A 288,358-nucleotide genomic window follows, 5' to 3' on the forward strand; every position below is an offset into this window, starting at 1 on the left:
ATTTCGCAGCACCTGCGCACATTCCACTGGCTCCCTGTTGAGGCTAGAATCACCTTCAAGATACTCTCCCATGCACACAAGGCCCACCACGACACCGGACCAGCATACCTGAACAGTTGACTCAAATTCCATGCACCCCAAAGGACCCTACGATCAGCCCAGCCCTCCCACGCCATGGTCCCTCGCACCAGAAAGACCAGATCGGGAGGCCCCTCCATCTCCTTCTTCGTGGCCAAAGCCTAACACAACCTTCAACTTCACCTCAGACAGACAACATCGCTCCCTATCTTCGCAAGAAACCTCAAAACCTGGCTCTTTGACAGACCCCCTCCTTGATGGACTGGAACCTGCACCACCCCTACCCATAGCGCCTTGAGACCCTTACGGGTCAGTAGTCACGCTCTACAAATGCCTGATTGATTTGATTGATTGAAGGGCCTGTGTGTGCAAGCCTCCTGTTGAATGTCTCAGAGATACAAAAGATTTAAGGAGAAGAAAGATCCTAGCTGGGCCTGATGGCAAGCTGCTTGTTGAGGAGTAAGCTGAAGAGCTGTGCGAGGAGCACTCCCCCTCCTTCTGCATCTATTGTAGGCAGAGGTTGGCCTACAGTTGCATCTCCTGCAGGAAAAAGGACTGTGCTGTTCTTTGCCCTGTGTATGGCAAAAAGTGCAGGGAGGGCTGGATTTCTGCTCCCCAGATAAGGAAGCCTGCAGGGAAGCTTTATTCTGGGATTTCTAGTGCCTTATTTTATGGCAAATCCTTAGTGCTGCAGCGAAGTCCATAAATCCATGAACCTTGCACATTTCTTAGCGCAACCAAGCTTTGCCCTGCTTGGGGCTCAGCCACCCTCCCTGCTGCCCTAAGTCACGCTGAGAGTTTGCAGGGCAGCTGTTCGGCCATGGACCAGGCGCCTCTAGGGCTCTAGGCGTCGCCTAGCAACGTGCTTGAAGCCAGCGGAGGCCGCGAGTACACTCCCACATTACAGGGAGCTTTTGCAGCTTCGTGGCAGCCAAACAGCAAAGAGAGCCCTGCACTTGCACTGAGGCCCGCTGATTCAAATTGCCTGGGTGAGGTGGCGGGGGCCCTGGGGCAGGCCCCTGCCTATAGGGGGGTGTATTGTGGGTATTTGCACTGGCCGCGCCTCAGAGCATGGGCTGCCACATTGCATGTCATCAAAAGCAAAAAAGGAGAAGATTGAGGTGAGCGACTTGCCACTGCCTCACCGAGCCAACATGCCCTGTTTCGAAGTCTGCAAGCAGAGCAGGGAGGAACCCTCAATTGAGGTCCTGCTCGGTTGCAATGGGTGACCTCACCTTCGAGGGGCATTCTTGATCACCACCCGCCCTGTGCCAGCAGCAGATGCAGCGTGCCTTTGCGGGCAGCTGCACTTCGGGAAGCTACACTAGCTGGGGGGGGGGGGTAATTACCATGCTACCTGTTCCAGAGTAGCAGGTGATGAATTACATGTTTCCAAAACTGCCTCAAATTCATTTGAAAAGAGGTTAAGTGATGGTATAAGGTGGATGGCTGTGTTTCATGATATGTACAGCCTTACCATTAAGTGCGTGTCTCCCTAATGGGTACTCCTGACCCAAGAAGGGGTTTTGCTGTGATGGGTGTCCAATACAAATATCCACTTTAGTGTACTAGGATGTTCTGACAATTGACAGTGGGAAAGAGATCTATGATGTATATTGTGATCATTACTTTATGCGCTTGATGGTATTATGCATTTGAGGACCAGTGCCTATATGCACAAGTGACTTGGGTGATGGTGGCCTGATGTGTTTGTGATTATGACCTCATGTGCATCTTCATGACTAGTGCCTAGTGGTGCAGTACATCTTAACAAGTGCCAAGTGGCAGAGTAATTTATGTTATGTGGTATAATGTGGCATATGCCCTCTTTATGACAAGTGCCGAGTGGCGCAATGACTTGTTATGTGGTCTAAAAGTGTTTTGCATGCTACGCAGAGATTGATGGTCTATATGTGTTCTTATGTGTAGATAATACAAAGGCTATTTTTATATAACCTTGTGTGGAGTTTCTTTTGCTGTGGGCCTAGTGTGTTACTGCTGTGTGAGTGGGTTGTGCAAATGCTTTACACCTTGCCTCTGGGATAAGCTTGACTGCTCTGCCAAGCTACCAAGGGGGTGAGCAGGGGTTATCCTAGGTGTGTAACTCCCTTGCCCTGACTACAGTGGTGGGTTCTGCTTGGCCTCGGTGCATATCCTAGCCAACAAGAAACCCCATTTCTAACAGAGACATTTTATTTGTATTAGTTAAGATGCCCGTGGAGGTCCAGATCTTGCTGCTCCACTTTTTATTACACTAATAGTGAATAATAAACTATTATACACTATTAATGTAATACAAATTAGCAAAAAACAAGGTTAAAACCTGACTCTGATACTGCAAGACATCCCTGTATTCGTGGCACTGCTTTTGCCACCTCTGAGGCCAGGGATAGCACAGGACAAGTCCTAAATGACGTCCAGGGCCTTGTTCACACTATATAAAGATGTAAAAATAAATTACAACAATTACATCCCATTGAATATTGAACTACAACATAACGCACACATAGAAAACTCTTTGACAGTTGGACCCTACATTTTCAATTGACCCTGACCTGTTATATTCAAGTATCCTGACCTATGTATTCAAGTAAGAAATGTGAATTTCAGCGAAGCCCAGCTAAAGGTCCAATATTTTAAAATAAGTTGACCATGTGTGTTTCATCTCAGCAATTAAAATTTCACAGTGGCTAGTCGAGGGAAATTAAACAGGAGAAAAAGAGCCGTCACACACCAATTCCGTTGACATCGCACTGGATATTAATTGTATCATTTTAATTACTGCAATGAAATGTCCAGGATCAGAATGTATTTCATGTAAGGTGTAAAACCAGACAGGCAAAGACGATTATTGTAAATTATGTTTTCACTAAAAATAAGCAGCGCAAAATAAACTGTTCATGAACTCCATCGAAATGACTTCGAGTCACTCTTACCTCTGCAGTCCAGGGGATGATCAGGTCATTGAAGGGTATTACTGTGATCATAATATGTGTGTGTGTGTGTATATGTGTCGCTAGTAGGTAGTTATAGTTAGGACCTAGTTAGGACCTAGTTTCCAAAGGAAATCCGCACCATTCTATTTGAAATAACTTTGGCGCCGGTAGAGGAATCTTCGTGAAATTCTCCAAGATGATGGGGCGCTTCGCTCCGCTCCTATCCAGAAAGTTTAGGGGTGATTTGTCAAGCGGGGGCTGAGAAAAAAGGGGGTCCCAAAACATGTTTTCCGCATGCAATTTTCCGTAGGGACCTTTAAGCGCGGCCACAGCCCGAACTGCTGAACGGAATTACACCAAATGTGGCAAAAAGGTAGAGTTTGGTTCACAGATCATGCTTTTGTTAAATGGTGTAAATCCGTGCAGTAGTTCCTGAGAACATCAAAAGTAAAATCATAGATATATCTATGGGCGCGTAGGGTACGCGTATCCTCAGAGGATCATAAAAGTACCCTTACGAGCACGAGCTGCATGCTAATTGGCTGTCAACTGTCTGTCAACACTCCAAACCAGGAAGTGTTGGAAGCCATCATGTGTCTCGTGGAACCGAGGCACAAGAAAACTGAAAAACAAGTGCTCAAAAGACGCAAAGGGTGCAGGGTAGAAACACCCTGACCCCCTAGGCCTGCTCAGGGGGTCCCACAAGGACCCCCAAGGCCAAAAATATATACATATATTTTTTTTTAAACGAAGCCTGTTTTATTTTAAATTAGCCCCCGGGGGGCCCAATCCCGGGGGCAATGTATTTAATTATTTAATTATAATTATAATGGGGGCCCAGAGGGGCCCCTGGCCCTGGGGACCGCCACCCAGCGGGGATTCAACATTATGTATGTGGGGGCTCAAGCCCCCCCCCCCGCAGCCCCCGGGACCGCCACCCCCAGGGCTTCTTTTTTTCTAATAATGGGGGGCCCAGAGGGGTCCCTGAGCCCCAGGTACCACCACCCCTGGGGATTTAACATTATGTATGCGGGGGTCTCACAGACCCCCTGCAGCCCCGGGGACCGCCACCTCCCCGGGGCACTTCATTTTTAAATTGGGGGGTCCGTGATGGACCCCCAAGCCTTGGGGACCACCACCCCCCACCCGGGCTTTTAAATGTTGGAAGGGGGGCCGTGCGGCCACTGTCCTGGAGCCTTGTGGTGGCCCTGGGGACCGCCACCACCCAGGGCTACCCCCGGGACGCTGTACTTTTCTATGGTACCATAGCAAACTGCTTTGGTTTTTGGAAGAGAGAGCAAGAAACCGCCTCTCTCTTCCTAAAACCAAAGACTATTGCTTTTCTACATGGGGAGCAGCATGTTAGCTGCTCCCCATGTAGAAAAGCAATGCCGGATCCCCCAGGAGGGGTGAAATGCACCCCCAAGCTCCGGGCTCCTCCACCTCCCCGGGGCACTAAATATTTAAATTAAGGGCAGATTATTTTTTTTTAACGCTCAGCGTGACCTCTGGTGTGCACGCGTTGGGTACGTGTATCGTACAACGTATGCTGCCCGATTTCTAAGGCATCCGGTACGCGTATCCAAGCAAGAAAAAGAAAAATAATTTTCAGATATTTATAAAGTTTATGTGTTTAGATGCTGGGTGGCTCAAAAAGAGCTCTTGTGTTTATTGAGAGATTCTAGTACCTACAAGTAAGTACCGATGCAGAGTCTAAAGTTCAAGAGGAAGACTCTGTTCCCCTCATCTGTAAAATGTACACCATCTCCCCTATAGATGCCATGCATATTGAAACGCAGATTGTTGTGGTAAATGGAACCCATTCTGTAGTGTCAGAGAAAAGCAGAAACAGATTTATTTACATGTTTCCTGACTTTCTCAATCTGTGGACAATATTGGTTGGACCAGTTCCATTTCTGCCTTTGGCATATGTTAGAATAGACAAAGGCAGTTTGGGGGAAAAGTGCCATCAATTCTCCAAGAGGTGTCCTTCATAAGAATTTCCAGACCTACCCCAGTTAAAGTGCCTAGGTCGTTGCCACCACAGTGCACAATTATGAGGTCAGGAGTTAACCAATGGCATCAATTGGTGCCACTTTAACCCTCTCTGTCCAATCTATTTAATGTCTACATTTGGTAAACCTAGGTCTTTGTGAATTCCTTTCTGTTTTGCATACCTTTGGTTCCAGAAAATATAGCTTTGTCCCACAATCCACACTCTTGACGAAAGGTCTGGATACACTCAGATGGTTTCTGTAAATGAGATGTTAGTTTGAAAAGTAAGATTTTTCTAAAATGGATAAGATGCAGTTTTGGAAAAAGAAAATAAATGATTGGTTGTTTGACAACATTCTACACTGAAAACGAAGGTGTATGTTTCTGTTTTTTAAAGCATGATTCTTATTGGTTAAGAAAAACTGATAGAAAGGAACGTTATATAAGATACGCTGATATGTTGAAAAGTCAAACACACTTGCTGTTTTGATTAGAAACATTGTGTGATGAACTTTTGACCTGTGTGCTCAGTGTCCTTGAACTGTTTATATGCTAACAGGCAGAAGGCAGATTGGGTGTAGGGTTCAAAATGATGTCAGTTGGAGAGGTTTCAAATGTTCAAGCAATAAGCAATAGAAATGTGTGTTTGATTTTGAATTAATGTGGGAAGCAATTTGATTTCTTATTTACATGTATATATGTGTAGATTGAGAGGGAAAGTTTGCCATTTTTTGGTTTTGCTAAGAACAGTGAAGTACGGAGATTCTGCATAAGAAAATCTGGTGTGTGACTGACATTCTTTTTATTCTACAAATTAATTTGAAAGGTGAGTTGTTAATTTGTAAGGGGATGTATGTGGTGCATTTTGTTTTTAATGAGAATAATGTGTTTATCCTGCTAAAGTGTGAAGAGTAGTTTAGTTGTGTAGAATCACATTCTGAGTTTGTCTGCATTTGGGTAACCATTGTGATAAAAGCATTTTGTAAGTTATTGTGTACAGTAAAGTGCAGTACTAAAAAATGTAGAATGTGTGGAGTCACTTTTCCAGTTCTAGAGTAGTTAATTATGTTGCTTGTTTAGAATTAGACTTGTGTTTTAAATCTACAATTTCCCACTCAGTATACATACACTACTGGAAACTTTCTGGGGCAGATTTACAAGCTTCTTGCGCCTCTGTGCTGCCATTGCATCACTTTTTTGAGGCAACGTTGGCACAAATAATGCAGCAAATGGCTTATGTATTTGCAAAATGAGTTAGGGTTGTGCACTGAAATGTAGTAGTTATATACATGGAATGTGTGCAGTCACCTTACCGTTTCTAGACTAGTAAATGTGTTTTTGTAAAATGCAAGGTTTAATATTTTTTGTCGAGAATCACACTGTGAATCTGTCCATTTAGGAATCATTCTGAGAGAAGCATTTTTATACGTTTTGTGTCTGCAGACGCACAACTGCTTAAAAATGTATCCTTTTTTCAAGTTTTGATAGAATTAGAAACCAGTTATTTGTTTTGTAGTTGGAAAATGAGTCATGGTTGTACACTAAAAGGTAGTATGCACATTTCTGGAATGTGTGCAGTCACTTTAGCCCTTCAACAGTAATTAATAGTGTTGATTGTCTAGAATCAGACTTGTGTTTCAAATCTACAATTCCCCAGTCAGTATACATACACTGCTGGAAACTTTCTGGGGCAGATTTACAAGCTTCTTGCGCCTCTGTGCTGCCATTGCATCACTTTTTTGAGGCAATGTTGGCACAAATAATGCAGCAAATGGCTTATGTATTTGCAAAATGAGTTAGGGTTGTGCACTGAAATGTAGTAGTTATATACATGGAATGTGTGCAGTCACCTTACCGTTTCTAGACAAGTAAATGTGTTTTTGTAAAATGCAAGGTTTAATATTTTTTGTCGAGAATCACACTGTGAATCTGTCCATTTAGGAATCATTCTGAGAGAAGCATTTTTATACGTTTTGTGTCTGCAGACGCACAACTGCTTAAAAATGTATCCTTTTTTCAAGTTTTGATAGAATTAGAAACCAGTTATTTGTTTTGTAGTTGGAAAATGAGTCATGGTTGTACACTAAAAGGTAGTATGCACATTTCTGGAATGTGTGCAGTCACTTTAGCCCTTCAACAGTAGTTAATAGTGTTGATTGTCTAGAATCAGACTTGTGTTTCAAATCTACAATTCCCCAGTCAGTATACATACACTGCTGCAAACACTCTGGGGCAGATTTACAAGCCCCTTTCGCCTCTTTGTGGTTGTATTGTATTCCTTTTTTCATGTAATGTTTGTGCAAATAGTGCAGGAAATTGCTTATGTATTTGCAAAATGAGTCAGGGTTGTACACTAAAATGCAGAAGTTACATATATAGAATGTGTTTAGTCACATTACTGTTTCTAGACTACTAAATGTGTTTTTGTAAAATGCAAGGTTTAATATTTTTGTCTAGAATCACACTGTGAGTCTGTGCATTTAGGAATCATTCTGAGAGAAGCATTTTTGTACGTTTTGTGTTTGCAGTCACATAGCTGCTTAAAATCCTATCCTTTTTTCAAGTTTTGATAGAATTAGAAACCAGTTATTTCTTTTGTATGTGGAAAATGACTCATGGTTGTACACTAAAATGCAGTATTTATATTTCTGGAATGTGTGCAGTCATTGTAGCCCTTCTAGAGTAATTATTAGTGTTGCTTGTCTAGAATCAAACATGTGTTTCAAATCTACAATTCCCCAGTCGGTATATATACACTGCTGCATACACTCTGGGGCAGATTTACAAGCCCCTTGCTCCTCTTTGTTGTTTTATTGCGTCACTTTTTGGATGTAATGTTGGCGCCAATAATGCAGCAAATTGTTTATGTATTTGCAAAATGAGTCAAGATTGTATAGTAAAATGCAGCAGTCATATATAAAGAATGTGTTTAGTCACCTTATCGTTTCTAGACTAGTAAATGTGTTTTTGTAAAATGCAAAGTTTAATCTTTTTTGTCTAGAATCACACTGTGAGTCTGTGCATTTAGGAATCATTCTGAGAGAAGCATGTTTATATGTTTTATGTTTGCAGACACATAACTGCTTAAAAATGTATCATTGTTTTAAGTTTTGATAGAAATAGAAACCAGTTATTGCTTTTGTATTTCGAAAATGAGTAATGGTTGTACACTAAAATGCAGTTTTTATATTTCTGGAATGTGTGCAGTCATTGTAGCCCTTCAAGAGTAATTAATAGTGTTGCTTATCTAGAATCAAACATGTGTTTCAAATCTACAATTCCACAGTCAGTATATATACACTGCTGCATACACTCTGTGGCAGATTTACAAGCCCCTTATGCCTCTTTGTTGTTCTATTGCATCACTTTTTTGATGTAATGTTGGCGCCAATAATGCAGCAAATTGTTTCTGTATTTGCAAAATGAGTCAAGATTGTATAGTAAAATGCAGCAGTCATATATAATGAATGTGTTTAGTCACCTTACCATTTCTAGACTAGTAAATGTATTTTTGTAAAATGGAAGGTTTCATATTTTTTGTCTAGAATCACACTGTGAGTCTGTGCATCTAGGAATCATTCTGATAGAAGCATTTTTATGTTTTGTGTTTGCAGACACATAGCTGCTTAAAAATGTATCATTTTTGAAAGTGTTGATAGAATTAGAAACCAGCTATTGCTTTTGTATTTGGAAATTGAGTAATGGTTGTACACTTAAATGCAGTACTTACATTTCTGGAATGTGTGCAGTCATTTTAGCCCTTCTACATTAATTAATAGTGTTGCTTGTGTAGAATCAGACTTGTGTTTCAAATCTTCAATTCCCAGTCAGTATACATAGACTGCTGCAAACACTCTGGGACAGATTTACATTCCCCCTGCGCTTCTTTGTGGTTCTATTGCGTCACTTTTGCGCTGTTGTGCTGACCCATTCAGCAGTATGTACTAATCCATTCACTGTGGTAAAACTGAATCATTTATTTAAATTCAGTCAGGCACTCTCCTTGCAGAACTGTAATCATTCAGTCAGTACCCAAGTACTCATGCAGCGAAGTAGGCCTTAGGGCAAGGACTGCTTCATACCCCTATGCACTATGCATGCAGTGTTCTATCCACCTGTACACTTGTGTTACACATCTTCAATTCCCCAGTTTGTATCCTTACACTTCCACCAAACACTCTGTCACTGCTGTTGCACTATTGTAGTAACCCATTCAGCAGTATTCGCTAATGCATTCACTGCGCTAAAACTCAAGCACTTATAAATTGAGTCAGGTACTGTCCTTGCAGAACTGTAATCATTCAAGCTGAAGACATGGCTTTTTGCAAACTAAGCCTCTCTACTCTCTCGTCAGAGACGTCTGCAAGCACCATGAGACTCTTTGGATGTGATATGTGCGCGTTACAAATGTTTTTGACTTGACTTGACTTGATTCAGTCAGTACCCAAGTACTCATTGAGCGAATTAGGCCTTAGAACATGGACAGCTTCAAACTCATGTACACTATACTTACAGTCTTCTATCCACCTGCACACTTGTCTTTCACATCTTCAATTCCCCAGTCTGTATCCTTAGAGTTCCACCAAAAACTCTGTCATTGCCCTTGCACTGTTGTAGTGACCCATTCAGCGGTATGTACAAATCTATTAACTGCACTAAAATTCAAACACATATATTCACTTAGACATTCTCCTTACAGTACTCTAATCTTTCAGTCAGTATCCAAGTACTCAAGCAGTGAAGAAGGCCTTAGGACATGGACTGCTTCAAACCACTATGCACTATGCATGCAATCTTCTATCTACCTGCTTTGTGTCTTTCACATCTTCAATTCCCCAGTCTGTATCCTTACAGTTCCACCAAATATTCTGTCATTGCAGTGGCACTGTTGTAGTGACCCATTCAGCAGTATTTGCTAACCCATTGACTGCGTTAAAACTGAAGCACTTATAAATTCACTAAGGCACTCTGCTTGCAGAACTGTAATCATTCAGTCAGTACCCAAGTACTTATGCAGCAAAGTAGGCCTTAAGACATGGACTGCTTCAAACCCCTATACACTATGCATGCAGTCTTCTATCCACCTGCACACTTGTCGTTCATATCTTCAATTCCCCAGTCTGTATCCTTACACTTCCAGCAAACACTCTCTCATTGCCCTTGCACTGTTGTAGTGACCCATTCAGCAGTATGTACTAATCATTCAGTACGCTAAAACTCAAGCACTTATATATTCACTCAGACACTCTCCTTGCAATACTGTAATCATTCACTCAGTACCCAAGTATTCCTGTAGCGAAGTAGGCCTTAGGACAAGGACTGCTTCAAACATGTATGGTGTATGTATGCAGTCTTCTATCCACAATGTGGAAAAGTAAATTTTGCCATGTTCTGTGTCCCTACGTGTTCCCCATGTTATGTTGTATGTGCATGATTAATATGCATATGTATTCCCCATGATCGATTAAAGACGCAATTACAGTTGTGTCCAACTCTAGTATGCCAGTTTCCAGTTCTCGTGAAAGCTACGAGTATTAGGCCTATGTAAAGTTACGTTGCCACGTTTCACAGTGTGCACGTTAATTCAGTAAAAGTCCCCGTTTCTAGGCCTCAAAAGGGCCCGGACTCAGATTCAGCTCCTGTCTCCTGAACCCTCTCCGAGGAGCGATACAGCCCCCACCTGTATCCCTGACCCTTCACTTACTTCCTGCCTCACAGTGCCCGGCTCAGCCTGGCTCTGCCTGCCAGTCTGCCAAGAGTATGTTATGATTCTAGTTATCTGTCCAGCTCTCCTTCTCTGCATTCCTAAGCTACTGAATCGCATCAATAGTTTCCGTCATGGTCTAGCCTTTTACGTCTCCATGTAAGAGAAATACTGTATTAATGGTCATTTAATATTCCTCAACACGCACTACATGTAGAATTATGCATGCACCAGTCTTAGAGTCTGTTAGCCTTCACCCTGATAACTTTTGGATTCTATCAACATGTTCTCTAGACATCAGATACTAGATAGTGTTTAGGTACATGTCGTTCTGACTCTCCAGACTTTAGTCTCTTCTTCTAGCGCAGAAGTCATAGCCCCCCAGTTCCTCCTAGTAACACGTCATTGCCAGCTTGCGCGCACCACTAGGTTAGAGGTCCCGGCTCCTTAGGTAGCCCCCTCCATGTTTCCGCCCCATTTATGACATATTCCGTTACGTTTATATCACATGTCTATGTATACGCCCTGTTCACGCCTCTTGTTACACCTACTTTCTGCCTTATCTTTCGCGACTGCTACAGGCCCTGCCCACTGCTACGCCCATTGTATTGAATACCATGTATTTTGTTTAAGTATATATATGCTTGTGCACTGTTATTAAAAGCTAGCTAGCTGCCATCCTATTTCCGTGCAGGTTGTCCTGTTCCTGTCCTTTATGCTGTATTAAACCTGCAAACTCCAGCTACCTCGAATCTTGACTCTTATTTATTGAGCTATCTCTTATTGTATGTCTAGTCAAAAATAGAGGTATTATTTATTTATTTACCACATAATGGCGCCCGAACAGGAACTTGCCCTTTCCCCACGCGCCGGAGAAGCCACGCAAGCCCCCTGATCCTCTGCAGCCGTGACGGAACCATACCGTGCACGTGCAGATATTTCTGCTTCAAGTATCCCTCAGGCCCACGGGGGAGACGGAGGTGGCGGTCCAGCATCCAGACGAGGCGGTGGAGGAACGCGGCGAGTCCCGACCAGAGCCCAAACCGAGAGTCCAAGGTCCGAGGTATCCGGAGGCCCACCCGTAACTGAAGTCCGAGGTTCGTCCGTCCGTCGTCGTAGCAGTCCAGTCCAGTCCGAGGCCTTCCGTTCTTGCTGCCCGGTGAGTACCGTTGCTGGGGTAGTATCTAGACAGGGTCAATTAATTTGTCTCTGGTCCGTGGGTTTGGGTACGCAGATCCAACACGAAGTGTCCACTTAGGTGGATGCGGGTCCTGACGTGTCTCTTTATGGGACCGGTAAGTTTCGTACTGTTTCAGCAGTGCATCTAGTAATTCTAGTAAGTTCTAGTCTCGAGAAATTCATGTGTTTCTGTTTTCAAGTATTCTGTCCGAACTGTTATTTTAATGTTATCTCGTGTGTTTTCAATGTCGTGGTATGAGTGATCAGTCTCAAGTCATTATTGTGTTCATTGTGTATTGTACTGTGTCCAGATCCCAGTTTACGTCATGCCTCTGTTCTCAAAATTACGTCAGTTAAGAACTAGAAAAGGTCTGTTAGAAGAAGCAGTTCCTGTCCCGCCTAGGGACAGTCAAGGTCATTTTATGTATCAAAAGCATGGCATAAGTGCCATATTGTATCTAGATTTGTGGGTGGAGTACACCAAACAGTTAGAAGAAAAGTATAGATGGCCCGTATCGGGTACATGGGATGCCGAGTGCATCATGCGAGTAGAAGAAGCATTATGGAAAAAGAAAGCCAGACAGTCACAGAAAGATGCCATCGAGTTATGGCGCAAAGAATCTCATAAAAGAACCGAAAAAGAAATCAGAAAGTCAGAATTAAGTAGAGAATCCTCAGAAAGAGCCCAAGAAAGGGAACTAATCGAAATAGGTGAACGAGTTAAAACCGAACAGTCAGACAGACAGAGGAATGCCCTTATTAAGGGTATGTATCCTCTTCTTGCCGAGGGCTTGCCAAAAGCAACCCCGGAGGCATCCAGTAATTTCCCGCCACCTTTAGTTCCGACCAAGCTACGTCACAAACCGACCGCAGCTGATATTTTTCTCTCGTCCTATTTGGACGACACAGTCCCAGAATATGCAAATCCTGTTCCACCAGCTCCTGTAAATAATGTAATTCATGGTCCTCCAGTCACCGGGGCACCTGTTGCAGTACCTGTTACGGTACCCCCGGTCCAGCCCGTAGTACAAATTCCCGCCACATCAGCCACTCTGCCAGCACGAAGAGTATCAATCGACGATTCCAGCTTAGGGGCCGCGGGAGGAGGTCCTCCTGGTACCCCGCCGCCAAATAGACGTCTAGGGCCAGTCGAGTTACATGAACGTGCGTTACAGCGTACGCCTAAATATCAGTCCATTGCAGATATCAGGCGAGCTCTTACTGAATGCTGTTATGATCCAGTCCCAGGCGAGGATAGTATGGTTGTATATTCCGTACGTATAAGGCAGGTGTCCGAGTATTTGGTCACCCTACCGAATATGAAAGAAGATCTAGACAGAATGTATCGTTTCTTTCGTACAGGACAAGATCCAGAAAGTATTGGTGAAGTCATGTCTCTCAGGAAAGCTGAGATCCAGTTCATGTTATTAAAGTTTCTGATCAATTGTTTAATACGGGAACAAGATTCCCCGACTAAAGATCCGACCGAAATGAAAGTTCTGACAAGGTGGAGTGATAATATAGCCGAGGGTAAGCACAAGACACTCAATAGTATAGAGAGTATGTACAAGAAAATACGTAAAGAAATAATAAGGTTACATGAACAACGCAAAGAAGCTCTAGGAAGCGAGAAAGAAAATGACTCTCCTACTGAAGAGGTAGACGACGAGAATTCCGCCAGAATAGCGTATGTAGGTAAATCTAGATTTCCAGACCGACAGTCACGCCTAGAACACAAGAAAGTCTTTCATTTTCCAGCACCAGAACAAGGCTCTCTAGAACAAGTATTTCAAGCTACCGATCACATTCTGAAATCACGAATCGGTTATAGTGAGTTAAGTACCATGCATGAACAAGAACTAGCCCGATCAGCAGTCCAATGGATTACTGATTCTACCACTTTTCCAGACGAAATAGTGGCACAAATGTTCCTGAAACTGCCCCCAGCCGAGCAGCGACTGGTGGGTATGTATATGATCCAGCACCTCTTACACTGTATGAGGATCAACATTCTGATCCAGGCCCGTTACATGATGTCCTGAACGAGTTACTCCAGTATAGATGGAAAGGTTTAGGTACCGATTTAATTAGTGTCATTCTAGAACAGCGCCACAAATATAGAACGTTTTTGAACCCACATTTTGTTCATGTCTCACCTCCAGAAAGTAAACCGTTTTACATAGACAGACAGCATCCGTTACGAGAAGTAATCCCAGTTAGGACAGCGGGTGGTGAAATGCAACGAGTATTTGTTTACACCCCAGTTACCAAGATGGAACTCTTAGAAATGAAGAAGTTAATTCCCTGTCACGACAAAGATCCAGCAGGGTTCCACCGTGAATTAAAAGACATGCTCCGTATGGGAGAATACACGTATCCAGATATTATTAAAATGTTAAAAGTCCTGTTGCCTGCGGGCATATATGAAAAACTCAAGGAAAAAGATTGGGAGGTGGGAGAGAAAAAGATTGATTGGACAGCTCTAGAAGCTGAAGATAAGATACGAGTACCAGGTACCGGTCTTGGAGACAAATGTAAAGAATTACCAGAATTATTAATACAAGTTTTGCCTAGATTATTAGCCACTAAAAAGGAAGACTGGGATGCGATCTCAGCCTGTAAACAGAAACAAGACGAAGACACTAGTGATTTTTATTCTAGATTTGAGAAATGTTTTATAATTAACAGTGGTTTGAAGACGAGTAGCGAGTCATACCCTCATCTTTTTGTTACTAAATTAGTTGAGAATTCAAGTCCACAAGTTAAGAATCGAGTTTTGAAAGTCGAAAGTACATGGCAAGCTAGTACTCCGTCCCAGATGTTGCAGATGCTCCAGTACCACCAGAATAGAATCAGAGAAGAGCAAGAACACGAGAGAAGACGTATGAAAGACACGAAAATGAAAGTACTAGTTGCACAATCTGTTCCCCAAGACAGTCAGAAGAGGGGTCCGAATCAAGCCAATCAAGCCAGTCATCCTGCAGCTCCCGTTAAAGGGACATGCAATTATTGTAAACAGCCAGGTCATTTTATAAACGAGTGTGCAGTTCTGAAACACAATATAGCCACTGGTAAAACTAAAGAAAGACCACGTCCGCCTAGACAAGAGCAAGTTTCACAGACTTCTCAGCCACAGAATGCACCACAGACAGTTACAGCACCGCAGTCTATCGCTGCAACACAGCATGTTACACAGCAGATGTACCAGTATGCACAGACAGAGTATCCAGAGTATCAAGCGTATTCATGAAACAGCCTGGAGAGGGAGGTAGGCTTGCCTCTCATCGAGATTCCTGTAGATCAAGAAGGTCCCTATGTACATAGTCAAGTATTAGGGAAAGACAGAAAGTTTTTGATTGACACAGGGGCAAGTAGGACTACTATCAGTCATGACGAGGTTCCAAGGGCTCCGCTCTCAGGCTCTAGAAATGTTTCCCTTGGATTTTCAGGAAAGCCAATTGTAAACGAGATATCAAAGCCAGTTACTCTAGAAGTTGGTCCATTGTCCCGAACTACCGATCTATTACTTACGAAATCATGTCCAGAAAATTTGTTAGGCATTAAGACACTGAAAGAATTAGGTGCAGTTATTTGTTGTTCCCCAGAGGGAATACGTTTGTTTTTGCGTGACTTCAAGGGTCACTATGTTTTACGAGATTTTGATCCGAGATTGTCTAATGTTCCGCAGCATCTATGGGCACAAGGTCCAACTGATGTTGGTTTTATGCAGATCACACCCCATCGTGTGACTCTCAAGCAAGGTATAGTCCTGCCACGAATCAGACAATACAGATTGCCACCTGAGGCTGTAGCAGCCTTATCCAAAATTATTGACGAGCTCATGGCTCAAGGAGTAGTTGTAGAAACTGACTCCAATGTATGTAATTCTCCTATCATTCCAGTCATGAAACGTACTGATCCAAATGCACCCCCAGTATATCGATTAGTGATTGACCTTCGAGAACTCAATAAATGTATCATTCCCCAGTATCCAGTTGTTCCAGATATCTCATCTCTGTTGACAGCTATTGATCCTGAGGCAATATTTTTTACAGTAATAGACCTCAAGAACGCATTTTTCAGTGTCCCGATTCATCCAGACAGCCAGTACCTTTTCGGTTTTTGTTTAAATGGAAGGAGCTATAAATTCACACGAGCTCCTCAAGGTTTCACAGAGAGTCCTAGTATTTACAGTCAAGCACTTAAGAGACAACTAGACAACATTCACATGCCAACTGACACTGCCCTGCTCCAATATGTCGATGATCTACTGATCACAGCCCGTTCTGAACGTGACTGCGAGCGAGCGTCACTTACAGTTCTGTATTTCCTAGCCGAGATGGGGCACAAGGTGTCCCCTTCAAAGCTTCAATTCTGTGTCCAGCAAGTGATCTACTTAGGCCACTTACTGTCCAAGTGGGGTAGGCAGTTGACACCTGACCGTATCCAGTTAATAGCGAGTCTTCCACAGCCCAAGACACAGAAGGAGGTACGAGCTTTTATCGGCCTTACTTCTTATTGCAGACAATGGATTCCTCAGTATGCATTTCTAGCCAAGCCACTGATACAGTTAACGACACAGGAGGCAGCCGTATCGACTGTTCTCCCTTGGACATCTGAACATACACTTAGTTTTAATGAGTTGAAGAAAGCCTTATGCCAAGCACCTGTTCTAGCAACACCGAACTACAGTAAGTCTTTTACACTTTTTGTCACGGAACGTGATGGTACTGCATTATCTGTTCTCACACAAGATCAAGCCGGACAATACAAGCCCTGTGCTTATTTTTCAAGCACACTAGATCCAGTAGCCCAGGCTCTGCCTGCGTGCCTCAAGTCACTTGCAACCACAGCACTAGCTATCAGACAAAGTGATTCCATAGTATTAGGACACTCCTTGACAGTACAAGTTCCACACTCCGTGGAAGTTCTTTTAAACCGAACACAGACTCAACACTTGACAATTGCACGTTTGACAGGTTATGAACTGACACTGTTCCAGCCACACATAGAAATCAGACGCTGCAACGTTCTAAATCCTGCTACACTGTTACCGGCAGTTACTTCAAATCCTACCACACATGATTGTGTGGAAGTAGTTAACACTATGACAAAGCCAAGACAAGATCTGACAGATATTCCATTATCAGATCCCGACCAGACACTTTATGTGGATGGTTCATGTATGAGAACAAGTACAGGAGAACTAGTAGCCGCGTATGCAGTGACTACTGACACTGAAGTTATTGAAACACACCGTATTGACACCCTGTCTGCTCAAGCAGCAGAGCTAGTCGCTCTGACACAAGCCTGCATGCATGCCAAGAACCTGAAAGTTAATATTTACACAGATTCACGCTACGCATTCGGAGTCGTACACGACTTTGGAGTGCTCTGGCAAGAGAGAGGTTTCATGACTTCTCATGGAACCAAGATTCAGCATGGTTTCCTTATTCAAGCTCTGTTAGATGCAATACATTTACCGACATCCATCGCTATCATGAAATGCAAAGCACATACGAAAGTTACTGACATTATTTCTCAAGGTAATGATCTAGCAGATCGAACAGCCAAGCTTACAGCACAGACACCAGACATACCAGTTAACAAGACACCGACATCCACTCTAGAACAGACTACTTGTATGACAGTTAAGGACCCTACTCAAGATGTCATAGACATCCAGTTACATGCTACTCCCGAAGAAATCAAGAAATGGTCCGAACAAGGAGGGGTCCAGACAGATCAGGGATGGGTGACAAAGGGAAAAGCCACATGGTTTCTCCCCGATTCAATGGTTCAAGTCATTATCAATACCGCACATAGTCCAGCACACTTAGGAGAAAAAGCCATGTTAGACAGTATCCAGAACATTTGGTTCAACAAGCATTTACGAGCTGCAGCCAAGCAGAAAGTCCGTACCTGTATGATATGTTGCCAGTTCAATCCAGGTAAAAGTGTCCCGGTGGAACAAGGTGGATTCCAGCCTCCTGACCACCCTTTTGAAGTCCTCCAGATGGATTATATTCAGATGGAGCGATGTCGAGGTTTCAAGTATGTTCTTGTAGTTGTATGCGCTTTGTCCAGGTGGACAGAAGCATATCCAGTCCCAGATTACACAGCCGCGACCACTGCCAAGCAGTTGGTTCGTGAATTTTTCCCCCGCTATGGACTCCCTAGGGTCGTGTATTCTGATAACGGCCAGCCATTCTCATCTGAACTAATGAAGCACGTTTCCCTTTTGTTAGGTTACCAGTGGAAGTTCCATTGTGTACGCCATCCAGAAGCAGCCGGTCTCGTAGAGAGACATAATCAAACCTTGAAAATCCGTATTGCCAAAGTATGTAAAGAAAAAGGTGTAGACTGGTTAGTAGCTCTGCCAGTCGCCCTATTTTATATGCGCATGGTCGCACATTCCAGATCAGGTCTGTCCCCTTATGAGGTCGTATTCGGCCGCCCCCCGAACATGTGGGGTACACCCAGACCCCGAAGTATTACAGATGTTTCCAGTAATATGCTGACAGATTACCTAGCTTCCTTGATGTCTGCCCTACACTCTTGTCGTTCACAGGTTGCCGCTGCATTTCCCGACAATACTGAAGTCAAGCCACACGAGGTCCTTTCCGGCACCCTGGTTTTAATCCGGAATTTCGATCGTTCAAGTCCGCTGGAGCCTCGCTGGAAGGAGCCGAAGTTAGTCCTTCTGACCACCCGCACGGCCGTGAAGTTGGAAGGCAGAAAAGGCTGGGTGCATCTGTCTCATGTCAAGAAATTTCACGGACTAAGACCTAAACAGTTTATTGACACTTCTACAGACACTTCCGAGTCTAAACATTGCCCTATTCTCAAGGACTGTCCCGCTATTGACTTTGACTCAAAGCCCTCCCTGTTAGAGAAAACTCAGCAGCAGGAGTATAAACAGAAGCTTCGGTCTTGTAAAATAAGTCAGCCAGTTTAATTGTCTAAGTCCCCCTCGGGTGAAACGGTTAGACAGGTATCTGACATGTATGAGATAGACCCCCATAGTGAGAGAGTTAGTCAAAACTCAATCCGATGTATCGTTTTTCTAAGTTTTATATTGTTTTTGAGTTTGATGGTTACCTGCACGAGTTATGCATTTCATTTATGTTTTCCAATTTCTCATGTAAATAAGTTTTCTAACGCTACAGTAGAGCACACGTTTAGTGATCTACCTCCTCACGAACTATCCTATCGTCTTGCTATGCGCAACAATACATTTATCCGTATGTTACATTATTCACACCAGACCAGCAATGCCACTAATTGTTGGGTGTGTGGTCGACTCCCCCCTTTCCAGACACCGAAGGGAGTTCTGCCACTGTTTCCTTATCCGTTCTCACATAATGGTTCGTGTGGAGCCTGGTCCATGTTAACGTCATCCACAACAGATATGTCCTTTCTGAATAGTACATGTTTTCCAGACAAGCAAGGTCTTCCCCACAGAACAGGGTTAGATCTAGAAAATGAAGTTTATAATTTGGGTAATTATTCTTCGAATTTCATGGTCCTGAATGTCCAGTCTGATCCTACTCCAGACTTACCTGCTATTTCAGTACTACCAGTCAAAGGCGAATTATGTGTCAGAAATAGTGGTTCCGTACATGTAGGACATAGTGATTGTACTACTATTGTCAAGTATAGTGACAGTGGGAAATCTATTTTCAAAGCTTCACGTCATTCTTATTTTGTTTGTGGTCAGACCGCATATGTTCGTCTGCCCCTCGATTGGGATGGAACCTGTTACATTGCCTTCCTACTGCCACCAGTTTTCCTAGCCCCATCTGATTATCATAGAAACACACATCTAGTACACATTAGACATAGAAGGGAGATCGAGTCCCCAATTGTCGATCAAACTGAAACTGCTCTAGAACAGTATACAGATTTCAATAGAGGTTTCTTTTTCTTTATAGGACCTATCCAGAATAGTAAGTTAATACGTAGATTGACCAGAACCCTTGAAGCAGTAGTGAATGAGACTGCCTCTGCCCTAGGTAACTTAACCGAAGAGCAATCTGCTATGAGATTTGTCGTGCTCCAAAATCGTCTCATTCTTGACGTCATACTGGCCGATAGAGGAGGAGCATGTAGAGTCATCGGATCTAGTTGCTGCATTTTCATTCCTAATAACGCGCCGTCTGTTTATTCAGCTATAACCAGACTTCATAAAATTGCCCATCAGTTACACCAGAATCCAGGCACCTGGACATGGTCCGGTTGGTTCTGGAGTATAATTTCTGCCTGGGGATGGAAAGTATTGTCATTTCTAGGTATTGCAGTAGCGATCATATTCAGTTGCTGCCTCTGTATACAATGTGGCCCTGCGATTTGCGGCATTTGTGCTACCTCTTGTATTCCTAGTCCCAAGTCCCGTCCTAAATCCCGTTCCAAGACAATTCGAGACGAGCAAATGATACTGTATGAAATGATAGATGGTATCATGAATATTGATGTTTCCTGATGGAAACGTAGTGACAAGGAGGGAATGTGGAAAAGTAAATTTTGCCATGTTCTGTGTCCCTACGTGTTCCCCATGTTATGTTGTATGTGCATGATTAATATGCATATGTATTCCCCATGATCGATTAAAGACGCAATTACAGTTGTGTCCAACTCTAGTATGCCAGTTTCCAGTTCTCGTGAAAGCTACGAGTATTAGGCCTATGTAAAGTTACGTTGCCACGTTTCACCGTGTGCACGTTAATTCAGTAAAAGTCCCCGTTTCTAGGCCTCAAAAGGGCCCGGACTCAGATTCAGCTCCTGTCTCCTGAACCCTCTCCGAGGAGCGATACAGCCCCCACCTGTATCCCTGACCCTTCACTTACTTCCTGCCTCACAGTGCCCGGCTCAGCCTGGCTCTGCCTGCCAGTCTGCCAAGAGTATGTTATGATTCTAGTTATCTGTCCAGCTCTCCTTCTCTGCATTCCTAAGCTACTGAATCGCATCAATAGTTTCCGTAATGGTCTAGCCTTTTACGTCTCCATGTAAGGGAAATACTGTATTAATGGTCATTTAATATTCCTCAACACGCACTACATGTAGAATTATGCATGCACCAGTCTTAGAGTCTGTTAGCCTTTACCCTGATAACTTTTGGATTCTATCAACATGTTCTCTAGACATCAGATACTAGATAGTGTTTAGGTACATGTCGTTCTGACTCTCCAGACTTTAGTCTCTTCTTCTAGCGCAGAAGTCATAGCCCCCCAGTTCCTCCTAGTAACACGTCATTGCCAGCTTGCGCGCACCACTAGGTTAGAGGTCCCGGCTCCTTAGGTAGCCCCCTCCATGTTTCCGCCCCATTTATGACATATTCCGTTACGTTTATATCACATGTCTATGTATACGCCCTGTTCACGCCTCTTGTTACACCTACTTTCTGCCTTATCTTTCGCGACTGCTACAGGCCCTGCCCACTGCTACGCCCATTGTATTGAATACCATGTATTTTGTTTAAGTATATATATGCTTGTGCACTGTTATTAAAAGCTAGCTAGCTGCCATCCTATTTCCGTGCAGGTTGTCCTGTTCCTGTCCTTTATGCTGTATTAAACCTGCAAACTCCAGCTACCTCTAATCTTGACTCTTATTTATTGAGCTATCTGTTATTGTATGTCTAGTCAAAAATAGAGGTATTATTTATTTATTTACCACAACATGCACACTTGTCTTTCACATCTTCAATTCTCCACTCTGTATCCTTACACTTGCACCAAACACTCTGCTACCGCTGTTGCACTGCAGTAGTCACCCATTCAGCAGTATGTGCTAATCCATTCACTGCGCTAAAACTCAAGATTTTATAAATTCAGTCAGGCAGTGTCCTTGCAGAACGTTAATCATTCAGTCAGTACCCAAGTACTTATACAGCGAAGTAGGCCTTAGAAAATGGACTGCTTCAAACCCTCATACAGTATGCATGTAGTGTTCTATCCACCTGCACACTTGTCTTGCACATCTTCAATTCCCCAGTATGTATCCTTACAGTTCCACCAAATACTCTGTCATTGCCCTTGTACTGTTGTAGTGACCCATTCAGCAGAATGTACTAATCCATTTACTGCAGTAAAACTCAAGTACTTATATATTCACTTAGCCACTCTCCTTACAGTTCTGTAATCATTCACTCAGTACCCAAGTACTCATAGAGCTAAGTAGGCCTTAGGACATGGACTGCTTCAACACTCTAGGCACTATACATGAACTCTTCTATCCACCTGCACAATTGTTTTTCACATCTTCAATTCTCCCCTCTGTATCCTTACACTTCCACCAAACACTCTGTCATTGCCCTTGCACTATTGTAGTGACCCATTCAGCAGTATGTACTAATCATTCAAGGCGCTAAAACTCAAGGACTCATAGATTCACTCAGACACTCTCCTTACAGTACTGTATTCATTCACTCAGTACCCAAGTACTCTTGCAACGAAGTAGACCTTAGAAAATGGACTGCTTCAAACCCTGATGCACTATGCATGCAGTCTTCTATCCGACTGTACACTTGTGTTTCACATCTTCAATTCCGCAGTCTGTATCCTTACACTTCCACCAAACACTCTGTCACTGCTGTTGCACTGGTGTAGTGACCCATTCAGCAGTATGTGCTTATCCATTCACTGTGCTAAAACTCAAGCACTTTTAAATTTAGTCAGGCGCTGTCCTTACAGAACTGTAATCATTCAGTCAGCACCCAAGTAATCGTGCAGCAAAGTAGGCCTCAGGACATGGACTGCTTAAAAACCCCTATACACTATGCATGTAGTCTTCTATCCACCTGCACACTTGTCTTTGCATAACTGTAATCATTCAGTCAATACCCAAGTACTCATACAGTGTAGTTGGCCTTAGAACATGGACTACTTCAAACCCCTATAGACTATGCTTGCAGTCTTCTATCTACCAGCGAACTTGTCTTTCACATCTTCAAGTCCACAGTCTGTATCCTTACAGTTCCACCAAGTACTCTGTCATTGCCCTTGCACTGTTGTACTGACCCATTCAGCGTTATGTACTAATCCATTTCCTGCACTAAAACTCAAGCCCCTATATAATCACTTAGACACTCTCCTTATAGTATTCTAATCATTCAGTCAGTACCCAATTACTCATGCAGCGAAGTAGGCCTTAGGACATGGACTGTTTCAAACCCCTATGCAGTATACATGCAGTCTTCTATTCACCTGCACACTTGTCTTTCACATCTTCAATTCCTCAGTCTGTATCCTTACAGTTCCACCAAATAATCTGTCACTTTTGTGGCACTGTTGTGCTGACCCATTCAGTAGTATTTACTAATCATTCAGTGCGCTAAAACTGAAGCACTCATGGATTCACTCTGTATCCTTACACTTCCATCAAACACTCTGTCACTGTTGTTGCACTGTTGTAGTGACCCATTCAGCGGTATGTACTAATTCATTTACTGCAGTAAAACTCAAGCTCTTATATATTCACTTAGACACTCTCCTTGCAGTATTCTAATCATTCAGTCATTACCCAAGTACTCATGCAGCGAAGTAAACCTTAGGACACGAACTGCTTCAAACCCCTATGCACCATACATGCAGTCTTCTATCCACCTGCACACTTGTGTTTCATGTCCTCATTTCCCCAATCTGTATCCTTACACTTCCATCAAACACCCTGTCACTGTTGTTGCACTGTTGTAGTGACCCATTCAGCGGTATGTACTAATCATTCAGTGCGCTAAAACTGAAGCACTTATAGATTCACTCAGACACTCTCCTTACAGTACTGTAATCATTCACTCAGTACCCAAGTACTCATGTAGCGAAGTAGGCCTTAGGACAAGGATTGCTTCAAACTCGTATGCTGTATGCATGCATTCTTCTATCCACGTGCAAACTTATCTTTCACATTGTCAATTCTCCACTTTTTATTCTTACACTTCCACCAAACACTCTACACTGCTGTTGCACTATTGTACTGACCCAATCAGCAGTATGTGCTAATCCATTTCCTGCTTTAAAACTGAGGCACTTATTAATTCAGTTAGGCAGTGTCCTTGCAGAACTGTAACCATTCACTCAGTACCCAAGTACTCGTGCAACAAAGTAGGCCTTAGAGCATGGACTGCTTCAAACCCCTATACACTATGCATGCAGTCTTCTATCCACCTGCACAATTGTTTTTCACATCTTCAATTCCCCAGTCTGTATCCTTACAGTTCCACCAAATAGTCTGTCATTGCCCTTGCACTGTTGTAATGTCCCATTCAGCGGTATGTACTAATCCATTTACTGCAGTAAAACTCAAGCACTTATATATTCACTCAGACACTCTCCTTACAGTATTCTAATTATTCAATCGGTACCCAAGTACTCATGCAGCGAAGTAGTCCTTAGGACATGGACTGCTTCAAACCCCTATTCACTATACCTGCAGTCTTCTGTCCACCTGCACACTTCTGTTTCACATCTTCAATTCCCCATTCTGTATCCTTACACTTCCAGCAAACACTCTGTCACTGCTGTTGCACTGTTGTAGTGACCCATTCAGCAGTATGTACCAATCCATTTACTGCACTAAAACTCAAGCGCTTATATATTCACTTAGACAATCTTATTACAGTACTCTAATCATTCAGGGCCAGATGTAGGAGAGCAAATACCGGTCGGTAATGGCCGAATTCGGCCGTTACCGACCGGTATTTGGTGTTTGACATGTAGGGGCCATCATATTACAGAATCGGTAAATTTACCGAATCGGTAAATTTACCGTTTCTGTAAAATACCGAATCGTTAATTTTACCGATTCGGTAAATCCATATGTAGGTGACACTCCTAAGAGTGCCACAGGCCCTTAAGAGTCGATATTTTACCACCCAATCCAATTGGGTGGTAAAATACCGAATTCAGGTGTGCATGCACATCTGTGCATGCACACCTGTGCCATATGACACACAGACATGCCCTTAGGGCATGCATGTGTGCCACATGTCACACAAGCCTGTACTTGGGGTGCTAGAGGGTGTCAAAGTGACACTCCCTGCACCCTTGCAGGAGTCGGTATTTACCGATTCGGTAAATACCAATTCGGTATTGCCCATTGATTCCCATGGTCTTCAAGGCCCATAGGAATCAATTGGCAATACCGATTCGGTATTTACCGAATCGGTACATACCGAATGTTACCGATTCGGTAATTGAAAATGAAAATTTACCTACACCTCCCACCTTCTAAGTTACCGATTCATGAAAACCGAATTGGTAAAATTCGGTATTTATGAATCGGTAAATTAGAATTACCTACATCTAGCCCTCAGTCACTACCCAAGTACTCATGCAGCAAAGTAGGCCTTAGGACATGGACTGCTTCAAACCCCTATGCACTAGACATACACTCTTCTATCCACCTGCACACTTGTCTTTCACATCTTTAACTCGCCTCTCTGTATCCTTACACTTCCACCAAATACTCTGTCACTGCTGTTGCTCTATTGTAGTGACCCATTCAGCGGTATGTACTGATCCTTCAGTGCGTTAAAACTGAAGCACTTATAAATTTAGTTAGGCACTCTCCTTGCAGAACTGTAATAATTCAGACAGTACCCAAGTACTCATGCAGCGAAGTAGGCCTTAGGACATGGACTGCTTCAAACCCCTATGCACTATACATGCACTCTTCTATCCACCTGCACACTTGTCGTTCACAACCTTAACTCGCCTCTCTGTATCCTTACACTTCCACCAAACACTCTGTCACTGCTGTTGCTCTATTGTAGTGACCCATTCAGCGGTATGTACTGATCCTTCAGTGCGTTAAAACTGAAGCACTTATAAATTTATTTAGGCACTCTCCTTGCAGAACTGTAATAATTCAGTCAGTACCCAAGTACCCCATGCAACGAAGTAGGCCTTAGGACATGGACTGCTTCAAACCCCTATACACTATGCATTTAGTCTTCTATCCACCTGCACACTTGTCTTTCACATCTTCAATTCCCCAGTCTGTATTCTTACACTTCCAGCAAACACTCTGTCACTCCCCTTGCACTGTTGTAGTGATCCATTCAGCGGTATGTACTAATCCATTCACTGCGTTAAAACTCAAGCTCTTATATATTCAGTCAGGCACTCTCCTTGCAGTATTCTAATCATTCAGTCAGTACCCAAGTACTCATGCAGCGAAATAAACCTTAGGACATCGACTGCTTCAAACCCCTATGTATTATGCATGCAGTCTTGTATCTACCTGCACACTTGTGTTTCACATCTTTCATTCCCCAGTGTGTATCCTTACACTTAGACCAAACACCTAGTCACAGCTGTTGCACTGTTGTAGAAACCCATTCAGCAATATGTACTTATCAATCAATCAATCAGAGTACTTGTAAAGCGCGCTACTCACCCGTGAGTGTCTCAAGGCGTTGAGGGGAGGGGGGTGCCGCTACTGCTCGAAGAGCCAGGTCTTGAGGAGTCTTCTGAAGGCGAGTACGTCTTGGGTCTGCCGTAGGTGGGTAGGGAGGGTGTTCCAGGTCTTGGCGGCGACGTAGGAGAAGAATGTGCAGCTGGAGGTCATTCGTTGGATGCGGGGACAGCGACGAGGGCGAGGCTGGCGGACTGGAGCTGGTGGGTAGGGGTGTAGGAGCGAAGTCTGCTGTTAAGGTAGGCTGGTCCGGCATTGTGGAGTGCTTTGTGTGCGTGGGTGAGAAGCTTGAAGGTGATCCTCTTGTCGACGGGGAGCCAGTGTAGGTCTCTCAGGTAGGGGGTGATGTGGCTGCGGCGGGGAACATTGACGATCAGTCGGGTGGAGGCGTTTTGGATGCGTTGTAGTCATCATAGGTGTTTGGCTGGTATTCCTTCTTAGAGTACTTTGCAGTAGTCCAGTCTGCTGCTGACGAGGGCATGTGTCACCGTTCTTCTTGTTTCGGTCGGGATCCACTTGTAGATCCTGCGGAGTGTGGGGAGGGTGTTGTAGCAGGAGGAGGAGACGGCGTTGACCTGCTTAGACATGGAGAGGGAAGAGTCGAGGATAAACCCTAGGTTGCGTGCATGGTCGGTGGGTGTCGGTGCTGTTCCCAGTGTGGCCGGCCACCAGGAGTCGTCCCAGGCTGAGGGGGTGGGTCAGAGGATGAGGACCTCCGTCTTGCCCGAACTCAGCTTCAGACAGCTACTCCTCATCCAGTCGGCGACGGCCTTCATTCCCTCGTGGAGGGTTGTTTTGGCAGTGTGTGGGTCCTTGGTGAGGGAGAGGATGAGCTGGGTGTCGTCTGCGTAGGAGATGATGTCGAGATCGTGATGGCGGGCCACTTGTGCAAGGGGGGCCATGTAGAAGTCGAACAGCGTCGGGCTGAGGGATGAGCCCTGGGGTACGCCGCAGATGATGTCGGTGGCTTCAGGTCGGAAGGGTGGGAGGCAGAGGCTCTGGGTTCTGCCAGAGTGGAATGATGTGGTCCAGTCAAGGGCCTTCTCTTGGATTCCGGCTTCTTGGAGGCGTGTCTTTAGAGTGCGATGGTAGACCGTGTCGAAGGCGGCTGACAGGTCCAGGAGGATGAAGGCTGATGTTTCGCCATTGTCTAGTTGGCACCTGATGTTGTCTGTGGCGGCGATGAGAGCTGTCTCGGTGCTGTGGTTTTGTCTGAATCCGGACTGGGACGGGTCCAAGATGTTGTTGTCTTCGGGGTGGCGGGCCAATTACATGCTGATGATTTTCTCAATGACCTTCGCCGGGAACGGGAGCAGGGAGATGGGCCGGAAGTTCTTGAGGTCCTTGGGGTCCGCCTTGGGCTTCTTGAGGAGGGCATTGATTTCGGCGTGCTTCTAGCTTTCCGGGAATGTCGCTGTTTCGAAGGAGATGTTGATGACCTTCCGTAGTTGGGGTGTGATGGCTGCATCTGCTTTGTTGTATACGTGGTGTGGGCACGGGTCTGACGGAGATCCTGAGTGGATGGAGTTCATGACCTTGCATGACCTTGGACCAGGAGATCAGGCGGTTGAAGCTGGTGGTGTTCGCAGGGAAGGTGGAATCTGGCGTAGTCGGGGCAGTCGTGGTGTTGAAGCAGTCGTGGATGTCAGCGATCTTGCGGTGGAAGAAGATGGCCAGTGAGTCGCACAGTTCTTGTGAGGGCGGGATGTCGTTGGCGCTGGGGTTGGAGAGTTCTTTTACGATGCTGAAGAGCTATTTGCTGTTATTTACGTTGTTATCCAGGCGGTCTTTGAAGGAGGATCTCTTGGCTAATCTGATGAGGTGGTGATGTCTGCGGGTGGCGTCCTTGTGGGCTGCGTGGTTGTCCGGTGTGCGTTCGTGGAGCTATTACTTCTCCAGTTTCCGGCATGCGCGTTTGGAGCTCTGGAGCTTGTCGGTGAACCAGGTGGCTCTCTTGCTGGGGTGGCTGTTGGAGGGTTTCTTGTGTGGGGCAAGGGTGTTGGTGCAGTCATCGATCCATTGTCTGAGGTTTCGGGCTGTAGTGTCTGGGTTGGTGGGGTCGGTGGGTGGGCTCTGGGCAAGGGTGATGATCAACTGGTCTTCAGTGACTTTGCTCCAGCAGCAGTGAGGCAGCTGTTGGGTGCGGTGGTGCGTGGTTGTTTTTTTTTAAGGTTAAATGGATGTAGCGGTGGTCGGTCCAGTGGAGTTCAGTGGTGTGGTCGAAAGTGACGTGAGTTCTTGTGGAGAAGATGGGGTCCAGCGTGTGGCCGGCGGCATGGGTGGGTGCGGTGACGAGTTGTCTGAGGTTGAGGTTGGCGAGGTTGGCGGTCAGCGTGGCGGAGTTGGCATCGTCGTTGTTCTCGAGGTGGAAGTTCAGGTCCCCGAGGAGGATGTAGACCATGGAGGCGAGTGCGTGCGTGCTGGTGAGGTCGGCGATGGAGTCGGTGAACTGAGCCCGGGGTCCGGGGGGTCTGTAGGGGTCGGTGTTGTTGGGGTCGGTGTTGATCCGGAAGTGCAGGTGTTCGGCGGTGTTGTGGGTGTTGTCTGAGTGGGTGGCGACCTTGAGGGTGGACTTGTGGACGATTCCTCCTCTGATTCTGTTGGCGCGATCCCTGCGGGTGATCTTGTAGCCGTATGTGATGGCTATGACGATGTCGAGCACCGAGGAGTCGTTCCACCAGGTCTCGGTTAGGAAGGCCACGTCTGGGGCGGAGGTGTCGAGCAGATCCCAGAGCTTGACGGCGTGTTTGCGTGCAGAGCGGGTGTTGAGGAGTATGCAGCAGAGGTGGTTGGGTCCAGTCCTTGGAGGTTTGGTGGCTCTGTCGCAGGTGAAGCTGCAGGTGCGGCAGGAGAAAAGGCCGTGGGTCAGTTTTAGGGCAGCCTGGAAGCAGGTGTGGTTTCGACCGGCGTTGAGTGCATGGTGGGTGCTGGCGTCGTAGCGGAGTCTGGTGTTGCAGCGTTCGCGGGGTCCAGGGGTTCTGCCGCTGGGGGCGGTCCAGGTGCGGACGGGCCCAGACGGGCTTGCCTTAGGCAGTCACGCAGCGTCTGGCATATATTGGGAGGTGGGAGGGAGGAGCAGCTGGGAGGCGGGAGCAGCGAGTGGGCAGGGGGGCAGGGAAACAGTGGGACAGAAAGCAGAATGGGGCACAAAGAGGGGGAAACATTGGCAAAGAGGTCAAATGCGGGGCACAACAGAGGGGAAAAATGAGTGGCACCGAAGCAAAAACAGGGCACACAGAGGGGGAGAAGCAGTGGCACAGAAAGTGAAAACAGGGAACATAGAGGGGGAAAACACTGGCACAGAGGTCAAAAACGGGGCACAACAGAGGGGAAAAACAAGTGGCACAGAAGCAAAAACGTGGCACACAGATGGGAAAAAATGGTGGCACAGAGGGCACAAACGGGGCACAGAAACGGGGGTAGAGCACACTTACCAGTGGGTAGGCAGAAGCAGGGACACACAGGCGGAGCTGCGTGAAGGGGGAGTGACCTACCAGGAGGGTCAGGTGTCGCTCACCTCACCACGCAGCGTCTGGCAAATATGGGGGGGTGGGAGGGAGGAGCAGCTGGGAGGCGGGAGCAGCGAGTGGGCAGGGGGGCAGGGAAACAGTGGGACAGAAATCAGAATGGGGCGCAAAGAGGGGGAAACAGTGGCAAAGAGGTCAAAAGCGGGGCACAACAGAGGGAAAAAATGAGTGGCACCGAAGCAAAAACGGGGCACACAGAGGGGGAGAAGCAGTGGCACAGAAAGCGAAAACAGGGCACACAGAGGAGAAAACATTGGCACAGAGGTCAAAAACGGGGCACAGAAACGGGGGTAGAGCCCACTTATCAGCGGGTACTCGCCAGCAGCAGCAGGGGCATTCAGGCGGAGCAGCGTGGAGGGGGTGCGACCCACCAGGAGGGTAATCCATTCACTTTGCCATAACTGAAGCAGTTATAAATTCAGTCAGTCACTCTCCTTGCAGAACTGTAATCATTCAGTCAGTACCCAAGTACTCATGCAGCAAAGTAGGCCTTAGGACATGGACTGCTTCAAACCCCTATGCACTATGCATGCAGTCTTGTATCTACCTGCTCACTTGTTTTTCAGACCTTCAATTCTCCAGTCTCTAACCTTACACTTTCACCAAGCACTCTGTCACTGCTGTTGCACTGTTGGAGTGACCCATTCAGCAGTATGTACTAATCCATTCACTGCGTTAAAACACAAACACTTACAAATTCACCCAGGCAGTTTCACCAGCAGTGCAGAGGGAAGCATAGACTTGTAACATAGTTATGTACATATGTTATATTCATGTACTTCGGAAGTACTACTGCACACTGCAAGTAAACACCATATGGAGTTATGCTGTATGCCTACTTATAGTTCTGCACTTTCACATTCACCATACACTACCAATGTATTCTTTCTTTCAATTATCCACTACACATTCATTCAAAAAATATTTTACACACTATGATACTAATATAGCTCTTTTTTTGACCAGTGAAGTTCGTTCCTCAAAGAACTTTTTGGGGGGGATTTTCTGAACATTTTAAAGGAAAAAAAGGGAACTGCACAAACAAAATAGTCTGGAACAAATAAACAAAAAAAAATAGGGGTGGGATCAACGGTGCTGTTGTTTGCGCCTGCAAATTAAATCTATGGATTGTTCTCCATGACAAAAAGTCTCCTTGCAAAATGTGCATAACATAATTAAATCAGCAAAATCTGGACGGATGTCCGGATGAGGACTTGCTGGTCCTGCAGATGTGCTGGGAACAGCTGGTGGAGGGTCTACTCGAAGCCTATTTCTATGCAACTCTAGCATAATTGCGGGGATGTTGCGTTTTGACATGCCTCACCATGCTGGCAGTTCCAAAAGAATAGTGCTTATTAGGATTACCTCTGGACAGCACTGTTGAACACACCTAACAGGTCACCTTTGCTGCATTTACTTTTTTTCTCCATTAGGAAACGAACAAAACTTCCATATAAGTGCTTCTTTCCTTTTGGGGAATGGATCTTCTGCAACAAATTCTTCTTCAGAAGAGTGTTCTGAGAAATCTTCATCTTGCTGTGCAGCCACATTGAAGATCTCTTGAAAAAACAGCAGCTTCAGAAAAAGATGTTTCTTCAGTGAAGGTCAAAGAAGAATGATTAAAATGGGTGGGGTCCTTCAACAGTTAGAATAGGAAGTATTATGAACCAATCAAATCTGCTGTTTTGAAGTCACATGGGGTACTCGTATGCTGCTCTTATGATGCGCGTATGTACGACATACCCCGCGATTCGTGTAATTGCTTTTAAAAGTAATATTCGCCTAATAAATTATTCGATATTACGGGTCCCCTTGGTCTTGTGCCTTTTCTCTCGGGCCCCACACACGACAAGGGACATACCCTGGATCAGGTTTTTTCCACGGCCCCTTTAGCTGACATAGAGCTTATTCCGGTGCTCTGGTCCGACCACAGGTTGGCCAGGTTCTCTGTATTGGGCAGGGAGAAACTGCCTAGTAACGCCCCTAGACAGCATGGATCTGCTTCGAGGGCATTTCACCGGGTGACCCCTGAGATGCTAGCTCAGGCTTCTCTTGACCATCCGTGTCCCCTTTCAGGCGACCTAGAGCAGGACGTATAGTCTCTGCAGGTGTGGCTGACGAACAGGTTGAATGACTTAGCCCGTGCGATGGCTCCCCGGGTTACAGCAAAGCGGGTCTCTGCTCCGTGGTTTACTGAAGCATTGTCTGCCTCTCGTCGCCAGTGTAAGGTGGCTGAGAGGGCCTGGCGCCTCCAGTATGATCTGGCGGCCAGATTTGCATATAGGACGGCGGTCAAAGCCTATCACCGTGATATCCTCCGTGAGAAAAAGAACTATCTAGCTAGGAGGATAGAGGCAGCTTCCAATTCATGTAAGGAGATCTTTACTGTTGTGAGGGAGTTTACGGCCCCTAGATCTAATCTGCCTCAAATCGCTCCCTCTGAGTCGTGAGTTTTTGATCTTGCAAAGTTTTTCACGGACAAGATTAAACTGATTCAGGACTCCTTTCCGGAGAGGTTGGTTAAAGCGCATTCCAGCACTGTGGCTGGGTTAGTTCCTTCGCCTATTCCGGACTCCACCTGGGCGGTATTTCCACCTATTTCTATCTCTACGTCATTGGCACTTTTGGCCAACCTCAAATCGGGGTCGCCGATAGACCCATGTCCAGCCAAGTTCTTGGCGAAGATGGCGGCTGTGGTCAACCCATTGGTTAACCCTCTCTTGAACCTCTCTCTGAGGGAGGGGGTGGTCCCGCAGACTTGGAAGCGGGCAATGGTGATTCCCCTCCTTAAAAAGCCTGGCCTAGACCCTGAGGTGTTGGCCAACTATAGGCCTATTTCTCTCCTTCCGGCGCTGGCAAAAATTACGGAGAGCACGTGCATAGCGTGCTATCGGGCTTCTTACAATCCAATGACCTGCTGCACTCCACGCAATCTGGCTTTCGCACCAAAAAGTACGGAGACGGCACTCTTGGAGGTGTCAGAGGCCATTAAGGAGACTCTGGATTCAGAAGGCAAGGCCATGCTTGTCTTGCTTTATCTGTCGGCGGCCTTCGACACCGTCCCCCATGAGGGGCTCCTCGCCAGACTTTATAACATCAGTCTGAGGGGGACGGTGCTCAGCTGGTTTACATCTTTTCTTGCTGGTCGTCGACAAACGGTCTGGGCCTCCCGAGCTCCGCTGAGATGCCGCCATTGGGAGTCGGAGTTCCGCAGGGCTCTGTGTTGAGCCCGACTCTTTTTAACATCTTTATGACCCCTTTGGCGGCACTGGTGGAGTCCTTTGGGGCCCGGATCGTTTCCTACGCTGATGATACCCAGCTTCTTTTCACGTGTAGGAAAGATCAGGATTTTGACGGAGAGAGTATTCGGGATTGTCTCGGGGTGTTGTTCAATTGGTTCCAGCAGAACAGCCTCAAATGTAATTCTAACAAGTCGGAGGTGCTGTTCTTTGGTTGCTCCTTAGATCCTGACTGGCAGGCATGTTGGCCGGTGGATATGTTCCCCCCTTCACAGGCGTCCCAGTTGGCAAAAAATCTAGGAGTCAAGATTGACAAGGGTCTGACGCTGAGATCTCAGATCCTTGGTCTAACGGGCACATGCTTTGGCATTCTCAAGATGCTCCGGAAGTTTCTTCCTCTGCTCACAGAAGAGCACAGGAAGATTACGGTGCAAGCCTTAATTGGCTCCAGATTGGACTATGCCAACGTCCTCTATCTGGGTCTTCCGGAATATCTTGTACAGCGGCTGCAGGTTGTGCAGAACTCTGCGGCACGTGCCATCTTTGGCCTTCATAGGCGAGCCAGAGTGTCCGGCCTTGTGCAGTCGCTCCATTGGCTGCCGATCCGGAAACGGATAATTTTCAAGGCGTTGACCCTGGCTCATAAGGCGCTTTTTGGTTCAGGTGCAAAATAGCTGCAGCGTAGGCTTGTCTTCTACCGCCCGGCCCGATCTTTGCGATCTGAATCTTCGTTTCTGGCGGCGGTTCCCCGAGTAAAGAGGGCCCGTATCGGGGGGCGTTCCTTCAGACTGAGGGCATCACAGCTCTGGAACACTCTGCCTTTGGCCTTACGCGGTACCTCCAATCTTCTGTCTTTCAGGAAGGGCCTTAAAACCAGGCTTTTTACCCTTTAGTGTGTTTCCTTTTTACTGTTCATGAATGTTTTATATGGTTTTATGTTTCTTCTCTGAGCTGCCAAAATAAAGCGCCGGGACACCCAAATCGAGTAGCCGTGCGCTATAGAAATTAAATTTAACATAACATAACATAACATAAAACTAAATGAATACTATTTTCATGATTACCTCAGATAATGTCTTGCCCTAATATTTACGTTAACTACATAGTTATATATTTTGAAACATTAAAACATTTTGCGGGGAACGCGTACCGTGCGCCGTACAAACATATATGATGTCATGCGGAAGAGCCGATACGACGCGTAACGTCAAAATGTATTTATGACATATGCGCAGGTATGTGTACAGTACGATTACAGATGCGCAGGAGTGTGCGAGGACGGTACACGTACCCTACGTTTACCACAAAAAAATCCCCCAAAAATATATAGAAATTAATTTAAATATATTGAAAAAATATATGAAATTTTAAAAAACTTTTTTTTTATTTTACATAAAAAAAGTATGTAATTTAAAAAATAAAATAGCTAAAAATAATTATTATAAAAAATGGAGTAAATCAGTATCAAAATAATAAATATAACAATTAATACATTTAAAAATTGCCATTTACAAATAGGTTTTAGGCACGTTATAGTTAGGAATTCCTTGCAAATTCACTGAACAAATCATAGGTTTCAGCCATGTTATAATTAGGAATTAGAATTTAAAAAACCATAGAAATTCACTGAAAAAACATAGGTTTCACACATGTTATAGTTAGCTGGACATTTCACTCATGCAAAACCATTGAAATTCCCCCGTTATAGTTAGTTCATCCAACTATAACTCGCGCGCCCGCAATCCACTGCTGATGACGTCACATATTACATCACTCATGACATGGTCTGTGACATCACTCATGACATCACTGATGACATCTCAAATGACATCACAGCAGTGGATTGCGGGCACGCTAGTTATAGTTAGCTGAACTAACTATTACGGGGGAATTTAAATGGTTTTGTATGAGTGAAATGTCCAGCTAACTATAACATGTGTGAAACCTATGTTTTTTTCAGTGCATTTCTAAGGTTTTTTAAATGCTAATTCCTAACTATAAAGTGGCTGAAACCTATGTTTTTTTCAGTGAATATATTACCTACTGGCGGTCGCCAGTAGGTATATATAGTTAGGATTTTTTCCCTATGGGATTTTTGAAAATTCTATGTCTAATAACTTTGGCGTTTGTGGACGGAATTAGCTGAAATTTTCAGGAAAATTGAACATTTTGTTTCTGAGTAGCCCCTGAAAATTTGGAGGGGGGTTCGTCAAGGGGGGGCCGAGAAAAAAGGGGGTCCCAAAACGCGTTTTTCCAATGTTAATTTCCATAGGGCGGTTGGCCTCACTTTTAGCCCGAACGGCTGAATGGATTTGCACGAAACTTGGCAAAATTGTAGGGACTGTTAGCCCGATGTGCCTTTGCTAGGTCTCAATATATGTGCTCCAGAGGATTTTGAGAAATTAACGTTAAAAAAAAAGATATATATCTGTAACAGCGCACCGGGCAGCGCTCCGCTACGCGTACTTTTCGCGTTACGGAGCTTTGCGAAGCGAAGCTGATTGGTTCTCCGGCGTCTGTAAACATTCCAAACAGTCCGTAGCGGCCGCCATCTTGTCTCTCGGTAGGATCGAGAGACAAGAGGAGGCCAAAGCGAAGGGGCAAATGACCATAAGGGGGCATAGTAGATCCTCCCTGACCCCCTAGGTTTGATGTGGAGGTTTTAAAAGGGCCCCGCGGGGCAAAAAAAATCAAAAAAAACAAATCGAACGGGTGAATGGATTTGCATGAAACTTGGCAAAATTGTAGGGACCGGTAGCCGGATGTGCCTTTGCTGGGTCTCAATATATGTGCTGCAGTGGATTTTGAGAAATTAACGTTCAAAAAAAGATATATATCTGTGACAGCGTCCCGGGTAGCGATCCGGGTCGCGTACTTTTCGCGTTACGGAGCTTTGCGAAGCGAAGCTAATTGGCTCTCCGGTGTCTGTAAACATTCCAAACAGTACGGAGCGGCCGCCATCTTGTCTCTCGGTAGGATCGAGAGACAAAAGGAGGCCAAAGCGAAGGGGCAAATGACCATAAGGGGGCATAGTAGATCCTTCCTGACCCCATAGGTTTGATGTGGAGGCTTTAAAAGGGCTCCGCGGGGCAAAAAAAAGAATTTGTTTTTTTTGGTGGGGTGCGCCCGGTTAGCGTTAAGGGAAGCGGACTGGGGAGCGTACTACAAGAATGATTACAACCAAGATGGATCGCACACCACTAGCCTCTCCTCCGGGTCGCTCCTTAGCACTCTGGTACATGTAGTGCATGTAGATGGACGAGTAAAAAGTAGTTCACCACAGTTGGTGCGAGTAGTTACTCGTTATCCCCAAGTTCTCTGGACCCGAGACATGGCCCGGGTTTCGGGACAGTTTCCCTCGTCAGCAGAGCAGTGTTTGGGGTGGATGAGAAGGCCGCCAAGTAACCGTCACAGGCCCTGATGCCTCTCCGGCACGCAGGTGCGTCTCCATGAGCTCGTCAGCTCAGGGCTCACGGGAGCCGTTTAAGTACAACCAAGATGGATCGCACACCACTAGCCTCTCCTCCGGGTCGCCCCTTAGCACTCTGGTACATGTAGTGCATGTAGATGGACGAGTAAAAAGTAGTTCACCACAGTTGGTGCGAGTAGTTACTCGTTATCCCCAAGTTCTCTGGACCCGAGACATGGCCCGGGTTTCGGGACAGTTTCCCTCGTCAGCAGAGCAGTGTTTGGGGTGGATGAGAAGGCCGCCAAGTAACCGTCACAGGCCCTGATGCCTCTGCGGCGTGCAGGTGCGTCTCCATGAGCTCGTCAGCTCAGGGCTCACGGGAGCCGTTTAAGTACAACCAAGATGGATCGCACACCACTAGCCTCTCCTCCGGGTCGCCCCTTAGCACTCTGGTACATGTAGTGCATGTAGATAGACGAGTAAAAAGTAGTTCACCACAGTTGGTGCGAGTAGTTACTCGTTATCCCCAAGTTCTCTGGACCCGAGACATGGCCCGGGTTTCGGGACAGTTTCCCTCGTCAGCAGAGCAGTGTTTGGGGTGGATGAGAAGGCCGCCAAGTAACCGTCACAGGCCCTGATGCCTCTCCGGCGCACAGGTGCGTCTCCATGAGCTCGTCAGCTCAGGGCTCACGGGAGCTGTTTAAGTACAACCAAGATGGATCGCACACCACTAGCCTCTCCTCCGGGTCGCCCCTTAGCACTCTGGTACATGTAGTGCATGTAGATGGACGAGTAAAAAGTAGTTCACCACAGTTGGTGCGAGTAGTTACTCGTTATCCCCAAGTTCTCTGGACCCGAGACATGGCCCGGGTTTCGGGACAGTTTCCCTCGTCAGCAGAGCAGTGTTTGGGGTGGATGAGAAGGCTGGCAAGTAACCGTCACAGGCCCTGATGTCTCTCCGGCGCGCAGGTGCGTCTCCATGAGCTCGTCAGCTCAGGGCTCACGGGAGCCGTTTAAGTACAACCAAGATGGATCGCACACCACTAGCCTCTCCTCCGGGTCGCCCCTTAGCACTCTGGTACATGTAGTGCATGTAGATGGACGAGTAAAAAGTAGTTCACCACAGTTGGTGCGAGTAGTTACTCGTTATCCCCAAGTTCTCTGGACCCGAGACATGGCCCGGGTTTCGGGACAGTTTCCCTCGTCAGCAGAGCAGTGTTTGGGGTGGATGAGAAGGCCGCCAAGTAACCGTCACAGGCCCTGACGCCTCTCCGGCGCGCAGGTGCGTCTCCATGAGCTCGTCAGCTCAGGGCTCACGGGAGCCGTTTAAGTACAACCAAGATGGATCGCACACCACTAGCCTCTCCTCCGGGTCGCCCCTTAGCACTCTGGTACATGTAGTGCATGTAGATGGACGAGTAAAAAGTAGTTCACCACAGTTGGTGCGAGTAGTTACTCGTTATCCCCAAGTTCTCTGGACCCGAGACATGGCCCGGGTTTCGGGACAGTTTCCCTCGTCAGCAGAGCAGTGTTTGGGGTGGATGAGAAGGCCGCCAAGTAACCGTCACAGGCCCTGATGCCTCTCCGGCGCGCAGGTGCGTCTCCATGAGCTCGTCAGCTCAGGGCTCACGGGAGCCATTTAAGTACAACCAAGATGGATCGCACACCACTAGCCTCTCCTCCGGGTCGCCCCTTAGCACTCTGGTACATGTAGTGCATGTAGATGGACGAGTAAAAAGTAGTTCACCACAGTTGGTGCGAGTAGTTACTCGTTATCCCCAAGTTCTCTGGACCCGAGACATGGCCCGGGTTTCGGGACAGTTTCCCTCGTCAGCAGAGCAGTGTTTGGGGTGGATGAGAAGGCCGCCAAGTAACCGTCACAGGCCCTGATGCCTCTCCGGCGTGCAGGTGCGTCTCCATGAGCTCGTCAGCTCAGGGCTCACGGGAGCCGTTTAAGTACAACCAAGATGGATCGCACACCACTAGCCTCTCCTCCGGGTCGCCCCTTAGCACTCTGGTACATGTAGTGCATGTAGATGGACGAGTAAAAAGTAGTTCACCACAGTTGGTGCGAGTAGTTACTCGTTATCCCCAAGTTCTCTGGACCCGAGACATGGCCCGGGTTTCGGGACAGTTTCCCTCGTCAGCAGAGCAGTGTTTGGGGTGGATGAGAAGGCCGCCAAGTAACCGTCACAGGCCCTGATGCCTCTCCGGCGCGCAGGTGCGTCTCCATGAGCTCGTCAGCTCAGGGCTCACGGGAGCCATTTAAGTACAACCAAGATGGATCGCACACTACTAGCCTCTCCTCCGGGTCGCCCCTTAGCACTCTGGTACATGTAGTGCATGTAGATGGACGAGTAAAAAGTAGTTCACCACAGTTGGTGCGAGTAGTTACTCGTTATCCCCAAGTTCTCTGGACCCGAGACATGGCCCGGGTTTCGGGACAGTTTCCCTCGTCAGCAGAGCAGTGTTTGGGGTGGATGAGAAGGCCGCCAAGTAACCGTCACAGGCCCTGATGCCTCTCCGGCGCGCAGGTGCGTCTCCATGAGCTCGTCAGCTCAGGGCTCACGGGAGCCGTTTAAGTACAACCAAGATGGATCGCACACCACTAGCCTCTCCTCCGGGTCGCCCCTTAGCACTCTGGTACATGTAGTGCATGTAGATGGACGAGTAAAAAGTAGTTCACCACAGTTGGTGCGAGTAGTTACTCGTTATCCCCAAGTTCTCTGGACCCGAGACATGGCCCGGGTTTCGGGACAGTTTCCCTCGTCAGCAGAGCAGTGTTTGGGGTGGATGAGAAGGCCGCCAAGTAACCGTCACAGGCCCTGATGCCTCTCCGGCGCGCAGGTGCGTCTCCATGAGCTCGTCAGCTCAGGGCTCACGGGAGCCGTTTAAGTACAACCAAGATGGATCGCACACCACTAGCCTCTCCTCCGGGTCGCCCCTTAGCACTCTGGTACATGTAGTGCATGTAGATGGACGAGTAAAAAGTAGTTCACCACAGTTGGTGCGAGTAGTTACTCGTTATCCCCAAGTTCTCTGGACCCGAGACATGGCCCGGGTTTCGGGACAGTTTCCCTCGTCAGCAGAGCAGTGTTTGGGGTGGATGAGAAGGCCGCCAAGTAACCGTCACAGGCCCTGATGCCTCTCCGGCGCGCAGGTGCGTCTCCATGAGCTCGTCAGCTCAGGGCTCACGGGAGCCGTTTAAGTACAACCAAGATGGATCGCACACCACTAGCCTCTCCTCCGGGTCGCCCCTTAGCACTCTGGTACATGTAGTGCATGTAGATGGACGAGTAAAAAGTAGTTCACCACAGTTGGTGCGAGTAGTTACTCGTTATCCCCAAGTTCTCTGGACCCGAGACATGGCCCGGGTTTCGGGACAGTTTCCCTCGTCAGCAGAGCAGTGTTTGGGGTGGATGAGAAGGCCGCCAAGTAACCGTCACAGGCCCTGATGCCTCTCCGGCGCGCAGGTGCGTCTCCATGAGCTCGTCAGCTCAGGGCTCACGGGAGCCGTTTAAGTACAACCAAGATGGATCGCACACCACTAGCCTCTCCTCCGGGTCGCCCCTTAGCACTCTGGTACATGTAGTGCATGTAGATGGACGAGTAAAAAGTAGTTCACCACAGTTGGTGCGAGTAGTTACTCGTTATCCCCAAGTTCTCTGGACCCGAGACATGGCCCGGGTTTCGGGACAGTTTCCCTCGTCAGCAGAGCAGTGTTTGGGGTGGATGAGAAGGCCGCCAAGTAACCGTCACAGGCCCTGATGCCTCTCCGGCGCGCAGGTGCGTCTCCATGAGCTCGTCAGCTCAGGGCTCACGGGAGCCGTTTAAGTACAACCAAGATGGATCGCACACCACTAGCCTCTCCTCCGGGTCGCCCCTTAGCACTCTGGTACATGTAGTGCATGTAGATGGACGAGTAAAAAGTAGTTCACCACAGTTGGTGCGAGTAGTTACTCGTTATCCCCAAGTTCTCTGGACCCGAGACATGGCCCGGGTTTCGGGACAGTTTCCCTCGTCAGCAGAGCAGTGTTTGGGGTGGATGAGAAGGCCGCCAAGTAACCGTCACAGGCCCTGATGCCTCTCCGGCGCGCAGGTGCGTCTCCATGAGCTCGTCAGCTCAGGGCTCACGGGAGCCATTTAAGTACAACCAAGATGGATCGCACACTACTAGCCTCTCCTCCGGGTCGCCCCTTAGCACTCTGGTACATGTAGTGCATGTAGATGGACGAGTAAAAAGTAGTTCACCACAGTTGGTGCGAGTAGTTACTCGTTATCCCCAAGTTCTCTGGACCCGAGACATGGCCCGGGTTTCGGGACAGTTTCCCTCGTCAGCAGAGCAGTGTTTGGGGTGGATGAGAAGGCCGCCAAGTAACCGTCACAGGCCCTGATGCCTCTCCGGCGCGCAGGTGCGTCTCCATGAGCTCGTCAGCTCAGGGCTCACGGGAGCCGTTTAAGTACAACCAAGATGGATCGCACACCACTAGCCTCTCCTCCGGGTCGCCCCTTAGCACTCTGGTACATGTAGTGCATGTAGATGGACGAGTAAAAAGTAGTTCACCACAGTTGGTGCGAGTAGTTACTCGTTATCCCCAAGTTCTCTGGACCCGAGACATGGCCCGGGTTTCGCCACAGTTTCCCTCGTCAGCAGAGCAGTGTTTGGGGTGGATGAGAAGGCCGCCAAGTAACCGTCACAGGCCCTGATGCCTCTCCGGCGCGCAGGTGCGTCTCCATGAGCTCGTCAGCTCAGGGCTCACGGGAGCCGTTTAAGTACAACCAAGATGGATCGCACACCACTAGCCTCTCCTCCGGGTCGCCCCTTAGCACTCTGGTACATGTAGTGCATGTAGATGGACGAGTAAAAAGTAGTTCACCACAGTTGGTGCGAGTAGTTACTCGTTATCCCCAAGTTCTCTGGACCCGAGACATGGCCCGGGTTTCGGGACAGTTTCCCTCGTCAGCAGAGCAGTGTTTGGGGTGGATGAGAAGGCCGCCAAGTAACCGTCACAGGCCCTGATGCCTCTCCGGCGCGCAGGTGCGTCTCCATGAGCTCGTCAGCTCAGGGCTCACGGGAGCCGTTTAAGTACAACCAAGATGGATCGCACACCACTAGCCTCTCCTCCGGGTCGCCCCTTAGCACTCTGGTACATGTAGTGCATGTAGATGGACGAGTAAAAAGTAGTTCACCACAGTTGGTGCGAGTAGTTACTCGTTATCCCCAAGTTCTCTGGACCCGAGACATGGCCCGGGTTTCGGGACAGTTTCCCTCGTCAGCAGAGCAGTGTTTGGGGTGGATGAGAAGGCCGCCAAGTAACCGTCACAGGCCCTGATGCCTCTCCGGCGCGCAGGTGCGTCTCCATGAGCTCGTCAGCTCAGGGCTCACGGGAGCCGTTTAAGTACAACCAAGATGGATCGCACACCACTAGCCTCTCCTCCGGGTCGCCCCTTAGCACTCTGGTACATGTAGTGCATGTAGATGGACGAGTAAAAAGTAGTTCACCACAGTTGGTGCGAGTAGTTACTCGTTATCCCCAAGTTCTCTGGACCCGAGACATGGCCCGGGTTTCGGGACAGTTTCCCTCGTCAGCAGAGCAGTGTTTGGGGTGGATGAGAAGGCCGCCAAGTAACCGTCACAGGCCCTGATGCCTCTCCGGCGCGCAGGTGCGTCTCCATGAGCTCGTCAGCTCAGGGCTCACGGGAGCCGTTTAAGTACAACCAAGATGGATCGCACACCACTAGCCTCTCCTCCGGGTCGCCCCTTAGCACTCTGGTACATGTAGTGCATGTAGATGGACGAGTAAAAAGTAGTTCACCACAGTTGGTGCGAGTAGTTACTCGTTATCCCCAAGTTCTCTGGACCCAAGACATGGCCCGGGTTTCGGGACAGTTTCCCTCGTCAGCAGAGCAGTGTTTGGGGTGGATGAGAAGGCCGCCAAGTAACCGTCACAGGCCCTGATGCCTCTCCGGCGCGCAGGTGCGTCTCCATGAGCTCGTCAGCTCATGGCTCACGGGAGCCGTTTAAGTACAACCAAGATGGATCGCACACCACTAGCCTCTCCTCCGGGTCGCCCCTTAGCACTCTGGTACATGTAGTGCATGTAGATGGACGAGTAAAAAGTAGTTCACCACAGTTGGTGCGAGTAGTTACTCGTTATCCCCAAGTTCTCTGGACCCGAGACATGGCCCGGGTTTCGGGACAGTTTCCCTCGTCAGCAGAGCAGTGTTTGGGGTGGATGAGAAGGCCGCCAAGTAACCGTCACAGGCCCTGATGCCTCTCCGGCGCGCAGGTGCGTCTCCAAGAGCTCGTCAGCTCAGGGCTCACGGGAGCCGTTTAAGTACAACCAAGATGGATCGCACACCACTAGCCTCTCCTCCGGGTCGCCCCTTAGCACTCTGGTACATGTAGTGCATGTAGATGGACGAGTAAGAAGTAGTTCACCACAGTTGGTGCGAGTAGTTACTCGTTATCCCCAAGTTCTCTGGACCCGAGACATGGCCCGGGTTTCGGGACAGTTTCCCTCGTCAGCAGAGCAGTGTTTGGGGTGGATGAGAAGGCCGCCAAGTAACCGTCACAGGCCCTGATGCCTCTCCGGCGCGCAGGTGCGTCTCCATGAGCTCGTCAGCTCAGGGCTCACGGGAGCCGTTTAAGTACAACCAAGATGGATCGCACACCACTAGCCTCTCCTCCGGGTCGCCCCTTAGCACTCTGGTACATGTAGTGCATGTAGATGGACGAGTAAAAAGTAGTTCACCACAGTTGGTGCGAGTAGTTACTCGTTATCCCCAAGTTCTCTGGACCCGAGACATGGCCCGGGTTTCGGGACAGTTTCCCTCGTCAGCAGAGCAGTGTTTGGGGTGGATGAGAAGGCCGCCAAGTAACCATCACAGGCCCTGATGCCTCTCCGGCGCGTAGGTGCGTCTCCATGAGCTCGTCAGCTCAGGGCTCACAGGAGCCGTTTAAGTACAACCAAGATGGATCGCACACCACTAGCCTCTCCTCCGGGTCGCTAGCGGTGTGCGCTCCATTGCGATTGCTTATACAAATTAGCTCCCTTGAGCTTTGAGCCGACGGGCTCCTGGATGACGCACCTGCGTGCCGGTTCTGGCATCGAGGCCTTTGATGGTTGTTTGGCGGCCTTCTCTTCCACCCCCAACTATTTTCTCTACTGATGAGGGAAGTTATCCCGAAACCCGAGCCATGTCTCGGGCGATATCCAAAAACCCGGGACATGTATCGGGTCTAGAGATCATCAGTTCTACAAGTACCTACTTGCACCCACTGGGGTGAACCACTCAAGAACTCCATGTACCAGATTCCCGAGGGGCGATCCGGAGGAGGGGCTAGCGGTGTGCGCTCCATTGCGATTGCTTATACAAATTAGCTCCCTTGAGCTTTGAGCCGACGGGCTCCTGGACGACGCACCTGCGTGCCGGTTCTGGCATCGAGGCCTTTGACGGTTGTTTGGCGGCCTTCTCTTCCACCCCCAACTATTTTCTCTACTGATGAGGGAAGTTATCCCGAAACCCGAGCCATGTCTCGGGCGATATCCAAAAACCCGGGACATGTATCGGGTCTAGAGATCATCAGTTCTACAAGTACCTACTTGCACCCACTGGGGTGAACCACTCAAGAACTCCATGTACCAGATTCCCGAGGGGCGATCCGGAGGAGGGGCTAGCGGTGTGCGCTCCATTGCGATTGCTTATACAAATTAGCTCCCTTGAGGTTTGAGCCGACGGGCTCCTGGACGACGCACCTGCGTGCCGGTTCTGGCATCGAGGCCTTTGACGGTTGTTTGGCGGCCTTCTCTTCCACCCCCAACTATTTTCTCTACTGATGAGGGAAGTTATCCCGAAACCCGAGCCATGTCTCGGGCGATATCCAAAAACCCGGGACATGTATCGGGTCTAGAGATCATCAGTTCTACAAGTACCTACTTGCACCCACTGGGGTGAACCACTCAAGAACTCCATGTACCAGATTCCCGAGGGGCGATCCGGAGGAGGGGCTAGCGGTGTGCGCTCCATTGCGATTGCTTATACAAATTAGCTCCCTTGAGCTTTGAGCCGACGGGCTCCTGGACGACGCACCTGCGTGCCGGTTCTGGCATCGAGGCCTTTGACGGTTGTTTGGCAGCCTTCTCTTCCACCCCCAACTATTTTCTCTACTGATGAGGGAAGTTATCCCGAAACCCGAGCCATGTCTCGGGCGATATCCAAAAACCCGGGACATGTATCGGGTCTAGAGATCATCAGTTCTACAAGTACCTACTTGCACCCACTGGGGTGAACCACTCAAGAACTCCATGTACCAGATTCCCGAGGGGCGATCCGGAGGAGGGGCTAGCGGTGTGCGCTCCATTGCGATTGCTTATACAAATTAGCTCCCTTGAGCTTTGAGCCGACAGGCTCCTGGACGACGCACCTGCGTGCCGGTTCTGGCATCGAGGCCTTTGACGGTTGTTTGGTGGCCTTCTCTTCCAACCCCCAACTATTTTCTCTACTGATGAGGGAAGTTATCCCGAAACCCGAGCCATGTCTCGGGCGATATCCAAAAACCCGGGACATGTATCGGGTCTAGAGATCATCAGTTCTACAAGTACCTACTTGCACCCACTGGGGTGAAACACTCAAGAACTCCATGTACCAGATTCCCGAGGGGCGATCCGGAGGAGGGGCTAGCGGTGTGCGCTCCATTGCGATTGCTTATACAAATTAGCTCCCTTGAGCTTTGAGCCGACGGGCTCCTGGACGACGCACCTGCGTGCCGGTTCTGGCATCAAGGCCTTTGACGGTTGTTTGGCGGCCTTCTCTTCCACCCCCAACTATTTTCTCTACTGATGAGGGAAGTTATCCCGAAACCCGAGCCATGTCTCGGGCGATATCCAAAAACCCGGGACATGTATCGGGTCTAGAGATCATCAGTTCTACAAGTACCTACTTGCACCCACTGGGGTGAACCACTCAAGAACTCCATGTACCAGATTCCCGAGGGGCTATCCGGAGGAGGGGCTAGCGGTGTGCGCTCCATTGCGATTGCTTATACAAATTAGCTCCCTTGAGCTTTGAGCCGACGGGCTCCTGGACGACGCACCTGCGTGCCGGTTCTGGCATCGAGGCCTTTGACGGTTGTTTGGCAGCCTTCTCTTCCACCCCCAACTATTTTCTCTACTGATGAGGGAAGTTATCCCGAAACCCGAGCCATGTCTCGGGCGATATCCAAAAACCCGGGACATGTATCGGGTCTAGAGATCATCAGTTCTACAAGTACCTACTTGCACCCACTGGGGTGAACCACTCAAGAACTCCATGTACCAGATTCCCGAGGGGCGATCCGGAGGAGGGGCTAGCGGTGTGCGCTCCATTGCGATTGCTTATACAAATTAGCTCCCTTGAGCTTTGAGCCGACAGGCTCCTGGATGACGCACCTGCGTGCCGGTTCTGGCATCGAGGCCTTTGACGGTTGTTTGGTGGCCTTCTCTTCCAACCCCCAACTATTTTCTCTACTGATGAGGGAAGTTATCCCGAAACCCGAGCCATGTCTCGGGCGATATCCAAAAACCCGGGACATGTATCGGGTCTAGAGATCATCAGTTCTACAAGTACCTACTTGCACCCACTGGGGTGAACCACTCAAGAACTCCATGTACCAGATTCCCGAGGGGCGATCCGGAGGAGGGGCTAGCGGTGTGCGCTCCATTGCGATTGCTTATACAAATTAGCTCCCTTGAGCTTTGAGCCGACGGGCTCCTGGACGACGCACCTGCTTGCCGGTTCTGGCATCGAGGCCTTTGACGGTTGTTTGGCGGCCTTCTCTTCCACCCCCAACTATTTTCTCTACTGATGAGGGAAGTTATCCCGAAACCCGAGCCATGTCTCGGGGGATATCCAAAAACCCGGGACATGTATGGGGTCTAGAGATCATCAGTTCTACAAGTACCTACTTGCACCCACTGGGGTGAACCACTCAAGAACTCCATGTACCAGATTCCCGAGGGGCGATCCGGAGGAGGGGCTAGCGGTGTGCGCTCCATTGCGATTGCTTATACTACAAGAATGATTGACTTTTAACTTATTGTATGTTTATAGACTTTTTTTTCTTTTTTTTCTGCTGAAAAACTGTTGAAAAACATTGTCTGCGCCATCTTGCCTTTTTTCAAATGCCACACTTTTGTCGTGCACGGCAGCCATTTTAGATGCCTTGACCAGACCCACTCTCTGCACGCTGTCGATCCTTAGCATGGCTACCCACCCTCGCAAGCATCTCCCCAGGCACTGGTCACCCCCGCTCTCTGTCTTATGCATGGGCAATGAACCTCCCCCCATCTGCGCTGTTCTTCCCTGAGAATCACAACCTGTGCCCGCCCGACACCTCCCTTTCGCCCTATTCACTACCGCACCCTCTGACACTCCTCTTCCTCTGTGTCCGATTGTCCAGGCCGGTCCCAGGCTATCAGGTAGCCCTGCAGATGTAGTTTATGGCCCCAGCTGTAAAGAATCACCCCTCTTCAAAGGAGTTATAGTAGATCAAGGCCCACACCCGATGAGATCCGTCACACCACACGCGATCCTACTATCTGAAAACCATCCTGTATTGTGATTGGGGAGGGGACCAAGCCTGAAGCGGAAGATTCCAGGGATGCCTCTTTGTACATCAAAGTTTTTACAATTATGTGTCACATTAAAAATATATAGCACTCCAACAAAGTAGTAGGATTATAAAACTTTAATAACTTATAAATATATACAACGCAACAAAAACAGTAAAAACATTTTTAAAATTTTTAGGAAAAAAGAAGGAACAATGGTCAGTAGCGGTTGGTTGTGCGAATAGTCCCAAGGCAGCACAACGTCCTGAGTTCTGGATGGCACCCAGGTGATGTTGCCTGGGTGCCGCACTGGTTTTGGGTATCCTACAATGCTGCTCCGAATAACGGCGTGGGGCGTCCCGGGGGGTGGGTCATCAGTAGCGGTCTGTTGTGCGAATAGTCCCAAGGCAGCAGAACGCGCTGAGATGTGGATGGCACCCAGGTGATGTCCAGTAAGTTGCCGCACTGGTTTTGGTATCCTACAATGCTGCTCCGAATAATGGCGTGGGGCGCCCCGGGGGGGGTGAGGCGGCGTGAACGGGCCTCCCCAGGTGGAGGCTCGTCTGCTGTAGTGGGGCGCCCCTTTACCATTTCAGTTGCCATTCCGTCCGCTTTTGGTACACTGTGTCAAAATCCGCCATTCAGCTGAGTTGCGCCCACTCTTGCGGTGCAGCGATAGGCGGCTGCCACAGGACTCTCAAAATGGCGGCAGGCTCTTTCCTTTTTGGGCCTGGTCCACTGAAATGGCCATGGGACACCTTGGAAATCGGGCGCTTGTCTGCTAGGTCTTGGACCCCATTCTCGAAAGCGTCCCCTCAGCCTTGAGGATTCTACAAAAGTCTTGGGGGCCCCCGACTCCTGCAGGCTTCCGGTGGGGAGCGGCTGCCATGATTGCTCGCGGAATGATCACGACGGAGCCACGAGATGGTGGTGCTCTCATGCTGACGCCAGCTTCAGTCTGAAACATCCAGAAACAAGGTGGGGCTTTCATCGTTTGGGAAAAAAAAAAAGTTTTCATCCAATGAAAAGTGTTATTTTTAGGTCATATGATCAAGCCTTCCATCATTAGGAAACCAAAAGTAAAATGAACCAATGAAAAGTTTTATAAACAAGTCACATGACCTGTTATGCGGCATAGGGTATAAAAAGCGTAGAAAATCCGTTGGCACGTGAGGCGGCGTCAGTAGCGGACCGATGTGCGAATAGGCCAAAGGCAGCACAACGCGCCAAGATCCGGATGGCACTGAGGTGGTGTCTAGCAAGTTGCCGCACTGGTGTGGCCATCCTACAATGCTGAAAGTCGGCGTGGGGCGCCCCGTTGGCCTGTGAGTTCGCGTCAGTAGCGGACCGATGTGCGAATAGGCCGAGGCAGCAGAACGCGCCAAGATCCGGATGGCACCGAGGTGGTGTCTAGCAAGTTGCCGCACTGGTGTGGCCATCCTACAATGCTCAAAGTCGGCGTGGGGCGCCCCGTTGGCCTGTGAGTTCGCGTCAGTAGCGGACCGATGTGCGAATAGGCCGAAGGCAGCACAACGCGCCAAGATCCGGATGGCACCGAGGTGGTGTCTAGCAAGTTGCCGCACTGGTGTGGCCATCCTACAATGCTGAAAGTCGGCGTGGGGCACCCCGTTGGCCTGTGAGGTGGCGTCAGTAGCGGACCGATGTGCGAATAGGGCCAAAGGCAGCGCAACGCGCCAAGATCCGGATGGCACCGAGGTGGTGTCTAGCAAGTTGCCGCACTGGTGTGGCCATCCTACAATGCTGCTCCGAAAGTCGGCGTGGGGCGCTCCGTTGGCCTGTGAATTTGCGTCAGTCAGTGGGGGTTGTTTGAGGATCTGACTGCATTGGAAAGCAATGTGATGCTGTGAGTCGCCCCCAAGATGAAGGTTCCTCGGCTGCATTGGGGCGCCCCTTGGTGTTTCACTCGCTATGCAGCTGAGTTGCGTGCGCACTTGCGGCGAATAGGTCGAAGGCAGCACAACAATATTTTCTGAATAGAAGACACCACAAGGCGCTGAGATTCGGTTGGCACCGAGGTGGTGTCTAGAAAGTTGCTGCACTGGTGTGGCCATCCTACAATCCTGCTGCGAATAATTGCGTGGGGTGCCCGAAGGGGGGGGGGGGGGAGGCGGCGTGAACGGGCCTTCCCAGGTGGAGGCTCGTCTGCTGTAGTGGGGCGCCCCTTTACCGTTTCAGTTGCCATTCAGCTGAGTTTCGGCCGCTCTTGATGCTACAGCGACAGGCGGCTGCAACAGGACTCTCAAAATGGCGGCCTGTTCTTTGGATTTGGGCCTGGTCCACTAAAATGGCCCTGGGACACCTTAGAACTCGGACGCTCGAATTTTTTTTCCTTTCCTCTACATGCAAAAAAGGTAAATGCCCGGTACGTTACACGCCTCATCTGCCACGATGTACTCTCCAGAGGAACCGAAAAAAAATATAGTTATGGTAACTATACCATGCATCGTCATATGGAGAGGTGGCACCGATTATTTATAGTGCTGCATAAAAGAGAGATTTGGAGGAGAACCCCCGACCTGCCAGTACATTCACCAAAGAAGTGGCACTGACAGCACCAGAGGGAAGGGAAACGGTCCCAAATATTTAGAAGAACTTTGGAAAGATTAAAATGACATGTTTAGATTGTGGCAAATTAATTTCATGTGGACAGATGAGTGTTACTCTAATAAATACAGCATATGAACATCATCATAGTCGATGGTTGGTAGAGACATTTTGACTATATCCTGGACCTGCCCGTCCTCGCCCAAAATGGTGCCGGAATAAATGGGACTCGTAACTCCTTGTTGTGTACTGGTTGCAGAACCTTGAAATCACGAGATACGTATGCAGTTTTGAAGCACATGGCGGGCGGGGACGAGAATTGATTGAATATTTCGACATCCCTATTGATATTAAGTTCTGATGTGTTATTGATTACTGTACTATTGAAAGTTCGAATTAACGTCACCCATGGTACTTGCCCGCAAATGTATATCTAGATAATTTTATTGTAACTGGCTCTGTCGTATTTTAATTATAAAATGTACGTCCACCGATTCCGCAACTGTTAGACACCTTAGTTCTTGCAACCTAATGGCCCGCCCGTTAAGTTCCTCTACAGTGTAAATGTCTACTCATCATATACGATTACAGTTTGCTCCGTGGTCGGCCCACGTGGTTATAGGCCCGTATTTGTATACTGACATTTTCACAATAAAGGTTTTTAAAAGAAAACATGGTAGTAGTTTTTACATTGGTAAAGTTTTTAATAATAGTCAGTGTTTTAGAATCAGTATAAGGCAAGTGAAATAAAGCAGTCCAATTACATGAAGGGTAAAAGGTATAATACGCAGGAACGCAGTAAAGATAAATGGTCAAGGGCTGTTGTGTTTTTTACTCCTGCAACATAAAGTGATCGATAAGAATCTGATATTCAGGCGTATCGGCGACTAAGACAGCAGGCCGAGCCTCTTTTTCTCAACGGCTCCGTCATGGGACAAGGAAACGCCCTTTTTCTCGAAAAAGGAATATATTTTACTTGCAGGACAGTTGTAAATTTTCCGGGAAAGTACATTAGCCTGGAACATTATAACATATGTTTAGGAAAAAATAATGTTCGAAAGTAATAAAAAGCGTAATTTTTAGGTCTTATGACCAAGCCTTTCATCATTAGACTAAGAAAAGTAAAATGAACCAATAAAAAGTTTTATTAACAAGTCACATGACCTGTTATGCTTACGTTACGCGCTGCGCGCTGCACCCCGGATCGCTTCCGGGAAGCTGCGCTTCGCGCACCGGAGCACTTCCGGGTGCGCTAACGCGGCGCGTCATATGACGCATTACGCGACAACGCCGGTCCACAATATAGTCAAAATGTCTCCACCAACCAGCGGTCGGAACACAACTCCTTTCAGCAGGCTAAATAGTTCTGTTAAATGACAGGCAACAAGAACCATCAGTCAAAGAGGGAAGGGCAAGTTCTTCTCTACCGGGTCACGTTGGGGCGCTACCGAAACTGATCGAATTGGTAGTCTACAGTGTTTCTGGATGTTTCAGACTGAAGCTGGCGTTAGCATGAGAGCACCACCATTTCGTAGCTCCGTCGTGGCCATTCCACGAGCAATCATGCCAGGCGCTCCCCACCAGAAGCCTGCGGGAGTTGGGGGCCCCCAAGGCTTTTGTAGAATCTTCAAGGCTGAGGGGACGCTTTCGAGAATGGAGCCCAAGCTCTAGCAGACAAGCGTCCGAGTTCCAAGGTGTCGCAGGCCCATTTTTCTGGACCACGCCCAAATCTGAAGAGCCGGCCGCCATTTTCAGAGTCCTGTGGCAGCCGCCTATCGCTGCACCGCAAGAGCGGGAGCAACTCAAGTACATGGTGAGCGAGACGCTGTAGTCGAAAGAGCGGGCGGTAAACAGCTGAATAGCGGAAGAGGCACAGTGTAGCAAAAGCGGGCGGAATGGCAACTGAAACGGAAAAGGGGCGCCCCACTACAGCGTGTCTTTAGGTGAAACGGATTGTGGGACAAGGTCAAGAATGGAAGAGTCACCAAAAGGCAAAAAGTTCCACTTGACACCGGGAGCCGGCTACCTATGTCGGGGGCGATCTCAGGCCACAGCAGGGCAACACGACTTGGGGAGGGGGCCGGAGCCAAGCGCCTCCTCCGAGTCCGCGCCATGACACCGTCCCTCGGGGGCCTCCGTCAAGCGGTTCAGGGTGGCACCGCATCACATTGTTTTCTAATGCAGTCACGTCCTCAAACAGCCCCCACTTACATTAAGAATAGTGAAGCTGAAGCAAGTGCAAATAGGCTTCAGACAGTGTTACAAGCACTCCTCAAAACTTTGAACCATCAGAGTGCATGAGTTTCATGCTCGATCGATTGAGCTAGCCGGATCGGGCAACAAAAAGTATAAAATAGTTATGTAAATAGTTATTTAATAAAATGTTTTACCCTGTTACTTTGCTGGTGTGTTGTATATATTTGTAATAGTTGCATAGAGTTTATCGTTATTTTGGGCGGGGTGGGTGGCGGAGCCGAGCTGTCTTGCATACATCATGATGTGGAGTTCAGTTCATCTCATTAGTTTCGTATTTCTCATGAGGGGTTGAATCTAATGTTTCTATTTTAGCGAGGTCAAAAAGAGATCCCATTAGTGGCCTACCGATTTTGCTCGATTCCTTTTGTTTTTTTACACGATTTTTCGCTATCTGCAAAGACTAAACAGAGTATTGCGACTCTGTGCTTGTTTGTAAATAGAGAATGAACCAAAGAGAACCAATTCTAAAATAGTAAATGCTTGGATAACAATCAATCAAATGGAGAGAGAAGCAGGCACGACGGATTACAATGGGGGCAAAGGCCTGCGTTAACTACCCTTCACTATCTGCAAAGAGAGAGTATTCCTAATAGAAATGAGGGGGGGGGCAGCATTCAAAGCAGATCAGTGTGCATAAACACAAAAATGTTTTTTCTTACCACGTACTTGACATTCGACAGCTTATGATATTTGCTATTAAAAAAACATTGAAATTCACTGAAAAAAACATAGGTTATAGACCATATATAGTTAGGAATTAGCATTTACAAAACCTTGAAAATTCACTGAAAAAACCATAGGTTATAGACCATATATAGTTAGGAATTAGCATTAAAAAACCTTTTTTTACTCACACAAAACCATTGAAATTCCATGTATAGTTAGTAGTACTAACTATATATCGCGCACCCGCAATCCACTGCTGATCATGTCACATATTACATCATTCATGACATGGTCAGTGACATCAATGATGACATCACTGATGACATCTCAAATGACATCACTGATGACATCACTGATGACATCTCAAATGACATCACTGATGACATCACTGATGACATCTCAAATGACATCACTGATGACATCACTGATGACATCTCATTTGACATTACTGATCACATCAATGATGACATCATTCATGTGATAATACGATGAACCTCTTCAGACTCTAATATAACCTTAGATACACTCAGTGTAAACAGACACTCACAGACTGTCAATCATCCATGGAGTTACTTACACACCTAGTCAGTCATGCAAAGAATCAATCACACCTCCATTTCCTCAACTATACAGTTATACACACCTTACTTATTCAAACATATACTAACACATATTTAGTCTCTTTTACAATCCCTGATACAAGTTCACATTCATCCATACAGCCACTCACACATTCACTGGCTCTTATGCACAGTTATTTATATATGCCAACTCTCACATGTACTGTGTTTTACATATGTACTTACTTTGACATGTAGCACTGAGATATCCATTCACTCACCAATACACTGATGCACACAGTCAACCACCCATACAGCTGTTTCCACGTGCACTTTTGAACCCATACATCTACGTGCTCACACATCTATGCACAGAGTCATACACCTCCCAGCCACCCACACACACACTCAGTCTCCCATACAAATACTTGAGCAACCAAACAATAACCCATATACTTACTCATATAGCTACTGATCAACACATGCATCAGTTTACAGTACAACAAACATAATGATGCACAAATTAACACAGTTCAGTCACTAACCCATGCACTCAATGAGACACATTTAACCACTCACTCATACAGTCAGTCATGCACCTACTAAATCCTTCATCCAGACACTTCTACATCCACTCATTCTTCAATATGTAAGACATATTTTAACTTTACAGAAATACACAGTCACTGGATGTTGTCATCAGTGATGTCATTTGAGATGTCATCAGTGATGTCATCAGTGATGTCATTTGAGATGTCATCAGTGATGTCATCAGTGATGTCATTTGAGATGTCATCAGTGATGTCACTGACCATGTCATGAATGATGTAATATGTGACATGATCAGCAGTGGATTGCGGGTGCACGATATATAGTTAGTACTACTAACTATATATGGAATTTCAATGGTTTTGTGTGAGTAAAAAAGGTTTTTTAATGCTAATTCCTAACTATATATGGTCTATAACCTATGGTTTTTTCAGTGAATTTTCAAGGTTTTGTAAATGCTAATTCCTAACTATATATGGTCTATAACCTATGGTTTTTTCAGTGAATATATATATATATATCACACACACTGACGAAGGCAGACCGCCGAAACGCGTCTGTGTGCACCCCTCCGCTAAATAAAATCTAGCGCGTTTAAAAACTTCATCCTCGAGTACTGTCTTATTCTTTCCGTGAGTTGGAGGGATTTGGAGCGTCATATATATATATATATATATATATATATATATATATATATATATTCACTGAAAAAAACATAGGTTATAGACCATATATAGTTAGGAATTTGCATTTACAAAACCTTGAAAATTCACTGAAAAAACCATAGGTTATACACCATATATAGTTAGGAATTAGCATTTATAAAACCTTATTTTACTCACACAAAACCAATGAAATTCCATATATAGTTAGTGGTACTAACTATATATCACGCACCCGCAATCCACTGCTGATCATGTCACATATGACATCATTCATGACATGGTCAGTGACATCACTGATGACATTACTGATGACATCTCAAATGACATCACTGATGACATCACTGATGACATCTCAAATGACATCACTGATGACATCACTGATGACATCTCAAATGACATCACTGATGACATCACTGATGTCATCTCAAATGACATCACTAATGACATCACTGATAACATCACTGATGACATCTCAAATGACATCTCAAATGACATCACTGATGACATCTCATTTGACATTACTGATCACATCACTGATGACATCATTCATGTGATATTATGATGAACCTCTTCAGACTCTTATATAACCTTAGATACACTCAGTATAAACAGACACTCACAGACTGTCACTCATCCATGGAGTTACTCACACACATAGTCAGTCATGCAAAGAATCAATCACACCTCCATTTCCTCAACTATACAGTTATACACACCTTACTTATTCAAACATATACTAAAACATATTTACTCACTTATACAATCCTGGATACAAGTTCACAATGATCCATACAGCCACTCACACATTCACTGGCTCTTATGCACATTTTTTATATATGTCAACTCTCACATGTACTGTATTTTACATATGTACTTACTTTGACATGTAGCACTGAGATAGCCATTCACTCACCAATACACTCATGCACACAGTCAACCGCCCATACAGCTGTTTCCACATGCACTTTTGAACCCATACATCTAGTGAATCAACTGCTCACACATCTATGCACAGAGTCATACACCTCCCAGCCACCCACACACACACTCAGTCTCCCATAAAAATGCTTGGGCAACCAATCAATAACCCATATAGTTAATCATATAGCTACTGATCAACACATGCAGCAGTTTACAGAACAACAGACATAATGATGCACAAATTAAGACAGTTTAGTCACTAACCCATGCACTCAGTGAGACACATTTAATCAGTCACTCATACAGTCAGTCATGCCCCTACTAAATCCTTCATCCAGACACTTATACATCCACTCATTCTTAAATATGTAAGACATATTTTAACTTTACAGAAAAATACAGTCACTGGATGTTGTCATCAGTGATGTCATCAGTGATCAGTGATGTCATCAGTGATGTCATTTGAGATGTCATCAGTGATGTCATCAGTGATGTCACTGACTATGTCATGAATGATGTCATATGTGACATGATCAGCAGTGGATTGCGGGTGCGTGATATATAGTTAGTACCACTAACTATATATGGAATTTCATTGGTTTTGTGTGAGTAAAATAAGGTTTTATAAATGCTAATTCCTAACTATATATGGTGTATAACCTATGGTTTTTTCAGTGAATTTTCAAGGTTTTGTAAATGCAAATTCCTAATTATATATGGTCTATAACCTATGGTTTTTTCAGTGAATTTCATTGGTTTTTTAAAAGCTAATATCTATAGCTGTAAAATGTATTCTTCTTTAAATATAAAAATATATTTTATATGTTTATTAATAAAAAAATTTTAATATTTTTTTTGTTTCGCTCCCGGTCCGCGAACCGGGAAGCTTTCCGTTAGCTCAAATAGATGCCGCGACCCGGTCCGCGAACCGGTAAGAAATCAACATAGTGACGGTATCGCGTTGCCGCGAAATGCGTCTTGTGACGTATCGCGTTAGTGCACCCGGAAGTGCCCCGGGGCGCGGACCGAGGCGCGAAGCGCAGCGACCCGGAAGCGATCCGCGGCGCGTCGCGAAAGCGCGACGTATCGCGTTGCCGCGTAATGCGTCTTGTGACGTATCGCGTTAGCGCACCCGGAAGTGTCCCGGGGCGCGGACCGAGGCGCGAAGCGCAGCGAACCGGAAGCTAACCGGGGAGCGTTCCGCAGCGCGTAACATGAGCGTGAGAGGTCATGTGACTTGGTAATAAAACTTTTCATTGGTTCATTTCACTTTTGGTTTCATAATAATGGAAGGCTAGGTCAGGTGACCTAAAAATAACACTTTTCATTGGTTGAGAACTTTTGCTTTTCCCAAATTATGAAAACCCCTCCTTCTTTCCTCACTCTGACTTTCATCTTGGTGAGAGAAAGACCCTTTTACTTTATTGAGAAATGGCTTCCATTGTTGCTTCAGGTAGTGTTCCCCCACCACCACCCCCACCTCCTCAAGGGAAGAAAGGACCACCTGCTCAACCAATGTTTGAGGAAGATCAAGAAGAGGAGGAAGAGGAGGAAGAGCCTGAGTTTTTGCCAGAGGAGCCCAGGAGGTACAATAGAAAAGACAATTACATCTGGCAATTTTTTACATTTCCAGCTGGGCAAAAAAAAGTTAACGCAAGATATGTGTTTTGCCGTATTTGCAAAGATCGACTGTCAAGGGGCACTGACAAGAAGTACAGCTTCGGCAATTATACGATGCACAGGCATATGAGTAGGTGGCACCCAAATAATTATAGTGCTGCCCAGCTTCGTGATGAACAACAAAATCCCCTGGCAATGGTGAGAACATCTGCTGTGAAAGAAATATCGGGACCAGAGGCGAGGGAGGTGATCCCGAACATTCAAATAGAAATGGGGGAAGTAAGGCAAGTGTGCGTGTGGTGCGGCCAAACACTTTGCAACGGAGAAAGAAGCATTATTCTTATAATGAGAGCTATCAGAAATCATGATTGCCCGAAACACCCCAAAAAATAAATTCTTCTTTTTTTCGTTGCTCCTGTTGAGCCCTTCTCAATGAATCATTTTTGTTTCCCCCCTCCCCCCCCAAAAAACAAAAAAATTACAAAATGTTCAGAAAAAACAAAAAAAATATAAAAAATGTTCAGAAAAATAATAAAAAAATTGAAAACAACAAAAACCAAAAAAAAGTTCTTTTCAGAACTACCTCCCCATTATAAAAAAAATTGGTAGAATTTTTGAAACTCTGCCAATCTCTATTTCTTATAGTTCGCTTCCAGTTCGCACTCCGGTACGCGAACCAGGAGCGAACCAAAAAAATTTTTTTTAAAAAAAGAACAGTAAGTATAAGGGAAGGAAACAGACAGTTATGTTAAAAGAAAGACAGCTACAGGGAGTAAAGAAAACATACTGTTACCCGCAATCCACTTCTGATCATGTCACATATTATATCATTCTTGACATGGTCAGTGACATCATCAGCAGTGGATTGCAAGTAACAGTATCTTTTGTTTACTTCCTATAGCTGTCTTTCTTGTAACATAAATGTCTGTTTCCTATCCTTATACTTACAGTTCTTGTTTTAAAATTTTTTTGAGATCATTCAGAAACAGTAACATTAATAGAGACAGAATGAGTGAATAATAATGAAGAAGTATGAGAAGAGAGGGACTGAGAAAAATACTGGAAGGAGTAGAATAATTAAGTAATAGAGAAAGGAATGAGAGAAGTAGCAAACGCAGGAAAGTAAGGATTAAAGAAATGAAGCAGTAGAACTAATAGATGTTAAATGTGATAGATTAAATGATTGATTCAGTATGACGATAAGGTGTGTCCTCTCCAAAATTTTGTTTAAGATGAGGCCTACTTAGGGTTGCATATCAAATTTATGCTTGTTTGAGAATACAGAGGAGATAATACATGTGAAGGCCTACCATTGAAGTAAAACATGTCCACTTCACTCTTGAACAACGGCCAGACCTCTTCTGTGTCCATAGACTGACCTAAAGTTCATCTGCACAATGTCATCCGTAAACTTAGAAAACACAAGTAATGTAATTGAAAAACGTGGAGTTTCTTTTGCTCATTTCAAAATCACATCATCTGTGTTGCCTTTGCTTAGGTATCTCATAGTGCAGTTCAGCATATGAAACAGTACACAGAAGTGCAGCAGTGTATGCATTAATACATGTGAAGGCCTACCAATGAAGTAAGTCATGTCCACTTATTACATCATTCATGACATAGTCAATGACATCATCAGCAGTGGATTGCGAGTTAAAAGAGTAGAAAACATTTACCTTATAATTCTTGTTAACTTTTTCAAATATTTTTTCATACTTTCAATCTGTAAAAGAGAGAAGAAACATTTCAAAAATATTAAAACATGTATTTAAAAATTTGAAAAGACAAGGGAAAAGGTTCAAGAAGAAACAGTTTTTCAAAAACTTTGAGATTTACAGAAGCCTCTGCTGCTAAAGGTCCCCTACACAATGCTAAAGATATATATTTTAAACAAACAGTATCTTGATGCTGATGAAGTGAGGCCTATTTTGGAACATGGTGCATCTTTTGCACTGCTGATGTCTCACAATAGTGATGCAATAGCAGCGCAAAAAAGATGTAAAGCCATCATAAAATTGTGTCTAACATTTTAAATGATTCTTTCAGGATACAAATAAGATGTGTCCTTTCAAGAGGTTTCTTTAAGGTGAGGCCTATTCAGTTTTAAAAAAAAAACAGTAACCTGAAGTGCAGCACTGTAAGCATTAACTTTGACACTTACAGAAGCCTCAGTTTCTCCATATCTACCTCACATTTCTAAATGTATATCATAAGTACAAAAAGTAGAACATTAATTATACATGTTAAATGGTTTATTTTTGCTGTTCTCAGAATGTATCAAATTTCACTAAAAACAGTGACTTGAAGGTATTCATCATGTAACAGCGGGGAAAAAAAAACACAATCAAAATGATTGTGTTTAAAAAACCCATACAACATCAGAAATCAAAATTCAGAACTCCTTAAAGTTAACTTACTTTCCATGACGTCCAAGGATGTCCTATGAACAGCTTACACTCTTTTGTGCTGTTAATACTTTCAGCCCGCCACTTTCTGAAAGAAAATCTCCATCGTTTTTAAAAACACGTTACATGCAATAAATTACTTCTTGCTCTCTACCACAATTTTCCACAAGGCCAAATCTGGTCAGAGCCATTTATAACTCTTGGATTTCTTGTAAGCCAATCCCGTCATTTGGCATTTCCGCAACTTTCAGAATTAAAATGTTGAAGATAATTTTCACAATCCTGGAATAGTAATATCTTCCCCTTCTTGCTCAGTCATGTTCTACATTTCCTATGACACTGATACTGCTTACTATGAAGCAGACTTACACTACCTCTATGACTACTACAATTATTTAATTCTCTACATCACTTTTAATCACAAAGCAATGTAAAACAGTAGACAGCATTGCAGACTTACATTCCCTCTACTCCATGTTTTGATTGGCTGCTTCAATTAGCTTATAAAAAGAAACAGTTTTTCTGAACTCATTGAAAGTGCACATATTTCTTCATGACGTCCAGTCCTATGGTTAGAAGTTATGTCTCTGAACTACACTTATCCTCAAGGCCAAATTGTGTAGGAGCCATTAGAACTTCTTGAAATTCCACAGAGCACATCCCGAGATTATTTCCCTAAAATTTTGGTTTTAAAAACACCAGGTAAGAGTTTTTAAGGTCATACATCAATTTTTTTTTGAAAATTAAAACAGAATCATTGCAGAATGACCAGCCATTTCTACACTTTAAATAAGCTGTGTAATATCCTGATGTTATTGAAGAGCCGTCATGATATATAATTGCTGCAGTTACAAAAGTCCTTCCTGATATTGACAACTGCGAAGCTACAAATTTTTTTATTAAAGTTGTCAATTTTGTTCCATCAGGCCTACATCGTTGGAACATTAAAATGACATACTGGCCATATGTTCGTATAAATAATGTGGACATCATTTCAGATTTACATTGGCTACACTCCATGTTGTGATCAGCTGCTTTTACTAGTTTATTAAAAGAGACTGATTTACTGTCTGGCAAAGTTAAATATATAAATCTTTCTGAGTCTACACTAGTAGTACTTGATACCCTACAGTTCTCGCAGTCATGCTGCCATTGATAAGAAAGCCCAAACAGCTGATCTACATCTACACCTTCAGCATGTAATACATCAAGCATATACATTAAAAACTCCTGACAATCTTGCTGAATATTTTGAGAGAATTGTGTTTGGCCTGAACATCTGTCTAACAGATTTCGAATTTCAGACACACTTTCTATGTTTCTTCTATCAGTGCTACATTTCTCTAACACAGAATTTAACAAACTGCAAAATCTTTGATCAGAATTGACCACAATCTCTTCTTTTACATTTTTTAGAGAAAACAAAACATTAACCACTACATTAGCATAGCAGTTGACACCAGAACTGTTTTCAAACTGAAAACCAACAACATCTTCAACAGAATCCTTTTTGTTTCTGCTTGTAATTTTAGGTTCATTGACTTTTTGTCTTTTTGCTACAACCTCCCCAGTATTGTTCTCATTTCTTCGTTTCCGGCCTACCACACGTTTCTCAAACAAAGGATACTGAGGCAAATGTGGCGCATACTCTCTTCTTAACCTATTGTATTCCTTAACACAATCTAGATCCGCACAAATGTTTGTGACATCACACTCAATCAAGTACAATCCCGATAAAGTTCTAACTCGTGACAATGCCACATATGCCATACCCTCCTTGAACACAGAACTGCCAATATTCACCAATGCACTGTCTACACTTAAACCTTGCGATTTATGGATTGTCACCGCATATGCCAAGCAAACAGGAAACTGCTTACGGCGAACATATAAGTCTTTTACAAGCAAAAATCTAGCAGAACAACGACCAATTAGCTGTACTTCCTCAATGCCATCAAATTTAATTTTTAAAAATTCAATTCCATCTCTATTTCTGTATTTCACAAAATCAACAACATTACCCATTGATCCATTTACCAGACCTCTTTCAACATGTAAATTCCTTCTTAAAATTATACGGCAGTTCAAGCACACATTCAGAGTCTTTTCAAAACCTGCAGTTTTAGATATACTCTTCTCTAATGAATCCAATTTTGTTTTCAGATTCTCAGACAAAATAATTGTTGATCCCATATGCTCTACTCTATCAATAGCTTCCACTTTCACAATCTCTTGCTTTTCTAAATGCAACATTTTGTTGTTAAATTTGGCACATTCTGCAAGAGTTGGCATCAAACATATTCCAGATTTCTTCTCAGTAATTTTCTGAAAAATATTCTCAGGCACAACATCTTGTTCTGGATATAAATTTGACAGTAATCGTGCATGTAAAGCTTCTTTCCCATGCTCGGTCACTTTTCCTATTCTAACATCTTGTAGAATAGTCTTGTAAACTTCATCCTTCGCCTGACGCATATTTTCATGCAGTTCAGCATAATTGAAGTTTAACCATATATTGACGTTGCCAATGCTGCCTAGGCACTTCCTGGTATCTTCATGCGTGAGCATTTTGAACACAGGTTGCCCTTTCACTGGTGTCAGCTGCAGAAGATCTCCGAAAACAATGATGTGTTTGCCACCAAATAACACATCATACTCTGTTTTGAGAACTTCTTGCATCCTCAAATGCACAAAGGCAAGCATGACATTGGAAACCATGCTTACTTCGTCAATGATAAGAAGTTTCATTTTCCTCAAGATTCTTGAAACTTCAAAACAAGCATCTCCAGATAGCTTGTGATATTGTAATTTGTTGTCATGCTCCACTGGCAGCATCAGTAAACGATGTAAAGTAATCCCTTTAATATTATGTGCTGCCAGTCCAGTTGGAGCAGTGACAACACAAGACAGCGATGACTCTGTCCTTTCCTGCAAATAGCATGAAATTGCTTTAATGAGGAAACTTTTTCCAGTTCCCGCTTCTCCACTCACGTACAGTCGGACAGGCTTCAACGACGTACATGAGCACTCTTTCTTATCATGACTTAATCCAGGATCAATTTGCATGGTAACTTCGTCATATATTTTCCTCTGCTCAACGTTGAGTTGTCTTTCCAACTCTTCTAAGTTAACCGCATCCTCTTGAGCATGTGCCATGGCTCTTTCCACTTCATTCATAGCAGTGGCAGCTTCATTTTCGATAACAGGTCCTCCTAGTGGATCCTGACTCAATGAAGCAGAACTCTGACTGTCCTGAGAACTGTCTCTGGCAATCTCGGCTGCAATCGTTGCTTCCTGCTCAATTTCCGCATTCAACATTTCTACATATTTGGGAAAAGCAGGACATTCTATGGTCTCCTTGGCGGCATTGAAAGAGTCTTCGTAACAGAGGAAATCTCCAAGCAGTTCCTCTTCTGCACGCCAAGGCTTGAAAAGTTGCAAAAGTGCTAAATAGAAAAACTCCTTTTTTTCAGGAGATTCGCCACTCAATTTTCGATGGTTTACCAAGTGGCATTTTCTTTGCTTGACCAGACATCCCTCACTTCCTATTACAGCATACACTCCTTTCTCAGTATCTTCTTTGATGTTCCTCTTGAATATGTAATTTTGCAGAACCTCATACAGACAAACATTCTCGAGGTGAATGCTTCGATTTGGATAATATGTATCCAACATGTTTGTCTTCAAAATGTCGGTACTGTTTGGCTCCTTTTCCGCCAAATACTCAATTTCCCGCACAGGTTTGAGAACTCGATTACGCGTTGCTGCAAGACCAAGACTCGCCCAAATAATACTCCTGGACTTGGCATAGAGACTTGCTGAAGACAACCGGTCAGAACATTCGTACGCTCTGATTTCTCGATGCGACAACATCTTCAGACTGAAACTGTACAACTTCTTGCTGAGGCTCTTTTCATGGGAAATGTCCTCCCACATATCCTTCAATTCTGTCTTCTCTTTTTTGGTGATGTAAGACGTCACATACCGAGCCACAGCCATACAGTTATCAGCCACAAACTGTGTATCCATGTTAGCATTCCACATGGACAAAATCACCGGGTTGTAGTCGTTGATGTACTTGGACTCTTCGTTCCTCTTCAAATTGTAAGTGTTTTTAGGTGATTTCTTCATGACATTGTGTCGCAGCGAAGACATCAAACTGTTTACTCTTCCTTTAGAAATCACCGGTCGTGGAAAGCCGAAACGACATTTAGTGTAGAACTTGTCCTTGTTTCGGAATTTACGACGGCAGTACTTTCCACATCGATGGCTTTGGAAACGCAGAACTTTTTCTTTTAGGCTTTTCTTCTCCTTTGCGTTTGGAACAGCACACGTAGAATACTGTTGGATGAAACTCATCACTGAGTCTTCTGGATCCGTTCCAAATTTAGGTGCATCCTTGATCCACAGCAACATATGTATATGAGGAGCACCTCTTGCTTGGTACTCCTTTCTCCAGAAGAAATCCAACACCTCTCCAAGAGGTGGATTCTTCTTATTCATGATGAAAGACATCATAGCTTCAAATCTATGATTGAAGTACCTACATACATTGACTGGATCCAAAGAGCACAGTTCTGCGGGTGTCTTGAATTCGTTGTTATCTACGTTAGCATTTGCCTCTCGTAGAAATTCAAGTAAGTCTTCCCAGCCATACTCGGCACAGCTCAGAGTGAGGAACCATGTGGGAGTACCTAAGTTCCTCAGCATACATTTTAAATCACCATGACGACGGTACCAGTACTCATTAGTACCACGCTGACACGCCATGAGATTAATTAGGTGAGAATCCAAAATACTGTCTTGGACATTGACTTTATCCATAAAGTCACTTGCCGAGATGTTTTGCATGTGTATACCACTTTTCAAGATGTGGTTCACTGCATATGACAGTCCAGACAGATCGCTTTCAAACAGGAGATGAAACAAATAAGGAATGCATTGTCGAAACCTAGCATCTCCTGCATACAATCGCAAAGTCCGGTATTCAGAAGCAGGAATTTGATGAGGTCGCTCATCATATCTTCCTCCCTGACCTGTTGGAAAAAGCTGTGGGAAACACCGAGCTTCCAAACTTTCCTCCCAAACACTAATGGGACTCCCTTTGGCTTGTTTCATTTAAAACAACTCAATAGCATTCCCCATGACTTCCTTGGAATGCAAAGGATGAACACTATAATGTTCATATATTTCTTCACTAGTAGAGGGTTCTACTTTCTCAATTTGACCAGCACACAAATCGCTATCCTCTTCCTCACTTACTTCCTCTTCTGCAACAGATACATTCTTATAGTATTTATTATTTTTTTTCAAATACAATGTTGCCTTTTTAACTTTCCTAACATCTACAAAATCTTGCCATATTTTCTTATTCTTTGTCGGAACCCCATTAACTAAGATAACCAGAGGTTCCTCTTCCACTTTTTCTACTCCAATTGTGTTAATGTTTTTCTTCAAATCTAGAGGCAAATAAACAACTCTTCCCTTTAATCCTCTCTGTAAATCTGATGGAGGCAATTTCCCTGTCTTTGGCTCCATTCTTACAATAGCCTGAAAGGGATGGATACTTTGAATCAAAATAGATTCATAAGTATTTAAATCCTTCAATTCAGAAGGAATCTCAACCAATTCCAGATTATTATGAACTGCTCTAGCAGGCATCTGGTTTTGATTTAATTTGCAACAACAATAAGTACACACACGTTGATCCAATCCCAAATCAAAACAATTTTCTACCATCAAGTATGTTGCAAAATCCTTCCATTCACTATTATTTTCCCTTTCACTTTTTGCATATAAATCCACTAACTTAGTCTGATTCTTATAATAAGTGCGTCGACAACACACACAAGTGAAATTAGGCCTCTCACTTGATTTCACCTCAAACGTCGCAATTTCCCTCTGGAAATTATCTGTACTGGAAACCTGTACACTATCTTCCACATGACCCTCTTCTTCTTGCTCAATTTCAACATTCTCCTCTTTACTTCCAAAGTAACAAAACTCAATTTCTTCACATATATTCTTCACATCTATTTCAGAACCATGCAAAAGAGCAGCGCATAATTTTTTAAGCATAATTGCTGGACTCTTAGCATAATACAACATTCTAACTAATTTCCTTACTTTATTATGATGCACTGCTAGCATCCTGAAATGATGAAAAACACTCTGGCATACTCTCCTGGAAAGACAAGCCAGTGAATGACCATGCAAACCTGTCACTTCTCTTACTCTGCAAGGATCTAATTCTTGCAACAACCTTATTTTCTGCTTCAAACTTTTCTTATTAAATGACCGTACAAAATCACAAAGCAAATTGATGGAATCCTGTCGCACACTGCAAATACTACTACACTTCCAGGTGTACACAGGACCCTTAGCACGTCTTCCTAAAACCTCATTACCTAACACCTCTTCTGCCTCTGTTGTCACAAGTTTTTCTTTTTCAACTGGACAACCATCTTTCACTTCATAAGCACGACCACTGGTGTCAACTGCATGCACCAAATCATTATCCTGGAAATAACTCTCCTCATTAAAAAATGCCTCACAGCTTGAACTATGCATCCATTCTCCAGAAAAAACTTCACAAAAATTACTACGATTAACTATTCTCTTCCATCTACTATTTCTTTTGAAATCATAAATTGCCTTGTTTTTTTTTCTCTTATAAAAAACCAGTTTCTGTTGACGTTTCTTAATATTTTTTAACAAATTGCCAATTATCCTGTTGCGGAACATTCGTTTACGAATCTCCCTAAACTGTTGTTTCCTTCTACTATCATGCACAGAGTTATCTCTTGCTCTAGCAGTAACATTTTTCATTGGTCTTTCCTTTCCATTTGATTTCCTTCTCGTTTTATGGACTGAAACATTTTCTGTAGTAATATTTTTTTTACTACACATATTTCTTATGAATTGTTTTGTGCTCTTACCCGGTGCTTTCTTCGTGACTTGACAAATCTTTTTGTTAGAGGACTGCTGCTCATTTTTTTTCACCTGCTGTCTTTGACGTTTTGCAGCCTTTCTCTGTCTTTCTATTGTAGGCATGGTGAAATCTTGAAATGATCTGCAGTTGAATCTGTGGTAAAATATAATAAAAAATGTTATTAACCAGTATTACCAAACAGTAAAACAATAACATGGATCAAAAACTTAACACACTACTTGACATTTTAAATAGAAGATTTTTTAGTCCTTGCAAATTTACAATACAGAAATACCAGAAAAGAAATGACATTTATATTTATGTTACCTATGCTATTTTATATGTGAATCTGATCTAATTTTATGAGCATATTTTAATATTTTATTGAAGACACTACACATAACCTGCTTTTGAAGGTGTCTTTATTTTTAAATTAAACGGTTTACCTTTTTACTTTTTATTAATTATAAATTTTAAAAATAAATGTTTATATTTCCATAGGCTCAAGCAGGTCAGCTTCCCATCCTATGTCATATAATTCGGACAAATCTGCATCCTCATCACGCTCTTCTTCATCCTCAGGATTTAAATCATCCAAGGGATCAACATCCACTGATGTTTCAATTACAAGTTCAATGATGAGGTCAAAATCAACTGATTGCAGATTGTCGCTCATGTTGAGGTTGTCTTTATCTTTAAAGAAAGATAACAACAATGAGATGTTGCAGAGTAAGAGACAAATCTCAGAGATTATAATAGTAAAATTGTTTAACAAGAGTAACATTTTGCAGCTATTATTTAGCCATATCCAGCGATGCTGAGCAGGTGAAACCTATGTCTAATTTTTCACTGAACAGGTCTTATCTCTTCTTAACCTTGGATAAGCCTCACCGACTCTGTGTCCCCTGCACATACTTAAATGTAAAGGGGCAGATTTATGTTAAATGGCACATCCCCAGGCATGCACCAGTTAACGTGCACCACTGCTCTGCCACCCATGGTGTGCCGCATTTACAATCAGATAGTAGAAACCTGCGTCAAAACCCTGCGCCTGCTTGAAGCAGGCATAGGTCTTGACGCAACATTGTGGAGATGGTGCACCCCTGAGTGTTGCTGGAGCTGAATCGCACTTGCGATACAACTCCAGCAATGCGCCACCTTAACGGCACAGATGCGTCACGTATCTGTGCTATTTTTGCCCCATGCTGCGCCGCATTGTAAATGCAGCACACCATGGGTGGCGGAACAGCGGCGCAGGATGACTGGCACATCCCTAGTGATGCGCCAGTCATCATAAATCTATCCCTAAGCTTCTTATCTTGTTAGAGATGAACTGCCATATGTATCATCAAAATATTTTGCATTTCCTAAATAGCGAATTTTAAGGAATAAATAGCGATTCTTTACCATTCCTAATTTGCGATGAGCAAATTGCTAATTGCAAGTTACCCATTCATTTCCATGGGCTAGGAGGCTCATAGGAATGAAGGTTTAATTTGCGATTAGCAATTTGCTCATCACAAATTAGGAATTTTTCCAAGGGTGCAGGGGTGTCTCAAGAACACCCTGCTGCACCCCTGAAAAAGAAATTTGGGGGCATATGGCACACATACATGCCCTAAGGGCATGTGTTGGCGTCATATGGGACCTTTTGTTTTTTAAAAAAAAAGCTTTTTGAAAAGAATTCACAAATTACCACCAATTTACCACAATAGTTTCCAAATCCTTAATGTCATTTTTACATATTTTTTGTTTGATACATTGCATTTAAGTAGTCACAAAATTTGCAAATCCTTCAGTGCAATTGCAAAATAAGGAATAGCAAAATTTGCTACTCCTTATTTTGCATCAAACTTGTTTGATACATACCATTTGTCTAATTTACATTTGCAAAGGCCGAAATTCGTAGAATTTTGATCTTTGCGAATGCTAATTAGCTTGATACATATGGCCCCAAGTGAGGCCTGTCTTGCGACATGGTGCATCTTTTGCATCACTGCTGCATTGGTTTCATGTGGTACGTTTTTTTTACACCATGACACATCTGCCTAAATGCATCAATTTGTAATTTTGTCGCCTCATAGCAAATCTTTTGCACCGCCGCTGCATCATAAAAGTGACGCACAGTGGCACAAAAGAGGCATACACCTATCATAAATCTGTCCCTAGCATTTTAAATGATTAATCCAGGATGACGATAAGGTGTGGCCTATCCAGAGGTTTGTTTAAGGTGAGGCCTACTCAGGATTGCAGATTAAAGTTACGCTTGATGAAGAATACAGAGGAGATAATACATGTAAAGGCCTACCAATGAAGTAAGTAATGTCCACTTTATTGCGCCAGTCATCATAAATGTATCCCTAAGCTTCTTATCTTGTTACAGATGAACCACCATATGTACCATCAAACTATTTTTCATTTCCTAAATAGCAAATTTTAAGGAATAAATAGCAATTCTTTACCATTCCTAATTTGCAATGAGCAAATTGCTAATTGCAAATTACCCATTCATTTCCATGGCCTAGGAGGCTCATAGGAATGAAGGTTGCAATTTGCGATTAGCAATTAGCTCATCACAAAATAGGATTTTTTTCAAGCGTGCAGGGGTATCTCAAGAACACCCTGCTTCACCCCTGAAAAAGAAATTTGGGGGCATATGGCACACATACATGCCCTAAGGGCATGTATGGGCGTCATATGGGACCTTTTGTTTTTTAGAAAAAAATGCTTTTTGAAAAGAATTCGCAAATTACCACAAACTAGAAGTTGGTGGTAGTTTCCAAATCCTTAATATCATTTTTTACATATTTTTTGTTTGATACATTGCATTTAAGGAATCGCAAAATTTGCAAATCCTTCAGTGCAATTGCAAAATAAGGAATAGCAAATTTTGAATTAAGGACATTTTAAGTCATTTCCACATGTGCAGTGTTTTCAAATTATGATTTGAAAATCGTTTTTGGGGAAAAGTAATGGTTTGCAAATTTATGACAAGGACATAATGGTGTATGCTTCTCTATAAGGCATTTCAGTGTCTCTGATGTCATTTTTCCCATATTACATTATAAGACCTTTCCCCATGGAGCACATTCCTTGTAAATATGCTCCCACCTGTGCATGGCGAATTTAGATTTTGACTGTTTGAGTCACATAGCCATGTTAAAAGTGACCCAGAAAAATTGCAAACGTTTTAAAAAAACACATTCATGTGTCTTAAGGACATTTTAAGTCATTTCCCCATGGACAGTGTTTTCTAAGTGGCGCAAAAGAGGCATACACCTATCATAAATCTGTCCCTAGCATTTTAAATGATTAATTCAGGATGACAATAAGATGTGGCCTATCCAGAGGTTTGTTTAAGGTGAGGCCTACTCAGGATTGCAGATTAAAGTTACGCTTGATGAAGAATACAGAGGAGATAATACATGTAAAGCTCTACCAATGAAGTAAGTGATGTCCACTTCATTGCGCCAGTCATCATAAATGTATCCCTAAGCTTCTTATCTTGTTAGACATCAACCGCCATATGTATCATATAACTATTTTGCATTTCCAAAATAGCGAATTTTAAGGAATAAATAGCGATTCTTTACCATTCCAATTTTGCGATGAGCAAATTGCTAATTGCAAATTACCCATTCATTTCCATGGGCTAGGACGCTCATAGGAATGAAGGTTGCAATTTGCGATTAGCAATTAGCTCATCACAAAATAGGAATTTTTCCAAAGGTGCAGGGGTGTCTCAATAACACCCTGCTGCACCGCTGAAAAAGAAATTTGGGGACATATGGCGCACATAAATTTTAACAACATTCCTTTACCTCAAAAACGATTTTCAAATCATATTTTCAAAACACTGCACATGGGAAAATTACTTAAAATGTCCTTAAGACACATAAAAGCGTTTTTTGATTGCCTTTGCAGCATGTTTGTATCACTTTTAACATGGCTATGTAACACAAACATTCAAAATCTAAATTTGCCATGCACAGATGGGAGCATATTTACAAGCAATTTGCGCCACAAAGAAAGGTCTTACATTAAAATGGGAATAATACCATCAGGGACAGTCAATTGCCTTAAAAAGAAGCATACACCATTATGTCCTTCTCATAAATTTAAAAACAATTCATTTTCCCCAAAAACGATTTTCAAATCATAATTTCAAAACACTGCACATGGGAAAATGACTTACAATGCCCTTAAGACACATGAAAGCGTTTTTTTGATTACCTTTCCAGCATGGTTGGGTCACTTTTAACATGGCTATGTAACACAAACATTTAAAATCTAAATTTACCATGCACAGGTGGGAGCATATTTACAAGCAATTTGCGCCACAGAGAAAGGTCTTACATTAAAATGGGAAAAATAACATCAGGGACAGTCAATTGCCTTATAAAGAAGCATACACCATTATGTCCTGGTCATAAATTTAAAAACAATTCCTTTTCCCCAAAAACGATTTTCAAACCATAATTTCAAAACACTGCACATGGGAAAATGACTTAAAATGTCCTTAAGACACATGAAAGCGTTTTTTGATTGCCTTTGCAGCATGTTTGTATCACTTTTAACATGGCTATGTAACACAAACATTCAAAATCTAAATTTTCCATGCACAGGTGGGAGCATATTTACAAGCGATTTGCGCCACATAATTCATAATTTTCTCCTTAAAGCACACTATTCTCTATCTAAATTAAAGAAATATTTTCTCACCTTAGCAAATACTTTGAGTTTGAAAACAGTCTCAGAAACACACCAATTTGTCTTCAGCAGAGCAAAAGGTATGCACTCCAGAGTCTGCAGCTATCAAAAGCACAGAAATGCTGTAATTCTTCACACATATCTCTCATGTCACCCAATCAAAAGTCTTCCCTCACTTTTTTTCAAATGAAAACCCATCCCCCCTCTGCCATTTCTGCCTTATCTGCATGGCAACCACCTCTTGGAAGACTTCTGGTGTTTGCAAGTTCACACAACAATGTTGCAATTGAACTCTGAACTCTCAGTGCACCTGCATATCCAGTGCATTCTTTCATTTAATGATTTTTTATTGACCACTCAAAATACATCTTTCAAAGAACACATCTGTGCACCCTAACTTTCTGTTTTCAGCAATCAAAATCCACCAATCACTGTTACTGCTTCATGAACACAGAAACTCCACAGTTTTTTTTCATTTTACACTCTCATTTTTTCAACTGCCATTTCATTGCCACACTTCATCTGACTGCAGGAGAACCTTCTCTCACCATGTTTTCTGTCTGGATTGTTGGACATAGTTATATTCACTGGGCTCAAAGGTACGTTGAAAACAGGAATTTACCTAACCTCAATTTACAAGATGTGGAAATTAAGTGGTTTGGCCACAGAGGATTAAAATGTCACCAATTGATACCATTGGTGAAAACCTTTATGCATTTGCCCAAACCTGACCAGTTAATTGTGCACTGTGGAGGTAATGACTTGGGCACTTTGACTGGTGTAGGTCTGGAAATGCTTTTAAAGGACACCTTTGAGCAATTAATGGCACTTTTTCCTCAGACTGCCTTGGTATATTCAAATATATGCCAAAGACAGAAATGGAGGTGGTCCAAGCAATTTTGTCCACAAATTGAGAAGTCGAGGAAGCATGTAAACAAATCTGTTTCAGCTTACATGAGAGACCATGGAATGGGCTCCCTGTACAACAATAACTTGCGCTACTACATGCAAGATATCTACAGAGGAGATGGAGTTCACTTCTCAGATGAGGGCAACAGAATTTTCACTCTGAATTTAAGAATGTGCATTGGTACCTACTTATAAGTACCTAAATGTATCATAAACCCAAAAGCTCTTCTCAGAGCTACCCTACATCTAATCACTCACAATTATTATTTTACTCTAACATTTTTCACTAATTTTCAACAAAGTACGCTCCCTGGGGCGCTACCCGGTACGCGAACCGGGAGCTAACCTCGCGAAATTTAAAAAAAAAATGGTTTTTTTTCGCACATATAAGCCTCCTCAGCCACCCTCACAAAACCTAGGGGGTCAAGATAACTCTACCGTGCCCCCTTCTACCCATTCTGAACATTATTTGCCCTCCATCTTGTATCTTAATTCGACCGAAACACAAAATGGTGGACTCCCGGAACGCTTAAGGTCCGCGAACCGAGGCGCTCAACGGTTCGCGTACCGGGTCGCTCCCTGGGAAGCGCACCATCAAAAAAGGTGGGAAAGTAGTTCACAGAAAAGCCACTGGAGACAATTTCACCAAATATAGATTAGCTCATACTACATACCAATCCCTACCATTTTCACAAATTTGATTGGAATTCCATTTAGTCATTTAGCCTGTAGACCTCTCTAAATACCCTGAGGTAAATTACTTCACAAAACACATCTGAAGTGTTGGAATTGACAAACAATGAAAATGTTACTTTCATTTTCTACTTTTTTTACCTGACATTTCATTGGTTATGTACCTGAATATATATAAAGGAAGAGAGAGAAACACAGCCATTTTGACTACTACTTCCTGAACTACATTGCAAGATCATTTTCACTCACAACTTAAACTTGTTTTTAGAAGGTGAGATATTATTTTATAAATTTGAAAACATTTTCAGATAGTTATATACTATCCCTCTGTAAGAGTTAGACATTGAGAAAGGCTTCTTTATTTTAATTATGGATTGATTTAGGTTTCTGTGGTATAATTATGAATTTACTTAGGCTTCTTCACAGGCACTTTTTAATAGTACTACTTCACGCCTGAAACCATACAGTGCCCATAGATTACTTCTCTGTTATAAACTCACAAGTACCTGTCTGAACTTAAACCCAACAGTGCCCTATCTCTACTGATATATTTATTTTTTATGCAAATTACAGCAATAAAATGGAAGGTGAGCAGAATGTTTCCTTCGAAATTGTTCTGGAGAACAACACAGAAAAAGATATTGAGGACAATGATGACTCAGATTTCATGGATGAATCACGGGACCATGAATTAGTTCAATGTGTAGAATCTGTGGATCATTTACTTCATTATGATGACGGTCAAATGTGGGAACTTATGTTCACTCAACAAGAGGACATACCGGACAGTCAAATGCTAGACGTTCTATTACATTTTGAAAAACAATCCGAAAAATAAAATTGTATGTAATATTAAAAAATTGTTTGAGTCTTTAATCATTTTTATATGTAATTCATAAACTAGTTAAATGTTAGAAATGTTATTACATTTTCAAACACAATCACAATAATAAATAATTGCTTAAAAAATAAAAAAAATTAAAAATAATCAACAAAACCAACAATCAATTAACATACTGCATTTGAAAAGTCTCTCATTCATTTTTCATTGCAGTACGCTGCCCAGAACGCTTCCCGGTTCGCGGACCGGGCGCTACCCACGAAAAAAACCAAAAAAAAAATATTTTTTTTTTGCCCCGCGGTGCCCTTTTAAAGCCTCCACATTAAACCTAGGGGATCAGGGAGGATCTACTATGCCCCCTTATGGTTATTTCCACCTTTGTTTTGGCCTCCTCTTGTCTCTCAATCCTACCGAGAGACAAGATGGCGGCCGCTCCGGACTGTTTAGAATGTTGACAGACACCGGAGAGCCAATCAGCTTCGCTACGCGAAGTTCCGTTACGCGAAAAGTCCGCGAACCGGAGCGCTGCCCGGTCCGCTGTTACAGATATATATCTTTTTTTAAACGTTAATTTCTCAAAATCCACTGAAGCACATATATTGAGACCTACAAAAGGCACATCGGGCTACCAGTCCCTACAATTTTGCCAAGTTTCGTGCAAATCCATTCAGCCGTTCGGGCTAAAAGTGAGGCCAACCGCCCTACGGAAAACTCAATGTTAAAAACACGTTTTGGGACCCCCCTTTTTTCTCGGCCCCCCCTGGACGAACCCACCCAAATTTTCAGGGGCTGCTCAGAAACAAAATGTTCCATTTTCCAGAAAATTTCAGCCAATTCCGTCCACAAACGCCAAAGTTATTAGACATAGAATTTTCAAAAATCCCATATTGAAAAAATCCTAACTATATATACCTACTGGCGACCGCCAGTCGGTAATATATATACCCCGCCACCGCCAGAACCAACCTACATGAAGGGATGAAAGACGTCGCCGTGTGGATGAAGAACAGCCGCCTGAAACTGAACTCAGACAAGACGGAAGTCCTGATCCTGGGCTCGTCACCCTCCGCCTGGGATGACTCCTGGTGGCCCCCGCCCTGGGCAGCGCATCCAGACCGACAGACCACGCACGCAACCTGGGCTACATCCTGGACTTCTCCCTCTCCATGACCAGACAAGTCAACGCCGTCTCCTCATCGTGCTTCAACATCCTGCGCATGCTACGTAAGATCTTCCGGTGGATCCCCACCGAGACTAGGGAGACGGTCACCCAGGCCCTCGTCACCAGCCGATTGGACTACGGCAACTCCCTCCACGCCGGAACCACTGCTAAACTCCAGAAGAGACTCCAGCGGATCCAGAACGCCTCAGCAAGACTCATCCTCGACATCCCCCGACACAGCCACATCTCCGGACACCTGAGAGACCTGCACTGGCTCCCGGTCAACAAGAGAATCACGTTCCGACTCCTCACCCACGCACACAAAGCCCTACACAACCAAGGACCAAGATACCTCAACAGCCGCCTCAGCTTCTACACTCCCACACGCCAGCTCCGTTCGATCAACCACGCCCTCGCCGCCGTCCCGCGCATCCAAAGGGCCACCACAGGAGGAAGGTCCTTCTCCTACCTGGCCGCCAAGACGTGGAACTCCCTCCCGACCCACCTCCGCCGGACTCAGGACCACCTCGCCTTCAGGAACTCAAGACCTGGCTGTTCGAGCAGTAGCGGTCCACCCCCTCCCCAAGCGCCTTGAGTCCCTCCGGGTGAGTAGCGCGCTATATAAATGCATTGATTGATTGATTGATTGATTGATATATATATATATATTTATATATATATATATATGCAACAACGACTCTCTCCGAAGAAATGAGACAGAAACCCTGGAGGAACCGGTTGGAAGCCTTTATTCACTCCGACAATGGCGAATGCATTTCGGCGGCACTTCCGCCTTCCTCAGCGCCCAAAGCGTCCAAATGGAGTTGCCACAAACTGCCGGTAAGTCCCTCCTCTTTATGTCTTGCAATTGCAAGTCCGCTCCACCCTCTGAAGCTTGAATGCGCACTTGTGTGGAGTCCCGTGAGTAGGGAAGGACTCCAAGTCCCAGAATCCAGCATGATGGACAGCTGGAACCACGGTGCAAGGGGGAAAAATAACAAGGTGGAAAATTTCATTGCGGTGATGCAGGGAACAGCGTGTGCCCAAAGGAAAGGAAAAGGAGTTATCCTGCTTTGGTGTCGGAATTGCAAACTGCTTCCTCCGGTCCTCCGTACCACCTCAGCCACGTAGACAAGGAGTCCAATTAGCAGGGGCTGCGCGACAGTGCACACTGCCCAAGATTGCGATTAATTAATCCCAAAACTGCCGTCCTTCCTCCAAGCGTCCGCAGCGGGCTCCCGACCATCCAACAAACGTTGGCAAAATACACGAACTGAGGCAGTTCCAATACCAGTGAAGTCGGTCACCCAAAGTGAGGTAGGGGTCTCTGAAATGCGTCTCTGGTTGACGCAGAAATTGATGCAACAACGACTCTCTCCGAAGAAATGAGACAGAAACCCTGGAGGAAGCGGTTGGAAGACTTTATTCACTCCGACAATGGCGAATGCATTTCGGCGGCACTTCCGCCTTCCTCAGCGCCCAAAGCGTCCAAATGGAGTTGCCACAAACTGCCGGGAAGTCCCTCCTCTTTATGTCTTGCAATTGCAAGTCCGCTCCACCCTCTGAAGCTTGAATGCGCACCTGTGTGGAGTCCCGTGAGTAGGGAAGGACTCCAAGTCCCAGAATCCAGCATGATGGACAGCTGGAACCACTGTGCAAGGGTGACCGACTTCACTGGTATATATATATATATATATATATATACTGTAGGGTATGACATCTTTGCCAAGATTAATTAAATTTTAGTTAAGAGGACCTAATATATGAGTTCTGTGCTAGTGCTAAATTGCATCTCCTGTGAAAAACTTTGTGGCTTTGCATATTCTGAAACAGGTACGTATTCTTTTATGTGGGTGTATGGTACTTCTGTGGCTGTGAACCTAGCCAAAAGACAGAACAGCGCTGTACAGAGTTATGGACATTCATAAAGTCAAGTAGAGGTACGTGAAGAAACTGGATTATGGATGGTTAATGCATTTTGAGCTTTAAAGAACTGACTATTACACTCCTTCCTAAAGTGGAGCATCACTGGGGCGGTTCCGAGGGATATAGGAACAGCTGTAGGTGTGCTAAGTATCCTGGTCAAGATGGCTTTGTAAATGATGAAGCTGGTTCTGAGCATAGTGCGGGGACTGCAAAGGGAGCTGATGAAGTAACGAAACGCGCTGACTGAATGTTCGCTTTAGGGCATTTTATACTTGAATATCAAATACATAAAGAATATTTTTATTTCGAGGTGCACCATTCCAGTTCTTTAAATTGTCTTCTGCTTGGCAGCGGTATCAACCCACAGATGACACTGGGAAAGAAGGGTATGCACCCGTTACAACACAACTTTTACAACGCATTACTTTTACAACGCAATTTTTACAACGCATGATCCATTACAACGAATACCATTACAACGCATTTTTTACATCGCATATACTTTTACAACGCATACCATTACAAGGTAAGTAGGGTTTTTGGGTAAAGGGGTATTTTTAGGGTTCAGGGCTAGGTTTGGGTTTTTGGGTAAAGGGGTATTTTTAGAATTCAGGGCTAGGTTTGGGTTTTTGAGTAAAGGGGTATTTTTAGGGTTCAGGGCTAGGTATGGGTTTTTGGGTAAAGGGGTATTTTTAAAAATTAAATTACATTAAAAAATTTTTTTTAATTAAAATTAAATAAAATTAAATTATATTAAATTTAGTAACTTACATTGTTTTAAAAAATTATATACTTACCTATACTTACGTTGTAATGGTATGCGTTGTAAAGGTATATGCGTTGTAAAAAATGCGTTGTAATTGTATTCGTTGTAATGGATCCTGCATTGTAAAAGTTGCGTTGTAAAAGCATGCGTTGTAATAGTATGCGTTATAACGTCATACATCCGGAAAGAAGTGCATCAGGCTCTAAATAGTTGGGAGCAGATTTACAAGCCCCTTGCACCACTTTTCCGTCACTTTTAACATGGGAAATGTGACGCAAAGGTGGCGCATGGAGCTGGTAAAACTGCCCCTTGGAACTTGTGTGGTGCTGTTAATTGGTCGGTCGTTGGTGTCAGATTTGTTTGCATATACGTAATGAGTTTCAGGTTTTTTTTGCTTTTATTTAGGAAGAGGAGGGGGAGAGAGAGAGAGGAGTTGAAATCTGATTTGTCCAAGAGCTACAATAAAACGTTTTGTAGAAATGCAGAGGTGACACTAGCATATCGAAAAATGAGGAAAACCTAACAAGGAAGGTGAAACAAACTATTACGGCGGAGAAATTATAAAACTGAAGACAAGTTGTTCTAAAAAACTAAAGTGAGTATGCACACTAAGCAGAGAGGCTGTTACAAACCTAGAGAAGTGTAGACTGGTTACTAAACCCAGTTAATACTACTCTGCCGTCCCCAGAATTCGTACAGCCGGTGGCGGGCTGCCCCATCCTCCCCCTTCTTGCTACGCCACTGTAACTAGTGCACACTAAAATTTACTTTTATAAAGTAATAAAGGTAAGTCATACTTACATTTGAATTTCAATTATTTAATTTACTGAATCTAAACTATGATTTCTTATTTGTGAATTCCAAATTGGGAATCCCAATGAAGATGTATGAAACAGGTGCATTTAGCAAATAGTCACGAAAAATATATTTTGCATGAGGAAGTTACCAACAAGTGAGAGCAGGTGAAATAAGGTACAAGGTATCTAAAGGTCTCCAAAACGCAATAGCGGCTTCCACAGTGGCACCAATCTACGCAATGGCAAAGAAGATATGGACACTTGCTGGGAAAGCAGAGGAGGAGAAGGAGACACAAAAGGGGGCATATTATCAAGCCTCTTATCGCCACATTATCGGCACTTTTCTGCCGATAACGCGGCGATATTTGCATTGCCCTATTATCAAGGCAGCGTTAAGTCAATTAACGTGGCTTAAAGCCACGTTAATTGACTTAACGCTGCCCTGGTAATAGGGCCTCTTTCACGATAAACTCATCGTGAAAGGGGGCGTGCAGTGGGTGTTGCGATGGGCGTTTCACCGCAACACCCATTCACTTTGACGCTGCCACCCATTATCAAGCTTGGCGATAATAGGTGACAGCGCCAAATTTAAAACCAGAAAAATCCTGGTGTTAAGGTGGTGTAACGAGGAGAAATGCTTCATATCTCCTCGTTTTTGCTTTTTTCATGTGTGCTGCCTTGTGCAGTACACATGGAAAAAGCAAAACGCCAAGGTTTCTTTATGTACAGGAAGGTGTCCCTTCCTGTACATAAACAAACCTCTTTTTAAAAATGCCAATTTGTAACTTACATGGGTTCTGCATAAAGCAGCACACATGTAAGTTACAAAATGGCATTTAAGGTTTGTTTATGTGCAGGAAGGAACTCATGTTATGTTATGCTTAAATCTGACTAAGACAAACAGGTGATAAGGCCTGTTTATATATGTCAGATATGGTTGCAACTGACTGGTTAAACTCAGAGTGACAAAACTCCTTACTCTAGGTTTCACTAATTCCCTCTCCTCCCTGTACAGCACAGATCTATTAAAAAACTGTCACTTCAGGTCTTTAATCGCCAGTTTGGCCATAGCCCTTGGGCTTGAAAACAATTCAGGGCTACCAAGGATGGCGATTGGAGTCTCAATATAACGAATCCAGGGTATATCTAGGCCCTTGTCTAGAGTAATACAGTCTTGAATTAACCACTGATTTAAATTAGGTGACAGTTGAGCCCAAATTCTTAGCCAGCACAGTATGGGAGCAACCACAATTTGATCTGAGATATACCCAGCTCCCAGATCCTCGCGAATGTTAAAGACAGGGGTAGAGACAGGTAATGTCAGTAGTTTACGGAGGAAACCGTTTTCTACCGCCTGAATATCACCCGTCTCTAAATAACCCCATAGGTCGCACCCATAAGTTGCCATTGGGATGCACTTTGCGTTGTATATTTGTAATAGTGCAGGGAGGGGTTTTGAGACAATTCTTTTTGAGAATTCCATGATGGCCCCTGAGGCTCGGCCTAGGATATTTCTTTTGTATGTACGTTGAATAGCCCATGAGCGTCGATCATCAAAGAGCACCCCCAAGTAAGCGAAGGCGGGCACCTTTGTTAGTCTAAATTTTTTACAATAGAACTTAGCCTTCCTTGATTTGACAGAGCCGATTGACATAGAATAGGATTTTTTAAATTTCGTAACTAAATCTAAAGAGTCCATAAAATCGATAAAACTATTTAAAAGATTTTGAAGCCCTCTTGTGGTCCTTGCTAACAGAACTACATCATCTGCATAAAGCAGAGCAGGGATCAATTTTGAGCCGGCACTTGGGATGTCTTTACAACTGCAAATTAAAGTCTCCCCTAATTTGTATTTATTGAGGGTGAACAACAGGGGTGCAAAAATGCACCCCTGTCTCACCCCTCTTTTAACAGGCCAAGAATCTGTGAGGCTACCATCTTTATTATAGCGCACAGAAGCTATAATATTCTCATGCATTGTCGCCAGGAAGGAGACGAAAGCTGCATCTAAACCCATTCCATGGAGCATCGCCCAAAGCTTTGCTCGGTTTACATGATCAAAGGCAGAGGATAAATCCATAAATGCCAGATGCATGTCCCCCCGCTTGGCGACTGTATATTTTCCAATTATAAGATTAAGATTAAGACATTGACCCACGGTGCCTTTACCCTGCCCAAAACCATATTGGAGATCTGAAATGATGTTATTTTGATCCAACCAGTCCGTTAATCGAGCAAGGACAACTTTACCCATAATTTTGGCTGCAGAGTCCAGAAGAGATATTTGCCTATAACATGCCGGGTCATCTCTGGCTCCCTTTTTGAAAATCGGAATAATAACAGCTTTAGCCCAAGACAGGGGTAAGCCAACTTGAGCTGCTGCATTAAAAACCTGGGTTAGGATTTTAGACCATAAAATGGGATCCGCTCTTTAAAGATCTGCGGGAATGCCATCCGGGCCCGGGGCTTTTCCACCTGCTGTTGACCTAATTGCCTCAATTACTTCATCGCCTGTAAAGTGTAAAGGAGGCACGACAGACCCACTGTCCGGTATCTAACCTTGGAAGTCTTGCCGAACATATCCATAGACATTCCCAAAGTTTTGTACCCATTTTTCTGGAGCAATGTGACAGTAAGAGACAAAGTTAGATGATTCATCAAAGATAGGACTGTTCACCGTGCTCCAGAATCTAGAGCTATTTGAAAGGATACTAGCTTGACTGAGCTCCTCCAAGGCCATCTCTCTTAGTTGTTTCTTCCTAATCCCTACAACAGCTTTGTATGCCCTCCTAGCCTCCTTATTCCTAACAGTATCTCTTGGTTTCCCCTTAAGCACACCCATGAGGGCTTTATGAGCTCTTGTGCAGTTGTCATCAAACCATTTTTTAAATTTGGGAGGCCTAGTTTTGTAAGGAATAGTCAAATCGGCAGAGACTTGTCTGGTAATACGGTCAAAAGTAGCCAGGACAGTTGCAGGGTCAGCCTCTGGGTCTAAACAGATGTCAAACTCCTTTGAACACACACTGGTTAAAGTTTCCATAAAGCTGTCTGGAGTGATGGAGTCCCATCTTAGCCGACGTGCTTGGTCTTTTGGCACAATATCACCATTACCTTAGTGAGCCAGTACGCTAACTTTACCTTTGGCATGGATGTTAAGATTCAATGACAATGGGTTGTGGCCACTTAAACAGTTATCTGTTGCATTGTGTGTGCCTACAAGGTCCCTCATATAACCCGAGACTAAAATATAGTCAATAGTGCTATGATGACCATGGCCAGTAGGTACTGGTGATGATGCATACCCATGGGTTGGGCAGAGCATATTATGGTCAGATAAAAGACTCTCTAGAAAAATCCCCGATGCGGAATGTTCAAAGTGCGTTATCCCTTTTAAAAAACAATCAATTAAGCAAGTATGAATATTAAAATCACTTACTACTAGTGTGTGGTAATGCGTATTAGCCGTGGACTCGTAATCAATCAAACACGATGAGAGAGACCTTTGATGCTCTAGATCATCATCCCTCGTGAAAGAATTATAAAAGTTAATCACTAACAGAGTTGTTAGATTCTTTGCTGTTAGTTCAATAGCTAAAATATTTGGGGAGTTTGAGTCCAATAACTTGACTTTATATATTAAGTTTAAGTTTACTAAAAGCGAGAGCCCCCCTCTAGCTCGCCCCATACTGGACGGTATAGCATATTTACAAAATGTTGAAACCCCATCCAGAAAATAAGAATCTTGTGTATCCCACGTTTCCTGGAGGGCTACTATATCCGCATCGGCGAGGAGTTGCTCCCAATTACTGTCTCCCCTTTTGGACTTGAGACCCGCTATGTTCCAAGATAAAAAATTTAAAGTATCCTCCCTGGACACACAACCCGTCACATTGGAAGATCTGGGTGTGGATTGGAGCTAGAAGTGCCCACCAGGGAGGTGGCCATATGAGGAATGTCAAGCACAACAGAAAGGGATTCATCCACAATCACCACTTTATCAATTGATGCGATCATCGGGGCCACACTAGTAACACTCAGTCAATCTTGATTATCAAGCTCAGATAGCAACTCAAACCTATTTACATTCGGAGTAAAACAGGATATCACATTTAAATTTCTTTTCGGGGGGTTATAAAAATAGCCCAATGGCAGTGCCCAAATAGAAGTAGAGGATAGTGGACGGTGATCTTCAGCCTTTAGAATCAGTTAGGCAACCAAGGGAGTCCGGAAATTAACAACCACACAGTCCCCTGCTACACTCTTCGGAGACTGGCCCATCCAGGCTACTCTACGAACTATGATGATATCATTAAACATAGCAGCCCTAAACCCCTTACGTCTAGTCAACCAGTCAGCTGTTTTATTCCTCAACTGTCCCCAGGATTCAGTTTGGTCCGGTCTTAGCGCTAGTAGACCGGCCAAGACCACGACCAAGGGACAGGCCGGCGGGGGGAGATCTATGGTGTCCAGGGCAGGCTTTGCTGCCACAAAAGATGGCAAACTGGGTCCCTCCCTGTGTGGTGCTTGAACAGTCCTGGTTTCTCTAAGGGTGGGCTCATGTGGAGTAAGAGTTTGGGAGCCCAATTGCACACCGTTCACCAACCCCTTCATCCCCTGGGAGCTTGTTCTCAATAGCAAAGGATGACCCGTAGTGCCGGATAAACACTGCTGGCCCTACACGCAATCCATGCGTACATGAGAAGCTTCGCTCTCCTGCAACTTAGGGTCCTGTCCCCTGCTTCAGCCCCCAGGCCTTGGTATAGAGGATGTCACAGGCCTCCCCTCCCCCTCTACATAATTATTGTTGGTCCTGACCATCTCTGGGTTCACAGTCAGGTGGGTGCCTTGGGTCAGGACACATATTTTTTCTTCGATGGCCCCCGGTCTATCCAAAAAAAGGAGCTAATAGCCCCCTGATTAAGACCTCAAAATGGTTCCAGTAGTCTGGGTTCCTTTCTCCTTCTCCTGCCACAAACTTATCTATATTTTGGGTGGCTGGGACACCATTCACACGTCTCATAGTCGACCTTCCACTAGCCCCCAAAGGTTGAAAATTAGATTTGGTTTTAACACTTGCCCTGTGCCTCGAAGCAAGTCCACCCCATGCATGTTTAGCATGTGGTTCCCCTGCTCCCTCCTCTTGAAGTCCATCTATCCCTAGTTTAGAGGCACCTCTTATAGATTCATTATCAACAGTCGATCTTTTAGATCTAGTGACTTTATCTTCCTTTAAAGATTTTAACTGAGATGGTTGCTGGACGGTCAAAACCACAGGTACATCTGACACGGGAACCTCTGATGGCCCCAAAGAGTTCCTCTGGGTGGGTATTCTAGGGCAAAGAGCTACTACCAGGTCACTAGAATTCCTTGGGGTTGGCGATTCTACTTCACCCACGTCAATACTCAAATCCATCAAAACAGACCCCACCATACCTGTGACGGTGATATGTGTGTTGAGACCAGTTATAGGGTGGGGGACTACCACTGGTGATTTTACTTTACTAATGGCCCCCAAAGAGGACCTATTGTGCCCCATTAGCGGGCCCCGGGAAAGCCTTCTCTCTGTTAACAAAATCTCATGTTGTAAAACTGATTCTGCCCTATTTCAAAAAGCATCTAAAGTGCCTGCCACGCCACCCCCAACCCTCTGCCCAGTGATTTTGCGTTTAGCGGCCATTTATAAATTTAGATGAAAACACAGGAAAGATAAAAAGGAATTAGATCACTAACCAAGTCCGAGTCCGAACCCTTTGTGGGACAAGCAATTCAGATAAAAGGGGGTGGCCCAGCCCAGCTTACTCCGGGCTACAACGGGCACAGACGGTCCCGCCCCTGGTCCGGGCTTCGTTCGTGAACAGCCCGCGCGCGTCCTTGAAGCGCCTCCTGGTGTTAGATGATGATGCTGCGGCAGTGCGCTGCCAGGAACAGGTGAAGGAGGCTGGTGCCTGTAGTCCCGTGCAGCGGGGAGAGGCTTAATTCAGGTAGTGCAGCCGGGACGTGTGAAAAGCAGGCATGTTGCAGGATTTTGGAACCCGTGTTGCGGGGGCTCTCTGCCACCTTCAAGCGCCTCCTGGCACTAGACGATGATGCTGCGGGAGTGCGTCACCAGGAACAGGTGAAGGAGGCTGATCCCTGTAGTCCCGTGCATCGGGGAGAGGCTGAATGCAGGTAGTGCAGCCGGGACGTGTGAAAAACAGGCCGTGTTGCAGGATTTGGAACCCGCGTTGCGGGGGCTCTCTGCCGCCTTTAAGCGCCTCCTGTCGCTAAGCGATGATGCTGCGGCAGTGCACCGCCAGAAACAGGTGAAGGAGGCTGGTCCCTGTAGTACCGTGCAGTGGGGAGAGGCTGAATGCAGGTAGTGCAGCCGGGACGTGTGAAAAACAAGCCGTGTTGCAGGATTTGGAGCCCGCGTTGCGGGGGCTCTCTGCCACCTTTAAGCGTCTCCTGGCGTTAGACGATGATGCTGCTGCAGTGCGCCGCCATAAACAGGTGAAGGAGGCTGGTCCCTGTAGTCCCGTGCAGCGGGGAGAGGCTGAATGCAGGTAGTGCAGCCGGGACGTGTGAAAAACAGACTGTGTTGCAGGATTTTGAACCAGCGTTGCGGGGGCTCTCTGCCGCCTTTAAGCGCCTCCTGTCGCTAAGCGATGATGCTGCGGCAGTGCGCCGCCAGGAACAGGTGAAGGAAGCTGGTCCCTGTAGTCCCGTGCAGCGGGGAGAGGCTGAATGCAGGTAGTGCAGCCGGGACATGTGAAAAACAGACCGCGTTGCAGGATTTGGAACCCGCGTTGTGGGGGCTCTCTGCCACCTTTAAGCGTCTCCTGGCGCTAGACGATGATGCTGCTGCAGTGCGCCGCCATGAACAGGTGAAGGAGGCTGGTCCCTGTAGTCCCGTGCAGCGGAGAGAGGCTGAATGCAGGTAGTGCAGCCAGGACGTATGAAAAACAGGCCATGTTGCAGGATTTGGACCAATTCAATAGCACTTCACAGTTCGTATATATGTTCCGATGTGTCCATCATCTGCAAGTGTACCATAACCATAAATACTAGCAATCACTCAGCATACAGGTGGTGTGTGATGCCCAGTCTGATCGCAGATGTTTGTGCACGTTTCCTATTCAGTGCCATGCACCACAGTGGGGTCTAAACCTGACAGGCAAGAGTAGAATTTTGGAATGTGTGTTTTTTTAGATGTATAACTAGTAGCATATGATATCGGATACTTATCTGTTATTACATTTATGTATAAGAGCTACCTATTTATCAGTTGTAGGTGACAGTGCTGCGTCCATGGCAACTCATTCTACACCTAAATCTGAGTAACCCAAGTGTGCACATCTACAAGAATGCTCACGAGAGAACTCAACCTATTAAGCACACTTTTGGGCTCTTATAGATTTTGCTGTCATCGTAAGAGTGGCAGTACACTCTAATGCAATACAGAGACATCATGTAAAACAGGTAAGTAAACATTTTAAAAAATAAAACGAATTTCGTTGCACGCACTGCATCACATTTGGTGATGCAGTGCGCGCAACGAAATTCGTTTTTTACCTGTAAAACTCTGTAATCCATACATTACTACCCCCCACCCTGCCCCTCCCCCTGCCCACGTCACCGCCCTACAGAAACACCTACTGTCGACCGCTACTGTTAAAAAATTAATTTTCTATCAGCATCGTCCCTCGAAATCCCCCCATGCAGCCCCACTGCTGTTACCTGCACAGACTGCGGCTGCTCACAACCCAGACACATTGCAATTTACTTAGCAGACAGAAAGGCAAGGTGAACAGACATCACAAGCTGTTAATTGTTAAGGTGAATGTAATGCATCATTAAACTTTATTAGCCAGACAATAAAATAGATTTGATACTTTCAGATTATTTTATATAATTTCATGCATGCACCACACATTGAATTAGCCTGTTCTGGCATATATACATTCTGATTTAGAAACAAGAATGTTCTAAGTTAAAAAAGTTAAAAGTTAAAAGTTAAAAAATAAACGCATACTATAACAAAGCTCTAGCTAAACGATGTATAGAAAGAACGTGTTTTTTTGCCTCGGCCTGCACTGGCCTTTTCTCATGCTGTGCTGCCAGTTGCTTCTGACCGTTCACCAACAGTAAAAAAAAGCTCCTACAACGCCCTCCATTTATGCAGATGCTGCAATGGCCTGTAAGACCCTTCTCTCCCTGAGGCTTCTGCTCCCCTGTGCAATCTGTCTAGTTTGCATTGTGTTCAAGGGCCTTGGTCACGTGAACCAGGGTCCTGGCATTATCAACACTACAAAACATGGGATTCTGTAATCCATGTATACACGGCAGTCTCAAATGTCTTTTTAATCTGCAACTTGACGCACCCAGTCACTGATTATAAAGAAAAGACTCAGAATGTACCTATTATAAGTCGCACAGTTGAGTTGTCTCCTCGCCATGACTGCTGGCAGAGCAGCAGCCAAGGTGAAAGGCAGGTGATGTCAAGGAGCAGAACGAAAGCAGCTGTTCAAAGCACCAAAAACTGAACTTTTTTTTTCTTTCTTCAGCTACATTTTAATAGTTTACAATGGGAAGCAGAGTTTATTTGTTTCACTCCTAGATAGAGAAAAGCTAGAGGTTTGCTGTGCTCCTATACATTTCGGCCTACTGCAGTTTTTTTAAGCTCACTTGGAAGTCATTGTTTCTAACATCTATTTGCAAATGAATAACAGGTTTTTGGATGTTTTCATTTTGAACAAGAGTACTTATTGTTTTCTTCATGTTTGCAAACATGTTCGCTTTTCATTTGAAAGTGTTATGCACCAAGGTTTTAAGTGGTTTGTAGGAAAGTTGATAGTGTGACCATATTTTATATGGGATAAACTACCTCTGACATATATGATAATGATATTGCACACTACCTCGGAGTTCAAACACCCTATAAAGGAAGTTGGCCTTTGGCCTCGTTCCTCGATATGGTTAGGAAACTCATCTGTGACTGGCAACATCCTTATAATGTACGACAGAAGGTACTTCATCACTTATATCTAATACCAATATCTACCTGTAAATTCTCTGCATGCTTTGACAACGTCACAGAGGCATGTGCATGGTGGTTGATACACGTGCATAAACTAAATGATGTTGTTTCCACCTTTGAAAAATAGATTCCTCCTGCATCTCCCAGCACAGAATGATATCTACCTCCGTCATAATCTTTTATTTGCCATCTAGAGATCGATTTCCCTCTTCTATTTTGATACACACCTACTTATAGTATTCTCTTATAGCTTTTTCTATGCCATTTAATTGTTGCTTACTGATTTCATTGACAAATATTGCAGGTGTTGCTCATTTAATGTTGATAACTCAGATACACCTAAATGTCCTGGTGTTGAGACCACCACATCTGTGGGAATACTTGTAGTGACACATGACTTTACTTAAGTATGGTGCAGAAATAAGCCTTCTTTTTAAACATCTAGGCCTCTAATCTTGGGGTTTCCTTGTTGTCTATCCGCAACTGTGAGTGATGAAGGCACAACTTTTGGTACTGGTCTTTTTCCAGGTTGTGCACTTGAGGTTCTGGCTGGAAGTTCATTGGTGTCATCATTTTCATAGTAGATATTGTGATGGCACTGCCCTTCTTATTTTCCCTCAAGACGATTGAGTGTATGTAACAAAACAGCATTGCTGATTAATATGTAACACTAAAGTTGTATTTTGAATTAGCTTTTTTGCTAATTGTTAATTTAATGATCACACAAATGATTAAAAATATCAATAATACTTGCACTGTAGGAATGTATGATTATACAAACGAAGGGATATGTATACTTAATTTAATCTAAATCATACTAATTCTTTGACCGAAATACCAAGAACGCAATTTTAAATTATGTACAAAACTGAACCTGGAGCAGCTGTCCCTTTGTTTTTATATGCTGCCTTACACATTATCAGAATATAAATACACATTGATTGCTGATGTAAATGTAAGTCTAACTTAACATGATTATTCTGTTATGGTGCTCACTTACTTCCAGTTGTTGAGAGTAGTCCTAAGGTGTCTCTATAAGCAACACCAGTCAGTGCTTCAAGCTAAAATATGGATTCAATATACTCTTGAAGGATATACCTGGTGTCAATAGACTTCCTGCCGTTCCAGGAACATCACTCAAATAAATGGATACTTTCTCTTCCATCTTGGATCTGAGGTCATACCATCTATTGTGCATATATTTGGTAAGACAATGTGTCACATCAACTGAATTAACTTTTCCTTGAATACTGGGGGAGATGTATTTTCTTGTGAAGACTCCGGCACGGTCAGCAAAGAGATCCCAAACAATTCATGACTGTGTGGTACACATTCTTCAGACAGTACTGTAAATTATTTTTCAAATGTGGGAGATGTCTTTTGTTGTGTGACTCCGGCAAGTCAGCGAAGAGATCCCAAACAATTCATGGTTGCGTGCAACCCATTCTTCAGAAAGTACTACAAATTCTTTTTCAAATGAACTTGGGTGTTCTCTTTCAGTATCCTTCAGCTATCTCAGGATCCTGGCCTGACATTATTTGGTGTAGTTAGGGATAAATAGCATGGGATTGAGTGAGCTTCAGGAAGTTTTTTCAAGGGCTGTCTTCCCCTCTGCTCTCCAGGCCTCTACAAGCATGTGGAGGTACATTTCCTATTGTTGATGTCATCACTCACTGTCTGTGTGACATTCAGTGATTTTGAATCTTACTGATTCCTTAATATAATGATTCAATATTTTGCGACTGAGGATCATACCTGTAAGAAATTGGGCAAAGTTATTTGTTTGCGCATAAAAAGTAGCAATTCTCAATTTGTGATTCCATGAAATTTGCAAATTAGGATCTGCTATTCCTATACTCTGTACACCTGGACCAAATTAGAATCTAAATAGCTGAAGCAATAGTTTACCAGCAGATACAGGTAACAAGAGAAAAGAAAGCAAATGGAATAGCTGAGAATCTTTCGCAACATCAAAAATTGTAGTTTCTCGAGCAGGAAAAACGTCAAATGGATATTGCACACTGAGCTTAGATAGTAAGGTGTTAAAATAAAAATGCAGTGCTCAGCCTGGAGAGGTGCCAATCAAATTGGGAAAAAAAGAAAAGACTCATGGCACCATTTTCTCCACTTCGTATGGAACGCAGACTGAATATGACACAGGTTTCTGAAGTGAACACTGCCAAACGCAGTTTCAAGAAAGGTAAAGAAAAGCCTACTCAGTGCTTTAAGTTATTTGTTTGTGAAGAAATATGCATTTTGATGACTCTGACAAACGTCATGAGCAGGTGCTGTAAAAGATCGTTTAAAAAGTTCTGCCAATCTTCTTTCCAAGGATGTGAAATCCTGAGGCATGGTATGTGTGGTAGGCAAAGATGCAGAAATAAATGAGCCAAGCTGCACCTTCTGCATTCATTTATAGAAAGAGGAAATACATCATAGAAATGTATGATATGCCTGCTAGACAGAAATCAGTAGATAATTAAATATTAAATAGATGTGTGTCATCAGTATGACATAGGTTCAACTACTCGTTCAACAGCGCCGATGAATGAATGCTCCTTTCCCAGGCCGGGTTCTCTTGGACATGCAACTCTTCTAAATGTATTAGGCTGACGGTAACTGGTAACTAGTGTCCTAAATTCCAAGTGTACCACAAAAATTTGACCTGACCTAGCCTCCTGGAGTCTCTCGTTACACCTGAGCTCAACTCACCTGAGCTTAACTCAAAGGAAAGCAACATTTAGTATGGTTGTTATGTAGTGTAGTTCCTATTATCCCAATAGGCTCTGCGCATTGGAATAATACCTTCAATAGTATAGGCCTAGACCAGACGTTAACTAGGTCTACTACTGTCGATATTAGACTTAAAGTTTTGGGTTTGCCAGCTAGGTCAGAGTTCACTAGAAACTTTCTCGAATAGGCAAGGAGGAGTTGAACCTCCCTGGATAGACAAGAAGGGATTTAGTTTCTGACAACCATAGAACATGACAACTTTGCTCTCCCCTAATCAAGAGTGTATCTCGAGAGTCGTGTGAACAAAAGGCAATTTATTTTACTCAGTCAGTACGTGCATTCTTAGTCTCATCAGTTTGTAGAGAAAAGGAAGAGACGGGCGTGTTCAATAAAAGATGTTATTTATTGATCAGTCTCTTTTCTCATACAAGAGAAATGGATCGATATTATAGCAATACTTATGGTTAAGTAAAGTGCATACATTAAAAGCAGAAGTATAAAATAATACTGTAAAAACATTGATATGGTTTCTAAGCCATATGAAGGTTTAAAATGAATAAAATATATTACATACACGTATACATTTGACTAATCGTACTCAACTGGTGTTTCTAACTACGCCTACCCCGTGTACCTGACCTAAGCCTAATACGTGGGCGGGAATAGAAAGTAGCAGTTTAAGTTAAGTTTGTTTTGCCAAGTGACTGACTAAAGAATTCTCTGCGAGGAGTTATTCAGTTCTGTACCTGGAATCTAGGATGAATGAGGGATGGTATCTCTCGTCTCTGGTCTCGATATTCCAGGCTGCCTGCGAGGGCTACCCGGAAGCGCCGGAGCTGGATTTCTCGGCAGGAGAAAAAGGCAGCTCCTCATTCTCAGCGCGTCAGGAAGGCGGGGCTGCGCCAGCGGGGTCTGCTCTGCTCTGGGCTTCGGCAAGTCTGGCTGCTCCGATCTCGTCACCACCGCGTGTGTTTGCATAGGGCAATATCGGTAATATTTATACCTTTAAGGTGCCGAGATTGACGTAAGGATGGACATAGATACGTCAATAAGGATGTCATACGACCAGGTCGTTAGCACATTCTTTTGCTGAAGTTCTCGGTGAAATCAAAACAATGGCCGCAGGGTTTTTCCCAGGTCTGTCATAGGTTTGATTTGTTTTGAGAACTCCGTATGCCTTATCAGGGGCTGGAGGAATATCGCTTGTCTAATTAGATGGCAAGCGTTATGACCTAATCAGATAACACGTTCCTGTGCCGTAGTGTGGCTTTATCAGATAACGGTTCCTGCATCATGGGGGTTTTCTGCCTCATGGGATGGCTGCTAGTTAACTTGTTAACCAGAATAGGGTCAGGAATAGGGGGATCGATACAGAACCTATAGGAATACATCACACCCACTCCACGCTAACTATGGACATATTTACTGATCTATGCATAGTAAAACATAGTAAAACATACTATAGAGTATAGTGTATACCTTACCACCCCAAAATACATGAATGCATTTTGAAATTATCAAATATACGGAAAAACTGCAGTCACATGTATTGTATGCACTCAAGCTGTAGAATAACGCTAAAGTAATCACGCATATCTATACATTATTGCTAATTGGTATATGAGAATTTACACATGAAATGAATACAGAAAAAAGGTTCGAGACCATTCCATCACAGAATAAAATAATTATGAACATTCCAGCGGGCAGCTAATGTCTATAAGCTATCTAAAATTAGAAATTTTAGTTCTCTAGGAATAATTCTTACTTTAAGCAGAAGATAAGTGTCCCAAAAAAATATGCAAAAATATTTTGGGGCTGCTGAAAAATTGCTGTCTGTGAACTGGAGGGAAAATTGTTCATGTGACTTTATTATTAAAGTTGAAGGCCAAATTCAGGGAACGCCGTGTGCGAGCTTGCTCAAAAGTTTCTATTTCTGCTCTGGTGAGAACATCATATCATTTAGGCTTTCGAAAAGCTGTCAACAGCTTCCTGGGAGAGTTCCACTAACTCGGAAAAAGGCGTAACCATGCATTCGTGCGCATGATTGTCTCCATTTACGCTCCGATTTGGATTGCTGACAGAAGGTCGTACCTGATCGATGATGCTTTCATCTTGAACTTCACTACCCCTTAATCGTAGTGGTGAAGCTTCCACGAATGCCGTCATCAGGATTGGTAGCCTTTGAGGGCAGGACAAAGCATGAGCCTTTACTGGACCCAACAATGTTTCTGCATCCATTGGCGCATCCGATTGTAGCGTCAGACAGGTGTCTAACACGCATTCTTCTCCGCATAGCAGGCACCTTAATACAGGTAAAACACATCGTTGCCACATTGGTCGAAATGATAGAAACCAAGTCATGTTCAGGTCTCTAAGCCGGGATAGTCCCAGGATTTTTGATATCCGGTCCCGGTATCCAATGGCTAGGATTGTTTCTTCCCTTGTCGCAGGTGTTTTGTCTGTGACATGGTTTGCCATAACGAAATATTAGGACCAAGAATAGGATTCCTGCAATTAGTCCCAAAATGAGGGGAAGTCCGCCAAAAATCGAATGGACGAAATCTGGAAAAATACCCAGTATGGCTTTGAATGGTGTTAATGCCATCGAAAATACTGTCTTAAATACTTGTGAGACTCCACTGGTATCAGAAATATTTAAGATTTCATTCAGGATTTCTGCGAAATGTATGGGGGAATTAGTTGATAACAATGAATGTATCTCTGCAGTCGTCCTTGCGACTTGGAGATCATACGTTTCTTTTGATGACGTGAGCCTGGTCGGCGTCTGAAGAAGCACTGTTTTCATTCTGCTTAAAGTATCTATTCGAATAGAAGTAATTTTCAAGTTGGGCCATGCCCTTGCCTCCCTGTCTGGAAAGGAGCTGGGGAACAATAAGCGTTCACAGCACTTGACCTTCGCAGTCGTAGTTACGAGATAAGGAGTCCCGGGCATAAGACTACAGCATCTGCGGTCCACAATTAGAATGTAACTCCCATTATAGAGTCTTTGAAAGAATGGTTCTATCTCTGTTGCAGGTGCGCCTTGCTGGTGACATGAAAGGTTATTTGAGTTCCCTTCACAGGCTCCATGCAAACTAATTCCATTACACAGAAGTGTACCGCTTAGTGACATCGCACAATTATTGCCACTAAGAAACACTTTCTGGCCTTTATTACTGACACATGCATGTGAATAGAGCAAGTTCCATGTTGTCTTAATGTACCCTTTTCCCAATTTTTCGTACATGCCAGCCTGTATATATTTTTGGCAGTATTGAAACCTGAAGGTTGATATTGGAATATTAATTATCCCATGTATTATCCATTCACTGACAGGTCGTTCTGACATTGTCACTGGTAATCTCTCGAGTTTCTCAATGCTCAGGATTGTATAATCAGCACCCTTCTGTGCCATACTGACTTGTTTATCAGTAAGGTTAAAGATATTGAATAGTGACGTTGTGTTTATTAAACGCCAAGGCACATAGCCTGAACGCAGATTTTGTAACGTCCAGCCAAGCTGTACAATAGAACGCAATTGAGACTGACCGTGTTGTAACAACAGTAAGTCTTGCGATAAAATGTCGATTGCTGAAGACACAATGCTGTCCAAAGAAAAAATTCTGGAGGACAGAGTCATTAACCCATTGTCCACTACAGAAAGTGATTTTTCCAAATTAATACGGTCAATTTCCCGTATACTTTCTGCTGTCTCAATTTGAGTTACCTTCCAGGCCTCGTTGTAAGCTGCATATACAGAGGCTGCTATGAAGCGTTTCTGACGCTGTTTGCGCGGTCCCATAATGAAATCACGCAAGTCAGCACCATCAGTAAGTAAAGTTAGGTGTTGCTTAATTTCTGCCAGTGTGGAAGTTTGTAGCCATTGAAGGCATAATTTGCCCACACTGTAGGTGGTTATTATCCCTGGGTGATGTCTTTGGGGATATCTAGGGTCTGGCCTGGTCATTTTGAACCCCTGTGTTTTGTTCAGGAATCTGTCTTGACAGTTATTAGTATCTGTGGGCCAGATCAACCACTTTTTCCAATCTGGATGTGTTCTGTTTTGGTTTAATATATAGTTTACGTCTATCTCTTCATCTGTAGAGCTATTGCTGTTCATTGTTGGCTTTGGAATAGACGGTTTATTTAAGTCTTTGATTTTGGCTAAGCCAAGACATGTAGTTTGTTGAACAGTGTCATTTAAAAATATAATTTGTTCTGGGATCATGCAGGCTCTAAACAAAGATTCTATACCCTGTACTTGCCATTCTTTTGTACCCCAAACACTTTTCAATTCAACATTTTTGTCCTAATAATCAAAACCAAATGTATTCATTTGTTCAAAGAATGAGTCTGAATATATCAATTTCGTGTTTGTTATCATGGTCTTTGTCCCTGTCTTATTTGACAATTTGAAATAAAATGTTTCAGCATTACTTATGTTAAAACCTGAAAAGTATGAATATTTGTCGTAAACGGTTCTTGAGCTTCCTTTTGGAGGGGTTGCACAATGTTCCCATTGATTATAATTTAAAACATTTCTAGGTTGTGCAGATCTATGTAGGAAATGGTTACCATAGTGGTTATAACAGTACATACTATCATAATTTGTAGAACCCTGCAAATAATCATGTTTGGTAAATTTAGCAGACATCACTAAGTCAGACATCATATTATTTATACTTTCAAAGTTCCAATCATCAGCAAATGAGCTTGGTTTTACAAAGTCACTCAACGAGATCTTAATTTGGTGTGGATATTTCAGGATTTCAACCGGACCATAGATTTCGTAGTCAGTGTTGTCCCATGCTACCCCACCCGGTATAGGATTGGCTGTGAAGTTGACTGAAGAAAGTTCTCTTTTCTCGACGTGTGAAGATGTGTGTGGTTTGAGGATCAAGTAGATTTTCTGACTTGCTGTGTCCATTTTAGCATATTTTCCCTCAACGAAGCGTCCCAAAGTTAGTACCATGATGAGCCAAAGTATGAGGATAAATGCACCAAAACCCACCCAAAATTCGATCCATGGAGAAATCAGATATGTTTCTTTCAGTTGTTTCAAAAGTACTTTAACTTTATCTTTAAAGGTTTTTGTTGATGGCTGTGTTTTTGATTCAGTGAAACCTTCAGAGGAATCATCGAAGTTTATGAAGTAGCCGGATGCAGTTCTGTCAATAGTTCCAATTGCTTCAGGATTACTGTTTCTTGCATAGTCGTTTGTTACTTCATTATAGATTGGTGTGTCTCTGCTAAATGTTTTTATTTGGGTTTTCAGAGGTCTAAATTCCATTGCATTGTTGCATAGTCCTTGTTGTTCTTCTGTAGGCGTTTCAAATGTGATGAGCCTCTTTGTTAGGACCTCTGTACTGGTAGCAAACCTTGGTGTTCTGCTACTTATTGGGAGTCCACTTGGCCTACCATTTGTTACCGGCCACATGATTGTGGTTTTACCAGGTCGATGGATACAACTCGGTTCTCCTTTTTACCAGCAAGCGGCGGCAGTACAACTGATCTTGTCCCGTTGACAGACAAGACAGGAACTGCTTTTCTGTAAGAAGGCCCAAATTCCTTCTTTACCTCGATCTTTTCTCTGACTAGATCCCCGACTTTTGGAATCCAGACAGGTCTTGCTGGGACAGGTGGTGGTTCTTCAGTGGTTGTTGGCTGCTGTTTCAATTTTATGTTGCTCAGGTCTTTTCTTGTTTCATTTAAGTCCTGTAAAATAGCCAAACGGTCTTTGATATCAATGCTTTTTTCCTTCACCACTGAAGTCTGACTGTCAAGGTCAGAGATTAACATCCTAGTTCCAAATAATAATTCGTACGGACTGAATCCCTTCAGAGAATTTCTTGGCAGGTTATTTAGACTACGTTGGACACTTATTAGATGTTTGACCCACCCAGCTCCCGAACCTAATATCCTTTCCGTTATAGATTGCTTTCTGCCTTGGTTTTTTCTTTACACCATCCCGTATCCCTCTGGAAGGAAGTGAGAAGATTCCCGCTGTGCTATGCTCATTTGGCCATGTTTCCCCTCAGGCTGGAGGGCTAGAGTGAAAACAATGGTCAAACGTAGCATGCTCTTAGCGTATATGCCATTTAGACTCGCAAATCTTTGTATAACAGTTCAGACGTCAGCCGTGTGCTGGGGATCTACATTATAAGTGAAAACTAGCCTGTATATGTTAATCGCAAGCCTTGCTTTTTACTGTTGATTTTTTCTGGAGTGAAACGACACGGTATTACCCCGTTTCTCTCACCACTGCGATTCCGGTTGCAGTTTGGGCAGTTTTTTACAAACATGGTGTGATGCAGGCTCATGCCTGGCCACCAGTACCTTGATTGTAATTCTTCCAGAGAATCTTTTAGTTTGAGGTGTCTAAGACCCTCACCCATATGCGCGTCTGCAATTAACAAGTTTCTCCTGTCCATGTTTGGAATCACTCTATCCCCCACTCCAGGGATTCGAGCAAAAGGGACGGAGTTTGCATCGATTATGTATGTATAATTGAGTGGATAGTTGATCGGTAGCGCTGAGCAGTCGCCTTTTGATGACGTTTTCACCGCCAGCACTGTTTCACCGTCAATGTATTTTAATGTACGCTTTTTTCTAGCTACGGAAGCCGATTTAGTTGCTGCCGCTGTGGCTGTTTCAGCCAATGAATTCCCTGCAACGTGAACGCCATCACGCTGATGACTCAATGAGTGTGTCACGTGAGTCTTTGGTAGTTCTTTTTGTAAAAGAGCTATTTGTTCCCAGAGCAGTTTCTGCTTTATTGTTGCATCTGTGTCATCTTTGTAACCGTTTTGAATCCATGTCGGCAAATCCTTGTTATATGATTTGACGCAGTAATATGAATCGGACACTATAAGTGTCGGGAATTCGCGATCCGCATTATCTAGCGCCATTTTCAATGCTAGTATTTCAGTCTGTTGTTCTGAATTAGTTTCTACTGAGTGTGATTTTGTTAATAGAGGTCTTAATTTACCTCCGCGCCACACTTCTTTTGTAATCTCACATGTGGGGTTGTATGCTTGTTCTCCCCAAACAGAGGGTTGAGCATGTCCGTCTGTATAGATTACACAAGCGTAATGTCGTAAAGGCAGAATGTCGATCGGCAGAGGGAATGTTCTTTCATAGTCTAGATTTTTCAGTTCCTCTAGTTCTGGATCAAAGTAGTAGTATACTTTGTCCGTTGTAATTGAATTCACCCATTGTATCCATTCCGGATTCAATGTTGTTGTTGGTAAATTACACGGTGTTGTTAATGCCTCAAAGGCTGATTCTGCTGCTGTTCTGACTGTGATACGTCTACCGTCAGCTTGATCTTTTTCTCTAGCTATTGCGGTTTGAACTGCATGAACAATGTTTTCTTTAATGCTGAATTTCTTTTCAGCTTCTGTGTACAAGTCAGATTTGAATGCAATTGGTACCTTTTCTCCCTCATTAGAGGTCAGGTATGTGAATCCGCATCTTCCTGGGATGACTCGAATCACAAGATTGCGTGTGTTATCACGTGTTTCTAATTTTGTTTTAATCAACATGTCTGTTTGTAAGGATCTCAGAATTTCTGTGTGTATTTGAGTCCAATTGGCTCTTTTAAAATCTGGTTTTATTAGATCATAAAGGGGTTTGACCCTTTCTGCGTAATTTGCAATGTCTGTTCTTCCGAAATTTAGGAAGCCTAGAATTGACTTTGGGTTTTTAGTGTTCTAGGTGCTTGGAGTACGGCACATTTCTCTAGGAAATTGCCAGCCAGGCTTTTGCCTTCACTTGATAATTCATATCCTAAGAACAGGACTGTCAGATGGGCAATTCTGGATTTTTTAAAGTTGAATTTGTAACCCTCTGCTGCGAACCCAAGTATTATGGTGTTCACTCTCTTCCCCCGCACCAGAAAGACCAGATCGGGAGGCCGCTCTTTCTCCTTCCTCGCGGCCAAAGCATGGAACGCCCTTCCGCTCCACCTCAGACAGACAACATCGCTCCCCATCTTCACAAGAAACCTCAAAACATGGCTCTTCGACAGACCCCCTCCTTGATGGAATGGAACCTGCACCCCCCCAACCCCCCCCACCCCTAGCGCCTTGAGACCCTTACGGGTGAGTAGTCGCGCTTTAACAAACTCCTGATTGATTGATTGAAGTGAGTATCCAAGTCATCATCTGTTAAGTATATGTCGTCGACATAAGATAATGCTTCGTCATCATATGTTTGTAGTAATTCTGTTACTCTCGCTGAGAATACTCCCGGGCTGTTCTTGTACCCCTGGGCTAACCGACAGAATTGTGTTTGAGTGCCATTTATTGAGAACGCAGACAAATATCTGCTCTCTGGTGCTATGTTTTGACAAAAGAATCCATTGAGAGATGTCTAATGTTGTTTTGTATTTTTTGCGCACTATGTTATTCATTAGTGCAGCACTATGCGAGTTTTGCACTGCAAAAGTTTTGCAACATGAGTTAAGGTGTCGGTAATCCAAAACTAGACGGTATGAATTGTCTGGTTTGGAGACCGGGAACAAAGGGTTGTTCATTTGTGAGGTACAAGTTTCAATCACCCCCTGGTATTCTAGCTGATCTAGTATTTCTTTTACCTGTTTTTTAGCTTCTTGCTTAATTGGGTACTGCCTTTGTGCAGTAGGTTGTGATTTTAACTGGATTTTGTGAAGAGGAGAGTCCTCATCCCATCCTACATGATTTTTATATAAAGCAGGAGCTAGAGCTACTGCCCACTTTCTAGCAAGTGTATATTTTTTATGAATTGGGATATGATTTGAGAAGGCAGGCATAATTATTTCTTCGCCATGAGGGCACTCCCTGACAAACTCCGGTGGCCAGTCTTTTTCAGCTAGAAGGATGTCATAGCCCTTGGAGAGATTATCCCAAAATAGTCCCCTTATTTTTCTAGTCTTATCCCCCTCTATGCGTAAAGTTATTTCATATATTTTGTGAGGTTTGCTAACTCTGGTGTCTGCAGTTTCCACTTGAAGATATTCATTCGTGTCCACTGTCTCCAGATGATTCATAAGGACTTTGCGAGCTATGCTCACTTCTGCTGTGCTGTCTAGCATTGTCTGAGCCCATTCTCCGTTTTTCAGTTGTGTCCTCAGAATTCTCGGTATTGTTAACTACTTTAATGCTGGCTACCTTCTTTTTTGGAAATTGTAATTTCTTTTTTGGATGAGCAGGTTCCTTGTCTTTGGACTTGGCGTGCTCTTCTCTTTGTTCTGATCGTCCTCTTCTTTCCGATTTCTGCGAGGAAGTCTGAAAAGATTGAGAGGGACGTGTATCAATGTCTTGATATCTATCAGGCTTCTTTATATTATCCCTATTTCTAAGGTTATATCTTTTCCCAGAGGGGTCACTCTGGGGTGACCTGTGTCTTTGGTTCGGAGACTTTTCTCTTCGCCTAGGAGACCTTCCTCTGGACTGGAATTTCTTTTCTTTAGGATTGGATTGTTTGTTTCCATCCCAGCTCTTTTTTTGTGATGTTGAATTATTATTAAAAAATATTTTTTCAGGACTTTCAATCAGTTGTGGTTTTACTGGTATTCCACCTAAACTATCTCTACCTAGTTCCTCATAGGATTTTTCTATGATTCTGGCAATCTCAGCTGGTTGGTCTGCTATATCTGTCTCCTTTAACCTTTGGCGGATCGCCACGTTTGCTGCTTCTCCCTTTATGTTGGCTAATAATATAGCCGAGACCTGCTTGAAGTCTTTTAGTAATTTCATACCAAGAGTTAAAGCAGGTTCTGGACCGTATTCGTCTTGAATTTGTTTTAGCACATCTGGTATTACCGAAATGGATGGAACACCGTGCGTTTTTGTGTAGATGGAAGCAAAGACTGTACCCCAAGTGTCACAGTCCTCCACGTGTGGTGCGATTCCCATTGGAAGACAGATAGTCAGAATCCTGTGTTTTTCTAACGGGTTGGTGTCTGGAAACACTGCCTCTATTTGGGTGATTTTTTGTGCTAACCAGAATGGTATTTGTTCCCGTTTAGCTGGTACTTTACCTAGGCAGGATTGTATGTTCTGTGGTGTAATTTTATTTGTGTTCCCCTGGTGAGGGGTCAGCTGTGGAATTTTAATTGCTGGTTGAATTGTTGAAGTCCGCATCACATATTGGACTAATTGTCTATGTATTTTTATTAATTGTTTTAGTTGTGTCAAAAGCTCTGGTGCAGGCATTCTTTCGATGTCTGGATGTGGTGTGTATCCGGCTAGGACCGGCCACGTTGCTCCTGGTCTACCTAAGGGACCGAGCCTGGTGATGTGATTATTATGTTTTAGGGCGCCATTAAATAAGAGCAGGTGCTCTTGAAATTTAAGTGGTACTTCCACCTCCTCGAAAGGAGTGTACTCTTCAGGAGGTTCCTCTGTTTTGTAATAGTGGAAGTACTTTGTTACAGCATTTGCTGCTGGAAAATGTATCCATGAATAGTATACCTCTGTCTGCCGATATTCGTGTGCCTCAATTACGAATATGACTGTGCCACCTCTAGGTGTCAGTCCATTTTCTATAAGTTTTAAGGTTATAGATTTCCTTTTGATGACCGGGATGAGTATTATATCCGGGTCTGTGTCTTGTATAGCAGTATCAGCTGCTACTATTTCAGCTGCTAATCTGACTGCCTCTCTTTGATCCTCACTGTCTACCATTTTATTTTACTCAGTCAGTACGTGCATTCTTAGTCTCATCAGTTTGTAGAGAAAAGGAAGAGACGGGCGTGTTCAATAAAAGATGTTATTTATTGATCAGTCTCTTTTCTCATACAAGAGAAATGGATCGATATTATAGCAATACTTATGGTTAAGTAAAGTGCATACATTAAAAGCAGAAGTATAAAATAATACTGTAAAAACATTGATATGGTCTCTAAGCCATATGAAGGTTTAAAATGAATAAAATATATTACATACACGTATACATTTGACTAATCGTACTCAACTGGTGTTTCTAACTACGCCTACCCCGTGTACCTGACCTAAGCCTAATACGTGGGCGGGAATAGAAAGTAGCAGTTTAAGTTAAGTTTGTTTTGCCAAGTGACTGACTAAAGAATTCTCTGCGAGGAGTTATTCAGTTCTGTACCTGGAATCTAGGATGAATGAGGGATGGTATCTCTCGTCTCTGGTCTCGATATTCCAGGCTGCCTGCAAGGGCTACCCGGAAGCGCCGGAGCTGGATTTCTCGGCAGGAGAAAAAGGCAGCTTCTCGTTCTCAGCGCGTCAGGAAGGCGGGGCTGCGCCAGCGGGGTCTGCTCTGCTCTGGGCTTCGGCAAGTCTGGCTGCTCCGATCTCGTCACCACCGCGTGTGTTTGCATAGGGCAATATCGGTAATATTTATACCTTTAAGGTGCCGAGATTGACGTAAGGATGGACATAGATACGTCAATAAGGATGTCATACGACCAGGTCGTTAGCACATTCTTTTGCTGAAGTTCTCAGTGAAATCAAAACAATGGCCGCAGGGTTTTTCCCAGGTCTGTCATAGGTTTGATTTGTTTTGAGAACTCCGTATGCCTTATCAGGGGCTGGAGGAATATCGCTTGTCTAATTAGATGGCAAGCGTTATGACCTAATTAGATAACACGTTCCTGTGCCGTAGTGTGGCTTTATCAGATAACGGTTCCTGCATCATGGGGGTTTTCTGCCTTATGGGATGGCTGCTAGTTAACTTGTTAACCAGAATAGGGTCAGGAATAGGGGGATCGATACAGAACCTATAGGAATACATCACAGTTAAATCGCAATGTTTTGATAAGAAAAATCTTGAACAATATCTCCTAATACATGAAACATATTTGTAATTTTAAAGAATAGTCATGTTAGTAAAAACTCACAAAACATATTACAAAGCACAATACCAGATGTGATAAGGTAATCCCACAAAGAAACTGTAGTCTTCAATGAGAAGCGGTAAATCTCATTGTGAAAACATTTACCACCAATATAGAAATGCACCGTAGGTCCCATCAAAATCAATGCATCTAAAGTTACAGATGTAAAACATATTACAAAACACAATACCAGATGTGATAAGGTAATCCCACAAAAAACTGTAATCTTCAATGAGAAAGGTAATCTCAACGGGAAAAGTTACCACAAATATATCAATGCACCATCGGTCCCACCAAAACCTATCCATCTAAAGTTAAAGAAATGTTAATGTTCCCAATGCTTGGAACGTACTTGCAGTAAAGTATGTCATATAGCATGGAACTGTGAGTACAGTAGCACAAACTTTGCCAACAACTACAGTCCATGAACATTTAATGGTCGCACAACTCGATAAAATGCTGAAACAGAAAGGAGAGAAACATACATCTCCCGCCAAAACGGGTCACTTTGTATATCTTCAAAAAGTTTTAACTTCTCAACCTTAAAGGTTTAAGAACAAGTAAATCAGTGCAAATCAAAGCAAACAACAAGGCAATTTAATATCAGCAAAGAAAGTTCCTTTAAACAGAGGCGATGGCATATCAAAGCTAGTGTCTCTTCCTGATGGGTACTGTTGAGGTAGGATGACCTTTGTGTTGTGATGGACACAGGGAAACCAGAGATACAGTTTGCCGGTACAACTGTCAGAGTGTAAGTACTGGCTAATAATATCACCTCAATGAAGACTTTTGGATGTAAAACATCTAACTGGCTCTTAAAGTGGTCACAAATAAGAGGAAAAAAGCGTGCTAGAAATTCTAGTGGCACGTTTTGCCTTTTCAAAGATATCTGAATAAGTATGCTATAGATATGAAATATTTATAGATGTGGCATGCTCCATGAAAATGCCCTTTATATATAATACAATCACCACAAACAACCGTTGTACAGGCAACCTTGATTCACCAAATTTCTGTTGGGTAGTGGAAATGACATGAATGCATATGAACCTATGAGGACATCACAGGAAATGACAACACATGGTTGTTGACTCCATTGTCATTACATCATGGAGGCCATGGGACCTTGGAACTTGATGACATTATAGATTTTGAAAAAGAACAAAGAGCGCACTTTGAAATGATAAGTGCAACATAAATAAAATAGGTTTCCAAAGCCAATATAAGATTGTCACATTATCTATTAGGTCCAGGGCCGGCCTAGCCTACAGGAGAATCAGGCAGTACTGGACTGGTTAGTCTGACAGGTAAGCGTGTAGGCCAGTTTTTTTGGCTATTTGTAGGCCTGTTTTATGGTCTTTTTGGCAGATTTTCACAGTCTATTTCCCAAATGTAATAAAAGATTGGCTGAAGCAAGCTCAAATCTATGCAGGCTCCCATACCTTGAACAACACTGATAGTGTGTCTTTACAAATCCCAAGCTGGCCCAATTTGCAAACATGGGCCACTTTTTTAGCACTTTTTTTTTTGTAATGCGCTAAAGGGCAATTTTTATTTTGGTACCCGGACATATTTTCTGTTCTATTCCGAAGTTGATGCACCCGTGATATACCAGATACAGCCGCATACATAATTGCAACTCCAAATTCCAACTCACTTCCACAAAAGCACAACACAACTGCAAATGACCTACTTCTGCTCTAAATGCAGAAACAAGTAAGCATAGATCAGGAGCAGCATGTGAAACAGCACTGCAAACTTAAAAATAATATTACTCAGCACCCACATATGGTAGATATCTTTAGTAATGGAGAAACTATACATTCATGAATAAGGTGCAAGATGCACAGACTCCCAGAATCTTTTTCTTGATAAAATAGATTCTTTATTCATGATATTTTTGATTAAAACATTTTTGTTCTTCTCAGATTTTGCTATAGCCTATGCTTTACGTCCAAAAGGACTTATTCAGGCCTTATTTTGTGTGTTTATGCAAGAAGTGATGGTAAAAGTACAATACGCTATTGATCCTCGATCAGGCAGCAAAGAGTCCGGCAGTAAGCACTGCTTCAAAGGTAAATGTAGATAAAGGAGAGATTCCCTTGAACTGGACTAAATAACACTAAAGCTAGAAAGTCAAAAACAATAACAAGATTCACGTGTATAAAAAGAATTCTTACAGTTTATTGGTAATACAAACATTTAAAATAGTGGACAGTTAAGAGACCACTCAACACTGTTTAAAACAAGATAATGACAATAAAAGATACACTTAATATTCAATATTGACCAGCAAAATTGAAACAAAAAGACAGAAAAAAGTAAGACATTGGATTCGTACAATACTGGGTGTATATTCGTACTCTATTTTTGACACCTAAATTATGTATTCTATAATATAGTATATCAACAAAGATGTCCGAGTTGTGAATTATACTAAATGGTGCGTCGACGCGTTTCGGTGGTTTTCCACAATATTCTCCACCTTTGTCAAGACTACATATAATATCTGTCGTCGTGTAGGGGTCAATAAAATCACCCTTAGGGTTTGCTTTTTGGAAATTGTTGGGTATCAATTGTTTCCAAATCCGAATGTGGTATATCAGAGAGATTTGCTAGCTTCATGCATCCATTTAATATCGTCAAGTCTGGCTAAGAGTAAAATCGTCCTGGTGCTAGGACATTAAGCGTTGAATATGGGCATTCCGAGATACTTAGGCCCCATAAAGCGTTCAGTCTTCTTTTCTTGATCTATTAAAACCCAGAGGCGCCTGTGTCATGTCCTCGCGGTGTGAGCTTATGGTTCTCAATTCAAGCACAGAGGACTGCCTACTTCTCTGGTTTTGTAAGGCCCGTTTGGTTCAAATGCCAGGGGTGCTTGCATCATGTTTGTGCGATGAAAAGGGGATATTTCCCTGATAAGAAGCGAGATACTGCCTTCTTCTCTGGTTACCTGAAAAAGGTAAATGTACTCAAAAAGTGATCCTTGGAAAATAATCCATATATTCAATGCAAAATGGCAAGAAGAGTTTTGGCAATCCAGGACTTCAAGTAACTCCAGAGAAAAGTTTTACAGTCCTTATGTCAGTCATGTCTATAAAATTTGAATTCCACAGTAGGAGTCCCAAGTAGGGGCCCATACATTATTGAGTATGGTAACTCGCACGTTGCATAAGAGAAGGTCATATTATCTTTCAGTTGGTAGTGTATTTCTCCTGGTTCCGAAGACTAAGGTGGCTGGTCCTCAGGAATCTAGCACCACTATGTTTTGAGTAACGATTTACCCACTAGTGTTTCGGTTGCAGTATCCTTGTGCCTAAGCCTCTCTTTTGTAATAGTGCTGCACACTTCCTTTGCACACGCTAAGCGGATGCAGAATTGCCAGCACCTGTCCCAGCAGCCATACTGGGATTCAGGATAAGCTTAGCATAATTTGCAGGATAATACTGACTTTGAACAACAGAAAAAAATATGCTTCACTGCAAATGCCAATTTCCAACCTTATTGATACTGTTTCAGTCTTAAGGTCAGCAGACAAACAACATAAAATACCTGAAAGTAGATCACTGAAAAAAATAAATTAATTGTAAACATATAACATTATAAAAACCAAAAACCCTATGAATGTGAAAGGCATTGCAATTTAAAATTAACAGTTTCTGCTCCATCCCAGTCAACCTAATAGAAGACAAAACAATCTCATGGCACATTACAGCTCAACTTGCCTTCCTTACATGACACTGAAAAATTCTGGTGAACACATACCTTATTAGTGGTGTCTTGTGAATATATGTGACCTGGAATGATCATTTTTGTGCTACAAATAGTCAGGAAATGACATTCTGGAGTATTTGCCTAATTTCCAGCCTTAATGTCTTAATCTGAATATTTGGTAAAGTTTTTCCTACGTTACATGTCCCTGGGCCAATGGACGGTCAAAGTGTTGTTCAAAGTCACTGACCAAAAAAGCGGAAAGCTCCTTGTGAAGTACTAGGGATTCTGTTGTTTAAACATAAAATCTGGCTCAATATCTTCATTCATTGTCTTGATTACATTTCAAACAACTAGTGGTTATTAACAGTTTTTGACTGCTGTACATAGTAACAATGGATATTTCTGTAGTGGATATCATGATCTTAATTGCTTTAATGATGCTTCCTTACAGAGGTGAATAGTTTAAACGTCTCTGTTTACATACTGATAGCTGGATTTCAACGTATGCCCTTCACATTCTTTACAGTTATCTGCAGGAGGTGCATTCATCCCCTGTGGTTTAATATGAGCTTTGTGATGACATCAGGCTCAAAGAAATAGCTTTGCTTGGACATTAATAAATAGGCTAATGTATGCTCATATTTCCACATCTTCGTGTGCTGTGTGTGCACTGTATATTCTATTGTGGACCAAGGTATTTAATGCTTGTCCTTTATATCATAAATATCTGGTGGAGGTGAAGTGTTTTATTAAACAAAAAATTACATACATGTGATGGTTGTATGTGCTTAAATCGGTGTCGTAAATAATTTAATAGCAATAATAGTTCAATTAAAATACATTGTATGTACATTATGTGGAAACATTATTCTGTTCAATAAATAGTCCAACTGTTTCCTATTTTACCATCCTATATGTGTTCTAAAAATATCCAAGTTTCCCTTACAAAATTACCTGATGATGACAACAAAGTATAGGGTCTTTGATGCGATCAAAACAGGTTTTTATTGTTTAAACGTAGAGTCATGCATTTTATCTGACTTTGGAAATGAGCAGATCACAGCAAATTGCAGGGACTTAGGGCCTTATGGACGGGGTACTCCGTCAAAACATCATGTTTATCATGTTCACCGTATTTTAAGTGCCACAGACTCTGATGCACCTGTAACACAGCAGATGAGACATCGTGTTGTTGATGGAGCATCCTGTCAGCTAAACTCCAAATAAGGTCTTTAGCAGTGATTGCATGCCACAAAGGTGGCAAACACAATGATTAACCTAGCATAGGTTTCATATTCTTCAAGGCTGATATATGTAGCAATTTGTCACAAAGGTAGAGCTGTAGTGGAAAATAAAAATGTGAAACAAAGAACTGGGTACTTCAACCTCTTCTGAGTTCTGAATGAAATATCACATCATACATTTTGAAGAAAGCCTTCTGCTGCAGTCCCTCTTCCTCTTACCATCTCTCCTTTCTACTACATTCTCTATTGCTTCTCTATTTGCCCTACAGATGTGAAGCTTGCTCACTTTCTATCCTGCTTTCTGTCTTAATAAATGCTGCTGAAGCTTATAGACATGCCAGGAGTTGAAAATATAACCATCTAAAAGAAGCGTCTTTGCTCTTTATATACTAGGGCTGCATCTGCAAACACTTAGGGGTCATTAGGAAGGCGGGCGGACTTAGTCCGCCCGCCACTCTATCGGTTATTGGGACTGGCCGCCATAAGGGCGAGGGTCCCGTGGGGAGTATTATGATGCACCCGCCACTTTGGGGGCGCATCCAGCATTTTTAGCATTGTGGTAGCGGTGCTCTCCGCACCGCCCGCCACAATGCTAAAAATGCACGTATGCATTTGCATAAAAAAAGCATCAAGTACCTCGCGGTGCCTACCGCTTTGTTTATGCAAATGCAGGGGGGTACCACAGGTACCCCCCATGTGCACCCCCACCTCTCCTTCACTCTTGGGGCCCGCAGGGGGCCCACAAAGTGAAGACCGCATGCCTCGCCGCCACGGAAAGGCATCTAAAACAAGCCCATGCTAATATGGCTGGAGGTGTCTATTAGAAACCTCCACCATATTAGACCTTTTCCGCCCGGTCGCAAGGCGACCGTGGCGGAGTAGCGGCGGACGGTCTTTCCGTCCGCCACAGTCCCCCCCCCTGCCATACTAATATGGCGGGGGGTCATTTAGGTGAGGATGGCAGGTGGATTGCCCCCGCCAGGCTGGCGGTGGCTACCCCCAGCCTGGCGGGGGCAATCCGCCCGCCATCCTAATGGGGCCCTATGTGCCCTCAGAGCACTGCCAGGCGGTGCCATTCACAAGCTAGGGAGTGCAATTGAGACCTTTGGTGACCCCAATTGACGTAGATACTTTATTTGCTTCCACAATCTTGACTGCTATATTTAAAAGAGTAAGCCTGGGTAAACTTTGTTTCTTAGTATGAATGAGCACTCGGCCATGAGATCTTCACCTCCAAGTGAAAAAGTTCAGTCCCAGCCTCCACTGATTATTCGTCCATATAATTGTGTGAAATGAGGTAGGTGATCTCAGATAGATTTCCATGCCCAACTATTTAAATGGAGACACTTTTGTTTTCTTTGTGGCACCTACGACTGTTCATAGTTTGCTAGGCCCAATACCTCTGACATGCTATATACATAACACATTCTAGCCTTTCTAAACATAGAATTGAAGAACAAGGCGCTGCATTGAATACATCAATTGATGGACAATTATTGCTAAAGCAGCGTAGTAGGTTAGAGCCACCTCTGTGCAGACCTCGCTATGGGCCAGATGTAAAAAAGGAGTTTGTGATTGAAACCCTGTGATTTATACAACTACTGAGTTTGTGACCAAAACATTGACATTTCTTATGTGCAAAACATATATTTTATTTATTTTTTCAATTCAAAAACAGGTTTGTGACTGTTAGCGAATCAGAGTTTGGAATGGGCATAAAAACAGCGCTCCTGCTAAGTTTCAGTTAGTATGCAATGCTTAAATGGTTAGCAACCACAATTCCAGTTGCAAACATTTGAACATTTAATGACACCTCACATGGGGTGGCAACCTATTTGCAAAGCAGAAGAGGTCTTTCTGAGGCCCCTTCCCATTTGAAAATCGTGTTGACAGCCTTAGACAGAGTAAGCAGAGGTCCATAGGAACCTGACTGACAAACCTAATCCTTCCCAAAGAACACACTCACCGTTGTTAATACTAATTTCCAAAGAAGTGAAACCGGGAGACCAGAGAATGGGAGACTTAGAGTTGATTGAACTGTCCTCAATAATTAACCATATTTCTCTATTGCTGCCTCCCATCCCCCTTCCAAGCATGTCGCACACTTGAGTAATCATGGAAACAGTGGCACAAGTGCACACTGAACTTGGAATGTAAAGCATTTCTTGTAGATGGTAACGCCTCTACACCCCAGACAGTATGCGATTCCCCATCAAGAGAGCATGTTAGCTTCACATTAAATGATACAGATGCTAAGATCCTAGAACATGGGTCTTCAAACTGGGGCAAGGGCCACACTAGGGGGGCCTCAATTGATTCGAAGGGGGGTGCCAGATCTGGCCAAAAGAAGCATTGTACTGATAACAGTGCTTTATTTTAAGATGAAAAAATGAGCACCAAATGGCTTTGTAATGGGCCATCACTAACACCTTTTGCTATTTATATGTATCCTAGCTGGGAGAATGTGACGAGGACAACGGGACCAGGAGTAATGAAGATTACCGGTAAGTAATAGGACATTACCCCCAGGTCCCTCCTGTCCTCGTCCCATTCCTTACTAATTGAAGAATACCAAAGCAGAGAACCCGGCCTTCCAGAGCACCACCAATGCCAAGGACACCAGACCAAAAAACGGCACCCCACAGGAACAAAAGGAGCCCACAAGAAGGAGAAGAACGCAGGAAGGGGCACCCAACCAAGCACGCCCCAACCCAGCGGACACGTAGAGCCAAGCCCCCAACGGAGCAACCAGAGGGGCCAAAACCAATAGAGAAAAGGAGCTAGAAAGGGCAAGTGACCAGGGAGAAACCCCCATGGGCGAAGCCCCCGGACCCAGGCACCACCAGGCAACCACCCACCCAGGGACCAAACAGGCCAACCCAGCCCAACGGCCAAGAGTGGAGGAAAACAGATTGCACAGGGAAGGCAGCAGGGCCTAAGGCCCAGGTAGAAAAAAAACAGAAGCAAAACACGACCAACCACCAGACGACCCCAATGCACCAGTGGAAGCCACCAGCAGAGCTGCAAAGAGGGCAGAACCGGACAAGCAAACAGGCACCCACCCAGAGGAACAGCCAGAAAGAGAAGGGGCCGGGAACCCAAGCAAGGCCCCCCACAGACAACAGCAGCAACAGGGTAAACCGGAGGCCAGAAACCCACAGAAGGACCAGGCCACAGGACAGGACCGACCAACGGCCAACCCCATGCGAGACAACGATACGCCACAGCAACCAAAAGGCCATCCCACCAGGAGAAGATCCCAGGAAACAAGAAAAGGCCAGGCCCGAGGCACACCCCCAAAGCAGGAGACACCGGGACAAGACGGCCAGCAACCCGCCCAACGGAGGCCAGGGAGAACAACAAGGCACAACCTGGAAACAGGCCCAGCAAAAACCTGGGCCCAAACAGGCCCCACAAGGAACTGGGGAACCAAAACCCCAGACCCGAAAATGAGGACCATACCAACCAAAAGCCGACCAACCACCAGGAGGAACCATGGAAGGTGAACCCCAAGAGGCAGAAGGGCAAAACAGGAAAAACCTACAAGGAAGCAACAGCCCAACCTCAAGAAGCCAGCCGGAAAACAGGCCGGCCAACCAGCCAGGAGGCACATAACACAGCACCACCAGGACCCGGAAGGAGAGGCAAAAAGAATCCCCAACCACGAAGGGGCACAGGGAAAGGCACAGCAGACAACCACAGCCAGGCCACCCAGAGAGCGGAGAAGCAGTGGGAGGGATCCCAGAGCCAGCACAACTGACCTAGCGCCACAGCCAGCCGCAGGGAGCGGCACCGGAAAGGATAGAAGACCAGCCCAGGACCGCGACAAGGTACACGAGAACGAGCGGCCAGTAAAGGACCCAAGCAGGGACCGAAAGAGAACCCCAGGTAAACCAGGGCCCCACAGCACAAAGCTCAACACAACCAAGCCAAGAGGTGCACCAGCAACCCAAAAGCACAAGAGAACGGGAGGCCAAACACAGGGACTGCAAAACCAACAGAGGCAAAGCCCAGGCCCCCAGAGCATACCGGAACAACCCAGGCACCAAAATCAAAGGAGAGGAGCCCGGAGAAGCAGAAGGCACACCACCCAACCGGGGAGCGGGAACAGACCCAAACAAGGGAAGAAGGAACACACTGGAGCAACAAAAGAGCAAGGGCCACAGACAACACTGGCCAAAAAAAACAGCCCGGACGGGAGCACAAGACCAATGACAGGCCCCCAAAGGAAAAAGGCTAGAGTCCCAGACCTCAGGCAAAGCCAATCGCAACCCAAAGCGGAGTGAGAAGGGTGGGGTAGCAAGCACACCACCACAGTACGCCACCGAACAGCACAGTAGAATGTACCACAACAACACTGAATGCCCGGGAGACCCACAGTGCAAACAGGGCCAGTAGGGCAACACCAACAGGAGCCTGCTCCCGGGGAGGCCACATCGTCGCGGGAAGCAGGAAAGCGGTCCACAGAACATGGGACCACCCAATACCCACAAGCAGGTTTAGGGCACAGCAAACAGGGCAGGGCACCCAAGGCAGAGGCCAAGGAAGACCAAAGAACCTCAGCCACCAGAGGAGGGAAACGAAGTGACCGGCGGGAAGCAAGTCCAAACCCCAACAAGCCAGCAAGGAAAGCACAAGAGGGGGAAGGAAACTGCAACTAGAAACCCAGGCAGCAGGCAGCAGGCGAGAAACAAACCCAACACTGGCCGAAACCCACCAGGGCCACCACCAGCACTGCACCGGAGCCAACAGCCCAACAAGGCCAAGGCCCACCAGTACAGAGGGAGGGCCCAACCGCCCCCCTCCCCACATGCAAAACAAGGGGGAGAGCCCAGCAGAAGGCAGACACCCCGAGCACGGGGCAAGCAAAAGCACCCGGAAGAAGCAAGAAGCGCCCGACATTGAAAACCGCAGGCAGGCATGCAAGAACCCAGACAGGTACGCACCCGGCCCGAACACACAGAAGGGCAAGAACCAAGTGGGCGGAAGGGACACAGGCAGCAAAATTAAGGCCAAGGACCGCAAGGCAACAGGGACAAGCATCCAGGGCCGACCAGAACAGGGAGAGTAGCCAAATCCAGGCACATCCCAATCCAGGCACCAACCAGGGCTGACAAGGGACAACAGAAGCCCGCAGGGCAGGACGACCGGAGACCCAGATAACAGAGCAAAGAGGCCACAAGAAGAAGCCAAAAAGCCCCTGGAGAGAGCACCAAAGCGAGCCACGGCCCAACAGGCAGACACCACACCAGGGATGAACGAGGACCCACCTGGCGAAACCACGAGGCGGGCAGCCGGAGAAACAGAAGCCAAGGCCACAGGCCAGCACAACAGGAGAGCACATCAAGCAAGAAACAGCCAAAATGCATGCACCAAGGGGACAGGCCAATAGCAGACCCACAGGGACAGACCCCCAGGCAAGACACCGACCAGAAGGCCGGGGAACACACCACCCAAGGAGGAAGCCACGAAGAACCAGCCCCAGGCAAACCCCCCCCAAAAAGGGGAAGCCACACAGGGGAAACCAGGCCCAGGACAGCGAAGGCAGGGGAGCCCATGTCGCAGGCCGCCGAAGACACCGCAGGTACAGGCGCCAGCAAAGAGAAGCCCATCAGGAAACCACCAGCACCGGGAGAGACCTGAGGACGACGGGAGCCAACAGCACCGGAAGGAAAGCATAGAGCGCAAGGAGGAGGCCAAGGGATCAAATCCCGGCACCACCCAGAGGCCCAGGCGCACAACACGGAAGTGACAAGAAGGCCGGCAAGCAGCAACCCAAACACCCTAAGTGGGCATGGGGAAGAGACACTACCGAGGGCAGCAAGAAAACCCCAAGGAAAGCAGAAGCCTCCCGAACCCGGAAACCCAGGCAAAAAAGAACAGAGACGTAGCAGTAAGCAGCGAAACTACAAGAGCGTGCAGCAAATTCACAGGAACACAGGCCCCAGCACTGTCTCCGTCAAACAGCCCCAAGGCCCGAACCCACCAAACCAAAAACAGTAGGGAAGGCCTCTCAAAGAGACTCATAGCACAGCGACATATACACAAACATGAGTCACATTACACAAGAAACTGCATATCAACTCCTGGAATCACAGGGGATGGAGTGGATGACAGGCCTAAACCTGCCACCACAGGCTCGAAAGTCATCAGAACCAGCCATATTTCACAACCTTGCTTACAGAGAAGAAAAGTGGCCAGAGGAGACGCAGGCGAGGGCAAAAGAGGGAAAGCAGCTAAGTGGCAGAGCGCTAGCTCTGCAAGCATGCGGCCCCAGGAACAAACCCCGGCAACTCCAGGAGCCACTGCCGCCCATCCAGGCATCGCCCAGATGACCAGCCAGCCAAAATCCCCCAAAATAGGAAGGAGACAAAAAGGGACCACTATGTGGTACTTACCAAGGGGGCAGGAAGGGTGCACCACAAGCCCACTTCCCCCTAATACCCAGCCAGGGCGCACACTAGGCAGGGGACTCCAGGAGCAGCAACCAGCACGTGTGTGAAGGATCAGTAAACCAGCTGCCGGCAACAGCCCACCCCCTGCACCTCTGTCACGGGGCTCCGGGCACTACCACAGGAGTCACAGGCCCCCCCCCCCCCCCAGCCAGACAGCACCCAGAAGAAGAGTCAGCCAACAGATCTCAAAACTCAAGGAAAAAAGGGACTGCTATGCGGTACTCACCAACAAGGCAGGAAGGGCGCACCACAAGCCCCCTGGCTCCAACAGCCAGCCCAGGTGTGCACCGGGAATCCAGCGCCGGGCACAGAAGCCTGCCGAATTGGCCTCAGAGGACACAGCATGGTCCGCCCCTGCACCGACCCAACTGAGCAGCAGGGACCGTAGGAAGAAGAGAAAGCCGGCAGGACATCAGACGCCAGGTAGGGTGCCCAGGAGCAGCGCCCAGCTGGGCCCCAGGACCCTCCAAACAGCAGCAGCAGCGCGTCCCCCAGTCCAGCCAGGCCACAGGCAGATACGCACTTTAACCCGGAAGAGACCAGGAGGAACGGCGCCCCAGTCGCAAAGGGCCGGGTGGCAACAACGCGGCTCCTGGCAAGCCCGGCAGGCCAGGAGAACGCGGAAGAGGACGGCGAGGACAGCCCAGCAGCCCCGGCGAGAGGTCCAGTGAAGAAACCATCAGGTAAGACTAACACGTCCAAATCTGTCAGAAGACAGAAAAAGAGAACAGGCTGCATACTGGGCTGGTACCGCTTATGTACTCCCAGTGGGAGGGAGTGGGTAAGGTATTCCAGCATGCTCCTTTTCTTTTTTTCTGTTGTGGAGATGGTCATCTCCAATTAGTAAGGAATGGGACGAGGACTGGAGGGACCTGGGGGTAATTGAATTTATGGAGGAGAATGGGTGTAATAACAGCTCTATTAAAAATAAAGAACAGGGATTGTGTGATATTTGCATCTTTGGAAGTTTTGAACAGTTGTTGCCATAATTTATCCCATTGAGGAACGGAGAGTGTTTGAGAAGTGTCTTGTTCCCATTCTAATTCAACATGAGATTTATTCAGTGTACAAGTATGTACAGATAGATTTTTATATATAAAGGAGGCACTTGCAATTGTGTCATTAGAAATTTGATACTGGGGTGTATCAGGTGAGAATGAAATTGGTATTGGATTAGATACAAAGTTTTGTAAACAGGTCTGGAGAGCTGAAACTAGAGTATGATATTGCTGGATATATGAATCAGGGAGATTACATTTCTCTTGTATTTAATTAAAGGGCAAAATCAAATTATTACCAATCAGTTGAGTCACATAAAAAATGCCATTTTCTCTCCAATGTTTGTAATAAAATGATTTGTGATGAAATTTAATGAATATTATTGAGGAGGCTAGGAAAGATTGATATTGGTCGAAACCCTTAAAGAAAATTGTATGTAAAAGGTGTTGAGAGTATTTTACAATTGGGTATTTAGAGATAAAAGTACAATTGGTCATAAATACAACATCCTGTATTGAAAAATCATTTAGCAATGAACATTCAATGGTAACCCAAGATGGTTTAGGTAAACTTTGATAGTCTTTAGACATAACATAGAATTGACGAAATAAAAAAGCATTATGAAATAATCTAAAATCAGGAATTTTGAACACCACCTTCAGTTTTAGGATGAATCAATTTAGATAAGGCAATTTGTGCATGCTTATTGTTCCATAAAAATTTAGTACATATAGAATTAATTTGTGTAAAATAATATTTGGGTATTTTGAATGGTTACATTGAAAGCATGAATAATATCTGGGGAACAATCATCATTTTGATGGTATGAAGTCTACCCCACCATGACAAAAATAATGGGGACCAGGAGGACATTAAACTGGCCCTCAGATCAAACTCCCGCTAAAAACTAAAAAAGTGCGCCAATGGAAAAAAGTTGACTCAGTAACTCTAACAGATGCCCTTTCCAAACATGTACACAAATCAATGAATTTATATGATAACTCAGATTTAGATCTAAACTATGACACCATAGTAGCTAGTCTCAGACAATCGATTGACCAGATAGCCCCAGAAAAAACACAGAAAATAAAGGGTGCGGAAAAAGGGGCCCCTTGGTTTACCCAGAGCTTGAGGGATTAAAAAAGAAAGCTCCGATATCTTGAAAGATGCTGGAGGAAATCTAAAAACGATACAGATCGCAAACTGTATAGAACAACTTTTCAGTCGTATAAAAAACTTATCGTATCAACTAAAAAGGACTATTATGAAACTCGCATAAAAAATGCAGTAAATGTCCAGAAATAAACCTTCCTAATCTTAAAAGAATTAAGTAAGAAGGAAGGAAAGGTAGATACAGTGATAGACGGCAACACCTTCCAATGCTACTTTCTTGAAAAAGTAGCAACCATCCTGTCAGACATCAAGAAAGATATCCCAAACATGTCTACCATTTCACTGCCCTCTCAAATTCCTTCGACCTCTATTATCTCTAGATTCCCTAGTATAGATTCGATAACCCTCAGACAACTTGCTATCTCAACCAAGTCAGGCTCCCCTGCAGATCCCTGCCCCCCTGAAATCTTTCGGCTGGCACTTCCTATCTTGGAGGACCAGATCCTAGACCTCCTAAATAATTCATTAGCCACAGGACTACTACCAGCTAGCTTTAATGAGGCACGTGTTAAACCCCTGATAAAAAAACCAGGGGCTGATCCAACCAGTCTGAAAAACTACAGGCCAATTTCCCAGCTGCCTTTCCTGTCTAAGATTTTAGAACAGCATGTATTAAAATCATTGTCACCTCTCCTGGAATCATATCATCTACTCCAGGAGCGGCAAGCGGGGTTTCGTGCCCACCATAGCACCGAATTATTAATGCTATAGGTGCTGGATGAGCTTAGATGCATGGCTGACAGTAAAAAACCAAGCGCCCTGATACTTTTAGACCTTTCAGCGGCGTTTGATACTGTCAGCCATGCACTGCTCCTGGACAGACTAGCCATGTCTGGGATAAAAGAACAAGCTCTCCAATGGCTAACGTCTTTTCTGTTAGGGAGGACGCAGAGGATCCAATTAGCAGATCGTGTATCTGATGTAGGCGTCTTGGAATGTGGAGTCCCGCAAGGGTCCGCACTCTCGCCACTCCTATTCAATTTATATCTGCAGCCACTGATAGACTCTTTGGTAAACATGGGCTGTAAAGTTTTTAACTATGCCGATGATACTCAGCTGCTGCTGAGTATCAATAATACAACATCGGCTCAGTCCATGGCCCAAAATATATTGTGGTTTACAGTGAACTGGATGACGTCTAACCTATTAAAAATTAATCCAGATAAAACGGAGGTCCTAGTAGTTTCAACTATTACCTCACCCTGGAATGATCTGTTCTGGCCCCAAGAACTTGGACCTACCCCAAAGCCATGCCCCAGTGTAAAGAGCCTTGGTATTAAGATCGACCAGGAGCTCTCGATGACCAGCCAAGTATCCGCTGTGGTCGGATCATGTACCAACTTGATTAGGCAGTTGCGAAAGCTAGCCCCTTTGCTTTCTACAAACATGCTTCGAACTATTGTTTCAGCTACAATAGTCTCCAGAATCGACTATGGGAATGCACTATATCTAGGTCTTCCAAAAAATTTAATCAATCGTCTACAAGTCACCCTGAATGACGCAGCACGGTTGATCTTTGGATTACCCAGACAGACCCATGCTTCCCCTCTACTTTACAGGTTACACTGGCTCCCTATAAAGCAGAGGGTTGAATTTAAAAGCCTGTGCATCGCCCATAAGGCAATTTATGGGCAGGCACCTGCCTATATAAAAGAGAGGCTTGAAGTGTATAATCCCAAGCGAGCTCTACGATCCGCCAATTCTTTACTGCTATCATGTCCGCGTTTTAAAATGGCGACCAAAGGTGGTAGATCCTTTTCAGTCCAAGCCCTTACCATTTGGAATAAGCTACCGGAGGTCCTCCGTAAAGAATCTAATCTTCTCCGTTTTAGGAAATGTCTGAAGACATTGCTCTTCAGGGACGCTTTTGCATCCCTGTAAGATTGGTCGGTAATCTGTACTCTTCGTTACCCTACTTTTTGTTGCTGTACCCTGTCAGAAGCGCCTTGAGACCTGTCGGTGATTTGGCGCGATATAAAACTCAGATACAAATACAAATACAATTTTAAGTTTTAGAGCAGTAAAATTGCAGGATAACATTTCATGAATGTTAGTGGAGAACCAAGTTCCCAAATATTTAATTTTTTTGAGGGCACCATGTAAAATTATTTGAGTCAAACATATGTTGATAACATAATGAGTTCAAAGGCAAACTCTCAGTCTTGGAGAAGTTTAGTTTATAACCTGAGACTTTAGAAAATAATTACATGTCTTGTAAAAAAGGTGGTAATGAAGAGGTAGGATTAGACATATAGATAAGGATACCGTCTGCATATTCAGAACGTTTAATTTGATGAGATTTCAATTTCAAACCAGTGATAAGGGAATTGTTTCTGACACGTTCAAGGAAGGGTTCTAAGCATAACAGAATAAGTAATGGGGAAAGGGGGCATCCCTGGCGTGTACCTCTTTGTAGGTGAAAATATGGGGAGAAGAGACCCTTAACAAAAACACATGCCTTTGGAGCAGTAATTTCACATATGAAATAAACTTAGGCCCAAAACCAAACCGTTGTAAAGTATGTATCACAAATTCCCAATATATTTGGTCAAAGGCTTTTTCAGCATCTAAAGACAGGACAGCTAAGGGAAAGGGATATATTTACCTCCAAGAGATAGAATATTGGAAAACATTCTGGCATTACCAGCTTGGTCTGGGTTAATTAGGAAAGGAATAACTTTCTCCAAACGTGATGCTAAAATCTTTGCAAAAATGTTACAGTCATAGTTGATTAGATATATGGGGCGAACATTTTTGCAAAAAGAGGGGTCTTTGTTAGGTTTGGGGATAACAATAATAGTGCTTCCAAAAAAGAGCCACAGGCTTTAGAGTTGGATAAGAATGAGTTAAAAAGTTCTAGTAATTGAGAGCCAAAAATTGAGGAAAATGTTAAAAATAATTCCACTGAAAAGCCATCAGGACCTGGAGCCTAAGATTTTTTCAGGGATTTGAAAGCATCAGATATTTCTTGTAGAGAAATATTCTCGTCCAGTGGCAGAAAGATATCAGAGTTTTAGGTTTCGGAATATCTTGGAAGAAAGATGTAAAGTCATCTTCAATGGGATTAGTGGTTTCTGTATATAAGAGATTATAATACGAAATGTTTCTATAATGTCCGAAGCAGATGAGAGAAGTTTGTTAGTCGTTTTTGAGTGGATAGGGCTAATATTCTTACGTTCTGATCTAATTTTTAAGTAATTAGCTAACACTTTCCCTGCTTTGTTTTGGCCTCCGTGAAATTTTGATTTAATTTCGAGAAGGATGTTACAAGCAACCACGGTGGCAATTTTGTTCAGGGTAGATTTAGCTTTAATTAATTCTGTAGTGATGATGAGAATTTGGACAAAAAAGTATTTATGTTCCAAAATTTGAATTTGGAGTAGGACATCTTTATATTGAGCATTAATTAGTTTCTTTCTCTTGGCAGAATATGCAATAGTAAAGGCCCTAAAAGATGCTTTAAAGGCATCCACATTATTGTGCATTGATGTATCTAAAGATCTGTTAAATACAAAAAATTAATTTATGAAAGAGGTCGCTTCTGATATAAAAGTGCGATCTGATAATAGGTGATTGTTAAATCGCCAATGACCTTGTTTGAGTTTAGTGAGGGACATATCAATAAAAGTAGAAACGGGAGCATGATCAGAAATGAAAATAAAACCAATTTCAGAAGATTGAAGGCAGGGTAATAATGATTTAGAGATTAAGATATAATCAATACGGGACATTGTATGGTGTACAGGAGAGAAAAAAGTGAATTCACAGGTGTCAGGATCACAAGTTTTCCATACATTAAATAAAGGTCGAGAGGAAATGGCAGATTGAAATGATTTGTAGGTTTTATCTGGTTTAAATTTACATTTAGATTTTCTGTCAGAGAAGGGGTCAAACCAGTTATTGAAATCATCGCCAGCCACTATATCTGAAAGAAACACGTTAGTGTTAGATTCCTTACCTTAGAATATCCCCAGGCATCAGACTGGAGCCCGAAAGTTTTTGTCAGCAGTACCCCTGCGCGTAGGTAGGCGTCGCCTGCAACTCTGTGTCCGTCGTCGGTGTTGTGATTGCTGGGATGACGTCGCTGGAGTACTTAGATGCCGCCCTCGTCAGTTCTTCTTTTTTCTGCACCAGCAAGCGCAGATCCGGGAAGAACGTACCCTTAGTAATTTTTTTACTAACTTTTTGGACATTTTTGTGTACCTTTTTCGAGTCAACTCGACTCCTGTCCCAGTAGGGATGCCCGGGTTCAAGCTGTGTGATGCCTGTCACCGACTGATGTCGGTTACCGACCCCCACTGCCAGTGTCTCTACTGTTTAGGGGCCAACCACAATGACAAATTGTGCCCCGACTGCCGGGCCTTGAAGTCGGAGGCTAGGTGGGAGTGTTCCCATAAGCTACTCGAGCTCCGGCAGTCGGCTCCGCGTCTCTCTAGGTCCCGGTCGAGGAGGAGGTCGAGGGACCGGTCACGGTGCCAGAGTCATCACTGATCATCGGTCAAGTCCTCACACTCAGGTAAGTCGAGGCATGGCAAAAAGAAGTAGAAGAAACACCATTGTTCTTCGACCTCCCGTCGCCGGTCGTGCGACTCGGCCGAGGGTTCAGGTGGCGCCACCCTTGGGGCTCAGGTGGAGCCCACGCATTCGCATCCAGCCCCACACCCTCCGGTCCCTGGGCTCAACGCGGCTCCGGAGCAGATTCAAGACTTCCTCCTGGCCATGAGGACTCTCTTTCCGCCGACAAGACCCGCCGTTGCACCTTCAGGCCCCACAGGTGACCTAGCTTAGGACACCCCGCGCGCCGCACGGCCATCAGCTGCTGCGTGTGCCTCCCGCCACCCGCCTGCCTCGCTGACCCTGCCGCCGCCGTCTGACCAAGCCCCCTGCCACCGAGCGGCGTGGTCTCCTGCGGTCTAGTGCTGTGTTCGCTGTTATTTTAGTCTCCTTTGCCCCGTTTTCCTTGCTGTGTGCCCCTTGCTGTTTCTGAGATTGTCGTTTGTTTTGTTGTATTTTTTACCGCCTTTCCCCCTGTTCTCGCTCCCCCGGCTTCCTCCCGCCCCGCTCCCCGCTTCCCGCCTCCGTTGTAAACCACGCCCCCTTTCTTTCTGTGCCCTCCCCGCTCCCGCCTCCCAGCTGCTCCGCCCTCCCTCGCACGTGGCCATATATGGCGACCGTGCGACGCAGGTGAGTGTGACCTAGCTTAGGGCACCCCCGCGCCGCACGGCCACCAGCTGCTGCGTGTGCCTCCCGTCACCCGCCTGCCTCGCTGACCCTGCCGCCGCCATCTGACCACGCCCCCTGCCACCGAGCGGCGTGGTCTCCTGCGGTCTAGTGCTGTGTTCGCTGTTATTTTAGTCTCCTGTGCCCCGTTTTGCTTGCTGTGTGCCCCTTGCTGTTTCTGAGATTGTCGTTTGTTTTGTTGTATTTTTTACCGCCTGTCCCCCTGTTCTCGCTCCCCCGGCTTCTTCCCGCCCCGCTCCCCGCTTCCCGCCTCCGTTGTAAACCACGCCCCCTTTCTTTCTGTGCCCTCCTCACTCCCGCCTCCCAGCTGCTCCGCCCTCCCTCGCACTTGGCCATATATGGCGACCGTGGGACGCAGGTGAGTGTGACCTAGCTTAGGACACCCCGCGCCGCACGGCCACCAGCTGCTGCGTGTGCCTCCCGCCACCCGCCTGCCTCGCTGACCCTGCCGCCGCCGTCTGACCACGCCCCCTGCCACCGAGCGGCGTGGTCTCCTGCGGTCTAGTGCTGTGTTCGCTGTTATTTTAGTCTCCTGTGCCCCGTTTTCCTTGCTGTGTGCCCCTTGCTGTTTCTGAGATTGTCGTTTGTTTTGTTGTATTTTTTACCGCCTGTCCCCCTGTTCTCGCTCCCCCGGCTTCCTCCCGCCCCGCTCCCCGCTTCCCGCCTCCGTTGTAAACCACGCCCCCTTTCTTTCTGTGCCCTCCCCGCTACCGCCTCCCAGCTGCTCCGCCCTCCCTCGCACTTCGCCATATATGGCGACCGTGCGAACGCGCAGCGGGCGCGCCCTAAGCACGCCAAAGGCAAGCCCGTCTGCACCCGTCTGCGCCTGGACCGCGCCCAGAGCCAGGACCCCTGGCCCCCACCGACGGAAGCCGACCCGACGGACCTACGACGCCGCCGAACTCAACGCACTCAACACCGGCCGAACCCCGGGCTGCTACCGAGCCACCCCGAGACGCACCCACGGACCCTTCAGCTGCCACTCCTGCAAGTTCACCTGCAACCGGACCCACGCCACACCAGCACCCACCAAGCCGAACTCCAGCAGCACCCACCTGAAGTGCATCCTGCTCAACACCCGCTCCGTCCACAGACACGCCGTCGAGCTCTGGAACTTGCTCGACACCACAGCCCCAGACGTCGCCTTCCTCACGGAAACCTGGATGAACGACTCCTCAGCGCCCGACATCGCCATCGTAACCCGGACGGCTACAAGATCATCCGGAGGGACCGCATCAACCAGACAGGAGGAGGCATCGCCATCATCCACAGGAACACCATCCGCATCACGACCGACACCGACGATACCCTTGCACCCGCCGAACACATGCACTTCCAGATCCACGCCAACCCCAAGACCACCCTCAGAGGCACCCTCATCTACAGACCCCCGGGACCACGCACACAATTCAGCGAAGACATCACCGACTTCATCAGCCCACACGCCCTCCCTTCCGCCGACTACATCCTCCTCGGGGACCTCAACTTCCACCTGGAGAACAACAACGACCGCAACACCACCACCCTGCTGGACAACCTCTCCAACCTCGGACTCAAGCAACTGGTGACCACCCCCACCCACTACGCCGGACACACACTCGACCCTGTCTTCTCTTCCAGCAAGGACATTGCCTTCAGCCACGCCACGGGACTCCACTGGACGGACCACAGCTGCGTCCACTTCAGCTTCAGAAGGACCACGTTCCACCATCACCAGCAACAGGTTCCCCGCAGAAGATGGAACAAGATCACTGCAGACCAGCTCGCCGCTTCCCTGAGCAAGAACCCTCCCACCAGCACAACGAACCCCAGCCAAGCGGCCACCAACCTCACGAAATGGATCAGCGTCTGCGCAGACAACCTCGCCCCACTGAAGACCCCGCCGAGCAGACCCCGCAGCAAGAAAGCCCCATGGTTTACTGACGAACTCAAGAGCTCCAAGAAGAACTGCAGAGCACTCGAGAAAACCTGGCGCAGAGACCCAACACCGGACAACATGACTGCCCTCAAGCTCGCCACCCGAAAACACCACCAACTGATTCGCGTCACCAAGAAAACAGCATTCAAGGAAAGACTGGACAACAACGCACACAACAGCAAGGAACTCTTCAACATCGTGAAAGAGCTCTCCAACCCCAACGCCAGAAACAACGACATCACCCCTTCGCAAGACCTCTGCAACACCCTCGCCTCCTACTTCCACAACAAGATCGCGGACATACAAAACAGCTTCAGCACTCAACCGACGCACGCCACGACTGAACCAGCGCCCCCCACCACCACCCTCCGCGCCTGGACCCAGATCAGCACCGAAGACACCATCCGCACAATGAACTCCATCCACACCGGATCTCCGACCGACCCCTGCCCTCACCACGTCTTCAACAAGGCCGACGCTGTCATCGCACCCCACCTGCGGGACATCATCAACACCTCCTTCGACACCGCCACTTTCCCGGAGAGCTGGAAGCACGCCGAACTCAGCGCTCTACTTAAGAAACCATCAGCCGACCCCACCGACCTCAAGAACTACCGCCCCATCTCGCTGCTCCCGTTTCCGGCAAAAGTCATCGAGAAGACCATCAACAAGCAACTGGCCACCTTCCTCGAGACAAACGGCTCCCTCGACATCTCGCAGTCTGGCTTCCGGGCCAACCACAGCACCGAGACCGCCCTGATCGCAGCTACCGATGACATCCGAGCCCTGCTCGACAACGGAGAAACAGCGGCCCTCATCCTCCTGGACCTCTCCGCGGCCTTCGACACTGTCTGCCACCGTACCCTAGTAAAGCGCCTCAGCAACGTCGGAATCCAGGAGAAGGCTCTGGAGTGGATCATCTCCTTCCTCGCCGGAAGGACACAGAGAGTCCGCCTCACCCCGTTCAGCTCGGAGGCCACCGAAGTCATCTGCGGCGTTCCTCAAGGCTGATCACTCAGCCCAACACTCTTCAACGTCTACATGAGCCCCCTCGCAGCCATCGCACGCCAGCACAACCTCAACATCATCTCCTACGCCGATGACACCCAGCTGATCCTCTCCCTCACCAACGACCCCTCCACCGCCAGAGCCAACCTGCACGAAGGGATGACAGACGTAGCCAAATGGATGTCGAGCAGCCGCCTGAAACTGAACTCGGACAAGACGGAAGTCCTCATCCTGGGATCATCACCCTCCGCCTGGGACGACTCCTGGTGGCCCCCCGCCCTGGGCAGCGCACCCAAACCCACAGACCACGCACGCAACCTGGGCTTCATCCTGGACTCCTCCCTCTCCATGACCAGACAAGTCAACGCAGTCTCCTCGTCGTGCTTCAACATCCTTCGCATGCTACGTAAGATCTTCCGATGGATCCCCACCGAGACCAGGAAGACGGTCACCCAAGCCCTCGTCACCAGCCGCCTGGACTACGGCAACTCCCTCTACACCGGAACCACCGCCAAACTCCAGAAGAGACTCCAGCGGATCCAGAACACCTCAGCACGACTCATCCTGGACATCCCCCGCCGCAGCCACATCTCCGGACACCTGAGAGACCTGCACTGGCTCCCGGTCAACAAGAGAATCACCTTCCGGCTCCTCACCCACGCACACAAAGCCCTACACAACCAAGGCCCAGGATACCTCAACAGTCACCTCAACTTCTACGTTCCCAAACACCAGCTTCGATCGACCAGCCACTCCCTCGCCGCCGTCCCCCGCATCCGAAGAGCCACCAGGGGAGGAAGGTCCTTCTCCTACCTGGCCGCCAAGACTTCGAACTCCCTTCCGACCCATCTCCGCCTGACCCAAGACCACCTGGCCTTTAGGAAGCAGCTCAAGACCTGGCTGTTCGAGCAGTAGCGGACCCCCCCCCAGCGCCTTGAGACCCCCCGGGTGAGTAGTGCGCTATACAAATGATTTGATTGATTGATTGATTGATTGACAGGTCCGACAGGAGGTCCTAGCCCTGTGTTGCCAGGGGCTTCGGCCCCTGCACCGCCGGTGACTTCGGTCCCGGCAACGCACCCCGTGGGATCCAGACCTGGATCCCGTCTACGCTGGTTGACCTCCCGACTCTTCCGCCGGTGTCGACTCCCTCAGAGCCACCAACGGCGCCGTCCTCAGGTGACGCAAGCCCTGGTTTCAGCCCCAACCTGGGCTTGGTGTCGGACCAGCGCCGATCGGCACTGTCTACGATGCCGTCTGGTTAGTTGTTCACCTATGCCCCGGCTCCGTCATTTCTGCCTGTTTATCAGGACACGGATGATGGGGAGGACTGGGAGGGGTCTGAGGACCATCTGACACAGCAGTGCCAGTTAAGTCAGGACTGGGCAGATGAGCTAGGGGAGGCCAGTGGTCTAGACACTTCGCCTGACACTGGTTTTCTCTCTCTTCCTTCTGTGGCTACGGAGGAGGGAGCTACTTTTGCTGTGGTGCTGTGCATGATGGCCAAGGCCTTGGGCCTTGAGCTCCCTGCAGTGGCCGTGAGGACTAACCTCCTCACTGAGGTGCTTCAACCGCCAGTAAGCTCTTCCGAGCCTCTGCTGCAGTTTAATGAGGCCCTCACTGACGTTCTGATGTGATATGTCGTCACACCTGGCTGAGGTCAAACATTTTAGAGGATGTCCCGAGCACTCTCATGGACATGCCTTTTGATGGCCGTTGCCACTTTGGCGACAAGGCAGATAGAGCGCTGGAGCGCTTTAAGGACTCCAGGGCTACGGCCAAGTCCTTGGGCCTGTCAGCCCAGCGCCAGCAAACTTCTGCTTTTTGCCCCTTTCGTGGCCAAGGAAGGGGCACCCCCACACGTTCGTCCAGCCACAGGCCGCAGATCCAACCTCAATGCGGTCGCAGAAGTGCATTCCGCCGCAGTGGAACAGGGGGCCAGAGAGACGGTCAGCCCACATCTGCTCCCGCAGCATCTGCATCAAAGTCTTCCTAGTCCGAGCTTTCAGACCCATTCCACACCATCACCTGCTCCACTGGCGTACCATCACTTCGGACAGGTGGCTGCTGCAAATCGTGCAAAGGGGCTACTCCCTCCCCTTTGAGACGACCCCTCCAACCATGCCACTGCAGTACCATCGCATGTCGGGGGATCATTTGCAACTTCTGCAGAGGGAAGTTACAGCCCTCTTGGCCATGGGGGCCATCGAGCGCGCTCCTGGCCCAGAAGTAGGACGGGTTGTTACTCCCACTACTTTCTGGTTCCCAAGAAGGGCAAAGGGGGCCTACGCCCTATCTTGGACCTCAGGAGTGTCAACGTTTCCTCCGGAAGGAGAAGTTCAAGATGCTGATGTTAGCTCAGGTTTTGGCTGCCCTAGACCCTGGAGACTGAATGGTAGCGTTGGACTTGCAGTACGCTTATTTCCACATTCCCTTCCTGCCAGCCCACCGGCGTTACCTGCGGTTCACGGTAGGCCACGAGCACTTTCAATTTACTGTGCTCCCCTTCGGCCTTACCAGTGCCCCTCTGGTGCTCGTGAAAATGATGGCGGTGGTCGTAGCTCATCTGTGCAGATTAGGGGTTCCAGTCTTCCCCTATCTCGACGACGGGTTGTTGAAGGCGGGCTCGCACCAGACAGTCGTCTCCCACCATCAGACTACGGCCGACCTCCTGCATTCACTGGGGTTCTCCATCAAAGTGCCGAAGTCACATCTGAGTCCCTCCCAGAAGCTCCTCTTCATCAGAGCGTTTTGGGACACGTCGCAGTTTCAGGTTTATCCTCCCGAGCTGCGGGTTTGGGATTTTCAGGCTCTGATTCCGATCTTTAAGCCTTTATCTCGAGTTTTGGTCAGGATGGCCCTATGGCTGCTGGGTCTGATGGCCTACTGCATCCTGCTGGTACATCACGCCAGGTGGCGAATGCGGGGTCTGCAGTGGGACCTGAAGTTCCAGTGGGCACAACATCAGGTCCGACCATGTCCTGATCTCGGAGGGCACTGCAAGATAGTTGCAATGGTGGCTCAAGGACAGTGATTAGGTCAGTGGCAGATCCCTCTCCCTACCCCAACCAGAGCACACGGTTCTGACGGATGCGTCCCTCCTGGGATGGGGGGCCACATTGGAGAGGCGGAGATCAGAGGCCTCTGGTCTCCGGCAGAGTCCCAGCTCCATATCAACCTTCTGGAGCTGCAGGAAAACCGACTTGCACTGAAGGCATTCCTTCCCTCTGTCCGGGGAAGTGTAGTGCAGGCGTCCACAGCCAACACCACTGCCATGTGGGATTGCACCAAACAGGGTGGGGTGGGGTTGTGGACCCTTTGTCAGGAGGCTCTGTGCCTCTGGGCATTGCTGGAACATCATCCTGATGGTTCAACAACTGACAGGTTCTCTGAACGCCAGGGCAGACTAACTCAGCCGTCGGTGCATGATGGATCACGAGTGGCGTCTGAACTCGGACGAGGCGCAAGGCCTCTTTCAGCAGTGGGGTGAGCCTTGGTTAGATCTATTCGCCACCGAAGAGAGTGCGCAATGTCATCAGTTCTGTGTGTTGGAATTTCCAAGGCGACACTCGCTCGGAGACGCTTTTCTTCGCAAGTGGAGTTGCGGTCTGTTATTCGCCTTTCCGCCTATACCACTTCTGCCCAGAATGCTGAAGAAGATCAGGTGCGACAGGCCCCAGTCATCCTTGTGGCTCCAGATTGGGCACGAAGATACTGGTATCCCAAGCTACTCAGTCTGTCAATCTATCCCTCGATTCAACTGCCTCTTCAGGAGGATCTTCTGTCGCAGCAACCGGGGACAGTACTCCACCCGAACCTGTCCAGCCTCCACCTACATGCGTGGAGATTGAGCAGCGGCAGTTGATGCCATTTGACTTGCCTCCTGAAGTCTGTGATGTCATTCTGGCAGCCAGGCGTCCCTCCACAAAATCGGTATACGCCTGCAGGTGGAACAAATTTGTGGCATGGTGCTCAGCAAAGGCTGTGGATCCCCTTTCTGCCCCTCTTTCTGAGGTTCTCCTCTTTCTTCTTTCCCTGGCCCAGCAGGGTTCTGCTCTGGGCACCATTAAGGGATATATTTCAGCTGTTTCAGCCTTCTTCAGGCTTCCTGATCAGCCTTCTCCTTTCAAGTCCCCTGTTGTAAATTGATTCTTGAAAGGCATTACTCACATGTTCCCCTTGTAATGCCTCAGTGGGACTTAAATCTGGTGTTAACCTATCTGATGTGTGCTCCCTTTGAGCTACTTCATAACTGTCCTCTTCGTCTTCTGACTCTCAAGACTGCTTTCCTGGTTGCCATCACCCCTGCCAGAAGAGTGAGTGAACTCCAGGCTCTTTCTTCTAGGCCTCCTCTCCTCTCTGCCCAGGTTGTTCTGAGGACTCGTCCTTCTTTTCTACCCAAGGTGGTTACTAACTTTCACATCGGCCAGACCATTACCTTGACCACCTACTTTCCGCCTCCGCATCCTTCAAAAGAGGAAAAGAGGCTCCACCGCCTAGACCCAAAACGTGCGCTTTCCTTTTACCTAAACTGCATACAATAGTTCTGAGTGGACAACCAACTTTTTGTTGGCTACCTGGGCGCTAAGAAGGGACGGGTGGTGCACAAACGGACCATCTCTTGGTGGGTCGTTTTGTGCATCAAGACCTGTTATTCCTTGGCTAAAAAGGATCCTCCTGAGGGGCTGCGTGCCCATTCCACTCAGGCCACATTGGCTACTACTGCCTTGGGACGGGGAGTCCCTTTGCAGGACATTTGTCAGGCAGCTACGTTCGCCTCGCTGCACACGTTTGCCAAGCATTACTGCCTGGAGTTTCAAGTCCGGAGGGACTGCTTTTTTGGCCGTTCCGTTCCCCGGGACTTTCTGGTGTGATTTTGGTTCGGAGACCCACCACCGGGTTTGGTAATGCTGGGGTAACTATTCTAAGGTAAGGAATCTAACACTAACGTGTTTCTTTCAGATGCACGAGTTACTTACCTTCGGTAACGAGATATCTGTAAGAAACATTAGTTAGTGTTAGATTCTTTACCGCCCCACCCATCCTCCCCATTCTGCGAACAGATATCTATAGTTAAGGACATCCCTTTCAGGGCCCTAGTTCCATGGCACCAGTGTCGGTTTCTTGCATGGCTCTGCATTCCACGCGCGGAAAGCTATGTGCAGAACTGTCGTCAGCGCACGAGCGCGGCATCTAAGTACTCCAGCAGCATCATCGTGACGATCACAACGACGGACTCGGAGCCACAGACGACGCCTACTGAGTCGCAAGGGTACTGCTGATAAAAAAGTTCAGAATCCAGATATTCTAAGGTAAGGAATCTAACACTAACTAATGTTTCTTGCAGATATATCGTTACCAAAGGTAAGTAATTTGTGCATTAGGGTTAGATATAGACAATAATTTCAATTTAATGGAATACCAAAATTCAGGATCTGGTTTAACCGGCCCGTAAATATTGAAGAAGGTTATTTGAATTTTGTTGATAAAAGCGTCTACCATTACCCAACGTCCAATGGAATCACATTATGATGATAATATTTGGGCAGTAATAGATTTATGAAATATTATAGCAACCCCACCATGACGATCAGTAGCAGAGGAAAAAACTATTTGATTAACCCAATGGCGTTTGAGTTTAAGGGATTCAACATCATTGCAGTGGGTTTCCTGTAAAAAAGCTGCTTGGGCGTTAAGTTTAGCTAAATGAGACAGTACCTTTAGACGTTTGACAGGATGATCTAGACCATGAATATTCCACGAGACAACGTTATTCATGGTGTTGGATTAGGGAGTACATGAGGAAACAGGAACATGAAACTGTAGGACCAACAAAAAGAAGAAGAAAGACAATATTTATTATGTGATGAGGAAAGAATATTACATGAAGTAAAACAATGAAATTACAGCAAAACCAAAACAGAGAAAAGACGATAGGTCTAGAGGGATAAGAAAGATAGCAGAGGAGGAAGAAGTGGAAGAAAGGAAAAAGAAGAAGATAGAGTAAGAAAAAATACAAACAGATCAAGGAGTAGAATCCAGATCTGTGGAGAGAAGAATGGCCGAGTTGGGAGGGGCATAGTGACGCCGAAGGACACGGACAATGGGGATAAAAGATAGATGAAATGAGAACCTCATGAATAAGAAGACAACAACGATAAAATCGTAGAGTTTTAGCAAAGTAAAATTTTTAGAACCAAATCCACAATCTTGTACTAAAATAACAGTCAAATACCGGTATCCATTCCAGGAGAGGAAATATTATGCAGAAAAAGTTTAAGTTTGTCAGGATCATCAAAAGAACAAGACAGTCCCCCATGAGTAATTTTCCACAGGCATGGATGAAGAATTCCATACTGAATGTTGAGATGTCTCATCTGGGTACGAAAGGCAAGAAATTCTTTGCGTCGAGCATTTGTTGCATTGGAAACATCATGGGATATGAAGATATCGTGGCCTGACCAGATGAGACAACGTTTAAGTCTTACTTCCTTCAGGACATGCATGAGTTTTGGTGAATTCCAAGAAAAGCATTATAATTCCACGTGGTTTGTTTGAAGATGGATGTCGGCGACCAAGACAATGCGCTCTCTGTATGTAAAGGGGAGATGAAGACTGCTGAAGATCTAAAAGTTCAGGAAGAAGCTTCTGTAGAAATAAAACCATATCAGGACCTTCAATATTCTCAGGAAGTCCGTAAAGGCGCAGATTATTTCTACGAGTGTGATTTTCAAGATCCTCCGTGTGAATTTTTAACTTGTGGATTTCCTCTTCTAATATTGGAATCATTGAAGAAGCATCTTTTAGGTCGCTGACTCGTTGGTCAAGTTCTAAAACCTTTCCCTCCATTATGATCTATCTCTTCTCAATCTGTTTTAACTTTTCATTAGTAGTGGACATACAAGGTTGAAGGCCACCTACTTCATCTAATATAGAGTCTAAAACTGAATTTTGTGAGGAGAGAATAGGAGAGGGTGGGTCATTGTTATTTATTTATTATTAAATTTATATAGCGCCTGGTTACACTAACTAGTGTGTCCCCGCGCTATACCTAGCCCCTATTGACTTGTTCCGCCAGGATCTTTAACGGCAGATCAGATGTCCTTTGGGAACAGAAAGGTTTTTAACTCTTTGCGTAAGGCCTGCTCTGATGTTTCCAGGCGTAGCTTCTGTGGTAGTTGATTCCATTGCTGGGCAGCCAGGACTCTGAAGGAGTGTCCACCCATTCTCACTCTGCTAAACTTGGGAACAACTACTCGTCCAGTCCCGCACAATCTTAACTGACGGGTAGAGTGATAGGGCCTTAACAGATTACGGAGATAAGTGGGTCCTTTCCCCTGTAGGATGTGTTGTCCTACACAGAGGGCTTTGAATTTCACTCGTTCCCTAATAGGTAGCCAGTGCAGGGATTTGAGTGCTCTCTTAGAAGAGGCCCTCCTGGGTAGCAGGATAACCAGCCGGGCCGCCACATTCTGTACCCGCTGTAGCCTATGAATGCATTTTGCACTGGCCCCCAAATACAGGACATTTCCACAGTCCAATCTGGATGATATAAGGGCATGCACCATGGTTTTTCTGGCCGGTAGGGGGAGTATATCCAACATCTTCCTCAAAACTCACAGAATGCCGAAGCAAGTCCCTGCTAGCTGTTTCGTCTGTTGCTCGAAAGATATTTTATTGTCGAGCCATACCCCCAGATTTCTCACTGGGTTACTGAGGGATGGTAAGGGACCCAGCTCAGAGGGCCACCATGCTGAGGTCCATACTGATGGTGCCTTTCCCACAATCAGAACCTCCATCCTATTGCCGTTGAGCTTGAGGCAATCACTTGCCATCCATGCGGCAAGCTGTTGCAGACACAAGGTGAAATTCGTGGCAGCCAGCTTCTTTGATTGTGTCAGGGTTACGACCAGTTGTGTGTCGTCTGCATAGGTCATGGCCCTTACTCCAAAAGAGTCCGTTATTTTTGCCACGGGAGCCACATACAGATTAAAAAGAGTCGGGCTCAAACTAGACCCTTGCGGCACTCCCTGTTTTAAACTGATGCTTTTAGAGCGAAATGACCCCTGTGCTACTTGAAAGCTTCGATCAGACAGGAAGGATTTCATCCAATCCCATGCCTTACCTACCACTCCTCCCCTCTTCAGACACTGTAGCAGTGTGTGGTGGGCTACAGTATCGAAAGCGGCACTGAGATCGAGCAAGATCAGTGCCGCCGTGTGACCCTCGTCAGCAAATTTCCTTAAAATCTCAGTTGATACCAGAAGTGCTGACTCTGTCGAGTGGAGGGCACGGAAACCCGATTGTGTGGGGTGGAGTAGTCCATTTGTCTCAATATGAGCAGACAACTGGTTATTCACTACCTTTACCGCAATTTTGGCAAAGTACCGAAGGAGTGAAATGGGTCGTAAGTTCTCAAGATGTTCAAAGCTCAGGTTAGGCTTTTTCCTCAAAGGAAGAACTACCGCCTCTTTCCATGATTTTGGCAAAGGAGAGTTCCAGTAAGTCTCTAATAGAGGGCTCAAGAGTGTCCAAACTGTCTCTCAGTTCCTTAGGCATGGCTGGGTCCTTTGGAGAGCCTGATTTGATGTTCTTAGCAATACCACACAGGACTTCCCTAGAGGAACCTCAAACCTTTCTAGACATTCTCCCTTAGGGTTAGTAACGGTAGTCTCATTAGGGCAGTCCTCCCTAGCTATCACCGGGAAAGAGGTGTAGATTTTTTCTACCTTATGAGCAAAAAACTCTGCCACCTTATTGCAGGACTCCTCTGACCCACTCATAGGGGCCGCCGCACCTGAGAGGTCGGATATCTCTTTATAGACTGAGAACAGTTCCTTCATTGATTATCTGCTTCCTCAATCCTGTTGCAATAATACACTTTCCGGGATTTCTTAATAAGGGCATGATAGTTCTTGAGTCCTGCCTTATATTCACTTTTCCTGTCCTCTGTATAACTTTTCCTCCAATGCCTCTCTAGCCGCTTGCATTCAGATTTCTTACCACGCAGTTCAGCGTTGAACCAAGGGGCAGATTTCGTTTGTCTCATAGGTGCACTCTGCATTCAGGGCGCTGTGCAGTCTAATGCCTCTGAGATTCGTCTGTCTAGTGCCTCACAGGCAGAATCTATTTCTGTTTCCGTCCCTCCCGGGGATCCCTCTTGGGCGAAGGCCTGGTTAAAAGCTACCGTGGAGAAATTTGCCCATTTCCTATGCCTAGCTTTAGTTTCTATCTTGCCCGGTGTAACTGACTCTGGTACCACCGCCTTAAATGAGACCATATAGTGATCAGACCAGACCACCGGTATTGGGGCTTCAATAGACAGCATGTCCCAGTTTGCGAAAATAGGATCTAACAAATGCCCGTGGCCATGGGTAGGTTTTTTTGATTTCAGTTTCAATTGTATAGCTTCTAGCTCCTGACGTAGTTCCTGCGCTACCCCACTGGTGACCTCCTCAAAATGGAGGTTCAGGTCTCCTAAGAGTAGAAATCTCTCATACCTTAGGGCCGGCTGCATTAGACTATCCATGAGGCTTGCAGCAAAACGTGCCCCAGGCCCGGGTGGTCTATGTATCGGGAATCCTTCAGTATATGATTATGAGCTGCCGAGATGGAGAAAAAGCCTGGTTCACTGTCCACACATCCACGTTTTCCAGGCTACACTGAAACTCGTGTTTATGGATAATAGCAATACCCCCTCCCCTTCCAACTGGCCTATCAATCCTGTTTATTCCATACCCTGGGGGAAGGGCTTCCAGCACTTCTGGTGACGAAACACTGTTAAGCCAGGTCTCAGTGATAAACAACACGTCTACCTGTCCATCAGCCAGAAAGTCATGAATCTCCGCTCTGTGTTTTCCTAATGAGCGACAGTTAATCAGCGCGAGGATAAGTGTCTGGCCCCTCACTCTGTGTTTCAGCTGGCGGTTCAGGGTAAAGGGACATAGTGGGCATTGCTTTTCATAATTTCCAACATTCATAGTGTGCTTACAGTTTTCCCTGGGGGTAAGACGCAACGCATACAGCTCCTGAGAGTCAAAGCACCTTCTAGGTCGTGGCCCCTGGTCGTGGCCCCTGGTCTCGGTCGGGAGCGGACGGGCGCAGACGGGCTTGCCCTTGGCACGCCTTTGGCGCGCCACCGCCACACCCGCTGCGCGCGTCCGCTGCGCGGTCAGTTGAGGGTAGCCATTTATCCCCTGGCGCGCAACATCTAGCCCGCTACCTGTTCCCTACCCCCAAAATGGCGGCAGTCTTAACTTGCTTGCTTGCCTCCAGGCGTCCCCGATTCAGCTCCTATCTCGGCTGATCGGTAGGTGAGGCTGTGTGCATAAAGGTGAGTGCAATTTAAAAAAAGGAAATTAGCGTACAGTTTTAGATGGGCCTTAGATCGGCAAGTATTAAAAAAGAATTTTCATGCAATTTAAAAGAGCCTTTGGTCACAAATGCAGCGTACACTTCAAGGAGCCTTTAGTCACAATGCAATGCAATAATAATAGCGCAATTCACACACACGACAAGACAACTTCCCGGCTTCCGCCTCAGGAATCAATAGGGCTGTTTAGTACCAGAGGAGGAAGATCTAGCATTATGAAGGTCTCTAGCCATTGTTGAATGCTGAACAACTGCACAACTCTAAAACGTTGGATGGATAAATCTAAAAAAATGCAGTTAAGAGAAAATTGGTCTTATCTTTGATGAGGAAATTATAATATTAAAGCGTACAGCATGGGTCATATGTTACAGTATAACTATTAAGCAATAGTAGCACAGGAAGCTCAAAAATGTCACATGAATTATTCCAGAGTCACAAAAAGAGAGCACATTTGTGAGACAGTTAAGGCCCAAATGCTATTCCAGGAGAAGACAAAAAAAACAAAGGAGCCATTATTGAAGCTCAGCCATATGTCAAGCATGCAGAAAAAGAAGAGTGGGAGCACCACAATGGAAAACAGCGGAAGCAGTAGGTGTTTCCTGTGAGGATATCCTTGTAATCAGGCTCCTTCTGTTGTGTAACAATACTTCAAACACTTGTCATTAGTGCTCAGACACAGTCCTGTTATAATCTTGCCATTTGTGTCATATAATTGAGGTTTGACTGACAAATATGTAATTATATTGCTGCTGTAGAGCTAAGGAAAGTATTGCAGTTAAGAAAGTGTTAATTCCTAAGACGGGACAGGTATTGTGCACATTGAGCATGTCAGAGGCTCAAATACTTGTCTCCTTGAAAGACGTAAGGTGAAGTGGGTAGAACAAAAAGTACGCGAGTGCTGCAGTGGGAAATGGCGGGCGCTCACGTCTCACTGAGGAGAAATCCCAGAACTACTTATGGGCTTAATAATGATGCAGGTGACTTCAAAAGCGGCATGGAGACTCACTGCATCCTCCAAAAGTCATGCCTGTAGCTTTGATGACGGAAACTTGTTCCAGCAAGGTATTTCAGTGAAGTAAGGTCCTGGGTTCATGCAAAGCTCACGTCGAGTCCGCAATTACCCTCCGGTGCTCAAGCCGCGCCCCCCGATTGCATATTTAAAACAGTAACAGAACATAACTTCAGTGTTCAAAAATGTAAGAGCTATTTAAATATTGACAATTAGAGAAAATAATTGTGAAAAATTCTGAGGGGGACCGATGATTTCTTTTTCTCACGGGGGCAGGGGGGGGGCACTGTCCTAGAAGCACTGGAACAGTCCTACACTGGAAGCATCTCTAAGCTGAACAGCAAGCAGGCAAATTTGGAATGTGGTTGCAATTCTCCAACTAGCACCACTCTAATGTCAATATTTTCCTCACTGTTGGACGCTACTATTGCACTTACATTGTGTCACACAAACTTGAGCTGAAGATTGATCTAATGCAATCAGACTCCAACGTCATATTCAATATTGATTCAAAAATTGCTAATCTGGATTCCAAAACGTAATACATGAAACAAAACCGTGACTGTGTCTGTGCTCCAATAGTTGATAAATTATGTATTCTACCAGAATCATTATCACAATTGGTAAAAAACTTAAAAACAACACATCTGAGTAAGTTTAACCACGGGGTTCCTGCAGACATATCTAAAATGCCTTTGCCCTCTCCAGTTAAGGACATCTTTTGTGAGGGCTCAAAGCCAGGGATTGATCCAGATAAGAAACAATAAAAAATGTGCATTGATTGTCACAGTCAACTATACAAACCATTAAGCCATTAAGAAGGAAGAGAAACAGAGGCTGACGAAAAACAAAAAAAAGTTACTTGAAGCATTTGCCACATTGAACATACAGAGACCAACATACAGAGACCAGCAGGCAGCGCAAGCCAAAGAGAGACAAGACAGTTCATCTGAATGTCTTTCCAATTTTTGCAACTCACAAATGAGGTAAATGCAGACATCTAAGCCTGCCTTCAGTGACAACACCAAAATCCCAAGTGTAATAAGTGATCCAGCTCCGATCAGGCAAGTTTCATCTGATATTTCCCAAACATTGATTACATTGTTCCCAGAAGTTTATCCTTCAAAAACAGTGCAAGATATCCCTCGAGCACCTGCACATACAAGAAATACGAAAGAGTCTGACCAAGTGCCATCTGCTGGGGCTCAAAAGATGGGCAACATTAACACTCGGCAGCAGAACACTTTCCCTGAAGGACAGAACCACACCCCTACAAGAGATATCATTACTCCATCAACAGAGGAAGATCAACGAACAAAATGTCTTCCACCTACTACATAGGTATGAGATCGGGCGCTTGCTCAAGGAGACTCTAAGCGCTGCAAATAGATCCCTGCAAGCACACAAACCTCTGCCGGGAGCAGCTAGGAAGAACATGCTGCATGAGCGTCCCCCACCACAGGGGGCCACAAAAGTAATGCAATGCAACACGTCCTGTGCCCACAGTATGCCTCAACGGGGAACAAAGACATTCTAAACAGAGCAGATATTATACACCTACGCTGCCATTTCCCCTCCTTTTGACATCTACAATCCAAAGATGTATAAAGAGTGCAATTTGTGTGATCAGTTCACTCACCGCAATTTGAAGAGATAAAAGTGACCTGGAGTTCGCCATCACATTTAAAGCTAGTCTTAAATGAATGTGTAGCATTCGAGAACTGGGGCATTGATGTGCAAGACGTTAAGCCAGTGAAATACCCTTGCATATTAGACAGTACAGAGGACCTGGAACAATCATACTCCTGGCTCACAAGCATGCTAAGGAACACTCACAGCACCTTGGATCCCAATGCACACAAAATAGGCCCAATACGGGTCTGTTACCACAAACATGAATTGGGCAAACACACTGTTTATGCAGAAGGATGTGGGGGTAAGGAAGATGACTGGAGCTGGCTAGCAGCAACGGTTCATGCCGCACCTAAAGTGCATGCCTAAAAGTGTCACCCATAAAGCCAGGCATCGCAGTGTCAATTGCGAAGTAAGAGAGAAGGTCTGCACTAACCACCTTCCTATTACAAGCCCCACGAGGTTGGTTAAATTACTTAAACAAGATATGTCACTTACATCATGGAATGTTGCTGGTCTGCGACATGTTCTAACACAGCAAGAGGCATATCAGTTTATGACTACCAGGGTTAGACCCGTCCTAATAGCAGGAAACCATGATTTTCATAAGTCAGCAATAAAGCCTAAGCTTTGTGGGCATCCATCAGTGGGGATATCCATATACATTTCCTCAACTTTGAATCTCAAAGTTTCAAACACAGTTCTCCTCCTTCAGCAAACTGCCAGCACAGCAACTCAGTTGAACATTGTGGGCAAGACCCAAGGGGCCTCATTTATGAAAAGTGACGCATCGCTGCGTGAAAACAGCGATGCGTCGCTTTTCACTGCGCCCTCCTTGCGAGAGCAATGATGCGTCATATTTACAGTATGACGCATCATGGCGCAAGGAGTTACAGATACGTCAGTATTTCTGACGTATCTGTAAGCGCAAAAGTCACGCATTGCTGGAATGTGCCACAAAAGTGACGCAACTCCAGCAATGTGTCCTTTCACATGGGGCAAGCCCCATGTGAAAGGGCTTGCGTCAGTCTTACGCCTGCTATGAGGCAGACGCAAGATTTTGACGCAACAGCGTCCTAAAAGTGATGCACTGAAATCTCATAGATTTCAATGCGTCACTATTACGAGGCTTTTTGCGGGGAACGCCCCCTCTGCATGCAATATACCTGACGCAGGTAAAATGTAGCGCTGGGGTTTACAAAGTGACGCATCTGCTTAGATGCGTCACTTTGTAAATAGTGCGCAACAGGAGGCATGTTTTACGCCGCTGATGCGTCACAAAAAGTGACGCATCGGAAGCTCAAAACTTACGCGAGGCCTCATAAATGAGGGCCAAGGTGAGGAGGACTATGTTTCACAAAAACGGCTAAAATGGAGCAAGATTAGTGAATCGGTATTCAAACCCTGAAAGCTGACTTTCGTCTGGAACAAATATATGATGGATTCTGACCCAGGTCAATGCTTGACTTCATTTTGGAGTTATATTATGGAACCTCTGTACCAAGCCTTCGAAAGTAGTCAGGAAATTACTCACATAAAATCCCACAAGGGCTCTCTAAAAACACATGGCACACTGTGGAGATCCGGAAAAGCAGTAGGACATTAAGGCTAGTCTTGTAAGAATACAGAACAAATAGACATAATACTTGCAACAAGGTGTACATACATTAAGAAAACATCATCAAAAAAACGAAACATTTGGAAAAATAATGGCTATAGGTTCATTAACTCCTCACTCCTCATAATCAGGCAGAATTTTGGGAACATATTTTCAAATTGGATAGTAAATGTAGTGCAAGTAGAAACGGGTTTTCCATGGAATTATGGGTTAAATATGTTGAAGCCTTGAACAATAAATGAAAACACACACCCTGAATAACTTCTTCTTTAGAAATTGTTTCTCTAGTTGGCAGACGTATGCACCGTCTTCTAGTTTGGGCCAAAATCCAAGTTAGGGTAAGTCAGATACACACTGTAAATTGACCTGTGCTCAATCTCTGGTAGCTTGGCACAGAGGAGTCAGGCTTAATTTAAGAGGCAAAGTGTAAAGTATCTGTGTTACACTTAAAACAGTAAAACAAAGAAAGCCTTCCTTCAAACTCAAGCGCGCTGGAGGCCGCAGGTTCGCAACACTTGCCCCTTACTTATGGAAAACCTTTCCTCTGGAGATTCGAAACTGCCAAGACCTTCTCTCTTTCCGGAAAGCCTTGAAGACCTGGCTCTTCAGACAAGCATTTTTATAAATCTGCCACCCTTCATCCACGATTGTGTTACTGTTGACCGCAGCACCAGGAAACCAATCGGTGACATTGCGCTTAACAAATATCTTAATAACATAACATAACATACAGAAATAATCCACACCAGGTTAGAAAAACAGAGCTAATGTTAATGAACAAAAGAAGATCAGCACAACACTAATCCAATAAGAAGAACTGGAGTTATGAATTTTTAAAGAATATTGTGAATGAAACATAAAGCGTCATCTGGGGCTATCTGATCATGCTGGACCGGGTCAAATTTGAAAAGTCTGTCTGACCTCGATGGAATGGAGGTTGGATTCAGGAGCCAAGCAGGGCCCGCTGCAAGCAGTTCCTTCTTGGAGAATGCATCGACAACAAGGAGCAAGATGTGAGGAGCAGAGGAGGCAATGTGTTGTCGTCAATCCGACTGGATGTAGGTGATACCTCGGTTCCGATCTACGCAGTCGGAGATGCATCATTAGCGAACCTCCTTGTGATGAAGGTAATGAGTCATCGTTGAGCGACGTAGCTAGCAATATAATGTCTTGTTCATCAGTGGCCATCCAGGATTTTTGATAGTTTTAGCACAGAAATCAAACTTTTAAGGGCACAGGACTGGATTGGAACTACTTGCTATAATAGGACTAACAGATAGCAGAGTCCACGTGATGGCGCATGGTTGCTGGAAGTCTTTGGTTTCCCTAAGACTTCAAAACAGGAGGAAAGCAGACAACCCTTAAAGTCATTTTCGGTTCAAGTGGTATACGTCTAGTCCTTCTCACAGATAGGCCGGCAGGCAGGTTAGCACAGCAGAAAAGCTGTCCCTCCAGAGTAGCAGTCCAGCAGAGGGGCATTGTTTCAGCAGCACAGCTGTCCTTCTTCTTGGCTGACTATCCACAGGTCCACAAGTGTACTGAGTTGGTAGGGTCAGAAGTCTGGTGCATATATCCAGCAGTGCCTTTGAAGAGGGGGTGACTTTAAAGAGGGATTTTGAAGTGCACAGAGGTCCTCCATTCCTGTCCTGGCTTCAGACACCCTACAGGGGGTTAAGCAGTCCTGTGTGTGAGCAGGACACAGCCCATTCAGGTGTAAGTGTCATCTTCTCCCTCCCATCCTGCCGCAGGATGGCCCATCTGGATGTGAATGGCCCATTAGGCACATCTAAGCTCCTTTAGTGTGTGACTGTCTAGAGGGAATGCACAAGGCCTGAGATGTGTATTGGACCACTGAAAACAGTAACGGTTCCAACTTTTCAATATGCAACAGTGAAAACGTGGCATCCTTTATTGACATAAATTGTTATTTAACAGTCAAACTAAAAGGCAAAACAAACAAACTCGTGTTCATGTAATCCCAAGGCACTTTGCCATTTTTCAACATTTGAAGAGTCCATGCAAACTGCGTAACAGAACGCAATTGATTCTGGTACAGTACAGCAACTTCTTCTTGCACAATATCAACAACAGATGAAATAATATTGTCCAATGTGTAAATGCAGGAGGAAAGGGTGTTAATGCTATTATCAACAATGCAAGCATTTTTTCTAAATTGGCCTGGTCGATAGCTCTGAGCCTAGAATCAGCCTCAATCTGGGATAGTTTCCACACCTCGTTGTAAGCAGCATATATCCATCTTTTCGATCTGCCTGCTGGAAGGCCTTTAACCAAAATCATTTAAGTTGACGGTGTAAGTCAGCTTGAACAAATTCAGCTTAACAGACGCTAAGGTCGAGTGTCTGAGCCAATTCTGACATAATTTGCTTACAGAATAGGTGGTGACTGAATGTCGAGCCTGAAAACGGGGATCTACTCTAACCGCTGTATATCCAGGGGTCAGACCCAGAAAACGGTGCTGACAGGAATCTGCACTTTTTTACCATAGCAACCAGCCTTCAGGATTAATGCTGGAGACAATAAAAGAGGAATTTTTCAACAGGGCTTGTAAATCACTTAGGGAAGTACTGATGTAATTATTCCAATGGGGAAATTCACCGAAATCAGGAAATGAAGGAACATTTGATTTTTTAGAAGTAGGCAATCCAAAGCAGGTGGTTTGTAAAATAGTAGCATTCAGAAACAACATATGGTTTGGGATGAGACATGCACGATGCAAAGCCTCAGTGCCTTGCACTTGCCAACTTTTAGAACAACAAACAGATTTAAGATCAATTGTATCTTTCCACAGTTCATAGCCCCCAAGAGCCAACTGGTCAATAAAACACTGTGAATACAGTAGTTTAGTGTGGGTAAGTCTAACCTTGAAAGAGTTCTCAGTCAACTTAAAATAAAATGCATCAGGGTTTGATTGATTAAAATCAATAAAATAAAAAAACTTTTTTAAAGGCGTTTTTTATCTGCCTTCCACTGGTGCGGGACAATGTTCCCACTGTGTGTAGTTAACCACATTTCTAAATGAATTTGTTTTATGCAAAATGCTGGTAACAGTACAAATCACCATAGTTTGCAGACTCTAAATATAAATCTTCAGCATCCAAGGCAGCATAATATTTCAAAACAGAAAACAAAACCTCTATGGCCTGGACGTCCCAATCATCAGAGTGAATATTTTGTTTAACCACATCCCCATAGAAACTCGGAGTGCATTGGGAACATTAATAACCTCTGTTGGGACCATGTATCTGGAACTTTACCGCATCCCATACAATACCATCTAAAACAGGCCAAGCAGTTATATTCACAAATGTCTGGGCCCTCTTCATTTTGTGCGAAGAGGAGTGGGGGGGCCAAAGCTCCATCAATCAGTCTCATTGAAGTTCTTTCATTAATAAAATGAAAAAAATACACCACAAATCCGATAGACATGAATAAAAAAATTGCAAAAAGTACCAGCCAAATGTAAGTCAAAGGGGGGATCAAAAAAATTATTTTAAACCAGGTAGCAAAAATCTGAACATTTAAAGCGGCCTTAGATGTTGTAGAGCCATTGTCAAATGAAAAACGGGATTGTGTAGCCACATGGGTCTCCAAATAAGGCATAGACAAGTCAGTGGGGTAAGTATATTCAGTATCATTAAGAGGATCACTAGCAGTTGAATTCAATAAAGGATTCGCAACTGTATGCATTTCAATGACAACATCAGGCCCGATGGCAGGATCCGGAACTAAAACAGAGTGTCACACCATTGCTGGACACGAAACGGCAGGAGTCATACTACGAAGAATCGGCTACCCTTTGTAGTTTGACATTGTCAATGGAGATGTACCTGTTCTCCTTTCGCCCAGGAAGAGGATGTAAAATGACTGTTCTTGTACCCTGCACGCCAAGCACGGCAACTGGAGCTCGATCGGAAGGACCGAATTCTTTCTTGTTGTCGATCTTCTCTTGGACTAGTTCTCCAACTTGAGGTAGCCAGCCGACTACTGGAATCTACAACGCAACATCAGATGTGAAGGACAAGTGTTCCTTTGCAAGACTGTCTCTGGTCTTTTGTAGGTTCTTCAAAACATTAGAATGTTCATCTACATCAAAGGATGCGGCTGCCGCCGCCATGTCTAGACCATCAAGGTCCAGGACAAACATTTTGATGCCAAAGAGCATTTTGTATGGGGTCCACCCACCCAGAGACCTCCTAGGGAGATTATTTAGTGCACGTTGTACGCTATTGAGGTGGTTAACCCGTTCTGTGCTCATGACGAGCTCAGCTCGTCATGAGGCACGGTCGCGCTGTGCTCATGACGAGCTGAGCTCGTCATGACCGTTGCGCCACGCCCACGCGGGGATAATTCCCCTGCTGTGCTGGGCATTCCATTGGGACGGGCGTGGTCGTGATGAACTCAGCTCGTCATGAGCACAGCGCCACCGTGCGGCATGACGAGCCAAGCTCGTCATGAGCACCGCGGCACTGCCAACGCCCCTCTTACCCCCAACACAGCAGGGGAATTAGCCCTGCAGGGAAGGGGTTAAGCCAGTCTCTGCCAGTATCTAATACCTTTGCTCTCAAGGATTGCTTTAAGTCACGGTTCATCCACTCCACAACACCATTACCCTCAGGTCGTTATGGAGACGAAAATTTGACCTGGACCCCAATGAAGCAATGGCATCCTTGTACGCCTTAGAGGCGAACGCTGGACCCTAGTCCGAATGGAAGGTACCACATGCAAAAATTCCCACAAAGACACACAAATCCCTTACAACAGTTCTGGAATCAGCAGTCCTTTGAGACCATAGCCACACAAAGCGCGTGCGAGAGTCAACTGCTACTAAGATGTACTTATACCCAGTATCAGAGGAGAACTGACCGCAGTGCTCTAAATAAACACACGCAAGTGGTTTATTAGATATGTACAACTGAGTTTGGGGCAGGCGTGCAGCTGTAGAAGGTTTAATTTACTAACAAATACCACATTTAAGGACATAATCACGCATTTGTTTGTGCAAACCCCGCCACCAATATCGTTGCTGGAGAAGACAAACAGTAGCTGACACGCCGGCATGCGCCGAAGCCATCCCGGCGAGGCCTGCTGTAATCAAAGCCTGCCTGCGGTCCGTGTTGGGTATGAACCTGTCACCAACGTCGTAAATTCTAACATAAGTAACTTTATCGGGGCTTAAATGATAAGAGTATTTAGAAAGGAAACCGCTAGGGTAATTACCTCCCTTCTCTGTTGCAGCAATAGCTGCCAAGGTGTCATCATCAATCTTACTTTTGGAATGTGTAACCTCTGCTACTGCGTATGTTGCAACTGCTATCTTCGCAGCCTCGTCTGCGAGACAGTTGCAAACAGCGTGAACTCCAACACGCTGGTGACCCAGAGTATGAATTACAAAGACAAGTGGCAGCCTCTCTTTAAGCTCAGCCACTCAAACCCAGATCATTTTAGGTTTTATTGTTCGCCCCTTGGAGTCACGATAATCATTTTTAGTCCAAAAGGGTAGATTGACATTGTAGGATTGAACACAGTAGTAAGAGTCACATACAATTAGAGTAGTCACACTGGGGTCCGTGTACTCCAATGCAAGCATCAGAGCACGGAGCTCTGACAATTGCCAGTACAGTCCCCTAATGTCTGAGTATGCACGACATCGGACTTGAATTCACCATCCACCATAGTACCAACCACAATTGCGCAGGCCAAAGAATATGCGTGCTTCAAACCTGTAGCCACTTGCTCGCTTCTGTTAGTGTAAATGATACAATGGAAATCCTCAAGTGGGCACATAGTCAGAGTAGCAGGATGAATAAATTCATACTGCAAGTACTCTTGAGTCTGCAGTGAGGATTAAAAAATGAACGTTACATCCGGAGATGTCAAGGACATCGTCCATTGTATCCACTGAGGGTGCGAAGCTTTAGAATTTGGTACACTGGCTTTCGTGACTGCCTCTAAGGCAGGATACGGAGTAACAACCAAAATGAGTTTTCCCTGCGACAGTGCACGTTCCTTAAGAATCGCTATTTGCACTGCTGTCAAAACTTTTTCCAAAGTGGAAAACTGCAACTCAGCCGAAGTGTACAAGTGTGACTAGTAAGCAATAGGGACTGTGTCACCCTCATCAAAAGTGAGGTACGTGAAACCCACCGCCCAGGTACGATTCTGTCTACCAGGTTGGTGTGGTTATCACGTGTCAACAAGAATTTAGATTCTTGTAGATCAGCCTGCCAAGATTGCAAGATGGCTGAATGTTCAGGCAGCCAGCACGATTTGGAAAAAGAAGGTTGAATCAAAGCATAAAGAGGCTTGATACACTGGGCATATTCGGGAATGTATGTATGCCCGAAATTTAAAAAGCCCAGCAAGGATTGTAGTTTCTTCAGTGTTGTGGGAGCTCGCAAAAGTGTGCATTTCTCCAGAAAGTGAGGAGCTAAACCTCTACCTTCATTGTTGAGCTCGTAGCCCAGGAACAACGCTGTGTACTCTGCAATGTGACATTTTGTAAAGTTGAATTTGTAGCCAAAATCCACAAAATTGCAAATTATGCGGTCCACTCGGCACAGATGCGGCCATAATTTGTCGCCTTTGAGATAAAAGTCATCCACATACGAACATGCATCTGTATCGATCCCCTCCAAGAGAGAGACAACTCGAGCGGCAAATACGCCTGTACTGTTCTTATAACCCATCGCCAAATGGCAAAAGTGACGCTGTTTGCCACCACTCGTAAATGCTGTCCATAGGCTACTAAGTGAGGACAGATTGTGGACAAAAAATCCATTGGATATGTCAAGTGTGGTTTTGAACCATTTACGCACGAGACTATCCACAAGAGCAGAACTGTGAGTATTCTGCACCGTGCATGTACGACAATGTGAGTTTAAGTGGCGGTAATCCAATACCAAACAGTATGAACCATCTGGCTTGGTCACAGTAAAAAGGGGTTTATTCATCGGAGACACAGACTTTTCAATGACACATTGATACTCCAATTGTTCAAGGATTTCCAGAACGTAAGCTTTTGCTTCTCGCCGCATGGGGTTTTGGGGTTGAGGCTGTGGCATTGACCTCAAAGGAATCTCATGTCGAGGGTAAAATTTGGCCCACCCACAGTGAGTATGGTACAAAACCGGCGGAAGTGCCTTAGCCCATTCTTCTGCAAAATGCAGCGCCTGCTCATTCAGCACTGTGTGCACGAAACTAGGGAGGATTACCTCCTCCCCTTGGGGAGCAGCTAAGACAAAGGGTGGGGGCCAGTCGACCTCCGCCAACAAAATATCATAGGTGGTAGTTAGATTTTCCCAAAACACCCCTTTTATGGTACGTTCTATGTCACCTTCAATTAAAAGGACTATTTCATAAAGTCTGTCAGGGTGAGCCACTCTAATGTCTGCTGTTTCAACTACAACAAAAGTGTTAGTCGCTGTCACCTGCAGTAGTGGACGCAGGGCTTCTCGCACTATGGTAATCTCTGCCGCGCTGTCCAACAGCGTTAGCGCCCATGTCAGATTCCGAAGCTGCGTTCTCACTATCTGTGACATATCTCGCTGTTACAGCAGCAACTTTCTTCTTTTGAAACTGGGGTCTTTGTCGCTGTAACTCGTCTTGCTTGCCTTTTCTGTCAGCCTTGCGAGGATGCTCACGGCTCTGTTGGGCACCTCGACCTCTGCCTCCGCCTCCTCCACCGGTGGTTGAGACCGATGTTTCCTGCAAAGAGCGAGGAGAAAATTGTTCAGGGACCTGAAATCTATCAGGTGACTTAATAATACTGCAGTCGCGCAAATCATATGTACGCTCAGTAGAGGCAGGTGTAGGTGAAGCAGGACAGGACCCCTGTTTCTGTTGCTGTTTCCCCTGTTTTTTGTTCTCACTCCAATTTTGTTTCTGAGCTTTTGGGCGGTTATCCTTATCAGATGACGCTTGTTGAGTTTACTGCTGTGTTTGTTTTTTACCAAAAGGCTTAACACCCAAACAATTATGGGCAACGGTCTTATAAGCCTCCGTAATAATTTTCGGTAACTGACGGGGTTTGTCGGCATTGGGGACATTGCGCAGAGCATTGGACATCTGGAAACTTACTGCATCCCCCTTGACATTTTCAAGGATGAGATCGCGTACCATGTCAAACGCTCTCACAAGTCGCATTCCCAACTCCACAGCTTCCTCCGGCCCGTGTTCATCCTGAACACGCTTAATGATAGAGGGTAGGACAACCATTGATGGGGTGCCGAAGCACCTAATATAGACTGCCGCAAAAATCACACCCCAAGTTGTACAGTCATTTACGTCTGGCACTAAGTCTTTTTGCAAACTTATGTGATCAGAAGTTAAAATCGGCACCTACCCGACTCATTAGAGCGGGGGGAACAGGGCACTCGAACACGGCCATGAGTACCAGCCGCCATCTTAGGGCTGGCTCGGGACGCGTTCTAGCCCGCCGCTCTGAGATACTCATTCCACACTTCACAGAGCACGAACGAGCCTCAGATCTATTAGCGCTGCTATTTGTTGATATTCAGATATTTTAGGCTGCCATTGGAGGGTTTATAGAAATTTTAAATAATTTTAACCCTTTAAGTGCTGCCGTCGGCCAACGGTCGTCACGGGCACTACCTCCCCAGTGCTGCGTGCGACCGCTGGACGTCCAGTTCAGCACTGGATAATGGACAGCGCAGCACTGGGGAGGTTTATTTACAAGCTCCTAAGGTGTTAAAACTTTCATTGTTTTATTTATTGAGCGCTTTGCAACACCCTTTGCACCTTTACCCTGTGATCAGAAGTTAAAATCGGCACCTACCCGACTCATTAGAGCGGGGGGAACAGGGCACTCGAACACGGCCACGAGTACCAGCCGCCATCTTAGGGCTGGCTCGGGACGCGTTCTAGCTCTTCTCCACTTCCGGGAGAGAGCTATATAGGCCTCGCTCACTCAGAATGCGCAGCGGACGTGCGCAGCGGGCGCGCGCCGAAGACGCGCCTAAGACAAGCCCGTCTGTGCCCGTCCGAGCCAGATCCGGGCCCAGGGCCACCCCCCCTGGTCCAGCTGCTATTCATAAATCACCATCTATCCTATGCTACACCTCCGCACAGCTGAAACAGTGGAACATAGGTGTGGGTAGGTCTTGTAAATTACTATTGCCATGTAAACATCTGCCTACCTCACCTATATCATGTGTAGGTTGTGCTTTTTCCTTGCCACCCCCACAGCATGCGACAAACATTACATCCTACTCCCAGGAAACCCCCAGCGCTTCCCCATCAATTAACCAATATGTTAAAGCAGCATTAATCAATGTACGCTCACTCTGGTAATAAGGGAGACTATAATTAACCAAGAACTGGACATACTTCTTATTACCGAGTCATGGGGAGATGAAGCATCTGGCCCTGATTTTGTACTGGCTACCCCAGAAGGCTATTGTGTAGCCAGACAAGATAGGATTTCAGGCCGAGGTGGAGGTTTAGCCATCATTTACAGGGACATCTATCGAATAAAATGTGATCCTGTTCACAGCACTAACTGCGAAGCTATTACATTTGTTATTAATCTTACCCAGAAACAAGCTTTTAAAGGGACACTTGTGTACAGACCTCCAGGAACACGTACCAAATTTTTAGCAGCTCTTACTGATATCACGGAATCAGTAATAGGTTCACCAAATTATACGATTCTTGGGGACTTCAATTTTCCGCTTGAAAACATGGAAAATCATGACACAGCCCAACTTATCGCTGACATGCAGGCAACAGGACTGCAGCAGCTAGTGAGGGGCCCCACGCACAATGCTGGGCACACATTGGACGGTTTATTTACCAACGACCCCAAAATTGAGACACCAGTTGTACTTCCTTTGATATGGTCTGACCATCAGGCCATAATTTTCACGATTAAACTGTTACCTCTTAAACCTTCTCAGATTAAAGTCTGCCCGCTAGTGGGGGCACGGATGTGGAATAAGGCAGATATGCCGCATTTTATTAATCTCTTGATGTCATCTATTCCAGAAAATATAGGTGATACTGAGACCATGTCCACTATTTTTTTTTGCCAAGCACGGCAACTGGAGCTCGATCGGAAGGACCGAATTCTTTCTTGTTGTCGATCTTCTCTTGGACTAGTTCTCCAACTTGAGGTAGCCAGCCGACTACTGGAATCTACAACGCAACATCAGATGTGAAGGACAAGTGTTCCTTTGCAAGACTGTCTCTGGTCTTTTGTAGGTTCTTCAAAACATTAGAATGTTCATCTACATCAAAGGATGCGGCTGCCGCCGCCATGTCTAGACCATCAAGGTCCAGGACAAACATTTTGATGCCAAAGAGCATTTTGTATGGGGTCCACCCACCCAGAGACCTCCTAGGGAGATTATTTAGTGCACGTTGTACGCTATTGAGGTGGTTAACCCGTTCTGTGCTCATGACGAGCTCAGCTCGTCATGAGGCACGGTCGCGCTGTGCTCATGACGAGCTGAGCTCGTCATGACCGTTGCGCCACGCCCACGCGGGGATAATTCCCCTGCTGTGCTGGGCATTCCATTGGGACGGGCGTGGTCGTGATGAACTCAGCTCGTCATGAGCACAGCGCCACCGTGCGGCATGACGAGCCAAGCTCGTCATGAGCACCGCGGCACTGCCAACGCCCCTCTTACCCCCAACACAGCAGGGGAATTAGCCCTGCAGGGAAGGGGTTAAGCCAGTCTCTGCCAGTATCTAATACCTTTGCTCTCAAGGATTGCTTTAAGTCACGGTTCATCCACTCCACAACACCATTACCCTCAGGTCGTTATGGAGACGAAAATTTGACCTGGACCCCAATGAAGCAATGGCATCCTTGTACGCCTTAGAGGCGAACGCTGGACCCTAGTCCGAATGGAAGGTACCACATGCAAAAATTCCCACAAAGACACACAAATCCCTTACAACAGTTCTGGAATCAGCAGTCCTTTGAGACCATAGCCACACAAAGCGCGTGCGAGAGTCAACTGCTACTAAGATGTACTTATACCCAGTATCAGAGGAGAACTGACCGCAGTGCTCTAAATAAACACACGCAAGTGGTTTATTAGATATGTACAACTGAGTTTGGGGCAGGCGTGCAGCTGTAGAAGGTTTAATTTACTAACAAATACCACATTTAAGGACATAATCACGCATTTGTTTGTGCAAACCCCGCCACCAATATCGTTGCTGGAGAAGACAAACAGTAGCTGACACGCCGGCATGCGCCGAAGCCATCCCGGCGAGGCCTGCTGTAATCAAAGCCTGCCTGCGGTCCGTGTTGGGTATGAACCTGTCACCAACGTCGTAAATTCTAACATAAGTAACTTTATCGGGGCTTAAATGATAAGAGTATTTAGAAAGGAAACCGCTAGGGTAATTACCTCCCTTCTCTGTTGCAGCAATAGCTGCCAAGGTGTCATCATCAATCTTACTTTTGGAATGTGTAACCTCTGCTACTGCGTATGTTGCAACTGCTATCTTCGCAGCCTCGTCTGCGAGACAGTTGCAAACAGCGTGAACTCCAACACGCTGGTGACCCAGAGTATGAATTACAAAGACAAGTGGCAGCCTCTCTTTAAGCTCAGCCACTCAAACCCAGATCATTTTAGGTTTTATTGTTCGCCCCTTGGAGTCACGATAATCATTTTTAGTCCAAAAGGGTAGATTGACATTGTAGGATTGAACACAGTAGTAAGAGTCACATACAATTAGAGTAGTCACACTGGGGTCCGTGTACTCCAATGCAAGCATCAGAGCACGGAGCTCTGACAATTGCCAGTACAGTCCCCTAATGTCTGAGTATGCACGACATCGGACTTGAATTCACCATCCACCATAGTACCAACCACAATTGCGCAGGCCAAAGAATATGCGTGCTTCAAACCTGTAGCCACTTGCTCGCTTCTGTTAGTGTAAATGATACAATGGAAATCCTCAAGTGGGCACATAGTCAGAGTAGCAGGATGAATAAATTCATACTGCAAGTACTCTTGAGTCTGCAGTGAGGATTAAAAAATGAACGTTACATCCGGAGATGTCAAGGACATCGTCCATTGTATCCACTGAGGGTGCGAAGCTTTAGAATTTGGTACACTGGCTTTCGTGACTGCCTCTAAGGCAGGATACGGAGTAACAACCAAAATGAGTTTTCCCTGCGACAGTGCACGTTCCTTAAGAATCGCCATTTGCACTGCTGTCAAAACTTTTTCCAAAGTGGAAAACTGCAACTCAGCCGAAGTGTACAAGTGTGACTAGTAAGCAATAGGGACTGTGTCACCCTCATCAAAAGTGAGGTACGTGAAACCCACCGCCCAGGTACGATTCTGTCTACCAGGTTGGTGTGGTTATCACGTGTCAACAAGAATTTAGATTCTTGTAGATCAGCCTGCCAAGATTGCAAGATGGCTGAATGTTCAGGCAGCCAGCACGATTTGGAAAAAGAAGGTTGAATCAAAGCATAAAGAGGCTTGATACACTGGGCATATTCGGGAATGTATGTATGCCCGAAATTTAAAAAGCCCAGCAAGGATTGTAGTTTCTTCAGTGTTGTGGGAGCTCGCAAAAGTGTGCATTTCTCCAGAAAGTGAGGAGCTAAACCTCTACCTTCATTGTTGAGCTCGTAGCCCAGGAACAACGCTGTGTACTCTGCAATGTGACATTTTGTAAAGTTGAATTTGTAGCCAAAATCCACAAAATTGCAAATTATGCGGTCCACTCGGCACAGATGCGGCCATAATTTGTCGCCTTTGAGATAAAAGTCATCCACATACGAACATGCATCTGTATCGATCCCCTCCAAGAGAGAGACAACTCGAGCGGCAAATACGCCTGTACTGTTCTTATAACCCATCGCCAAATGGCAAAAGTGACGCTGTTTGCCACCACTCGTAAATGCTGTCCATAGGCTACTAAGTGAGGACAGATTGTGGACAAAAAATCCATTGGATATGTCAAGTGTGGTTTTGAACCATTTACGCACGAGACTATCCACAAGAGCAGAACTGTGAGTATTCTGCACCGTGCATGTACGACAATGTGAGTTTAAGTGGCGGTAATCCCATACCAAACAGTATGAACCATCTGGCTTGGTCACAGTAAAAAGGGGTTTATTCATCGGAGACACAGACTTTTCAATGACACATTGATACTCCAATTGTTCAAGGATTTCCAGAACGTAAGCTTTTGCTTCTCGCCGCATGGGGTTTTGGGGTTGAGGCTGTGGCATTGACCTCAAAGGAATCTCATGTCGAGGGTAAAATTTGGCCCACCCACAGTGAGTATGGTACAAAACCGGCGGAAGTGCCTTAGCCCATTCTTCTGCAAAATGCAGCGCCTGCTCATTCAGCACTGTGTGCACGAAACTAGGGAGGATTACCTCCTCCCCTTGGGGAGCAGCTAAGACAAAGGGTGGGGGCCAGTCGACCTCCGGCAACAAAATATCATAGGTGGTAGTTAGATTTTCCCAAAACACCCCTTTTATGGTACGTTCTATGTCACCTTCAATTAAAAGGACTATTTCATAAAGTCTGTCAGGGTGAGCCACTCTAATGTCTGCTGTTTCAACTACAACAAAAGTGTTAGTCGCTGTCACCTGCAGTAGTGGACGCAGGGCTTCTCGCACTATGGTAATCTCTGCCGCGCTGTCCAACAGCGTTAGCGCCCATGTCAGATTCCGAAGCTGCGTTCTCACTATCTGTGACATATCTCGCTGTTACAGCAGCAACTTTCTTCTTTTGAAACTGGGGTCTTTGTCGCTGTAACTCGTCTTGCTTGCCTTTTCTGTCAGCCTTGCGAGGCTGCTTACGGCTCTGTTGGGCACCTCGACCTCTGCCTCCGCCTCCTCCACCGGTGGTTGAGACCGATGTTTCCTGCAAAGAGCGAGGAGAAAATTGTTCAGGGACCTGAAATCTATCAGGTGACTTAATAATACTGCAGTCGCGCAAATCATATGTACGCTCAGTAGAGGCAGGTGTAGGTGAAGCAGGACAGGACCCCTGTTTCTGTTGCTGTTTCCCCTGTTTTTTGTTCTCACTCCAATTTTGTTTCTGAGCTTTTGGGCGGTTATCCTTATCAGATGACGCTTGTTGAGTTTACTGCTGTGTTTGTTTTTTACCAAAAGGCTTAACACCCAAACAATTATGGGCAACGGTCTTATAAGCCTCCGTAATAATTTTCGGTAACTGACGGGGTTTGTCGGCATTGGGGACATTGCGCAGAGCATTGGACATCTGGAAACTTACTGCATCCCCCTTGACATTTTCAAGGATGAGATCGCGTACCATGTCAAACGCTCTCACAAGTCGCATTCCCAACTCCACAGCTTCCTCCGGCCCGTGTTCATCCTGAACACGCTTAATGATAGAGGGTAGGACAACCATTGATGGGGTGCCGAAGCACCTAATATAGACTGCCGCAAAAATCACACCCCAAGTTGTACAGTCATTTACGTCTGGCACTAAGTCTTTTTGCAAACTTATGTGATCAGAAGTTAAAATCGGCACCTACCCGACTCATTAGAGCGGGGGGAACAGGGCACTCGAACACGGCCATGAGTACCAGCCGCCATCTTAGGGCTGGCTCGGGACGCGTTCTAGCCCGCCGCTCTGAGATACTCATTCCACACTTCACAGAGCACGAACGAGCCTCAGATCTATTAGCGCTGCTATTTGTTGATATTCAGATATTTTAGGCTGCCATTGGAGGGTTTATAGAAATTTTAAATAATTTTAACCCTTTAAGTGCTGCCGTCGGCCAACGGTCGTCACGGGCACTACCTCCCCAGTGCTGCGTGCGACCGCTGGACGTCCAGTTCAGCACTGGATAATGGACAGCGCAGCACTGGGGAGGTTTATTTACAAGCTCCTAAGGTGTTAAAACTTTCATTGTTTTATTTATTGAGCGCTTTGCAACACCCTTTGCACCTTTACCCTGTGATCAGAAGTTAAAATCGGCACCTACCCGACTCATTAGAGCGGGGGGAACAGGGCACTCGAACACGGCCACGAGTACCAGCCGCCATCTTAGGGCTGGCTCGGGACGCGTTCTAGCTCTTCTCCACTTCCGGGAGAGAGCTATATAGGCCTCGCTCACTCAGAATGCGCAGCGGACGTGCGCAGCGGGCGCGCGCCGAAGACGCGCCTAAGACAAGCCCGTCTGTGCCCGTCCGAGCCAGATCCGGGCCCAGGGCCACCCCCCCTGGTCCAGCTGCTATTCATAAATCACCATCTATCCTATGCTACACCTCCGCACAGCTGAAACAGTGGAACATAGGTGTGGGTAGGTCTTGTAAATTACTATTGCCATGTAAACATCTGCCTACCTCACCTATATCATGTGTAGGTTGTGCTTTTTCCTTGCCACCCCCACAGCATGCGACAAACATTACATCCTACTCCCAGGAAACCCCCAGCGCTTCCCCATCAATTAACCAATATGTTAAAGCAGCATTAATCAATGTACGCTCACTCTGGTAATAAGGGAGACTATAATTAACCAAGAACTGGACATACTTCTTATTACCGAGTCATGGGGAGATGAAGCATCTGGCCCTGATTTTGTACTGGCTACCCCAGAAGGCTATTGTGTAGCCAGACAAGATAGGATTTCAGGCCGAGGTGGAGGTTTAGCCATCATTTACAGGGACATCTATCGAATAAAATGTGATCCTGTTCACAGCACTAACTGCGAAGCTATTACATTTGTTATTAATCTTACCCAGAAACAAGCTTTTAAAGGGACACTTGTGTACAGACCTCCAGGAACACGTACCAAATTTTTAGCAGCTCTTACTGATATCACGGAATCAGTAATAGGTTCACCAAATTATACGATTCTTGGGGACTTCAATTTTCCGCTTGAAAACATGGAAAATCATGACACAGCCCAACTTATCGCTGACATGCAGGCAACAGGACTGCAGCAGCTAGTGAGGGGCCCCACGCACAATGCTGGGCACACATTGGACGGTTTATTTACCAACGACCCCAAAATTGAGACACCAGTTGTACTTCCTTTGATATGGTCTGACCATCAGGCCATAATTTTCACGATTAAACTGTTACCTCTTAAACCTTCTCAGATTAAAGTCTGCCCGCTAGTGGGGGCACGGATGTGGAATAAGGCAGATATGCCGCATTTTATTAATCTCTTGATGTCATCTATTCCAGAAAATATAGGTGATACTGAGACCATGTCCACTATTTTTCGGGAATGGATTTTAAAGGCAGCCAACCAAGTTGCACCTGAAAAATGTTATCGCCCCAATAGAGCTACTCCATCTGCTCAATGGTACACAGAGGAACTGCGCCTCCAGCGTCAGTACTGTAGAAATCTTGAAAGGCGATGGAGGAAACATTACAGTCCCTCTGCTAAGCAAGATTATAAAAGTGCTCTAGCAATTTACAAAAAAGCTATTAACACGCAAAAGAATCTTTTTTATACTGGCCAAATTGAGCAAGCACACAACTCAGCTAGGATGCTCTTTCAAGTGGTAAATTCTCTTTCCAGTCCAAGTGGACCCGTGATTGAGAATTCGCAGGAATTATGTGATTCATTAGCCACTTTCTTTAAAACCAAGGTGATGGACATCTATTCCACTTTTTCTAATGAACAGGCAGAAAAAACTGATGCTATACCCATCATTTATCCAGTACTCAATCATCCCTCCTTTGATCAGTTTCAAACAGCTACTGAAGATCAGATCAGTGCACTGATTTGTAAGATCAAATCAGGTTCTCCACTTGATCCTTGTCCCCCCACTATAATGAATACACTGCAGAATGTTATTACACAGCCGCTAACTGAAATATGCAACTCCATATTTAAATCAGGTGTCTACCCAGTAAGCTGGAAGAAGGCCATTGTTAAACCTTTAATTAAAAAGCCTTCCTTAGACCCCACTATTTCGTCCAACTACAGGCCTATTGCCTGCCTTCCCTTCACGTCCAAAATTATGGAGGCAATTATGAATAAACAGCTCTCAGAGTTTATTGAACATCATAAACTCTTAGATGACACTCAGTTCGGGTTCCGGAGGGAACACGGAACTGAGACAGCATTAATAAAAGCCTCGGACGAAATTAGAGAGATTATGGACTCAGGAGGAGCTGCAGTTCTTATTTTATTGGACCTATCGGCGGCCATTGACACGGTCGACCACACCACCTTGGTCGACCGTGTCGCGACCCTTGGGATCAATCATCTGGCCAAAGACCTAATAGCCTCCTTTTTAGCCACCCGTAGACAGGCAGTAAAGCTGGGCAATTACTATTCGCCCACCACGGAATTGCCTTGTGGGGTCCCTCAAGGATCCTCGTTAAGTCCTACACTTTTTAACATTTATGTTTCGGACTTGGCGAGGGTCATTAAATCCCACGGGATGCGTTTAACCACCTACGCCGATGATACCCAGCTTGTGTTGGCGGTGCACAAGAATGGCCCTGTGGTAGCAGCTAAGTTTTAGGAGGGATTACTGTATGTACAATTATGGATGCACGGTAACTGCCTGAAACTTAATGCGGAAAAGACCGAGGTTATGACCTTTGGTACAATTTCCCCAGAATGGTCTCACACATGGTGGCCTAGTCAGATGCCCCCCCCCCCGGTGCCAGCCACTAAGGTCAGAAATCTGGGAGTGATTTTTGATAACAGGTTATCTTTTGGATACCACGTTAACAAGGTGGTTTCGGCTGCTTTCTTTGTACTGAAGAAAATAAAAAAACTCTTGCCGTATCTACCAGTATCTGCAGGAAAAACGCTAGTTACCACCCTAGTATTTTCAAAATTAGATTATGGAAATGCTCTCTTTCTTGGTACACACAAATATATCTTAAACAAGCTTCAGTCCGTCCAAAACATGGCAGCACGGATCCTGCTTAACATCCCTAGGCGACATTCCACTTCTGCAGCCATACGCCATCTCCATTGGTTAAGGGTTGAAAGCAGGATCAAATTTAAAGCTCTTTGCATAGCCTATAAGGCCATTCACCACACAGGACCGAAGTTTTTAAAAGAAGCTTTTCAGGTGTACATTCCCAAAAAGAATCTAAGATCAGCAGCTAGCTAACTTCTGACCGTCCCCCGGACAAGAACGGCTACTTGGGGTGACAGACGATTCTTGGTAACAACTCCTGTGCTTTGGAACTCACTCCCTTTGCACATTAAAACCGCTCCCACCCTTATTAAATTCCGCAAATTATTGAAGACTTGGCTTTTCAATCAATGAGAACGTGCTCTGATTGGTGCTGTAATCCTGAGTATCTGCTGCGCCTAGACACCTTAGGGTATTAGTTGCGCACTAAAAATCCCATAAATAAATAAATAAATAAATTATGGTTAGGATCCCGTGCTTTTCCACAGGAGTAGTATTCGGGAATACTGCTTCCAGTTGTTCGAATTTCTCGGCAAGCAAAAAGGCATCTTATCCTTATCCTGGGGACGCTTGCCCATTACTGCATTAAACATGAAGGGTCTAAGCTTCAGCCCGCCTCCTCCAACTGGATGCGCTGCACCACCCGGGGCTCTACATGGGAGGTTGCGGGTAATGTATTGAACCAGACTCCTAATAACTGACACAGCAGAAGCATAAAGGGGACTTAGTTGCGGAGCTGTTAACTGCCCCGCATTAGGATGCGGGGTATAAGCAGCTAAAACAGGCCAAGTATCGCCTGGGATTGACAACGGCCCTTGTCTGACCGCCGTTATTACGTGTGGGAGGGCGCCAATAAACCAAACGGCATGCTGCCAAGCAGAAATGGGAACTTCCACTGTCCTATATGGAGCGTACACTGCAGGCACATCACCAGTAGTTTAAGTGTGAAATCCACCAGACACAGCATCTACCGCAGGAAACGTGACTCATGAGTAAAACAACTCAAACGGGTACACTGCGTCATCTGATACAACAAAAACTACTGAATGCCCCTCTAATGAAATTAGGTAATCCTGCAAGTGATTCCGCACAGCCAAGCGACTGTGTGCTAAGATATCAACCGCTGCCATAATGACACAGTGATATAGAAGTACAATGCAATATATATGAAGGTACAACTGGGTAGTAATTCAATAGAAAACCGTTTTTAAAATATCAAGCTTGAGAAGACCTATGTAACTATAGGTAGGTTTAATTCGTCACTACTGTCAACCGGAAACAATAGTGAGGGGGTCATAGACTGAAATAAGCACTACTAAAGTGAGTCACAATAAGACCACACTCGTTGGAGGCGCCATGTTGCAAGGATCTTGCTTTTACACAGAACTGTGCACAGAGACCTAGGACGTCAGTGAATTGTGGTGTACCAGAAACTCACCTCAGTACCTAAAAAAACCCAAACAGCTAGCATCAGTGTCACACTAGCTCTTCCTCCTATAGCAAAGTAACCAATGATTAGACAACCTAGAACATGCGACTTAGGACCATCTCAGGAATGGTGGGAAGTGAGAACACTCTTTTGTTATACTCTCATATCAGTCCACAGCAGGAGTAAATAAGAGACACAGTAAGGTTAAAATATTTATTTTAACAATGTGATCTCATGTGCAGTATCTTAGCCAACATAAGCAGACATATGATTAAAAATAATATGGTCAGCATGGTTACAATTCCATAAAATACAAAAGGAGAAATCATATTACAATGATGGTGAAAACAGGTCCTATAGCACCTAGTTTTAACACCCTCCCTTTATAGGAACTATGTATTCTAAACTATTGAAGGTCTCTTAGGCTTGTTTTGGGGGACCCCATTACCTTTACGCTCAGTAAGAGTAAATTACATCTGGATCAGCATAGGCTCTCTGCATCCCTGGAAACTGAAATCTTTCAAGTGTCTGAAATCATGGCTAGTGTGTGAATCCTACTTTGCTCACAGCTGCCAAAATGTTGTGTCTAGAAAACGTTTCCCAAACATGTCGAAAAACAACTAACATTTTTTGATAACCTTGACAGCTTTAGCACTCACTGTGCAGACTAGTGGCACGATGAAAGTCTAGAGATGTCGAAAACAAACCTTTTCTCATCGGTAGACCTTCGTGAAGGCTAACTTACAAAAACAGCTATGCAGTGTTGTGTGCAAAAGCAGCAAAAGGTAAAATGGCGTTTAAACTTCTAATAAGCCATGCTAACATAACATGCACGCAAAGTAGGCCCTAGGCATGGGACACTACACAGTTCACAATAAGCAAACAGAGAAAGGAGCAGCTGAGGCAGTCACAGCAGCAGCATGGGCCATGGATGATTCTCCAACGCAGCTTGCTCCAACAACTTGGAGTGGCATGGAAGACATGGCGGCAACAACTCTTGGTCAAAACCCCTCCTGGGAAAGCAGCCTGGAAAGTACCAAAGGACATGCACCAGCTACAGGTGACCCCCATACAGACCAATTGAATAGCACAAGGAGCAAGTACTTAACCACTCTGCTTTCAGGTGCCTCAAATCACATTTCCAGTCAAAATAAATCTTTAGAGTTCAGGCCTGCATTCATAATTTACAACCTTCAGCGGAAGAGCCTTAAGATTACACCTACAATATTTCATACTTAGCGAAATAGCAGCATACTATATACAGAACTCTCCCCGAGAAAAATATAGGGCCACTCTCAAAATCAATCAAAAAATTACCCTATAACTGAGCCCAAACTGGAGAATGAACAACCGATACACACTTTCCAGTCATCAGTCCTAAATACCATGCAGCTCTCAGTAAATGCCCTTCAGTATCAGTCAGATAAAACGGATATCCAGTAATCTCTCCTCAACTCTCTGGCAGTTTTTGTTTCTGGTATAGATGGAAAGCTGGCAGTGATGAACAGCTTGATCAAGCAAACTCAAACAGGCACTCAGCAAATGCAAGAGGGCTGCTCTTGCACCTGCAAACCTGTAGGGGAAAAACTCACAACAGTGGCCACCATGATGGGCGAATTAATAATGGATTTAAAACAATCTACAAACTGCAGAATGGTCACCAGTATCAACCAACAAAGTCCGCCTCATAGCTCTTCTGACACCGGCTGTGCTCCAGATTAGCTAAAGGTCCAAACAACGGAGAGCAGGACAAATTTAGTCCAAGGCATAATACAGTCAAATTATCCTAACAGTGAACAAGCTTGCACCGACAAGCAATCTCCATGGCAGTCAGACAGATGACATCAAAAAGCAACCCTGATTGTAACCAGGAAAGGGAGACCCCGCAAAAAGAGGAGCGGAACAATGCTTTAACTCGCCATAAGCAAAAAGGAAAGGAAGAAACAGAAATAATTAAATTGCTGAGTACTTTTGAGCTGATACTACATCAAGGACTTCCCGAGGGATCCACAGGATGACAACATAACAGACATGTGCGCAGAATCAGCAGAGGCAGAGGATAGATCATTCAGCTGAGCTCCAATCGATGGTGATTAAATTGCCCCTCTCTAGAGGGTGGCACCTCTAAGCAAGAGCAAGAGTCCCTGCAAGCTGTTACTACCCTGGGGGGTAGAAGAGACCATATGATTGAGTGATACCTACCCACTGGTTAACGCAGTTGGAGAGACTCTAAAGGGTGACACACCCAACATCCAATGTTGCCTTTAGCTCTCCCAATCCCTCCTAACATAGTATGTACCATGGGGCCCATGAAAAGTTGCAAACAGAGCAACTCAGTATTGTGCAAGCTTGTCTGAAAACTGCTCCCAATGAACACCGTGACACAAATGTCACAATCTATTTACAGAAATATAAATCACAAGAAAGAGAAGAGATGTTGAACAGGGGGAACATCCAACATTAACTAGCAACAACTGGTGGCATGGATTTAAAATCATCAGATCTGGTCGCCATTGAATTTGTTCAATCCGGAAGTTCATTGGGAAATGAGGCATCCAAGGCCACATGGGCAACTGGGGAGATAGCCAAAAAGATAATGAATGAACAGGCACTATTAAAGAAATGAGGAATAACACTGACTGCTCACTACACCACTGGCTACCCGCATCCTCTACTAACCATGAAGCAGCCGAAGCAGGACCCACAAATCACTAAAACCACCTTTTCGATCCTTAAGGGGACAAGGAGTACATCCCTGTAGGTAGAACAAGGTAGAATTCCCAGCATAGTTCAAACACTTAAACAAATGGTCCCTTCACCCAGGAGAGGAGCTGTCTACCACGCACAATAAATGGTGTACACAAAACCTAATGACAAAACCACAGGCCATGAAAAGTTGGTTGATCAATCCAAGCTCACAGACCATTAGCAGACCTTTGCTTGAATCAAGCTCACCTCTAATTTGTTACTGAAACAATAATGGCCTAGGAAACAAAACAAAAGAATTGTATTACTCCTTTTACAAGAGTTTAAGACTATCCTATTGCAGGAAATGTGGTTTGATACCATATCCCAGCAATCAAAGGAGTTAGGTTTGACCATCTGAAGGGAGGCATATAAATCTACACCTCAATAGCAAGCATCAGCACAGTCAAGAAACTGAAAGTTAAGTCAACTGCAAAAAGTGAGGTGCAAGCAATCAGAGCAACGCTTCGCTGTGTTGAAACTGAACTAATAATAGTGATTATAAACCCATATTTGTATTCTAAAGGCAGGGCAAAGGGTTTGGGGCTCTTGACTAGCCAAATCAAAAGGATTCTGAGATAAGAACAAACCCCTAACCTTATTATTTCAGGGGACTTCAATCTTCACCTTCTGGGTACATTGAGAGAGGAAGAACTCAAAGTTGCTCAATCAACTTAATTGGATATTCCTCAGCAGGGGAAGAATGCAATGGGAAAACCAAGCAAAATAGGCAAGCAATTACTGAGAGAGCTAGAGTATCTCAGGTTTCGGGCATTAAATCACGGAGAATAGCCCCCTCGCAGCAATGTTTTGTTACATTGGGGGCCACCTCAAACATGGACTACACTTTGTCACATTGTCACAGTATAGCAAAAATGTCATCATACCAACTGGCTGAGGTAGAATCAAGGGAACATCTCCCACAGGTGATCATGCTCAAAGCAAGGCTTACTGCCACCTGTAAACCGGCTAAAGTCCATCTCTCGGTTCATACCTAGAACAATAAAAGGATTAAATGTAATATAATTTCCATAGACAGACTACTGGCCCTCCCATATACACGCACCCAGCATCAACAAGGCTGGAGTTTGGGCTTCAGAGGCAATCCCTTGCCAAGAGAAGGGCGTATATTAACTGCTGGCACAAAATTTGGAATGCAAAACCAAATAGACTAAACTCACACTAATGGCTGGAACTGACAACCAGAAGCTGCTCGCCTGCCCAGGCCTACCTCAATGAATCTATAAGCCAACTTGGCCTACAAGATCTCTAGGCAACATCTTTGACCCATGCCAGCCCCAAAACGGCGGTAAACAAAACCACCAAACTTGCCTTGCTAATCTAACTCAATAAAAGAAAAATTCCTGAGATATGGACTTGGAATTCTAACATCACTCCTACACTTACCACCTTGGAAACGCAACTTGGCCTCGACTGACTGCCCATTTTGTGGAATGGTGAAAGAAGATCCGGTGCACTTCGTAAGAGCTTTTAAGGAATTATTGGCAGAGAAAAAAGTAATGATATGCCCTCATTTAAACCAAAGTGCATTAAGATCATGCTGGCAGGCCGGACTGTCCTGCTTTTCCCCGACGATTTTACAGTTGTACTGTCATTCCATTTGATTTCTCAACAAGGTTGAAAAGAAACTAATGGCAGCACATAGCAGTGAAACACAAGGTCAAGAAAGATACTGATGCATTCCTATACAACTAAGACTCGAAATAAAGAATCACCAGGATACAAGGAACAAGGCAAAAAACTCCTTGCTCAACAACTAATTATACTGCACACAAGTCATCTGAAGTGTTGAGTGATCCCCTTCATCTATTTTTTTTTTAAACTACTATTTTGCACATAAGTAACTTTAATCCATTCCATAATGTCATTTTCATTTTAAGTGTGTCTGAAACATCGCACTGTGGATCTTCCACTATTCTGTATATAAGATTTTTTTTCCTTTTCTTAACTTATTTGTAATGACATTCTTAAATGTTATCATGTTTGAGCCAGGGCTTTCTCAAGGCTAGTCATAGCATTCCAGTAAACATTGTCTCAACGTTTAAGTTGTACATTCCCAAGATTGTAACGGAACATTGTTTTTATAGTATCCAAATAGATCCAGTGTCATCTCACGCCTAGTCCCTGGTTAAATCCGCTGCACTATATCCCCCTGGCTCTACCCGCCACACAGGGCGGAACACATGTTTGCTGTTCTCTTTCCTTAACAACGTTTTCGATGAACAATTTATAATGAGTGAAATGGACTTAATCAAGTGGTGAATAAAAATAACAATTCTCATTCAAATCTACTGGTATTGTGTTGCATTCAAATAAGGAATTACCCTAATGACACACCTTTGAAAAGGAGGAACATATGCTCACAAACCCTTCCCTACTTGTTCTTTCGAGGCTGAAAAGCTCCAGAGCCTTGAGCAAAGTCCCTCCAGAACTCTAGGGATGCACAACTCCTAGATAACAGCCTGAAACACATCCCATTCCACACCCCTGCCTGCCACAGTTCCTTCATTCCCTGTGAAGTACTGAGCATTGAACATTGAGTATTGAATATAAGACAATACTTTATGTCAAGTTGTCGAAGCTGTCACTTAACTTCCAGAAAGAACTCCCGGTATCTCTGGACATCCTTCATGTATTCTAGAAATATATGCACAGTCCCATTGCTCACCAGCCATGACTCCTGCTACTAGAGATCTGCAAGTTATGATCCCTATCTCTGTAGTTAAACTGTTGTGCCAGGGAAGGCTGCTGAATGGGCACCCTGCATGCCCATCCCACTGAGAATAAGTTTAGTATCTTCCCCCAAGACTGTGTTCACCAGCTAGTCTTCAAAGTACAGTTCAATACTATTGCCTTCTAATCCCTCCAGTAGGCCTGTAGTGCACACGTTGTTGCGCCAAGAGTGGCCCTCTGTATCATTAGGAAAACCAAAGGAAATGATGGACGGAGCGTTGACAATACAAGCACTCACCCCCAGTAAACTGATCTGGGTTTAATCCATCACATTCTTTAGCCCTCTCTGCCACTCCAGTTCAGACATGGCCATATGCAAATCAGTCTGACCCTGTGCCTCATGGGGACAGTCCAGCCCGAACTGCCAAGCCATGCCTTCCCTGGACCGGAAACAAGCTTCCCAGGACCGGTTTCAGGCATTGCAGCCGTCTTCAGCCGGGCTTGCTTGAATCCAGTGGCAAAGTGAGCAATGGACTCACGTCTGAGCATACCCTGCCAACTTATGGCGAACAAAGCAAAATCAAAGGAAATGATGGACGGAGCGTTGACAATACAAGCACTCACCCCCAGTCAACCGATCTGGGTTTAATCCATCACCATTCTTTAGCCCACTCTGCCACCCCAGTTCGGACATGGCTATATGCAAAAGAGTCTGACCCTGTGCCTCATGGGAACAGTCCAGCCCGAACTGCCAAGCCATGCCTTCCCTGGACCGGAAAAAAGCTTCCCAGGACAGGTTTCTGGCATTGCAGCCGTCTTCAGCCAGGCTTGCTTGAATCCAGTGGCAAAGTGAGCAAGGGACTCACGTCTGAACATACCCTGCCAACTTATGGCGAACAAAGCAAAACCAAAGGAAATGATGGACGGAGCGTTGACAATACAAGCACTCACCCCCAGTCAACTGATCTGGGTTTAATCCATCACCATTCTTTAGCCCACTCTGCCACCCAAGTTCAGACATGGCCATATGCAAATCAGTCTGACCCTGTGCCTCATAGGAACAGTCCAGCCCGAACCTCCAAGCCATGCCTTTCCCTGGACCGGAAACAAGCTTCCCAGGACCGGTTTCTGGCATTGCAGCCGTCTTCAGCCGGGCTTGCTTGAATCCAGTGGCAAAGTGAGCAAGGGACTCACGTCTAAGCATACCCTGCCAACTTATAGCGAACAAAGCAAAATCAAAGGAAATGATGGACGGAGCGTTGACAATACAAGCACTCAGCCCCAGTCAACTGATCTGGGTTTAATCCATCACCATTCTTTAGCCCACTCTGCCACCCCAGTTCAGACATGGCCATATGCAAATCAGTCTGACCCTGTGCCTCATGGGAACAGTCCAGCCCGAACTGCCAAGCCATGCCTTCCCTGGACCGGAAACAAGCTTCCCAGGGCCGGTTTCCGGCATTGCAGCCGTCTTCAGCCGGGCTTGCTTGAATCCAGTGCCAAAGTGAGCAAGGGACTCACGTCTGAGCATACCCTGCCAACTTATGGTGAACAAAGCAAAACCAAAGGAAATGATGGACGGAGCGTTGACAATACAAGCACTCACCCAGAGTCAACTGATCTGAGTTTAATCCATCACCATTCTTTAACCCACTCTGCCACCCCAGTTCAGGCATGGCCAAATGAAAATTAGTCTGACCCTGTGCCTCATGGGAACAGTCCAGTCCGAACTGCCTAGCCATGCCTTCCCTGGACCGGAAACAAGCTTCCCAGAAAGGTTTCTGGCATTGCAGCCATCTTCAGCCAGGCTTGCTTGAATCCAGTGCCAAAGTGAGCAAGGGACTCATGTCTGAGCATACCCTGCCAACTTATGGTGAACAAAGCAAAACCAAAGGAAATGATGGACGGAGCGTTGACAATACAAGCACTCACCCAGAGTCAACTGATCTGGATTTAATCCATCACCATTCTTTAGCCCACTCTGCCACCCCAGTTCAGACATGGCCATATGCAAATCATTCTGACCCTGTGCCTCATGGGAACAGTCCAGTCCGAACTGCCAAGCCATGCCTTCCCTGGACCAGAAACAGGCTTCCCAGGAAGGTTTCTGGCATTGCAGCCGTCTTCAGCCGGGCTCGCTTGAATCCAGTGGCAAAGTGAGCAAGGGACTCACGTCTGAGCATACCCTGCCAACTTATGGTGAACAAAGCAAAACCAAAGGAAATTATGGACAGAGCGTTGACAATACAAGCACCCACCCCCAGTCAACTGATCTGGGTTTAATCCATCACCATTCTTTAGCCCACTCTGCCACCCCAGTTCAGACATTGCCATATGCAAATCAGTCTGACCCTGTGCCTCATGGGAACAGTCCAGCCCGAACTGCCAAGCCATGCCTTCCCTGGACCGGAAACAAGCTTCCCAGGACCGGTTTTTGGCATTGCAGCCGTCTTCAGCCGGGCTTGCTTGAATCCAGTGGCAAAGTGAGCAAGGTAATCACGTCCGAGCATACCCTGCCAACTTATGGCGAACAAAGCAAAACCAAAGGAAATGATGGACGGAGCGTTGACAATACAAGCACTCACCCCCAGTCAACTGATCTCGGTTTAATCCTTTTTTTTTTTTATTTGCATCAAAAGGGACAAACAGGAAAGTACCATAATAAACAAGATTTGTCTACAGAAGATTCAGCCAGAACAATAAATTAACATTTGCAAAACAAAGATGCATAAATCATAAGCAATATCGAGGTCATACTGAAAGAAGAAAAAGAAAGTATGCTGTTATTGAGACATGATTAACCCCCAAATTCTATCAATTTTTCGTTTAGCCTGCAGGCCCCTTGTAGCAGCAAGGGCAAGCTCCATATTATATGTTTCCTTAAACAGGCTCCACCATTCCATAACCGTTGGTGGGTTTTTTAGAATCCAAGCTCTAGCAATAACAAGCCTAGCACAAGTAACTAAAATATTCAACAAATCACAAAAAAAACTCGTTCCCCCGCATATACCCACCAGTACATCAATTGATGAGAATGAGATAGGGTGAGCAAGTCTATCAGAAACCACCTTAGTTATTCCATCCCATAATTCACTAAGATGAGGGCAAGAAAAAACACGTGGGTAATATCAGCACCACTTAGATCGCATTTTGGGCATTTCGTACGCTCACTGAAATTATTATTCGGTGCACATTTAATAATTCTCTCGGGGGTATGATATAATTGACATACCGTTTTAAACAGCTGTAATTTAAGACTAGAAGATTGAACTGATACATTTAGGCTTTTGAGAGATTGAGTAATTAAATCAGATGGTACATTCATTGCCAGTTTTCTATTCCATTTCTCGGTCAATTTTGTAATGTCGCTGGTATTAAAGCCTGAAAAGATCTTATATCCAATACTGATCATGGCTTCATCTGCTTCTCTATAAATGCAATCCCAGACCTCAGAATCTAATACCGAGGTAAGCTCTAATTTCCGCACTAGATAGTCTTTGATCTGATAGCATTTAAACCAGGCCGATTCCGGTAAATTGTAGCACCTCTTTAGTTGTTCATATGCCATAAATCCCTTGTGATCATATAAATCACCCAAAAATCTAATACCGGAATCTAAAAGTAAACGACAAGCTGAGTCATGAAAAATTACAGGTAAGCCCGGATTACCCCACAAGGGTGTTTTACAATGTAGAAGAGAAACATTACACTTAACCATAATGGAATGCCAGATATTAACTGTATCTCGTACCGTCTTAAATTTAACCCTTTTAAAATAATTAGGGTCGTTTAGCCTGTAAAGGAACATATTAACATCCTGTCCAAGTAAAAATCTATGGAAGTACAAACAGTTATCTGGGACCATTAGGCTACGAAAGCGAGTCAAAAAAGACGACCAATAATAAAATTTAAAATCCGGGAGAGCCAATCCGCCTTGATTGAAGGGAAGTTTAAGTAAGGAGACAGCCCGCCGGGCTTTTTTATATCCCCATATAAAGCTACTAATAATGCCCTCTAATCTGAGAAAATAAGAATTATTTACTCGTAAGGGAATTGCTCGAAATAGATATAGGTATTTGGGTAAAATTTTCATCTTAACTAAGTTTATTCGACCAACAATACTAAGCGGCAGTTTATGCCATTTCTTAAATTGCATAGCAGTCTCTTTTAATAATGATTCATAATTTAATGCCACAATTAAATCAATATCCAAGGAGATTTTAACCCCCAAATAGGTTGCTACACAGCAAATTCCTAGAAGAGGGGCTGGGGATTGGTAATTCATAATAATTTGAGTTTTAGTGGTGTTGAGTCTGTAGCCAGAAGCTGAACCATATATACCCGCTTCTATTATAATACCCTTCAGGGCTTGGGGCACATCAGAAGAAAAAACTGCAACGTCATCCGCATAGACAGTGATATCAAGTTTATTTGAGCCATTATAAAAAGGACAAGAGCAACTAAGAAAGGTTCCATACCTAAAGCAAAGAGCAGGGGTGATAGAGGACACCCCTGCCTTGTCCCTCTCTTAATTGGAAACATAGAAGAACATATTCCCATATAAGATACCTTGCCCATAGGGTTATCATAAAGCGATTGGATCCATCTCAAAAATTGGCCATTAATGCCAAATGCCTGTAGTGCCGCTCATAAAAAGCCCCACCCCACTCGGTCAAATGCCTTTTCTGCATCTAATAAAATCATACCGAGCGGGGCAGGCTGAGTCCGAGCAGCATCAAAAGCGGAAATAGCCATGTTAATATGCGCTGTAGTGTCTCGCTTTGGAATAAATCCATGTTGCTGGGGAGAAACGAGCTGGGACATTACTGGCACCAGCCTAGTAGCCAATATTTTAGCAAAAATGTTGGCATCGCTATTAATAAGCGAGATTGGTCTGTACGAACCTCTCTCTTGAGGTATTTTGCCCTTTTTTAAAAAGAAAATAATTTGGGTTAGGTTCCAGGATTTTGGGGCTTGTTGCCCATTGCCTATAGCACGGATCACATCAATTAATAATGGTATTAATTCCTCTGAGCAGCATTTAAACAATTCCAAAGGAATAGAATCCTCACCTACAGCTTTGCCCATTGCTAAGGAATTGATGGCACCCCTAATTTCTGTCGCTGTAATGTCTACCGCTAGTTGCGCAGATTGTTCCGACTCTAAAGTTTTGACCTTATTTGCCTCTATATAATTTTTAATACTATCAACCGAGGCCACAATTTCAGGTGTATAGAGAGTTTGATAGAATGATGCGAACTGTTGCAAAATTGACTTAGAATCACAGAATAGTTGGTTGTTATCACCTGTAATTTCTTTAACAATATTCTGAGATCGATCTTCAGCAACTTTATAGGCCAAAGGTTTTCCGATCTTATCACCATTTTCATATCGATCGAGTTGGTATTTCTTTAATTTACTAATACTCCTGGCTCTAAGAAAATCTTTTAATGCAGCTTTGAGTTCAATTAGTTTGAAGCTTAATACATCCAAGTTCGTTACCCCAATTAATAAAGCTTCTGATATTTGATGTTCAATATCGAGTATTTCTCCGAGCCTTTTCTCATTTAGACATCGACGTTCTTTATTTTGTCGCCATATATATTGTTGTGTAAATCCACATATGCTAGCTTTGCAAGCATCCCAAACTATCAAAGATTGAGTAGAGTGTATATTTATATCAATGAATTCCTTGATGTGTTCTTTAAGTTGGTTCACAAACACAAGATCGGTGAACAAATATCTTGGAAATGAGATAGGGCGAGGAGAAGACTCAGCACCTGTAACCTCAAAAGTTAGAGAGATCGGGTTGTGGTCCGAGGTTACCCTTGGATATATAGCCATAGAGCTAGTTCCAAGAGTAAAGTCTGAGACCCAAACCATATCTATGCGTGAGCATAGTTTATGTGCTGCAGAATAATATGTGTAGCCGGCCAATTTAGGGTATAGGCATCTCCAAGCATCTTTAAGGAGATGAATTGCTGCCAAATTCAAAATTGCAGCTCTAGTTGTCCTCATTCTCTGAAAGGAGTTTTTCCTAGTGGTATCTAAATTATAATTCATAATACAATTAAAATCACCCAACACAATATATTCCCCATCCCATACAAGCAATTCTATATTAATCTGGTCAATAATTGTTGGCTCATCTTGATTTGAAGCATAGACACCACAAATTGTATATTTTCGACCTTCCAGCTTTATCTGTGCAATTGCCCATCTGCCCACTTTATCAGTTAATGTCTTAAGAATTTCAACTTTTAGATTTTTATGTTTTAAAATCGCCACCCCCCGAATTGAAGTATTAAATTCAGTACAAACCAAAATATCGTATCCTAATTGTTTAAGCAAGTTTTTATCTTTATAAGCTATATGAGTTTCCGTAATGACAGCAATTTGAGGATTATACATCCTAAGCTCCTCATATACAAGGCTCCTCTTTGTTCTGTTATTTAAGCCCGCAACATTCCATACTAAGCATTTTATTTGATGCATTTGATAACATATGTTTCCCTATTTGTATGGCCTCTATAATAAAACAACTCAGTTTTATAATTCCTCTCATTTTTATAAATTTTTCGTCCCTTGATGCATTTTTTACCCCAGAATATATCTCCCTCTTGCCCACCCCACACATTATCCCACCCCCCCCCCTATCCAATAGGTACCTGCAGGTCCCCCCTTTACACTGGCTGCCGATATACTGGCAGCCAATAAGCGGAATTCGCTGCTTATAGGATCCGGACATTCAGAATTATCAAAAAAGAAAACCGTGCTTAACAATCATCAAAATCTAATGTTAGATATTACCACCCCAACCAAGAATCGATCTAAAAAGAGGTAGAGAAAAAACAAACAGCAATAGGTCCATGAATGATAATCTCAAGGAAATGTTTTTTTTTCTTTTCTTTTTCTCTCTTCTCCTTTCCTTCTCCTTTTAAAGTGTACAAACAAAACATAAGTCAATATCTAGTTCATTTTTCCATTCTCCAAGTTGCCATAGCAGATTCAACCTCATTCTCTTCCAAGAAAAAGTAAGAGCGACCATTTTTAATTACTTTCAGCTTAGCTGGTTCTTGTAAGAAAGCTTGACCACCCAGTTCCTTAATTGGATCAATAAATTGTTTCAATTTCCAGCGTCGTTCCAAAGAAAGTTTACTTAAATCAGATCTAACGAAAAATGTAACTGAGCCAATAGTAACTGGAGTATTTGGCCGTGCTTTTATTGGAATAGCTTGTCGGAGCAGATAATTACGTATACGTATCAAGATTGGGCGGGGATATTTACCACCCTTATTTCTTTGAAATAGGGGTAGCCGATGGGCACGTTGTATCTGCGAGTCACAATCCCAATCTGATAAGTCAGGAAAAGCCTTTTGAAGCAATTGAACAATAAATGCCCTAGGGTCAGCTCCCTCGGCTCCCTCCGCAATGCCAAAAACACGTAGGTTCTGTCTACGTTGTCTGTTTTCTAAGTCTTCGACTTTAGCTTGCATCTGAGATAGCTGAGACGCATGTTTATTAACAGCAATTTCAGAGCGATGTGATTTTTCCTCTGTTAGAACCACTCTTTGCTGTAATTCTTCCATATCTTGGGAGACAGCCCCAAGCTTGCACGACATCTCTTGCAGAGAGGCCTGAGTCTTACTACTGTCTTCCCTCATCTGCTGATAATGAATCTTGGCTACTTGTTTTTGTTCATTTAGTAACTGTAATATCGTCTGAAATGATGGAGACACCTCACCTTGAAGGGTCCAATCCGCAGATAAGAGAGAGGAATGCTCCAGCACCTCTGAAGCAATTTCTTTAATTGGCTCTACGTTTGAAGCCGTCTCGATACCACCCATAGTTGATTTTACTATACTGACTGTACTTTGTAAAGTAGTAGTAATATCAGAAGAAAGTATAGGGGAATTATCCATAGATATTGTTGGTGCTAGAATAGACGGTTGAAGAGTTGTTAATGAAGAAGAGGAGACTTACACTAAAGATTCCATACCAAAGCCAGGTAGATCTTGTCCTTCCATTAAAGCCAAAGTAGATTCTGCATTCTGAGCTACAATGAGTACTTCAGCCGTCTGCTTGTGAAACCCCGCAGAACCAGATTTATCCATCACAACATTAGAAGCACTTACATAGCCCACTGAAACGCCAAGGTCGGTAGGGCTGTTTCCTGAAAGTCTCATAGCCATAGATTTAACGCCTCCCTTAGCTTGCACCCATTGTCTAATAGGACTATTTTCTGCTATTACTTTCATAGTAATAGGCTTAGGTTTGCTTATAGTCTTCTTAGCTTTATTCTTAAATTTGCCTTTGAGCTTTTTGATGCTGGTAACTTTATCTTTGTCTTTGATTAATCCTGATGGTGTATTATTACCCAAATCATGAAGGTCACAGTAATCCTCATCTGTCTCAGCACCCTCAGCATTATCCAAACCCTCAGCCCCTACCACTCCCACTTCAGCTGGGCTTTCGACTGAGGTAACAGATAGCGCTTGATTAGTTGGTGTATTTTCCACAAGATGAGTCTCAGGTTGAATAGGGCTTGTACTGATATTAATTACCGGGGTTGCAGCTTGGGTAATCGGGGCAAGAGAGCATATAACTGATCCAATATTGGCACCAAGTCCAGTCTCATTTTCATTTACATTTGAAGTGGGGCAGCCTTTTAGTGTAAATTCCGCATTAGTTTTATCATATGCCATTTTATCCCCTGTAGCAGCATCAATACTCTGGTTCTCCCCTTTATATACATTTACATTTACAATGTTGCCCATTGTCTCAGTCTGTAATGGATAAGCTCCCATGTTTTGAAACAAAGTATCATCAGCATTAGACTCAGAGCCACCCGCTCTTTCCCCCAGTTTCTCTTGCCTATCCATCAGTTGCTTGCTCGTATCCACAGATGTAGTATTAGCAGCCTTCACCACCGGAGCTGAGTCAATAGGAACACTGGTTGTTAACAACGTCGGTGTTTGCTTCGCAGCCATAGCCGTAGTCCAGGTGTTTCGCGTCTGAGGTTTTGGCGCCATCTCAAAATGACCTGCTGCCGTTGTCGAAGGAGAAAAACGCCGATAGATCTTCAGGCCAAACCAGCTAACCGCCGACAAGCCCCTCGTAGTCTCAGAGGTCAGACGCGGTAATCGAGCAAAGCGGAGCAAGCTCCGCACTCGGCTCTCACTCAGCCAATATTGCATCATCTGTCTGGGCTCTGGTCCGCAACAAGCCTCGGCAAGCCGCACAGATCCAAAATAAAACGAAATGGGCGCTCCTGCTCCTGCTCCGAACCTCACCACGAGTTCGAAACACCAGCGGACACAATGTCAGTAACAGGTACTCAAAAGAAGTTCATGAAGTGTCTGCTTTTCAACTAGCAATAGGGCGCAGTATCAAGTGCAAAAACGCACGGCAAATCATGCTCGCAGCCCGGACCCCACTCAGCGTTCCTCCACTCTGGCGGTGTCAATCCGCCATTTTGGACCTCAGACTTCGAATATTTCAGCCGATCTCGGTTTAATCCATCACCATTCTTTAGCCCACTCTGCCACTTCTGTTCATTAGCCTTACCTTCCTGGGTGGCCTTAGCATTCCACAGATCCTGTATCTGCCACTGCATGTCTGCCACCGTTGGTCTGATGCTGTGGTGTGTGTCAACACTTTCAACCAGTTTTTGATGAGGGAGAGAACCTGTGTGTACTGAGTGCAGCTGCTGAGTCTGCATATGGTTGACTCACCTGTCTTGGACTTGAGCCTCTGCAAGCTCCCTGGGATGGGGAAGTGAAGACTTCCCTTCTGCCAGAGTGGGTTAGACTTGTTTTGGGCCTGACGGTCCGGGGGGAATTGCTGTTACAGAGAGCGTGTCTGTGCTTTAACACTATTGACTTTAAATCAGAGTTGTAGTGGTCTTTTGAGACATGTACTACTAGTGGGGCATACCCCAGATGTTACCTATAGTGAATGGGGAATAACCACAATTACTAATATGAGGTTTGAATGGGACAGGGAATCGCCAAAGAGAAACTAGAGCCCCAACCTCAGGAGAGGATTGTGTAATTGTTTGTGAATGTCGTGTTCTTCTTCCTATATGTGATATGCGGTAGAAATAAAGTACTTCTCTTTTGTTAATAAAGTGAGTATTTGGCTGGAAAATGATTTAACACTGCCGCAGCATGCATTTTGAGTTGTGAGCCTGTGTTCACTAATTTATATCCGCACCTCCCACCCGAGAAAGCCTTGAACTGTTCGGACCACGCAACCATGAAAGTTAAGTGCAGAAGGGGTACTTGGCCCATATGCTCAGAATCCATAGTAGTGCGGGCCCTGGGGCATCAGGAGTTAAAGGACTCAACCCCCACAGTTGGCCCCAAAAGCTGCTGCATGCACCGTGGCCCTCTGAACGGTCTTATGGCAATCACCAATGCCCGTAATGTGCAACACATGGCCACCAGAATGCCAGAAACACCACGGTGGGGCATATAGTGGAAAGGATGCCAGCAATAGGCCAAGGGGAGCATTATTCTGCCAGGGATTGTCGTCATTGTCCCAGGGATGATATAATTAGATCAAGTATGCCCACAGTATGTCAAGGATTCCCGCAATTATACCACGGGTGGCCATGATTGTGCTATTTCGTTAGGGCTTGACATCTTATTGCCAGTTATGCTAAAACTATTTTAAGAATATCCAAGATTATATAAGAGATCACAATTAATACACTCAGGGAGGTATGATTAGGCCAAGAATTTCCACAATATGGCAAGCAAAGAAAAATGTATGCAGCATTGGATAGCACCATTCAAATGATTCCCACACATATTGTGGTTAGTAACTATTATTACAGAAAACTCCACTGTTAAGCCTATGGGAGAGCACCACTATGGCAGTGGAAGTTGTGAAGGGGTGAAAAAGGATGAGAAGGAACATGAAATAGGATAGCCTAGTAAACCATCACCTACCACAACCTGTGCACCACAGGATAGCAGCAGAAGGGCATCCAAACCAAGGAACATTTCCTGCTGCACAGTCACCTTGACTCCAAAAGTCCCAGGCACTTTCAAAGGCAAAGCTATGGGAATCCAGCTTGATCAGCATACATCATGCTGAAGCCAATGAGCCAAAACTGATTCAGACGTAGAAGGGGCTTTTCCAACTGCATCATAATTTAGGGTGTTATAATCATCTTTGTTGGGCATTTGGAGTCAAGAATTAAAGAAATGACTTCCGATTGGTACAAAATTGATGTTTTTGGTTTTGGCACAGAAAGTAAAGAAGGCTGCCAGGTGATATGTGAGGAAATTATCGAAGGGTTCCATATCTTCTCTAAAAACAATTTAGCCAAAGAAATCAATGGCCAAAGGAGTAGATCATTCCATTTACTCAATTGAATTGATGTATTGGGCAGGTCAGCAAATTGACTGCCTACTTCATTTAATTTGCTTGCCAGACATATAGTGGAGATTGGACATTTCAGTGGGTTTTTTTGGGGGGGAGGCTAATGCAGATCAAAAATGCTTATTAGGAGCTGCAGTCATGTTATGTTATGTTATGTTAACTATGCTTGTATAGCGCTTGGCTGCCCCAGCAAAGGAGTGTACCAGCTCTTTCACTCACAGAGACCAATCCTGAAAGCCACAGCAAGGGACTCCAATAAAAAACCGACAGCAGAAGCTATTGTGATGGAAAGAGATAAGTTTTAATAGCTCTCCTGAAGTCTGACAGGACATCAAAGCCATGAATCTGTAGGGGCAAAGAGTTCCAAAGTTTGGCCGCCAAACAACGGAAAGAGCGTCCTCCTGCTCGACAGCGCTTCACACGGGGAACCGTGACCAAGTGCTGCCCAGAAGAGCGCAGCGCTCGAGATGGAACATACGGAGTCAGAAGTTTGCAAAGCAGACTGGGCGAGGCAAGTTTCAGTATCTTGAATGAAAGACACAGAGTTTTAAACTTGATACGCTCCGCCATAGGAAGCCAGTGGAGTTTTCGAATAGTGTTGGAAATAGGACAGAAACGAGGAAGCCCTAACAAAGTTCTAGCCGCTGTGTTTTGAATGCGTTGCAATCGAGCAATCTCAGCTTGATTAGCCCCCAGAAGCAAAGAGCTGGCATAGTCCAGTCGAGATAAAATAGTTGACTGGACAATTAGCTGACTCGTTAAGGGTTCAAAAAACTTTAGAAGAGGTTTGAGACCTCGTAGTAAATCAAAACATGTACTGGCAACTCTTTTAGTATGAATCCAAAACCTGAGGGTGGGATCCATCCACACCCCCAGGTTCTTAATCTCTTCCTTAGGTACAGGAGTCTTGCCTAACGCGGTCGGCCACCAATGTTCGCCACACACACTAGCTTTCTTACCAACTAACAGCACCTCAGTTTTGCTTGCGTTTACCTGTATGTAGTTGGAATTCATCCATTCCACTACGGCCGTCTCCAAATCTAGAGGCGCTCAGGGTGGAGCCTTCAGTCAATGCCACCACCAGCTGCGTGTCGTCCGCATATGAGACAATTGAAAGATCCCACTGCCTGGCGACCGCAGCTAATCCCTGGACATACAGGTTGAATAAAGTAGGACTCAGGGCAGAGCCTTGAGGCACCCCTTTTTCAATAGAGTATGCCTGAGATGGAAAAGGAGGAGCAGTGACTCTAAAAGATCTACTGGACAGAAAGGATCTGAACCAATCCAGGGCCAGACCTGTAATACCTGCCTCCTCTAGTCGTTGTATCAGTATGCCATGTGAAACCATGTCAAAGGCGGCACTAAGATCCAATAGGATAAGTGCCGCCGTCTGACCTGCATCAAGAATGGTGCGCAGATGCTCAGTCATGGCAAGGAGAGCAGTCACGGTACTATGACCGGAATGAAAACCATTTTGCAACATGTCCAGAATGTCATTGGAATGCAAAAAGTTAGTTAGTATGGTGTTAACATGTGATTCCGCCACTTTTGCCACCAAAGGAAGGAGAGATATGGGCCTAAAGTTTTCAGGCTTGGCCGGATCCAATGCAGGTTTCTTGAGGATGGGAGACACCCATGCCTGTTTCCACTGTGTTGTCACCATCGCTGAGGAACAAGAAGAATTAATAATCTGGCAGAGAGGGGCTAAGAACAACGAAAAAGACTCTTTAAAAAGAGCAGACTTTAAAGGGTCAGCTGCAGAGCCTGATTTAATTTTCGTACTTAACCTAATCAGCTCCTCTTGAGAAATCTCAGGAATAACCATAAGACTGGGGCTCAAGCCTAAACTTAAGGGAATCGGTCTAACAAAAGAGGTCGTAGGAGGAAAGGACCTATATATATCATGCACCTTTTCCACGAAGAAGGAGGCCACTTCAATTTTTCCTGACTCTGAGATCTTTTAGAATCTTAAAAATACATTTTGCAGGGTTAGAGCTGAGTTTAATCTCATTGGTGTATTAGGCTGCCCAAGCTTTACAAACAGCTCTATGATACAATTTAAGTTTAAGTTCGGCCAGGTACTGTGCTTTTACTCTGGGGTCATACTCTTTTCTCCATGCACGTTCTGTTTTCTTGCAAGCCTTTCTCAACATGGACAAGGCGTTGTTATACCATAAACTAGAGTCATGGGTGCGACCCTTACACCAGCGAGCCGGAATAGGAGATTCAAACGCCCGGGTGGTCGAGTCAGAAAACATATCGTAGCCTCACTCAACATTATTAAAAGGACCAAGCGGGTCAGAAATAAGGAGTGCATGAAAATCCTCTAGTCTCAATTTCCGCCACGGGCGTTTAAAATCAGGTCGAGGAGCCGCCTTGCCAAATTGCTCTAATATAGGGAAGGACATTTCTACCAACAAATGGTCTGACCAGCCCAAGGGAATAGGGATCGCCACTGTAGCAGACGCGATGTTCGAAAAAATAGGGTCTATGAGATGCCCACCCACATGCGTGGGACTGGGGGTCAGTTGGAATAATTGAAATGCGATAAGGTCTGCAAATAGATTTCCAATGGTGTTGTCTTGCGTAAGCTCAAAGTGTAAGTTCAAATCACCAAAAATACTAAAATTAGCAGTCCCCACCGCAGGCGAACCCACCCGTTCCAGAAAAGAATTAATAAAACCAATGGCCGACTCTGGTGGCTTATACACCAGAATCCCTGAAAGAGTCAAGTGAGGGCTCACACTGATACTAAAACAAGCATATTCACAGCCCTCCATCACTTCCTTAACGAAGAGGCAGGAGTAGCAAGATTTAAAAATTATCGCAATGCCGCCCCCCCTCGTTTCCCAATTTAACATACAGATGGAATATTCCGCTGGCAGAGCCAAGTTAGGTTCAGTCATTGTTTCCCCATTAAGCCATGTCTCCATTAAGCCGTGTCTCCGTTGCATGGCTCACCACAGCAGGTTTCTCCTCGCAATATTGGTATTGTCAGACTACAACCCTTGCTTGTCCAGTGGCCCCCTCTGGCATACCGGGTCCACACACCTGCTCCTCACTGAGGAATGGCCGGACACACATTCTAGCAGGTCCCTCTTCATATCTCCTCAGCCACGGCCGGTGGTAGGTGTAACTGCAGGGCGGTGACGTAGGGAGGGGGAGAGGCAGGGTGGGGGGTTGTAATGTATGGATTACGGACTTTAACAGGTAAGTAAACATATAAATTAATAAAACGAATTTCGTTGTGTGCACTGCATCACCAAATGCGAGGCAGTGCACGCAACGATATTCGTTTTATTAATTTATATGTTTACTTACCTGTTAAAGTCCATAATCCATACATTACAACCCCCCACCCTGCCCCTCCCCTCCCTATGTCACCGTTCTGCAGTTACACCTACCACCGGCCGTGGCTGCATCTCCTCACAGCTTGCTACAGGTATCCACTCGCCAGGACCTCCCACTGGACCATGCTCCTTCCAGCATTCTCCCCTTCTTCACAGGACTCACTGGTGTTGGCAAGCTGGTTGGCGCTGGTGCTCCAAGCTCCAGCGGCAAAAGATCTTTGATGTCACTGCGTGATGTCTAGAGGTTAGCAGGCCTTGTCACCGGCAAATGTCTTGCAGAGCTTCTCTTCCTTTCTCTCCGACTGGATACTTGACAGTTGGCCATTTTGGGGTCCTCAGCTCCCCTTCTTATAATCTGTTTCTTTACACAAAATGCGATTTACGGTCTGAGTCTTTGAAGGCTGTTTTGGAGAGGTCTGCCTGCTTTTGAAGTGCCCTTTCCTCTGCCTGGCCTTCCTCCAGAAAGCAGTCTGTCACAACAGGAGTGGCTCCATATCTGACAGCCCCAGAACACAGGCCATAAGAATGACTAGAGGTTCACACCTGGATGTCAGACACAGTGATATGTGTACCAAAAGATCCCCTTCCTGAGATGTGTCCAGGCCCCTTTCCAGGTACTTATTTCTGAATCAAAGAGCACCCTTTGAAGAATACTGAAGAGCGTGGCTTTCTCTTCCTCCTGTGTGCCTCACCCAGCTCACATGAATGTACAAACCACAAAACAGTCTGGGGTTGTTCCTCTACCTCCTCATGCTCTCTCAATCAGCATTGGGTCCCCAAAATGGAATCCAGCATCTTCTATGTACTGTACCCTTCACAGGTACACATACACCCAGCATGTAGGCCAACGGTGAGTTAAGCACGCAGAAGTAGAATACATGAGCAAGCCTGTAGGCCTCACTTCATTGACACATCTGAAAAGGCTTGCATATTTCTACTGAAAACTACACAGTATGCAGCCACCAACACGCTCAAGCTACTTAATTACTTGCAAAAGGCAGCAGCCTTTCACTACTATGAGGGTAGTGCTTTGGGCAACCCTCCCCTTGTCCAAAAGTCCTCAGTCCATGTCATTGTGCACACGCATGACCTGTGTTGATCCATGACAACAAAAATCAGCACCAGGGATCGAGACATCATTGCACCTGGGAGACTCAGTGCAGGAATGGAGCCATAACACACCAGGCGCTCGCGAACAAATATACGGCAGCCCCGAGGGCTTCTTAGACTTTTAATGCATTTTCATTATCCATATGCAATGGTGACACATGGATTCAATGCGCTGCTCGATCATTCCCACCTTGTGATTGAATCAAGTGCACAATCTTCCTTTCAATGTGTTTTCAGGGGCACATTCATCCATACGTGTTAGTGGTTCATTCAGAACACGAACATGTCACGTTGCTACCTCGCAGGGAAAGGAAAACATTGATTTTAGTTAGTGCTATAATCACATTTACATACAAGAGCAAGGAGATTATTGATCTGGGGCATTTTGTGTGAGGGGGTGACATTTAAGATTCGCTTTTTATTCAAGTCAGCGCATCGGCTAAGTAATTGTAGGACTTTGTTTTTCTCAAATTGCATAGGAAAATGTCCTCTTGTTACAGTACGTCTCATACTCTTTGCTCTATTGCTCATCTGTAAAAACAAACATTTGCTATAAAGACATAACTGCCAATTTAACCTAACTAAGACAAATGGGATAATGAGGCCAGTGGCAGGCTCGAGTTGACAAATGTAAGAGAGTGCCCAGCTTCAAGAACAGAGCTTTCCTCTCCTGCCAGAAGGTCTGTATGCTAATATGAACTAATTTGCCAACCTTGGACCTACATGGCTTGACTATAGCTGAGCATCCTAATTTGTTACAGATGTGACATTAATTTGGATGTAAACCGTATCGTTGAAGTCTAATATATGCAACCTTTTAACCCAGCAAGCAGTCACGCACAAAGGCGTACTCTGAGTTAAGAAGGATAAAAGGGAGAAACAAAGTTTGTTTGAAAAAAGCAATAGCTAGTGAGCGTGGAAGAAAAAGCAGTAAGGGAAAAAAAAAGTGATAAAAACATAAGAGAAAGGGAAGGGGTGAGAGATTGTTGAGAAAATTAGCAATAGGCAAAAAAATAGAATAAAAATAAAGTATTTACCGATTTCATCCTCATGCCTTTTTATACTAATTTGCATTCATACAAATCACTGGAAATAAAATTAAGCCTTCCATTTATAGCCAGCACTTAAACCGCCTCAGAAGATTCAAAACAGTTTCTCGAGTTTCATAACCAAGGCACAAACAGCCCATTAGATCCCATGCTTTTTCAAAGAGCTGTTACTCAGCCAAATGCTTTTGATGTGTTTTGAAACAGTCAGATAAAGTCATTTCTGTCACAATTGCTCCTGTAAGATCTTCAGTAGGAAGCATAAAAGGTTTTCATGTCTAAAGCTCCATAGCCAAATAATTAAGGTTCGTTTTCACAGAAAAGCTTTGCTACTTTCCTAAATGTCTTAATGAGCAGAATTACATTTCTATTACAGGACTCCGGATACATCTAATATTGTGCATTGCAAATACGTTTTGTAGATGGTGTGGGTATTAGGTCAAGCAATTTATTTTTACGTCTTTATAAATTGTCAAGAACAGCAACAATTCTAAAAAAGAGAGAAAGAATGTTGCCAATCACGCTGGCGTTTGATGCAAGGGAGATTTCAAGCAAACTTCAATTTTAAAAGTGGCACTTATGGCAGATTAATAAAAGTCAGATTAATAAAAGTCATAAGTATATGCCAAGTGCTCCATGGGCTCTAATACAAAGAGGAAAATATCACCCTAGGTCTGGATTGGGTAGTAAACTACAACCATTAAAGGATGTAATGGGCTTCTCACTCTTCTGGGCCCTGGTGCCACTGTAACTGCTGCACTTCAATAGCTATGCTCCTGAATGTCACATTTAAACAAACTTATCAGCCAGCGTGAACTATTATCGATCTCATATATTACATCTGAGATGCTATCGCAGATGGCTCTGTAAAATGCACCACTACTGACATCATCTATGTCAAATCTTCAAATGGTTGCCTCAGAACACCAGACGGACCGTCATGCAAGCACTCATCACCAGCAGTGTGAACTATGGTAACACTCTCTATGCCGTAATCTCAAATCAACTCCTACAAAGACATCAGATCATCTGGAACACTGCTGCAAGACTCATACTCAACCTCCCATGCCACACAGACATCACACTGCATCTCAGGAAGCTTCACTGACTCCTCATTCCGCTAATTTAAACTTCCCACTCACACATACAAAGCACTACAGAACACAGTACCCAAATACCTAAACAGTCACATACTTTCACCAACCCAACAGACTCCTACTCTCTGCCTCACTCTCACTCACACACATTCACTGCATCTGCAAAAGCAAAACTGGAAGTGGCTCATTCTCCTACACCACTCCCAAGACATCGAAAGACCTCCCTCAACACATCAGGGCCTCCTTCTCACTTCCAAGCGTCTGGAAACCCTATTGGGTAATTAGTGCATTATGCAAATGATAACATAACATAACATTACAAATATCTTTTCATTGATAGAAAAAAAGAAATATAAATGATATCTCATAGTAGATTGTGTTATACTTTTTGCAGGAAATAATTTTTGTGGGAATACAGAGTACTGGTTAAGTGGTATTTGTGGCTTCTAATTTATTCGATAAGAAGAAATGTAATGAGCATTATTACGTTTTAGATTTATATATTTCATTATTTCGGTGTTTCTTGCAACATTAAAACCATATTGGTTCATTTGGACTAATTTATGTAAATATTCATAAATCGTTGGATGCTTGAGCAATCCAAATTGTAGTTGAAACTCTCAAGAACGAAAGGCAACTTCATAAAGAATCATTGTATTCATTAGTAAAAAAATACATGGGAGTCCTCAGGGAAGTGATCACACTGCATCAAATGTGAAAAAGTGTATGCTAAGAAACCACTAACAAGAACTAAGGACATTTACAGAACAAAGCATATTCTAGGTGTCTAGATGTAGGTGTATACTGAAAAGCAACGGACTCAGGTTCTGAAATATACAGAAGAGAACACGTTCCAGGAGTCTAGATGAAGACAATTTAAGGTGGTAGTCTATATATAGCTGTCCTATGTTTTATGCCTTATGTTAGCATAACCTAAAATTGTTTTACTATAGATAATATCACAATAGGTAGATATTCTCTAAATTAAATTACTTTTAGGTTATGTTAAATTGGTTTATAAGTTTGTTTTTTAGGTCTAGGTTTGGGAAAGCGTTTGATAGTCAGTCATGCAACCTCTCATTCCTTGTTATGTATAATTCATAAAGTTTCATGCAGTTGTGTGCTCCACTCTGCCAAATAAATGTTTTTACCTGTTGTAACAGAAACAGTTAGGGTTTACTGAGAAAAGAAAAACAAGTATTGGTAATATGTCTGGTGTTAATGTGTGAACGTAGGCAAACTACGCTTGTGCATTGTGTGTGTTAAAATTATCGCCATTTTATCGGCAGGAAACTGCTGATAAAACGTCGATAATTTTAACACCGGTCCTTGATAATATGACCCTTCATTCCTTTACTTGAGCTATCCATTTTCCCGTTATAATTCTTGAGTTCAGATTTTTTCCTAGTCTTTTCGTCTGAGTTCTAATTATAATTAATTTGTTTGGATTTTGTTTCTTTTTTTCTATCTGTCTTTGTGTATTTTTGAGAGCTTTTTTCCACAATTAGTTTGATTTTCTCTTTTGTAGGTACTTCTAGGGCGCCACTCCCTTCTTGCACGACTTTCATGACGCCTTGCTTGAGTTACCTACACCTTCCTCAGTAAATCTGGAGGACAATGGTGAGAAGTCTGATAGAGGTTATCATTATTACTCCTCTTTCGAAATGAAGAAGGTAAAGGAAGTGCCATTAAAAGGTTGGTGTGTCAAAGTCTGCAAATCTTATTTAACTACAATGTAGATCAAATGCAGGATTTACTGGTGGCTGTTCAGTCTCTGAGTCAGGGAGTTCAATCCTTGAAAGACGATAATGTTACTTTATTCCAAATGGTAGCTACCAGGGGTCAAATTACACTAGACCCTCATATACCTGCAATAGGGTGAACAAAGTAAAATGGGTTCTCAAAAAAGATAAATGGAATTTTAAATGGATGCACAATTAAATTATTGTTTCAACCTCCCCAGTTTGGTACTGATAGGCCCAAGATTAGATTTTTTATTATTAATCTCTGTGGAAATACCTTGACCTGGGCAACACCTTTGGTCACTGCCAGTGATGCTAAACGGGATAACTGCACAGCCCTTTTAGCATTGTTCAAGAAAATGTATGATCGCTCTGAACCACTAAATTCCAAAGAAGAATGTCTGGGCTCTTTAGATATGCTACCCAGTTTTAGTACATCGCATTAAAAGTAAAATGGCTGGAAAAGACCCTGTGTTCCTTGTTTAGTCAACGTCTATGTGTGGAAATTAAAAATGAGTTTGCCAGAGCAGCTCAACCTGATACTCTGCAAGGGCTGATAGAAAATTGCTTACAGACAAAGCATTGAATCACAGAGAGAAAAGCTGAGAAGAGTGGACAAGGTTCACGCCCTATCTTGCAGCAACCGTCAATTACTAGGACTTCTGAAGTAACCTCGGAAAATACCAATGAGCGTTTACGGTTAGTTTCAATTAGAGAACTTCTGTTTGAGGAAGAATAAAAGATATGTAAACATAGTTTCTCTTTATACTGTGGTCAAAAAGGCCATGTTGTGTGAATGTGCCCAGTTTACTCTAAGAGGCGGGGAAACTCCAACATGCACCTCTAGGAAGGTAGTTAAGTGTGAGTACTTCAAGTTCATTACTTCCTTCTATAATCAGTAAGATTGGCAATGTTGTCACTGTCAATACTGTAGTATTTTAAGACTATGAGCTCTAGGAACCCGCATTTCTGGGTCGACTCAATAAAATAAATATGTAATGATGTGAGAGGAGTTAGGGTGTGTAGGAGAGTAGGATCTGCTTACTATGGTTACCCCCATGTTTTTTGCCTGGTGTTTCACTGTTTTTCGACTTTAGTCTGGCTGGGGCTCTGCTATCCAGAACCCCAGCCTAGCTGCTTCCTCTCTAAATTCATTGCATGTACTTTGGGTACACTCCAGTTTAGTTACTGGGGTACCCTTGTGAGTCCCTTCTATATGGAACACCAGGTACTAAGGGCATAGGTACCCCAGAAGCCTACCAGGGGCTGAAGCATGTATTATGCCACCCCTGGGAAGCCTTCCAAAATGACACCACAGGACTGCTACCGCAGCCTGGGTAAGGTGATGCATGCACCCCTTACTAAGATATAGGTCACCTATATCTACCTTAATCACTGACACATATAAACCTATCAGTCACTCCTATGGCAGGCCTTATCAATCCTGACGGCAGGAGTCAAATTTCCCCCTTATAGAGGGAGAGACATGTACACACTTGTGTAACCGGTAATAGTTTAAAAGAACCCTAGCATCACAAAATGGATGCTGCAGCCACAGACACAGGTCTGACCTCCTGCTGCTGGAAGAAACTCCGGCAGGGGAGGCCTGGACAATAGGTTTCCTGTCACAGGGAGGTGTAACCACCTCCCAGACAGGCTTTTAGGTATTGGGGCTGGGAGAGGCCACTCTGAGAGTGCTTTCAGACAGCACTGGGGGCACATTTGGTGTCACTGGGCATAGCCTAGTTCAAACCGGTTGCAGGGGCATCCAGCCCCTGTTCTGGTGTGAAACTGAACAAAACCAGGGGGTGTAACCACCCCTCTTTCCTGACCCTCCCATAGGTGGGTCCCCAGAGTATGTCCAACCCATTTTCTTAGTAAAGTAAGGGACCCCTGGCAACAGGACTTTAGATTACATCTGGACGAAACTCTGATACTGAATCCTGGAACTTCGATGCTCTACTAAAGACTGGAGGATGGAAGAATCTCCATTCGGGTCAAGGAGTGACTCCCCTGTTCAAACAGGCACCAACAAACCATCTTGCTGGTCTGCATTTCCAAAGCTCCGGATGGACTCCGAAGTACCTGAGACACAGGACAAGAATTTCCAGATTTCTCAGAGGTCAAGACGAGTCCCCAGCAAAGCTGAGACCCACAGCCCTCACGAGTGACGTGGAACCGGAACCCCTGGACTCCGTGCACATTCGCTAGTGCATCAATTTTCTGAGCTTTCCTGAAGGTTTGCATTAGGTTTAGGTTACTTGTAGCCCAAGCCCTGAGCACCATCTGCACCGAAGATTGTGGGCATACACTCCACGAGTGTTCCGTGAACTTGCTTCTAGAATTTCTGCTTGAGGCCCCTTTGCGATCCCTGGTCTGTCGACTGGTGGGTCCCTACAAAGGTAACTCTACTTTTCCCCAGGCTTCCCCTTTTGCTCCAGACGTGCCCTGACTCCCTACCCAGTGGTGAGTCCCTCAAACCTTGCTGGTCTGCACCGAAGCCAATCACTGCTTTCTGCGTGGGTTGCTGTTGGCAAGGCTTGTTGGGTCTAATCCAGAAACCGATACTGCAGCACTCAACATCTTTTGTGAGACAGCACATATCCAGAACCTGGTTGTCATTGACACCTCCTGGTCCTCGTGGCTGAAGAGTCAAGCTTCACCTTCTTCACCTAAAAGCACCCGACATCGGTGGGCATCCGCTTTTTGTCTTCCTGGTCACTGGCAAGTGACCCACTCTCTGTCCCCTCTACTTTCAGGTTATTCTCATCTTAGAATCAGGCTTAGATTACACCGGACACTTTCCACTTGGACGCCAGCAGCACCTTGCAACAGATCGCTATTGAAAACGATGACTGAACCCGACACCAAAAGACACCTATGTACCCGGCTTCCCTGGGTGAAGTAACTCGAATACTCCAGTGCTCCCGTGGGTGTTGACTCTAGAACCTCCTAGTTTTAAAGGGGTTTGCTCCAAGTCCTCTTCTAAGTGTACTTTATCTTTAAAATTCCAACCGCGACTTTCCCCATGGAAGTTAATGGTGATTCGCAGCTGTGTTTACACACTGCATGTGTCCCCCGTGGGTCCCCTGTGTCACTACCGTGGGTGGTTCCTGGAGGCCCCAGTGGTTCGAAAGGCTCTAGGCCTTGTGTCTATGCAAGTCGTGGTTCTTATACCACTTTCTTAATATATGCTTTGGTACGCCCCTAGGGCTGAACGTATATTGTGCTAATTTACTGTGTGATATTAAGTTTACTGAATGTACTTTTACCTCCAGCCTCATAAAGGGACTATAGGAATGTGTTTAGAATAAATACATATATTTTATATCTATATACCTGGTGTGGTTCTCCTTTCATTTGTTCATTCACAAGATTATAGAATGGTAAAAAAAGCTGCTTTACATTCCTTCAAGACATAGCCTGAAGGCTGATCTCCACAGCTACCACTAGGATAGCTTTCTATTAAGGTTGTCTTTAACCTACCATCATAAAGGTTATTTGGACTGGTGTAAGGTATCCACTAGAATAGTGGACAGCACATGTCAGGCCAACTTCTCACAGGGTGTGTTTATTAACAGTTATGAGATAATGAAAGTTTCATTTCAATGTTGTACACTGAAGAATAAAGATATCGGTTGTGAGCTCCATGTGAGGGGTGTTAATTGTGCATGCTTCCGGGTTGGGCAGAATTCAACAACTGGCGATGAGTAGGGAATACATGCCCATAAGAAACAGGACTGCTTGCCCTGAGCGTTTTCAAAGACACTGAAAACTGCTTGTGCATGCCATGTGCCCCCCAAGCTGGTGCAAAGGAGTCTGCAGTTGGCGTACTTAGAGTTCAAGCCCTACTCTAGCCCATACAAGGCCTTATGAAGAGGTTGAAGGTCTAGCAGAGAATTACTACCAGCCAGACTATAGATGAAATATTAAAGGCATTGACAACCAGGTGCAACATAAAAGGCAGCAACAACCAGATATATTGCCAAAAGGCAGTGGCAACCAGGTATGAGTACTGAAATGTAATCACCTGGCTGACGACCTCAAAAGTGGGCGAGGTGACATGAGAGCTAACACTGGAGTTGTGCTCGCAAGGTTGGTGGTTCCCGGAGAAGGCACCGAAGACCTCAGAACAACACAAAAAGCCTTCAAGGTAGTGAAGAGTTCATAGTGGCTGCTGCAAAAGACATGGGGATCGGTGCTGCTGCATTATTTAAACACTCACCACCATTCAATACCGCCAACAAGCAGAATATTGGTGTCAGATGAACGACATGGATCAAGACCTTTGATGACTTCATAAATGCTCTGGAAGAGGTAAATGACTTGGAAATCATTAAATAATTAAAGAATCTTGTTAGTGATGGAGTGAAAGAGGTGATAAGAAAATCTCACAGACTGAGACAATCTCTTACGATTACATCAAAGAGGTATTAGGATCCAAGTTTAATCCCATGCTAAGCATCGACTATAAAAAGGCACATTTTCAATTAAGCAAGACAATAAGTTAATGAAATGATGAATGAGTTTGTTGAGAGACTTGACATGCTTATCAACCATTTTAAATGTGGTGAACTTAATGATGAAGAAGCCATGAGCCTCAGAGTGATGGCTGTCTTTCAAAAGCTTTCAGAAGAAGCACGTTGAGATATATGCTCAGTTTTGAAAAGGTACTAATGGCTGCAATATCCGGAAAAGAGCACATTGGCAACCTAACTAAATGAAATTCCCAGTTCCTATGGTCCTCTGAATGCAAACAATTGTCAAATTGATAAAGCCTGCAATTGAAAATGCAACTGACATGGCCAACTTTGATCATAAATTACATACTTAGATTACTGTTCTTGCAAGTCCAGTGGGGCTGGGAGCAATCCTTGTTCAGCATAATGGACATCCAAATATTCAGAGACACACTGTGGCGTATGCTAGCTGAAGTCTGTCTGACAAAGAACATGCCTATTCCCAGCCAGAGAAGGGGAGTCTGGCTGTGATGTGGGCCTGTGAACACTCTCATGTGTTTCTTTACAGAAAGCATTTCACAAATGATACAGACCACCAAGTACTGCTTACTATATTTGGAAACCCAAAAGCCAAGATGCCTGTCTCTCATTGAGAGGTGGTGGTTGCTTTTACAAGTGTATAACATACGATTGTGCATAAGCCAGGCAAGGACAAAAACCCTGCAGATTACTTCTCATCAGTACCATTACATCAGCACTGCTCAACATTGAAAACAGCTGTACAGTACATTGACTTGATTGTGAGGCTCAGCACCCCAGAAGCCTTATCCTTTGAACTGACATTGACACTAAAAATGCAGGTCAAACCACCATTGACCTTAAGGTCATAATTTCACTGCAGTTATGCAGGCAAATTATCCTAAACATCTGAGTGACCATGTTGAATTTCAAAAGTTAAAAAATTTGCAGGATGAACTGTCTGTCACTAAAGAAAGGCATTTTGTAAAAAGGCACAAGGATCATCATACCCAAGAGTCTCAGACAGCAAGTCATTGAACTCAGTCACGAATTACATTGCTGCATTGTCACCACCAAAAGAGCACTGAGGGGTAAGTGTGGTTGTGGTGCCTGGAGTGTCACTTATATAATTGCCTTTCCCCTAAAGTGACAAAGCATCCACTAACCATGTTTGTCTTCCTACACATACATGGGAAAGAGTGGATGTTGATTTCTTTGGGCCCCTAGCAAATAGACACATCTCATGGTAGTTATTGATGAGTATTCCTGTTTTCTTTTGGTTGGGGTAATTTGATCAACAATCCATGAAAAGGTCATTGACCTGCTGGAAAAGATCTTTGCAGCATGGGGCATCCCAGATATTCTTAAATCTGACAATGGTCCATCATTCAATAGACAGGTGTTTAAGGAGCATTAAAACAGTACACCCTTGTGGCCCAAAGCTAACAGTGTTGTGGAATGATTCATGGGCACCCTAAAGAGAGTGATCTAACATGCATGGATGGAGGGAGTCAAGATGAGTCAGTCTTTTTTTAAAGCCCTCTGTACCTATTGTCCGACTCCTCACCCAACCACTGGTGATAATTCTGACACCTTGCTGTTTGGGAGAGCTATAAGAACCAAACTACCATAGTGAATCATTAAACAAACTCGGAATGATAATAATGTTTGTGCCATGAACACTGCTCAAAAATGTTAGATGCAGGCATATGATAATCAACATCGATGAAGTCAGGATATCTTCTTCCACAAAGGTGACTGGGTTCTTGTCAAACAAAAACAGAAGCGGAAAACAGATCTTCTGTTTGCTGCTGATCCTCTGAGAGATGTGACGCACAAGGGACAAATAATAGCATAGCAGCACAACATCCGAGAAAATCCATAAAAAGGGACTCATCACATTTCAGACATCTATCTTGACATTCATCATCCCCTGTAATCACAGATGGTGCTGCCCCACCTGACGGCCTTGATCTAACATCATCTCCTGTACCCTTGGTGTCCACTCAGGGTGCAACTCAACTACTTCAAAACATGCAAGCATAACAGAGACACTGCCAGGGAATTTAGGATATCCTAGACAGTCCCGCGGTATGTTCTGCTGTTTCCGACCGCCGTGGTCACACACTGGAATGAATGAGACGAAGCAAAAAACCCACAAGAAGTCCAAAAAGTGCACACAGCAAACTAGCCATGCCCCCCAACTACACAAAACACACCACAATGACACAAACACACGGTACAAAGAAAAATACAATTCCCAGGACTACACACACAACACACCTGACAGCAGCACCCCATTTGGACACACCCACATAGCTGAGTATAAAAAAGCCCTTTCCCTGACAACAATCCTTTGCAACATTTTAAGACTGAAGGCCACAAACCCTCACAACAAAGGATAGGCAAAGCAACACACTAGTACTACTCACACCACACACAACAGCACCACCACCACTTCCACCCCTGCACCCCTAACCCCCTTCACATCACACATCACACACCATACACATCACAACCACACCCACCAATCACATCCCTGCTCCCACAACCACGTTGCATACCACACACCATGGCAGCACAGAAAATGCCCAAATTCACAGAGAGTGAGTTGACAGTCATGGTAAATGAGATATTCAGACTGGAGCCACAACTGGTAGCCTGGTCCAACAGACACCATTAGCCACAAGGACACAGATCTGGGAGAGGATAGTCCAAAGGGTCAATGCAGTAGGGACTACCCCGCGATCCTAAAAGGAGATCATGAAGCAGCGGCATGTTCTGAAGAGGGTTGTCAAAGAGAGGAGAAGCAAGAACTGGGAGATGGCTGAGGGATGTATGACAATACAACACGTGGTATTACCACGTGTACCGGTACAACGCAGGTTTTTCAACGCAAGTCGTTAAAACAACTTGCTTTGGGGGGCGCTGGATAGTGAATAGTTTAATTTACTATTCCAACTCCAGTCCCCGTGGATAGTAGGGAAGGTGTTGGATAGTAAATTAAACTATTCCCTATCCTAGAGCGCCCTCCAGCGTTTCGTTCTAAAACCTGTGTTGTAATGGTACCGCGTTGTTAGAGTTTCGTTGAAAAGGATGTTCCCCATGGCTGAGAGGACTGGTGGTAGCCCTCCCATTCCACCAAAACCATTCACTCCATGGGAGGAGAAGGTGCTTGCCATACTGCATCCAGAGAGTCTCATTGGAGTATCCGGGGGAGTGGAGGCTGGTAAGTGCAAACAAATGAACACTACCACATTGATATGTACTGTCTGGCACAACTACAAAGCTACACCACCTAGGACTAATTCCATTCATCTGTACCACACACTCCCAAAACATGTCCCACAGATCCAACATTCACCCACTCCCATTCACCCCAAACGTAGCTACCAACATCACGATGGGGGCATGTGTACAGGCAGCCAGCACTACAACTTCCACCAGGCCCCCTTGTCCCACAGTATCAGCAAGATGGAGCCCTCCCCCACTTACCCAGAGGCAGTTGAAAACCATTGCAGTACACCAAACAAACTTACAGGTAGGTAGCAATCTTCACAGTGAGGGTGTCTGTGGGTGGGAGGCCTGTACCACTACTCCCACCATGCCCCCTGGCCCACACACCAGCAGGATGGAGCCATCCCCCACCTCACCCAGAAGCAGTTGGAAGCTATTGCAGTACACCAAACAAACTAACAGGTAGGTAACCATCTTCCCCGGGAGGGCAGTTTGGTGGTGGAATGCATGCACTACTACTCCCACCATGCCCCCTGGCCCACAGCCCAGCAGGATGGAGCCCTCCCCCACCCTACCCATAAGCAGTTGAAAGCCATTGCAGTACAACAACAAAAACTAATAGGTAGGTAGCCATCTTCCCTGGGAGGGCAGTTTGGGGATGGGAGGCCTGCAATACTACTCACACCATGTCCCCTGGCTCACACCCCAGCAGGATGGAGCACTCCCCCCACCCAGAAGCAGTTGAAAGCCATTGCAGTACACTAAATAAACTTACAGGTAGGTAGCCATCTTCACAGTAAGGGTGTCTGTGGGTGGGAGGCCTGCGCCACTACTCCCACCATGTACCCTTGTTCCCCAGTATGGCAGCAAGATGGAGCTCTCCATACCACCCAGACATATGTGGCATATAATGGCCCACCTCAAACAAACTAACAGGTAGGTAGACATATTATTCTGTCTCATTACACCACTGAGCAGGATGTAAGCCTCCACCACGGACACACAGATGTGTCACATTACAAAGCCAAATGTGAGCACGTAACAGGTAAGTAGCCAGGACGTGCACCCACACATTTTTCAGAAACAAAATTGTGCCATATGACAACACCTGCCCTCTCATTTCACAAATATGCACACCGACCCCCATTGCCACGCACAGTGTGCACACAGGTAAGCAAAGGAAACTGACACAGCTACCAAAGTGTGACACACCAACGCACATGTAGAAGAAAGTCTGAGCACAAACATGCACAGCACCTATTGATATGTGCATCGCCATGGGGCCAGAGCAACAAGGACCTTTCTAAAAATAAGAAAGCATGTGTGGTGGTAAAAATCAAGATATGCACATGACAGGACAAAGGTATGCAAGAGATGACAATGGCCAGTCCATGGCCAGATGTGACGTCTGCCAGATCAGACAAACCAACAAATAGTCCTCAATGAAAAAACATGTTGTGGCAGTCCCTAGATGGCAACAGGTCCCTGTAATCATGAATCATGCACGGGTAGCATGGTATGCAGTGACACCTCACGCCATGGACAAGTAATGCATGTACCACTGCACCACTGCATCGTGTCAGGAGGCACAGTAGTAAACAATGTGATGATCAGTCAAATATGTAGTGTACAGATAGTGAATGCCACAGAGCTAACACACAGCATGCAGGGTGCACTACAATGACCATTTCCCATCTGATTCACAGGTGACCAAGTACTCACTGCAGAGGAAACCAGCAACCTGCAGAGCCAGTCTCCAACCCGGTACACGGACTCTCGGATGTTGAATCCCAGGATCCTCTGGACAATGAGCTTGAAGCCGGCCCATCTGGTGTGCCAGGGAGCAACTGGTCCCAGGACCCCATCGTCCCCCCACCACATCTGCAGCAATGGCAACTTCACTGCAGACCCCTGCTGTTACAGCCTGTGCGTCCACCACCACCAATGCTGCCTGCAACACCCTCCCTGTCCCAGAGGATGACCATCCCACAACACCGACTGAGGATGGCAGGGAGAGGATGCGGGGGCCCACAGTGGTGAGGCAACATGTCCGTGGCAGCAGGGTAGGTGGCAGGGTCAGGGTCTCCCACAGATACCAGGAGGCTGGGTCCCAATCCCTGGAACACATCACCAGAGTCCTTGGCCCTTATGAACAGGCCCAGGGACAAACGGGCCGGTCGGACGATCTGTGACGCGAGATCACCCTGCTGATGAGAACCATCGACAACCGCATAGGACAAATTGTGGACCTCTTGGGTCAGCAAGTGATGGTACTGAGGGACACGCCTGCGCCACAAACAACACCTCCACCTCCCACTGGTGGGCTGCAGGATGACAGTTCACCTTTCTCCCCTGTGCCCACAGAGAGGGGTGACTCCTCAGACCCCCCTTCCCAAGCAATGAAGGGGCTGTCTTAAGAAGACCCTGGGAGTATCTGGAGGCAAAGCACCTGCCAAACGCCAGTCACGGAGCCAGCCCAGATGGCAACCCTCTTCACCACTGCATTGACTTTTTGGACTGTCCTTCCCCACACTGCCTTGTGAATGGCATGTACCTTTTGGACTGGGTCACCACATCAATGTCTCGATTATCTCATTTACCATCACTTTCAACTTACTGCTCCACCACCACCTCAATGGAAATGTCCCACTCACATGTCACCATTGTAAATATAAAAAACTCACACACATGTTGTTGTTTCTGCTCCGTCTTTAGTACAGGATGTACAGTCTACAACATGACCACAATGTACCAGGAGTTTGGACTGTATGTAGGCAAAGAGAAGTTGACGGCACCTAGGGAAATACAACATAACAACATTCACTGTTCTGGGTGTGGTATCACAGACATCACACAACACCTACCATCAAGAGAAGACAACATGCACATGTCACAAAGGGCAACAAGTGTCAACATACACATCCTGAAGCTGTTCACAAATTACCTGTCCCAGATACATTGCCAACCATTGCTGAGTCTACAACTGGCTGCTGTCACAATTCCCACATACCCCTTCACAACAACAGCAATATCATCAGACAATGGCAATGTTGTACATTGTCACCCATCTTCAAGTGAAATAGCGGGTGATGAGCTGTTGACGCAGGTCAGCACCTTCCTGCTCTCCACTGTCCTCATCACTGGACACGGGTTGGTTTGCAATTGGGGGCCTTGAGTCATCATCATCATCCAAGAGCAAGGAAATCTCCTTGTGAATGGCTAGGTTATGAAGCATGCCACTACAATCTGACACACCTTCCTGGGCGAGTATGCCAGTGCACCTCCGGTCTTGTCCAGGCAGCAGAAACGGGACTTGAGCAGACCAAAAGTATGCTCCTCCACACGACGTGTCCTACCATGGGCTTCATTGTAGCGTATTTCAGACGGGGTCCTGGGAGTCCAAGGTCGACTCAGCAACTAGGGACGGTTGGGATATGCAGAGTCACCTAGGTATGACAAACACAAATAGACATTGCAATGTCGCACAGGGCAGCAGGTCACACACCCAGCACGCCATACGACTAGGCTTACTCACCCACAATGCATGCATGCACGGGAAGCAGTTTAGCCATCAGCTGGGGCACAATGCTGTTACACAGGTTGTAGGAGTTATGGGCCGAGCCTGGGAATCTGGCACACACGTGGGAAATGATCATATCTGCCAGGCACAAAACTTCCACATTTATGGAGTGATAATGTTTGCGATTCCGGTAAATGTGCTCACTTGCCTGTGGTGGCACAAGGCCGACATGTGTGCAATCAATGGCACCAACAACATGGGGGATGTGCTCAAGGTGATAGAAGTCTCCCTTCACAGCTGGCAATTCAGCACCCGTGGGGAAATGGATATATCTGTCGTTCTATATCTTCACAGTGGGATTTGCAGTGGTTTTGTGGGTGAGTGGGTCTATTGGTGAGTGTAAATGGGTATGTGAGTGGCTGGGGTCGTTTGTGGGTTTACGATTAGTTTTGTGAGTGTCTGAATGGGTGTGTGAGTTTTTGGGGGATTTGTGAACACATCGCAACATGCACCATTATGTATATTCCAGTTCTACGGGAGGTTCCCAGAACAGGTTTGTTTTTTTACCAACACTAAAAAACAGATATAGACAGTATAAAATAAATGTTTGAGCTAAGTGGTTTACTAAAATAATAAAGGGACATATTCTAATAAGCAAATATAGTTTAGAACATCCTTTTAATGCATTTTACGGATTCGTGATGATATCTCTAATCCCATGGACACAACAATAAGGGATTTCATTGGTTAGAACACCTTTCATGCACATGTAGAGGAAGTTCCCTCCCCAAAAATGTTCTCTTCAAGTTGTAGCTGGGATCTTTCACGCCTATCCATTGCACCTGATTTGACAGTTTTTTCGCTTACTTTTAAAATGGCAACTGCAAATCCAGAGGAGTCACGCCGGTAGGATGACCAGAATTTATCTTCTGAAGAAGAAGTAAACAAGAAACAAGAATTGATTGCTTGGAAATTTTTCATAAATCCTCCTGCAGAGCAGAATGTTATCGGCAAGCAAGTGAAGTGTACACTGTGCAACAAATTCCTCTCAATATGAACATCGAAAAAATATAGTCTTGACACCACCAGTATGAAGAAACATTTGGAAACCATCCACCCACACCATCTTGCCAGAACTCAAAGAGATGAAGATGTGCTGCATACATTGCAATCTAGTGCAGCACAGGTAGCACCAGGAGATGCACTACCAGCAGAAGTTCGTGAACACTTAAGAGTGAGAGCACCCAAGTTACAAAAACAAAATGTTAGAACTTTTGTTTAAAAAATATTTTTTTTTAGAACTGCCTTTTCTGGCTTAAAGAAAGAAAAAGTTTAAGGAATATGTTTGTATGTAAATGTCTGGACACCTGTTTCTTTATGTTGATATTGATGTTAGTTTAACTGGGTGTTTTAGTGTTTGTATTGGTGTATTCATTGAGTATCAGTGGCAGTATTATTGTGTGGCTGGGTATGTGTGTGGCCATAGGAGTGAGTGAGTATACCAGTGACTGTATGGGTAAGTGAGAGTGTGTGTGAATATGTTCATATGTGAGTGGATAGATGTGTCATTTGCTGAATGGGTAAGTGAGTGGCTGTATAGGTGAGTCTGCCTGGGTATGTAAGTAGCAGTATGGGAGAGTGAGTACTTGTGTGACTGGCTCTATGGGTAAGTGAGTGGCTGTGTCAGTGGCTATATTGGTGAGTCAATAGGTATGTGGGTGGATGTATGTTTAAGTGAGTGGCTGTATGGGAAAGTGAATAGCTGTGTGAGTGTCTGCTTGGGTGAGTGTGTGGGTGTGTGAGTATCTGTATCGGTGAGTGTGTGACTGTGTAGTTGCTTCTGTCAGTGAGTGGGTGAATGTGTGAGTGGCTGTATAGCTGAGTGACTAGGTATATGAGTGGCTATATTAGTGAGTGAAAGGGTTTGTGAGCTTCTGGAAAGGTGAAAGAGTGAGTACATGACTGAGAGAAATTCGAATCCCACAGTACAGAGCAGCAGCTCCAGCCACAGAATGCTGAAATCAACAATTCCATTTATGCGCAAATGAGAGATTAAATCAAGAACCCAAACTGATGGTCACGCCGCTTTTAATGGACCCTGCCAGCACTCGGCACTACTGAAAGTAAAAGGCTTCTCTGCTTGGCCACGTTATTTCATTTAAACGGACCCCCAAAAGACCCGATCTGAAATTCAACACTGAGCAGCCTTGATACAAGATACATACAGCCCTGATGACAGACCAGTGACTCCAGTCTGGTCTAGAAACGCGTCGGCAGTATTGGTTGGGAGATATAAAGTATTACTGTTGCACTAAAGCTAGGACCGGCTGGTCCAGCACTAAAATATACAAGATATTTAATCATTTATCTTCCCAACCCCTAGTTTCTCTCATTCAGTGTTTGTTAGCTTTTTGTTGTTCGTAATTGATATGGTTGTATTATTATTTTTTCAATAATGTCTGATGTGAGAATATTTTCTATTGTGTGTTCTAATGATTTCTAAATGTGTAAATAGTCTTTGCCTTTAATGTTTGCTAACATTAGTCCAGCCTTGTAAATATTTGCAAATATTTTCAATCAATGTCTTTTTTCTGTCAGCAATTTTTTCAAATTATAGAAAATACCTCAGCCAATACAAATTGACCTTGCCGCACCCGCTCCGCGGGTGCCGCAGCGTGGAGGTCCGGGGGGTAATTTCAGACACTGTCTACCGGATTCCAGCCCTCCCCTGCATCACGGAGACCAGCGGACACGGGAGGATTGCTTGGGGATTTCTGCTGTGATCCTGGGCTTGTCGTAGTCACGCCGGAACACCAAGGCGGACTCCAAGTCCCAGGATCCTCTCTGCTGACACCTGGACTGGGAGTAAGCTGCGCCCCCACCCTCAGCCTATTTAACTCTTTCACCCATCCCGCGTCGCGGGACGCGCGCGGGTCGGAGCCCGGGGCTAAGCCCGGGCAAAGGGCGGGCCCTCTACGGCCTCAGAGGCCGGAGGAGGACGGGACGGGCCACCCCCCCTTGGCTCAAAAATCGAAGGAAAACCCCTTGTTTGGAAATTCCCTAATCAAGCCATGTCTAAGCCCCAAACAGAGGTTATGCTTAATATAACCCCTTTGTATACAACTAGCCAACTGTTCCCCTTGTTTAGAGATGTGGGTAAAAATGTACCTTGCCATTCTACGATCAGTTCACCCTGTGAAGATCCAATCCAACATCTACCATCTAGTTTCTCATGGTTGGAAGAATTAAATAGCCTGTGTAAGGTAAACTATGCCCCAGCAGAGTCTTCCCCCACTTTAAAAAGCAGCAACCTACCACTTTGCCCAAGGGAACCCTTCCCTGAACCACATAAAGTTAACACCCATAGCGCTACACCTCACAGGGCTACCCCTGTCAAAAGGAAACACGATGGGGACGATCAAAACGGGAGCTTAGCCAAAACTCAAAAATTAGATAAACCATCTTTAAGTCCCACACCACCCGTAAGCAAGTCTCCTTTTACCCCGGCAATTGCCGAAAACTTGGATGACTTATCACCATCATCCCGGCAGGCCCTACTGCCCATGATCGAAGATCTGATCAAATCGTTACTACATCCTTTGATTGACAAAATTACCATGTTGGGGGATAGGCTGACGGGGTTGGAGAATTCAATCAAATCTCACCTGAAATCTTCCACACATGCTGTAATACCTCACTGCCCTCCGACAACTGCTTCTCTAAATCCGCCCAAACTAATTACATCTCATGCAGCGGTGCTTACCCAATTATCAGTCCCCACCTCCATGCCTCCAATCATTCCCAAAGTCCCCCCAACCCAACAACAGCGCGTCACATTCCTACCAAACTTGAGCGCACCACTCACATACATTTACCACCAGAGGCAGCCCCTTTTGTAACTGTTCTCTCGGGAGTCCCTGAACTAACACAGGGTAAACCTGAGAGATAATATGAGCTGATGAATAAGGTCAAGTTCTGGTTAGCTAAAAACAGACCTCTGCCCCATCACTTTGATGGTAGAATAATAAGCGTCCGGAGGGTGGGCTGGCTTGGTCCCCTCAAAAAAGACATCTCGGGCGATCTGATCCTGATACGATTTAGGAGCAGATACATTGTGCCATATATGCAAACTTGGTTACCTCAAAAAGGTGATGGACTTATTTGCACCTGGAACCTACATGACTTCTACCCAAATACGTCCTACATGCTTTCCCCCAGTCCCCAGGCTATGGACAACAACTTAGTGGGTAGAGGAAGTCATTTAAGTAACGGCGGTAGTTTTCCTGTGGCTTTTAACCGCCTTAAACCGTCGTACAACAGTTTTATGTACCGTAACTATCAAACTTTTTAGAACACTGTTACATGCTCAAAGGGAGGGCTAAAGTCCTTTTAACCTTTTAATTGTGTAATTTAAAATCAATTTGTGGTTCATGTATGCACGTTTCCTTTTATAATGCAATGTATTTTCTTCATCTGTATGCTTTTATGATTTTAAACTAAAATCGAATAAAGCTTTCTTGATTTGATTTGATTTGAGTACATGAGTGGATGTATAGGTGAATCATTGAGCATGTGAGTGGCTGTATGAGTGAGTGGGTGTGTCTTTATTTGAATGAGAGAGTAAGTGACTGTATGAGTAGCTGTATGGCAGAGTGATTGGGTGCATGAGTGACTGTATGAGAGAATGAGTGAATGTGTGACTGGTTGTATCTAAGTGATTGTATGAGTGTCTGCATGACTGATTGAGAGATGATGTGAATGGTTGCATGAATGAGTGGGTGTGTGAGTGGCTGTATGTGTGAGTTAGACAGTGCACATATGGTTGTATGGGATAGTGAGTGATTGACTGTGTGTGGTTGTATCAGCAAGTGTGTGAATGTGTCATTGGCTGCATGGCTGAGTGACCTGGTATGTGAGTGGTTGTATTAGTGTGAGAAACAGTGTGTGAGTGATTGTATAGGTGAGTGAGTGTTTGATTGTCTGTATGGGTGAGTGGGTGGGTATGTGAGTTTCAGTATAGTTGGGTGAGCGAATGTGTGAATGGTTGTATGAGTGAGTGGCTGTATGAGTGAGTGAGTGGGCGTGTGACTAGCTCTATGGGTGAGTGAGTGGCTGTGTAAGTAGTGGTATTGATGAGTGAGTAGGTATTTGAGTATCTGTATAGTGAGTGAGTTGGTATGTGTATAGGTGAGTTGAAGGGTGTGTGAGTGCCTGTATGAGTCAGTGAGTTGGTACATGAGTGATGAATGGGTTAGTGAGTGGTACATCAGTAGTCTATGGGTGTGTGAGCAGGTGTATAAGTGATTGTGTGGGTGAGTGAATAGCTGCATGAGTAGTATATGTATGAGTGAGTGAGTGGGTGTGTCAGTGCCTGGATGGCTAAGTGAATAGATGTGTGAGTTTCTATATATGTGAGTAAGGATCGGTTATTGCGCAAAACAAAGCACCAATGAATTGCATGAGGGTTTTTAAGCTTCTCCTCCTGGCAAAAGAAAGTGGTAGCAAAGTATATTAAGTGCTGTTTATCCACAAAGACTCTATCCACGAATATGTCAAAAAAGTATTTCTGGGACACTGCAAGTATGTTGACACATCTAAAGGACTATCAGTGCAAACATTGCTGTAAAGAAAAAGGTATTAGTATTTGTTTTATAACATTTCATAAACATTAGAGTACTGATTGGTTATGCTGTACAGTATATCACAATACAGTGAAACATTTAATTTTCCCTTTTTTACTGTTCTCAGCTTTCTTACGTGTTCACCATAAATGATGTACTATATGAAGCTTCATCCTTGAATAGAGGGGAATAAATGATTCTATAGATTGTAGAAATATGTGACACTATGCATTGCACTCACTACAATTCTTTATTCAGTTGTTATATGTACACTTACTTCACTAATGGAAACAAACATATCTTAAAACATTTTGCATTATGAATATACCTGGTACACTATCACAAATACATGTAAACCACACATTGAATTTCAGAGAACTGTTTGAAAACAGAACCCCTAAGAGGCTAAATGATATCTAAAATGCAGATTCTCAGTGGAGATGAAATCGAATATCATTTTTTTTCTCCAAAAATTCCTCCTAGAACTTTGGTTGAAGGAATAAAACATTCAGATTTCATGCATTGAAATACATTTTTGGTTTCAATTCAAGGTTTCTGTGATTGCATTATGTCCATACAGTTTAGCTCTTTAATTAGACAGTGTGTAATCCAGATGGCATAATAACTCCTTTGCGGAAGATAAAAGTACTGTTTTGGAGTAGGTTTTAAAGACATACCGCATATAGGCCAAATTATGTCTTAACATTGATGATCCACAAACAAGAAGCACTGTATATTACTTTTTTGATAAAACACGAGGTAATAATTTCGTATTTTGAAAATAAGTTTTGGTTTCAATGTAAGCTTGCTATCATTGCATTCCTTCCATCCAGTTCCACTATTTGAATAAACAGTGTATTGACCAGATTCTACATCAACTCCTTCATGAAAGACATTACTTAAAATAGAATATGTTCAAGGAATTGCTATTTGTCCAGCTTTGAAGTTTACAATCACGGGTTTCAGTTTAGATCCATCTGCTCTGCATTATTGTAACATTGAAATAAGGTTTTTTCTAGTTCTTTGTAGATACAACATAGACATACCATCTGATCTACAATTTGGGAAGGACATATTTTGGTTTGTGTTTTTAATCAATCTGTCAAAAGACACTGTTTTGAAAACTGGTAGTGTTGAGTACATAAATCATTCAGCATTTATTTGAGTGGTGGATGTAAATAAGCAATCTTTACAGTCATGCTTCCATTTGTATCTCAGTACAAATAAGTTATCAATATGTACTCCATCGTCTTCTGCTACGCCTAGCATTATCATTATAAATTCTTGTGCGTCTTGTTGAAAGTTGACAGTAAATATTAGTGATCCACTACATATATCTAAAACGTCAATAATGACTGAAGCAGACTGTTTTATAGATCTCTCACTGAGTATTTAAGTAAATGATATAGTGCAAAACGCAATCTCTTATCTGATTTGTGATCAATTTGATGTACAAGATGTGGTAAATAAAACAGTACATTGAGAATAACATTTGCATAGCAGTTGACACCAGAACTGTTTTCAAAACATGTATCCTGCAATATCTCCCTCATTTTTAATTGTTTTCTTCTTACCCATTCCTCACAAATAGGGTACTGACCTAAATGAGGAAAATATGGACTTCTTAATGGACTGTGCTCACTTAAACAGCTTGCATCAGCACTAACTTTCCTATTGTCAAATTTAACTAAAAACATACTGGAGAGCGTTCTTCCTCAGGATAAATTCACTTACAACATACCTTCTTTAAATACTGTAATTTCAATATTAATAAAAGCTGCGTCTACACTTAAACCTTGAGATTTATGGGTAGTTATAGCATATGCTGGAGATACTGAAAACTGTTGCTGTGGCACAGATAAGTTCTTTACATGCAAAAAATGTAAAATATATTGCTCAATCTGCTTCACGTCATCAATCTGATCACATTTTATGGCAAAGTACTCAACCACATTTCTATTTGGGAAATTACTTAAATCAATAATTTTACCCATAGCACCATTTATTAACCCTTCCTCCACTTAAATGTTGCATCAAAATTACTTGACACATTTTGCACATGCATAAGCACTTTTCTAATCCTGCAGTCCTCAATTAAAACTTCTCCAAGGAATCTAATTTTTCTTGTAGTTTCGCCACTAGTAGTATTGTTACTCATTTGTGTTCCATTTTATTAATAGCTGTAATTTGCAAAACCCTTCTTTTTCCAGCTTTAGTAATTGTTTGTTGAAGTTGGAGCACTCTTGAAGTGTTGGCATTAAACACACTATGGATTTGTCTTTTTCAATGAGATTGATTATGAGTTGTGCAGCTCTGCTGCCAGAATAACATAGTTTCTTGTTAAGTTGACTCTCCAAAAGCCCTTGTCCCCTCTTTTGTCAGAACTCTTACTTTAATATCTTTCAATATATCTCCATACTTCACATTATATGCTTAGCACATATTATTCACTAGTTCCATGTATTCAAAGTTTAACCAAATATTTACAGTGTCAATACTTCCCACATTGTTTCTTGTTTAATTGTGGAGAAATATCTTTAAAACAGACTGCCCTTTCACAGGGGTGAGCTGCAGTAGGCCACCAAAGACAATTAAATGGTTTTCTCCAAGCACGTCATACTCAGTTTTTTAAAAACTGTTTCATACTTAAGTGCTCGAAGGCAAGCAATAAATTTGACCATGCTCACCTCATCGATGATTAAAAGCTTCAGTTGGTTAAATACTCTTGACACCTTGTGACAAGCTTCTCTAGATAACTTCTGGTATTCCAGCTTATCGTCATATGCAACACGAAACATAAGTAGTCAGTTGTAATAAGGTGACCATAACGACCGGAAATTTCAAGATGGCCTCTACACAGTCCCTTGAGGGTGACTACAACAGCGTACCAGCATATTTGATGATGTCACCCGTGGAATGCCACAGCAACAAAAGGAGGATGAGTGTCAGTCAGTGTTAGCAGTAGGACGGTACAATGCAAGAGAGAAGTAAACATGAATTGATGGTGTCTAAGACGAGTAAGAAGTGTTGTCAGTGGGACCCACGGCCGAGGAAGAGAAGGACTGTTCAGCTGGCGACCAACCCAGTGGACCCGGAAAGTGAGAGGACATTGAGGCCCATAATGCCGTAACCCAGGAAGGCTAGTGTCAGGGAGGGCAGGAGTCTGTTAGGGTGGTAACCTGGCCTGTAGACACAGTATATGCATGTGTTTGTTTGCTAACAGTTTGACACCTGAGTCAACACAGGATAAATGGGGAACACAGTGATGGGCTTAGGACAAAGAGTGATTTCCTTCAGGCGTTCCTTCCCTATTCTGGGACACACAAGCGGGTACATACCAGACATAGACTAGGTGGTTGGTTGGACAGTAACAAGCACAAATTGCCTCTAAAAAGAAAAGACTATGGCCAAACCTTTGTCGATCTCTAATTCAAATATTCCCTAATATTTTGTCAAAGAGCGCCTCCATATTTTATTCCTAAGCGAGGAAGAGAGGGCTAGAACCTCCAGATAAAGACTACAGTGGTGTCATAAGTGGGATAGTATGTGTATGCCACCAAGACATAATCCATAACCATGGAGCCGATGGTAACCCAGTTGGCAGAAGGACAAAGACATCCCCAGCTTATAGCGGAGACACACGCCCAGGAAGCTCAAAAAGAGAGGGAACAACTGATAGAGCAGGCAGCCTTACAACAATGAAGCAACAGGTCCAGAATACGGCCATTCTCCACCTTACAGATGCCATTCCTAGTGCACACGTACACCCTAACGTTGCTGGTTCTGTGTTGTAGAAATTCCAGAAAGACGATGACCCTGACTATTTCTTCGTGAACTTTGAGATGTAGCAACAACCGCCACCTGGCTCCATGAAAGATGGTGTAGGTCACTTGCACCTCTCCTATCAGGAGAGCTACAGGCAGATTATTAAGCTGCCAATCCAAGTGGGACCATGGTCTACAGTGACATTAAGCAAGCCATTCTGGAACGCCATGGTTGTGACCCTGAATATTATAGGGAAAAATTCTGTAAAGAAAAGTGGGTAGGAGGGGATAACCCCACAGCATTATATTATCGAATCAGGGATCTAGGAAATAGGTGGTTACAGCCTCACATGTCCACGGTAGTTGAAATAACCAAAAAAGAGTATTTAGAGCAAAACACAGCCGCCTACCACAAGGTTCCGTCTTGCAAATGTACTTAAAAATGAAACAGATACACAGAAAAGTGATCAAATGGAAATAAATGGGTATGTAATAAAAATGAAAAAAAAGACTGACTCACTGTAGAAAAGAATGGAGAAAAAATTAAAACATCCCAAAAATGTAATGTATCTTTTTATTTTTCAAAACAAGTTGCAAAAATGTGACAAAAATTGTAAAATATATATTAAATATCATAATATGAAAAAACTAAAAATACAATATTTAACATGTATTAACATGTATGCTTCCTGTACTCACATTCAACAAATACAAGTACAATAAGAGTATTGTAAATGTACAACCAATATAATGTTTAATACGAAAAAATATGTATAATAATATGTAATATACTAAATAATAAAAACAAAATGTACAAACTATAACTTTGTAAAATAAATATTACATAAAATGCATTAAAAAACGATAAATAATTAAAATCCAAAAGTAATAAAAGAACTGAAAATATACTTACTTTACTATTAAATCACTATACTTCAGAAAAATATGCAATTTTTTAAAACTGTTAAAAAATATGTATATTAAATATATATCTAATTTTACAAATATACATGAAAAATATAGATTACAAATATATATTATATGTTATAATAAATTTTAAACAACATCAATATTTTTGAATCATGTTTAGCAATATTTTCAAAAATTGTATAACAAAACCAAATACAAAAAATGTTATTGTCAGCAACAAAAATAAATGCATGTGTTTACAAATAAAAACATTAACAATAAAAAACTGCAATAATTATCCTTTTTTATTTGAATTTACATATAAACTCTAAAAAAACTACATAACAAACCATACAAATGTACTATTCCGAACTATAAAACCAACTAAACTCAGGGAAAGTGCTGGATATTAAACCATAACAAATTACAATTCCAACTCCAAAACCAACTAAACCAAGGGAAACTGCTAGATAATAAACCAAAATAATTACTATTCCAACTCCCAAACCATCTAAACTCAGACTAAAGTCAGGGAAAGTGCTAGATAATAAACCATAAAAAATTACTATTCCAACTCTAAAAGCAACTAAACTCAGAAACAAATGCTGGATAATAAACTTAAAAAAGGACTGTTCCAAAACACTAAAACATAAACTAAAGGCATATGCTAAATATTTTAAAAATTATAATTATATAAAAAATACAATGTTTTTACAGATTGTCCTAATAAATGTAAACGTTTCAAAATAAAATAATATTATATTACAATATTAACACACTTTGTAATAAGATTTTAATATAACCCCTTCTCAAAAAAAATTAAAATATATTAATATCAAATCCTAATTTTAAATTAAATATATTTAAATTCTAAAATATCCAGATTTAAAAAGAATATATAAATACTAAAATAATTCCCAAAACAATAACTATACAAAATGTTTAAAAAAATTACCCTATCATAAAATAATTAAATATTTTAGACATTTAAATAGAATGTTTTAAAATAATTTATACAATTTATATCTAAATATTTTCACCCAAAAAACCCTTGACATTTTTTTTAACAAACTACATGTCACATTTGTTAAGAAAAACTTACTAATATCTTTCAAAAAATGTTTTATTAAAATGTATTTTAAAACCAACATTCTTAAATTACTCCCCACCCTTACCCCCTATAAACTCAATGTCTCATTCCTAAATGTTTACATTAAAAAAATGTTTTTAAAAATGCAAATATTTTTAAATTACTCCCCACCCTTATACCCAATAAACCCAACATCCTGCTCCTAAAAATTTATGAAAATACAATAAAAAAATCATTTTAACATTAAAATATAAATTAAAACATATAAAATGACTACAACCAAATGAATGGGAAAAAACAACAGTGTTAAACAAAAACAAAATATTTTGGACATTGATATTTTCACATTTGATATTTCTACATTACACACACATTTATATTTTTAACAACGAAAAACTTACCTTGATATTTTCCTCCATTGATATTCTTGACTCGATTCATGCAACTTAATATTTACACATCGATATTCTATCTCTGCTCCACTGCAAATCGAGAACTTACTCAAAAGTGTAATTTACCTTTGAGAGTCAGGCCCCTTTGCAGCACGTATTAACCCCTTCGACGCTCATGACGAGCCCAGCTCGTCATGGAGTTTCCATTGATTTCAATGGAAATTACATGGAAGATCATCAGGTACCCTTAGCATCCAAGTGGTTAAGATGAAGTCTCTTGATCCTCTCCCGCTTCCTATACATCATTCATAATACCACCTTCCACTTCCCCTGAGGTTGGTTCAGAGAGTTTGATGGGGTGATCATGCGGTTTCTGTGGGGGTGGGGGGGGGGAGGCCGCGCATTGCCATGGCCCGCTGCAGGATCCCACCCTTTGATGGAGGCGTGGGTATGACGATTCTCAATTTCTACTACTTGGCTACCAGACTTCTCATCATCCATTAATGGTTCACTGGAGGGTGGTCTGACCCAGCCTTTCGGACGGAACTAAGAGAGATGGACTTTCCACATACCACCTACGATCCCACTAATTACTAGAGCGGTCCTGGTCACCTGGCGCACCGCTCTTCGACACACACGCTGGGATAAGAGATTCACTCAAAATACACCTTTCTGGCAGGGCACGTGGTTGTGAGATGAGTCAACCCTCACAGGTTTCCGGCAGTGGGATCACATTGGGATTTTTCTGCTTTGAGATGCATGAGTGGGGGATCACATAAGGGCCTTCCCTGACCTACAGTAGTGCCACACCCTTCACACCCCAAAATTTTACAAGTACTTGCAACTCCGCCACACATTCATTGCACATATCCCAACAGGTACATCACTACCCGAGTTTAGATCATTGGAAGCACAAGTTATGATAGGCAATCTGAGTAGGGGAGGAGTGTCCCGGTTTTCCTGCTCCCTGGTGAATAATGGCCTCTTTGCATTCACTCCGAGCCTGCTGGGAGGGTTGGCTGGGCCTCCTGGGGACGTGGACATGCGCAATTTCCTTATGGCCCCTAAAACCCTCACAACATCTTCTAAACTCTGCATCACTCAACTCTACTATATCCACATGTCCTACCTCACTCCCGGGTGCCTACAAAGTGCGGGCTGCACCCATCCCAGGACTGCACAAGATGGGGCCAAGCTCCGGTCGACTTCTACCACATGGTCTGGTTCAGCCCGGGCCTGAACCCATTCTTGGTAGGGGTGGAATCCGAGCTCACTCAGACCTTGTTTTGGCTGGTTCCACAAGAACCCTTGCGCACTTTTCTGGGTGTATTTGAGGGGTTGGGCGGCTCTAGAGCGGACAAGCTTTTTCTGAAGACGGTAGTTGCTGTGGCGAAATGAGATATTGCAGCGGTCTGGGATCAGCCTAACCCCCCTACCCGGCAAAAGTCGGGCTAGGGAGTGGACTGGTTTGCGGCTCAGGAGGAACCCCTCTTTGAGGCATACAGCTGTCCCACGAAGTTCCAAAGGGTTTGGGGCAAATGGCTGAACCTACTGTTTTAAAATTGTCAGCTTTGGCTCCCCCATGTAACAGGGTGCTTTTGTGGGAGATGGAAGTGGTTTTACGATGTAAGATGGATGCTGTTACTGTATTTTCTTATTTGTTTGATACAAATGAAAATGAAATTCATTATAAAAAAAAAAGATAATGTCCCTTTTATCTCAATGGAGAGCATATTATACCTCTGCAGCCCTTCATAGAATGTATCCTTCGGTTGTGGATCAATGTTTTTGCTGCCAACAGGCGGCAGCTGTGCTCTGACTCCATGTTTTTTATACATGCAAGAAGCTGGGACAGATATGGGAAACGTTTTTTTTCTGCTTTCAGCCTCGGCCTTCAGGCTAAGATAGTTCCAGAAGCATGTTTGCTACTCTTTGGAGCCTCCAAGCAGAGTCAGAGCACCAGCATTGGTAAATAGGGGCAGCTGCTTGTATCAATTGCATCCTCGATTGCTCGCTCCTTGATTCTCCTAAATTAGCAAACAGGAATGGTCCGAAAATTGTGGAGTTGGTTGGAAAAAATGTTGAGAACAAAGAAGTTTGTGGAGACATATGCAAAACGGGTTGGGGGCTAAAGAGATTCACTGCCATCTCGCCGTATTTTGAGTCAATTAAAAAGGTGGGCCCCAACCTGTTTTTAGTACAATCTGAGATTTCTTGAAGGTAGCTCCCATTTTCTGGATTGAAATGTGGTGTAGCTGGTTGTGATTATCATTTTTACGGTATCCCTCTTGTAGAAGATGTAATTGTGGTTTTGTCTCATTGATACATGTTTTTTACTTTTACTTTTTTTTGCTTCATATACGTGTCTTAATGTGAACAATGCTATATGTTATCTTATGGGTTACTGTTGTTTTTCTATCTTGTTTCACAATTGCACTTTAAGAATATAGTTGGAGGGGTAGAGAAAGATGTGTTTTTTTTGCTCAGTTGCAGTTTTTATTAAGTCGCTTCATGTTTTCTACCTGTCTTAAATTGCACAATGTCATATGACAATTGTATGTACCCCAATATGCTTCAGGAGTTACAACACTTTAGTGCCTCAGCTCAGAGGAGCACCAAAAATGAATTATCAGTTTGTTTTTCTTAGGGACTGAGACAATTTGTCTATTGATATTTATGTTTTTATTGGTTCACCTTTAAAAGTCTTTAATGGTTTCTTATAACTCTTTGGGCCTTATTACTACTTTGGTACTTTGGCGTTCTTTGGCTGGGACCGCCGCGGTCCCAGGAAGACCGCCAAGGCCAGGGTGGGTCCACCCGCCGGATTACGACTTCAAGTCAGGGCTGATGGGCGATGCTGTGGCGGTCTCACTTCGGTGGAATGTTTGGCTCATAGTAGAGATTAACAAGCATACTGCTGCTGTGAGAGAGGCTGCACCAGGCTCCTGCACTGTATGGCCTGTACCATATTGTGCATGCCACACCATGCAGGAACAAGGGTGCAGTTCCAGGAGGGGCACAACATGTGACCCCCACATGCACCCCAGGACCAGAGTTGTCAAGGGGCCCTGTAAGGGCCCTCTTACCTGTATATATTCCATCCTTTTCATGGCGGGGTCCCCCCCATGAAAAGGGCAGTGAATATTCAAGTCAGAATATGCTCAGTGGTGTTGGCACCGCCAGAATATAAAGCCCATAGTCAGACTGACGCCACAGTGCAATCCTTCATCCTGATGGCAGTCTTGTGGTGGTCCCACCACCACACTTATACAAGTGCAGACGGGTGTTGGTGCTCAGACCGCCACTGCTAGTACAGCGATCCCAGGAGCACTGTACTGGTAATATGGTTCTATATCTTCCTCATTGGTACGGTATAAATCTTGCTACCGCATATGCATGGAACATCAACTGTGTTTTAGGTTACTTTTATGATTGGGACTGTGCCTTTTTTAGTACATTGTCCATTTATGCCTATTGCTGCTACCTGAGTTCTGGCAAGACACACTTTGTCACTATTCTATCTTATCGGTACTGTATTCATCAATGATATCCTTTCCTACAGAGAAATTCATTAGTCTCCAAATTGCCCCAATTTGACTTTCCTCAGTTTTCTCTCTCGCTGCCTCGCATTAGGAAGACCCGACTTGAAAGAAATTCCTTCCCTTATCTGGCTCTCAAGTAATGGAATGCTATCCCACTTCACATATGCAGCATTCTGGAAACTTCTGAAAATGTTGCAATCTTCTTAACTCCCTCATCCTTACCGTAGCCTTACTCTCCACCTTCATGACTTGGCCTGAGTGAAATTTGTGTAATTCCTTTTTGGAAATTACCTGAAATGGCCAAAACAGTATGCAAAACTACGCATTGTTACACAGAATGTCAATCCAGCATTGTCTGCAATTTTTTTGTGTAAAAAGGACCCTCTCAATCATTTTGGATCGAATGACGCATTTGCACAAAACAAATAGCGCACAATCACGAGTGCCTGGGAAGACAGGCAGTTGTGTTTGAATCATTCACTTTCTTCCCACATTCCCACAATAGAGTTTTCACCTGGAAAAGAATCTCAAATTCAAAACGTGGCTTAATCTCAGGTATTTTGCAAAATAATGATGTGAAGTGCTGGAGATTATGTGAGTTTCAGTGTAAACAAAATGTTGCTCGAATCCTTGTCAGGATGCTCTTTAGGATAACATTACACTTTACAAATCTCGTTCAAGTTTTGATCCTTCAGTATAACACAGAATCATATTATCTTTATTGTCCGTCCCACCATTTTTGGTACCTGGACAGCTGGATGCACACCTGTCCGGCTCCCTTCACATGTTTTTATTTCACCAAAAGTTTCTAAGGCCTTTATTTGTTCTAATATTTCAGTTATAGTGATATCCCCAGGTGAAATTCAACATCTCGTGAGTAAAAGTCTCTTCTGGCCCAGAATTATTGCCTGCAAACTCTGCGCCTGATGCAGGGGCTGTTTGCAACATTACAGCCTGGCTCTGGCACAACACCTGTAGCAATATAACAGGAGCTGACACTGCTTCTCCTGAACAGCAAAAACAAAAATGTGCAATGCAATAGGTCCCGCATTTGCCACAAGATGGCAGCCACTGTTTTGCCCTCACCACGATGTTCTTCTACTCCTGGACTATCAAACACTTGGTCATCAACCAGACCTTGATCTTAGCCCTCATCCAACCTGGATCCTGCACACCCTTCATGACATTTACCCTGTAATCTTTCCCTCGACTGCTGAGACCTTGCTACCTGACCGATGCCCGGTGGAGCTACCCCAATAGCTATAGGGGAGATGGGCTGTGGATTCCCTCCTTGGCCGTCACCTACCCAGCTGGACATTGGGTAGACCTTCCTTCGTCTCTCCTGCCGTTATCTCCCTCCTTCCCCTTACACCCTTCCCCCTTAGCCCGATCCACCCTATTTATCCTTCCTCCATGTGTTTTCGTATAACCGATGTAAACTTGAACTGTTTTTAACTGTGTAATAATGTGTTTCCTAATGTAAAATGCTCTGATACCCACAAATCTAGCCAGCGCTATATTAAACTCATTAAATAAAATAAATAAATAAATAAATAAATTGGCATTGTAAATGACAATACCTTTTATTTATCTGTTTTGCTAATTAACACATAAATAAAAGGCATTTTCATTTACAATGCCAATAGCTCAAATTTTTGTAAATGCGAGACCTATTCAAAGAAGTAGCCACCATTGTCTCAGGCTGCTCGGAAAGTAAAAGCACGCATGATGAGCTGAATGTTGTAGGAAAGCATGTTGTGCCTGCAGTAGGAGAAACTCATTAAAGAAAATAGTGTTTATAGACTAAAAACGACGTACCATGTAACAACCGAAGTAAAAGGCAAGGCACTATTAAGGAGGAACTAACAAGCCTAATAATGAATCAGAATCTAGTGTAATGACACAAGCCAATGATAAATATGAGCGGAGAGTGGGCGGGGCTTCTATTCCATACTCCAATACAGCATGCGCTGCCCGGGCTAGCCCTAAAACCCTGCACAATTCAGTCATCTTGCCACCCATAAAACCCAACTGGCCTACCCACAGACTCTTTTTTCCTGCTCAGATCAGGCAGAAAATGTCTGCAGTTTTTCCCCAGAATCATGATGTATTTAAGATCAAGAGTTGTTGAATGTGAAGTCAAAATCAGACAAGAGGGTCACAATTTGTATCCATGTTTACCTATTTTCTGAATGCTTATGAATGTTTAAAGGGGTAGAACAAAAGCATTGGCTAGGGAGTGTAATTTGGACATCGGGAAGTAAGATACCAGTCATGAATGTCTGGGCATATGCTATAAATTGTAATGAAGTAAACAAAGAAGCAAATACCCAGAGTTATGAAGATTACTGGTATCCAGGACATTATTTATAATTTTTTCAGTAAAAGTGGTTACTTGTGTCCTGAAGAGCTCATTTACATTATGGAAGCAAGATTGTATGTGTTTTTTGCGCATATCAGAGTAGGGTAATCTCTGGAGGTGCTATTGTTCCTTTTTCACGAGCCAATTTTGCTAGGGACTGATACTGTCTGACTATTTTATTGGGGTGAAATCTCTGACAACAGCTAACAACTAGCAGATACTAAGTCACTGACAAACTCTGCCAGGACAAATTATATAACTCAATCTTCTTAATGTGAGGCAACATCAGTCAAGCAAAGGTGACAAAAAACAGAAACAATTGTGACCACGAAATATAATCAGGTCTCCTATAATTTAGATCTGCAGTAAGTTACTTATTTTTGATCAGAGCTTAATTCGAAGGCAACAACTTCCTTATATTCTTCCAGACAGCGTGCATTCTAATTATCAACATCACATCAGTGAAAGTGAATATTGAAGACAGAATACCAAGAGCATTATTACATCGAGGTGAGTAAAATCGTTGGTAATGATGTATTTTTTCTCTTGGCAAAATAATGCTGTAATTTAAAATATCTTAGATATTGTTGTTTTTAGTTCTGTGTTTAAATATTTTTTACTGTTGTAATGTTTATTTTCTATTGCATATTTTTTATTATTACTTTTTTTATTAAAAAAAATATACATATATATTTAATTAGTGCGTCTATACTTTATATTTGTGCATTGACATCAATCAATTTGTGTATGTTTAAGTTTTTTAAAGTTTGCATTCAATATTTTTTATCAGGTATTGGACATTATTGGGCCTCAAGGTGGGTAATAGAGCTAAACTACTTTACAATTTTTAAATGATCACATTTCTCTATTTTTCAAATTTTTAAATTGTTTAAAATATATATACATTAAACTTATTAATGTTGTCATTTTCCAGGCTGTTGGGAAATATATTGGTTAAGAGTGTGAAGTATTTTAATTGAAATTAATGTAAGTTAGCAAGACTTTTTAAAATATAAATTATGTATATGTAATTAGTGTTTTTTTTAGTAATTCAGGGTTCTTGGTAATTTGAGGGCTTTGTGTGGGTAGTTATTAAGATTAAGAATATTCTAATATGTGGGGGGGACCACGGCATGTCTGGAGAGCGGGCCTAGCACCGCAACATTGTAATCAGCTCCATTGTTCCCAAAAGGTATCTTTGATTGGTAATTTAGATTTTTTTGTGTAAGTAGTTCTTAAAAATATTTATTTTATTTTCAAAATTAAATGTAGCATATTATAATGTTTCAAAAAGTGAACATTTTGAAACAATTTTTAGAACCTATGTTTGAAATATTATGTTTACATTTAAAAAGTTAAATATTTGAATTTGATTTTTAAAATATAATTTGCTTTTTTATCTTTAGGATTGCTAATTCAAAATATGTGTTCAGTTTTTATGAAAGGTTTTTTTTAAAATATATTACATTTCAATAATTTTTTTAACAATATTTAGTATTAATATGAACAATAACATGTAACATGTTATTGAAACATAAATGATATAATATTAAATTGAATATTTAAAATGTGTTTTATGTTTTTTTAAAGTATTTGTTACTTACTTGATTGTTGGATTTATTCGTTGTTATTTTTAATTTATATTAAATGCTTTTACATTTGCCGACCCTGCCTGCTTCTGTGGCGCTTTACCTCACGGGCTCCTGCCATACGCCCAGGTCTTCCGCGGCTCCTCCGCTCTCTTGCTGTGGGCTCCTGCTCCTGCCCAGGTCCCCCCCGCCGCCAGTGACGGCATTCCATCCCGCGTTGTGGCCGCTGAGAGGGGGGACTACAGCCCCCAAGAGCCTTAGCGCCGGACACCGCCTACCTACAGCCTGCGCCCGGAGGCTCATAAAAACACCGGATTCCCTCCGCGTCGCGGGACGCGTGTGGGAGCGTGCCGGGAGAAGCCCGAGGCAAGGGCGGGCCCTCAGTGGCCGAAGGCAGCCAGGCTGGGCCACCGCTCTTGGCATTTCTTTCTAAGTTGAGATCTGCCGTTTAGTAAATATTGCATCATATTACATAGACTTAGATGTACTATATGTATTGTAGTTATTGTTTGTGAAGCAATCATTATATTTTAACATATGCATAGTAGTTCTTAGATACGGTGAAGTACTATCTTTCCTATTTCGGAGGTGTATGTTTTTATTGTTTACTGTCTTATAGTACTATTACCTAATTATATTTACACCTAGTGTCAAAAATGGGGAAGAATACTCCCAATCAATTGGCCAATAATGGGAAACAAAGGGCAGCTACTATCACCCCCTTACCCAGTTTGACAGCAATAGACCGAATGTTGCAGAAAACAATAGGGGTGGTCGCTTCTGCAATTGAAAGTACAGAAAGACGTCTTTCACTCCCCCCGGGTACCCTCCCGCCTCTACCTAATATAAATATTTCAATGTTAACTACTAATTCACAGGATTCTATATTATCCCCCTCTTTTGTAGCTTTGCCTAGGGCAAGTTCTACTATGCCGACAAACGATACATTGTTTAGGGCAACATCTGATACAACTGAATTATTGCCCCCGACTACAAGGTTATCTATGACTCCTTTATTAACTAATGGTAATCAAACAGGTGACCCCATCCCTCCTCTAAACGAGGATGTCTCAGATAAAGAGGAGTGAAATACCTCGGGGAGCCCAATTCCAGTCCTAAATATTAGCGATAGCCCGTGTGTGAGGACTAGAGGGCAGAAGGCTAGATGTAAGCAAAAACATATTTCTAGGGAAAGGCAATCAACTAAAATTATTAAAAACACCAAAAGGAATACTAAACATAAACAAAACCTTGGAGTTAAAAAGTCAAATGGGAGTAGAGTGAGTGAGGAGAATGCTCAAACTGAAACTGCCCCCCCCCACTAACTATTATTGAGGACCCTACAAAAGACGATTTATTCTGGTAAAGAATGGAAACTCTTTTAATGACTTTTTTAGAACCTCTTACGTTACAAGTCAAGAACATAGAATTAAGGCTGACTAACATCGAGGGAAAGATAGACAAGTAGCTGAGCTCAAGTGAGGGAAATCTATCTCTTAGATTACCTCAGCTTACTGCCACTTGCTCTAAAACTACTACCACAGCTTCAGCCAAAGTGTCAATCCCAGCTAAAGTACCAGCCCCAGTTATAGCATCAGCTAAACATAAAAATCCAAACCCAAAGTCTACTGATCGACCCGAGTTTAAAGATTTAAGAAGAGACACTGTAAACAATGGTAATGGGCCAGCTGCCCCAGTTACAGCAGCTGTGAATGTATCTTCTCATCATGGAAGAGCAGAGGATGATTTTGAGACAGGGGTAACATCTAACCTAGTTAATCTAAATCTACCGCCAGAAGCAACACCATATACTGTGGTTTTGACAAATGGTCCTCCACTTCCCCCTAATACCTTCGAAAATTGGTCGACCCTGAGAAATAAATCTCTTTATTTCCTATCCTCCAGGATTGGACTTAAAAATCACCTCTTTTCGGAGTTCAAAATGGCTAGAAGAGTGAGATGGATAGGTACCTCCAATAAAACGATGAGGGGTGATTGTGTAGTTCTATCATTTTGGTCTCCACAACTAGTTAATACAGTGTTGGAGAGAGCAGCCATGGGGACACATGATCCACATTTTGTTAACATGTTCCCCCTTGGTTACTTTTATTCCCCGCCTCGACCTTCTAGGTGCCCTCCTCTTCTCTGTCCGCCTTTGAACCCGGAAGAACTATGGGGTAGAAGGTATTCTGATCCAACATTTAATTATTACGACACTCTTAGCGGTTTGGAAAATAGTGATTGACTACAGCCAGATGTCATCACCTCTATTTCATCAGGCATAGAGGCAGATCTTACTCCCGATCCCCACACAAGAAAACATACAGGTGCAAGTGGGGAAAATGTATTATGGTAGTCCCAGCACTATTGGAGGGTGATGAATTTATGGGGGGTGTCGCGACACCACATGAGGGCACTGGGGGGACTGACCAAGTAGCCCCCTTCTTACATACTGACCCTATCATTATGACTCCTGCTGCCCTGCCTATTCCCCTGACGGATCCATCAGTGTTTAAAATCACATCTTGGAATATAGCGGGAATTGGAACAAAAATTGAAAACCCAATTGGGTGGAACTTTATTCAAGCACAGGATCTGCTCTGTTTTCAGGAAACATGGAGCCTTGAACCAGTGCATTTGAACTGTTATAGGACTTTCCATACATCGGCCCTTGCTGCTCTCTATGGAAGACCAGAGGGTGGTTTGAGTGTCTATTTGTCTAATACATTGGTGCTTACAAAAGTTATTGAACCTGTTAAAGACACTTACTTTCAAATCCTGGTACTTGTTTTGGTTTGTGACACCCCAATTGTCATTGTTAACTTATATAATAATATTCCCTCTGGTGATGTAACGTTCGTTTTAAGGAAATTGAGTAAAGCCTTGTCTACACTGGAAAAAATCTTTAAGCATAAATTGATGATAATCTTGCTAGGTGATTTTAATTGTAATCTGTGTGAACTGACACAGGACAATAGGTGTGGTATAGCACAGGATGATTGTGAGGGCCATTTGCATTTTAAACATACCTCTCTAAGGGAACAGTTTAACAGCTTGTTAGCTGATTTTGACCTAGGGTTTGCAAACGAATTGTGTAACTTACCCTCCGTACCAGCTCCAACATTTAACGGTAGGGGCTGCTCTACAACCATAGACTATGTTACTGTCTCCAACAAATGTGGTAATAGAATTCACTCTTTTACTGTCTCTGATATAGTACTGATCGACCACTTCCCACTTTGTAAGACCATGCGGTTAGCTACTGTATCCACGCAGATTAATGAGGAAGAAAGTGACAGTTTGGACGCAAATCTAGCCATTGATAGCGCTAATGGGTATACGCTAAAATGGGCTATGGTAAATGAGGCAGGGATAATTAAAGAGTAGTTGACAAATGCTTCCTGGAAATAATGACGTGTCTAGGGGTAGATTCACCACCAGAAGTCTGTCTCGCATCCTTCCTTTCAATATCAAATGAAATTAAAAGCTCCCTTACTAGGCAATTTAAGAATAAAAAAAAAGGGGGCAGTTGGTTTGACTCTAGGTGCACTAGGGCCTTTTCGCTCCTGAAGAAGGCGCTGCATAAAAAACCCAGATCTAATGAGGATGTTAGCAGACGTAGGAAAGAATATAAAATGGCAATTAAAGACCGGAAGAATACTTTGAGGACTGAAGCTTGGGAGGCTCTCCATTCCGCTTCTACGAGGAATGATAGTGCGAGTTTTTGGAAACTCGTGAGAACTCCCTTTCTTAGAGAAGAGGTCGGCCCTACAATAGAAATAGCAATCCCTGACTCAGACTGGGTCAGTCACTTCTCGAGAGTATATGAGGGGGAGGAACAAGTACAAGTAGGGTTGTTGAACTCTGCTCTTGACTATCCTCCCAGTAGAAGTTTGCACTTTACTCTCGAGGAGGTTGAAAAAGCTCTGAGTAAAAGTAAGAGCGGTAAAGCGCCTGGCCCAGACGGGGTCCCCATAGATACATTTAAGACCATTTCTTCTCTGTGGGCGCCCCTTCTGGTCCAGGTGCTCAATGCCAGCTGTGTTGCTGATTTCCTGCCCACCTGGGTGGAATCTGTAATAGTTCCGATATATAAGAAGAGGAATAGACACGATCCGGCCTGTTACAGGCCCATTACCCTTCTGGATTCCTATACAAAAATAGCAGAAGGAGTAATTCTGGACCGGCTCTTGGAATGGGCAGAGGAAAAATCTGTATGGCTTCCGCTCCGGCCTGGGGACAGTAGAGCAGGGTTTGAACCTTTTAATGTTGGTTGGGATGTATACGAGGGCAAAACAGGGTAACCTGTTTTTGGCCTTCGTTCATCTCTCAGCCGCCTTTGATTGTGTGATCCATTCTAAGCTGTGGTTACTACTAGAACAACTTGGGGTTGAATCTAATATTATTTATTATCTTAAGCTATTTTATAGCGACGCCTCAGTCCGCGTTCGCTTTGGCCTAAAGGGAGAACGCACCAATTAAATTCGAATCAGGAGTGGGGTCAGGCAGGGCTGTGTCCTGGCCCCCTTCCTTTTTAACTTGTATATAAATGGATTGGAAGAAGTTCTGTGCAATGATAGCTTGGATCACCCTTATGTAGGTGGCCGCCCAATACCAGCACTACTGTTCGCTGACGATGCTGTACTTATGCCGCGTAGTCAAGTGGGCCTACAACGTGTGGTTGATAGTTTTTCCCGTTTTATGAATGAGCTGGGCCTGAAAGTCAATACAACAAAAACTTTCACTATGTACTGTGGTAGGCAAAGCAAACCCAAGATGCCTATTTTTATAGCAGGACACAAACTCGATTTTGTCAAGCAGTTCTCCTATCTTGGGATACTCTTCGCTCAAAATGAGATGTGGACCCAAGCTGTGTCTGCAAAACAACTTGAACCGTTACGCTCGACCGCTGCTCTTAAAATCTTTTCAAATAAACTAGGGACCAGACCACCTGTAGAACTAATTAAAATTTATAAAGCTGAGTGTGTGTGGCTGGCGCTACCTATGGCAGTGGGGTCCGGGGATTTGCAAACCCTGCACCTATTCATATGGCTGAAAACTCATTTTTAAAATATATTTTGGCACTTCCCAAAAGCTCTCCTAACTACAATTGTCACTCAGAACTGGGTCTCTCTTATATATCAGACCTAATTAAACTAGAGCCTGTGCTATTATGGCACAGGCTCTGGACACAAGATGCAACGCAGTTAAATAGAGATGTTCTGACAGACATTTTAAAATTAGAGGGAGCTACAAAAATACCATGGGTGAATTATGTTTGTAACTTCTTAAAGGATATTGGGAGAGAAGATTATTTCTTGAACCCTACTAGTATCTCAGCTATCTCACGGAAAGATTTGAAGAGGGAGGGTCTAGCTTTCCTGGATTCACATAGAATTGCAACGGAGGTCTTACAACCTTCTGTCTTGCAGCATCAAAAGGTTTTAAAGACTTTTAATATTCAGCCCTATTTAATCTATGTATCGAATAAATATGAGCGTTTTTTACTGTCACGCTTTAGATTTGGTATTTTCCACCGACTGGTTAGTTTTCCTATGATTATTAATTGGACGCCTGATCTACCTCCCTGCCCTTGTGATTATATTTCACCTCAGAGTACTATCCATGTCCTCCTGTTTTGCAAATTTTATGATGCAATAAGGAAAAATGTTTTACTCCCATTATTAAGAGAATTAGGACACCGACAGTGTCGTTTGGCGATGCTTAATATTCAATGTCTTGACAACCACCTATGTGTAGCAACAATAACATTATATTTAAAAGATGTGATGCGCACCAAGAAAAGCATGGACATTTAAATGCACTGTAAAAACACTTTAAATTTAAAATTTTTATTTCTGAACCTCAATTCCTTGAATTGATTGATGAATTTCTGTATTATAATTATGTATTTTAATAATGTAATCAATGTATTTTTTATCTGTACTTTTATGATTGTTTCTAACAATCGAAATAAAGAATTGATGATGAATTTATATTTACATTTAATGTATTTTTTGCAATATATCTAATTTGTGTGGCAAATTGGAATGGTACATCTAAACCCATCAGTGTCCAACATATTCCCCAATGTAGCTTAGAATCTAGTGCAAATAGATTGCAACCCCTTAATGCATAACACGATCTTTGATTTTGCTTTGATTGGAGTAGGGTTAGTAAATTTAAACGACGCAATGCCGAAAACTTTCCCCAATGTAGGTTTGACCGGAGTGTGTTAGACCTGGACTGTTTGACATGTTTATCCAAACTTTTTGCCTTTTGCCTCCTACTTTTCTGACCCTCTTTTTGTTGGCTATAGGATTTTGGACACTTTACCACTGCTGACCAGTGCTAAAGTGCATATGCTCTCTATATAAATTGTGACAATGATTGGTTATCCATGATTGGCATATTTTATTTACTGGTAAGTCCCTAGTAAAGTGCAAGGTGTGTGCCAGGGCCTGTAAATAAAATGCTACTAGTGGGCTTGCAGCACTGGTTGTGGCAACCACATGAGTAGGCCTATAAATATATCTCAGACCTACCACTGTAGTGTTTGCACGTGCAGTTGTAAAATGCTATGTAGTCCTGACAAGTGCACCCACTTGCCAGGCCCAAACCTTCCCTTTCCTTACATGTAAGGCACCCCTAAGGTAGGACCAAGGTACCTTCATGGGCTGGGTGCAGTGTATGTGCAAGATAGGACATGTACTGGTGTGTGTGTGTGACATGTCCTGATAGTGAAATACTGTGTAATTTGTATTTCACTTTTGAAAGGCTATTGTTCCATCGGCTAAGCATTGGGGTTGCACTGTAACATTTTTATAAGTATAACTTGCAATACAATGCCGAACTGACTATAATTTTGATTCATACGTGGTCGCATTAATCAATAACAGCGGTCTCCATTTATTTTTCAATTTTGTATATAACATCATACAAAAGAGTTTTTATCCCACACAGAAGATCACATACAAAATAGATTAACATGTATTCACCCCTCCAGATGACGTAAATCTCAATAACACAGTAAAAACAACCAAATGTTACAACAAACAAGACAAAACAAAATTCAGTTCAAGACATAAAAAATTATAATTTCACAATATTTACAAATCCAAATGAGAGCTTGAGAATGATCACATGTATTATTCAGAATGAAATTTGAAAACACATTCAACTGCTCTCATATCAATGGACAATGCACCTCTGAAGGAGAATAATTTTCACACATAGGTTATGACTATTCAAGAAAACAGATCATTAACGCTCATTGATATCCTGGATTTTAATATTACTCGTTGAATCACACCAATATTAATACACAGTAGGTGTACAGATGATGATCAATGCTTTTCGAACCCTCTGAAGTGTCTTTTGCAGGGTTCTTCTCAGGATTATGGAACCGATGACCATTTCTAAAAAGAACGATAAGTAAACAGAAATTAAATGAACTGTTATTTCTATAGTTTGAATCTAAAATACCTAAAAGTTAACAATGAGATTACCTCACAAGGCTACTGATATGAGTATCACTCTGCAAATTCAATTGTTTTCACCTGCAACAAAGTGGTCATTTTCTTACTTAATAATCCTGTGTGTATATGGCTATTTGTGTTTTCAGTATCTCTTGTGTGAGTGACAGGAGCTGAGATGTGCATTCACTCTAGACAGTCAATGGGGGAGTTGATGTGTTTCCTGCCTTGCCTGGGTGACTCATTGCAGGGCTGAATAGACCTGGTCTGCATTTAGAGTGGTGGAAGGAGTTGTGCTTAGACCTGAATAGGCTGTGTCTCCTTTTGCACAATTCTGTTTTTATCCCCTTTGGTCATGCTGCACCAGGGAGGACAGGACTGGTTTGAATTGGGTTCAGAGACCCTTGCCACTCAGAGAACAAAGACAGTTTAGGGTATAAGTATTACAACTAAAACCCCAGGACTTGGGATTATTTGAGGGAACAAAAGGACCCACCCAAGAAAAAGAGCTGGAGAGCTGTAATGAAGAGTACTACCCCTTTGCAGAGCTTCAGTTGGCTTCCAACACTTCAACCAGTAAGAGTTGGCAGTCATCTTGGGTTTCAGCTGAGTCCCAAAAGAACATGAAAAAAGGGAAAAAGGGCATGGTGGGAATACCCTGACCCCTAAGCCTTGGACTTGGGGTCCCAGAGGAACACATGGCAAAACAGTGATTGTTTTCAAAGAAAGACCCTTGGTGGATCAGATCCCAGGAGGCATGCTAATGTAAATGAAAAAATGGAGGGGGCACATGGGGCCTCTTTCCAAGGGCTAATTAATACACAAAAGACCACCCCCTCCCTGGGGCTTTTGTTAATATTAATCAGGTGGGCTTTGTGGACTACCCAGGATCGGGGGACACCACCTCCCTAAGGCTTTTTTTTTTAAAGAAGGGGGCTGCACGGACTTCCCTCCCTGAGCTTTCAAAAGCCCTTGGGACCACCATCTCCCCAGGGCCAATTCAATTTTGAAAACCAAGTAGGGAGGTGGCACAGCCCTCCTCCTAGAGCCATACATGGCCCTAGGGACCACCAACCCCCAAGGCTGGCTCTTGATATGTCCCGTAGTGCCCACCCCGGGACACAGCTGTTTGCTTCTGCTTGTCAGGAACTAACAGCTCCTGCCACACAAAACAAACATTCTGGTTCCAGTGCCTGGGACTGGTCAGAGTGCTCCTGCCCCCTGGAAGGAAAATAGATTAAACTATTGCTCCTGCATGCAAGGAGCTGCAATTCTAGCAGCACCCTGGGTGCATCAGTAATGCCGTCTCCTACAGTAGATGGGGAGCCAGCTGGAATTGTGGTTGCCTTGAGGTTTTCTCTGCAGCCCCTACCGTGTTAACTGGGTGCACTGGGTGGGCTCCAGGGCACCAAAAGAGTAGTAGCTAAGACCTCAGGATGGGAACTCTGGTGCTGAAATTGGTCTGGGTATGGAGGGCCACGTGAGCCACCTCCCCCATCAAACATCATAGCTGTGAAGGTTACAGAGCGCTATGTGTGACATTTTCCTAATTGCAGTTTATTTATGGGTGACATTTAAGGACTATGAGTGACACATTCTTGGGAGCAAAATCAAGCATTGAAGATGAAAAAAACATAATAATCAGAATTAACACCCATTTGAGCAACGAGAAACTCAACACCGCTGCTAAGCTTTAACCCTTTTGATGCTGATGACGGAACCGCTCCGTCATCAGCTGCGTTGGCGCTGTGCTGATGATGTTGCAGTTCCGTCATGGCCCGGCCGCTGCGCCTGCGCGGCGCGGATTCCGCGCCTGCGCTGGGCGTTCTATTGAGCGGGCGGGGCCATGACGGAACCGCTCCATCATGAGCACAGACCAACCGCGGCTGATGACGGAGCGGTTCCGTCACCAGCATGCGGCCGCCGCGTGCCCCCCCGCCCCCTTAGCGCTGCGGCGGAATAGGCGCCGCAGCGATGCGGTTAAGTTTGGATATGAGTTACATTTCCACATTAAGGTGTGCTCATGTGGGAAATTTTCATGTCTTATGAGTGACACGTTGAGAGACAATTTATCACTACAAGTTACATGGCCCTAAATACTTGTGGATACATACATCATGTATCTGAGTACAGGGCTGCATGTTAGACTCTTTATATTCATAAACATCCTTCATTAAAAACCTCTTTAATAAGTCTTTGTTTCAAAAACATTACATAGGCTTATGTCTAGAACCCCTTTTACCACAAGCACCCAGCCCTTTGAATTGCTTAGAGCCCTCACTGCCCCAGTACTGTACTACATGGACTCCCACTGTCCCCACCATTTACACGCATTCCATTTTTCTGCTGTGCAATGACTACACCAGCACTCAAAAACTAGCATCTTGCTGCTGGGTTTTATGCCGATTTCCTACCTTTTTAAAAGGCCCCTGAAAGCAATCCACTTTATCTCACTTATTCAAACTCTTCAAGGGTTAATAGGACAGGCTTTCCAGCTTCAGCATATTGCCACAAAGTGAATTCTGTGCTATTTGTATTACTTGTAGCCAACCATAGATTGTAGCTTTCACTGTTGTTTCTGGGACCTGTAGTACACATCTATATACCTATAAAAGTAAACCAGAAATTCCAGGTCTCCAAGTGCATTATACTATTGTCTTAAAAGTATGGACTGGCTCGATTTATCTCTTCTAACAAGGGACTGTATGGCAGGTATGTCAGAACGTCTGTAATCCACCGCTTCAAAACTACCCAAACCCTTCTCCAGGATCAGTGATACATTATAGGCAGGCTCCCATGTGAACACTACAGTCTCAGTAAGAGGATCAATTTCATGTAGATGTGATAACCAAATAAGAAGAGAGGGGAATTTGTGTGTCAGAAGAAAGTATTATAGGCTCATCATTACAGACCCATTCACATACCCATTCACAAAACTACTGACACACTCTCACATACACTCAAAAATTCACTCAGATACTCATTCACCCACTCGCAAACCCACTCATACATGTACACCTACTTACAAATCTACTCAGACACTCATGCACCCACTTACAGACCTATTCATTCTCTCTCATAATCACTTCTATACCTACTTAGAGATTCATATACTGACTCACAGACCGACTTAAAGACTCATACACTGATTCAGAGACTCACACATCCACTCACAGACCACTCAGACACACACATGGAAGCACTTAAACCCCTCTCAGGCACTCTCACACCCACTGAGACACCCACTCAGCAGTCACATACTCACTCACACACCCATTGAGAAATTCATACACTCAGTCACAAACCCACTCAGACAATCTTGCACTCACTCACACACTCACTCTTAAAGGTTACAGGTTACAGCCAAGAAATACAATTCAAAAAGTAGGAATTCACTTAATATACGAAGGCTACAGGGATGGTTTACTTAAGAAATATCATTTTTATAAAACATCGAAATTAACTGAGCGAAAACAAAGGTTGTAGTTAGCCTCCATTTTTACTCATACAAAACCAGTGAAATTCAGCAGTTTTAGGTACGTGACCTAACTATAACTTATGCCCAGTAATGCACTGCTTATGACCTTGCATATTACATAATTCATGTCATGGTCAGTTGCATTACTGATGATATCACTAATTATATCTCAGATGACATCATTGATAACATCACTAATGCAACCCTCCACAGAAATACTCACTTGCCCACTCACACCCCCATAGAACCTCCCATACACTCACTCCCACACAACCGCTCATATAGCCATTTATAGACCCATACCAGTACCCACACAACAAATCACTCATCGATAGACCCACTCACACATCACCTCACTAACAGCCACTCCCATACCCACTAATGCACCCTCACATCCATTCATTAAATATTGATTTTTTTCATCAGGTGCGATGTTCACAGTGACACTGTAATCACTAGCACGTCCCCATGTACTATCAAGGGGACACCGCGTTTATCACAATGTAATCACAAATATTAGTGGAAATATAATACAAAAAGTATCTATAGTTATAGTCACTGGTCACAGTCACAGACTCATGTACACACTCACAAACTCACTCAGACACTTATATACCCATTCACATACCCACTCAGAAACTCATGCACCCACTCACATACTTAGAGGGTACTAATATACCCACATACATACTTGCTCAGAGAGTGATACACTCATTTACAGGCCCACTCAGATACTCATGTACCTACTTACAGACCCACTCATAGACTAATGTGCAGTCTCATACCCACTTAGAGACTCTTACAACCACTCACAGACCCACTCAGACACTCACATACCCAAACACTCACCCATAGGAAACTCACAAACTCACTCAAAAACACACTGAGACACTCATGCACTCACTAACACACTCACCCTCAAAGGTTACAGGTTACAGGTCACAGCTAGGAAATAAAGTTAAAAAAAGTAGCAGTTCACTTAAAAAAACAAAAGTAACAGGGATGTTATAGTTAAGAAATATTATCTTAAAGTACAATTAAATTCACTGAAAAAACAAGGTTACAGCGATGTTATAGTTAGGCTCAGATTTAATCATACAAAACCAGTGAAATTCAGCAGTTACAGTTACATGAGCTGAATGTAACATATGCCCCCACAATGCACTATTTATGACCTTACATATTACATTACTCATGACTAACCCTGGGCGGTGAACTCCGCTCCGCTTGCGGAGTTTGCAGAGTTTCCCACATTCCACGTTATGCGGAGCTTGCGAGTTCCGAAAAACTTAACTTCGTGGAGCGGAGCTGAGTTTTTTCCTTGCTCGCGTTCAACAACGTCAAGTTGGCAAGCGCCAGTGAGGAAAATCCACCTCCCAGGGAGATTTCTCCTCATTCGCGATCACCAACTTCAAGCGAGCGCGAGCGTGGAAAATAAATCTCCTGGCAAGATTTCTCAATGCGGTGGAGGTCAGGTTCGTTATTGCAAGTGGTCACGAATGCTTGTGACCGCTCGCATTGAGAATTCTGCCTGTTCGCATCGAGCAGCAGAAAAGGTGAGCTTGCGCTGTGCTTGGTGCTGTACCCAATGATTGCATAGTGTGGACAAGCATCCAGCACTGTGCAATCACCACGAATGTCATTTTTCCACCATACTCCGCCGCTCGTGGAGCTCCGCGTAGTGTGGCAGAGTTTTTTGCACTTCGCGTAGCTTCTTGTAGTGCAACTCCGCAAACTTCGCCCAGGGTTAATTATCACATGGTTAGTGGCATCACTGATGATATCTTAGATGACGTTAATGATGACATCCTTAATGACACCATCTGCAGAACTACTCACTGCCCACTCATACACCATAAAACCTTCCATACAGCCAGTCCCACACAACTCGTCACATACCCATACATAGACCCATACTAGTACTCATGCAACAAATCACTCATTCATAGGGCCACTTACATATCAACTGATTCATACAGCCACTCACATACCCACTAAAGCACCCTCACAGCCTCTCATCAAAATATAGATTTTTTTTAAGCGTGAGCGGTAAATCCGTTACGCCCACGGATTTTTCGGATTTTTGGGAAATCCGCAATACGCGTATTTTACGGATTTCCCACAAAATCCGAAAATAAATCTGCGCGGACGTAACGGGTTCAAAAGTTGAACCCCCACTCATGTAACTAATTTACAATGGCGCCAGCAAGCTGTCAGCACCGTTGTAAAATAGGAACCACTAGATAAAACGAAGCAGGTGCTGCTTTATTTTATCTAAGTGCTTCCTGTGCAAGCTAACTTTGTAACTATTTTACAACGGCGCTGGCAGCTTGCTGGCGCCATTGTAAATTACAACAGAAGCTCACTCAAGGGACCCCTGCGCCCTTCGGGGCGATTGCATAGTAACACACACATGGCACTTTAGGAAGCTGTAGTATAGTAAAAGCACTATACATTTACCCAACGAGGTAGCACTTACTGATTATCCAGTAGAAAGTACTCCAGTTGAGTTGAGGTATGGCACAAAACTGTGGCGTCTTCTTGAATAAATATGAAGGGCAGGGTTCATTCTGGCACGATGGTCCTGCCACAAAAATTAAACCTCAACAGGAAGCACTTACAGATATCAATAAAGCATGTGCCCTAGTTGAAGCTTAAATTCAGTGACTCATTCATCAGCCCAAAAACAATCGTAAGCGTTGTCAAGGCTGGGCAGATGTGCCTTCTTCCCAAATCTACCGTCGAAAATCAGCTGTGATGCTGGATAGACTTTGCATCCTTGACTTTCACGAGCGCAATACCCAGGCACATTGTGTTCGCACGGGTTTCTGCACGTTCGCGAGCGTTTTGTACAATAAAACCCTCGCGAACTTGCAGAAACCCGTGCGAACACAAAAACAAAAATAATACGCTAGGATCCGCGGATTTTGCGTATTTTCGAAATACGCAAATACGCAAATACGCAAATACGCGGATTGCCAATACGCAAAATCCGCTCATGCTTAATTTTTTTAATCGTGTGTGACATTCACCATGAAGCCATGACCACCAGCATGACCCCCATGTACAATCATGGGGACATCTCGACTATCACAACGTTATCATGAATATTAGTGGAAACATAAAATAAAAATTATCTATAGCTATATATCCACCCTCACTGGTCATAGTCACAGACTCAGAAGCTCACTCAGATGCTGGTACACTCATTAGCATAGCAACTCAGAATCTCATGCTCCCACTCATATACTCATTGAGGTACTCATGCACCCACTTACAGACTCATTCGTAGAGTGATGCACACATGTACAGACCTACTCAGCGACTCACACACCTACTTACAGACCCACTCATAGACTTACACTCACAGTCTTGTACCTACTTAGAGACTCTTCCACCCACTCATATCCCTACTTGGGCCCTCATGCATCCACTCAAATAGCCATTCAGAAACTCATACACCCACTTATAGACTCACTCAGAGAGTCACACATCCATGTACAGACCTAGTCAGAGATTTGCACACCATCTTACAGACCCACTCACATATGTACTCACAAACCAACAGAGATACTCACACACCCACTGCAGGATCAATGAGACACTCATACACCCACTCACAAATCCGCTCAGATACTCATTTACCAATTCACATATTTATATACTCACAAATTCACTCAGATGTACATGCACCCACTCATTCTCCCATTCAAAGAATCATGCATCCACTCACAGACCAACCTAGACACTTGTACTCCCAGTCACAGATCAGCTCAGACACTCATACATGCACCCATTCACTCATCCACTCAGAGACTTATGCTCTCATTCAGAGACCCATTGAGACACTTGTTCACGTTCTCACAGATCTACTCAGACACTCATACACACAATCACAGACCCACTCGGACGCACACACTCATACAATCAATTCAATCACACACCCACTCATAGACCCACTTAGAGACGTATGAACCCAGTCACTCATACACTCAGACATTCATGCGCCTCACTGATGTGAGTTGAAAACAACACTTTTGATTGGTTTATAGTAGTTTATTTTCTAAATCTTCAAAAACCCCACCCACTTCCCTCACAAGCTGTTTCACTTTCCAGGGAGAAACATCTACAAGGAATTGTTTGTGCTTTTTACCTTCTAAAAATGTCAGAACAGCAGCAGCCACAGCACTCTTCCTCAGATGTGGAGTTTGTTCCTGAACAGACACCTCAAAAGAAAACCAAGGAGTCTTTCATGATGTCATCAGTGATGTCATTTGAGATGTCATCAGTGATGTCATCAGTGATGTCACTGACCAAGTCAAGAATGATGTAATATGTGACATCATCAGCAGTGGATTGCGGGTGCGCGAGTTATAGTGAGTACAACTAACTATAACGGGGGAATTTCAATGGTTTTTTATGATTCAAATGTCCAGCTAACTATAACTGGTGTGAAACTTATGGTTTTTTCAGTGAATTTCGAAGGTTTTTTAAATGCTAATTCCTAACTATAACGTGTGTGAAACCTATGGTTTTTCAGTGAATTTCAAAGGTTTTTTAAATGCTAATTCCTAACTATAATGTGTGTGAAACCTATGGTTTTTTCAGTGAATTTCAAAAGTTTTTTAAATGCTAATTTTAAAATGTATCAATTATTGTCTTTTTTGTGTTATTATACAAATGTTCTATATTTTTAACAATACTAACATTTTAATTTTGATTAATGTATTATTCTGTACCACTTTTTGATTATTTTAATAATTCTGGCCTTATTTATTTATTTTTGGTGTTTTTTAAGGTGCGCGCACGGTGTTCGCACACATGCCCGCAGTGTTCTCACCCCGCGAACATTTTTTCATTCCAAAAAGTAATTTCTGTAAATGTAATGTACATAATAACCCAAGACATTCTGTGACATAACTGTAAAAATAGTATTTTTGACTTTTTATAACCGTATATTAGCTTTAAAAGCATTTACGAAAATCGGGTAAAACGTCATTTATATGCGATTCGTGCGAACACCGTGCGAGCATGCGTGCACGCACCTTGCGCGCACGTAAATTAATGTGACTTGAAAACAACACTTTTGATTGATTTATAGTAGTTTATTTTCCAAATCTTCAAAAACCCCACCCACTTCCCTCACAAGCTGTTTCACTTTCCAGGGAGAAACATCTACAAGGAATTGTTTGTGCTTTTTACCTTCTAAAAATGTCAGAACAGCAGCAGCCACAGCACTCTTCCTCTGATTCAGAAGTGGAGTTTGTTCCTGAACAGCCACCTCAAAAGAAAACCAAGGAGTCTTTCATTTGGAAGTTTTTCACATATCCAGAGGGGCAAAAAAAGGTAAATGCTGCAAAGGTCACTTGCAAAATCAGTGGCACCATCCTTTCAAGAGGTGATCCTACCATACATTATTCTTTTAGCATTGCTACTATCATTCGGCATGTGAAAAATCTTCATCCCATCAACTATGCTCGGGCATCTACTCAAGACCTCAGGGACAATCCTCCAGCTGCTGTCCCCAGCACCTCTTCTTCGGGAGCATCTCCATCTGCAACTGCTTTAGATATCCGGCCGGATTTTGCAGACGTACACGTACGTTGCAACTATTGCAACAAAATCTTGTGCTACAGAGAGCAAAGCATTGATTTAATCGTGGCAAAGAAGAGGCAGCACAGATGCTCCCGCCGTTAATTTTTTTTTCTTTTATTATTTTTGTTCCTGTCCCTGTTGAGCAGTTTTTGGTTACCTGTTTTTCTTTTTTGTTACAGAAAATCCCCCAAAAATATACAATTGTTCAAAAAAACACAAAAAAATTGGAAAACAAAAAAAGACAAAAAAACAGTTCTTCTAAGAACTAACTTCACTTCTTCAAGAATAGCTACATTTCTAATATACTGTGTCATACGTTTTGTGAATGAATGTGTAGTGTATAAATGAATGACTGAAATGTCTGAGTGAAGGGGAGGAAGGGACTGAGGAAATGAGTGAGGAAAGGGAGTATGGTGAGTGAGGAAAGGGGAGTGAAAGAGTGACTGAAATAGGGGGACTAAGGGTAGGGGAGTGAGGTAAGGAGAGTGAAAGAGTAAGGGAATGACAGTAAGGAAAGGAGAGTGAGGGAGGGGGTGTGAGAGAAGGGGAGCGGGAAATGGAGACAGGGAAGGGGAGTAAGTGACAGAAAGGGGGAAGTAGAGCAGGGTAAGAGGAGTGAAGGTAAGGGAAGTGGAGTGACGGTGAGGGAAGAGGTATGAGGATGAGAAAAGGGGGGTAAGGGAAAGTGAGAGAATGGGAGTGAAGGAGACAGAAGGGGAGTGAGGGGATAGAGGGAGTTAGGGAAGGGGAGTGAGATAAGGGGAGTAAGGAACGGAGTGAGGGGAGGAGAGCAAGGGGGACTGAGGGAAAGGGAGCGGGAAAGGGAAGGGGTGTGAGATACAGATAGGAGGAAGTGGAGTGGGGGAAGGGGAGCAACAGTGAGTGAAGGGCAGTGACAGTTAGGAAATGGGTATGAGGGTGAGGGAAGGTGAATGAGGGAGAAGGAAGAAAATTAAGAGAGGGTAAGTGAGTGAGGGAGAGAGGAGGAGTGATAGAAAGAGAGAGGAAAAGAGATTAAGTGTAAGGGCGAGAGAGTGAGAGAGAGGGAGAGCAAGGAACTGAGAAGGAGTGAGGCAGTTAGAGTGAGTGAGACAGAGGGAGACAGGGAGAGAAACATGGATGAAAAAAATGTGAGGGAGGGAGTGAACGAAGGGGAGTAAGTGAGGGAGCGAGGAAAGAGGAGTGAATGAAGGGGAGTGAGGCAAGGGGAGTGAGGGAAAAGTACTGAGGGTGAGTGAAAGGCAGTAACAGTGAGAGAAGGGGTATGAGGGTGACAAAAGGGGAATGAGAGAGAAAGAAGGAGATTAAGAGAGAGGGAAGGGGACTGAGGGAAAAAGTAGGAGTGAAGGAAACAGAAAGGGAAAGAGAGGAAGGGTGAGGGAGTGAGAGAGAGGGAGAGCGAGTGACTGAGAAGGAGTGAGGCTGTTAGACTGAGTGAGACAGAGGGAGAGAGGGAGAGAGAAATGAAGGGGAGTGAGGGACTAAAGGAATGGGAGTTAGCAAAAGGGAATGAGGAAAGGGGAGTGAGGGAAGGGGACTGACGGATGGAGTGAGGGAAAGAGAGTGAGGGGGAGTGAGGGAATGGGAGCAGGAGAAAGGGAATGGGAGTGATGCACAGAGAGGAGAACATGAAGTAGGGGAAGAAGAGTGAGATTGAGTGAAGGGCAGTGACAGTGAGGGAAGGGATATGAGGGTAAGGGAAGGAGAGTGATGGAAAAAGAAGCATATTAAGAGAGAGGAAAAATTAGTGAGTGAGAGAGAAGGATTTATGGAAAGAGAGAAGAAAGAAAAGGAAGAGTGGTGGAGAGAGAGGGAGACAGTGAGAGAGATAAAGAGAGGGAGAGTGAAGGACTGTGAGGGAGTGAGGCAGTTATAGTGACTGAGACAGAGGAAGAGACTTAGAGACGGATGGAGGAAAGGGGAGTAAGGGAGGGAATAAAGGAAGGGGAGTGAGCGAGTAAGAGAAGGGGAGTGACTGAAAGTGAGTGAGGGATGGTGTGAAGGAAAGAGAGTGAGGGGGAGAGAGAAAAGAGTGAGGGATAGAGCAAAAGAAGGGTAGTGATGGAGGAAGAAAGAAAAGAGAAGTGAGGAACACAGAGGAGAAAGAGGGAGCAGGAGAAGGTAAGTGAGGGTGAGGGAAGGGTACTGATGGTGAGAGAAGGAGTGTAAAGGTAAATGAAGGGGAGTAAGGAGAGTGAGGGAAGGGGAGTACGATGAGTAAAGGAAGGAGACTAAGGGATAGAGTGAAGGAAGGAGAAAAGGGAAAGAGAAATAAGAGAGTGATGAGAAAGTATTTTTTGTTTGTCATACTTACCTTATAAGTAATGAAAAGTTAATAATAAATTTTTTATAAATATAGTATCTGTGGAAGAGAAGAAACTATTGAGTTATAATATATAATTCACAATACAAAATAATTTGTGCAATATGTGATGTATCTTATTTTGCTGTTCTCAGAATATATTGAATTTCACTGAAAACAGTGAGTTCAATAGTACTCATCATATAACAGCGGGCAAAAAAAAGACAATCAATAAGATTGTCTTTAAAAAACCCATTCAACATTTTCATTAATAATGTAAAAATTAGAAAAAACATATCTTAAATGTTTTTTTCGAACAGCAATTTCTTACGTAAATATGGGACATCTCCAACAATCACAAAGTAACAAAACATTATTACTTCTTTTTTTTATACACTCTAAATAAAGTTATGTACAAACATTTGCTAACAACATTTACCCGAATAAGTCATTTTTTGTTTCAAATACCATTCCTCATGGCCAAATAGTATGTGTGAAATCCTTAGTTTGGAAGATACTTAATAGTACTCTTAAGCGTCCGTTTCCCAACCTTCTGAATCAAAAGCACCAACATCTTTTGTACCATCTAACAATGGTTATACCTCCACCCGATGCTATTTAACATGTACATTGAACCTTAAACAACAAGCATGCTATCAGAATTTCAACATCAACTGGTATGGCGATGAAACTCCACTCATACTTTATCTTACTAAGGAGCTGTATACCATTAAAAGAAACCTCTGCAAGAGAATAAAAAATGTCACCAACATCTACAACAACTACAACAAATCTAAAACACCTATGCCTCACTAATGATCAACATCTCCTGTGATAGCCACATCAACCACTATCTGATGCACTTACACTACCTCTACATGATCTACAAGAAGTTTTTGAACCTGATCACCCTCACAGACAAAGTACTTTTCAACACTGGACTACCCTTTCTTAACAGCAGTAATTTTTCCAGGCCAATTATTTTCCCTAAAATTTTGGTTGTAAAAACACTAGGTAAGAATTTGGTACGTCATAAGGCAAATGTTGTTTAAAAATCAATTGAGTATCATTACAATGAGTCCAGCCTTTTGTACATTTTAAATAAGCTGTGTAATGTCCTGATGTTGTAGAAGGACCATCATGGAAAATAATTGCTACAGTTACAAAAGTTCTTCCAGATATTGATAGTTGAGTAGCCACACATTTTTTTATTAAAGTTGTCAGTTTTCTTCCATCAGGTCTGCATCGTTGCAGCATTAAAATTACACACTGTCCATATCTTTGTATAAATAATGTTGATAACATTTGTGAGTTACATTGGGTACAGACAATGTTTTGATTTGCTTCTCTAACTGGATTATTAAAAGACACTGATTTGCAGTCTGGTAAAGTCAAATATATAAATCTTTCAGTGTTTATTTTAGTACTACTTGAAAACGAACAATTGTCGCAGTAATGTTGCCATTTATAAGAAAGGCCGAAAAGATTTTCAATATCCATACCTTCATCTTGCAATACAACAAGCATATACATTAGAAATCCCTGACAATCTTGCTGAATATTCTGTGAAAATTGATTTAAACCAGAACATATGTCTAAAACATTTTGAATATCAGAAACACTTTCTATTTTAGTTTTATCACTACTACATTTCTCAAACACAGAATTCAACAAACAACAAAATCTTTTGTCCAGATATTCAACAATTTGTTGTTGTAAAGTTTCAAGCAAAAAAACAACATTAACCACTACATTAGCATAGCAGTTGACACCAGAACTGTTTTCAAACTGAAAACCAACAACCTCTTCGATAGAATAATTTTTCTTTTTGCTTACTATCACTGGTTCATCTAGTTTTTTTCTTTTCTCTGCAACCTCGCTACAATTTTTCTCATATCTTCTTTTTCGACTTACCACGCGCTTTTCAAATACTGGATATTGGCCTAAATTGGGAGCATGTTCTCTTCTTAACCTATCATACTCTTTTACACAATTTACATCTGCACTAATCTTTGTCTCATCAAAATCAATCAAGTATAATCCAGATAAAGTTCTGACTCGAGATAAAGCAACATATGCCATACCCTCTTTAAACACAGTACTTCCAATATTCACCAAAGCACTATCTACACTTAAACCTTGGGATTTATTATTAGTCACCTCATATGCCAAACAAACAGGAAACTGTTTTCGGCGGACATATAAATCTTTTACAAGCAAAAATCGAGTTAAACAACGACACAATTGTTGTACTTCTTCAATTTCATCAAATTTGATTTTCAAAAATTCAATGTCATCTTTATTTGGGTAATTCACAAAATCAACAATATTACCCATTGCTCCATTTACTAAACCTCTTTCCACATTTAAATTAAGTCGTAAAATTATCCGACAATTTATACATGCATATAGATTCTTTTCAAAACCAGCAGTTTTAGATATTGATTTCTCTAAAGAATCCAATTTTGACTTCAACTTTACGACAAAATAATAGTAGCTCCTTCATGCTCTATTCTATCAATAGCTTCCAGTTTTATAATTTCTTGATTTCTAACTTTTACATTTTTTCATTGAATATTGAACATTCCGGCAGAGTTGGCATTAAGCATATCACTGATTTCTTTTCTGCAATTTTTCTATATATATTCTCTGGGAGAATATTTTCGTTTGGAAACAAATTTGTAAGTAATCGTGCCTGTAAAGCTTCCTTGCCATGTTCACTCACTTTTCCTATTTTCATATCTTCGAGAATACTTTTATAATCAGCACATATTTGTAATGAGTATTGAATATTTGAAAAATGACCAAATATTAACATTTCCAATGCTTCCCAGACACTTTATGGTGTCTTCATGTGTAACTGTTTTAAATACTGGTTGTCCTTTCACAGGAGTTAGTTGTAGTAGATCTCCAAAAACTATGACGTGTTTGCCTCCAAATAACACATCATACTCTGCTTTAAGGATTTGTTGCATTCTTAAATGCACAAAGGCAAGCATTACATTTGATACCATGCTTACCTCATCAATAATGAGAAGTTTCATTTTTTTCAAGACTCTAGAAACTTCACAACAAGCTTCTCCGGATATCTTATGGTATTCTAATTTATTTTCATGCTCTACTGGCAGCATCAATAAACGATGTAAAGTAATCCCTTTAATGTTATGTGTTGCCAACTCAGTTGGAGCAGTAACAACACAAGAGAGTGACGACTATGTTCTTTTCTGTAGATAAGTTGCAATTCCTTTAAATAGAAAACTTTTTCCAGTTCCTGCTTCTCCACTCACGTACAGTTCTACAGGTTTAAATGACGTACATGAGCACTCTTTTTTCTCATGATATAAACCATGCTCAATCTGTTCTGTCACTTGATCATATATTTGTTTTTGCTCAACATTTAGTTGTTTTTCCAATTCTTCTAAGTTTATTACATCCTCTTGAGCTTGTTGCATTGCTGTTTCCACCTCATCCATGGCAGTTGCTGCTTCATTTTGGATAATTGGTTCTCCTAGTGGATCCTGACTCAACGAAGCAGAACTTTGACTGTCTTGAGAACTGTCTCTAGCAATCTCTGCTGCAATTGTAGCTTCTTGCTGTATTCCGTAGTTCAACATGTTCAGATAATTAGTAAAAACAGGACATTCTATAGTATTTTTAGTTGCGTTGAATGAATCTTCATAACTGTCAAAATCTCCAAGTAGTTCCAGTTCTGTTCGCCATGGCTTAAAGAGTTGCAAAAGAGCTAAATAGTAAGTAGTTTCATAACTCAGTTTTCGGTGATTAATCAAATGTCCTTTTCTTTGTTTCACTAAACATCCTTCAGATCCAATCACAGCATATACTCCTTTATTGATATCTTCTTTATCATTCCTCTTAAAAGTACAGCTTTGCAGTACTTCATAGAGACAAACGTTCTCAAGATGATTACTTCTATTTGGATAGTATGTATCCAACATATTTGTCTTCAAAATATCTGTACTGTCTGGTTGTCTCTCTGCTAAATACTCAATTTCTCCTACAGATTTCAAAACTCGGTTTCGTGTTCTTGCAAGACCTAAACTCGCCCAAATGATTGTTCTAGATTTGGAGTATAGACTTGCAGATGATAAGCGATCTGAACATGCATATGCTCTAATTTCTCGATGAGACAACATCTTCAAAATATAGCTGTACAATTTCTTACTTAGGCTCTTTTCATGAGAAATTTCTTCCCACATTTCCTTTAGTTCCGTCTTTTCAGATTTAGTAATGTAAGACGTTACATATCGAGCCACAGCAATGGAGTTGTCTGCAACATGTTGAATATCCATGTTAGCATTCCACATGGAAATGAAATGAAATGAAAAATTACATTTCTATAGCGCATAACTACCCGGAGGCCTCGCAGCGCTTTAGACTGATTACTGTGTCGGACCTACGGGTAGTTAGTACGCTTTTGCAAACAGGTAGGTCTTTAAGGCCTTCCTGAAGGATTGTAAGTTACTGTCTTCTCTCAAGGTCACAGGCAGAGAGTTCCAGAGCCTTGTCGCTGTATGGCTGAAAGAGCGGCCGCCCCATCTGGCCCTCTTGACTCTGGACGAAGTTGCCAAATGCAGTGTTCCAGAGCGAAGGGCTCTGGAAGGGATGTAGGGTGATACTAGAGGATGTAGAATGGCCGGGCCTGTTCGATGAAGAGATTTATGTAGAATACACATGGCTTTAAACTGTGCTCGGGCAGCCACCGGGAGCCAGTGGAGATCTTTTAGCGCCTTCCTGGCGGACTGCCAGCGCGGGATGTTAAACAGCAATCGTGCGGCACAGTTTTGGGTGACCTGGAGCCTGTTGACCACTGCCGCAGGGGCTCCCAGATATAACACATTCCCATAGTCCAGGCGGGAGAGTACAAGGGCCTGCACCATGACCCTCCTCGCCTGGATTGGGAGCAAAGGGAGCACTTTGCGGAGCATTTTCATCAGCCCAACGCAGGTGGAGGCAGTTTTGCTGGCTTGAGCTGAAAAGTCCAGTGCTTTATCGAGCCAAATTCCCAAGCTTTTTATCAGGGGCATAGGGGGAGGGGGGACACCGAGACATGAGGGCCAGATGGAAATTAAGTTGGTCAGAGGAGAATTGCCCAATAACATGATCTCGGTTTTCTCCCCATTAAGCTTGAGGTGGGAAGAGTGCATCCACTTAGCAACAGCCTCTAGACAGGGGCCCAGGTTGTTGGAAGAGCCCTCCGCGTGGTCCAGGGAGACCACCAGTTGGGTGTCGTCAGCGTATGTAATAATACGCACACCGAACGGGTGGACTATCCCTTCTAGAGGCTGCATATAAATGTTAAAAAGGGTGGGGCTCAGGGAGGAGCCCTGAGGCACACCACACCTAAGCGGATGCTTAGATGAAACCCCCTCACCCTCAAACACCCGAAAGGATCGCTCGTCCAGGAAGGAGGTCAGCCACGCAAGGGCCGCGCCCGACACACCCATGTTCTTCAGACGATGTAATAGTGTGGCATGGTTAACTGTGTCGAACGCGGCACTTAGATCGAGCAAAATAATGGCTGTTTTTCCTCCCTGGTCCATTATGGCTCTGGCTGCCTCCGTTACTGCCAGAAGGGCCGTCTCAGTACCATGCTGAGGACGGAACCCCGTCTGAGAAACGCGCAGAAGGCTGTTAGACTCCAGATAGTCCACCAAGACCTTGTTGACATGTCTTTCCACCAATTTACTCATCCAAGGGAGTAACGATATTGGACGAAAATTGGACAGGTCATTCTGATCCAGATTTGGTTTCTTTAACAGGGCCCTAACCATCGCACACTTCCATGGGGCTGGGACAGAGTTGGAGGAGATGGAGATGTTAAGGACCTCTAAAATGTGCGGGCCAATAGTGTCCATCACTTTAACTAGGGCCTGTGGGGGGGCCGGGTCGTTCGGGGATCCAGAGGTAACTTTGTGGACCAATGTATCCAAAGAAACAAGATCCAGGAGGGGAAGGGTGGCCAGTGAGCAGGACAGAGGTAGGTCGAAGTCTGACATTTGGAACAGATTCAGATGACACAGTGATGAGTTTTATTGAACAATATTCTACATGTGCTGTACCAAAAAGTGGACAAAATGACTGGGTAATAGTCATTTATGTATTTTGACTCTTCATTTCTTCTTAAGTTGTAGTTATTTTCCGGTGATTTTCTTGTGACAGTATGTCGCAAAGATGACATAAAATTGTTCACGCTTCCTTTTGATATTACTGGACGTGAAAATCCAAAACGACATTTTGTGTAAAACTTATCCTTAGATTTGTACTTTCGACAACAGTATTTTCCACAACGATGGGTTTTAAACCGTAGGGCTTGATGTCTTAAATTCTTTTGTTCTGCACTTTTTGGTACAGCACATGTAGAATATTGTTCAATAAAACTCATCACTGTGTCATCTGAATCTGTTCCAAATTTGGGAGCATCTTTGATCCATAGCAGCATATGTATGTGAGGAGCAACTCTTGCTTGATACTCCTTTCTCCAAAAGAAATCCAGAACCTCTCCAAGAGGAGGATTTTTTTTGTTTGTGATAAAAGACATCATAGCTTCGAATCTATGATTGAAATACCTGCATACATTAATTGGATCTAAAGAGCACAGTTCTCCAGGTGTCTTGTATTCTATATTTTCCATGTTTGCATTTGCCTATCGAAGAAATTGAAGTAAATCTTCCCAAGCATACTCTGCACAGCTTAGAGTAAGGAACCATGTAGGAGTTCCTACGTTTCTTAGCATACATTTAAATTCCCCATGACGATGGTACCAATACTCATTAGTACCACGCTGACATGCCATGAGATTAATTAGCTGTGATTCCAAAACAGTATCTTTCTGTTGGACTTTATCCATAAAGTCCTTTGCCGAAACATTTTGATGTACTCCACTTTTTAGTATATGGTTCACTGCATAAGAAAGTCCAGACAAGTCACTCTCAAACAGAAGATGAAACAAATATGGAATACATTGGCGAAACCTTGGATCCTCTGCATATAACCTTGATGTCCGGTATTCAGATGCAGGAATCTGCACAGGTCGTTCATCATATCGTCCACCTTTACCTGTTGGAAATAACTGAGGGAAACAACGAGCTTCCAAGCTTTCTTCCCATACACTAATGGGACTTCCTTTCGCTTCTTTCATTTGGAATAACTCAATAGTATTCCCCATCACTTCTTTAGAGTGAAGTGGATGCACACTATAATTTACATAAATTTCTTCAGTTCTGGACACATCCACTTTTTCAATTTGTGCAGTTGACAAATTACTGTCCTCTTCTACAGTTGTTTCCTCTTCTCCTACATATACATTTTTATATTATTGATTAGTTTTTACCAAATACTACGTTGCCTTTTTCACTTTCCTAACATCCACTAATTCTTGCCAGATTTTCTTACTCTTCGTAGGAACGCAATTAACTAGAATAACTAGAGGTTCCTCTTCCACATTTTCTACACCAATTGTTTCAATATTTTTCTTTAAATCTAGAGGCAAATATACAACTCTTCCCTTTAATCCTCTCTGTAAATCTGAAGGAGGCAATTTCCCTGTCTTAGGCTCCATACGAACAATAGCCTGAAATGGATGCACACATTGAATAACAATAGACTCATAAGGATTTAAATCCATCAGTTGAGAAGGAATATTTACCAACTCAAGATTATCATGTACAGCTCTAGCAGGCATTTTGTTGTCATTTAATTTGTTATAACAATATTTACAAATACGTTGATCAGAACCCAAATCAAAACAATTCTCTACCAACAAATACGTTGCAAATTCCTTCCGCTCATTATTATTCTCCTTTTCACTTTTTAAATATAGATCAACTAACCTGGTCTGATTTTTATAATGAATTTGTCTACAACAAATACAAGAAAAGTTTGCCCTTTAACCTGAAATGACCTTAAACCTTGTAATTTCTTTCTCAAAATTTTCTGTACTAAAATTCTGTACATTTTCTTCCACATTTCCTTCTATTAATGTATCTGTTTCTCCACTGTCTTCTTCAGGATCAAAGTAGCTAACCTCAGTTTCTTCACAAATGTTGATTACATCTAATACAGATCCATGAAAAAGAGCACTGTTTAACTTTTTTAACATTAGTGCTGGACTTATTGCATAATACAACCTTCTCACTAATTTCTTTATTTCAGTATGATGTACTGTTAATGTCCTGAAATGGTAAAAAACACTCTGACATACTTTTTTAGAAAGACAAGCCAGAGAATGACCTTGCAAACCCGTTCTTTCTCTCACTTTGCGAAGGTCTAATTCTTGCAACATCTTAATCTTTTGTTTAACACTTTTCTTACTATACTTTCGTAAGAAATTGCGAAAAAAATCAATTGGATCCTGTCGTACACTACAAATACTACTACAATTCCAAGTGTACACTGGAGCCTTAGGACGTCTTACTAAAACTTCATCAGCTAACACCTCTGCTGCATTTCTAGGGACAATTTTCTCTTTTTCAAACGGACAACCATTCTTAACCTCATAAGCACGACCACTGGTGTCAACTGCATGCAACAAATCATTACTCTGAAGGTAACTCTCTTCTTTAAAAAACGGCTCACAACTTGAACTATGTTTCCATTCTCCAGAAAAAACATTACAAAAATTAGTTCTATTAATTAGTCTTTTCCACTTACTTTTGGCCTTTATAACATTGATTGGCTTATCTAGTGTTCGAATCCTGCTGATTACTAAAATGAACAACTTTTTTTTAATTCAAAAGCCTTCTTAACAATTGTTTCAATATGTTTTTTTTCTTATAAAAAGCTGTTTTTCTTTTACAATTCTTTATATTTTTTTACTAAATTTAAAACAACTCTGTTATAAAACATTCGCTTGCGAATTTCAACAAACAGATTATTTCGTCTATTACTATACACAATATCTTTACCAAATAGTTTTCCATCATTTTTCTTTTTTGTCTGGTTTTTCTTTGTAGTTACAGATAATTTTTATTTCCTGATTCTCTACACTTTTTTTAGTTTGTGTTATTTTCCTTATAAATTCCTTTGTTTTCTTACCATGAGCTTTCTTCTTTTTTTCCACACATTGCTGTTTAGATCAATCTTGTACTTGTTTTTCCTTGGAAAAGTAAGCCTGTTTATATCTTTTTCTTTTCTCACTCTTTGAAGGCATGTTGTTTTTTCTTTCTGTAGATAATTAAAATCTGTTGTGAAGTAAAAAAAACATGTTAACATTTTTTTTTACAATTATAGACCACTACTAGCATTCTACATAGCAATTAGAAGCACTATATGTTGTAAAGTCTGGTTCACTCCATAAGTAATTTTAAGGCACAGCATCAGTGTTTGGGCAATGTAGGAGATCATGCAGAGAGTGCTGTTTCAGGGTTTATGGCAGTGCAGTAGTGTTTGAACATTATAGGGGCATTCGCTGAGAATGGTGTTTTAGGGTTTACAGCAGTGCAGTAGTGTTGAAAGAGTTTAGCAGGTTTCTGTAGGGATGTTGTTTCAGGGTTTAGGACAGTGCAGTGATGTTCAGGCAGTGTAGGGGTCATGGTGGGACTGATATTTCAGAATTTAGAGCAATTCAGTTGTGCCTCGGCAGTGTATGGTATCATGCAAGGGCTAGGAGTATAAAGCACTGCATGTCCTAAAGCCTGACTCACTCCATGAGTACATGTATTCCCATGTATGCAAACACATGCACCGAGCAAGTGATTCTGTCACAATATTCCCCAAAGCACACTGACTCACATTCTGATTCTAGACAAATCAAAATATCCCTTACAATTCACTGAAATGATTACTACATGCTACAGAGAGAGTTGCTATGACATTTCTACAGCACACCCAGGATCTTTATTACCCTGCATGGAGACTATTTGGGAATTAAGAGGCCTGACACACATGCTGCATTGGACTTTGTAGCACTACATGTCCTAAAGCCTGACTCACTTCATGAGCACATGTATTCCCATATTTTTAAACACATCAGCAAAGCAAATTATTCTGCTACATTTTTCAGAAATGAATACTGACTCACACTGTGATCTTAGACACATGGCAGTATCCCTTGCAATTCAGCAAAATGATTACTACAGTGAAAGAGGGTCTTGCTGGGAGTGCTGTTTCAGGGTTTAGAGCAGTGCAGTATGAATGAATGAATGAATGAATACATTTTTATTTGTTTGGTTACTAAAAACCATTACATAAAACCAGAATACAAAAGTAACAACATTACAAAAATTAAAAACCAAGAAAGTTGCAAGAGTTCAGTTTATCTAATTGCTCCATGGGTGCTAAACAAGCTGGGGAAAAGGGTCATTCGCCGGCAGGTGGCTCTGGAGACCGGCTTGTGGAAGCCATCAACTTTGCCCGTGCTTGGAAGATAAACTTTCCAAAGGCCGTCATGTGCTTTACCGTGGACAGTGTGTAAAGATGAGTAATCCCCTCCTCTGCAGTGCGTGACCCTGATTGTCTTAGTAATGGCCTAAGGTAAAGACTACGGGCCGGGCAGAGGCCCGGGCAGCAGAAGAGGAGATGGGCCAGGGACTCATGTTTGTACCTGCAGAGCCTGCATTCCCAGACTCCTGAACTGGCCTTACCACAGGCATATAGTTATTTGAGGGGCAGTGGATGTAGTCTGTAGGACAAAATCTTGTGGAGGGCAGCACGGCCCACAGCCTGCGTAAGGTGATGTTTGGGAGTGTGCAGGGTTTGTGGGAGACACAGGGACTTATGCAAGTCTTTTCTTCTCAGCGACTCCAGGTCCAGTTCACGTGACCGAGCCCGCACTTCTTTTTTAATCGCGTTTTTGATTGCAAAGAATTTGACATGTTCAGGGTTCCATGATTCCATGACAAGTTTGAGGTGGGTTTTAGCCACTTCGAGAGTGTCCGACCAGGGGTTCCCGGGATCTCTGAATATACACTTCAGGACTGACTTTAATGTGTTCTCCTGAGCCGCAGTTGTTAAAAAGTAGTATTTACTTAAGGCGGCCAACTCTTCCAGGTTTTGCTGGTTGAGTGAGAACTCCAGGCGGATGAGGGTGTTTTTAGTGCACCTTGGCAGATGGTAGACTTTCTTATATGATCTGCACTGGATTTTTTCTAATTCATTGTTCAGTTTGCCCGGGAAGGCCTGTAGAGCATAGTTGAGGGCCGGCATAAGCTTGGCTTTAAGAACTCTATTAATGGCCGTGGCGTACGGGCTATGTAAGGAGGCTTGCAGCTTGCAAATGGCATAGGTGATGAATTTACCTTTGGCTTGGATTGACTTAAGATGGGCACTTGCGAGCCTTGATTCTTGAAAACAAATGCCCAGATAGATATACCGCTGCGTGGTTTCCGGAAGGAGATTGCCTAGGCTCCATTTTAAAGCTTTCTTCCTTGGGTGATGACCAAAAATAATCACCTTTGACTTGGTTAGGTTTGCTACAAGCCTGTTTTTGTCGTTGTATGCGGCAAGTGCCGTCAACACCTTTTGTAGCCCCATTCTCGTGTGGTCAAAGAGGACCAAGTCGTCAGCATATTGCATGAAGAGAATTTTGTTTCCACCAATCTTTGGGGTGGCCAAGGCAGCCCCAGTCAAAGCCTTCTCCATGTCTGCTGTATATAGATTAAATAATAATGGGGCTAGCACGCACCCTTGTTTTAATCCTCTGTCTGTGTTGATCTTGACAGATGCGTAGTCCCTCGAGAGTTTAACTCGCACCCATGTTTTTTGGTAAAGGGACTGTATCGCTCCTAACAGTACAGGGTTGATGTTCCATTGGACCAGCTTGTGCCACAAAATTGCGTGGTCTACCCCATCGAACGCCGCCGAGTATTCAATAAAGCAGTCGAAGAGTGGAGGGCTTTTACGTGTCTGAGCGCGATATGCCAGGAAAGAAAGTGCGACGATGTTGTCAACCGTGGCTGACCCAGGTCTAAATCCGGTTTGGCAAAATAGAAGAATGCCTTCTGCACTTGACCAGTCTTCAAGGTCCCTCAGGATGGCACTAGCATAAGCTTTTCCCTCAATGTCCAACAAGGCAATCATACGGTAGTTGGTAGGTTCGGTTTTTGGGCCTTTTTTATGGATAGCTGTAAGAGCGAGCCTCTCCATGAGTCTGGTACGACCCCCTGGAGCCAACATTCCGAGTACAGGTAGGTCAGGTTGGTGGACCAAAAGTCGATGTTTGCCTTGAATAGATGACCAGGGAGACCATTAGGGCCTGGGGCAGCATTTTGTCTGATGTTTTTAATGATTTTGGAGACAAGCAATTTTCCCGGTGGAGCCATCATCTCGATGTGTATACCTGGATTGTCCCCTGCAGTGGATGAGTCATTTTGCATTTCGGCCGCACCATCATAAGTATAAAGTGCTTTTACATGGGTGACCCAGGTAGAGGCTTCAAGGGAATTTTCTTTGTGATTTGTATCTCGGCCCAGGTTGCATATGTACTTCCAGAACTCCTGTGATTTTCCCGGGCTCAACAAATCAAAGATTATTAGCCATTGTGCGTCACTTTTTTTGGCTTCTTGTAGTAAAATCTTATTTGGGCTTGTCCCGAATTTGCGGTAGAGTTTGCGTGTCTTGTTTAGATTTTTGGCGCTTATTTTGATTTCAGTATTATGACCATATATTGGTGGAGGGTGCCTGTGTGATGTATTATTCGAGTTCCCGCGAAGAATCCCTGCGAGGGTCTCTGTTGTGATACTCCAGGTTTCTATGGCGCCCAGTTTCTGTTCGCTTGGTGGCCAGCCTGACCAATGATTTGCCCAGCTGTTGAATCTAGTAATTGCGGACTGTTCCCATTTGATCCTTCTGGGCAGCTTTATTAGTTCTTCTCCATCGGCTTCCCCGATGAATTCGAGCTTATGGCGGTGGTCCGCCATGAGATTCAATGTAACGATTAGAGCGGCGTGGTCGCTGTCACTATGCGGTTGGACTGAAAAGTTTGACATTAGAAGTTGGAGTTTACCACTAAGAATTATGTTGTCGACCGTAGTATGATTATTAAATGTGGGAGCTACAGTCAGCCCTGGGGTGCTCTTTAGGAGGACTGAGTTCGCCGTTGCCAGGTTATAGTTATTTAGTAGATCGTTCAAAGCATTGGTGGCCCCGGCCTGGCCCCTGCATGTGGATGAGACACCTATATTATGACAGTTAAAGTCACCAAGAATAATGCATTCAAGGCCCGCGAATTGAAGCATTAGGCGCTCAAGGTGGTGTATCAGCATGGCCATGTTAGAATTAGGCCCATGGGGGTTGTGATAAAGGTTAACTAATAAAAATAAACTATTGCAGTTTGTCAGGCGACAGCCTTTCAGGATGCATGCCTAGGGAGAGTCTGGCAGGTTTGGTATTTCTGCGAATTCCAAGTTAATTGAGTGTTTGATGTAAATGCATATCCCACCGGCGGGTCTGCCAAAAATGTTAAGCTTTTTCGCAGGTTTTCCATACTCAGCGTATCCTCTCAAGGAGAGAGGGTGCATTTGCCAGGTTTCTTGTGTGCAGATGATGTCTGCCTCCTCCATGAATGACACCGCCGTTTGTGTAAGAAGCAACCTCCTGAGCCCAGCAATGTTCCAAGACATGAATTTCAGACTCACTGGAGGACGTTCCTTCTCTGAGGGCTTTGGGTGCATGTTTGTCGTGCATCGATGGAGGTGGTCCCGGGCGTTAAGACAGGGACCATCAGGTCTTAGAATTTAAAGCAAGCGGCAACCAGGACCAATCATTATGCGTGGATCCCAGTGTGGCGCATGTGCATGTGCCCTGGATTGAATTCATGGTTTTCTTTATTGGGGTTCTGAAGGATTGACCAGTGTTTATGCCCCCTTTAGACCCCTGGTGGCTGGGCAACATTTTTGACGCATGAGTTGAAAGCGCCTGCGCGCGTGAAGTAACTCCAGCCGATTTTGCCATATTTCCCGTCACGGGGTATGCCGGCAGTGTTTTTAGTATGAGAGGGTATTTTTGTGGTCGCTTGAGTTTTATCTTTATGCCCCAGCTTTCCAGGAGCTTGTGCTGGCTTTTCAAGGCCTCTGCCATAACCGAGCTCGTGAAAGTTAACTCCGTTGTTTCATTTTTTTCTTCCTCATCTGGCGGTAGGAAGGAGATGGTTTCAATATCCCTAGTTTTTATTTCCTCCAGCCCTGGGATGTTTGCACAAAGTTTCAGGAGGTTACTACGATTGAGGATATCCCACCTCCCCTGCGAGACATAATCTGGGTACAGCCTAATTTCCCGGTCCTGTGATTGATCGTGATTTAAGTAACCAGCAGAGCCCGCGGCCTGGCCTCCTGTGTGTGGAATTCTAGGAAGGCAATTGTTAGACGTAGAGTTAACTATGTCCTTGGTATCTACGACAACCCATGGCACTTGAGGCGCGCCATGTGTCGTCGACGTTGCTGATGCAGCAACCAAGGGGTCGTTTGAGCGAGCATCATATTCAATAGTGCGGATTTGAGTAGCTTCAATGGCGTTTTGACCTTGTAATTCGGTTACTTGACTTTTATAGAAGGTACTGATGGAACCGGCCGGAGCCTTGCTGATTGGGCAGCCGGCCCTGGAGTGATTGATGCGTCAGCAAGATAAAGGACTTCATGCATTTGTTCCGCGCTTTCTGGGATTGTGGGGGTTGCCACTAGTTCTATCACTTCCGATGTCTCTTTATGACCTTGTGTCTGGTTGCCGGGGCGTAACCATTCCCGTATAGATTTATTTTTGTTCGCCTTGTTCAGTTTTTTAATTTTTTCTTATTTTTCCTCGATTGATGCTTTTGGAGAGCTGGACTGGTTGGTGCGGAAATCTGCTGCTGATCGTGGGTTTTAGTTATGGTCGATGATAGCTCTGCTAAGTTTGCATTAAACAATAATGGGGGTTCCACCATAACGAGTTTATTTTCATTGCCGCTTTCTGGACTGTCTAGTGGTGAGATTTTTGAGCCTTCTTTTTTGGAGGGATCAGGTGCAGGTGCCTTTACGATTGAGGCCTTATTCTTGCCAACTTCTGTTTTAAGATCCTCAATTAATGTAGTCATAATATGCGGATGTTTTTCTAGGTTTTCCAAAATAGGTCCGCAACTACATGGTTCGGGCTTGAAGTTTGTACTATCCTGTGCTCTACGGATCAGAGAGTTCAGGTGATCCAGTTTCGCATCGACCCCAGAGATTAAGTTTGCCACTGTTTGTAAAATATTTATCTGGGTTTCGAGCTTGTCAGCGTGCATGATTGCGGCTCCAGTCATGGAAATCAGGGTCTCGTTGATCAATGTTAGGTGATCCACAAACACTGGGGGATTGTCCCCCCTTCTGCTCATTGTGGGTGATGACTGAGACATTTTGTCTTGATCCGGAGGACTCCAGTTCAGCGAGATCGAAGACTGGGTGTGCCGGGCTGGTGATTCTATGACTGCTCCTCCTCCTTCGACAGGACTTTTGCCACTACGGGGCACATCAGGTATGTGATCTCCGTTTCCTGCAGCACGGCGGTGTTGGCCGGTACATACGTCGGCCATCGGGGCCCCATTAATGGGAAGATTTGACTGAGGATTTTTTGGTGCTTGAGGGGGCGGGGTTCTTGTGCTGTTATGCTCGGTCCTCGAGACTGCCCTGTCAGGTGGCTCTAACTTGAGCAATTCTCCCCCCTGAAGCGTTGTTATTGTTGGTGGGAGGGAATTCCCTGGAGCCTGGGACTCGATAAAGCTCAAACTCTGGCTTTCCTCTGGCGGTATGGTAGACCGTGTGCTACTCTGAGGCCTGAAAAGTGTAGCAGGACTTATGGCCAAGGAGTGTAAGAAAGTTCTTATATCTCTGTTACTTGGAGTCCCAGAGCTGGCTACAGTAGCACCGGTACGGGGGGTTAAAGTTGCTTGATTATAACGCTTCCCCTCTTCCCCTGGTTGCGGCGCTACGGTGTTTAGCGACACTGTCAGTGCTAAAGGTCCCGTGAGTAACCCTGGGGGCGTTGGTGAGGTTTCTGTGGCTCCAGACGAATACGAGAGTGTCCCCCCAAGAGCACTGACCCAGTGTAAAGCTCCCCTACTCCCAAGGGGTAGAAGAGTTTTGCCTTCCATCTTCTGGCAGATCTGTGGGGGCGAGGCTTTACCTGTGTCTGGGCCTGCAATAGGGTCGAGTTGCTGGTCCTCATCATTTCTCCTGTGATTTCCTACTGCTCTCCTGCAGCGTTGGCGTTATCCCCTCTGAAATCATCGGGACGATGAAGATGAAGAAGAGGGCGCAGACCCTAAGGAGAGCGCAGCCCCTAAGGAGGGCAGGCGCTCTATATTCCTTCAATTCCTTCGATTCGTGATCCTCCTACACTCCTACGCTCTAGATCACTTGGTGAATAAAACCGTGTCGGTGGCGGCGTTGTTATCACAGCGCTCAGAGCTCCAGACAGCGCTCACGCCTGCCTTCTGCACATTTAGCGCTTTAGCGCCATGGTCGATGACGATGGGTGATTACGGGGGGGTCAGAAGGTTACCCGGGGGCCAGAGGGTGAAGCGCCCCCCCCTCCTGCTAGCAGGCGTTGTTATCACAGCGCTTGAGACAGTGCTCACACCTGCCAGCACCCCCAGCAATGCCCTACAACCCCTGTTGACCTTCAGGAAGTGTTTAAATATTTTGGGCTTTTTCCTAGGCGGCGGCTGTGCCTGACTCAACGCCTCGCTCAGTACTTGGGGTGCTTGGAGCACTCTGGTGCACGCCCGGTCGCTCACTCACTCCATCCACCTTCTGCCTTCTCTCTGCAACAGCCCGCGGCAGCCTGCTCCCCCTCCCGCCCACCTGCTCACCTGCTCCCGTTTTTCTTCTCGCTAGCAACAAGGATTCGAGTCCAGCCGTGTTTCGGGCCAACGGTCTGAGCTGACAGATCCGCAGGCAGACGGGCTGAGCGGGGCGGTGACGACGGCTACCTCCACTCCGGTCTCCCCTTCTCTCACCGTGCTATTCTTCGGCACCTCAAGCGCCCCGAGCTCACCAGCCCGTCAGCAGGTCTCCCGAACTTACGGCACGACAGCAAGCCTGTAAGGTCGACACGGAGCCGGCAACCTCCGCGACCTCCTTGCTGTGGTGGAGACGACGTACTGGCGATCTGGCGTCCGAGAATGACTCATGAGCTCCTTCTAGCGGATCCTGCAGTGCAGTAGTGTTGAAAGAGTTTAGTAGGTTTTGCTAGGGATGGTGTTTCAGACTTTAGGACAGTGCAGTGGTGTTCAGACAATGTAGAGGGTCAAGGTGGGACTGAGAATGTAGAAATTAAAATTCACTGAAATGATTAGTACATGCTACAGAGAGAGTTGCTATGGCATTTCTACAGCACACCCAGGATCATTATTAAACAGTATGGAGACTATGTGGGAATTAGGAGGCCTGACACACATGCTGCATAGGACGTTCTAGCACTACATGTCCTAAAGCCTGACTCACTTCATGAGTACATGTATTCCCATATTTTTAAACACAACAACTAAGTAAATTATTCTGCCACATTTTTCTGAAATGAATACTGACTCACACTGTGATCTTAGACACATGACAGTATCCCTTGCATTTCAGTAAAATGATTACTACAGTAAAAGGGGGTCTTGCTGGGAGTGCTGTTTCAGGATTTAGAGCAGTGCAGTAGTGTTGAAAGAGTTTAGCCGGTTTTGCTAGGGATGGTGTTTCAGGGTTTAGGGCAGTGCAGTGGTGTTCAGGCAGTGTAGGAGGTCAAGGTGGGACTGAGAATGTAGAAATGAAAATTCACTGAAATGATAACTACGTGATACTAAAAGATTTTCTATGGCATTTGTGCAGCACACCCAGGATCTCTATTACACAGCATGGAGACTATTTGGGAATTAAGAGGCCTGACACACATGCTGTATAGGACTTTGTAGCACTACATGTCCGAAAGCCTGACTCACTTCATGAGTACATGTATTCCCATATTTTTAAACACATCAACTAAGCAAATTATTCTGCCACAATCTTCTGAAATGAATACTGACTCACACTGTGATCTTAGACACATGACAGTATCCCTTGCAATTCAGTAAAATGATTACTACAGTGAAAGAGAGTCTTGCCTGGAGTGTTGGTTCTGGGTTTGGAGCAGTGCAGTAGTGTTGAAAGAGTTTAGTAGATTTTGCTAGGGATGGTGTTTCAGACTTTAGGACAGTGCAGTGGTGTTCAGGCAGTGTTGAGGGTCAAGGTGGGACTGAGAATGTAGAGATGAAAATTCACTGAAATGATTACTAAATGCTACAGAGAGAGTTGCTATGGCATTTCCACATCACACCCAGGATCTTTATTACACAGCATGGAGACTATTTGGATATTAAGAGGCCTGACACACATGCTGCATAGGACTTTGTAGCACTACATGTCCTAAAGCCTGACTCACGTCATGAGTACATGTATTCCCATATTTTTAAACACATCAACTAAGCAAATTATTCTGCCACATTTTTCTGAAATGAATACTGACTCACACTGTCATCTTAGACACATGACAGTATCCCTTGCAATTCAGTAAAATGATTACTACAGTGAAAGAGAGTCTTGCTGGGAGTGTTGTTTCAGGGTTTAGAGCAGTGCAGTAGTGTTGAAAGAGTTTAGTAGATTTTGCTAGGGATGGTGTTTCAGACTTTAGGACAGTGCAGTGGTGTTCAGGCAGTGTAGAGGGTCAAGGTGGGACTGAGAATGTAGAAATGAAAATTCACTGAAATGATTACTACATGCTACAGAGAGAGTTGCTATGACATTTCCACAGCACACCCAGGATCTTTAATACACAGCATGGAGACTATTTGGATATTAAGAGGCCTGACACACATGCTGCATAGGACTTTCTAGCACTACATGTCCTAAAGCCTGACTCACTTCATGAGTACATGTATTCCCATATTTTTAAACACATCAACTAAGCAAATTATTCTGCCACATGCTACTGAAAGATTTTCTATGGCATTTGTGCAGCACACCCAGAATGTTTACTAGACTGCAAGGAGACTATCTGAGAATTCTAACCCTGATATACAAGTGTGTAAGTGGTTAGACCTCTTCATGTACACACTCTACATGTTTAGCAACAGTACAGTACTGCAAAAAATATCTCCTCAAACACATTAACATACAAAATGCTCCTATCACAATGTTTTTCCCAAAGCAGACAAATTCTGAATCAGACTCTATACAAATAAACTCCTGCTTCTACTTTAAAACACATTTTTCTTAATAACTTAAAGTGCTCAACATATTTCCCTTTACAAATTAACAACTCACCTTTAATAAACCTATTGTAGATTTAGAACAGTGTCAATCACTCGCCACATTTTCTTAAGCAGAATCTCTGAATTGTGCACCAGTCACTTGAACCATAGAGCACCAATGCTTCCCTCTCATTTTCCACAAATATTCCTGTAGATAACCTGTGAAATTTCTTCCCACACAAATTCAAAACCAAACTAACATTTTAATTGGTTCCACATTGCAACACTTTCAATCTCACATAATATTCAACCTTCCCCCACTGCTCTCTCTGCCTGTTACCATGGTAACACTCCATAGAACACCTAACTGAACACACAGGTGAAAAGTTAATCTGCAAACTAAACCAGCAAGGGTGTTTGACTTCTCAATACACCAGCTTATCCTGTGCAATGTTACTTTCAATGACTTTTTCTCAACCATTAGCATTTCTCCTTTTAGAAAACAGTAGCATGCACCCCAGTTTTCAATGCTGAATTTTCAGAAACCACCAATCATTTCTTTTTTTTGAAGTGCACTGAATCTCATCCACATTTTTCTAAACTCCTACTTTTCATACTGCCATTTCATTTCCAGAGCCCATCTGAGTACAACCATATCTCCCTTCAAGATGCTTAGAGTGTGGATTGTAGGACACAGCTATATTTTCTGGAGTGAAAGGTATGCAGCAAATAGATGCTTTCTCAACCTTGGTTTACCAAATGTGGATATTATGTGGATTGGCCAGAGAGGAATGGATGTCACCAATTGATGCCATTGGTAAAATCCTTTTTGCATCTCCCACACCCTGACCTCATAATTGTGCACTGCGGTGGCAATGACCTAGGCACTTTGACTGGGGTAGGTCTGGAAATGCTTTTAAAGGACACCTTTGGGCAATTGATGTCACTTTTTCCACAAACTGCCTTTGTATATTCTTATATAAGCCAAAGGCAAAAATGGAACTGGTCCAACCAATATTATCCACAGATTGAGAAAGCAAGGAAACATGTGAATAAGTCTGTTTCTGCTTTCCTCAGAGACTATGGTATGGGTTCTATATACCACAACAACTTGCTTTACAACATGCAAGGCATTTATAGAGGAGACGGTGTACATTTCACAGATGAGGGAAACAGAGTCTTCCTCTTGAACTTTAGACTCTGCATTGGTACTTACTTGTAGGTACAAAAAACACTCAATGAACACAAAATCTCTTTTGGGAACCAATCAACATCTAAACACTCAAACTTGTTAATTAACTGTATTTTTTTGTCTTTTTTTTTGCCGACGTGCATGCACCGTGCGCGTATGGGTGCGTGCATCGTGCGCACACCTCGCGATTTAAAAAAAAAAACATGTTTTTTTTGCCCTTCAGGGGTCCTTCAGGGACCCCCTGAGAAATCCTAGGGGGTCAGGGAGTCTCTACCCTGACCCTCTTTCACATTCTCCACTTTTGTTTTTTACTCTCTTCTGCCTCCAGGGTGCGTGCACCGTGCACGCACCTTGCGATTTAAAAAAAATGTATATATTTTTTTGGGCCTTCAGGGACCCCCTGAGAAGGCCTATGGGGTCAGGGAGTCTCTTCCCTGCCCCCTTTTCACATTCTAGAGAGGGAAGATGGTAGCGGTGTATCCAAGAGGAAAAGACCGCACATTCACTAGTGACAATTTGGGATATAACAAGTACTGGAATAGTAATAAATCTTCAGTTACGAAGACGGAGTTCTGCGTAGACCACTATCCCCCACTACCAAGAGGGATTCAATGACAATCAATGATTGGCAAAATACAAGTGAAGCAAAAGGGTCAAATCAAGCACATTCCTAACATACAAGTATGATTTAGCAGACTAATAAGTCTCCTGGTTGTTTTGCAATAAGTAAAGATTGTCCGATAGCAGCAGTAGTTGAACATCACAACAAGCAAGAAAGTTCAAAATGTCATGTTCTTTAGTCACAAAAATCCGTAGGAGTAGACTTGACAGAAAGACAGCCGACACGTTTTTCGTCAGTACTGACAAACGTAGGGATCCCCCACAAGTTAGTAGTAATGACCCCTTCTTTTAATGTAACCTTGATGTCCAAAAAATTCACTGTATGCACGCTGATGTCGCTGGTAAAGGCTAAGTTGAGCTCATTGTCATTGATACGTTGGACAAATTCCAACGCCTGCTCCCTATTGCCTTTCCATATAATGAACACGTCATTAATGTACCGCCACATGTGGGCTACATGGGCATCATATAGGGCCTTGTGTTGGCATCTGAGAACATGCTCCTCCCACCAGCCTACATGTAAACATGCATAGCTGGGGGAGACGCATGCCCCCATCGCCACACCCCGTTTCTGTCTATAGATCTTAGTGTCAAACAAAAACACATTATTATTCAGACATCTTCTAAATCATTTCAACCAACATTTTGTTGTGATACCAATATTTCTTTGGTCTAGATAATACTGTACTGCGCGGATACCATCTTCATGTCTAATACACGTATAAAGTGCAGAAATGTCAAGAGTCATAAAAATCATATCTGGTGACCATTTGACAGTAGTGACTTTGAATAAGAAGTCTCTTGAATCCCGTAGATATGTTGGCAAAGCCGTAACAAATTCTTGCAGATAAGGGTCGACGTACTTCGATGTGTTCTCGAAACAACTGTTGATGGCAGAAAGAATAGGTCTACCTTGCAGAGGATCTAAGCCTATGTGGACTTTTGGGATGAGGTAAAATAGGGGCAACACAGGATGTTCTTTGTGTAGAAATTTGAATTCATCTTTTGTAATCAGCCCCTCTCGTTGCCATTGTGATAGAGCGTTTTTGTAGTCAGTGCTTATTTTACGCACCGAAGTTCCATCACTACGCTCATAACAAGTTTCATCTACCAATCGTCTAAATGCCTCTGCACGGTACGTTTCCTTGTCCCAAAGAACAATATTCCCCCCTTTATCTGCATTATTGATGACGACATTATATATATTTTTATTATTATCTACTGGCTGCCAGTAGATAGTTATAGTTAGGACCAATTATCCATAGGAAATCCGCAACATTCTATTGACAATAAATTTGGAGTCGATTGATGAATCTGCATGAAATTGTCTAAACTTTTGGCCAGCTTAGTTCCGCTTCTTCTTCCCTGAAAATGTGGGGGTGATTGGTCAAGCGGGGGCTGGGAAAAAAGAGGGGTCCCAAAATGTGTTTTACCCATGCAATTTCCCACAGGACCTTTAGACACGGCTACAGCCCGAACGGCTGAACGGAATTACACCAAATTTGGCAAAGAGGTAGTCCTCAGTCCAGACTTGTGCCTTTTGCTTATTTGGTGTAAATCCGTTCAGTATTTCTTGAGAAAATTACACCTAAATACATTTATATATCTATGGGCGCGGTGGATCTAGAGTACTATCCGCATACCCCACGTGTAGCCTATGAGCACCCTGCTGTGCACGAGCTGAATGCTCATTGGCTGACAACTGTCAAAATCGGGAAGTGTTGGCAGCCATCTTGTGCCTCGGTAGAACCGAGGCAGAAGAAAACAAAAACAAACGCCGCAAAACGCAAAAAGGGGGCAGGGTAGACACACTCTGACCCCCTAGACCTGCTCAGGAATTAGTAAAAATCGCGGGATGCACGTAGGATCCGCAAATCCGAAAAAAATAAATGCGGTCTCCCACGGAAAATATGTAAATTTGCCCCTGGGGGCCAAATCCCGGGGACATTATTGAAAAAGTGTGGGGGGGTCCCCCCAGGGCTTTAATTTAATATATGCAGGGGGCTCATTGGCCCCCCCACAGCCCCGGGGACCACCACCCCCCGGGGCTTATTCAAAATGGGTGGGGGGATCTCATGCAGCCCAGCCCCGGGGACTGCCACCCCACGGGGCTTGATTGTAATGTTTGCCGTGGTTCACAGCCCCTCCGCAGATCCAGGGACCACCACCCCGGGGGCTATTTTGAGATGGGAGGGGGGCTCTCAGGCCCGCCCAGCCCCCACCCCCGGGACCACCACCCCCGGGACAAGAATACAATGTATGCGGGGGCTCAAGGGCCCCCCGCAGCCCCAGGGACCGCCACTCCATGGGCTTTAAACAAATGGGTGGGGGGCTCTCAGGCCCCCCCAGCCCCAGGGACCGCCACCCCCACGGCTACTCAAAAATGTGGGAGGGGGGCTGCGTGGCCCCCCTCCTGGAGCCCTCGTTGGCCCTGGGGACTGCCACCCACCAGGGCCGGCTCCTGCAGTATCCTGGGGTGCCCACCCCGGGACACTGCTGTTTGCAATGGCACGGCGGGAGCCTCGTGGCTCCCACCCTGCCATTGCAAACTCTGCTTTGCTTCATTGAAGCGAGAGCAGGGAAACCTATTTAGAAGAAGAATAGTGAGCATATGTAAACTGAAAGAAATGTTTAGCTTCTAGGGACTATACTAGAAGGGCAAATAGAATGGTGCTCATATGAGAACATTAACTAGAAATACAGTAAGCAGGAAAGGAGAAAGAGTAATTGTTATATTTAATGTATTTTTTTATTATCCCATCATTCATTTAGCCAGATAGTGACTGCCATACTCACTCATTCACACTCCCATAAGTCCATTCAAACATCCATTTACTCACCTGTACATCCAGGTTTTGGGTGCTAGCTTGCCCTTGCAGCGTGGGAGGACATCCACAGAATGTAATCTGTACCACAGAAAGAGTTTTAAGAGGACTACTTCAGTACTCTTGAGAAGAGAAAGCGCTGATTTTAGTTGACTTTTGAATCAGGGCCCCTAGGAGTTCTGGCTCTGAGAAGGCAGGAAAGGAGTAGAGAAATGAATGGGAAAAGGTTCCAGAGGAGAGAGAGGATCCCCCACACAGAGAAAGTTCCCTACCTGATTTGATGCAGAAAGTAGTGTCATCTCCCAAACCGAGTACCCTGAGGACCTCAAAGACAGACAAGCTGAGAGGTACCTGAGGTTGCAGCTGGTCCAGCTGACTACAGAGGAGAGAAAAGCTGAGGCTGAGAGAACCTTGGAGGAGAAAAGGGTCTTGTTGGCTCAGGAAGTGACTGCCAACGTAGTGGACTTGTTGACCAAATAGCTGCTAGAGTCTAGCAAAAAATGTGGGTTAGATGCAGAGGAAAGAGTCCATATACACAGAGACTTGGTGCTTGACTGTACGGAGGGGGTGATATTGACAGGTTATTTCAGGCCTGGGAAGTAGCTCTAGAGATACAAGGGATGTCTGAGAAGTATTGGGGAGCTGGCTTTTGAAGTCATATTCCTGGTGATGGAAGGGACACCCTACTGGCCCTAGCAAAGGAAAAGAGGTTGAGGTATCCCATCAAGATGGAGGCCCTTGTCAATATGCATCAATTCAACCACAGGAGTGCAGGTTGACACCGAGGGATAGTCAGAAAATGTGTCACCAGTCCTGGGCTGATTTTGTGGGGTTCTTTTGAAATGTTTGTTAAAAGTCCTGTTGTCATTTCAGTAGCTTTTAAAAAACAGTTTTCTACTTTTTTTTCAAGAGAACTGGGAAGGAGGAGGAACTGGCTTCCGACTGTGAAATACATGATGGTGCAATGAGGAGCTAATAAAAATATCAAATACATACTGAAGATAACCCCTGTTCAACCCCTTGGTAGCTTGGCACGAGCAGTCAGGCTTATCCCAGAGGCAATGTGTAAAGCGTTTGTGCAACACACTCACACAGCAGTGACACACTAGGCACACCACAAAGAAACTCCACACAAGGTTATGTAAAAATAGCCTTTGTATTACCCATAAAAAAACACTAGAACGTAATCACATATATACACTGTGCCACCAGGCACTAGGTATTACTTTACAGGGGATTAAATACATTACAGGGCTAAGCGGGCCACTGTCATCACCACTAGAACAGGTAAGTAACAAACAAACCAGTAACTACTGGTAAACACCTAGCATAAACACATTATGCATCAATCACTTTAAGCATAAACCACATTAAACATTAATCACTTTAGGCATAACCATATTAGGCATAAATCTCCTAAATCAGCAGTGCGACATAGTAACACTAACAAGGTACATACATCACCTTAGGGCCTTGCGTCCCACCAGAACACAAGGCGATCCCAGCCCAACTAGCCTTCCTCTGGTGCCCGTCTTGGGCTTCCCCGCAATGCCCTCTGTCCTACAAAGTCGGGGGCTCTATGAGGGGCGGGGGTGCAATTCACCCTTGTTTTCCTGATGCAAAAAAAAAATACCCCGTTGTTGCAGCTGCCCACCATCTGGTGGCACAGCTGTGCACACAGATAAGCACCAACAGTGTGGCTTGTCAGCCCCACTCACCGCAAGGCCTCCAAACTGGCCCGCTAGCTTCCGATGCAGCAGAAATCAGGCCCGTATTGCACAGGGGGCCGATACTGCTACCAACAGGTAGCAAAATGCCATCAAAAGCAGGAAGCCCTCACTCTGTCTCTCCCGCATATGCAGTTTCCCCGAATGGCCAGACTCACCCTCACTCCGGTCTGTCAGGCCCCAGGAAGCTGAAGTGTGGGTTCTAGAAATCCACAGCATTACAGCCTTGCGTCTCTTCCTCTACGCTGGTGGGACCCCTCTCTCTCAATCCCAGGAGCCCGCAAAGCTCTGATGCAGTCTCCTTCGGCAGACCCCACCCACTTCCAGGCAAAGCTCCTGCCTGGTTTCCTCGAGGAAAACTCCACCCTAAGTCAGGCATATGCCGCCTGAATTCCTTATCGCGATAGCCAGTTCCTCCTACTACGGGACTTATGCGGCATGCGGGACTCTCCCCTTCCAACCGGGAGCCACGCCCACATCCAGGCGTCTGTCGTGGTGACTCACAATGGAACAGTGGCTTCCCGATGAGCGGCTTTGCCTCCCATTCTCTCTCTGCTGACATCATGGGCGGTAATCCCTGGCTAGGATTCCTTGCCCCTTGTGCCCTTCTTGCAGCCTGGAGCCACCTAGCAGAGCCCTGGCTTCAGGACCAACCTTTTGGCCACGAAGGAGAGGGCAGCGCAGGGCCACCAAACGCTCCTCTCGTGTGGCACCAAGTGAGTCCCCCTCCTGGGGTACTTTGCCTCACAGTGCTCTCACAGCACATCCTGCCCCAGGAACAGAGGCAGATTACAAGAAACGCTTCACCAGCGCTGCTGCGGGTTGAGCCCATGCCAGGGGCTCAGCATCTTGGATTCCTGAAGCGCCCCAAAGTTCAGTGAGGCAGAGCTGGGCACAGGCATGCCAGCACGTGGGGACCCCAGGATACAGCAGCATGGTCCCACAGCAATTCTCTTAACCCAACAGTCCTTCAGCAACACAGCTCCAAGTAAGCACCAAGCAGCACACTTTACATGGGGTCACAGCCCCAATATTTATACTATGTACAGTCTTTGTTCTGCCCTGGCACAGGGCTTGGGGACCCCGTTTATTCCAGTTCTGGGGGCACTTAACAAGTGCACAACAGTCCTCATTGACAGTGTAGGTCCTGGCCCCAGACACACCAGAATTGTACAAGACAGGCAGTGATATATTCTGGGACAGGGGCTACTCCTCCCACCACTCCAAATGCAGGTCAGCCTATTCAACCTAGCACTGACTCACCCAGCACTGACTCACCCAGCCTCTCTGTTGCCACTGTACCACCCCAGTCCCTTTCTCTCCAGAGCCAGACATGCAATACACATCATCAGGCCCAAAGACACAAAGCACACAAAAGTAACACGCGCCAGGACACTCTTCAGTAACAGTGCGCAAAACAAATCCATTTATAACATAACATAACATAACATAACCCCTTCTAAAAGTGGCATTTTTTAAAATAGTGATAATAAATCTGTGCACACCATTATGCAGCATTTATTACCATTATTCCAAACATACCAAACTTGATCACGCTGCTCCTCTCAGATCAGGACTTACCACTGAAACACACATCAGGGAATCCCCAATGCATTCCTATGAGAGGGCAGCCTCACAGTAGTAAGACACCGAAATAGCTGTTTGTCACTACCAGGACATGCCACACAGTTAAGGCACATGTCCTACCTTTTACCTACATTGAACCATGCCCATAGGGCTAGCTAGGGCCTAACTTAAGGGTGACTGATATTTAGTAAAAGGAGAGTCACAGATGTGGCAACCACTTTATGGTCAGCCGCAGTAAACTATGCGTGCAGGCCCTGCAATGGCAGAGGCCTGAGTCAGATTTGAAAGGCTACTTTGGTGAGTGGCGCAATAGGCGCTGCAAGCCCACCAGTAGTATTTAATTTAGTGGCCCGGGTATATGAGATACCACATTACTGGAGACTGATAGATAAATGAAATTTGACAAACAGATGTAGACCAATCTTACCACGTTTTACCATCGAAAGCACATGTACTTTACACGGACAGCAGTGATAGAGTGCCCAGAGTCCTAAAACCACCAACACATTGTCAGAAAAATATCAGGAGGAAGGCAAAAAGTTCAGGGATGATCCTGCAAAAAGGGCCAAGTCTAGCAATCTTTATGATTGTTTTTTTCCCCATTAATCATTGATGACTCTTTTGTCAGTACATCACTTATTGTGTATGAGTATAGAACCTGAGTACAGTAAGAAAAGGGAATATGATCCACAGAGGAGAATTGTACGGTGACAAGCATATGGCATTTCAAACAGTGAGGAAGGATCTTGTTTACATTTTTGAAGGCAGGTGTCATTATAATGCCTGCAGCTGATGGTGGCTCCCAAGGGTGCTGTACAGGTAGACTGGACTGTCCTGCTGCACCTACTTCATTCCACCTGATTTAGTTGTGGCCCCTTTATGGAAATATTTTTAAGTGCTTCCACAAAGAAGTTGTCCCATGTAAATAATTTTTGAATTGCTCCTGGATAACTGCTTGCGGCAGGTGTTACAGTACAGATATTTATCTGTAGCCTTTTTTACCCCTTGATGGTATTGTAAGATGTTTTAAAACTTCACTTTGATGTCTGCTACCTGAAGTGCATGTGCACAAAAGTGTATTTGTAAACAGTTAAATAAGTAATATTTTGTTTATTTGTTAATTGTATGGTTTAAATTGTTTTTGTAGTGCGTATCAAAATGTATTTGTAAAGTTATAAAAGTGTATATTAGCAATTTTACTTAGGGTCACAAACACACCCATACCTGTACTCATACATGAGCTTGCACACCTTATAGTCATCTACACAGGTACTAACACACCCACATATCAACTCATATAACCACTCAAAATCCCATAGTCAGTCACACATCCATTTACACATGCAAACTGCTACTTACCCATACAGCCATTCTCACACCAACCGACACTCATACAGACACTCCCACAACAAGCCACACAGCAATACATTTACTAATACACCGAGATATACGCTGATATACCCACTCACATACCCAAACACATACAACAATACAGCCACTCACATACCCAGTCATACAATGATAAAACCACATACAGACTGACACATCCATCCAGAGACCAAAGCAGCCACTGCGGTACCCAGACACTCACCGATATAGCTACAGAGAGACCCAGGCTCACACCCATACAAGCACTGACACACCCAGGGACAGACCGATACAGACAGTGACATATCCAAACCCACACTGATACAACTAATGATACACCTAGCCACACTCCAACACATAAATAGACACACCCAGGCGCATACCTATACAGCCAATTACACACCCAGGCACATATCATTACAGTCACTTGTTTGTTTGATGTTTATTGATTGAATATTTAAAATCCTTACAAAGAATGAGTGCACAGTATAAACATTTCAATTATGATAATACTATAAAAAAAAGTGATTTAAAAAATGAAGCATAAAACTTTTTAAAATAGTACACGTGAATTATAAAACTGTTTTAAATGTGTAAATTCATATGTTTAAAAGTATAGAAGATAGAAATGTGAGAGATATGACAGTTAATATGCTAAGAATTTTGAGAAGGCAGAGTTAATCAGTATGTCGTCTGGGCAGAGACACTGGATCAGTGCTTGTCTGCAAGTCCTTGTTGATCTTTCATTGAATAACCTTTTTAAATATGTTAGTCTTTAGTTTTTTAATTCCGGACAGAGGCACAGTAGGTGTATAATGTTTTCTTCTCTTGTGTTACACAACCGACATGATATGTTGTTTTTCAATTTTTTCCATGGTAGTGCATGCGATTCACCGGGTAGTATTCCGAAACGTGCTTTCATGAATATATTTTTATATTTCCAAGTCCAAGCTGCATTCAAATAGTCTTGAGCACTCTTTTTTTTGTAACCATTTATTATGGACCAAGCATGCTTCCTTTTAACCAGGGACTCTTTGTCATTTATCAATGATAGAAGATCAGTTGTCTTATTCACAATTTTTTAAAAAGATTCTTGAGGAATAGTGGTCATCCAATTCCCCTTGAGTCCAAAGCCTTCTCGAGATATTTCCAAACAGATGATTTGTTATTGCCCTCTATTTCTTCCCATAAAAGCTGTGAAATTAGATTTTCCTTGCCATCTGTTCCATACTTTAATAACATTACCCATTCGAGCATATATTTGGTTGTTCAAACCGAATTCCAGTCTCATTTGGGATTGTGAAGCATTTTAAGGTAAACAAAAAAGGAATCGGAAAGTTTTTGAGATTTCTTTGTTTATTGTTACTGCGACTTTTCCGTTTAACACCTCACTACTATAGGTTAGGGAAGGTAGCAATTTTGCAGATATGACTTTAAGTAGAGGTTGGTAGGATATATTACTGGTGGATTTTTTTATAATGCCAAATGCACCTGTTAGGGAGTTTGCTTCCCATGCGATATCCAATTTCTGGGGTTTAAAGTTACCATTGTCATCAAAGACCACTCCCAGATATCTATAGGTCTTAATTTGTTCCAGCTTTTCCTTTTCTAAGAACCATTTTGTGTTGTACTTCCTTCTCACGTTTTTTGAAACAACCATAACTTTGGATTTTGATTAATTTGTTACCATTTTGTTTTCTATTGCATACTCCTGTATGCATGTCATCAACCTTTACAAACCCACCTTTGTTCTACTTAAAAGGATGACATGGTCTGCTTATAGCAGATTTGATATGTGTTTATCTGCAAGCTTGGGTGGATGTGCATTTATCTTGTTCAAGGCTCCAGTTAGATCAGTTAAAAACAGATTAAATAATAAAGGTACACAGCCTTGCTTCACTCCCCCTAGTGTTGGTATTTCCTCTGTTAATGATCTGCCGTTCCCAATACGAACTCTGGCCCAAGTTTTTGTATACAGGAGACTGATCAGATATATTAAAGGGGGGGAATCCCTTGTGCATGTAACTTTTCCCATAACAGATCTCTGTTGACACAATCAAAAGCTGATTTAAAATCAACAAAACATAAGAATAGTGATTCATTGCTTGCAAGTGCTTTTTCCATTAAAATTGATAGTGCCAGGATATTGAAAGATGTACCAAGTCCTTTAATGAAGCCAGTTTGGTTTAGCGGAAGAATGCTATTCCTTTTTACCCAGTCGGATAAAATTGTTAGCAGATGGGCTGCAAATAATTTTGCATCGGTGTCCTGTAGCGTTATTAAACGATAGTTTTCGGAAGCGCCCAATCTCCTTTTTTGAATATCGGGGATATTAAAGAGCCTCTCCAGCTTTCCGGTATCTTCCCTTTTTTAACTACTTCCTTAAAGACCTTTACAAGAAGTTCTGACCATGTTTCCGGATCTTCTTTATATACAGCAAAGGGTTTCCCATTCGGTCCTGGTGCTCCATCTTTCTGTTTCTTTATTAGTTTAGCAATCTGTTCTTGTGTTATATCCAGCTCCAGTTCTTGCCTTGTTATTGCAATTTCCTTCCACGGGTTGTACTCCTTGGTCCCGTGTACTGTTGGATGTGGATTTAGATGGTGAGACTACAGTTTATCTGGCCTTGTTAAGCTGTTAATCATCTTTCAGAATTCCCTTGAGTTTCCTTGGTTACTAGCATGAAATATACGAGTCCGAAGGATAGTATTAGCTTCATTTTTGTTCACTCCATATCATCTTCTTGAAATTTTTATTTGCCTCTTTTAGGGTGGTTTTAATTTTTTCTTTGTCTGGGTATTTGGTCAGCTCTTTCCTTAATCTATTTCTAGTTCGTTTCATTTTCTCTACTGCATATGGGAGATTAATATGGGTTACCATTTTCACTGCATGAGTAATATTGCTATCTCTTAGGTTATTGGGATTACCTTTGCAGGTAGGCAATCTGGAAGTAAAACTTGTCCATTGGTCGATTGCTGATGCAACTGGTGCCTCTTCACTGCATTCCCTGAGCCGTTTTAGTGCCAGATTGCTAGATAATCGGTTGCTTTGCGACTCTGTTTCCCAGATTAATTTTTTATGATTAATGGTTCCAATTTTTCCTTCAGTTGTTAGATAGATTTGGTGATTTTTGTTTTTGAATGTTGTGGTGATGATTTGCTGACTGTGATCACTCTCCAGGATCTTTTTAGATGATAAGATGTACAATTGCCAAAGATATTCAATGATACCATAGTATAGTCGATACGGGATTTAGTACGGTTGTTATAGTAGGACCATGCTGGTGGTGAGTCTGTAGGAAATCTTCCATTGAGTGTTTGTAGCCCCAAGGCTTCCATATCCTTTATAAAATGTACAGTCATTTAGATATTGAGCTAAACACCGATACAGCATCTCATACACCCATACACATACAGATACATACAGTGACACACTAATACAGACATTAACATACCCATCCAAAGATTTATGCATCCAATAATACACCCATGTACACACTGACACACCCAGGCATACCACAATGCAGACACTGACACGCCCAGCCAAACACAAATTCATCCAATAACACACTGAGCCACACACTGACACATACACTGACACATTCAGGCATACACTAACACACCCAGGTGTTAGGGGTGCTACCGGTCGTCTTAATTGAATTCTGTCTTCAGCAGATTCAGTTAGTAGTTTTAGTTGGGTAGGTTTAGTTTGGTTGATTGTATGAAGTGCTAAAACCTTTTGTTCACGTTAATGGCAAATTGCCTTTGGCAATGCTTGTTTATATTTTCATTTCATTAGGTAGGGTTATTAGCTAGAGTGTGCGCTCCTTTGTGAGACAGGTTCTTAGAATGTGCGTTCCTTTGAGAGACAGGCTCGCGCCAGCCCTCGTGCCCTGTGTCATCTTTAGTTAAGGGCTCGCGCTAGTTCACGTGACAGAAGCTATAAATAGAAGCTTCTGCCAACGGTATTTTGCTTCGTCTCTCGTTGTTTCAGACGAGAGCTTCTGACCCCGTCGAGTCCCCTCAGCCTACAGAGAACCTTGTTCCTTCTCAGTCCAGAGATCTCCCTTTGAGTATTAAACCCCTACCACCCTCTGCTGCGTCCCAAGTAATCCGCTTCCCTTCCGCTTTCAGTGGAGCTTCGCCGAAGTCGAAGCCCCGTCTCCTTCCATTCCTTCCCGTGTCAGCCGGGAGGTTCGCTCTCGAAGGAAAAGCCTCGCAGCAGTCGGTTCGAGCCAGCAGTCCGTCGCTGACGAACATTTGGGACAGTAAGATTTTCTTGGCGGCTGTTGAGTTGTTAAATATTACGTTTTGGGAAATAACCTAAATAAGAAGTGAGCGCTTCTTGAGACAGGTGTGGGACAATTAAACAAGCCTTTATAAAGGCAAAAGACTAAAAAGAGGAACTATCACCATTCATGTTAAGAGACTACGAATTCCACGATTGTGGGTTCAAGACTGACCTGAGCTTCCAGAAAACAAGCCTTGGTATAGGCAAATGTTTTTTAGTGGTGAAAACCACAATGTATTGATTTCTGTGCGATTAGAAAACTGACTTTAGCAAGGTATATTAGAAAGGTGTTAAGGAAGTCAGATGAAAACAGTAGCACTCATTTAACTGCTGTGTATTTTAGTGGTAGGCTGTTATCTTTTGTCTTCCTACTGCAGAATCACTTGAGCAGAAGAAATATCAAGTCTCAGGTACGCTTGCATGAAGAGTTTAAGTTCAATGTTAAATAACCCTACTAACTAAATTAACCTGTCAACTCAGTTAATTGGTCAAGAGTTATTGATTTTTTGGAACTTTTATCTAAAGGTGTCAAGAGACTGAGTTAGAGCAAAACAGCTTCTGAAAAGTGTGAGCAAGGGCCAATTTCACAAATGGTCAGTAAGTGGAGATGTTTAAGTTAATTCTGTGACATGATGCAAGCAGTTGGGTAACTGTATACAATATTGCACTACAGAATTTCCTGAGACCAGAGTTACGCATAGAACAAGAAAAGGTCTACGGTCTAGAACACTTTCAAGAGAGAAAACAACAACTACTGAAGATCTTGTTTGTTTATTTGTTGTTAGTCTCTCGGTCCACTTCCCCTTTCCCTTAGGGAGAAGTTAGCTCAGTCAGTGTTGAATTCCTGATTGGGTTGGTTGATCCTTGAGGGAGTTGGGAGTTTGCAGCTCAAGAGGAAGCGTCAGAAGTCTCTCAGAGGATTCTTCAACAGTAGACGAAGCCTAAATATAAAAAAAAAATCTTCCTCTTGAGCTTGTAAACTCACCCTCATGGATGTAAATCAATTGACCCAGTTGGTACAGAAGTTGAATGTAGAGATGGAGAATTTGCGATTGGAGAATCAATCGCTTCGTCAAGAGTTAGATGAAACTAGGGCGGGTTTTTCTGTTTGGAGAGACCCTACAAAGGAAAGGAAACCTGTTTTAGCTCCAACTAGATTTGGTGCTGAAGCTCATTTACCGCATTCTTCTGGAGAGCAGTCGACTGCTCAACCTGTTCAAGTCACGGTGGTTACTCCAACTCCTGTCCCTCTGGCTAATCCAGAAAGATTTACTGGTGAAAGTGGTAGATATGCCACTTTTGTCAGCCAATGTCAGTTGCATTTTCTGTGTAAACCTCAAATTTTTTCTTCTGACACTGCTAAGGTAGCCTTCATGATTTCTTATCTTGGGGAGGTGGCAGCAAACTGGGCAATGCCTTTAGTTGACAATAATGACCCCTTACTTCATAATCTACAAAATTTTAAATTGGCCATGTCTTAACTATTTGCGAAACATACCCTAGTTCAGGCCTCAGATAATGAATTATTAAATCTTCGTCAGGGATCCAAAGATCTTATTTCATATATGACAACCTTTAACAGACTTTTGGCTGAGACACATTGGCCTGAGGAGAAAAGAATTTCCTTGTTTTATAGAGGTCTTAAAGATGATGCACACATTGTTACCTTGCATGAGGATTTTAAAGAATTTCAGGATCTTGTAGTTAAACTTGAACATAGATTAGGTGAACGTAGAAATGAAAAGACTAGAAGTGATTTTAGAAGTTCGCAATTTAAGGTTGAAAAAAAAGAGTCTGATGTTAAGAATTCTTTGATTGAGCCAGTTCAATTGGGTGGGTTTAAGGGACCCTTGACTACTGAGGAAAAGGAACGGAGACGTAAAGGTAACTTGTGTCTTTATTGTGGCAAGCCAGGGCACTTTGCTAAGGATTGTACGGTTAAGCCCACTAAAAAGAAAGTCTTAGTGGTGGAGACCCCTTCTTCTGTTCAGTCGGAAAACTAGGAAGCTCGAGGAAAGTTGAGATCGTCTCTTCGAGTAAATCTTCTTTTTCTAAAATCTCTCAATTTGTCACTAATGTAACCACTCATATTCCCAAACATTTCACAATTCGAATGGTTTTTATCTTAACCACTTTGCAAAGACATAGTATTCCTGTACTCTTGGATTCTGGGGCCACGGGGAATTTTTTCGACATTGAGTTTGCTCATAAATTAAATTTGAAATTTGTGGCTAAAAAGGAACCTGAGCCAGTTAGAGCTGTGGATGGTTCTGTATTGTCTTCAGGTATGATTCGTTTTAACACGGAGCCCTTGACTTTAGTGGCCGATAATGGGCATACTGAATTGGTGGTTTTTGATCTGATTGATGCTCCAACTTTTGGAGTAATCCTGGGCATTCCTTGGTTGGAGTTACATAATCCTAGTATTGATTGGATTAAAAGAACAGTTACCTTAGAATCCTATTTTTGTAAATTACATTGCTATCAAGAGACTAAAGATCCTGTAATGCCCCTTTTTTGTGCTACGTTGAATTCGGAGGAAAATAGACTTCCTGTGGAATATCGGAATTTTTCGGAAGTTTTTGATCCAGTTGAGGCAACTAAATTACCACCTCATAGAGTTTACGATTGTAGAATTGATTTGATTCCTGGAGCTGTCCTACCTTGCAGTAGAATATATGCCTTAACTGAACCTGAAAATGATTATTTGAGAAAATATTTGGATGAACTCTTGGAACTTGGTTTCATCCGTCATTCCACTTCCCCAGTTTCGTCTCCACTTTTTTTTGTTGCGAAAAAGTCAGGGGATTTGAGGGCTTGTATTGATTATAGAGCAGTTAATAAAGCAACAATTAAAAACAGATATCCATTGCCTTTGATTCCAGTACTTCTTAATCAAATTAAAGGGTCCAGCATTTACACCAAGTTGGATCTTAGGGGAGCATATCATTTGATTTGAGTAAAAGAAGGTGATGAGTGGAAGACCGCTTTTCGTACTAAATTTGGTCTATTTGAGTATACTGTTATGCCTTTTGGTCTTTGTAATGCTCCCGCAGCTTTTCAATATTTTATCAATGAAGTCCTACATGATTTGTTGGATGTCTGTTGTATAGTTTATATTGATGACATCTTGATTTATTCTAAGAATTCTGAGAAGCATTTACAACATGTTCAAGCGGTTTTACAGAGATTAAAGGATCATTCTTTATTTGCAAAGTTGGAAAAATGTGTTTTTAATGCCACTAAGGTAGAATTCCTTGGTTATTGTTTGTCACCTGAGGGAATTCACATGGATCCTAAAAAGGTTGAAGCAATTTTAACTTGGCCAATTCCTGTTTCTATTAAGGATACACAAAGAATTTTAGGATTTGCCAATTTTTATAGACGTTTCATTTCAAAATTTTCTGAAATTGTTTCTCCTATTACTCAGTTGCTGAAAAAGGGGAAGGTTTTTTCTTGGACTCAGGAAGCAGATCAAGCTTTTTCTTTATTGAAGAAAGCTTTTACTTCAGCTCCAATTTTAGTTCATCCTAATCCAGATAGGCCATTTTTTGTTGAGGCTGATGCTTCGCAAACAGCTATTGGGGGTGTTCTGCTCCAAAAGGATTCAAATTCCGGTCATTTACATCCAGTAGCCTTTTTCTCTAGGAAGCTTTTGTTGGCAGAACAGAATTACACTATTGCTGAATGGGAACTTTTAGCTATTAAGGATGTTTTTCAGGAATGGCGACATCATCTTTTGGGGGCAAAACATACTATCACAGTATTTTCTGATCATAAAAATTTACAATTTTATTCCACGGTGAAGGCTTTTACTCCTAGACAGATGAGGTGGTTGCAGTTTTTTAGTGAATTTGATTTTTTAATTACTTATCGGCCCGGAAACAAGCAATTATTATCTGACACCCTTTCACGATTGGTTTGTGAAAAAGATTTAATTCTGGTTAAAGAGCCACCTAGTATTTTGCCTAAGGAGAAAATAGCTGCAGAGATTCATTCAGAAATTTTCTTGGATACTATTAAGGATGAATTAAAAAGTTTTAATGTTCAGGAGTGGTTAACCAAGAAAGGGAATTCAGTCTGTGAGGGTCTATTTTATCACAATGATAAGTTATTTGTTCCTACCAAAAACTTACAAGATAAGGTAATGCAATGGAATCATGATCTGGCTATTGCTGCTCACCCTGGCATTAATAAAACTTTGGAGTTATGTCAACGGCATTTTTGGTGGGAAACTATGTTTTCCGCTATTCAGCAATTTGTGAAAGCTTGTCCTGTTTGTTCACGACAAAAGGCTTTACATGCAGTTCCAATGGGGTTACTTCATCCTATGACAATTCCTCCTCAACCTTGGCACACGATTAGTTTAGATTTCATTACGGATCTTCCTAATTCTAATGGTTACACTACGGTGCTTGTGGTGGTTGATTTACTTTCCAAGATGGGACATTTTATTCCGTTGCACAGAATTCCAACTGCTGTGGAATTTAGTACTGTGTTTTTATCAAATATTGTTAAACTTCATGGGCTTCCCTCCAAGATTATTTCTGATAGAGGTCCTCAGTTTATATCAAAATTCTGGTCACAGCTTAGTAAGCAACTTGGAATTGAGTTAGCTTTGTCTTCGTCTTTTCATCCTCAGACTGATGGGCAAACTGAAAGGGTTAATCAACATATCGAACAGGGTTTACGGTGTTTATTAACTAATTCTTTGGGTCGTTGGGATGAAGTTTTACCCTGGGCAGAGTTTTCTTACAATAACACCACACATTCGGCCTTGGGTTGTTCTCCTTTTTACTTGCTCACTGGTCAACATCCTAGGTCACTTCCCATTCTTTTACCTGAGAAACATCAATCTATGCCTGCAGTTTCTGATAGGTTGACATCTTTGATGGATATTCAGGAGCGGGCTAGGAAGCAGTGGATTAAAAGTAAGATAACTATGAAACGTACTGCTGATTCTCATCGTAAATCTTCTCCTCTGTACAAGGAAGGTCAACTTGTTTGGTTGTCTACTAGGAACATTCAATTAGAGGGTCCAAGGAAATTGAAACCTAGGTATTTGGGTCCTTTTCAGGTTGGAAATTTTTTTAATCCTGTTTCTGTGAAATTGGTCTTGCCTGATGAGTATAAAATTCATTCTGTTTTTCATGTATCTCTTTTGAAGCCTTTTGAACCTACCACTCGACCTGATAATCCTCCTCCACCTGTAGTTATTGGGGATCACATTGAATATGAGGTTAAATCTATTTTAGATTCTTAAAGAGTTCGGGGTGTTTTGTTTTATTTTGTTGATTGGAAGGGTTATGATCCTTCTGAGCGTTCTTGGGAGCCTGAAAGAAACGTTCATGCCCCCAGACTTGTCAGATCCTTTCATGCCTTGCACCCTGATAAACCTCGACCTGTAAGACGACCTTTGGGGGGAGGAACTGTTAGGGGTGCTACCGGTCGTCTTAATTGAATTCTGTCTTCAGCAGATTCAGTTAGTAGTTTTAGTTGGGTAGGTTTAGTTTGGTTGATTGTATGAAGTGCTAAAACCTTTTGTTCACGTTAATGGCAAATTGCCTTTGGCAATGCTTGTTTATATTTTCATTTCATTAGGTAGGGTTATTAGCTAGAGTGTGCACTCCTTTGTGAGACAGGTTCTTAGAATGTGCTCTCCTTTGAGAGACAGGCTCGCGCCAGCCCTCGTGCCCTGTGTCATCTTTAGTTAAGGGCTCGCGCTAGTTCACGTGACAGAAGCTATAAATAGAAGCTTCTGCCAACTGTATTTTGCTTCGTCTCTCGTTGTTTCAGACGAGAGCTTCTGACCCCGTCGAGTCCCCTCAGCCTACAGAGAACCTTGTTCCTTCTCAGTCCAGAGATCTCCCTTTGAGTATTAAACCCCTACCACCCTCTGCTGCGTCCCAAGTAATCCGCTTCCCTTCCGCTTTCAGTGGAGCTTCGCCTAAGTCGAAGCCCCGTCTCCTTCCCTTCCTTCCCGTGTCAGCCGGGAGGTTCGCTCTCGAAGGAAAAGCCTCGCAGCAGTCGGTTCGAGCCAGCAGTCCGTCGCTGACGAACATTTGGGACAGTAAGATTTTCTTGGCGGCTGTTGAGTTGTTAAATATTACGTTTTGGGAAATAACCTAAATAAGAAGTGAGCGCTTCTTGAGACAGGTGTGGGACAATTAAACAAGCCTTTATAAAGGCAAAAGACTAAAAAGAGGAACTATCACCATTCATATTAAGAGACTACGAATTCCACGATTGTGGGTTCAAGACTGACCTGAGCTTCCAGAAAACAAGCCTTGGTATAGGCAAATGTTTTTTAGTGGTGAAAACCACAATGTATTGATTTCTGTGCGATTAGAAAACTGACTTTAGCAAGGTATATTAGAAAGGTGTTAAGGAAGTCAGATGAAAACAGTAGCACTCATTTAACTGCTGTGTATTTTAGTGGTAGGCTGTTATCTTTTGTCTTCCTACTGCAGAATCACTTGAGCAGAAGAAATATCAAGTCTCAGGTACGCTTGCATGAAGAGTTTAAGTTCAATGTTAAATAACCCTACTAACTAAATTAACCTGTCAACTCAGTTAATTGGTCAAGAGTTATTGATTTTTTGGAACTTTTATCTAAAGGTGTCAAGAGACTGAGTTAGAGCAAAACAGCTTCTGAAAAGTGTGAGCAAGGGCCAATTTCACAAATGGTCAGTAAGTGGAGATGTTTAAGTTAATTCTGTGACATGATGCAAGCAGTTGGGTAACTGTATACAATATTGCACTACAGAATTTCCTGAGACCAGAGTTACGCATAGAACAAGAAAAGGTCTACGGTCTAGAACACTTTCAAGAGAGAAAACAACAACTACTGAAGATCTTGTTTGTTTATTTGTTGTTAGTCTCTCGGTCCACTTCCCCTTTCCCTTAGGGAGAAGTTAGCTCAGTCAGTGTTGAATTCCTGATTGGGTTGGTTGATCCTTGAGGGAGTTGGGAGTTTGCAGCTCAAGAGGAAGCGTCAGAAGTCTCACAGAGGATTCTTCAACACCAGGCACACACTAATGCATATACTGAGACACAGGCATACACTCACCCATACATTGACGCATCCGGTCATAGACTAATGCATATGCTCACAAACCCAGGCAGACACTGATGCATACACTGACACAGCCAGACACAGACTAATGCATTCAGTAGCACACCCAGGCAAACACTGATGCATACACTGACACGCCCAGACACACACTGATGTTTTAACTGACACACCCAGGGACACCCCAGTTCAGGTACTGATACACTCAGACATACAGCAATACAGACACTGATACACCTAGTCAAACACTAATGCATCCAATAACACAACCAGGCACACACTGATGCAGACAGTGAAACATTCAGGCATAAGCAAAGCAGAAATGGACACACCCAACCATACACTAATAGATGTAAAAACGCCTCAGGCACACACTGATGCATACACTGACACACCCAGGGACAAACCAATGCATACACTAACATACCCAGGCATACATCAATGCAGATGCTGACACAGCCAAGTATATACCCAAAGTACACACCGACACACCCAGCCAAACACAAATGCATACAAAAACACACACAAGAACACACTGACGCATACACTGACACACCCATGCATACACCAGTGCAGAGCCTGAGACACCTAGGCATACAGCAATGAAAACACTGACACAGCCAGCCAAACACTAATGCATTCAATAACACACTCAGGTATTCAGTGGTACACACCCTGACACCCCCACTCTCACACCAATACAGTCACTGACACATTAAAAACACAGAGTTAGCTCATTGTTTAACCAAATGGTGGTCCAACAAGAAGCAATTGTTTCTAGAAGAGTTTTGAACAGTTTTTTTTAATTGTCATCATCTTTTTATTTTTGAACAAAAAGTGAACAGGGTTGTTAAAAGGGTAAGTATGTGAAAATGCAAAGGAACACCTGGCTTCAGTCTTAAAAACATATGTTATGGTCACTGGAAACAAACAAAACTACTCACAAAGACATTTACAGACCCATATAAGAACTCACACACCCACTTACCCTGCTACTCACAGACTCACAAAACCAGTCATACACCCATACAACCGCTCATAAGCTCACTCACTGATCCATGCAACCAGTTGTACACCCACTCACACAACCACACAATCACTCATACACCCACTCACACAACAATTCACAGACCCACACAAGCAGTCACAGGCCTACTTACACATCCATACAACCTCTCAAACACCCACTCAGACACCCGCACCACCACTCACACACCCACTCACAGAGCCATAAAACCACTCACATACCCATCAAACCACTCACACACTAAATCGCACATGCAGGCAAGCATTCACACACGCACCCACACAACCACTCAGACACCCACTCTCACACTGATACAGTCACACACCCATTTACACACTGATACAGTCACACACCCACTAAGATTAGAAATAGTATCACTCAGTAGTACAGAAAGAATAGTAATTTAACTTATACAGTAGCTTAATATATACATTCAATTCTCAGAAATGTTTGCAAAACATTTACACTCACGGAATGATGTCATCAGTGATGTCATTTGTGATGTCATCAGTGAAGTCACTCACCATGTCACACGGTCCCCCTTCCCTAATGTAAAAAATGCCACCAGGAAAAGCCAGTAGAGTCCCTGACCCCTTTCACTACCACTCTGCAAAGGGGCCTCAAGGTACACATCTTGTTGGGGATGAAGTCCCCTTGGCTGTTAAGGGTCCTAGGGGGCCAAAAAATGTCTTATTATCTCCAGTAAGTCCCACACAGTGGGATTGCTGAGAGGTTATTAGAGGCCCCCTTTCACCACCACTCTGCAAATGCACCTCCTGATGGACTACTGGTTGGGGGATGAAGTCCTTCTGGATGCTGAGGGTCCTTGGGGACCAAGAACCCCTCCTGCTACCTCCAGTAAGTCCCACACAGCGGGACTGCTGTGAACTGGTTGGATGCCCCACCTCCTTTCTTCACCATTCTGCAAACACAACTACCAGTTAAAAAAACATAGAATTTCTCTGAAAAAAACCAAAGGTTACAGGAGATTTATAGTTAGGAAATTGAATTTGAAAACCCTTAAACATTCTCTTAATAAAACTAAGTTTACAACATCATTATAGTTAGGCTCAGATATCACTCATTAAAACCCAGTAAAATTGCAGTTACAGTTATCTGTGCTTAACTATAACTTGCACCCTGCAATGCACTGCTTAGGACCGCACATATTACATCACTTATGAATTGGTCAGTGACCTCACTGTTAACATTACTGATTACATCATCCACAAAATAACTAACACACTCACACCTCCATAGAAACATTCATACACTCACTCCCACACAACCATTCACAAACCCGTTCTCATACCCATACCAGTGCCTACACTCTCACTCACTGAGTTTTAGATCTACACACACATCCACTCACTCACTCATACAGCCTCTCATACACCCACTCACTCACTTATGCAGCTACTGACATATCCACTCACACACCCATACTGCCATTCACACAGTCAGTCATCCATAGAGCTACTCACTCAACAAATCACTCACCCCTACAGTCAATCACACAGTCACTTACTCACCCATCCAGTTACACACACCCACACTTACTCATACATATACTAAGGCATACACAATCCGTTTTGGCAGGGAAAAGGGTGTGGCTAGACGCTACATTATGTCCCAGAAAACTTTGCTCCTTTGCATCATGGTACATGCAATGCACAATTTGCATTCCCCTCAGTGTTGACTGTAGTGTCAACATTACAGTCAACACTGAAGGGAGCATCCATACTGTTAACTGTAGTGTCAAAAATACAGTCAACACTGAGGGGCGCGCAAATTGTACCATAATGCAAAGGAGCCAACTTTTCTGAAATATGATGTAGTGTCTGGTCGCACCCTCTGCCCTGCCCAAACAGCTTTTCATGACCTCCTCTTCCATTTATCACACGTTCCTAATGTTCCCTTTTGTAAAAATTGTATTCTGCCCCATTGATTACATTTCATCCGGACCGAGCCGAAGAGTACGGCCCGAGCCAGAGAGTACGGCCTGAGTTGGAGAGTAGGGCCCTGGTGCAGAGAGAACAGTCCGCGTGTGGAGATTCCAGCCCAACTGAGGATGGAAAGATACGACTCATAAATGACCTCTGTGAATACCAAAAGTCGTAAAGTTAGACTTTGTCTCAGATTACCTTTGCGAATCGGCCACTAAACCTCTAAATCACAGTGAGTCAATGTTGGAACTAATCATTGCTATAAATTGCAGCTCTCCCACAAAGAAAGAGGGAGCATAGAAAGAAATGATGGACTATATTACCTCTACTGATGACTTATTGCTTGTGATGTTTTTTTCCCTATCCCTTTTGGTCTTATGGGAAAGATATTGTGTTCATTAAGAGGCTACTGTGCTGAATAAAGTGAAGAAAGATAAGCATAATCCTCCTGTCCCATCCTTAATAGAGATGAAGCTTTCCAGTACCACAGCTAGGACATTTTATATTCTTATTGATAAAAATAACGTCCGATTTCTAAGCTCTATTAACCATACGAAGGTTCATTATTCTATTTAGCCATATTATATCAACGATTCTCACCCAAACACTCTCATTTATTTTTCCTGCCTGTTAGAAATACATCAGTAGTCTGTCATATCTGCTGTGGCCATTGCCAACTTCCAAATATTCTGTGGCAGATTTAAAAGCCCCTTGCGCCTTCTTGCGCTGCCATTGCAACACTTTTTTGACGCAACGTCAGCGCAAACAATGCGCCTATTTACAACGTGATGCATCTAGGACGATGCATCACGTTGTAAAGCCCTCCGTCACATTATACCTGCATCAGGGATCATGTATGCAGAGTGGGCGTTGCCACGCAGGAAAGCCTAGTAAAAGTGACACAGTGAAATGTATAAGATTTCACTGCGTCACTTTTAGGACGCCAATGCGTCAAAACCTTACGCCTACTTGAAGCATGGGTAAGGAGTGATGCAGTACAGTAAGTATAGGCTTCAAAATACATTGCTGGAGTTGCGTCGTGCTTGCGACACAACTCCAGCAATGCATGACTTTTGGGCCAACAGATGATTTCTGACGCATCTGTTAATCCTTCCGTCATGGAGCACTGTATTGTAAATACAGCGCATCCATGGTGGCGCAAGGACATTTCATGCTGGTGCAAGGAAACTGAAACATCTATCCAGATGTGTCATTTCCTTGTAAACCTGCCATGCTGTCTTTATTTTGTTTGTAATTAGATGACTTGTGTGGTCCACTTATAAAATTCTCGCCCAATCCGTGTGGAGTTGGCACGTCCAACTGTAAGATGTGTTACTTGTGCAATCAGTACGCAGGTGCAATTATTATAATTATTTACGTATGAAAGTATTCAAAGAGCGTTGATTTTAAGTTCTAATTGAGATATTACAGTTGAATTATTGAGACTATAAAATGAATTAATCTTCAATTTAATGAAAGAAGAGTTATTATCATATGACAGATTTTAAAGCAATATTTTAGTTACCTACTAAAAGAATCGTATAAACACACGTTTGATCTATAAAAAACATGTTAAGGTGCTGTCTCAGGCTGTTGTATGACCGTGAAATGGTCCATAATAAATATATAAAACAGCTTCGAAGGTCAATTAGAATTCTATACATGAGAACTTTAGAATAGTAAATAAAGACGAGTTGCCTTATGCTGCATACACTTCCCAGACTTAATATGCAGCATAATGTTCCTCCAGGTATGATATGTTTATTTCTGCAATTGACATACCAATCATAGCATCTGTGTTTGTGTTATTCTTGGCAAACATGGCGTTACTTAATTGGTAGCCCATTTGGCAAACTTTTGTTTGCTATGCTGATGTGTGCCCCCTTCCATATGCCTTTTAAATATGCTGTGTTCACTTGATGTTTACTTTCATAGAATGTATTTTATTAGAGTATTATGTTTTTTATCTCTGCCTTGCAATAGTTCTGCTGCTTCGATTTATCAGCCTTCTAGAATTTAATACTTAGATTCCTTGCTAACATCACAATGTTGTTGGTCAGTTTAGGACTGATTTTTTTAGGGAGAATGCGGTCTAACTGAACTGCTGTCTAGGGAACAAATGCGGTGTCTGAAGGCTTAATGACGTCCTACGATGGGTAGCTTGTTGTATTTGTAGATAAGCCCTGAGGGTCTCCTATTAAATAAGCTTTTCGAGGGTATTCTGAAAGAGCCTCATGGTGCACTGAGATTCTCAAAGGCTGGCTGATGTGGGTGAATGGGACAAGCTTCAGGTAGGGATAGTGAAAGGCCTAAGGGAGAATGTTCACAAATTCTAAGGGAATTCTAGGGGAGCCCGAGGGCGAACCAACGGTCTCTGATCACACATGGATTATTTAAATATCCACTGGTAGAGTATAAAGGAAGAGGATGGACATTTGGGTTTGTCTAAATACCAAATGAAACTGTATAAGGGGCGAGCTGACAGCCTGCTTGGAAGTCCTTATTACTAGCTGTGGATTTCTGAAAGTGGGCCTGTGGTGCCTTTATGGATACAGAATATATGTTGGATGTCTTAGGCTTGCTGAGAATGGCTTGCTGGGAATGGCTGGAGGGAAGCAAAGAAATCTGGGCAGCATTACATAAGTTCCCCATGGATGCACCTGATGTTTGCACCCACTTTATACACCCATCACCTTCAGGGGCACTTTGTTATGACAGAAAGGGCCGCAGATGCTTGTAATACAGATAGCGCTCATACAGCACCAGCACTATCATTAGAGGGTATTCCTTCATTTGCATGGGGGCGTGGCCCCCTGCAAATGATGGAATCCATCTTCCTCTGTGCCCATGCTGTATTAACTACATGGACCCCGAGGCAAACATGCTTTTAAAAGGCTCAATGAAAGGGTGGTACAAAACGTGGCTTTCTAAATGCAGCCGTCTTAAGGCATAAAAGTGGACCACCTGGACCGCCAATCAGCCCCAAACAGGAGGGTGTAGTCACTCATTGCACCCGCCTGCAAGGGTAACTCTAATTCTTGTTGAAAGTGCTGGGAGGTTGCTGCCTGCACAGAGAAACATGAAGCAGCTTTTGAACAACTGCTCCATATTTCTCTCAAATGCACTGCCCTAGGGGCAGCGCAAGTTTGCGGCAGCCCTGAGGGCAGTACATTCTTCCTTAAAGGGCACACTTTCCAGATTAACAACTGGCTAGCTAGCAGAAGCCTGGTTGGGATATGATTTGATCAAATGGGCTGTAATATTGCCAAGTGAGTGACTCTAAGGGCAGGCAGGGCAGGCATGCACTGCTAGGAGGTGGGGTTGTGCGCTGGTCCCGGTCGGTTTCATTCCGCTCCAGTGCGTTATGGTAAATGCAGTTCAAGGGTGTGAAGTGTTGAAGAGCAACCAGTGCTATTAGCCCTTGACTAGCATGTTTCACCCATCTGAAAACTTCTGAAGAACAACAAGTCTGTTGGGGGGATTATGGCCTGCTGCTTAGTGTCTGTGGATGAGCACCAAACAAGCTCTGAGGTGAGAACTCCTGGTTCCAAAAACCAACCCCAGCTCTGCCAAGGGACCAGCGCTTGTATATAAATTGAAAGAGTGGATTCGAAACCTGAACACAACTCTGTCTCAATTCTCCAGGTGCATTAGGGAAAAAGCAAAACAAGATAGTCCTAAACATTGCGCAGTAAGTGCTGGTAACCCTTGGCACCAATACTTTGCTGTTCTGAACTCAACAGAAGTCCAAACAGCCTTGTGTGGGGAACATGACCTGCTGCTTAGTGAATGTGGATGAGTACCCAATAGCTCCCAGGTGCAGACTCCTGGCTCTGGAAAACAACCATAATCTCCTCCAAAGGGCAGGAATGTGTATTTATGCTAGCGGGTGTAGTTGCCCACTGGTGGCAGGTCTTTTACTATGCTTCCTGATACATTATGCTAAAGACTGTTCACAAAAAGGGGAAAGATCAGTGAAAGATAACAGTTACAAGATCTAGGTGTTGTTTCTGTCAGACTATAATGGAGAGAAGGGATCGTATACATAGAGAGGGTCATACTGTAAAACATTTTAACATTGTTTTTTTTTACGTACCCCAGACTCACCAAAGCCAGCAATGAACATTCAAAGTCAGATATGTCATTGTTGTGTTCCTACTGAAGTCACTTGTTTTGGTGGCTAAAACTTCAAGCAGAACAAAAGTGAATACTGTAGCCAGCTATGTATCTCACTGCTCGGATAGACTTTTTGACTCACTTCGGCCCAAGATTTTAACTGCAGTTGTAATCACATTTATTACTCTCACAATTTTCGAGCCAGGTAATGTTTGAAATTGTTGCTGGGCAAGGCTTCAGGAGGCAGGGAACCGTTTAAGCAAGGTCCCATAAAACCATGTTCCACTACACCTTCTCTGTGTAAGCCTCAGTACCATGTCTATGACCTCCAGAAAAGTTCTTGAAAAGTTCTTTCTGGTCGCCCTTGAAGCTCCATAGTTTTCCAGGGAGGCTTAAGCTCATCAGGTCACTTTCCATCCAATGGTATTGCAGCATCCAGAGCTCTGTGGTCTGTTGAGCCATCTTTCGTTCAATTCTTCCTATTTTTGCATCCTTGAAGCAGGAAAAAAAGAGTTCAGCAACCTATGCTGACCTCCTCCAGCAGAACGTCCTCTTCACTTTACTGAATCATTTCCAACAAGCTCAGATCCAGGAAGGCTAACAGTCTCTTCATCACAATGGTTTCTGACTGTCTCTAAACTAATCCCTGTAATAAATTAGATGAAATTGTCTCATTCAGAGGTAAAATTGGTTCTTCCTCCTGCAACGGTTTGAACCAAAGGGTTTAGGATGACCCAGAAACGAGCAGGAGGTGATCTATCAGCCCTATTTAGATAATGTAAATGTTGTCCTTTGTTCTGCCAGCTGTGCCTACCCCCCTCTCAGACGACTAATTCCTGTTAAGCAGATAGAGTGCAGTCTTTAATTCCAGGCAGGATAGTATATATATCTAGACTCTGGAAGGGTTTTATGACAAAACATTGAGCTAAACATGATTGGTGTCAGAATATCAGCAATAAAACATTGACTTTACATGAATGTAATGCAAAGTACAAAAATATTGAGAAAAAAAGTATTGTGGTCCAAACAATTAACATTATAATAAGAAAATATATGTTATTGTGATTGACATTATTGTAATCTAAAATAAAACTTTCGAGTAAAGAAATGCTATATATAAAAAGTATATATATATCATAAAACATAAATAATATGTTTACATTTGTAATAAAGAATTTAAAAAACATAAATATAATTATTATTTAAAAAAGCATATCTAAATCATATTGTACATGTATTCAGCCATTATAAATAATGTCTTAGAAGTTGTAATACAGCATTTTACTTTTAAGATACTAAAGAATAAAATATAGTAAATCAATTTAAGAACAAAACACAATATAAAAATAATATAAATAAATACAATATTTTAAAAAGTAAATATTAAAATTAATATGCTCAAAATATATTTAATAATGGTCAGGATATAATAACGTGTAGTGAACTAACCCCAATCCAAATAATAAAAACTGAAATAACTAAAAGAATTGTAATCAACTATTCTAACTATAATCCTACTAACTTGGGGGAAAATGCTTACATTTTGGGTGGGGGATCAATTTTACTAATCTAGTTCCAGTCTAACAAATATTAGAGAAAGTGCAGATATTGAGAGGGGGCATATTTACTATTCTGAAAACAATCTAACAAATATTGAGGAGTGTGCATACATATGGGGTCAGAATCACACTTGTACACCAGTCTAACAAACATTAGAGTGAAAGAATATGTGTGGGCGGGGAGCAAATTCATGATGCTGAACCCCCTTTTGTACTGCTTTTGGCCGCCATAAGTGTGGCAGGGTATGCTCAGACGTGAGTCCCTTGCTCACTTTGCCACTGGATTCAAGCAAGCCGGGCTGAAGACGGCTGTAATGCCTGAAACCGGTCCTCGGAAGCTTGTTTCCGGTCCAGGGAAGGCATGGCTTGGCAGTTCGGGCTGGACTGTTCCCATGAGGCACAGGGTCAGACTGATTTGCATATAGCCATGTCTGAACTGGGGTGGCAGAGTAGGCTAAAGAACGGTGATGGATTCAACCCAGATCTTTTGACTGGGTGTGAGTGTTTGATTGGTTCGGATGCTCCGTCCATCACCACCCCCTTTTGTACCGAATCCTTTTGGATAAACACTGAGATAGTGATTACAGTGAGGAGAGGGGTCGAACTGGTTTAAGAAACATTAGGAAAAAGGCATGCTTTGGGCAGGGAGTCACATTTATTATTCTAACAGCTGTCTAATAAACATTGGGGAAAGTGCACACATTGGGTTACATTGATTGTTCTAAATCCAATCTAATAAACATTGGGGATAATTAACACAATGGACAGGTTCAGATTTATTATTTTAACTCAAATTGAGCAAACATTAGAAACCATGTATATAGTTGGAAAGGGGGGCTGAATTTACTATTCTAATTCCAGTCTACCAAACACTGAGAAAAGTGCATACATTCAGTGGTCACATTTACTCTTCTAACATCTGTCTAAAACACATTGGGAACTTGTGCACATGGGAGTTAATTAATTAAATAAATAATGGAATAACATCATAATACAACATAGTTAAATAACATAATAAAAACATTTTAGAAAATTATAGTCTCATATTAGTATAACAAATATATGCTCATCTTTGAAAAGTTTGTAATCTCAATATTTTGACTGTAATATTATGTTCTCAGGATAGTTTTCAGTTGATACAATACCTCTGGAGGTAAAATAGTCTAGAAAACCGATTCTAAGCAAGTTTTGGCTTTATGAAGTTATGTTTCTGTTAATGTTATCAAAAGTCTGATATCACCATTAAATTAGGTTTTGAAAACTAAGTGGACAATACCTTCGATTCATTGTGCCATGTCAAGGAACTCTTTTTGTTAATGATAGGTTGCTTGTCTCTAATCTTCCTCTAGCATCTAGAGATGGGTTGATAAAGGTAATTTTCCACAGAATGTATTAGTATCAAAGGGTGATTTAGGATTTGAGAACTTGTCCATATCCCCTAGGTAATTATGTTTAATCAATGAGAACTAGTCTGTCAAGAAGTGCTGGGAAACTCAAAGCCATGTGTAGTTACCAGAAGGAAGAAATCTTCTTTCTAAATGAAGCCCTCACCCACCAACCTAGTTGGTGGCATGCTTCATCGTTGGGCCCACCTGGTGACACCTAGTGTGTCCCTGGTGTGCTACAATGCCTGTGTTACAGCGGAGCGGGTATACTTACTGAGTGTGCTGTGTGCGTGGTGTGAAAGTGAGATTTAAAAACTGTCCAGTGGTCCCAAGGGATTCGTTTTAAGGATTGGGCCTCTGGCAGTATTAAAAAGCAAGGCAGCGGATGTAGGTGGAGTTATATTTAGGAAACTCTTGCATCCTGTGAGTGGTCTACATGTTTCAGCCAGGCCTTTAATATAAACTGGCTTTCCTCAGAACCTAGAAACATGAAATGTGCGATCTATACTCACTCTAGTGTATAGGTCAATGTATGTGTAGCAAAAGCTAAGGTGCTCTGTAGTGAGAAGGCAGTTCCTTCTCAAAGCATTCAATAGCGATTAGCTACGAGTGCCCCATGAGATTCCGGCAGAGGTACTGGCATTCATGCATGCCCAGGACCTGTGGGATCACCTCTGTTGCTGCTTCGGATCTCTGTTGAACTTTCCACAGAAACCTGACCACTATCCTCTTGAGGGTCTAAAAAGACACAAAGGAGATGCCAGGCAAGGGAAATAACCTTTACAATGCAGTAATTACATCTCACTACCTTTACATAGCAGTCATTACATTGCAACATCCTTTACATCGCATGTCATTACAATTCAGCCATTACATTGCATATCACTCCAACGCATGTCATTACAATGATTGTCACTACAACGCAGGCATTACATCGCAAGGCATTGAAACGCATACCATTACAAGGCAGAGTGCCCTTACACGATCCAACACTTACCCTACTGTTGCACTCACTGGAGTTAGAATAGTAATTATTACCCCTATACTATCCTACACTTACCTTAAATGCAATGTATTGGTATGCATTGTAATGGTATGTGTTGTAAAGGTATAATACGTTGTAATGGAATGCGTTTTAAAGGTAGTTTCAGAAAATGTGATGTAATGGCATGCTATGTAAAATAATGCACTGTAAAGGAGGTTGCGATGTAAAAACTGCGTTGTAAAGGCATGCATTGTAAATGTATGCGTTGTAACATCATACATTCGCTAGGCAATGGTATCTAAAATAAATTCACAACAAAAGGACCAAGATATAAACAGGATGCCGAAAAGTGGAATAATACAAAGAAATAAAAAAACTCTCAACAAAGCAAAAGATACAAGAGAACATATTGATTTGGACACAATGATGGCAGGATAGTATAGTATAGTAGTATTCGTAATTGAGGCACATGAATCAAACAGAACAGAGGTATTTAATTTGTGGGTTATATTCCAACCAGCAAATGCAACAACAAAAACATTTCAATCCTACACAGAAGGAGATGCACCAGCTGAATATTGTCCGTTTGAGGACATTGAGGTTCCGCTCTCATACCAGGAACACCTATACTGGTTTAAAGGCGCCCTACCCACATAATAAGAAGTGAGACTCGGTCCACTTGGAAGAGAGGGGCAACATGGCCAATATTAGCTGCCTAAACACCACTTCCTGACATTGAAACAATGCCACCAGGAGATTTACTCAGAGATTTGATGAAAATCTACAGAAACCTTATGCAATTCATAATGAGGACACTTACAGTCCAACCAGTAATGGTCGCAATAAGTGGAACACAAACTCAGAGTACAGCAGCTAAAATCATACCACAAACATCACATGCGGTCATGGGCAAAATTCCCACAAATGGTGAACAAATACTATTCTGGGCAGCTCAGAAAATAACATAGCTGGAGGCAGTATTCCCAAATACTAGCCTGTATGAAACACACAGAATGCTAACAATCTACTTGCCCATGGGCATCACACTACAACTAGAGAACTGTACCTCATGGGGTACAGTTTTCGCTGCCTTATATACCAGAACTCATGGTATCCCGTCATTAGCTGTAGTACCAGACATATTGAGACAGATACTAAACGGGTACGGAGCAGAGACTGCCCTGAACTTAGGGATGAAGTTACTAGGTAACTATGCCCAGGTATTAGCCATAATATTAGCTAATATTAAAGGATAGGGAGCGTCAGTGGCTATCCACTAACGCCTAAGGGAGTTCAGTCCTTTAGAACAGGAACACTAACTACCGAAAATAATTGAAACTGCATATGCAGAATTAGGAAGAGACAGTTTGGGTGGGAAAACTTTAAAACCACAACTGATGGACAGTCCTGGAAAGGACACTTCCAAGCAGATACCTGCTTCAACTAAGAAGAAGTGAAACAATAAGAAACAACAAAACTTTAAAGGAAACAAATCTCAATCCAGAGGTACATCTCCTTCACAGGAGCCCTCTGAGAAGTGGTATACCTTAGGAATAGGGATAATATTAGGAAACCTTACAGGTCTCAGGATACTGATACTTGTTCCTCTCGTTCTTTTCAGGGTTCATTGAAAAACTCAGAGAGGGAAGGACGGTCAGACAGACAAGAAGAGCGTACAACGTCCAAAGACAAGCAGCACGCTCAAGATTACACTTCTAAAAAAAAGAGAAACCAAACACAAAAGCCACAGTTCAAAAAGTAAAAGGTTGAAGCTCTAAAGATCAGACATGCCCATAATCCTGAGGACTCGATTACTGAATGGGGAATGGGCTCTGAAGATGCTAGACAGTGCGGCAGAATTAAAAATAGCTCTCCAGAACCTGATGGAATTTGTGGTGACAGTGGACTTGAATGATTATATCACAGTGGAAACACCTGATACCAGGGTAAGTGTCCCACATATGTTATATGAAATAGCAGTGCAAATGTAGGGGGACAAATGTAGTTCAGTAAGATGTTTCTTTTGGGAGAATCTGTTGTTTGGCTATGATATCTTGTTAGCTGAACAAGATTGTCTGCCAGCATACCTCATGGATTGCCCTAAAGGGGAAACAGTAAGTCTACCAGGATTTTCAGACAATATTCCCAGGCACCTATAACACACATATGTGCAGGAGTGGGCAGTAGCCCAGGCTCAAGCATTATACAAAAACCATGTTGGATGGGATAAGGATTCAACCAACCACATATTTTCTTTAAAAAATACTCCAACTGCACAGAGGCAATATCCAATTTCACCATTCAGGACTCCAGTCGGGATGACCACTAGGCAGGGCACCCGCTGGTGGGACAGTGCCAGCTTTGAGTATAAAGCTCTTCGTGCAGGGATCCCTGAGCCTTAAGTCCGACCTGATGGTGCTCCCGTACTCCCCTCTCATTATGGACAAGGGATGGGGCATAACCCAGAGGGCGCCAACTGAAGGAGGTGACCTGATTCGACCCACCCGGGTCACCAACACCACTTCTTGGCCTTCCGTACTAAAAGAAGAGTCGGTCAGACAGTAGAGAATACAAACCAATAATTATTTATTAAAATACACTCAGAGTGGAGCCCCATTTGCCCAGTCACAAGGAGTGCTATAGAGAGGACTGAAATCGACAAGCATATAGATACATTATGTACTTTTCATAGTCAAGCAAAGGCATGCCCACAATGGAATTTCCAGCAGGTACAGTTAGCTACTGAAACACAAGGAAGGCAATTCAGTACTCAATTCTTTGCACTCAGTTGCACAACTTAGGTTGTTCCATACGGAGCTTGCCACCAGACAAGTGGGAGAGGTCCTATATCTTGTGAGAAAGCTATGTGCTGACATGAACAATCTGCTCATTGCTAAAACAAAACATATCTGGAGAAACAAAACCTAACAGGGAATGTTTCTCTGAATTACACAAGATTAGTTTCAAACAACCTAAAATGGCGTCTGAACAGAAAATGGCACAGGGACTGCTAATTTATACGATGCATCATATAAGTCTAAACAATTTCTATTTAATCGTACCGATTTATTTGTTTGGTATCATTTGTTTTATTAATGCCTCTGATAGAAGTAGAATCAGGTTTGATGATCTCTTCCAATTGATATCATCTTTACCCATTTTTCTGATTGGGATGGACTAATCATTACATTTTCTGAACACCAGAGAAGCATCAACCCTCCTATCTTGTTAATAAGCAAAACTGGTTAAGGATCTCTCAAAGACTTTAGTTTCTTCAAGGTTCGTTAAGGAGGTATTGATACTGAAAAATCAGAGAGAATGGAAAACCCCGACTTTATTTAGTCTTATAATCTTTCAGTGATGAAGCTGAAGTCTAACAATTTTAAAACCATTATGGAGTGGGTGAAGGAATGCTGACATACATGCATATATAGTGCCACATGCAGTGTGTTAAACCTGTCATCCTTTAGGTGGTCTTCCCCAAATGTTTTGCTTAATTATCTCCACTTTTTGCTGTATCTTTTTGTTGGCCTTAGAACTCTGAGTACTTTACACTGCTAACATGAATGTGCTTCTCCCCCAAAACATGGGGAATTTGTTATATACCTGATTGGCATCTTTAGTTTACTTTTTTAGGACGTTTTATATAGCTTGAACTAGACCTGAAGGTATCAGAGCACTTTACATGAGCACCAGTTGTGTTCAGACGGGCACATTCATTTGTTGTTAGGCACAGGAAGATTAAGTGATTTGCCCAGAATCACAGGATGTTGAGTGCCCTGCCATGACTCAAACCTGGTGCCCCAGCTTAGAGGGTGACCGCTCTAGTAATTAGGACACATCATTTCCCTTTGATTAGCATATTTAGTTTACTTCTAAGTCCCTTGTAAAGTTGTATGCCATATAACCAGGACCTGTGATCCAAATGCTACTAGTGGGGCCACATCAATGGTTGTGCCACCCATACAGGTAGCCTTTCAACCTGGCACAGGCCTGCCATTGCAAGGGCAGTTTACTGCCATTTGAACTTGCCATTTAAAACCACTGCTTAGCCTGAGACTTGCCTTTTATTACACATAGGGACCCCTAAGGTAGACCTTAGGTAGCCCCAAGGACGGGGTGCTACGTAAGTAAAAGATAGGACATGTACTTGTAAGTTTTACATGTCTTGGTAGTTTCCAAATAGCTACATTAATCTTTTACTACCGGGAGGTCCACTGACTACTCTCATAGACCAGCATTGGTGGTAAATCCTTAAAGCATTTTTAAGCTGTAGTACCTGATTAGAAAGGAGTAGCTAAATCATGTTTCATATATTTGGAAGGCTATGATAAATCATCTTTAGTGGTATAGTTGGATTTGACATTACTATTTTAGAAATGCAACTTTTGGTTAATGGGCATTTCTCTGCTCTGCTGCAGCCTGTCTCCAATACATATCTCCAATGCACATCTGGGCTGCGTGATAGCTACACTTTGTGCATTCCCTTTAACAGCCATAAACACAGGAAGGGTGGATGTGACAGAGGACTCTTCTTCATTTTGATAGCCTTTCTGGACATAAAGGGGGAGTGGAAGCTAACACTTACATCTGAATAGGCAGTGTCTTGTGTCCCACAAAAAGGGCTGATTACCACCCACAGATAGCATGGCAGACAGGACTGGGATGAAAGAGGACCTGTGCACTTCAAGAAGCTGCTTTGGAGTTACCCAAGACATGAAACACCCTCCCACTGAGCCTACGACAGACCCAAGATCTGCTGACCTTCAGGAGGACACTAAAGATCTGGCTGTTCGATCAGTAGCGGCAAACCCAACTCCCCCCCAGCGCCTTGAGACCCTCACGGGTATGTGGTGCGCTTAACAAATGACTGAGTGATTGATTGACCCCCCACTTTAAAGGCACATTTTGGTATAAGTACTGGGAAGAACTCTGCTGAAGTAAAGATTGCTGTGCTCTAAGGTTTGCCACTTTGCCTCAACTGACTGTTTAGAGGAACTGCTTCTCTGATTTGCTGAACTGTCCTCCAGCCTGCTGATCTCTGTCCTGCTCAGGACAAGGACGTGACCCATCTCACTTGAACCCAGAGTGACTCCAAAGTCCTGCTGGCATGCCTCCTGTTTTCTGAAGTCTCAGGGATACACAATACTTTCCGCAATTCGTCTGGTGCTGCTAGACTCTGCCATCTGTGAGTTATATATTTGCCTGAGGGGCTCCTTCCAGTCCTGGTCCTCAGAGGTGGGTTCTAAAATTGTTTTGCCACAAAACCGACGCATCATCACCTTTGTGTCAATCATAATCAATGTATCACCCTTCAACAATGACGCAGAACCTGTTAGACGACAGCAGTTCGACAAACTGCTCTGCCCGATGATGATGCTCTTTGCTGCTCGACATGAACACATTGCCTGTGTGCAATGGGTGAATACAATGTCAATGAATACCATGATATGTGCAGGCCTGACAACTGCAATACCAATACATTTCAAAGCCTGCATAACAATGTCAATACCCATAAATGCACTGACAATGTATGTCATAATCAATGTCCACACAATGGTGCGGATACTGGCACTAACAATGTCAATGTATGCAGTAATCCATGCACGCATAAAAATGTTGTTGCCAGTTGAAAAA

This window comes from Lissotriton helveticus, chromosome 8 (genome assembly GCF_964261635.1).
Source record: "Lissotriton helveticus chromosome 8, aLisHel1.1, whole genome shotgun sequence".
Lineage (NCBI taxonomy): Eukaryota > Metazoa > Chordata > Amphibia > Caudata > Salamandridae > Lissotriton > Lissotriton helveticus.